Below are 288,358 nucleotides of genomic sequence, written 5' to 3' on the forward strand. Positions count from 1 at the left end.
CAGTTCCTTTTCATGGACGACAATGCACCATAGATAGTGAGGATATTGAACGTATGGATTAGCCGGCACGATCTCCGGATCTCAATCCCATTGAGCATGTATGGGATTTTCTAGGCAGACGCTTGGCAGCTCGTACCTTACCACCAGTAACGATTCGGTAGCTTCGATTGGCGCTGCAAGACGAATGGGCAGCAATGCCTCAACAACTCATTGACACCCTCATTCTCAGCATGGGCAGACGCTTTGAAACCTGCTTAGCAGTCGGGGGAGATCATATCCCCTACTAAAGACCGGATGTTTCTTGCTGGACACCCATCACAGGGATGTTTCGGCCTTCAGTCGCATTGTGCTCCATGCTACTTTTTCAATAAAGCTTCTTTTTATCCCTCTGATTTCTCTTTTAGTAAGTGTTGCTTACATTACACATCTCCTTACGCATTGGGGACCTTACGATATTAAATGTGTTGATTTGGAAAGCTTTTGTACAAAGTTATATTGAAAAAAAACCGTCTCGTCCTTAATTTTTGCACACCAGTGTAGTCTCTATGGTGTACTTGCCTCTTTCAGACTTCTTTTTGTAGTGTCGTACCGTGACAAATCTGAAAACCCAACACACAGATCAATATCAAGTCATTCTGTGAACATATAAATTTAATGCTATTTTTATAAACACTTAGGCCTATTTTGTTTTAATATGCATATCTCATGAATGATTGAGATTGTGGTTTATTTTTTGTCTGTTTTTTGTTTAAAAATATAAGTTGTCAGATAAGAAGCTTACCTTTTCATGTGTCTTTAAATATTTATGCTTCATTTAAGAGTAAATAATATAATAAACATCGATAAATAGTAGCGATCGAAGGGGACGGGGCATATTTTCGATGTGACGGGGCACCTTTTCGATGCGAAAATATGCCCCGCTTGGTGTTCGAAAACGTGCCCCGTCGCCATGTTTTTCCTTTAACTTCACGCAGACGGTCAAAAAAAGAATTTTATGGACATACTATCACATTACTAGTAGTTCCTAAATGTGCTCTTTCGAAATATTACAACAGACAAAAACTTAACTTAAGACGTATATTTTTGTTTTTAGTTTAAATGAGGTCATCAAAATTTACTTACATGTATCAAAACAAGTGAAACTGACGTTACGCAGCGATGTAAACAGCCATCCAACTGAAACTCTCGTAGTAGTTGTCTAGTTGCGTTGCCTTTCAAATAGTCTGGTCGGTGCTTCGCTCTACCTGCTCGCTAACGAGTTAAAGTCAAATCGAAAACGTGCCCCGCGCGAAAACCTGCCCCGGTCTCCCCTATATTGCACTTACACAGTGATGTATTAAAAGTCATTGCTATTCTTAAACAAGTACAAGAAGTCTGAGTACTTGTGTGTAGATAAAATAGGCTCTAAAGCGTGCTACATGTGAAAATTCGATCAGTGGCATACTTAACCCTGTTATGTGTCGTAATATTATTTTCATGCACTTTTGACCGTAATAAAAATCCGAGGATAAAAAGATAAAGTTCTCGTTCGCTATTTGAATTGAGCAAAAAGAAATGGTCTAATAGGAGCTTATTTTTGTCTGTTTAACTCATTTATTAAACTTTTTCTTTTCATAATATGCTCTGAAATAGTAGTATAACTGAACCTTAACTTTGCGTAACTGTAACACATGGAAGGAGGAATGATGACGATGAGGTCATAACTGAAAATTTCTCGTGGACTACATAGATGATTTATAAATCAGTGGTTTCCAGGTGGGAGTGATTCCGATAGTTGAATTATTGTGATCATGTTGCCCAAATGCACGTGCTTCTAGTTTAGTACGTGGCAGCCGAACGTACTAAGTGGGGCACAGTACATTTGGGGCATTTTCTTTCATGAATAAAAATATCCTTTTCCTTCTCTTATAATTTGAGCTTTAAATTTATACCATTTAATAAGACTTGGATGCAATTCGTTACTATGTGTTAAACTTTTTTTCAAAATTTATTCCAATTTCCAAACAAATAATTTCCAGTCCATGAATGTGTTTCTATTCTAGTACATCAAAGCCGAAAAAATATGTGACACATTTACCTTTTTTTTTTACTAATAAAATTATCGTTATATTTCCCACGCGATTGTGAACAATAAAACCCATTGCTCTGTCACTCCACTTACTATGAAGTTAATTATAGATTATCGGATTTTTTGCAAAAATATGAACAATGTTTCTCGCCAGTAAGTGCTGAAATCATTTTCGCAATATAACCAAATTTTCGGAGCAATAATTTTTTATCAAATAACACATTTAGAGCATTTTCTTTCACAAACAAAATTATTGTTTTCTTCCTCGTATGCTTGTAATCATCCCAATATGAACTTACATAGGGTTACCTGGAAATTTTTGGAAACATATGACCGATTTTTATTAAAATTTTCATCAAAATAATTTCCATTCAATGCATATGTTTCTATTTTAGTACATCACAGCCGAACGTACAAAATAGCACATTTAGAGCATTTTCGTTCACGAATAAAATTATCGTTATCTTTCTCGTATGATTGCGAGCAATAAAACCCATTACTCAATCATCCCATTTAATATGAACTTGATTATGGATTCCCGCTCGGTCCAAAAAATCGAGCTGCCAATAAATTTCTAAATGAGAATCATCTTCTGTCTTTTTTCGATTTTCCTCCACCACTCGTAACAGCGCCTTTTTTTTTTTCTTTCCTTATTTCTGTGTTGTCGTATCCGCCTTCGATCAAAGCCAGCGGGGAACTTAAAGCGAGAAAGTTTGGCAGTGGCGCTGGTAGCGTTTTTTAGTCGGATGAGGGGATGGCTGCCTAACGGATTCCGTTCTTGTTGCAAGACCATGTGGCCCACGATGCTTCTCCTTCTCCACGGTATGTGTTCATTCGCCTCCTTTTCCGTTTTTCTCACTTTCTTATTTTGCGCTACTTTTTATTGCACCTCGGAGGATTTATCGAAATTTTTCAAGAGTTAAAATGTTTCATATATTAGTTTTAAAGTACGCGAGGGAAAATAAATTGTTCGTTTTTTTTTTAGTAATTAAACGGTTAGTATTAATATTTTAAAGTACGAGTAGTAAAATAAAATGTTATGGGGAAGAGAAGTATTGTTGGAAGTTTAAACGCGAAGTTATCGCAAAATCATAAGAAAGGTTTGACAATTATTTTTTTTCTTCCCGCTATCTTAGTTTAGGCGGGATTTCAATACGCTTCGGAGGATTTACCAGAACTTTTCAACAGTTAAAATGTTTCATATATTACTTTTGGAATATGAGTATATGAGTGCAAATTTATATTTATGTGTATTTTTTATGTATTAGTACATGAACACAACTACGTAAGTATTGAATAAAATATTCAGTTAGTCATAAAACCATGCCGAAAATTCAACCCTCAGTTTGTTCCTCTAACTTTTCTTATTTTACGCTGAATTTCATGTCGCTTCGGTGAATTTATCACAATTTTTCAAAGCTTTGCTGCATTGGTTAATTTTCGAATACTTTTGGGGAAATAAGACGTTCGTTTTTTTAGTGATAAAATGTTTCATAAATTGATTTTTGAGTACGAGTGGACGGAAATTAAATTGTAGGAAACATTTTATTTATTTATTTTTCAAATCATTCCCAAATTTCATACTAAAAGTTTGCCCCTCAATTTTTTTCTCCCCATGAAAATAAACTATTATTTTCAATCAGCATGAAGAACGCTTCAAAGAAAACAAAATATTGTATAAAAATAATTTTAATCGCACGCTTTGCACTGTATTTCGTTACATTTCGGAGGATTTTTCGAAACAACGTAAGAATTAAAACGTTGCGTGCATTAATTTAAATTATGTCTCTATGAGTACGAATTTGCATTTTTAGGTATTTTGTACAAATTATTACGGGTGCGAGTAGCAAAATTAAATTGTGCAGAAGCTATTGCGTAAATTAATCAAATTAGTCACAAAATCGTACCAAAAATAGATCCTCAGTTTTTCGTCCCACTTTTTTATTTTGCGCTGCATTTCCTTACAATTTAGGGGGATTTACCAACATTTTCAATTGTCCGATTTTTTGCAATTAAGTAGTTCGTATATTAATTTTACATCATGGGAATCAAAACCATATAGTGAAGAAGTATTGTTTAACGTTCATAAAATTGGCCCCAAACTTATGCCAAATATTTCACGTTAAGTTTTTTGTCTTCCCACTTTCTTATTTTGCGCTATATTTCATTAAGCGTTCGAGTATGAATCCAAATTTTTCAAGAGTTAAAATGTTTCATACTTATATTAATCTTAGAAAATGTGTGGGAAAATATCCGGTAGCTTTTCTACTGATTAAATGGTTCGTGCATCAATTTTAGAATAAGAGTAAGAAAATTTAATTATATAGAAGTAATGTTCTAAGTCTCAAATTACTCACAAAATCATGCTGAAAATATGACCCTCAATTTTTTCCTTCCCGCTTTCTGCACTGTATTTCATTTCACTTTAAAGGATTTATCAAAACGTTTCAAGAATTAAAATATTTCATATCTTAATTTTAGAATAATAAAAGAAAGCAAGTCGTTCTCTTTGCTAGTGACTAAATGATTCGTACATTAGTTTACGAATCATTAATTAAATTAGAAGTAGAAAAAATAAATTGTACAGAAGCATTATTAAAAGTTTATCTAATTGATCTGAAAATCGTACTGAAAATTTGACCCTCAGTTTTTTTTTCCAGGTTTCCCTCAGTTATACGGCGGGAAATAAAATTAGAAATTACCGAAGTATTCTTTAATTTTTATCAAATTAGAATCAAACGTATACTAAATATTTTACGCGTAGTTTTTTTCCTCCTCACTTATAATGCGTTACATTTAATTATGTTTTGGAGAATCTATCAAAACGTTTCAAGTGTTAAAATGGTTCGTATATTTATTTTAAAAAACTGGTGCGACAACAAATCATATCTTTTTCATGTGATACTTAGTTTGATAATTAGTTTCAGGGTACGAGTATGAAAATTAAATCTCAGAGAAGTATTGTTTAAAACTTATCAAATTAGTCCCAAACTCATACCAAACATTCTACCCTCAACTGTCCCCCCCCCCTTTTTTTTTACATTTTGCGTTGCATTTCATTATGCTTCCGAGGATTTATTGAAACTTTTCAAGATTTCAAATGCTTTATATATTAATTTTGGACAACATGTGAAAAAATATCCTTTCGTTTCGTTAGTAATTTATTGTTTAAACATTAGTTTTAAAATTCGGGTAGGTAAATTTAATAGCACATAAGTACGTATTATTTAAAGTTTATACAATTAGTCACAAAATCGTACCGAAAATTTGACAATAAGTTTTGTTTAACTTTCCTATTTTGCACTGTATTTTATTGCATTTCGGAGGGTTTATCGCAGAAGTTTAAGAGTTAAAATGTTCCACATAATAATTTAAGAAAACATGTGAGAAAATCCGTAGATTTCTAGTGATTAAATGGTTCGTATAATAATTTTAGAGTACGAGTAGGAAAATAAAGTCCTTCAGAAGTATTGTTTAAAGTTTGTCAAATTAATCACAAAGTCGTACCAAGCATCCGGCCTTCAGTTTTTTTTCTTACCATGACAGCAAAATATTATTTTCAAGAAAGTTTAAGAACGTTCCTTAAGTATTGATTATACTTTCTAAGAAGATGAGGCAAAATAGAAGTTTAATTTTAATCGCAAGCTGATTTTTTTAAGCATTTATTTTACTTATTAATTTCTATCACAACTATATAACCTTTTCATAAATTCTCAAATTATACACAAGATGTTTTTTCCTCGTTGGTTCACTAGAGTTAAGCATTTATTTGGACACAAAAAACAATAATGAAAGTAATAATAAATCATAAGCAATAAATCTAGAATGGCGCCTAAATGTCGATAAATAATTTTTGCTAAAAAGAATAAATGAGAGATAATACTTTTTGGGGATTTAGTAAATTTCTAAATTTAAAAGAAAAATCTACTTTCTAGAAGCTCTTTTTTATTTATTTATTTATTTTTTGGTTTCATTAAATATAATATATTGAATGTTTGTATCGTGAACAAGGGGACAGCGAGGAGTTTGTTAAGATTTAAACCCAAATAACCCTTGGTATTATGCCTGAGAGAGAATTTTGGTTTCTCATGTATAAGAATCCCCCTCCCCTTTTCGGAAAAAAAGGAAAAATCCCAGGAGAAAATTCTGGTGGTTTTGATAAATAGTGTAATGAGCTTTATATTTTGTATTTTGCGGCTACGCTGTGTGATGCTAAACACACCTCTTCCTTTATATCTACAATAAATACTTACACTTTTTAAAGTTAGTGAAATCTCAGTTGTTGAAATAAAAAAAGGAGCAAATTTTTATATTTCTTAAATATATCTACGCAACATGCGAATTCAACTCTGATGAATTCCCTTGGAAATTCATCAGAGCTTCATTCTATTCAGACTTTTCCTCAGGTGATTTTGTATATTTTCTTGTATTTTTAGATTATTACCAATAATGTTTTCAAGCATTTATGTTTGCACGTTAATATGATATATTTTTAAAGCTTACTCAAAAACTACTTTTTCTTTGTGCATCTTTGTTTAATTAACAAGTAATACTGTAAAAAACGTGCTAGGTCTTGGAATGGAAGTAAAAGCTTTAAAGTTATCGACTATTCCCTCTTTTCAATTTACCCCTAGAGAAGCAATGGACTGTGAGAAAGATTTTTTTTTTCCTACCTCTACAAGCGTATTCACCCATTGCAAATCAAAAATACGCCAAAAAAATCATTCAAGCGCATTTTCAAGCTTTGCATACCTTTAAAAAGACTTCGTATCGAGAAAAATGAAAAAAAAAAGCAATGGGATTTTTTTAAATAGTATTACATTTGAATGCAGTATTTTTTTTTTAAATTCCTAATATCAAATACTCTAAACGTTAAAAATCGAAATAGTATACACTCATCTCTTATTTTCCTGCCGCTTCCATCTCCTCCCTAGAAAGTTTTTTTTTTTTTTTTTAAATTAATTGATCGCCATTTTGATATTTACTCTTTTCGTATGTTTCACGCCTACAAAATAAAAAATTAAGAAATCGAACTCATCCTTATTCACTAGGGAAGCTCAAAAACATCTGAAAAATGTCTGTCTAAATTCAAGGTGATTAAATTATCGTCGTCTGTAGTGATGATCATGTTTTAGTGAATCTCGACTTTCGACTAATAGTGACCCTTGACTCATTTAATCAATGCTGAAGAGAAAAAAAAGCTGTAAATGAGCTTAAAAATCAGAACAAGTCATGCAATTTCGCAAATTAAAGAAAATGATTAATATTACAATCAATCTGCAAACGTTGAATACAAAGTTACTTCGCAATAATGTAAAAACGCGTTAAAGAAGTGAAAACAAAGAAAATTGAAGTTAGCTATTGGAAAAGTAAAAGTTCATTAATGATCAAATGTTCGTTTTGTGAACTCATATCAACGTAATTTCTAAGTAAGTTTAGGGCACAGAAAAGTGTTTTTTTTTCGGGGGGGGGGGGTGTTGAAGCGAGGCGCTTGACGAGTACTATCCCTTCACTCTTTACGTTATTTTGTCCTATGTTTTCAAGGGAATTTCTATTTACCGCTTGTAGTAAAATCGTTTCACATGCGTTCAACTTTCGTTTGGCTAATCGCGCTACATATTTTAAATTGGGGCTTATTTATGCTTTAGGTTTCAGCTTAAATGGCGTCTGTAAAAGTTAACATGGATCACATATAGCATTTTACGAGCAAATGACAGTCACTACTGAACTCAAGGGCCTCAAACGTTTTTTAAAATAAAATTTCTTATGTTTTTCTGTGTTCTAATTCTTATACTAATTTTGCTACTGATTAAAAAAATTGATATGGACAAGGACTTAATTCTTTGTTGTGCCCGTCTTGCTTATAACTATAAAATAATTTCCTCGGAAATTTGGATACGAATAACTTTCGCAAAAAGAAACCTTTTTTTTTAACTAAGTGCAATAAAGTAATAAAAAGGTAATGGGCAATTGTTTGACCCCGAACGATCACCAAACTGTGCGAGTGTTCACATGGCTATAGGGATAGATTGATGAATGCTTTGAAGAAAATATATATGACTTGAACTTAACGTTAATTTTTGTCATCAAAAACGAGTAAATAACTCATTTGAAATATGTGCCGTGGGCAGGGAAACGGCACTATCTGTAGGAATGAGTTTTTGAGACATTTGAAGAAATGTGTGTTGGATTCAATACTAACAATGGGAAAATGTTGGAATTACACGTTTTTTTTCGCGTCTTTCTTTCAGCGGAAACAAAATTAGCAAGCTTGCACGATAAAACTAACGTGCAATAGATGGCAAAAATGTTCAAAAAATGAAAAATGAAAATTTTGCAGTTACTGCCCTTTACCTGCCCACAGCAGATATAGAGGAGGGAGACCCAAAACGGGTAAGTTAACGAGAACGCTCGAAAGAAAATTTCTCCAGATGCTCTTTTGTTTGCTACCTTTAAAAAAAAATCATTATTACACTATTCGTGTGGTTCCCTGCTTAGAATAGGGGAGGGTGGTCCAAAGCGGGTAGGTTTTCGAAGAAGGCTCGAAAATTGTAGTTTTTTTACTTTTATCGCAACGATTTCGGATTTATTTCCTAGCAGGATTCTTGAACATAAAAATAAAAAGTGTTTTTTTGCGTTATTTCAAAGCCAATATTTATTTATTATCAAACATTATTAACACTCGAAAAACCCGCTTTGCCCTACCAGGGGGACTAAAGCAGGTAAGACGTTCGGGTTAAGCGAGTAAGCTTAACTAATTGTGATTTAGTACATTTGCCAATCAAGTATGACGTTATAAATGATTAAATTAATTTACTAGCTAACTGCCATTATAAAAAATATATATAAAAAGTTATGCTTATACGATTTAAATTCAAAATCTAAGTCAGCACATTTGTTTATCACACATTAAGAAATAACTGGTTAAATTAATAGACTAACTAATTGCTATCATAAAAAATAAATTTTAAAGGTTATACTACTTGAAATAGAAAATATAAGTATGCACATGTGTCAGAAAATCGTAAATAAATAATGACTAAGTCTTATACTCGCTTTGCCCGAAGTCAGGTTTTTTATTTCAATAATTATAAACTTAAATTTAAAAAAAAAAACAAAATGACCAGTGTAGTTTGTAGGTGGATGGTGCCAGAATAATGTAATATTATTGATATTTAGAAAAATATTCTGGTCTTTGACTAATCACAAGTTACATACCTTCTGTTTTTTTAGATATGTATCAGTTTTCTTATGTAAAGCCTTGTTACGCCATGTCGCTTCACTGCTGCTTTGCTGTGACTAATTGAAACTGGCGGTTGTTCGGGTAAACACGCATACATCGCAGCTTGCACACCATGAGGCGGCATACGAGTGCCTACCCGCTTTGGGCGACTTACCCGCTTTGGGCAACCCTCCCCTATTATATCCACCTGAAATATTGGTAATGGGAAGTGTGTGACGTCAATAATCTCCGAATCGGCTAAAATGTTCACATAACTATAGTGGTGAATTGAAGGATGCTTCGAAGAACACACACATATCTTGATTCATCTCAAAGTTTGCATCAATTTGCCACAAAAAATGAGTTAAAAGACTTTTTGGACCAATCGATTGCAATTAAGGAATGAAAATGGAAAGTGTGTGACATCAACAATCGTTAAACTGCATACAAGATTCCCATAGCTGTGGAGATATATTAACGCCCATTTTGGAGAAAATATGAGTACCCAATTATAACCATAGACGGATGTGTAAAGTTAGAAACCGTAAAACCGTAGTGGTCCGATCTACTTAAGTTTAAACTTCTACGGCATAAGTGCTCAAAAATAACAATTTTTAACAACAATATCTGTGATTAATTGAGTTGCTATACATTCACTGTAATCAGTTAAGAAATGAATCTAATGTTAGAACACATTTTTATTCGGCAATACTTAAAAGAAATGGGAAGCCATTTCTCGAAGAAAGAGGGGCGACAGTACAATAAAGTTGCAAATGAAAGGCCTAACATTATGTGATAATTTTTATGCAAATTAAAACATTAAATTTATAACAGCTGCTATTCTTAACATGGCTTACGTTCCTATTGGTTCATTTAATTCTGGCTTATATTTTCTAATTAGTTATTCCGTTAATATTTTTTTTTACAATTTAAACTGCTTACTTTTCCGTTTCGTCGCTTTCCCTGGAATTCCTGTACCTATAAGTTTTTTTTTTTTTTTTTATTGTAAAAAGTTTCGTTGTAACCTTAATACACGTATCTGCCCATCAAATTGCAGTTTGTGCAAAACTAAATCGATATTTTCTGAAGTAGTATACTTATAAATTCACTATGCAATAATTCTAATAAAATGTAGAGACCAATTGTGGCTTAGTACACACTGTACCGTAGAGTGTTTATGTGCAGAAACCACTTAAAATCGCAAAAAAAACAACATATTTAAGTTAAATTTTAAATTTCATATTTAAAAAAAACCTCTCAACTTTATTATTGTAAATCCAGATAAAAAAAGATCATTGTGGAACCATTCAGTAGCGTTGATTGCTTTCACTAGTGGTTATTTTTTTTATTTTTTTTGCTTCAATATTTATGTTAAGTATTAACAGTAGATCTGAGAGGAGACTATTAAATTTATTACATTACCTACCTATTTCTATTACCGTTGAATAAATTTAATAGTACCTTAAAATGACAACCTTGCCTCTAATTACATACAATAATTTATACAGGGTGTTCCGTTTTAACCTGCAAGACCTTTATTTTCGCAACCGTTAGTCCTAGATGTATACTCCCAATTGCAAAAATGTTCAAAATCAGATGCAGGGTTAATTTATTGAATGTTTGAAGTAAAGATAAAAATGAGTCAAAAATACAAAATTTAAGTTTTTATACGGGCCCCAGGTCCCCTAACTTATATTTAGGGAAATAATCTCCATCGAAAAAGAATTCCAACACAAAAAGTTTGAAATTAGTACGACCAATATAAACCGAGATATGAAACGCAGTGTTTTGTGACTTACACCACTTTTCACTCGCCGTCAATAACACCTTTTGTGGGGAAATATAGTGGTTAACAAGTGTTTAAAATTACATGTGGGCATAGATTGTGGTTTTTCAAATTATTTGGGGTTTCGTAGAGTGTTTTTGTGTGTCATGGCATAATATCTGCATTTATTTTTGAATAGCAATGAAAAATATAAAACCTTGTTTTTCTTACTTTGACGACCTGTCATTCTTCTGAAAGAATGATAAGTTCCAATCTCATCTTCTGTATGGTCCCTTAAAACTTTAAACTGGTATATCTCCTTGAGTTTTGGTCGCACAAATGTCAAGTTTTTTGTGTTAGTAATAGTTTTCAATGAAAATTATTTCTCTAAATATTACTTAGGGGACCAAGGGATCGCATAAAAAGTTAAATTTCGTATTTTGTGCCTCATTTTTATTTTTGCTTAAAACGTTTAATTATCTTAACTCTGCATCTGATTCTGAACATTTTTGCAACTGGAAATATACATCTAGGACTAACGTTTGCGAAAATAAAGGTCTTGCAGGTTAAAACGGAACACCCTATATATAATTAGAGATTAGGTTTTAAACAATGACTTGAGAAATTATGATTAAATCGTACAAATGAAAAAAATATTTTTTTACATTTTGAAGTTTTAATAGTTGTCCGTAATTTATTATCATTGCAGTTTTGTATGAGATACAATTAAACAATTGAATGGATGGCTCTTTAAACCCACCTGTAACCAAATGCTGGGGTGACCCGTGAATTCCGCTTGTAACAAAACACTGAGAAGCTTTAAAAACAAATCTGCAACGCTATGAAAAAAAAAAAAATTATTTTCTTCATTGCAAAAAGTTTGAAATAGATGCATTAAAATTACAGCTATTCATTCTTGCTTCGTTTTATTGCTACGCGATTTCAGCTAACCCATAAAGCTATTTCACAAGAAAAATTTTGTTTACGATCATTGCTCTATTTCACAGGATGGTTATAATCATAAGAATGGTCTGATGTTTTTCTGAAATTCGTTTGCAATATTTTCGATTTATGTGTAAAGCTAAAATTGAAAAAGTAATTTTTTTAATTGTTGATTAAAACATCGATTTCTTTGAATAAAAAAATTAATGTAAACAGAAAAAAGTTAAATTCATTTGTTTTGTTTTTTTTTCTAGGTTTTTCTTTTTTTTTTTTTTTTCGTACCTTAAACAACTATTTGTATTTAGAGTTCTCCAAAAATTGATTTAAAAAAAACAGGTCATTATTGAGCAATAATATTTTTTGACGAGCATTTTGATAATAAGAAGTAAAAACTAAGGGATGAGAGTTTGAGTGTCAGGGAAAACGACCACTCTAAGGGAAACAATGTATATATATATATATATATATATATATATATATATATATATATATATATATATATATATATATATATAGGGAGAGAGAGAGAGAGAGAGAGAATATATATTAACCATTCATAAAAGGTAATAGAAGGCAGATCTCCACTACTTCATATCTCTTTTTGACATCATATCTCTTAATAATAATAAAAAGAAACAAAATGAAAAAAACTTACAAGTGGCCAGTGCCGACTCACAGGTAACGTAAAATGTCCACTCTATTTACAACTGCAAATAATGTTTATGAAAGAAAGAAAAGCTTTAACAAATTATACACTAACTACTAGCCTTCTACAAAATTAGTTTTTAATAAAAATTAGTGGGGGGTTTTAAAACTAGGGGGGGTATTAACTAGGGTTTAGACAAAAAATTTTGCATTTTAAAACTTTCTGTGGATTAATTTGATGAACTTTTGTGTCCTGATTGATTAAAAAGAACTTTTATTGAAGTTTTATCTTAAAAAACGATCCCATACCAGCTCGTTTCAAGCTTAGTGTATTAAATGTATAAAACTGTAGCCAAAAACAACTAAAAAATTAGAACCTGTAATACAATACAGACATTTCTGATTAAATGGCTTATAATCTCCTTCATAATTTTGTATAAAAGGCAGCAACACATGTTGGAGCAGTAACATCATTTTCTTTCCGGCACATATTTTTGAAACTTAAAACATACTTTTTCCCGAGGTAAATAAAAACTTAAAGGGATAGAGAAGTATAACTGATTGCACTAACAAATTCAGAAGTCTCGCATTTGTTCAGAGGATCAACAGTTACAAAGTTGTAATTCCCTCAAACAAAGTTGTTTGGGGGAGGGAGTCAAACTATTTCATCATACTAAAGATGGCTGCCAGCAAGGTTAGTGGAGACTACTGTCAAATAACTATAGCATAAACTAGCAGAAATATCGCGAGTATCCGTTTTCCCCACAGTTGCAATAATGCAAGTACTGCCCTATGATGAAAAGCACGTTTCAAAATTCGTTTAAAGTTGCACAGTAAAAAACGACGTAACATATTTTTCAGTTTTCGCACAAAACTTTGATGGTTTTGACTGAGAACACTAATAACGTAATATACTTATGGCACATGCTCCCACTGAATGTCGATGTATGAAGTTTCATAGAACACTATTATTCTAAAAGAAAATTAGTTAATTCTAAATGAGCCTGCTGATATGAGTATATGTAGAAAATAATGTGTGAAAATTAAATAACTTGACTGCACATGCCCCAAATGTTGTGGAGGAGAAGAAAAAGAGTGTACGTAGTTGATTTTGATGCTTGCAATACGTTATTCCGCCCCTTTATCTAGTTCACTTTGTTTTCATCTTTGTTGTTTGAGTAAGACGTTGTTGAATCCAAGTGCCACAATCAGGATTAGGTTAGAAATCAAAGATCTTGTAAATTTGAAATCACTCATTAAATTCAGAAAAAAACTCCAACAGAATGTTTTCGTTGTTAAAGGAGGTTTTGAAGATAGTTACATGTCATGTAGTCAAGTTTTTGAAAGGCACACATGATTTTCGGAAGAGTGGGAGGCTGTTGAAGATGATTAACGTTCTAGTTGACCTGTAAAGTCAAGAACTGATAAAAATGTTTAAAAAAATAATGAAATCTTGCATCAGTGGCGTATCAAGAGACAATTTTTTGGGGGTGCATATCGATCTTGTAATTAAAAAAGTAATTTCTAAATTTAGCACTCCGTGATTATTTTTTTCTAAAAAAGCTACTTTTTTTTTTTTGCTTCTTCAGTTTTAAACTGGCTACATTTGTTTTTAAAGATTAAGTTATAAAAATTATAGGGATGAATACCATTTAAAAATAATAAATCTGAAATAAAAGCAGAACATACACTAAACAAAATGGGTCAAATTTGCATTGGAAAATTAATAAAAATTACTCAATACTTGAATATTCAATTACAATTAGTGATTATTATTTTTCTAAATCAAAAATGCAATACAGGTATTCGGTATTTTTTTTAACGGGATACTGGGATAACTAAGAATTACCTATAAATATAAACAAACATAAATTGAAATATTATCTTACCTGAAACTTAGAAACCTACTCAAAAAAAAATAAATAAATAAATAAATAAATAAATCATTGCATACAACGGTGAACAATAAAATTAATCTCTTCAAATCGAGCAATTTGTATATCGGTTGAACTACCGCCGCTTTGTAATAAAACAAAAACTAATTCCACTTTTCCTTTTGGGGCTAGGTAGGGTCTATATTAAGAACACAGGCCACCTTTGGATCTGCTACCCTACTGTAAGAGAAGTATTTAAGCAAACAAATTTGTTAAATAAAGCGTCTAAATGTTTTTTATCCCTCTAAACAACGTATTTAAATTGAGCATTGAATAATAAAAGAACAATGCGAGAAAATATAAAGGGGAAGGTTGCCGTCAATGAACCGGTTCCATGACTAGACCGCGAAGATATTTTCCGTACCAGAGTTAATACAGATGCGTAATCAGATTTAGTAACTTCCTTTGTCTGAAAATAGTCTACTGCCGAGTCGAAAGCTATCTAAAATTACTTCATCATATTGTTAATCGGACAGAAAAGATTTCTATCATTATCTTACTAATTATTGAGATTTTCATTTAGTTATAACATGCTTTGAATATCACTGATCAATTAAACTTGAACATTGACTTAAAATAGTGCCTTTTCAAGTACGATTCCCCATACTTCATGTTTCATCATGATTCGTCACAGCAGTAACACCTATAAGAATATTCAAAATGAAGCAATTGCTATCATTGGAACACTAGGTGTTTTCACGAATGGACAAAGTGGTTCATTCATGGAAAATCACAAATATTGTTGTAACTTCAGATCAATTACCTTTAAAAATTGCTCAATTGTTTTAAAACAAATATGATAATAATGAAAAAACGTTTCTCAGTAATTCATGAAAACTCTTTTACTTTATCATAATTTTGACTCAAACCTTTTTTTATAAGATTGATTAAAAATTTTAAAAATAATAATACAGTTTCAAATACTGTTGTTGCTCCTGAAAAATGCAAAAATTACAGTAAAATATGAAAAGTGGACAACTGAAAGCATATAACGTGCTACAGTAGCTTACAGAAGTGGTGATATGAACCTTAACAAAGTCTGCCGACAGTATAGATTCCTGAAAAAAATTTAAATAGTCGCATGGAAGATAAAAACCGGTTTGTTGTTACCTTAGTCACTTATTAGAAATTTAAGAGGTAAGCCCTCCAAAATAGGAATATGATTAGTGAATCATATTTTGAAACTAGAGAAGACGTTTTCGAATTACTTCCGAAAAATTGTGGGAATCATTCTTGAGATTGATAAAAATAACATGTCCCACAGATTTAATTAAGACAAAAACTTAGTACTATATTCTCTGGTCGTTTGAGACTTAAGCTTCTGGTTTCAGTAATAAAATTCTCAAAAAGTTTTCCGACATTTTAGAGAACAAGTACGATCTTGCGTCGATCGAAAATTTTCAAAATCGATTTAACTGCTTTCGAACAACTGAACAGAAATTGAAAAGATATTAGCTAAGAACAGTGTTGCATTGGTTGGGAAAATATCAAGTGGTGAACAAGGTGTGATGACAACAGCTGTGTGATGTGTGAGTGCTGGATTTTTTTTTATGTTCCTCTTATCCGAAAGTAAAACATTTTAAAAAATAAATCTCTTTGTCTATAACTTATTTTTATTTTCAGTGTTCATTGATCACCTGTTACAAATATTTGTAAGTTACGCTTTGATTTTTTAATTTGTTCCATCGATGGAAACTCGATGGTCCATCCATAACAACTGGTAGCCTTGAAAGGACCACATGCTAAAATATTTATTTTTAATTGTCATTCTTTATTGTGTATATTTATCATAAAAGTAAATATTATTATTAAAAGAGAAATATACTGAAAAATTGCTCCTATAATTAGCATGAAATTTAAGTTGCATTTCCTTTCTAAAAAAATCGAAAACTGTTATGTGGTTCATTGACGGCAACAGACCCCTAAACCGATTCATTTATTTTTTACACAGCTTATATTTCTGTACAGTGTAATTTGAGTTTAACAATATTTATTAGTGTTTATTATCAGAGAAAATGTAAACATGTTTATATTGTAAGAAAAGTAATAAAAAAAAACAACGACTCGAATAAAACGCCTAAATGTTTTAAACGCCTCAAACAAAATAAAATTTTCATAGAACTTTAATTCAAAAAATAACAATGTAAGGGAAATTGCAAATTTTTTTCCTGTATTTCTTGCACAGCTATATTTTCTTGCTACGTCGAAACACACAAATAACATATTCATTGCAAATTTTCACTGATAAATATTTATCAATATTTACCACTTGAGTAAAGATAAAGTTTATACAATGTAAGAGAAACTTTACGAACACTATGAAATGAATGAAACGTATAAAGGTATTAATGCCTCAAGTTAATTCAAAAACGTTTTTAGTTTCTGTAGGCCATGAAAACACAATTTTGATTTAAAATTTTTGACTCTCATACGACCAGACATTTTATTTTGAGATAATTAATAAACATGGAACGTTTCCTATCCCCCAATATAGATTTCGTAAACTACGTAATAATTTACTCTTTCTATCAGTTTCTATATTTAAATCATATTTTATTTTTCTATTTGTGATCCCAACATTATTGCTGTATGTTTTGATACCAATGCCTCTTGTCTAATTAAATCTTATTTTCGTGTAATATTCCCTTTCCTTCTACAACTCAGATGTTCGATATTTGATGATATGTTTTGGACTCTTAGAAAATGCTTCTAATATTCATTTGGAGAGCTATTTCTTATTGTTTGCACTTAGTTTTTTTCGCGTATTTTTGTAAAATTTTTTCCTATTGAGTACCTTTGATTGAGCCAACATTTGTTTTTCTCAGTAGAAATAGTTACTTGCACTCCAAAACTGACTTTTAAAGCTCTTTTCAGAAAATCTTTTGAATACTAAAAAAGCACGTTTTGAGCTCTTTTTACAAAATTTCCAACATGTACACTTTGAAGCATACTTTTATAAGGTTTTGCAACACTTTTGAGAACATTTCTTAGAATCCTCAATTAGTTCAGCACACTTTTTTTAACGCTTTTCGAAAACGCATTTGAAAATGCTTTTAGCGCTGACACACTGCTTCTTTTTTAGTACACTTTGTAGCAAATATTCATGAAACATTTCATCTTTTTTTGACGCCGTTGATATTTACTAGTAATTTGCTCCCAATTAATAGCTATTTGCGGAGGCATAAATTGTTAGCCACCTTGCAATAGACAAACCATCCTTTCTAAAGGCATTATTTGGGACAATTGAGGCAGTGAGAAGCAAAGGGATGTAAGTGCCAAAAATAAAAAATTGGAGATAACCGGTCCAAATAGATGGATAACCATTCCTCTGTCTTGGGGCAAGAGCTAGAACAAGTAGCCCTGGTAGGGTCTTTTATACAGCATGACTTAGAAATACTTTTCAATGAAAGTCTACCTAGGACCTTATCTTTAAAGGCGTTTTACTCAAAACTTGAAAATGTACTTGCATCCCTTTATTTCTCACTGCCTAAATTAATACTGATGAATTGTAACACGAATTCGATTAGTAGCAAACTGAAGTGGTATTACGTGGTAGATTAAAAAAAAATCTGTTAATAATTTTGATTCTTCGTTCAACAAAAGGAGTTATCATAATCTTTTTTTTTTTTTTTTAACCGATAGTTATCAAAACGGAGACGGCATTTATTCCTAGTTTCATCATTTTTTCTGTAAAAAGATAAAACCAGAAAGCGGGGATACATGGCACTACTTCCCTACACTAGCTATGAAATTACTTGATGCCACTACTCAAGTTACGATTAGTGTTTAAATTCGAAATTGTAAGAAAACATTCCATCTTCAATCTCATTTTGACTAGAACACATTTAGTACTATATTAGTCATAACGGAACAGAATATAGATACACATTTCAGGAAACTTTGTAGCGCAGTACATTTTGAATTACACATTCATGCAAACGGAATACTTTTTTCTGAATTAGAATAACTTCTAAAATAAAAGAAAATTTCAAAAGAAATTAAAAAACTTAATCGCATGTCTTTTTTTCCGAAGTTACTCCATTCGTATGAGTTTACGAGTAATAAGAAAATCTTATATATACGCTTTTAACGCGACTTTTACGTATGCTAAAACTTTATACGACTTTCATTTTATATGAAGCAGCGTAATGTGTCATAAATATAGGGGAGGGTGGCCAAAAGCGGGTAGGTTTTCGAAGAACGCTCGAAAATTTTAGTTTTTGGATTTTAATCGCAACAATTTCGGTTTTGTTTCCTAGCATGGTTCTTGAACTTCAGAATTAAAAGTGATTTTTGTATTATTTCAAACCCAATATTTATTTATTATCAAACTTAACAAACACGTGAAAAACCCGGTTTGCAATACATTGAGCCCAAAGCGGGTAAGCTTAACTAATTGTGGTTTGGTACATTTTCCAATCAAATATGAAGTTATAAGTGATTAAAATAGTTGACTAGCTACCTGCCATTTTATAAAAAAATATAAAACAATTGTATTTATCCAATTTAAAGGCAGTACATTTGTTTATAAAACACAAAGAAATACCTGAATTAATTAATAGACTAACTAATTGTGTGCCATCCTAAAAAAATACCTTTTCAAAAGTTATACTTATCCTATTGAAAGAGAAAATCTAAGTCAGCACACGAGTCAAGAAATTTTTAAATAATATATGATTAAAGCCTATACCCGCTTTGCGCAAAGGTACGTTTTTTATTTCAATAATTATAAACTTAAATTTATAATTTAAAAAAAAACGAAATGACCATCGTAGTTTATTGGTGGATAGTGTCAGAATACGTTAATATTATTGACAATAAATAAATAAGCTGGTTTTCGACTAATCACTAGTTACAAAATTTCTTTTTTTTAAAATGTATCATTGTTTTTTTAATGTATCTGTGACTGATAATACTCGGTGGTGTTCGGGTAAACACGACATACGTATTCATCGCTGCTAACACACCGGGGGGGGGGGGGCATACGAAGGCCTACCCACTTTCGGTGACCTACCCGCTTTGGGCCACCCTCCCCTAATCAAACCATTTGAAAAAAAAAATCAAGCTTAAAAAAATATGTATGGTTTTATTCAACTTACCATTTCAACATTTTGTACAGAGTTGAAGAAAAAATTGGTGAATTGAACGATTTATTCAATGTTTACGTGAATCGTTTAATGACAGCGTTATAATTATGTTTTCATCTTTATTTAAGTTGATTAAGGTATTTAGGCATAGGTAGCTTAAGATAGCTTTGTAGACATTTAACTTTTGCGATTTTGCAGAGTTGAACTAAGTAAATATTTCAGTTTTGTAGTTACTGTGAAATTTTGAGTTCATGATTTTTACAATCTTGAATTTCGTAATATTATAATTTTTCAAGTATTGATTGCTTTGTGCAACCAAGATGTGAACTTGTAGTAAATGCAGTCGTGAAATCCATACAAATGCTTATTCTAAGAAGTTCACTTCATAAATAAAAGTTGAAAATTCAGAGCTACTCAGATGGTATTTTTACAATTAGAGTATTCATTTCAACAGAATCGTTGCAAACTGAATATTTGTCTTTCATTTGCCACTTCTCCTTTCCCCTTCTCCGCCAACCATTGAGCTATTTTGTAAAACTATGAGTAAATACCTTAATGAAAATATGCAGATTTTGCGAACAGCAATTTCTCACGATATTTCCCTGAATAAAGAGAAACAAAAAATTTCCTGCTTTTCATTAAGCATTTCGAGTACAAGCAATTCGAGTAAACGATAAACAAATGAATGAGTCCTTCAAAACAATATGCATATTCATTGAGTATTTTTATTGAATTACGCTATTTAATCCCGTACCTCAATTGTTCGTTGTTTTTCCATGAAAGCATTTTTAAAGATGACTAAATTTCTGATTAAAATTTTTCATTAAAGCAAAAGGCTAAAATTTGTCTTGTTTTTATTTGTAAGGAATTCGATATAAAGTCTTTAACATGTATTATAAGATGGGGAATCCATTGAGTTTAAATTGAAAAAGATGTGCACGTAAAAGGTATCGTGCAAAAAAAAATCAGATTTTTAAATTTACATGTATGAAAGGATTTCATTTTATTTATTTATTTATTTTTCTATAAAAATGTAGGAGAAAAAAATAGCATTTTAAAAGCATAACAATTTCCTCGAGTCTTTAAAGGTAACTTAGATCCATTAAGCATTTGATTTCTCTATTTCACACAGCCTCTCATATTTTAATTAGTTCAATTGTACAGTAAACTATTCAACTAGTGCATTCAACTAGTTTAATTGTACAGTAAATTCTCAGTTATCCGAGGGTGGCTTATCCACTGGGCGAATTACCCACGGTATTTCAAACATTCCAAAATAATAATAATAATAATAATAATAATAATAATAATAATAATAATAATAAATAAATAAAATAAAAAAAACAGTGATGATTAGCTGAGTGCATATAAATGCACCCTCTTTCTCATCTCTTCCTTCCAAAAACTTCCCAGTTCAACGAAACCTGACTATAGTTGAAACCTGATTTTTTAGATCGACACTACTTACTGCTTTAGATCTACATACTAAACTACTTACTAATTTTTAGACCTACACTGATTGAACGCGTTAACGATATACCAGGCAAGTTTTGTCAGAAAAATACTTCCCTCCCTTCTATGCATTTTTGGTGTAACCTAGTCACCCCTTAATTTGTTTGCTCGATTTGCTCACGTATGTGTGTAATTCGTTTGCAACAATGAGCAGATCAATCCTTGTTTAAGTTTTACTTACACTTATCGTTTTTTAGCTTTTGTTTTAATCTGTGCGAGTGTTAGTGTTTCTTCAAGCTATTTCTCATACACTAGCACCGTTTTTTTCCTTATTTTGTGTATTATCCGTGGTACCACCCTATTCCGAGAATCATCGGGAGTCTACTGAATTTGTTGTAAGACGGAGAAAGTATTCCTAGACATTTGTATAGATATCTAAAATTAAAAAAAGGACGATTATGAAATCCATTTAAAATTACTCATTGATCTGATTCAAATTTATCCTGCCACACTGTTAAAAAATTTCCGGAAAATTTACGGTAATTGTTACTGGCATCCATATTGCCAGTAATTATTACCGTAAAAATCAAATGTTACAGTAAAATTTTACGGTTTCCTCGGTAGGCCACAGCAACCAATTGGAGCTGGAATCGCTTATTTCTCCGGTATAAATTACCGTAAAAATCAGCGATGCTATAAGTCCACCATTTTACAGTAATAATTACCAGAAAATCTTCCTGAATTTTTAACAGTGCAGTCGGGGACTATTTCATCCACGACAGAAAGAGGATCACCAGATAAATTATTTCTCAAAAGTAGAAAACCATAAAAATGTGTTTATCAAAATTTAAAAATTCCAGTTTTCACTTCACAACATTCCAAAACTGCTATCAGTAAAAAAATAGTTTCATATCCATCTTCACTTCACTGTAATATGATTCAAACTTCCATCATACTACAATGTAGGAAGAGCAATTTAGGTGTCCTGCGCTCTAGGCGGTTAGTGGCTATCAACTTTTCGAAAAAGCTGACTGTGAACTAGTTGATTAATATTTTCCGTTGTCTTCACACGTAGCAGCTGCTTCACAACGCTGTTGAAACTGAAACGAGTTAAATCTCAACTAGGAAAATGTCTTGGCAAAAAAAAAACTTGACAATGTTCCGATGAATGTGCTCAACTAAAAAGTCGATTACACTCATCAGGATAAGAATAGCAGCGACACATGTGCCTTGTGCTGGGTGCACCAGGCACAATTATCTGTCGTGTGAAAGATGAAAGGCGATTCTTTCCATTTTCTACCTTGTTAGACTTCCTAACAACCTCCCGTACGAAAGTTGATTCAACTAAGAGACCCTGTGTAAAGGATACCTTAAACAACTTCAAAAATAACTTTCAAGCAGTAACTTTAGAGCTATTGACTGATGCAATGAACTGTGCGCAATGTTGGAAACTTTTTTTTTTGTTAAAATAAAGTGCAGAAAATTTATTTCATAACTAGAAGGACGCAAAATTGAGACTTCCAGCTTTTTTTTTATTTATTTATTTTTTTTAATCTTTAGGTCATGTGTTCTAAAAGCAGTCTCTGTAAGTTAACTGACATGGCTCACAGCTACCCAAAATGACTGCATATGAATTTATTCCAATAAAAAAGCTTGTATTTCATTTTTAGTTCAATAAAAATCAACAAACATGAAGTTGGTTCAAAAATTTGCTTAAATTTCCTAAAATAAAAATGTTTGCATCCATTGTCATCTGAATCTTCATAGTATTAGTAACTCAGTATAAATGATGTTTTAAAGAAGTTTGCTTAATTTTGAAACACTATATAATTATTTTGTGTCGAGCAGTTGCAATCGGGTAACTAGTTATGGATGTGTAACAGTAAGGGATAATTAAAATATTTAACAATCATAATAAACAAAAAGACTATGTACATTTTTTTTTTTCATTTTAAGGAGGAGCGCTGTTCTGTGCTAGATTAATTGTAAAAGATTTAGCTTTTGAAAAAAAAAAAAAACAGTTGATTAGGAAAACAAATTAAAGTACTATGGAGGTTATTTCGCTCATCATATGTACAAAATCTGAAAAATTTAACAAATGAAGATAACATTTATGCACTCTCATTTTGTTCCAACGCTAAATTATACATTTTTATAAATTTAGCAAAGTAATTAAAAAATGGCAGTCGCAGAGTTGGCCGACAAAAGTTATGGTTTTACTAAGCAGCGGAAGTTTTTAATGTTGAAGGTACACTCCTGTTTGTGAAAATTGCAACACCACGAAGGACTTACACGAGTGAGCAGAAGATTGCAGGAAATGTAAAGTAAGGCATGATATGCAAATGATTAGAATTGTAGATCGGTAGCGCATGCGTATGCTGAGCAGCGTCCTCTGAACGGCGGATCGAACCGAATGTAAATAGACGGCTGTAGCGAAGCGTGTATGATTATCGGTTGTTATATGCTAGAGTAAACGTTAACGGAATCTTTACTATGCCTCTTCGACGAAAGAAAGCGAAATTTGAGCAAATTTCGGAGTTTGAATGAGGCAGAATCGTCGGCCTTCGTGAAGCTGGATTATCTTATTGTGCAGTGGCTGCTCGTGTGCAGCGTAACAGCAGCACAAACATGCGTGTTTGGAAGCAGTGGACGGACGAGGGTCGGACAGCTCGGAAATCCGGGAGTTGACCCCGAAATGTGACGTCAGCTCGCGATGACAGACACCTGGTCGTATTGCGCTAATGAACCGCACAGCTTTTTCTATACAATTGACTGCACAGTGGTCAACAGCTACAGGTTTTCATTGTGTGCTTCATCAATTCGGAGACGTCCACTGTAACGTAGGCTGCGCGCAAGGATTCCTTTCAGAATTCCTCTCACGCAAAACCATCGCCGCCTGCGGCTACAATAGGCCAATGTGCATTGGATCTGGCGTTCTGATTGGCAGCAGGTCGTCTTTTCTGAAGAATCCCGCTTCAATTTGGAGCACCATAATGGCCGAATTCATATCAGGCGCTATGCCGGTGAACGGCGCATTTCGGAGTGCATTGTCGAACGCCACAGTATACGAACACCCGGAATCATGGTTTGGGGTGCCATAGCATATCAATTGCTACAAATTGGGGGTAATTTGAACAGTACCCGATACATAAACGAAGTTTTACAGCCCCAAGCTCTTCCTTTCCTGCAAGGATTGTCAGGGGCTGTATTCCAGCAGGATAATGCCCGTCCACATGTTGCCACGACTGTCAAATCCTACCTTAATTCGCAGATGTACAGCTTCTTCCATGGCCTGCATATTCCTCGCATATGTCACCGATCGAACATGTGTGGGATTTCGTTGGGCGGCGTCTCGCTCGTGATCTTCGTCCTATTGCTTCGACAGACGAATTTTGGTTGCGCATAAAAACAGCATGGAATACTCATCCGCAGGCAGATATTCAAACTTTGTTTCACTCCATGCCGAGTCGTGTAGCAGCTCTTATTGTGGCGCGTGGTGGCCAAACAAAATACTAATTTCTATTTATTTTTATTGTTTGTTTGGTTTGAAAATGTAATCATTTATTTCTACCATTACCACTCAACTGTGTATTAAATTTCATTCAACTATGATGCTTCCTTCATGGTGTTGCAATTTTCACAAACAGGAGTATATATTTAAGCACAGCAAATCGAATTATGTTTCAGTTAACACAGTAAAATGTAACAATTAAACTTTATCAACATTGTAAGCTTATGTTATTCAATAGAAGCATACAGCTTTGTAGCTGTAGCGTTTCTTTTAACGGGTAACCTCTACTTTAAAACTGATTTCGTTCATTGGAGCAGCTGCATACTAATGAAAAGCGAAAACAAAGAAACTTTTGAATTGTAAATTATTTCTCACTTTTGAAGTTAGGAAATTATTTATTCCGATCGTATATTTTCTCTTTATGCTATAACAATGCAAAAGAAACTCTTTTTTAATTTAAAACTTGATTTCATTTTCAAACTTCGCAGCTCTGGCTGAAATTCAAATAGGTCTTCACCGTATTATTCGATTCTTCTTAATGCAACGGAAAGAAGGTTCTTTTGTTCTTTAATTATGTTGATTTATGTTCATCTCGGAAAAATTTAAATATTTTACTTTTGACACCAAGATGAACCCAACTTCACTGACCCATCAAAGAATAGGAAATTTGATCCTCTAGCCTGAGATCGCTCGTTCTTTTCGTAAATTGGACGGCAGCCAAAAAAATCTTCATTATTGCAGGGTCACGAAAGCACGCTTTGGACAAGAGTTTTTGTATCAAGCAGGTAGAGCAGTATTCTAGCCAGGATTCTCAATAATTCGAATTCGCTTACGTATAAAAAACGAATCTTCGCGAGCCATTTGATTCCGAATCGTAAGTAGATAAACGCGAGTTTTACGCAACACGTGCATTAACGGGACTGAAAATAATTTTGTAGCGTTTTTAGTTAATGAATCTATCGATTAGACTTCTGCTGCAGATGTACTTTATCGAAAAGGAACGTCGTTAAGGAGAATTCAACTCAACGATTTGATATCCGTACAGCAAAACGCGACCCTTTGAGAGCAGTTCCGTCAGGAGAATAAAACCAAGTTTCGAACAAATTGGAAGAGTTCCGTGATTCAGATCGTAGTTTGCTGTTCTATGAATTCAAATTATAAAGAAAAAGCCTTTTCAACGCTTTCATTGTAAAAAGTATACAATTCGCATTGCTAGCATGACTCTAAAATCTGTAATTTTCTACACAGGTCCACTTGTCTATTTAGCAGGCTTTTTTTTTTAATAAAACGTTTAACAACTTGTAATTTTAAAACAAAAATGCAAATTTTCTTTTAAGAAGTCTTTTAAACGCAAAAACTGAATTAAAATGTCAAATAACTATCTCTTTTCTATTGTCAATATTTCACAGAAACAAAAAAAAAATAAAAAAATAAAAATTAAAAAAATAAAAATCAAAAAATAAGTTTAAAAGCAAATACAATTTTTAGGCGAAAAAAAATTGTTATTGCTGTTCGTAAATTTATCGTCCGCTCTGCTTTATTTTTTGTTCAACTAATTTATTACTGACTGTACGGCCTTTCTTTACACGAGGCGGTTAGTGGAATCAACTTTTCGAAAAAGTTGTCTATAAACTAGTTGACTGGCGTTTTTCGTCGTCTTTACACGAGGAAACGAAGTTGAATCAACTTTTCTTCTAATAAGGCGAATTTATTTGAGCAGCTGACTCTCAACTAGTTTACTCACGTGTTGCGTGAATGCTTGGCAATATCTCGATTATCTTCTTATTTATTTAATTTTGAGCAGGCAACGCTAAAAATTAAAAAAAAGGTTTAAAATGTTTTGATGAAATATAAATATTATTTTATCGCCTGTTGTTGGTACATAACACAATTTTACCTTTTTGAGTAATTATGCAAATAAGTTTTTGTTTTTTTTTTTTTTAAATTCAATTTATCTACTAACGTAAAGAAAAATATTTGTTTTGAAGTTCCGAAAAAGTGTATGAAAAGAAGTAAAATAATTTATCTTAACTCTTTGCTCATTTTTACTTCCTTTTACAAAAAAGGAAGTATTGTATTCGCGAAAAAATTTTCACTCAAAAATCGGCCTTCATTTCCATTTTGCTCACCCCCCAAATGAATGTTGAGTTTTTTTCGACCTGACTACACGTACATATGTACCTAAAAACGTATAGACGCCCGAAATATCCATTTTGACGTTTCCCTTGTTAATTACAACGAGTTTTCTCGTGACGTCTATATGTACGTATGTATGTGCGTATGTGTGTATGTATGTCGCATAACTCAAGAACGGTATGTCCTAGAAAGTTGAAATCTGGTACGTAGACTCCTAGTGGGGACTAGTTGTGCACCTCCTTTTTTGGTTGCATTTGGGTGTTTCTAAAAGGGTCTTTTGAAAATTTTAGGGGGTAATTCATTGTTAGTTTCGATGCAAACTAAATAATTTGGCGGACACTTGGCAATATATCGCCAGTCTTTTGGTCGCCAAGTTTTGTCGCCAACTTGGCGACAAATTTGGCAATTTTTTTATATATTTGTTTTTAAATCTGGTCTCTATTTGGCCATTGTTCGTGATATTTAGAGAGTTAACTATTGAATCACACTAAAATTGCCAGTAATATGGAAATAACATTAAATTGGTAAAAAAGAAAGTCACGTGATGCACACATCCGCTCGTTTTATTCTCTATTTCTTCGTGTTTTTGTGCAAATCGTGCAGTTCGAATGTGATGTCTTAATTTTACATCTCTGTGCTAAGAAATAATATTCAGACCGAATTAAAATAATGTTCTACCAATTACACAAAGCAAAAAGTATGCAGCTAAATTCCCGTCGGATATATGATCAATTTAGAAAAAAGAACCGTCACGCTAGAAACACTTTAGAATTAACGATACATATCTATAACAAGAACAGTACAGAAATTATTTGCTTGGCCATAGTTCTTAATTCAAAATATAATTTTCTCTCCATCATCAGAAACTTAATAAAAGTTTTTTACTTGTGAAAATTTAATATATTTGAAAATCAATTTTTTTTTCTTTTAACGAAATACGTTTTTAAATTGCGAGTTTCAATCAGAAACTTATTTTCATTTGTTTAAAGTGTAATTTACACATAAAAACTAACATGTCCAGTTATAGGTATACATGTTATTACAAATCCTTACCTATTCGATTTTTTACATTGTTGATTAAATAGTTACATTACATATTATCGGATTTTTTTAATACTTTGCGGCTCTTGCTGATTAAACATATTTTACATAAATCCGACATTGGAAGGGGTTCCATTGTGTTTTGAAACTTATATCTAAAAACAAATAAATAAGGGTTTGCTGAATAAAAAGAATAGAATTCATTCACTGCTCTTTCTTTAATTAATGACAATAATTTGTCATTAACAGAAAATTACATGTCTTACGGTTATGAGATGCTACACTATTCTATTTGTAAAAGAACGAAAAAATAATTCAAAAGAATATATCGAAGACAGGGGAAACATTTAAAAATGAGAACAATTCTAGGAGAGGAAAGATTTATTTTAAATAAAATACACCTTTTCACTAGTAATATTTCAAGACGAAGAGCGGCTTTATTTAAATGAATGTTTTCACGCTGTGCTATTTGTTAGAAAGAATTCTGTTGACAAATTAAGGAATGCGAGGCAGAATTTTTCTTGAAACACAGGTGTTTGTAGCAATTTTGAGATTACTTAGATACTTTCGTGTAACATCTGACAGAAAACAGGGACGCTTTAAAATACCACGATAAAAATTTAGATTAGACGTTGCGTATTTTTGCAATACATAATTTTTTATTTTGCAATAGGGTAATTTTCTTCTGTTTTATGTTTTGCTTCTGGTAATTCAGAAGGTCGTGTTAAATATCATTTTTGCAAACGATTTTCCTAAATGAGTATTTGTTAAAGTTACACGCTTTTGTTTTATTTTTGACATTTCTTTGAAATTCTAGTTTGACTTAAAAAAGAAAATGTTGTTTGTAGACAGTCAATAGTTTTTAAATACATACAAATAAGTTAATTTACATGTGTTTATGAAAGAAATCAATTTACAAATAATTTACACTTAAAAAATGGATTTGGGCCATTCCATGGAAAACGGTCATTTTGTCCCGCACCTGACACTTCCTACATGTCGTTAAAAATGCCTTTAAAATATTAATGAACAATTTTTTTCTGCTTCACAAACTACAAACTTATGTGTGATATCTTAAGTCAAAACTTTCGTCATTATCCTTTAAAATTATTACTTTTTAATGAAATATATAAACCGTCACGTACGGGAAAAGCGGTTGACTTTTTCGTGGAATGGCCCATTTGAAACAAAATATTTAACATGCAGTCAAAATAACATTTTCATGTTTTTGACAGTCATAGATAGAAAACAATTCTAAAATAAATTGAACACCATTAGTATTTATAACAATCTTTAGATTGAGCAATACTCCTACATATTTTGAGATAAAACAAATTTTTGGTTTCAAAATAAATCTGAAAGTAAAACATAAAATCAGCACTTTAATACTTGAAAATCCTGATCAAAATACCATCAACAAGATAAGGAGCAAAAAAGCGAATAATATTGCATCTGACAATATGATCTTGAACATTCTCTGATTCTGGGGGAAAATACGAGGGTAAAAATTCTTTGTGCCTATTTTTTAGTCGCCAAAAACAGGTACATAAACAGGTACATGCAGGTATTGACTAATATGCGTAGTGTACTACGAACCTTACATTATTTCTCCACATAGTCACCACACTGGTTCAAAAATTTGTCCCATCGCAGCTCTAAATTAGAGATCCCCCTGTGGTAGATTTTTTCCGGCTGCCTGTGGAACTACTGCTCGACCGCGTTCTTACTATCAAATGGCACGACCTTTAGAGTCACAGATCTTGGCGAAATTCTGGATTTAAGTCAGTTCGCACTAGATATGAAGCCAGGTAATGAGATTTGACTGCATAGGCCCTACTTCGGCAGCAACAGGGGTTCAAAGTTGCTAGTTGAGTCCAGAAAAGCAATGGAATTCATTCATTTTCATTTGAAATCAAAGTTCTCTACACTTTTCTTGCAGTAACATTGCTTTATGACCCAACTGAATGCATTCACGATATAGAATAAATATCCCTGCGTTGTACTAACAAGAGACGCCGAAAGTGTTGGGAGGGCAAATATTGTGTTAGTTTCCAAATCCAATGAAAACGCCATTGCAATTCCGGATTCTTGAAACTCAGTCTGATTCAGACGACAAAAGCTTGAAGGTCATGAATCTGGACGAATTTCTGGATTTAGGTCAATGCGTGCTAGATAACAGCCCAGGTAAAATAGTTTAAGTGCATAGGCTTTAGATCGGCTGCAAGGTGGGCCTAGATTTGCTTGTTTGGCTTCAGAACTACAATAGCGTTTTTCTTGGAATTTGAAGCTTTGGCATACTATTTGCGGGGGAATTTATTCTACATTGTGATTGCATTCAGTTGCGTGATACTGCAATGAAATAGCAAGGAAAATGTAAAATAGTTTAATTTCGAACAACAATTACTTTTTGGAGTTAACCTGGGAACTTTGGATCCCCATTGCGACCAATCTAGGACCTATGCAGTCAAACCACTTCACCCGGGTTCATATCTGGCGCGAATCGATCTTTGTCCATAATTTCATCCAGATCCATGACTCTCAAGGTCGTGCCGTTTGGTAGTTAGTTTCTTCGTCACATGTGAATTTCTGTCCTGACAGAAACTTCTACAGTGGACTGAAAACGTAAAAATCAGCAGGGTCGAGATCTGGACTGTAAGGTGGGTGATCCAAATTCTCCCAGTGAAATGACTGGAGCTTAGCGACGGTTTGGACTGCCACATGTGGTCTTGCATTGTCGTGGAGGATAACCACGTTATCCACCTCAAAAAGAGACCCTTTTCTCCGTACTTAGTGTGTCTTTCCCTGTGAATTGCTATGGGTGTTTGTCCCTTGCTCAATAGAAAACGAATAATATTCTCTGTTCATAAGCTGGGGATGTTTGAAGAATATGACTTATAGCTGCGCATCCGAAATGCAGATACGGCTGGTACGGTTCAAGGAACGATTACTGCTGGGAATGTATACGTTCGCTTTGCATTCACAGCCGTATTTTGGTTGCAAAAAAGAAAGGCGCAAAGACTTTTTGATTTGCCCTCGTATTTGAGCAATGTTTCATAATTAAGAGATCAAAATCAAAAACTGGAGGTCATAAAACATATTATACTCAGAATTGCTCTAAACGCCCCTGTATTTTAAAAGTACATTGTTTCAGATCTGCGTTTAAATACAACGTTCGTAATAGGGCACAGAAAAGCCACATGTAATGCAATGTAAAAATGTTATCACATTTAAGCTATGATCGTTTTTTTTTTTAGTGACCTTTAGTTTAATTTTGCTAAGCAAATTCGTTTCCGAAATTTTGACATGAAAGTTCAAAATGAATTGACTTTCTGATGATGTTTTCTTCTGACATATTTCCGAACCATGTCTTTCAACATTTTTGTTCATCACTTTAAACATCAGGTTAGCAAATCGTTTAAATGTTATTATTTAGAATTTCGATCATTTTAATTCTTGAAATATTACTAAAAACACAGATTTTATTAACGAATTTTTATTTAATTGGCTACATGTCCCATAAATATTTGTTAAAAAAAAATTTTCATGAACTTTTGTATGCCATTTTTTATACAGATATTCAGATATATCTGTATCATAAGTGATGTAGATCTATCTATCTTTATCAACGTATCCCTATATCAGATCTATATTTATCTGTGTATCTATGTACCTATCTATCTATCTGTATCATATATATTTCAATCTCTCGATATTAATGAATCTATATCTAATTACAGAAATATTTATTTCAAATAAATTCTTTGAAGAATATAACTATTCCTACATCGTGCCTATTAAAATATTTCTGAAATTATTAGTCTATCAATCTGCCAGGGGCGTTCAAAAAGTATGTTACACTCAAACAATTTAGGTCAAAAAACACTTTATTGAGAAGTGTCCTATAATACAATATGACACAGATACATCACTCTATTTTACTACAAAATCTCCCAGTCGCTGCAGACATTCATAGGACCATAGCACTAATCGTTCGGTGCTCTGACGATAGAAATCCGCTCCTTGGTCCTTGAGCCAACTTAGAATAGCTGTCTGAACCTGGTGACCGCTGGTAAATTTTCTTCCACCCAAATGCTCTTTGAGTTTGCCGAACACGTGGAAGTCGCAGGGCGCCAGATCGGGACTGTAGGGTAAATGCTGCCAGACCTCCAAACCAAAACTGCGAAGCAAAACAGCTTTGCCCACTAAAAACGTACTGTTCCGCGGACTTCAACGTTGGAGTACATTTCCAGTTGCCGCGCCATTTTTTTCTCGTACTACGCAGCAATGATTCAAACTATCCGAATGAAATTGCTACAGTTAGAAGCTGCGGAACTAAAGTCTGCGCACGTTTCCTTCTTGTTACGGGATGCTGCCATCTATGGGGAAACAAGTGCAACTCACTTTTTGAATGCCCTAAATACATAGCATAACTCATAACTGTAAATATTTATTTTTAACTTGAACAAAGTTTTTTGGGAAAATTTTATTGTTACGGATTTTTAACAATTAGAAAGGTAGTAAAACACTATTCGCATGAATACATTAGCATAAGAATAACACAGCAATTAGGTAGTTCCGGGTTTGTTGAATAAAAAGTGCTTAACCATCACATAAAACCTTTAGTAACTTTTTTCGAAATAATTTATCAAAAATCGGACTCAGCGGGTCACATGCTCAGTAAAAATTACATCTGTATACTAAATTTCACGTTTCTAGACCTTATCATATTCCTAGTAGGCGTGCCACAAATATATTATTTTAATTACTTTTTATTTTCAGCAAGAAATTTTTACTTTCAAATGAATTCATAAAGGAAATAAATAATTCATAATAAAGAACATTTTAATAAATGTTGAATTAAACGTATAAATTAAAGCAAGATAATTGAATAAATGAATGAATGAAGCGAAAAAACTTATAAAAGAATGAATTAATTAATTATGTAAATGAGTTATGAAATAAATGAAACTGTTTTACGAACTTCGATCCATTCCCTTTACCTTGCATGCCCTTGATAAATTGTACTACACATTTAAAATCGAAACATTCTTAACATCAAATAAATAAGTATTCTCATAAATATCAGAGTGGCTCTGTTAGTATTTGAAATGTCAATAAGAACTTTATTATTCTATTCCAGCAAAACCATTACCATATGAATATCAAAATTTAAAAAAAAAACGCTTGTATGTATTATCACGAACCTTGAATCTTTAGAGGTAAACATTTCTGGCCTGAAACTACAACATGTTTAATAACTTAGTTAAAATATTTCCATGTAGGTGGCGTTAAAAAAGAGAAAAATGTTTTGTTGGTGACTTAATTTCTGTTATTTCGCTTTGCCGCACAATCCCGACTTCATGAACTTTCCTTTTTCAGGGTTCGAAAAATTATTTTCGTTGAAAAGAATAATTGCCAATAATTTCAAAATGTTATATTTTACTCATAGGACTGGAAATAAATACGTTTAGTATCTTATTACGGTGATATATATGAGTTTCTTTCCAACAAACTAATAAAAGGTACAAAAATACATTTCTTTTTACTGCTTGAAATTTTTGAGGTGCTAGTAAGAAGCATTTTCGTTATTTCTCAAGATCTCTTTTTCATTTTTGTGTGGGAAAATGAATTACTAGTAATGAAATTCGCTCCTAAGTTTTACTTCTTGTCAACTACCGGTAATTACTGCTCAGACCTTTCGCGCTCATTACGTGATCCCAGTTCGTTTTGTTTCCTCTACGTTTAATTATACATTTTGCTATAAGGTATAAATAATATGGTATCCTCATATTATTTTGTGGATAAATTTTAACGGAAAAAACTGTTAACAAATGATGAAAATACGAATTAATTAAAAGGATTTTAGTGTGCGGCAAACTTAAGAATCACGTTAAAAATTTGGGACATTTTTATAGAGCACCGAATTTTTCAGCAGTTTGAGAAAGCTTCCAAACTAACTTCCGAATTATCGGATTATAAAACTATCTTTGTGCAGTGTTACCAACATATTTCGGAAAACAAAAAGTAGAAAACGGGCATTATAACCTTGGTATCAAGCGCAGTATTGCGTCTTATTCAATTGTTTATTTTCTATTTTTTTTAAGTTAAATATAATTTTTTAAAAAATGAAATTGTGTAAAGTTATTCAAAGTGACATTTCCTTCAAAGCAAATGACCTTACTCTAACAGAGCTCAGTTGACGCACACCGACATCTTCCTTTTCCTTATACAGGGTTCTTTTAATGAAATCACATCCCCCGGCCCTCCCCCTCCCCGATTTCCTCCCAGTATTTTTATTTATTTGATTTTCTTTTACTTTTCTATTACTTTACTCTTATTATACTCTAATGAGTCTTTTGGATAAAGTTAGTTCCATTAGTAAACTCTAAAATTTTATTGGGGTTTTATTTTTTAGGTGGGTTTGAAGACATTGCTTTAGATACATTAAAACATTCATACTGGAAAACAGTATAAAATCTACTCAAAAATGTAAAACTATTACATTATAATCTATCTTTTGCGCTTATGTTTCGATATTCACTCATACCAACGATAAAATTTTGAGAGCAATTTACTGAACAAGACTATGAAAGCTTACAAGTTCAAAACGGAAATTAATTATTTCTTTTAGATGAAAAAGACAACATTGAATATGGACATGATGAATACTTCCACTGACTGTAGGACATGAATCCAATTAATGCGGCAGTCACACGATGATTTTTTTTTTTTTTTTACATTTCTGTTTATCAAGTGCAGTATATTCCAACGTACTGATCGTTAAACAATATCCATTTTGTACTTGAAATTTGAAATATTGTACCTTAATCACTCACATTCCATATTTCAGAAGTCATTTTATATAAAGATCCATCCTTTAACTGCAACTTCATACGGAGACATTTATAGCCATAAAGGTTTGTAATTTGATTTCACTACACCAGACTGGTTTCTTTTTTCCTAATTTATTCAAGACATGGAATAATTTAACGAATCGAAAAAAGCTGCACGTTCGTTTCTTGACATGAAGGTTTAAAGGACTTGCTCAGAAGTTGAGGGCTAAAATAGTCTTAAGGGATAGAAGGCAAAATTAATCAATATCCTGCGATGAGTAGCTAATATTATCCTATTCATCTATTTATCTATATAGTGGAATGCGGGGCTAAGTGAAAGAGCTAAGACGACTGAGCTTTTTCAAAATGTACAAATTGGAATTTTTTTTTTTTGAAAATTACAGTACAAAAATAAAGCACAATTAATTTTACTAATATAAAAAAAACTTGAATTAAAACATTATTTTTTATTTTTGGCGGTAATTTTGAGCCTTCAAAAAAAAAAAAAAGTGGAAAACGTTCATTGTTTTCTTTTTTCATGGGGCAAAGAGAAAAATGAAAGAGTTTTGTTTTTCTATTTGATCGTAAAAAGTATTTTTGATCAAATGAATCCGTAAATAAAATTTTGAAAGAATAAAGGAAAAGAAAATGTAACAATAAGCGAATATTTTATTTAATTAAATAATTAATATATGAGGAAAAACAAATGAGTGAGTAAAAGAGTAAATGAATAAGAAAATAAGTGAAAGGATGACTAAATAAGTGAATTACTAAATGAAGGAATGTAAATGAAATAATTAATAATAAATACGTAAATGTTTTAATAAATGATTGAGAGAGTAAACGTAATAAGCTATTTCACTTTGCCCCGCATGTACTCGACTACTGGGTCAAAACGTTTAAAATCCAAATGAGCTTATTATTAACTAAATAATTGCACCTCATATTAGAAGATTTTAATTCTATTTAAAATGTTAATAACAAGAACTTTATTATTTTATAATATCAAAAATGATTTTTGACTTACAACAACTATTCCAATAAGAGTCAATTTTTGAAAACTGCCACTATTATCATAAGCCAAGTTCGGGGGTATTTTTTTTTCCTGACTGGAGCAGACTACATGTGCGAAAATATTGTTAAACTATTACCAGATAGGTGGCGCTAAACGCAGAATAAATATTTTACTTTTTGACTTTGCCCCGCTACTTCACTTTGCCCCATATTCCCCTATAAATTTAATTTATAGAATGTAAATAAACCTTTCTGATCTAAACTGTATTTACCAAGAACTTTTTTTTTGATAAAATTTGTTTATCATATTATTTACGATATCACGAAAAGATGAAATAAAAGGAAGTTAGAATTTTATGAAAAGAAAATTGTATAAAAAATCGCTGATTTGTAGAGATTACTCATTTATACTCTTTTAAAATCTTAACAATTTCCAATTCGAAACTGAATTTCGAATCTTTCAAAAAATATACTGAAACGCAAACGAGGTTTTTGAAATGATATTATAATGTCTTACTTTATTTGGACTTATTTCAGCATTATTTGTGTAAAACTTTGCTAAATTTCAAAAACGTTGAGAAAATTAGAATTTTCTTTTAATAAAAAAAATCCGAAAGTACAGAAAGCTATGAAAAATACCAAAGTTGATACCCATGTCCAGAATTTCAACCAGTAGCATAAAAAATTGTGCATAATGATGATGCAAAATCTTTCAACGAAACTGTTATTATTTAACTGTATTAGGTTTCAAAGGGAAAAAAACTTAGATTCACGCATACCTAATGTTTTTTTTTTCTGTTGCTTCTTGCTACAAATAAACCAGCATAAAAAATGTATTCGAAAATTCAGGTATGAGTTTCCTTTATTAAATTATTACTGTTTTTTGATACTTATAAAAGATTTTTGGTTGAAAATATTTTTAACTACCGTTTAAAAAATTAGTCAAACTATACATGGATAACGCTAAAATAAGACAAACTGAAATGGAACGTTTTGTAAACAAAATGTATGGTCTCACGTTCTTTTACATGTAATTATGAGTCAGTTCTTCAATTTTTATTGTTTTTTTTTATTCATTTAGTATTTATTTAGATGTTTTTATTTGTTTGTTTTCTCCACAAAATATTTTTTCGGAGTAGATACTTGATTCTAACTAATCAGAAGACCACAAGTTAAAAGTCAACCTTGCTCTCCATTTATTAAGCAAAATAAAAGCACTCCCAACAAAAAGTCAAAAACTGATTAAAATGAATAGAAAAAGATACTTCGGTGATTAATAGAAGTTGTAAAAAGCACTTAAGTGATGAAGAACTCCTGTCGTTCAATATGCTGCGAGAGGAGAAGTGTCCTTCAACTATTAAGTGACATAAAAAACAAGTATTTTTCTCGATTTTTCTCGGAGAGCATGCAGTAATTCACTACGGCTTGTGAAAAAGTATGGCTTTTTAAATTTGAATGAAAAGCAAAAAAATAATAAAATTTTATCTGCATTTTTATTATTAACGCTCGATTTATACTAGCTTTTTTCCCCACTGCAAAAAAGCATTGAATTGATTTTGGTACAGTAGATATTTTTTGTCAGAATAAATCCTCGGTTTTTCAATTCTCATTGAAACGGCAGAAAATTAGGGATTATCCCGACACATAACTATTAATGTTTTCAAGTATGGGAAAGAAAAAGAAAATATTAGGTATAGAAGTATAAAATGTACAACGCACGTCACAAACATACGTTAAAAATCAAGCCTGCTGAGAAAATACATAAAACTGCTCAGTCTGATCGTTGAAGAGTAAAAGGTGGCAAAATTAAGGAAAAGAAAGTTTTAATTTTAAATAAAAAAAACTAAAGCTAGTATTGAAAAGTATTTCTGACCAGTAAAATGTCCGAGCCAATTAAAAATAGAATAAAATGGAGAAAACCAAGATATAATGATATTTCAAAAAATGAACCTAATCGTAAAGTTATACAAGTATACGGTCCTGGACAAAAATTTAAGACCAGTGCAATAACGTGATCAAAAGAATGTTTAACGTATTTATTACGTGTTATATTGAGGCAACAATCGCCAGTAATAAAATAAATAGTAAACGGCAATGATGTATGCTATATGTTACTGACTGGTGCTTTAAAGCAAGTCGGCTGGTGGAAAAATTACAAGGCCGCTATGTAAGTTTTATACCATATGGAAAACTTGCATATAACCGATTCTGTGTTACTTAGAGTAGAGCCAAAACTGATATTCTCATAGGGACTAATAATAAGAATAGACCGAGCTATGGCAACCCTTTTGCTGCTCATAAACCAAACAATGTGACTGGTGGATATCCTAGCAACATCGGGCGTTGATCGTAGCAGACGATCAACGCTCGCGAGAAATAAAATAAATAGAATTGATGGAACACGGACTTTTATGGAGTCCGATTTGTAAATGTGTTATTCTAAGTTGTTAACATTTTGTTAATATAATGAGTTTTTCGTTTAGATAGTATTGCACATTTTCTTTAGTCAATTTCAATAACTCTCTAAGCAATTAAAGATGCAAGCGCCCAAAATGAATCGGCAAGCGGTAAGATTTTTACCTACAATTTCAATTTAAGATACCGATTAGTACATTTTTGCGTTAACGCAAGACGTTTACGCCATTACGTTCACTCCAACGCTGACGTAGCAGTTCCAAATGAAATAAAAGTTACTGAAAACTGTGATCAAAAACTAATTACTAATGTCAAAATAATGCGTAACTAAAAGAAAAACAGTTCAATCTCTGCACCTGGAAAAAATTAAAATGAAAACACATTACGTCTTAAAATACATGTCGAGTGCCAAACTATAGATAATGTTGAAATCTAGCAACCATGCTGCCAAAGTTTTCGCCAAGCCTCCCATCAGTCACATGATGTATCCATGAACCAATTTTTTCATCAGCAAATCTGGGAAAGCTCGGTCTACTCTTATTATTAGTCTATGGATATTCTAGATTTTCGTTTTCGTCACTGCTAGCGTTGTCGAGCATGGTTACAGGCAAACCGTAGTCTGTAAGAGAATAAGGACAGAGTCTTGCATTTTGTCATTGTGGCCAGGTTCGTGCATTAGTGTTGATGAAATGTAAAGATTAAGAACTGTTGTAAAAATATTTTTAAACAATCTTCAAATTTCTCTCAAAAACAATCTACTAGAAGATGCAGTTCGGTGACAAAACAGACGTATTATGAATAAAGCAAAATAAAAAAATGTCTTCGGTGGCTACCGTCAATGATCTGGAAATTCCGCGTTCAAGTAGAACAGCACGGTGAGTAATATCAACAGATATCTATTTTCAGTGTAAGAAAATGAAAGGGATGCATCCACTGACGGCGGAGCATAAAAGGTGTTGTTTACAACTTGTGAAAAAAAAAAAAAAAACGGTAAAATTAGATATTCTCCAGAGCAAAAAAAAATCATTGCCGTGTCATACAGCTTTTAATTTTATTAGTACGATATCTTTCATTCATTTTTCAGGACATAACTATGAGTACAAGACAGACGATATTTTATAAAGAGGGATAACCTTCACTCTTTTTTTTTATTTGCAGAACTAATTGCAATTTCAAAGCAGACGATACTTTGAATTGCTGATGACTTCAGAGCGTTACTCTATTAGCGATTTTGGCTTTTGTATATCAGGATACTGGACCACTCGACTATGGCTAATCCCTTACATGCCTTCAAAAACTTTCAGTTCTCAGTTCAGCAAGATGTTTTTCGTTCAATAACCAACAAACAAACACAGGTACAAGAATTTGCAGAGTACAGTGCTTTTTTGTACAGCAAAGCATGAATAGCTCCACTTGCAACTATAATTCCGAGGAATAACCTGAATATGTGAAAAATATTAAAAGATATGAACAATCAATACGAAAATTGAAATAGCAGTAAGGAGTCTTAGAAAATCACTAACGGGATCTTTCTGATGAATTCTTTAATTTTTCTTTGCTTTCAGACAGACTTTTAACTTCAGAAAAATCAGAAATTATTGAAGAGACTACAAAAACGCCCGTCAAGGTATGACGGGTGAAACTTGCTTCTACATTTAAACGAAGCAATTGCCTGCTGGGGTTAAAATTTCAACCATTCAAATATCATCAAACTCAAGTGGATTAACCCTAAACACCTGTAGATAACGTTAATTAATGACCACTTTTTCGTTTCTTCATTCTCCTAAAATTAGTCTTACCAGTAAAACAGTTGAATTACCGGATCCAGTTCAGCCTTGTCAAAATAAAACATTCCCCAGCATGTCAAACGTTATAAAAAATATTATCAAATTATCGTGCTTTGGTTTGAGTTTTATTGTTGATAACGTCAGGGCGTTTCTCGATCAGTGAATTCGCTATTATATATTGAGGACAGCGATGCACTAAATACTATCAGAAGTCTAGCGTAGTTGAAGTTATTAAATGATAGTGCTTTCCTTGCAGATTTTGTAAACAACTATTAAGCGTTTTCCTTGCACGAATATTAAGAGTTTTCTTGTCGCCCCGTGCGGAACTCCGCATAGTGCTTTAAATTGCTTCATGTGGCAAATCACTCTTAAAAAATTTAAAGAAAGAACACTATTAAGAAGAATCGGAAAAAGTAAACAGATTAAAGTAAACGGAAAAAAGTGAACGCACAAAAGAAGACAGGCAATTTGAAAACATCAGCAACAGAACCCTTGATTTTTTAACCGTAGTTCTATTTTTCGTCATTAGCTTGCCGGATAAGATTTAAAATGAGGAGGGGGGGATTTCTTCAAGAAATAAGAAAGATCTCGCATACCGACAGAAAAATAATGTGCATAAATAATAAAGCGGCAGTACGTGTTCATCATTTAACTGAACGGTTAAATTACAAATTCAGTTGAACTAAGCTCACTTTTGATGCGTAGTTTTTCGAATGTAGTAAAAATGTGACTGGCTATTTGTTTTTTGCCGAATGAAGAAAAAAAATATGTTATTTTACCGATCGAGTTGTTAGTAATTTTAATGTTTTACTTCGTATTCTAATAAATGCTCATAGTTTAACTAAATGGAAAGCGTAATTTCAATTCGAGGTAGTTTTTTTCCTGTTTTTTTTTTTTTTTTTTTTTGGACAAATGGTCAAAAACTGTCATTAGAAGATTTTTTTTTTCTTTCTGAACAAAAAAAATAATTCCATTGTAATATGAAATCTTAAACCTGATACTTATATTTTCGCTTACATTATGCTTTAGTTTTTTGGCCGGTGTCAAAGCTTTAAAAACAAAAAAAACCTTACTAATAAGAATCAATTTGGTCACAGGTTGCTACAAGTTTTCGTAACAGCAAGGAGCGTTTCCATCTCATTTATTTTACTGCCTCACTTGTGTTATTTATTGTTTTCAAATGTTTATGCAATGCGCGATGTTGGTCTAATTTTTTGATGCTGATCGTCCGGGCCGGGGCCCGAACACTCGTTCCCTGGTTACCATTCGAACGCTCTGCCGATCGAGCCATTCAGCTCTGTTAGTCACAGCACAAGTTAAACTTATAAATTTAATCGAAAACTTCAACCCGGTGCTATAAAACAGGTTTTTTTCACAGAAAAAACAATTTTTAGACCGTTGGTCTATTTTACGTCATTAGCCTGCACGATAAGCTTTAAAATGAGGTGTAAATGAAAGAAATCGATCAGGAATTGAGGACGATCTTGCGTAGTAACAAAACACAGGCTACAGAAATAATATATAAGGGTTCTAGCATTTCCTACCCCCCCCCCCTCCGAATAGAATGAAATTGTAATATTAACAACAGAATTGGCAAGAAAAAAAGGAAAAAAATAAGAATAGAGAGTGACACCGAAGTATCTATATAATTCAAGAATTTAACTGAGTTTTTAAAAATGCTGAGAATGATAAACAGCTTCCTTTACAAGTTGATAAAAAAAATCAAAAAGCCATCTTTACAGAGACAACAAAATAACTTATTGTTATAAGTTGCTCAAACAAAAAGATATGAATAAGTCAAAACTGTAAGTGTATTACTAAAATGTAATATGTTTAAATAAGTTAGCTTTAATTACAAACTTCTAACAATTTTCTGCACAATTATAAAAAAAAACACCCAAAACTCACCAAAACTTGACAACTATTTCAGCAATGAGCACGGTCTTTTTAAATGACAGTATATTAGGGTGTATAAATGCAAAAAGATAATAAAAGATGTCCTGATCTGCGGGGCATTTTTTTAACAAAGGTTTGGACCCCCCCCCCCCCTCCCCAGCCCCTAGCATAATCACTTTCAAAAGACCCTGACTTTACCAACTCAATGAGGAAGTTTTGTGATGGACGGAATTTTACTTTCAATTCAATTATGCGTTTTCGTTCAAATAGGAGATCTACTTGTAAAAGGTAGATATTCAAAATATTTATAGTTACGAAACAATAAAACAAAATGTCCAATAGTTTGATGGCATGAATCAAGTAGTCTTTCTATCTTTGGCCAGTCCAGATAAAAATCTTATTTTAGTACCTTACCAGGAAAAAAAAGTATCACTGGGACTTCTAGTTTTTTTTTTTTATTATTATTTTTTTAAAATTATTATTATTATATTTTTTTTTGTTCTAAGTCAAATAAACAAAAAAACAAAAAAATAAAAAATATGAATTGGTGTCAAGTTATCCGGGCTGGTTCAATGATATTCTGAATGACTGCACCATTTGAATAATAGGTAAAAAAAAAACATATTATGTGCTTTAAACGTAAAGAAAAAACGTATGCTGCCATGTTCGGGTAAAGGGCAGTAACTGCAAATTTTTCATTGTTCATTTTTTATTGCACTTATGTCATCTATTGTGCGTTAGCTTTAACGTACAAGTTTGCTTATTTGGTTTCCGATGAAAAAAAGCGCGAAAAAAACGCCTAGTTCGAACATTTTCCTATTGTTAGTATTTAATCCAACGCACATTTCTTCAAATATCTCGAATACTCATTTCTGCAGATGCTACCGTTTACCTGCCAACGGCAGTATATTTAAAATAGTTCAAAATTTAAACAAACGTCCGACTTTGGGGCAATGGAAAGCTGGTCCTTTTTATCGTTGTCTAAAAATACTTTGTTTCAAAAGATTAATCGTTAAGAAATTACATTGTTTTTGTGTATGACTGTCGAAGGGTCATTCCCCAAGGTAAAAACCCTATAATTACACGAAAATATTTTTAAGGCAACAAATAACAACGAAAATCGTGTTTCTGAACAATAAATATAGAACGTAATCCTACATCAAATTTTAAAATTAATGCAACACATTTTCTGTCACACCTGTTAGAAACCATCTTGAAAGATATTAATGATTTTTTTTATTGTCCAACACTGAATTATTCCCACTAAATTGCAGCTGTTTAATCCTGAAGAAAGATTAAATAACAAAGGATAAAGCTAGTTCCTCTGTTTTGCAAAATAAACTGACATGCATATGAGGGGAATACATAATGAAATAATTAACAGTTAGTACAGTAAGACATGGCAAGCACTTTGTTACACATATCTCAGACCTTCCATACTAATTAAAATTAATTTCCGAAAAAAGAAAGAAAGATACAAAACAAAACTAGAGCAAATGAAAGGCGGAATAAGTTATACCAAATTGCAAATGACAAGCATGTTACGATTCCCTCTGTAGAAAAAGGAAAAGGGAGAAGCATTTTTTCACCTAATTGCATCATTTCTGGGTATATTTTATTGTACATGTGCAAGTCAACTGCTCTTAAATAAAAATGTAGAGCATCGAAAGAGATACTACATTGAAATGCATTTTTCAGTAAGAAGAGTTCTTAATTAGATATTGAAACAATCATAAGTTGTGTTGATACTTTCAAAACTAGTTTTTGTTTCAAATAAATTAATTTTTTATTGGTGTTTTTCGAGTATAATTGAAAAAAAAAATAGCTCTGCTAATGAAATAAACGAAATTTATAAGCTAGACGAATAAATTAAACACGAAATAAGAAATAAAAGCGTTTCAAGCAACAAAGATACGTTTTTATTGATACAAAAGTGAAGTTTCACCAATGAGTTCGATTAGTTATAATTGGTGCTAAATTTGGAGTAGTTTTGAATTTTGCAACCAGTACTTCTTAATGTAGTAGCGAAAGCGTCTAATATTTTTCTATCGCAATAAATTGTTGAACTTCTTTATGTAGATGCAAATTAACACTCAATATTTTTATTTATTTATTATTATTTTCTTAATTTTACTGAATATGACATTTTTTGCACCCCAAAGCAAATAATTTATGTGGTTTCCATCTTCTCACCAGTAATGTTTAACTTAACTGTTTATTTTTTTTCTTTGTCAGAGATGCAAACAATTCATGATTTTCAAATCAATAAGGTAAAAAAAAAAGTCAAATAAGGTCAGCCTAAGTTTCAGGGCCTAATATAAAGTTCATTTAAGATTGAATTGGACTAGTTTTAGCATTATTTAACGCATAAAAAAATTAAAAAAATCATTCCAAGTGAAAACTTAAGTTTACATTATGTTTGTTGGCAGTTCAACCATATATATCGAATCAGTCTTTTTCGGAACACGGGTCCCTAGTAGAACTAACTGAAAAAACACCAGAAAGTACTTTTAAACTAAGTAACATTGAAAAACTCTTAACTGTTAACTTAAAAACGTATTAAGTCTTCTTCTTTTTTTTTTTTTTTTTTTTTGAATATTTATACTTATTTTCATGGAAAGGGAAAAGATCAATTGTTACTTCTATACCGTTGATGTTATTATTTTATGTTTATTTGGTCATTCCTGCAAACATTTCGTGCAGATATATGCAGCATAGGATCATGTCCTCCACCCAACCCGACATTGTCTTAATAAGAACACCAGAGTCCTGATAATGCCAGTGATCTTATTCGGCTACAGTGTCTCTTTCTAGGAACATAAAATAAAAGGAAAAATGGCGATGCACAGCGATAGTTTCCTTACTTGTCAATCACATAAATTAGTGTTTCTTGAACAATTAACAACTTTTTCATACCAGTAATCTACAGTGAGCTATGAAGAAACAAAATTTACTGTGAAACAAGGTCAAGCAGTTTTGACAATAATCTTTAGTAATTACTGTTACTTCTCTTATGCCTGCTGATGATAATGTTCCTGCTGATAATGATTTATTATCAGTTAGGCTTTCTGGTGATGACAAAACTACGATTTTTCGAGCGTTTTTTGTTTTACATAGAAAATGGAGTGTTGACCTAGTTCGTCTACATGGTCTTATTTGGCCCATTCACCTTATTATATTAGAAATATTAAGATTAACTACGAGCGCAACTTTGATCCAATGTGCGGCATATCCACCTCTCGTATTTAGAGAGAGCGATTTGTGAGTTATGCAGAGGATATGGTGGTTAAAATAGTATGGACAGACAGCAGTTTACGCGTCTTTTTCAGAAGTAGAAATGGTATGACGCGGTGAGCATCGTCAAGTGTCTAGTAATTTTCGTAACTTTGTTTTTTGATTACTGTACTGAGCATGCATTCTGCTTCCAGCTTCGCCGACATGATCCTGTTCTGGATAGCAAAAAATCATGTTTGGATGTTAAACTTTAGAACCACAGGTACTGCACTGAGAAAAAAACGTACCAGATTTATCTCAGACCGTTTCAACGCTGTACAATGGGGTGCATGGGACTATATCCATCCGGGAATCTGCTGTATCCTATGCTAGTTTGAAAGTTTTAGGTTAAACTTTGAATCTGTTAAGAAATTTCAGAGTTTTACATCAATGTTATAATGCACCTCAGAGCAAGACTGACGTAAGTCCAAAAATTGCGATTTTCCGTTCATTAGGGCATAGTATGTAGAAGCCTATTATGCTCGAGCCATGTGAACGTAATTATTGAAAAAAATCCTTCCAAATGTTTTACCATAGTTAAAAAAGCGCGCCCTCTCCTTTGCAAGGGCCAAAAAAAGTTTTTCCTCTCTCCTGCAAAATCACCATAATGTGATTTACGTCCTTCTGGCTCTGAGGTACAGATATGTAAAGAAAAAACGGTTCTTGAATAAGATCTAAAACTTTAACTGTTCAAATATTATGTAAGCACGTTTGGGTTGCAGCCATTTTAATAATTATACCCATCTATTTCTCAAAAAAAAAACACACCAAGCCTTTTGAAATTTATCGAACAAAGATTGAAGCAGTTGATTAATAGTAATTGTTACAAATTAAAAAGTAATAACGCCAAATAATTTATCTTCTTATAAAGACTGAAAGTAGAAGAAAAAAAGGTAAAAAAAGTGAACAATAGCCTTGAAAATCAGAGTATGAAGTCCCTTCTTAAAAGAATGGAGCACTTTTTCTTTCTTTCTTCTGTTTTAAACAAGTCAATGTATCCGATTAATGTCATTTTTGCATAACTGAAGATTGATTGTTACTCATTATTCCTGTTCGATATTCTAAAGTCTATTATGTTTTCCACAATGTTTTAGAAACTTATTTCTCAATTAATCAATTTTACAATAACAATGTCAAGGTCATTGTTTTAAGTTGATACGATTAGCCATGTATCATAGATAAATGGTAATGCATCATAACGTGTTACAGAACAATAATTTCCTATTTCACGATATTATTTAAGAACAATGAATCTAAATTAAAAGTAAGTTATACTTTGTGGAACTATTTTGTACCATTGTTGAGGAAACTTAGTACCAGTTATATGCATAATATTATGTGTATATACATAAATTAGTTTTATTCAGAAGGATGAGAGGTTATTTTAAGGGAAATGTACATGAAACATTTCAGAAAGAGTTTGAACATTTATTAAAACACACCCCTATTAATTTCGAATGCTTTTTACATACTCTCTTAATTGAGTAAAAAGGATAATTTGCTAAAGGGCTATAGATCAAGTTTATCAAGATGCTGTTTGTATTTCCTGAAAGAAAAAAAAACATTCGAAGTTGTGTATTAAAACCAAAACAACTGCTGTAAAAATGATAGAAAAATATTGTGCGTTCATTAGGAGAAGAGACTTCGGAACGCCTTCCCGAAAGCAAAGCTAAGTTTAGCGCAGGGGTGATCGCTGCCGCTTTCAATTGAGACAACCCTAAATTTGGCGGGCATTTAAATTTGCAAAAATGTCTTTGTGTTCTTTCCTTTCGTTTCTAGCTTCGCGTAATTGTCGTCTATGGGAAATCTACCCAGCTAAAAATAATCTTCAGAAAATCTGCAGAAATAAATTTTTTTTTGAAGTATTTTTCAAGATTTCTGCAGATTTTTAGAAGACAAGCAAAATCTGCATTTTTTCTTCAAAATAATCTGCAGAAAATCCACACAAAAAAGTTTTCTTTTTAGTTTTCTCCTAATATTCTGCAGATTTTTTGAAGGTAAAAAAAATCTGCAAATTTTCTTCAATTAGATCTACAGAAAATCTATACAAAAAATTCTCTTACAGTTTTCTCTAAATAGTTCGCACGTTTGTAGACATTTTATGGTCATCAAAAAGAAATCTGTATTTCAATTTAAATTATTTTTCAAAGTTTTATTACATACAGCATAAAAGTTTTTCACACTTTAAATTTTTTATATTTTTTTCAGTTTTTAGAAAATTAAACACATTTCTTTGTTTTTCTGATTAAAATCAATAATAAATAACTTAAACTTTTCCCCCAAGAACTTTGATTTATATTTTGATAACTTAAATTGAAATTTAAAAGCATTTTAACACGTTTGAAACATTTACCAAATAAAAAATGTCTGTTTATTGTATTATGCAAATAATATGACATGAAAATCAATTTTAATATAAGTGCATGATTCAAATCAAATAAAAGTGAAATTACAATACATCATTTTTTTATTTATTTATTTATTTATTTATTTATTTATTTTTTTGAAAACAAAACGATATTGAATAACGTAAGTTATTACATGGTTTGAAAGGGCTTTCAAAAATGTCAATTTCAAGAAGGATACGGATTAGAACAGAGTCAAATTTGTCCCACTTGGAGAAAAATCAGGAAATTGAAAATAAATAAGAACAAATATAATTTGAAATAATGTTCTCGAACGGCGCGCCGTTCGAGTACAAACGCACCGAACGCCAAGCCTCTTACCGTCCATGGAGGCCTCGGTGCGTCCCGCAATATTCGGGTGCCACAAGGCTACGAGAGTAGATGACCCCTCGACCAGGTGACTCGTATTGTTTTTTTGCTCCGTCACGGAAACAAATAATTAGGGAAATTTCAAGTTGGAAACCCATGAAAAAAATCTTGGATTCATGCCTCGGTTCACAAAAAGGTAAGACACTTTAAAATTCAACAATTATTATTTGATTAAATTAACTTTTATTTAATAAGTGTATTAGTATATTAGGGTTAATTTGAAACGTTATGCCTAATTGGAGGTTTTTAATTTTTGAAATTTTTATTTTTTCACCGATTGACTTAAAATTTTGAGCGAACATTTACGTTGTCAATATCTATTAATAAAAAAAATTGTGTAACGATGTCTTAGTAATAACCAGCCTAATTAACTTAATTACTTTCCACCACGTGGTCGATTTGGAGGAATTTTTCGAAATTTTTAATTTTTGCAAATAGTTCTATTTATTATTTCGTCTTGAAACTTAATACTAATTTTACAATCATAGCGATGTATTTTTGTGACAAATTTGGTTTAATTATTTCAATTTGCATAAGCTCCAATTTAATGAAATTTAAATTTTCATTTTGGAGGAGTAGTTCAAGTTTTAATTATATGTTTATTAAACAAACATGAAACACCACTCTGTAGTGAATTTACTCATTTTTATTAAAGAAATGTCGAAACTTAAAATTAAAAATGTTTTCGGATTTTTATTGCATTAATTTCATTTGTTATTAATTGTTATCTACTATTTTTAATTTGCTGGGTACATTTTTTGCAGTTTATCTACAGATTTTCTGCAGAATATTTAAGTATATTTGAAACATGCTTTCTTCACAAAATCTGCAGAAAATTTGAGCATATTTGGAACACGCTTTCTGCAAAATATCTACAGATAAAATCTGCAGATTTTCTATAGAAAGCATGTTCCAAATATGCTTAAATTTTCTGCAGATTTTTTTAAAGATCTTCTGCAGATTTTTTTTAGCTGGGTATGCTTTTTAAACTGAAAATTTCAGAACAAAAATATTGTATTTACAAAAAAAAGTAAGGTATTTTGTTTTCCGAATGAAACATTTCTATTAAGGATAGGCTTTCTGAATTTTGAACGATATCCTTTTAAACACTAACGTCCTATATTCGAAATTGCAAGTGTGCTGATGAAAAAAGGGGGGGGGGGGACAGGAAAATTTCATTGCCACACAGACTGTGGCATTGAAATGCTTAAGGGTTGCGTTCGTTTTGAAGACTTAATATCTCTCTCCATCTCCCTCTCCCTTTTCTTGAGGGGGGAAGGTGACTCAGTAGCTCTTACGGGTTGGGTCTTTTTGATGCATCTGTATGGATTGTACAAAATTTCAGATCATATAGAGCGGATATACAGTCGGTAGATCTACAGTAGCAGTTATTTTTGAAAAATGATGAAAACATTATTCGAACAAAAGTTGCCTCCCCCTCTCCCCCCCCAAAAAAAATACTTGGTTCAACCAAAGGCGGGGACTGGGCAATTGTTCCAGAAAGGATTTACATGTGAGAAATAAAAGTAAATGAGAAAACAATAAAAAATCAATCTGAAATATTTAAAGCAATTCACTATTTAAATCAAGGCTATTTCTCTAAGTATTGCATGAATATTAGTGTTTAGAAATATGTAATAATTTGTGATGCGTTATAAAAAGTGTCTTTGGTTTGAATACTGTTTTAAAATTATAGGTTCATCGGTTGGGTCCGGCTTAAGAGATGACGACTACCCCAAGGGCGAGTATTTTCAAGGCGAGGGGGGGGGGGTAACCAACTTCGTTTCTGGGGGGGGAGGCAGAAACGAAGTTAATTATAACACTTCAGTACACAGTAGCCTAACGTAAACACGGATTGTCCAGAAAGGACGTTACACTTCACCTTAGCCTCTCCCCTCGTCACATCTCACGCAATGTTCGATGAACATATTGCTATAACGAATGCTTTTATTTGGACCAAAATATGGGAAGTCATATTTCTTATAACCCCCTCCTTCCCCCTTGAGACTAACTGTCCGAAGTTCATAAACCCCGAACCCTCTCTCCCTACCCCTTTCAAGCGTGACATCATTTGGGAACGACTCCTTAGGTTTGCTCTAAGTCACCAAAATCGCAGTAACAATTGTTTTAAGGGAAAAGATCGGCTCCCCCCCCCTCCTTCCTGGATAGCTCTAGTCACAATTTGTTTATGATCATGTATGTTTTTAATAAAGAATCATATCGCACTCCGGCAAGGAAAGTGACACAATTCAAAATCTGGGAAAACCGTACCGGCTATTGATTTAAAATCTAAATTTAGTGCTTTTTCTCGACACAAAAACCGCAAAGTTAGCTCACCTAAATGGTGCGGGGGGGGGGGGGGGGGCATAGAAACGATTTCATCAATAATGACACATCATTAAAGTTTCATAATTTGGAAGGATATTTTTCGAGCTTAAAGTATGCATTATGTATCTATATTTCAAAAACTAATTAATAAACATCACATAATAAGTTGACTGCGCATATTGTAATGCTTGAGACTAAATCATTTAAAATTACTATTGCGTCAAACCTTAATTTTCTCCATTGCTGTTTTTTTTTCTTGTGGTTGAGTCAGTTTCCTTGCCAGTGTGGGATATGTTGAACAACTGAATAGGTTGACTATAGCAACGTTTCTTGATAAAAATAACGCATTTTACATTCAGAGCCAAGGACGGATCCAGAAACTATTCAAGGAGGGAGCGATTGATTTCACACCCTTACCCTTTTATAAATTCGCAAACCTCCGCCCCCTCTTTCCAAACACCATGAAAGATCGTCTCATTTCAGTTATTTTGGGAAGGGGAGGGACTTCCTATTCTACAAAATTGCGGAGGAGTGTACCAAACCCCATCCCTTACCTTAACGCCATCAAAGGTGTCCCATTAAAGTTCCTCTTTTTTTTTGGGGGGGGGGACTTTAATTTTCCAAACTTTTCTGGGAAGAGCCCTTGAACCCTATAACCCTATTTAATATCATCTAAAATCTTCTAAAATTGAGTTTTTGGAACTTTGAAATACTTCCTATACAAAGTTCAGATCTCTATCAGTAATGTGTTAAGACTAAGATATGTGCTACACTTTCATTTTCCAGACAGCAAGAGCTTCGTCAAACTATTGAAGATAGGCTAAAACAATTTTCAACTTCAGTATCAAAGGCATGCCGTGGAAGAGTTCTGCATCTCGATTTAAGGAAGGGGCGGTCGCCCCTCCCTTGTGTCCGTCCTTGTTCGGATCTGTATTAGAATACGGGCAACAAACTTTTGCCTATTTTATGATCCCCACACGTAACGCTGTTCCGTAAAAGTACTGGAAGAACTGAATTACTTTTAGAGTTATCGAAAAAACTTGAATAAAAAAAGCATGTATATTTTTTCGTATTTACAAAAATAAATAGGTTAAAACAGTAACATAAAACGTTGTTTCAGGCACTTATTCAATTATTCTGTAGATAACCATATTGGCATGTGAAAAGCTTTAAATTTTGTTTTGTTCCTTTTTTCATTTCTGAAGAATAAAAGCCATATTGAAAAAAAAATAGTACTAAAGTATTGAAATGTGTCACACAGAGTGCAACTTACCTACTGAGGCTTCCAAAATTGTTCGTAGGCTTTAAATGTGTATGGTTAAAAATGAAGTGCCTAGGAATCGAAATAGTAGTTCAATACTTTTTCATACTGTCTCTACATGATTACATCAATTCAACATTTTTTTTTTACAAAATATTGACTGTTTGAAATGGGCCAAAAATGAGGTGACAGAGAAATATTTTCAGAAAAATTCGAAATTAAAGTTATCGTCTGTCGTTTTCTTTCTTTCTTTTTTTTTTTTTTTTTGTTGTTGTTATTTTTTCAATGCGGTGATAGTTAAAAAATCTTTTGGCATTAGTTTTTGCTTGTTCACTTTACAAATCTACGTATTATTTTAAAAATGACTCGTATTCGCAAAGTAACAACAAACACAATTCGAAAACGCATTAATTCTTCATTATATTCGAAGTAACACAGTTCAAAATATTGCAAAAGTAGTTCATTTATCCCTAAGCACTGTGTTATATTTAATAAACGCTTTAAAGAAGAAAATCGGATCGAAAATAAGGTGAGAAATGGTTGACCAGCAAAGTTAACAATATGCGATTAGAGATTTATAATTAGAATACCTATGAAAAACCCACGTTTGAGAGCTGTGAAAGTTTCAGCAGAATAGAAGGAAAAATTTTCCTTCCAATTTCACATGCAACTGTTCACCGTGTTTTCAGAAAATGTTTACTTAGCGTGAAAGACAGAAAGTTTAGGATTTCCTTCGCAAAATCAATGATAAATTAACCCAAAACGTATAGAAATACACTACAGATCTTAAAATACTTTTAAGTCGAACAATTGTCTTAGTAGCACACCTTTTTTTCGGGAAAGAAGGTGGGAGGTAATTTCTTAGAAAATTATAGAACACTTGTCTTCTTACAGCGCGATAACGATGGCCAATTGCAACCTTTCTCAGTGTTGGTCTGAAGCCTCATCCCCAAAAGACGCATATAGAATCTTCCGATACCACGTGTTGGGGGCGTGGCCAAGTCTCAACTAGTGAAAAACGGACAATAATCGTAATATTAATGTTTTAACATCAAAAGCAGTCCCTCCCTTTCTTGGTACTTAATTCAAGATGAGGGAGAACAAACTAACATCATCCGAATAAAAGTATGCCGTAGGTATGCACAGACACACAAAAAAAATTTTTTTTTTAATATCGATTTTGTTGTTTAAATCCAATTTTGAGTACAATTTTAGCATACATTTCCAGTTTTGGTAGCAAAAACTTGCACGCTTCAAATTTAAATTCGAACTATTTTTTGAGTAAGAAGAATTTAATTAAGAACATTTGTAATTAACGCGTAAAGAATGAAATAAAACAGAAGATAAGCTTCCGCTAGAAGGTGTTCTTTTGATTGTTGTCAACATTTTGGGGCTTTTTTTTTTTTTTTTGCACATTTGTATTTTTCTTTTGCGTTTTTGAATTCAAAGGAGCAGTATTTTTTGATTATGGAATTTTCTAAAGCATTCCACTTTTTTCAGGTTTTTCTTACACAATCTTCTAATACATTCTGGTGATTTTGTTATCACAGTTTCCGATTTTGTTTAATATTTTACATTTTTCGGTTATTTTGGCTGATATTTCTTTTCCAACTTTTAGTGTCATATTTTTGGCACAACATTGTTAGGCGTTTTCCGGTGTGCACCTCATGTGGTTTCGATAAATTTTGTTAAAATCCGGATAGAAATCGATTTTTTATCTCCTTTTTTTATTTTCAATCAAAACTGCTAGAGAAACTTTCTGGTTTTGGACGAAAAAGCCCTTACGCACCTTAAATTTTAACATTAATCAAAAGATCTTCTTTGTACCCTACTTAAGAGAAATTTGTTTTAAAGAACGCTTCGGCTAAAAATAACTATTAAAGAATTGATATACTACTACTAATTGATATGGTACTACTAATTCGTTTCTGTGTCATTTTGAGGAAAGTTTTTCGACATTTACGTGGCTCTTACTTGCACGATTTCATGTCTATCTCAGATAAAATATTTTTTAAGAACTAGTATTTGACATTTAGCTATTTTTGATTTGCTGTTTTTACAGATTATTTATTTTTCTGTTGTATACCATTGGAAATAAGTAAATCAATAAGTAAGCACAGACATTTTTTTCGCAATATGTCTCTAAGAGTGCGCAAGAACTAATAGGACGGATTGAAAGGCAAAGAAATTAGGAGATACACTAAATACATTTGATTCGAATTTCGAACAAAACCGTTGCATTGCACTGTTTAGATGCTGAAACCAAGAAAGAAACCAACATACTAAATAGGAACGATGTAATAAAAATAAAAAGGTGGGGCTTTAAAAAGGCAAGTTTATTGCACCTTTCAAAAAAAAAAAAAAAACCAGAAAATATTATTCATGTCGCCCATGAAAAGCGCTTAAACTGTAATTGAAGACCTAGATACAAGGGGTCAGCTCCACTTTTACTGATTTTGTTTCTTACTTTGAAATGTATGAAGAAAATACATTTTTTATTTTTTACGAGATCGAGACATTTTCAATCAATAATCCATAAGATGTTAAAGGAAAGTAGCAGTAACACGCTACATTTCAGAAGGATACAGATCTTCAAAAACTCAATGCATTACTTTGAAGCTAGTGTTTTAATAACAGAACTTGCTTTGATTTCTAAATCGAAGCAAATATTACTTGGATTATTATTGGCGATTTGAAATGTATTCAGGTTATTTTATGAATTTGGAGCCAAAAAGAAACTGCTCCAATATAAAACTATTATTTACACATAACTAATATTTTATTTATTAAAATGCCATTGAAATTTGTTTAAAAGAGGTAAAAGAAAATAAGATATTTAATCTAAGGTCAACATCTTCAAAAATGAAATTTTAGGCAAAACGTTTTTTCTGACTCCCGATTTTTTTTTTTTATTTTTTTTTTTTATGTGGAGAGAACAGAAGTGATCAATGCGCAATCCTAGAAACGAAAGGACTGCGCATACATTTGTCTACCGGTAGAGTCGTTTCTACCGTTTAAGAAAGTTTTTGCGTGAAAACCATTTTAGGTAACTGGAAGTGGCTCATAGGCGGCTTAATACCAGAATTGATATTTTTTTAGCATGACTGTCGAGTGAATCTAAGAAAAAACACATATACGGTGAAACCTGTGTATAACAACACTGTCTATAAGAAAAAAAAAACCTGTCTATAGCGATGATTTCCTTGGGCACAGCAAAATATCAGCGTAAAATAATTAAACTGTCTATAATGATAACCTGTCTATAAAAGTATTTTTTTTAGGTCCCAACAGCATCGTTGTAAACAGGTTTCACTGTATTTGTTTAGTTGTGTTTTGTCCACCACGGTTGAAGGAAATGTTTTAAACCTAAATCCCTTTTGCTCAACTGTTTTCCTTCACAACGCGGAAATGTTAACTCTCGGATATTTAATTTGCACAGGAAATCGGAGAAAATTCGTAGTTAAGTGACTACTGTAGGAAATAACTTCTAAAATATTTTTCATTTGAAGCATAAAAATAAAAATGATTATAAGTTGCGTCCGCATAGTTTGTTTTTCTTTATCTGGAGCATATAGAGAAATTTAACCAAATACAAAGTTTTTATGATTTGATTAACTGAAGAGTAAAATTGACAACAATATGAAATAGTTAATGACAAATTAACATAAAGGAATTTCTACCGAATTGTGAAAATTACATTTGCTTCTGTAGCATATAAGAGAAAAGAAAAATATACGAAGTTTTTAAGAATTAACAAAATAGTAAAATTACCAATGACAAATCATAGCTAGTTAAAACATGAATAAAACATGAAAGCATTAGAGGAAGGAATGCTTAAAGATTTTGATGAGTTATATGTTTTTAATATAAAATTAAAAAATAATAAACATGCAACCCAAATATATTTCGAGCACTAAAAAGGTAAGGATACATACGGTATTAAATGTCTTAAGAGAATAATAAGAAAACAAGCGTCATAACATCTATTGCAGTCAATACTTTCAACGAAAAAAAAATAAAGAAGTTTCGATTTTTGGAAAATCCAGTTTAGGGAAAATTTTAAAATCTTTTTCATCAAACATGCAAGCTCTTTTAAATGGAAAATCATAGATGCGTCGTTATATTCGATCAACTAAATTGCTTTCTTTTGGGAAACCTCATTACCAGGCTTTGCGGAGTTTTCAGTACCACTCGAATCCGCGAAACTCTTAAAACCGATTGGAAATCATAATCCTCGGCGAATTAGAAGAAAAAACACATTCAAATGTTCGGTAACGAGCAGAAGCAAGTTACTGAAAGTCTGAAAAGTGAGCGCAGAATACGAGCTTTCTGTTCATCTTGAAATTTTATTCATTACGTTGAAAGAGTTCTAATTTTGTATCCATCCCAGCTTAGTGCATTAATAGCATACGCAGAGGTACTCAATTAGTATTGATAAGCCAAAATAAATAAAGTTGTTTTTCTAAGAGTTCTTCTTCTAAAATAGCTTTATGTGTTGAATGGCAGTGCGGGTTTTGAATTTCGGAACAGAAATGTTTCTTAACATTTACAATATATTTCAGCAAGTTGCTTTTACGGAGAGAAATTGAGGTATAGAAAGGGTGTTGGTACATTTAAGCATTGGTAATAAAACCGAAGTTGGGGAGATTTATAGCGTTTAATGATTTTTCTTCGAAACTTTTTTTTTAGTATAGATTTTCCAGTGAAACTATCGAAATGCGCTGTCTTATAGTTGTCCAGGTTTAGTTTTTTAAGTACATAATTGGCTACTGCAGTGAAAACATATTTTTTTCGCTTGATTACAGCTTCAATTTGTTGATAGAGTACAAAGATGGTAAATCAATAAACGAAGAGCTTAGTTAAATATTATTCTGGGTAAAGTTAATTAACTTTCTAAAATGCAAATTTGATTTACCAAAGCCCGAGAATGTAAACTCAAACTACAGTAAAAAGCAAATAAAAAGAATAAAATTGAAAAAACATGTTTTATTCCGCTAATTCTGGGAAAATGAGCAATAATTATTTCCACCGCATCAAGATTTTTCAGAAATCGAAATGCTGAAATTTTCCTTAAAAGAAAATAACTAAATTTACAATTTTTGTATTTTCTTATGATTTAAGCATATACGTTTTCGCTTATACCGTTCATCTTTGTAGTTACAGAGCTATGGTATCTGAAAAGTAAGCGGGGAGGAGGGGTGGGGTTTCTATTGATCCCTCTCTTTTTACTGAAAATTTCGAAAAAGCGAACTTATTTTTTTATTGCCTTTTTAAATTAATTCTTTTTTTTTTTTTTTTTTTTTGAGCAATCACGACTGTTAACGTAACTGAGTAGGTTTTGTTTTAAAGACTAATTTCGCGTTTAGTTAAATTAATGTTTAATTCAGGATTCGGTGAGTTGTCAGTTACGTTATGTAGTTGTTCATAGGAGGCCCAGACTTCGAAAGGTTATTAAAAATTAAGAGATCGTATATAATTAGTTAGGTATTTAAAATAATTCATCGTATAGTAATTTAAATCAGTTTTATTTTATAATTCGGTGTTTGATTTAGTTGATATTTGTACTGGAATTGTAAAATAAATTTCATTTCTATGTTTGGGTGGGAAATAAAATGTAAGTGTAATCAGTTATTTTTTGTTCCTGGGTATTTTTTGAAGTTTTTTTTTTTTTATTATTTAAAAGTAATTTTTTGTGTATTCATAGCGTCTCACTTAGTGAAACGATTTTTATGTGTGTTTTTTTAATAGATAGGAGTGATCTAACTTAGGTCACAAACCTTTATTTCACCTTTTTTTTTTTTTTTTTTTTGCAAAAAAAAAAAAAAAACTTCATTTAATTTCAATATGAAACGATTAAATATAAAATCCATCGTTGAAGAAAGTGCCTCCTAAAACAAAGGTATTTTCTTTACTTAGTGTTAAAGAAAGTACCATAAAACATTAATATTAATCCGGGGTGCCCCCTTAAGGGCGGGGGAGGGTGTTTTGAGGGGTATTTTTCCTTTTTAGGGGGCTCTTGCTCTGTTGAAGAACTCCCCCTCTCCCTAAATATTTCCCCTGAATTAATCATTATTCAAAATTTGAGATATGACTACTAAAAACTCCTCTGAAGCAAAAGGGAAATTTATTTAGTATCATTGCTCTAGTAGTATTTTGATCTTCATATATACAACATCACAGTAGATACTCTGTTTCTAGTGTGGTGTTGATCTATGACGGGGCCAAGTAAAGAGAAATGTGACTTTTTTCATGAGTTACGTGACACGTATTATTGTGAAACATAAAATAGTTAGGAAAATCATCGACATTTAAATGGTTCTAACTAAATTAGTGCGCAAATAAATCCTGGAGAGGAACCAAAATCGGTTTTTAGTGCCAATCGTATAAAATGTCATACGCATTAAGATATTTTTTAAACCGACTTTTCTAAGTTTTCTTTTCTTTTTCAACCTTTTTTTTTTTTTCTTCTTTTAAATTTTCTATTTTCTTTTTTAAACCGACTTCAAAAAAGAAGTTCTCAATTCGTCGGAATCTTTTAATGTATGTACGCCGTAAACTCAAAGATGCATAGACCAATTTGGAAAATTCTTTTTTTTTCTTCGTTTGAAAAGGTTTATACTTCCCAGGACATACATAAAAAGATTCCGAAGGGTTGAGGACGCGTCTTTTTTGAAGTCGGTTAAAAAAAGGAAAAAAACCTAAATGCGCATAACATTTTATACGATTGGCCCTAAAAACTGATCTTTGTTTCTCTCCAGGATTTATTTGTGCGCTAATTTAGTTTGAGCCATTTAAATGTCAATGGTTTTCCTAACTATTTTATATTTCACAATAATACGTATCACGTGACTTGTGAAAAAAAATCACATTTCTCTTTACTTGTCCCCGTTATATATCCACACCACACTAGAAACAGAGTATCTATTGTGATGTTGTATATATGAAGATCAAAATACTCCTAGAGCAATGATATTAAATGAATTTCCTGTTTACTTCAGAGGAGTCTTTATTCAAAATGTGCGATATGACTATGAAAGATTAATACAGGGGAAATATTTATGTGGGAGGTACTCCTCCAAAGCAAGAGCCCCCCTTAAAAGTAAAAATACCCCTCAAAACCCCCCCTTGCCAAGGGGCACCCCTGATTAATATTAATGTTTTATGGTACTTTCTTCAACACTGAGTAAAGAAAGTACCTTTGTTTTCTGGCACTTTTCTAACAATGGATTTTATATTTAATCGTTTAATATTGAAATTAAATGAAGTTTATTGTTTTTTGCCCATAACTTTTTTATAAAGAACAGATATGGTGAAGCAAAGATTGGGACCTAATTTTGGTTACTTCTATCCATTAAACAAAAAAAAAAAAAAACCCATAAAAATCGTTTCACTAAGTGAGACGTTATGAATTCACAAACAACAACGCGCGAGTAAGAAATTTGAAGAGTTCCCTCGAGTTCTCAACGATCCCTCATACACGGACCTGAAGACCATTAGACGACCGGGAGAAGTATACCGTTTCAAACAGAAAAAGAATTTTAAAAATCGGTCCAGGCGTCTTCTAATAATCGGGGAGCATAGATAAAAAGATTCCAACGAAGTCTGTTAATTAGTATTGTCATAACTGTAAATTAAACTGACGGCTTCATATTAAATCTAAAATACTTGTCAAACTTCGGAAATTGGACACAAGTTACGATATATTTATTAAGGAATATAAATTTAATCGTAGGCGGGGGGGTGGATTTTTGTCTTCAATTCCCTTTGTATTGAACACTAAATATATTTCAAAACTGAAACATTAAAAATAAAAAACTTTAATGACTAAATGAAGTTATTTATTAACATTTTTTTAATTAAATTAATTAATTCAGCTATTTTCAAAGCAAAATACATTTAATTTACTGATTTGCCACATAAGTAATAAATACATTAGTCAGACTATAATTAAAATTAAGAGGCGGCACCGTGAAAATCAAACATCGCGATGAGTGAGAATTAAATAGTGTTCAAGCAAAGATTCCTTCGTCGAACAAGTGCACCGTTCACGCCAAAATCACGTGACCTGTGACGTGCGCATAGCTGACGAAAGCTGGTCTACGTAGCCACAACGTATGAAATTTAAAGTTTCTTAGATATATCCGAGATCCCTCATCAGATCCAGATAAAATTTGCATGGGACCATCTGGAAAGTATACCCTTTCAAACAAAAAAAAGTATGTTTCAAATCGGTTCAGTATTCTTGGAGAAATACAAAAACATACATAAAAAGCCGCAATACGAAATCATAACCTCCTTTTTTGAAGTCGGTTAAAAATTAAGAGATTATATATAATTGGTTAGGTATTAAAATAACTCATCGTATAGTAATTAAAATCAGTGTTTATTTTATAATTGGGTGTTTAGTTTAGTTGTTATACTGGAATTGTAAAATAAATTTGATTTATACGTTTGGGTAGGAAATCGTATGTAAGTATGACCAATTATTTTTTACTTCTTAGTTCCTCTTTGTTTTTTGAAGTCGGTTTTTTTTTTCATTTGAAAATCATTTATTTTAAACATTCTGAACAGCAATATAGATTTATTAAAAACGAAGTCATCAAAGTTATCTTTCAATTAAAAAATAATTTATCATGTTGGGCGTTGTCTGTGTCTTAATAAATCTTCAAAACCTGCTGACGTATTTCCATAAATATTAAATCACTTATTATGAATTCCTAATTAACTGAACATTCCTTGTTATACAAAACTTGAGTGCCAATAACATGCAAAGGACCTCTTTGACTTGCATTTGATTAGGATGTAAAAAGTACGTTGAGATGCGAAAAAATGCGTCTCGTTGATTGTTCTCGGGAATTGTTCCTTTAGAATAATCACTGCGCGGATCAAATAAATATGCAGTTCGTTCCAATTTCATCGCAGATCCTATGTCTGATATGCCGCATAAATGAAGAAATCAAATATAATTTTCTTTTTAAAAATGGAAAACTCGGCGAAAGTTAAATATTTTGAAAATACTATTCGTTTACTTTAATCAGCTGTTTGAAATATTTCTTCACAATGCAAACAAAAGTTAGGTGCAAAAGAACATGATCCATATTTGTAATTTCAAAAGTGTATCCAGAAACCGTTATCATTTGCTTAAATGTACCATAACCTTCTGAAGCTAAAGAGCAAATGATTGCTTATTAGTATTGATTAAAGCAAATAAATAGATATTATATTTGAATTTCCGACATTCGTTCAGATACACACACATTACGCAGCAACTAACATCACGCAGTTAACTACTAAAGAGTTTGTTAGCCAAAAAGTAATAAGAATGTAAGAGTTGATATACAGCCGACTTGTGCTACAACGCAATTTGACTAACGTAAAATGACTATAACGCAAGGTTTTCATGAGTAACGAATTTTAGAGCTAACGCGATCCTCCAAACAACGTGAAAATTTTGGCAGAATGATTTCAGCAGCAAGCAGAAGAATAATTCATCACTCTTTCTTATTCTTCCTCTTCTTACGACGAGTTTACTGACGTGTATGCGATGTCAGGGGAATACTGATAACAATCTGATCGCGCAGCGCAAATTATCTTCTACATAGTTTAAGTTATAAATATAATTACATATATACTGTATAGTACTATTACAATGCTGCCATTTTTTTCTACATAATCTACGTACCGTGCTGTTTTATTTTATGTTTCTTTCTCCCATTGGTCATTGATTTTGTGCATCGTAACAATATTTATTTTTTGTTGAACAATACACATTTTTTAAAATACAGTAAAAATTCACCTCTTTATGTAAAAAATGGTAATATATAAATCAAATTAATACCTTTGTGCATAAAAAGTAAAATAAGGAGTAACATCGTCGAAAGCATAAATCGCATGCGCGTTATTCATAAACTCATTTCTTTTGGATTGAAACACGCGTTCCTCGTAACGCCGAAACACGTGTCTGCATTAACCTGCATTTGTGCTATTTGACGTTCTTGTTTCTCATTTACTGGTAATATATAGTGAAGAAATGGTTTAAAATAGTTTGAGAGGTGTTTACAGATGCCTAAAATAACTAGGTATGTTTACAAAAAACTAAAAACAACCTTTTCTACAACTCGAAATTTCGACTTAGGCGACGAGTCTTGGAACGACTGTCAAGACTCTACTTTGTTGTTTGAAACATCGGTGGCGGCTTGTTTCTTTAGAATGTATTCTTAAAATTAGCGATAAAACAGAGTACATACAATATACAGACAACCGGTTATGACCTGCCTTAGCTCTAGCTTAAGGGTGGCAACATACTGCTTAGTAACACAGAGTGATAAAGAGTCCATCTCTGGTATAGTGTTAAGTAATGAAGTAATAACCAAAAATGCTTAATCGTCGCTGCTTTGAAACACACGGAACTCTCAAAATTTCTTCTATTATCTTGTCTTCACTCCCCAAAAGTTGAGTTTTAAAATTTAGCACAAGTTTGCTTCAATTAACGCATGTTGCTTTTTACCCCAACTGACCCCACTTACTTTTTATGAAAACCATTCGGTATTATTATTGTTATTATTATTATTATTATTATTATTATTATTATTATTATTATTTGTTATTATGAAGTTATAAAAATTAGTAAATCTGAGCTGTGAAAGCATCGAGGAGAAGTTCGACATAAAGAGGTAACTTTTTTGGTAGTAGGTTAACTGCACCAGTAACAGACAAGGGTCCAGTAACAGAAAGTCATATGTTTGAATTTAAATAATAAGAATTTCAGGCGGGTAAAACTAATGTTGATGTGGCCCATGAATATGGCGTAACCATCTAGTGTTATCAGAGTGAATTTTATCAGCCAGTTAATATTTACAAGGCAGTGATGGAAGGTTATTAACAGACACCACGAGGTCAGCTGGTGTTTCATGTTAACTTGTCCATTACTCATCCTTTCCTCACCCTATCTGTTACTGGGTATCATCAGATTTGTCGGTGTCTGTTAATGGGGGTTGGACCATTTTTCGAAATTGAGCAAATAAAAATAAAATTTAATAATTCAGATGATCCAGAAGCAGCCAAACGTAAGATGAGGTGTAGTTGCATGAGAGAAAAATAGTTTAAAAATTTTAAACCTATTAAAAGGTTCAGAACATTGAGTTACCTGAGAGCGATGTTTTAAGCATGTCTGTTACTGATGCCGTTACGCTTTGTTTAAGGTCAGTGCTTTTAAAAAACAAATATTTTTTGCATAACTACGTTAATTAACTTTCACGATTATTGCACGAAAAACTGAAAATTACGTGTTCATTTTTAGAAGGAAAACTTGAAAGACTTTACAATTGAGGTAGATGAGAAGCACAGAGATGTAAGTGCTAAAATGAAAAATTTGAAGGTAACCAGTACAAATGGTAGGATAACTTCTCTTTTGTTTTAGAGCAGAGATAGAACTAGTATCATTAATAAGTGATGTTATACATCATGATATAGGAAACCTTTTCAATGAAGCCTACCTAGTACCAGTACTTTAAACGCGTTTTACTCAAAACTTGAAATTTTCAAATTACATTCCTTTGCTTTTTTTTGAAATTCCTTTTCAATTACTTATGCTCTTAACATTATAACATCCATTTGCGTTTACAGTTTTAAATAGAAATAGCTATGTATTTTTAGCATGTTTTTTCCTTCCCAAAAAGTTTATTTGAAAAAAGCTGTGCATTTTTCCTTAAAACCATACGCGAAATACATCCGACGACAAGTAAGCTCTCATACATGAACAAAACCAAAAATAAAAGCGTTGAAAAATCAATTGTTTAGAATTCAGTTAAGGCGTTGCATCGTGCAGAAGGATGGAAAATTTCCAACAAGACTCGTTACCGCACTCGTCGTGTAAACCATTTGTTGACGGCAGCCCGAACCCAAATCCATTAGTGCTGTTCACATTCTTACCTTTAGCGAGCGATGCAATTACACGCTGATGAAGACGATACAATTTGTTACGCATGGAAATGAGCTTGACTAACAACAAAAAAACCGATAACTATAATACTTTCCTATTGTTTGCTATTCTGCTTTTTTTTCTCTCTCTCTCTCTCTGTTCTTGTAGTCGGTTGTTTGAAAATGTGTTACCCAACAATGTATGAACGCAGCTCTGGACCCATAACTCTCTGAAATTGTTTCCCGACAAAATTCTGTGAATTGTTTTCTGTTTCGTTCAAAAAATACAACTTAGTTTGTTCTTTGAAGATGAGCAAAGCATTGAATTTTTTTACAAGTTCACCGTGGTGTATTTCACACAGAATTTGGTATATGGACTAAAATAGCGGGAAAATAATAATACTTTATTTTATCTATAAGGACTCGTTCAGTTCGAAAATGCATTCATATTTGCTTTTTAATGCTAATCTCTTTTATTATTTCTTTTTTTTTTCGAATCAAAATTTTATTATTTAATTTTTTAAATCGAACCCTTTCTCTTTACTACTTTCGAACAGATTTTGTTTTTTAAAGCAAGAAAAAATAATTATACATTTGTATGCTTTTTTATTTTCATTCATATCACTTTGTAAAGTTCTGTAAAGAAAACATCATTCAACCATAAAGTAATCTAGTTTAATTTAACCATAAATGAATCAAGTTAATTTTTCTAGAAATATCCGTGTGCGTTATAATTTTAGGAATAATATCCCAGAATAATAATTAAGTTTTTTACAATTTCTTGAGCGGTATTTTTTAGTGTCCATGTATTTCTTGGAACTATGCGCTGTCAAGTTGTATAAACAGCTTTCGGAAAGTTGAAAGCAATGGGACAGCTGCATTTATGCCGAAATAAAATGGGAAAATTCATTTCTAGTTCGTCAAGTAGATCTAGCCACTTTAAGTGGGGAAACCAGTTTAGAAGGGTAAAAAAAAAAATACTTTTTTTTTTTTTTAATGTCACAAAAGAGTACTAAAACTACTCAAGAATGTGTTGCCAAAATTTCAGCGCAAAATTCCGATTTGTTCCTATGCTGTATACACTTAAGCGACTGTGGAGATTCGAAAACGTTCTCAACAGTTTTTTGATACGCGTTATTCTCGAAACAACTTTTTTTCAACTGGTGGTCATTCTAGCTCAAAGAGTTTATGACCAATCATTCTGAAACTATGCTTGAATCTTCTTTGTTCAATCCCACTCAATCTATTAACATCCATTCTGGAATGATATTATTAATAAAAATAGTTTTTAATCCAAGAAATTTGAAAAAAAAAAAGAAGAAGAAGAAGTAGAAAAACATGACATTGTAATCAAACTTTCTCAAAAACATGCAGTTTTCAACTTTTTCGGTTACAAGTATGTGCATATTCATAGGAAATATGTCATATACGAGTAAGAAAAATTGTAATAATTACAAATAAAACTTGTGGCTTCGGTACTGCTCACCAGCAACAAGCTCTGATGGCGACCGCCCATGGACAGCAGCTTCAAACTCCCTTCTGGTGGACATGACTTGTAAAAATTACAAGGTGTTCTTTAAAAGATGAATAAAATATCCTCCAAGTTTAAACGAATTCTGATTATTTCTTTTCTAGAAAGAAAAATTTACGAAAAACACTAAAATTTCAGCGTCCAAAACTGGTTTTCCCCCTTAATTCTCGATTCTAATCTGTTATGTATACTGGATAAGGAATAATTTTTCACTTTTTATTTCGGCATAAATAGAACTGTCCCATACCATGCAGTGTTTGCTACTATGAAAAAAAAAAAAAATCCAACTCGGACCACGGTGGTAGAAACAGCGCAATCTATCGACGTGCGTCTCAGATAGCTGTGAAAACCCGCAGGCTATTTCGTAGTTGGCGGAGAGAAAAAAAAAGAAACTTAAAAACCTATAAAAAAAAAATCAGCCAATGAAATTTAGTATTGTATTTTGGGGATATAATCCACTGGTAGTATGTACTTGGATTGGGATCTTATTTTTAAGCACTTTCGGTGACGATTTGAATTTTGAAATAATTCTAATTTTGCTTTATCTAGGAGACTACTTTTTTCAATTTTAATCTGCTTCGCAGACTGCTGAATAAAAATCTGCTACTGGGACTTGAACAGACTCTCATTCTCACTCTAACTCTAAACCTTTCAAATAACCTTTTGACCTCAAACATTTCTTATCAACAAATGAAAGTCATGCAATTTGCATGTGCTGCGGTGAAACCTTATTGTTGTATTTCAGATATGTAAATCTTGTTTAATTAATTTCAGAACACTATTTCAATTATACTGTAAAATATTTTAAATAAATTAAATTATAAATTTAGTATCTTTACCGGAAACGAAGCCGCGTGATGCAGTCGAAACTATCTTAAGTTAATGAAACAGACGGTTGCCAGTAATGGAAAATTTATAGATTAAATTACTAATTGAATTGCAGCTAACTATCAGGAGCGGATTTACTACAATGCCGCAAGAAATATAAAAGGATACTGAACAAAGTCGTTATTTTCCATACTTTTTAATCCTTTCTCTAATTGGTTTTACACTCCCTTTGCGTCACACTTCATTGTCTGCTTCCTTTCTTTTCATTGTCAGTAAATTTTACTTCATGTAAAAAAATATATATTTAATATAAGGGAATTAGGACAAAGTGAAATAACGGGGCAAAGTTAAATGGTCAAATATTTGCTATGCTATTAGCGCCACCTATCTAAACTATATTGTAGCACATGTAGTCTATTTTAGTCAGAAAAAAATACCACCTAAGATTGAAGAATATGATAATACAGGCAATTTTCAAAAATTGATGGTCATATTGTAATATTTTGTTTTCAAGTTAAAAATCAGTTTTTTTTTTATTTTATAATGATAAATGTCTTGTTATTAACATTTTAAATATTTTTTGAGATCTTCTAATTATCGGTGAAGTATTTATTTAGTTAATATGAAGCTTATTTGTATTTTAAATATTTTCTACATTGAGTCAAGAACATGCGGGACAAAGTGAAGTGGTTTGTTTTGTTTCTTCATTCAATCATTCACTAAATCACTTACGTGTTTATTAATTTATTTACATTACTCTATATAGTAATTCACTTATATATTCATGCATTCACTTATTTTCTTATTCGTTCACTCTTTTACAAACTATTTTATTTATTTATTTATTTATTTTTCATATAGGGGAAAAGAGTGGGCGCATGTGAACATTTTCTTTTTTTTTTTCATTTCTTAATTTCTCAGAAAATATTTTCAATTTCTCACAGAAAAAGGGTATCCATGATTGAATAGTCTTTTGTTTGTGCCATGGAATTTTTTCAGATTTTTTTTTAAATATTTCTATACTTTATAGAATTTTTAAAAAATGTCTTCAATTGTTCACATGTGCCCTATAGGGGGGCAGATTAATTAGTTTAAAATATGTTTTTACACGAAAAAGACAGTGATAAAAGTACATCAGCATCTGCTAAAACAAAGAAGCTGTTACCACAGGAACATAAACTAGCTCCTTGCTATAAAGTTTGGTAAAAAAGTAAGGCTGGTACTGCTATTACTAGAGATTTTTTAAGATTGTTTGCTTGACGTTACCCTAGTAAAACACACCATGTTCACATGTGCCCCCTTTTCCCCTATTAATTTTTTAATTTATTTATTTATTTATTTTTTATTGTTTTAGCATGTTTTCATTTATTTATTAAACGTTTTATTTACTGATTTATTTGATAAGAAATATTTCTTTATAATCAAATAAAAAATATTTCATTAAAAAAAAGTTTTACTTTTTTTTTTTTTTTTTTTGCCCATGAAAAAAAAAGTTGACAAATTTTTCCACTTTTTTTGAGGCAAAATGAATCATGGCAAATGATATCATGGTGCTTGACACTCTTCAGCAGTTTTTATGACGCCGCTAAAAATCAAGTGTAGCTCCTCAGAAGAATCAACACCATCCCATTAGAAAAGAATAATGAACGTATTTTTTTAAAACCGCGATAGAGTGAAGCCTGGAACTTGAAGCAGTAATGGATGACTATTTCTTTAGTTTATAGCAGTGGCGTCCAGCCTACGGCCACCAAAGTTGCTACGTGAGGCCTGTTGTTTAGTTTAAATGCAACAAATCAAAAAGCAAAATTCATGACAATGTAAAATTTGGAGTTAAATATTCAGAAATTGATTCCTGAAAAACAGTGCAATGAATAAAAGGAGCATCAAGCATCTCCAACAACTATGAGTTTTTTAATTTCCGTTGGTTATACTATATTATTTTTCCATTATTTTTCATGATAATAGGAAAACTTTTTGAATACTTAGAATTTTCGTATGTGTTTCGGATGAGAGAATGGGAAGCATTTTAAAAGGAGGTGTGGCCTTTGGGTAGGAAAAGGTTGGGCACTACTGGATTATCGTAATTGTTAGGTTCTTCTTGTCTGGGAAAAATACAACCAACGACCTTAAAAAAGGGTATATAAAAATATTGGAAAAAGTTAATACTGAAATAATATCAAGTTAAGGCATTGATAAACATGTAAAATTTTAAACTTTGCCTGGTAGAAGTTGTCTTAGGTGTTTAACTTTTTTGGGGGCATCTTTTGCTATGCAGCATGATCGGTCTCTTGAGCCATTCAACACATAGAAAAAGCAAATTGAAAAGAATTAATTTATGATTAAAAAAAAACTATTAGATATTTCACAGGGCAAAATAATAATTTTGTTACTGATACTAAGACTAAAAAATAATTTAAAATAACCTAAATACAAAAAGAGCGAATAAGCACCTTAACTCTAGGTGTTCTTCATAACTTGAGTTATTCAACTTTTTTTTAAGCAAAAATAATTTAAGAAAAAGATAATTTAAAGAAATTCTAAACATTCCTTCAAGTTACAAATTTTAAAAAAATATAATATAAACAACAAAAAAAAAAAAAAACAGTATACTAGAAAAAAAAATTCGTTAAATTTCAGGAACAGTAAGTAGAAGAAATCTGTCTGAAAATTTCAACACTTTTAAGCTACCATCCAATTATTGGAAATTATCAATTATTTTCATGAAAATATGGATGGCACTTCAAGCAATATGTTTCTGAAGAGAAACATTTTGGAAAAGAATATCATGGAAAAAAATGATTACAATGTTACAATTCATGTTAAAAATATAACCAAGTTTTGAATATTTAGTAAACCAACCACAAGTCAAGTTCCCTTATTAAACCAGGGTTCTTGCTTAAATCCAAGCTTGCATTTAAATAGAATTTACCGGCAGTAAGCAATAGGTCCCTAATGATGCAACACGAAATGTATTTGAAGTTGAAAACAACGACAGAACCTTGAAATATTAATAAAAAAATAACAAGTTATATGCAGATCATAATATTCAGAAAGAAACCATATAGTAGATAAACATGTATCTTAACCAATAGATTTGTTTTACATAATAAAAAGATCCTACTTACATAATCTGAGAAAATTTAAATGTAATAAATACTACGTAACATTCAAGGAAATGCAAACAAAACTCTAAAAATTAACTTGAGTAAAAAAAATTGCTCACACAAAGAAATTTTAAGATCCCCCCTCCCCCCGCTATTGCATTTAATTAAATATTCATAGTATGATAAAAATACAATGCCTGATACAAATATTGAGATACGTTAACAATGTGCGTATCACATGACATGCACATTATTGTACTTAATTGTAATACTCTAGTTAAAAAGATTACGAGTGAATATGAAAGAACAGTATAATTTCTGACTGGTAAAAGTATTAAACCAATTAATAATTTTCCCTCAGAATTAAAATCTCTTTTGATTCTTTTCATACCATCCAAGAAATAATTAAATAAAAAAATCTCTTAGTGTACACAGAAAAATCAGGTTGAAATGAAATTCAATAGCGCATTTGTTATGAGATACTTTTTTTTTTAATTATTGCACAACATGATGAAGTGATAATGCGAGAATTCTGAAAAAAAAAACTAATTTTCTTTTTTTTTTCAGTAAAAGTTAAACATTAGCAATATTAATAAATAAAATTAAAGTAATTAAACTTACCTATATCCTAAATAAGGTAATTCAAGCGGCACGGCCACGTGCAGCGATGAAACTATCATTCCACTCTCGAACATCAACAAAGCATCACTTTGGCAGTAAATCAAGCTGCAGACAATCAGAGAGACGGAAAAAAGATGATGGGGAAAAGCCTCAAGTTTTTTTTTTTTTTTTTTTTGTTTTTTTCAATTGCCTGGGGTTACTTTCTTTTCTGGAATCATTCGAGTGCTTTTCTCAAATATACATCAAATTCGATTCATTTTTTCCCTTTTTAGTTAAGGTGATCGTATTTCTGAACGCCAATTTTCAGATGTGTCCTAAAATCCAGGAACGATATGGGGATTCTTATAAAAATTTTTGGACTTAAATGGAAAAATTCCTGGTAATTTTCACGAAATTTAAAAACATTTTTTTTTCTTAACGATTTTGATTTCAATAGTTTTTACTGTTGTAAAGTCAAACTACATGATTTTTCTGAAACATTTTCGTTTTTTAAAAATGATTCGTAATAAAAATAAGCGATCAATTCTGATACCTTTGCAGTTATAATTTTTTATTGATTTTCAGGGATGCCCACCTAGGGGAGGTCATGGCGCAGACTGCACCATTCAAATTTTTAGGGAAGGGGTGTTTTCGGGGGTATTTTTTCTCATTTCAGAGGGGGCTCTGTTTTTTAGGGGGTCTCCACGATATTGAGGGGGGGGTGCACCCTTGCCCTCAGTTGGGTGGGCACGCAGGAGTTCTTTTTCGATTTGAGAAATATCCAGCTTGAAGACAACTGATATAATGCAAGAGTAACACCTGAAGTTTGAGCAGTTGATTTTTTTCTGTAGTATGCTAAAAATTTGAATGAAATCCAATCCTAGAAATGGCGTTACACAAATAGTTGTAATAATTTGATCTACTTTGAGAATTAGACTAAGATTTCTAAGGATGGGATGGGGTGCTTAGAAGAAAACTTGTAGTTTTAAAAGCTTTGTAAGTCAAAAAAGTTAGAAAACCAATGAACTAACCGTTGAGGTAAAAATGAGTGTACCTGTACAAATACTGAAAAAAAAGAAAGAAAAAATGCAAAAAAGAAACATAATCCACTTAACTAAATTCTGAAACATATTCTGATTTTAATGATGGACGTCAATCTTGCATTTAAAAATGTTAAAGTTTCATTTCAGTCCATTACTTTTGGACTAATTTCTGAATCTGAAATTGTTTTCAAAGAAGGTGAATGACACACTAAGTTATTCTTGAGTCACTGAAAATGCTACTAAGCCATGCGACACTCTCCTGTAAGTTAATTTTATCTTCTTATATTCTTGGACATTGACCAAAAATTTGACACAAAAGGGATTTATTCAACAAACTACATGTTATTAAAAATAGTAAGTATTTATAGATCCAAAGAGTCCACATAGCTTAGCTATGCATATATAACCCAGTCTTATGGCGGGCGTGCCGCCTAGGGGGGAGGGGGGTCATAGCGCAGACTTCGCCATTGACATTTTTAGGGGGTTGTTTTGAGGGGTATTTTTTCTTTTTCAGGGGGGCTCTTGCTTTTGGGGGAGTTATCTTCGTGATTTTTAGGGGGTGCGCCTTTACTCGAAGGGGGGCACCATTGGCTATGGATTTGTATTGCTAATCGACAATCGACCACACGTTCTCGATTTTTTTCATGCAACTAGTGTAAGATGATGACTGTTCTAGGCACTGAACCTTCAAAAAGAAAATGTGTATTTAAAATGTATGAAATTAGTATAATGTGGCGCATATGTATCTCGCCTATTTTTCTTTATGAATTTATTTATGATTTGAAGAAAATAGAGCCATAGAGCTGAGCCAACTTGCTCGTTATCTCCGGGTGTTCTTAATAACTTGAGTAATTATAAGTTCAAAATTTATTCAATAAAAATGATTTTAGTAAGAGATAATTTTAAGAAGATCTGATTATATTTTAGACATGCTTGTTCCATGCCAGTTAAGCCTAATAATCCCCTTTTTCTTAGTTTCAAGTCCCTAAATGCTCGTTTTTTTCGAAATCTGGACATTCTCTTTAAATTTTCAGTTTTATTTTGCACCTCTTTTATCGATTTCCCTCCCCCCCCCCCAACATAAAATATGAATGTGCTATTTACAGCCCAACCACGATAATTGGTATCAAATGAGGGCACGACATCTGGCAAAAAATCTTGAACAAAAAATAATATTGTAGCCGAATTTTCGGTAAAAATATGCCGATTTAGAAAACAATCGGCAAAGTTGCCGATTTACTGGTGATTAATTAATGCATTCCTAGATTTTACTTTTAAAAATTAACACAAGGACCTCTTTACGAAACTTTTTTTTTTTAAGAATTCAGATCCCTTTTCTCCCTAAGGACAAATTTAAAATCTGTTGGGAATAATGTATCACACTACTTGTACTTTTAGAATTCTGTACTTTTTCCAGCTTTCTTCTCGGGGTTTCCTGGCCGCCATTGAAGTTCACACGTGCAAAGCATAGAATAACAGAAGCCAGAAAAAAGTGTAATAAGTGTTAAAGCGATGAAAAAAGTACAATTTGCTGACCGAATGCACAATTAACCGCTTATTGCTTCGTTTTTGTAGATCCTGTGGTCGGATAGTCTGGTTTAAATTTGGGCGTCACGCGTCATTTAAAACATTGTACGTCATAAATTTTACTCTTACGATTAAAATTAGAACGAACCTTCTATGTTAAGCGCCATTAATTATTTTAAGTTAATACATAATGTACTTTTAAGTTGCTTTCGTGTAGTTTAGTGGAGACCCAGTTGTGAACGTCCCAGTAGTACCTTTGGTTTTCAGCGGCATACCGAACCCACGGTGAGTGTGACGTCAGATCCACATCACCATGTCAGCCAAACAGTTCCGTTGTGGCATAATTCATTTACATGTGTAGGCACTCACGACAGAGCTCCCAGGGTCAATGTTAACAGGACAATGCTCAGTCACATACAGCAAGAGTGTCAGGAGACTTCATCTTCCATATTATAATCTTTTCTGGCCTGCTAGATCAAATCGAGCATGTCACTTGACGACTGTTTGTCATAAATCGAGCCAACCACTTGGGACGGTAAATTGGACAGCGTACGAATTAGATCAAGTTTGAGGCAAACTGTGGAACGAGATCATGTATTATATCGTGCGAGACATTTATTCCTCAATGCTCGCCTGTGCATTCACGCTACAGTTGACCCAGCATAAGGTACTAACATCTCCATTATTCGGGATTTTTTTCAGTAATAAATGATCATTTTGCAATCAATTTCTTGTAATGATGATTTCTTCACGTATGTAAAATTTCGTTTCACTCTGACTACTAATTTTAGATGCGTAGATTTTGTTTTATAGTTTGTACTACAATAAGATACAGAACTAATGACAAGTACAGAGAAAATCCAACCAAAAGAAATTTCCAAAAAATAAACGAAGTAAATAAAAATAACGACCGTATTTTTATTGCAAAAAAAAAAAAAAAGATCATATTAGTTATTCGCGAAGATTCAACTTTTTCATTAAATAATTTATCACCTGGCTTTAATTCCTGTATGATATTTTTAGAAGATAAAAAAAAAGTATTAGTTAATCTGCTCGGTAAGAAAAAGAATTCGTATGACTCATAACACCCTATCGTTGACTGTTTAAAAAATATATAACTCATTCAAAATGTACATTAATATTTTGTTTTTTCAGCCGATAATATTTTTAAATAATAAAACAAAGAAAGGGGGGGGGGGGGCACAGAAAATAAGCAAATATTTTTAATTTATATGAAAACTTTTTTTTTTATGAGAATTAACTTTTCGGTGAATTGAAGATGATGAAATGTAGTAATGAAGAACAAGAACATAAAATATTTAAAAAAAAATTAACTACAGTCATATTTAAAAAAAGTATTCAAGTTCAAAATATATAATGTCTTGATATGCAATAAATTTATACACTGGAAAGTATGTGCAGAAAGTCATGAATTTGGTACTGAGCTTAATTTTTTCGAGTAGTGCTGCGGTTTTCAATGAAACACATGTTTTATAGAAATTAAAAGGACATTGAAATATTATTTTGAAGTGTTGTTGAAAAAGTCTTTGTCCTCAAAATATTTATATTTGAGTTTCAAAAATCACCTTAAAATAAATAACTTTTTTTCTTCTAGAGTGTTCGTTAAGGACTCTTAAATTTTCAAAATTTAAAAAAGAAAAATTTTAAACAATTTGTTTTTTACCTCTAAATATAAATAACTTTCTAAATACCACATCACAACATTTATTTGTTTCCTTTAAGCCATTGAGAGAAAAAGTTTCATAGTTTTTCCATTTGTCTGGAAGTAAAGTTAAATAAAGAGAAAATGGGAAAATATAAAAAGGGACGAATAACTGTCTAGGAAAAAGTTTCGAGGTTTTTCGATTTAAAAACAGAAATCTAAAATGTAAGCTGGAACAACGTGAGAATTTCAGTTTCCGTCTTTTTCACTAAGCAATAGATTACTTTCATAGCTTGAGAGAAGATATACTGCCCCTTTCTTAATCCATATATAACTTTAAAAGTCGTATTATTTGCTACTAAATTTTTATGTAATACAGTAGGATCTTGATTATCCGAAATCTTTTTCACCGGAACCTCGTTTAAACCGACGTCGATTGCCTTGAATTATACAGTCACCATTCTTTAGAACGACATTCCATTACTGAGACTCTTCCGTTATAACGACTGATGCATGAAGTCCTTTTTGCTATTCCATAGGTGCAATGTTGTTTTAAGGTTCATTAGAACGTGACAACTGAATTGCTTATTCCAATATACGTCCAAAATTAAGTTTCAACTTTTTTGCACAAGACTTTCTATTAAACAATTAATATTGAACTATTTTATGTTTCTAAAGGTAAAATACTTCCATTGAAAGGGATTGCTTGATGTTGAAAAGGTAAAAGATTAATGAGAATCGTGCACAAACGATAGATAAAATGAATTTTGTTTTAAAATGATAGTCGTAACGAGCTGATGTGTGCATCACATGACTTCCTTTTACTCCAATTTAATGTTATTTTCCCATTATTCGCAATTTTAATGTGATTCAATTGTTAACTCTCTAAATATCACCAACAGTGGTCAAATTAAAGCCAGATTTTAAACAAAAAAAAAATCGCCAAATTTGTCGCCAAGTTGGCGACAAAACTTGGTGACCGAAAGACTGGCGCCAAGTGCTCGCCAAGTTATAACACCACTTGAGATTACATCGAAATTAACAATGATTTCCCTCCAAAAAGGATCAAAAGACCCCTTAGAAACAACCGAATGCAACCAAAAGGGTAGGTGCACAACTAGAACCCACTAGGAGTCTACGTACCAAATTTCAACTTTCTAGGACATACCGTTCTTGAGTTATGCGACATACATACGCACGTACGCACATCCGCATATACGCACATCCGCACATACGCACATACGCACACACATACATACGTACATACGGACGTCACGAGAAAACGCGTTGTAATTAACTCGGGAATCGTCAAAATGGATATTTCGCGTGTCTATACATTCTTAGGCACTTATCAACGTGTGGTCGAGTCGAAAAAAAAAACTCAACATTCATTCGGGGGTGAGCAACATGGAAATCAAGGTCGATTTTTGAGTGAAAATGTTTTCGCGAATACAATACCTCCTTTTTTGTAAAAGGAAGTAAAAAAGGAAAACCTCTAGATTATAGGAATAAGACAAAAAACTAATATGAGCAGAAAAAGAAATCTGAAAGTAGAAGCAAACCGTCATCTCCAAATTAAAAAGAATTTATTGCTGTCAGTAATTTTTAACGTATATCACCCTTAAATGTATTATTTTTAAGTTGTGTTTATATTATATGTAGTTTGTATTTGTTATTTTGTATCCGCAATTATTTATTGTATCATTAATTTCTTGATTACCGTTTAAAAGGATGCGTTTCTTGTAAAGGTTATTCACTATTTTTAATTATGATTAAAATACATGCAATATCTTGTACATTTGCATTATAGAGATCTTTCGTTTAGCGACCGTTTTTGTTCGAACGGCAGGGGTCGCAAAAAGGAACGTCAGCTGTATCCACTTTATTTATCTACATCCTACTTTGCTGCTTAAATCCATTAGTAAACACTGTAAATGATTCTAGTAATTAAAATGCTATTAGATTCGAAAACGATTCAGTCCGAACGTAAAAAATAATTTAATTTAGTAATCGTTTTTACTACTTAATATTAGTACTTAAAATTAAAGTGAAAGCCTCAAAGTTATATGCATCAGCAGTTAAACAACAAAGGATAAAGAATTTTATCGTGAGAAGGTAAAGCGCTATATCTGCAGAAATAAGGCTTTGAGATATTTGAAAGAAATGCGTTTTGCATTCCATAGTAACAGTAGGGAAATGTTGGCCTTTTTTTTCGTACTTTTTTTTCAGCAGAAACCAGATGAGTGAACTTTTAAGTTAAAATAAAATAGATAACAAAAAAAAAATAAAATAAAATAATTTGAATTTTGACATCTTGAATTCAAATTATGTTTTTTGCTATCACGAGTGTGTGTATGTAGGCGTGTGTGTTTGTGTGTGTGTGGGGGGGTATGTGTGCTTGTGTGTAGGGAGTATGTGTATGTGTCTGTGTGCTGGCATAAGTGTGTGGGTAGTTGTGTGTATGTGTTTGTGTATGTATGTGTATGTTTGTGTGTGTGGTGTGTTTGTGTGTGTGTGTGTGTGCGTGCGTGCGTGTGTGTGTGTAGTTGTGTATGTATGCGCGTGTGTGTAGGACATGGATGCAACCTGGAAACGGCTTTCGCTATAGGAGCAACATCGTGAGGACCCGTCGACGGTGATGGTGCGGAGGGTGGCGGTGGGAAAATAAAATGATAGAACATCAAAACAGTCAAGTGAGAACAATAAGCAATCGTGATTGCTCAAAAAAAAAAAAAAATGAAAAATGACAAATTTGAAGTTACTGCGCTTTACCTTCCCACGCCAGTATATTATGCCTTATTTAGTTTACATTGCATTTCTTCACCTGATTGATATTTGTAGAACAAATTCCTTTAAAATTCAAAATTTTGCGAAAACGATCCGATCCGAAAATAAAGTAGGGTACGTTTACGCAGTGCCCTTTTTTTTAAAACGAGTTATAAATGGAGAGCCAACAGTCATACCAGATTGATGCTACTCCCTAGCAAATATTCTCAAAAGTTTTAGAGAATCAGTCGAGCTTCAGCTCAGTATGCTGATAGAAAAATCTGTTTTATACTGAGCGGAGTAAATTTTGTGTTAAACATTTTGAAGCTTATTGTGAATAAATAATACTTTGTTAAGAAAAAACAAATATATAAAAAATAGCAGAATTTTATCCTTTTTTTTTTTCGAGAATTGTATTTATATGGACCAAAAAGTTATTAAATTTTGTTGCACATTAAAAATAAATCCAAACTTGCCGACGGGGAACGTTTACGCATTTTCGTCGGGGCACATTTACGCACGTTCTTACTGTGTCTTACTACTCTGTCTTACTTCTAAACGTACCCCGGACGCTTTTTTCGCTCTGTACTGTCTCAAACCTTTAGCATTTTCAGGTTATTTAGTTTTGAAAATCACCATTCATTTTTAATTAAGTAACAGATTCGCATCTTATAGCTTACAATCATATAGTGTTGTCTTCATGCCTGTTCAAATTGAACTTTATACACAATTCAGCCTGTAATACATTTTCTTTATTTTAAACATGGTAAGACATTACGTTCAAAACATTAACAGAACCACTTTAGATGTCAAAATAATGAAAAGGTTTATCCGGTAATCCAAGTATTTCTCCTACTAGGACTTCCACATTGTCACATATTGACTACCCCAACTGAGACCATTTGAAAAAGTAGGACCAAAGCTTAGGAACCAGGAAAGGATTGTGAGCACCCTCTTTTTTTCCTAACTGATACTCCGATTAAAGAAGCCCTCAGACAAGAGCAGTTAGAAGCTAGAAAGAAAAAAATAAAATGGGCAAAACAGAAAAAAAAAAGAGAAATTACTTTAAAATTTACAAGTTTCTATTAAAGCAGAAATATAAGACATCAAAGAAAAAGGTATGAAACAAAAACCTGCGACAGGGAAAAAGTTAGTACACTCTGTAAAAAGGAAATTAATTAACGATTCTGTTTACGAAGTAGAAAATTGTGCTTGCATCTATTGTTTAAAAGCACACTACCAACCGAAAAAAGACAATAGTGTTCAATGTCTTCGATGTCAAAACGCAGTCCCATGACAAGTATGCGAAAAGAAATACTTTATTTTTGTTAGTAAAATGTAACAGTGATGAAGAAGATGAATAAATAGTTTGTTTTTAATTAGTAATCAGCTCAATGATTTTAGTTTAGCCTATAAAAGTGTTCTTTAATAAATTATTTGTAATTTTCTTATTTTAAAAGTGTTTTAAGCGAAATAAAACATTTAAATTTGGTTAAATATCTATATAACTTACTCCTTGGTATAATTTTTATTACGTGTAAACGTGCCTCACTCGATGCATAAACTTGCTCCGTGTTCAGGGCAAGTTTACGCAACTGACTTGGACTCAAAAAACATTTTTTTACGGTTAAAAACACAAGCTGAGCAATAACTAAATATACAAATTTTGACTTCATTAACTGCTTACCTCAATGTCTAAAATTTCCTAGGTTCAAACATAAAAATTAGAAAATTCGTTGAAAAAAATCCTCATAAATGTGCCCCAGTCTACCTTATGGTTATATTTAGTAATTATTTTAATTACGTTTGTCAATAATTAAAATTGAAGGACAAACCGCAAAGTTATCTGCATCTTTAGAAAAACAATAAACAAATAGAGCTTAATATTATAACGTCTTTTATTTTTATTGCATTTCTAGGACTGAGTTATGTTTATTGAACACAAATTTCTTTTTTCATAATTATTGTAATAAAATTCAAAACAATTGTTTAGTTGTGTGCACATTTACAAAATAACTGCTGATTGCAGTTATTTTAAAGCATACATCGTTAAATATTTGCAATCAGCAGTTATTTTGTAAATTTGTATACGTAATTAAATCCAGAGTTAGAGTTTCTGTGGTCCACTGAGTGTCATTTTTATGTTTTCCCTTTAATCCAGACTTATGCACTACCGGACATTTTTACTACTAAATCGGTCCGGTCTAAAGCATTTTGAATAATCAAGGTTTAATTGTTGGATGAAAATGAAACAACGTTTAAAAGCACAGAAAAGATAAAAACTTTATAAAAACGCAGACATGTTTCGGAGGCAATAGCCTCCTTCCTCAGTGCGAAATGTACAAATGGATGAATCAAAGACGTGGAAAAGTTTAAATTGCGTAACCCGGAAAAACATTGACCAATCAGCTATCAGCGAGTGCTGAGGCAAAATATGACATATTCTAACATGTAAGATTGAATAAGATTGGAGAAAAATGCGGAACAGCAAAAGACTCATTGCAAAGATTATTTAAGTTTTTATGAATGTAAAAGGATTCTAGAAAATCTAATTCATCTACTGTTGTAGGTCTGCAAATGATCTTGGCTTCCGAAAAGAGAAAATTGTGCCCTGTGTCCCAACAATGTTTAGCAATTGAAGATTTGTTCAGTTCCTGTTTTTTAACGTGGTTTTCATGTTCTTTCAAACGAAATTTAAGTGAACGCCTTGTCTGTCCCACGTAACCGATAAACATGTCTGCGTTTTTATAAAGTTTTTATCTTTTCTGTGCTTTTAAACGTTGTTTCATTTTTATCCAATTTACCTGCACAGAGCTATCACTTTTCAAGGTTTAATTGTATTTTTAATTAATGATGTAATTTAAACAAGTTTACATGGAACTTTTTGAACAGTCAAGGTATTGTTAAAAATAATAATTTAAGCCTTGTTGCTTCACTAGATTTTATTTAAATATTTCGACGAATATTTTGCTCCACTGCGTAGTGAAACGTTCATTCATGAAAAATCAATATTTTTCCGCTTTTGAACGCCGTTTTTTAACTGCTACGCTCTTCCGACCCTTTTGAGAGATTTTAAGGAAAGAAATCGATCTTGCTCGTTACATCTGTTTTTCAATTATTTTCTTTAAACATGTCGTGTTTTTATAGCCCTCTCATTGCGCGATAGACTTTAAAATATTGATGTTTTTAAAAATTTAATCGTTAAGCAATTTCTCAAAAGCAGTTATGAATAATTCTAATAAGATTAATTAAGACTTTCATAGGCAGTTTAAATTTCATGAGGCTAAAAGATGGTTGGTAAATAGGAATCAAAGAAACAAAGCAGTTTTGTAGAAAGTTATCTTGGAAAAAAAGAAACAACGCAACACTTCTTTTGCTGATAGAGACACATGTAATGCCAAAACTACAGGAACGTCACTTTGAGTCACAATGGTCAGTCTTAAAGTGAGATTATTGTGACACGTCACAATAATGGCACCGGCATGCATTTGACCAGGCCCTTTTATTACATTATAAAGACTTCACAGCAACGTCAAGATTAAATTACTGCCTCCTGTTGGGGAATTTATAGTGACGTTTTGTGACCATCAAGCGACATGGACCCTTATTGACCGTGATGCGAATTTTCACATAAGGGTCCGATTTTAGTCACTACTCATGTAGGGCGAATAATATATTAGGGAGATCTGTCTATTTAATTATTAAAACAAGAGTTTGACAAGGAGTTGTATTCAAATGGAATTGAATACTAACTTTGAGAATACGATTGGAAAGCTCTAGTTTTAATAACAAAATTAAATTTAGAGTACTAAAATTAGCTTTAATATCAAGTTTGATTGCATTATGATGACTAGAACGAGAGATGATCACAAATTGTAATGCATGTCACATCGTATTAGTAGGTCAAAAAGATCGTGTGATTGAACCTATTTGAAGTTAAGTTCAGGCTGAAGTACGGACCAAGAATAAATGATACAGAAATTTTAAACGTTACTCTTGAAGAGTGCATCAGAAATTATGGAAAAAATTACAGGTTTTGTGGCTCCCAGATTGAACGGTTCTGAGTTTTCACTGAGGTGTTAAGAGAGCTTTCGTACGGGCATTTGAATTGACCTCACAGAAAGTAGGAACTGAACTGGAGCAGGGATTAAACATTATGCGAAAGAAATTAACTGAAGTAGTCACGAACGACAAAACTGTTGCGATAGAGGAATGAGTGCTTAATTTATGTATATTATTCTAAAAAAGCAACAGTAGGAGTTTTAACAGTTATTCGGCATTTAAAGAATGAGCATTTTATATCTGTTTACTGTACGAATTAAAGTCTACTTATAAAGAGTGTTTTATATTTATATATATATATATATATATATATATATATATATATATATATATATATATATATATATATATATATATATATATATATATATATATATATATATATATATATATATATATATATATATATATATATATATATATATATATAAGTGTACATAGTAGGTATTTTGTGAGCTTGTAAAGCTCTCTCGTAAACTCCTACAGTACTTACGCAATGATGATAGTATGTGTAAAATATCAGAGGATTGCGTACTCAAATAGAAGTTTTAACTATTCATATAATTTACAATACGAATATGCCCAAAGCGATTCTAAGCATATTTTGTAGACACCAAAATATTCCTTAAACGCGAAACCAACTTCGAAATCGAAAGTCGCGGGGCTCCCACATAAAGTACAACATTTATACCTTCTAAAAATGGGTTATTATTTAAAGAACATATTAATTGCTTTTAGTGAGTATTTTACAAGTGATGCAGAACTGTTCGTTGTCGATAAGCTATAGTTTCCCTAAATTTATAGCTTTCGCCATCTTTTAAATTCTGTGGTTTCGTAGTATTTGCTTTTGAATCCTACGTTTTGAAAGTTGGTATGCTTTCGTTTTAAAATAAACTTCACCTTCATTGCAACGGCCAAGTGGTCAGAACGATCAGCTCGGTAAATTTGATTTGGTAGGTTCGACTTCTGTTCTCGCTCCAGATGAGGTTTTCTTTGGTCTGTAAGATTTTTTTTGTAATGTGTATATGTGGTTTGAACTATATATGATTAAAAATCACAAGTAAATAAATCGAAGAACAAACATTGCAGTCCTCAACAAAATAAATCAGAGCAGCAAAATCCTGGAATTGCGAAAGAACATGCATTGCACAAATTCCTGAATTTTAAAATCCTATCGTACTCATTAAAAGGCTTAGCGACTTTCACAATCGTTAAACCGCGTTTCCCCGATTAAAATTGCTTTTCTGTTTTACTTCTCTAAGAATGTTTAATTAAGTTTCAAATGATAAACAGTTTATGTCTTTCGTTCCCAACAGGTGTGGCTGGAAGTTGGGAAGAATGGTGGACTTACGATGGAATATCTGGTGAGTAGTTGGAAAAAAAAATTAGTCTTTAGTGAAAAAAATAGTTAGAGAGAGAAAGAGAGAGAGAGCATTACAAATATAATTGATTCAATTTTGATATTATCTAATGGGTTAAATCAATGCTGTAAACTGTTCGGGACTTAATGAGAGCTGCAATTCTCAGCCCTTAAGGAAACTTTAGTTGCAACTCATTTCCCATATATCGATACTATTTGTATTATTGCTTAGCAATTAATGTTTCAGATCTGCGGCATTATGATTTGCACGTGGATACAATAAGTAAAAATATGCGTCAAATAAAAGGGTAGACTGGGTGGCACGTTTATGCGGATTTATTTCAATGAATTTTCGAATTTTTATGTTTTAACTTAGGAAATTTTAGACATGGCAATTTTATGAAGCAGTTAATGGAGTCAAAATTGGTATATTCAGTTGTTGCTCAGTTAGTGTTTTTAACCGTTAAAAAATTATTTTTTGGTCCAAGTCGGTTACGTGAACTTGCTCCGGACACGGGGAATTAGTAAATTGCCGTCCACATGTCGCCAGGACTGTCAAATCCTACCTTGATTCGCAGCAGGTACCGATTCTTCCTTGGCCTGCATGTTCCCCGGATATGTCACCGATTGAACATGTGTGGGATTTCGTTCGGCGGCGTCTCGCTCGTGATTCTCGTCCTGTTGCTTCGACAGACGAACTTTGGTTACGCATACAAACAATATGGAATACTCTTTCGCAGGCAGATATTCAAACTTTGTTTCACTTCATGCCGAGTCGGGTAGCAGCTCTTATTGCGGAGCGTCGTGGCCACACAAAATACTAATTTCTATCTCTTTTTATTGTTTGTCTGGTTTGAAAATGTAATCATTTATTTGTACCATTACCACTCAACTGTGTATTAAACTTCATTCAACTATGATGCTTCCTTCATGGTGTTGCAATTTTCACAACCAGGAGTGTAATAATCAGCTGTATAGGCATTTGGGTGGTTATCTAACATTTTTGTTATAAGTTTTTAGTGTTTTTTCTCCTATTATTAAAATTACATTTAAATCATAATTCTTTAAAAAATTGAGAGTTTAGTTTTGTAAAAAAGATTTGCTGGATACGAATCTCAAACAGAGAAATAGAGCTAATTATAATATAATAATAATTGATAATTCATATTATTTCTCAAATGTGTTTTTTTTTCACAATGGCATAACTTTCCAAATATTTTGTAACATTTCATAAATACAACATCATTTTAAAGATTTTGTTCAACGTTGTTAAAATCATGTAATGAGACATCAAATTTAACATTGTAATTTTTAGTATGACTTTTGAAAAATATTTTATCAAAGTAAAAACATCGATTTCTAATTTAATTTTAACTGTATCGTGCATTGCTGTAATGTATAGCATCCCAAGATGAAAGCCCATTAGTTCAGTAGATTAGAAATTCCTGTTAATATTGGTCAGTCATGGAATGGATCCTCCCACAGGCCAGAAAATGTTGTTTCTGAATGACTAAATTTCCTCAGCTGAATTGTAGTACAAATTTCCGTAAATATTTAATCTTCACTGATTGGGGTTAGGATTCTAGACCACAGTCATGCAGACATATATAGTACTTCTTAAAACTGTTTTCTTTTTCTTTCTTTTTTTTTTTGGTGGGGGGAGGGAGGTAAAGAGTGCGCTACAACTTTCTTAATACTTCATTAAACTTCAAAACTTAGACATAATTTTAAAGATTTTGAAGAATAAATAAGTCACATTTTCGGTATTTAAAAGGAAACGGTTTTAAAAAAACGTTTTTTTTTTTTAAATTCTTGCCGTCAAGCGCGAAGGCTTCGTACTGGTCAACTAGTAACGTATATAAACTAAAAGTGTCTTCAAAAATTTACATTCATAAATATTTTGACTAAATAATAAAACTAATGATAAAAAATGTTCAACGGAACAATTTGCTCAACAATAAAAATACTGTTTTCAACTCCTCAGGAAAAGTTTATGTGAATATTGCTTGCATTCATGAACGAATGTCCCACCTTGTCAGTTCTAATATGTGGATTTTAATACACGAAATCTTCCTGTTAAATTTATAGGTAGCTAGGCAAAACAATAGAAATTTCACTCGGAAATTGAGCTTGCAGAGCAATAATATGCCCACAGTGTTTGTAATTTGGAAGAAACTAAGAGCTAAATCATCAAAGACATTAAATTCCAATTCTTAGATTTCGGAAGAATTCCTGCACAACAAAAGGAATGTGTTCACCAGTAACTGCTTCTCGAAAAGTGCCTTCTGTAACTACCTAACCTAGTTCTACCCACTTATAATGACGAACTTTGTAAAACTTAATTCCAGCATTGATTTAATCGATTTTCATTGGAAAAAAGAGAATGGCGTAATCTTTTGTTCAAGAAAATTAGAAAAGTAGAGGAAAATTATTTCTGTAAGAGCAACTTGAAGCAGAAACTTCCGAATTAATTTGTGATTCATGTTACATTTCAAAGATATAGTTACATGAAAATCAACCAGAGTTTTGCCGAAGAACAAGAGTTAAAGATCTAGAAAGTCATTATGGTCTCATATATTTTTTCTTGAGGCAGTTTTCCCCAGCGTCTTAGCTTAATGAGAATTTCGTGATTACCTTTCGTTGCTGACTTCTAACCACAGTAAATGCCTATAATTCGTTAAGTGTCTATTAAGGCAGAAAGTGTATAATAGAACCTAAAATTATCTATCATTTAATATTATTAAAAACTGGTGCTGAAAGATTTCACAAATTTTCCTAATAATAATAAATTTGATATTTGTTTAACAAGAGTTTTGAATATGCGACCGCTACATTAATAAAGGCTATCTTTGGCTATCGCATGCAGATGTATTATTTGACAGAACCAAACTGCCGTGCTAAGCACAGATGTGGTATCTGCAGTAGAGCTCAAAATGAGAAATTGACGATTAAAGTTTTACAACTCATTTCTTTGATTTATGACTTAATTAAATGCTCAACTTGGTGTAGTTGTTTCGTAAATAACTTATCTAAAAACTGTAAGAGAGTATTTTTGTAAAAATCTTAATTTAAAATTAATAAATGTAGTTACGACAAATTTTCTTTTCAAAACCTTTTCATATACTAAGCTATTTTCACCGTAAGTGACAATTACTAAGCATTTTTAGGGGTATCTGCACAGATACAACAAAAATAGCTTTGTAAAACGTGCTAAAAGTATTATTAAATAATGAAAACATCTGCTTTCTTTAGACTTAGCTGATTCGCTTTATTTTGTTAATACAAATCTAACAGAATCTACCTTCTGAAAGATACCATTTTCATAATTCCAGATAGTTAAAACTGTAATCCATAACAATTTTCTGTTTTTTTATACAGTGGCTCCCAAAAGTGTTCGTACACCTTGAAATTTTGTAGTAAAACCAAAATAACGCAAAACTGAATTGGAATATGAAGTCCAATTTTTTTTCACACCATTCCTATGCCATTCTGAATAAAACCCAGTAGTTTTTTTCAAAATATTTGCAGATTTTATTTTTGAAATTTGTCAAAAAACGAAGAGAAAGAGAAAAGATACGCCACAAAAGTCATCGTACACTGAAATATTTTCGAATAAATTCATTATTAAAGTTATCACATGTCGTTTTTTTATTATTTTTGCATTGTGTTGACTCTTAAATGTCATTTGGATTTAACTTTTTGTGTATTTATTCCTTAATATTTTGCTTATTACTTTAAAATGGCTGGTATTCGAAAAGAACCACAAACACCATTCGAAAGTTGAATTTTTTCCCCACAGTAGCGGTTAATTGGTTTAAAATTTGTCTAAATTAGTTAATTTATTCCATTCTATAGTAAAGTGCTTGATAAAATGCTTCAAAGAAAGGAATCGGGTCGAAAACAAGGTAAGAAAAGGTCAACTGGCAAAGTTAACAATGCGTGATCGGAGGTTTACAGTTAAAACAATTATGAAAAATACACATTTGAGTGCTGAAAAAGTTTCTGCAGAATTGAATGAAACATTTTACGTTTAATTTTCACCTAAAATTGTTCGCCAAGTTCTCTGATTAGCTGGATTAAATGGGACCTCATCCCGCAGAAATTTTCTTGTTCGTGCGAAAAACAGTAAGCTTACGCTTTCCGTCGTAATATCAATGATAAATAAGCTGAAAACGTTTTGGAACAACGTCTTACTTATAGATGAAAATAAATTCAACACTTTGGGTTAAATTGTTTTATAATTGTAAATAGAAGAAAAAATGAGGAATTTAATCTTAGGAACTTAGTTTGATCAGTTAATCAGGACAGTGAAGGTGTTATAGTGTAAGGGTGCATTACAGCATCAGGACTTGGAAATTTGGAATTTTTTGATGAAATAATGAGTCATTCTGTTTATTTAAATATTTTAAAAAACAATTTTAAACTATTAGCCCAAAATTTGGTAATCGGAAACACTTCGTTTTTTTTATCAAGATAACGACAAGAAGCACGCGTTTGCGTTTGGTGCCCCAAAAATTGTCCTTAAGCTTAGAAATATCTCCTCAATCGCCAGATTTAAACTTAATGGAACATATTTGGAGATATCTGGTAGCTGAATTACGAAAATACACCATTAAACGAAAAGCAAACTAGAAACAGTAAGACTCGAAGTGCGTCTGAACACTTACTCAGAAATCACACAAAAAAAGAAAGAAAAAAACAATGAAATCTATTCCCATACGTTTAAAAGCTGTTGTTGATACTGCATGATATTCTGCTAAATAATAACTTTGTAAAAAGTTAGATTATTTACTAATTTTTTGACATTTTTTCAAAGTGTACGAAGACTTTTGTGAGATAAAATTTCCGGCAATTTTTGGTTTTTGATTTTTTAAAAATTCTGTTTTAATGTTTTATTAAAAATTTTCATGTAGTTTTGTTAAGAATAGATCATAGATCTTATAATAAAATACCTATTCCGAAATATTAATTCTAACCAATGGATAATGGCCTATTTCATTGAAAGTCGTAGGTGTACGAACACTTTTGGGAGCCACTGTATTCAAAGAATGTGTTTTTTATAATGTTTTGTTTTCTAGATTCATTTTATTAGAGCATGAAGATAATTTTGACAGCAGACGATACTTAAATAAAAATATTACTGGCCGTAGAATGAAATGCGTTTCTTTTTTTTTTTTTTTTTTGTTTGTTTGTTTTTTGCATGAAAGGATTAAATATGAATATTTTACATGCATTTCATTTTTAGAATTTGCATTTTAAATAAACATTCAAATAGAAAAAGCTGAATTTTTACTTTAACAACTATGCAAAGTTGTATTAGTTTTTATTATCAACCTGTATCAACTATTCAACGGTAAATTAATTTTAATATTCTGTGTTACAATAAACTGCTACATTATTAAATATGCTGCTTTACTAAGGTATAAAAGTCGTATCTACAAAAAATACTAAGGAAAAAAGTGGTAACTGCGCAGATACCACTTTAAAGGCTTCGTATTTGTCACGTTCAAATTGCCTTAGCAAACTCCGCAAACTGTGCAGTTACGACTTTTTTCTTAAAGCGCTTTTTAATATTTCGCGTTCACAAATCGACAAAAAACTTGACATTTCGGTAAATTAAATTACTAACGACCACTTGGTGACAATAACTCAATTTTGATAAAATGTGCAGATACCACATCTGTGCTTAGCACGGCAGCATACATCTATAGATATAAGGTATTTTTTGTGTATGTTTGTGCCGTTCTTCAAGAGAAAACAGTAAGGCCGAGATAAACCAAATTTGGTATACCGCCATGCTAGCACAAAAGTCGTATCTGCACTTTTTATCCAAACTGAGTTACGGTCACAGGTGTTTCTTTGTCATATATTTCAGCCTTACAAGGAGAGGTTACGGTCTCGGAAATCCAGATCGGGATGAGATTTGGTAGATTAGTAGTATCCTTTAAGGGTACTCTCAGGGTAAAGTAATAAAGCGCACTAGCCATAAAATTCCGAGAAAACAACCTTTAAAGATTTACGCGCAACTTATAAGCTAGTAGAGATTGTTCGTAAACAAGCGCCCGGTGGTCATGTGGGCAGCACTCTGGGGTTCCATGCGGCCGATCCGAGTTCAAATCCACTGCAAGTTTCTTTTTTGTTCATTTATAAAGTGACTTTGTAGGTAATACTTAATTTAAAAAATATGATGTATTTTTAATGTGTGATAGTACATTAAATTTCTATTTACTATTCTCACAAACAAGTGATTACAAATTTTTAGATATTATAAACTTTGACGAAGTAAATGATTTTTGCAATAAATGCATAATCAGTTTCTTTGTGGATGAGTAAGAAGAATTATATTAGTTATTGCACATAAGCAAGTAGTCAAATTTTAAAAACACTAACCGCACTTATCGAGCAATGGTTTTGCTCCTTGATTCTGTTATTTGTAAATTTTTCGTCTGCTGTATTTTACATTGAATATTCAACTCTTTATTTTCCATCTATTATCGTCTGCTATGTTCATGTTTGTTTTCATCATTAAATTTATTTATCGTCTGTGCTGTATATTAGACTGGAAAATTCTATACCGTGAAAAAGGATTTGAGTTTTTTAAATATTGTGAATCGAAATGGTCGGTTATTGAAGTAACCCTGAAACGAATAAAATCTGTTAACAAAATGGATAAAAATTCATTGCACAGTGAAATGTTGAAGCAGAGATTAAAAGATGCTGTCGTTTATTACGAGAGCTTGCTTACTGAAAATCATTTGATTGCATCAGAATCATATCAAGTTCAATTTCTCGCGTCCATTTTTATAGACAGGTAAATAATTTAATAAAACGTATACAAAATTGCGCGTATCTCGTTGAAAATAATAGAGAAATGAATACCCGTGAAGATTGCATAAAATACAATCAATTGTCCATCATCAACTGTCATCGCCAATTTTTGATAAAATGATTCGATATATGCCTGGTATACTTCTAAACTTTCTGACAAAAGAGAAATTTTCCTGAATGTAAATGAAGTATGTTCCAACGACTCTTTTACAAAGAAGTTGCTCCTGTAAGCAATCTTCCTTTATAAATTGTGCGAGATGTCAAAACAGTTTTTGTTTTCCATGTTTTTATGATAAATATCATTCTGGTGTATGTATATAAATAACAACTATATTGTTAAAAATCATCTATAAATTAAGCTCTACAGTGATTTTGTAGCCGTTGTAATTCAAATTTTAACTTGTATCGATTTAATTTATCTCCATTTTCTCTATTAAAGTGCTTTACGTGTTCAAAAATTTCGCATTATCTTCAATTCAAATTCCACAAAGCTGTAACAGTCACTTGATAAATGAATAAAAAAGAAACTTGCAGTGGATTTGAACTCGGATCGGCCGCATGGAACCCCAGAGCGCTGCCCACATGACCACCGGGCGCTTGTTTACGAACAATCTCTACTAGTTTATAAGTTGCGCGTAAATCTTTAAAGGTTGTTTTCTCGGAATTTTATGGCTAGTGCGCTTTATTACTTTACCCTGAGAGTACCCTTAAAGGATACTACTAATCTACCAAATCTCATCCCGATCTGAATTTCCGAGACCGTAACCTCTCCTTGTTAGAGCAGGAATTAGTAAATGGATGGAGCAAGTCCAATTATTGACTTAGCAAAAGCTGAGGCGAGGACGCCAAGCCATGTGATTCAACAGCGACGAATGGCTGGTATGTTTTGCGTGAACTAGTGAAATAAATCCGAGTTCTTCCAATACTTTGCTTTAAAATCTATCACGTGACTTGGGATCGGTGTTTAACGAATGAAAGTCTTCACTCCCTCCATTTTATCTCTTTTCAATGATTTCACCTAAATACAATGTTTTATGGCCATATGCCAATGGAAAAGATTTTTTTAAAAAAGTCTAAGAAAATTCCACCTGAATCAAATACATGGAGCCGTGCAACTCTAAATGGCAATTTCTCATTTTGAACCCAGCTGTAGATATGACTTTTGTGCTTAGTACGGCAGTTTACAGGTTGTACTTTTTACCAACGCTGAACATCTTGAGGAGTTTGGTTTTTGATAATTCAATTACAAAACAGTGATTTCATGTTTTATGTGATTTTTAGCATCACCTGCTAGTTTTATAATTATGAGGCTCTTTCTGGCACCCGCACCGAGTCATTCCACTTCAGATTGCCGGCATAACTTCTACCTTTAACCGTATCCGCATAAAAATTCTTACGGTTTGTCGGAGTCAACTTCTACACTGACAAATGCGATGTTTTTATTAAGACGTTATTTTGACTAAGCATATGTATCTATACATATTTTAAAATGAGAAATTTTAGTGTGCGTATGTGCCGTACTACCCGGAAAAACGATAAGGCCGAGATGCACGAAATGTGATTGCAATTTTTGCAGACGTTGTACAGACACCTTGGAGCCCAACTTTTGAGAAATTGTTTAGAAAAGTAATGCTTTATGTGATTTTTCGCATTATGATTTTGCTTCATGACATTGAGGCTTACTCCGGCTAACGCACGAAATCAATTTGCTTCAGATTGCCGTCATAACTCCTCCCTCAAACCCTACCTGTATAGAAATTTCGAAAACGGAACTGGTTTGAGGGAGGTGTTATGACGTCAATATAAAGTTGAATGCTACCGAATTTTTTGGGAGTAGGGCCTTATATGTTATTTAAGGGAAAATCAACTAATGTTTTGCCAAAGAACGAGAGTTAAAGATCTAGAAAGTCATTATTGTCCCATATATTATGTTTCTTTGTGCAATTTTCCCAGGCGTCTTAGCTTAGTGAAAGTTTTGTGATTGCTCTTCGTTGCTGATTTCTAACCAAATTGAAGGTCTATAACTACTCGTTAAGTATCTTTTAAAGCAGAGATTTCATAATATAAACCCTGAAAATTCCCTATGAAATGAATAGCATAATAAAGTTATAATAAAAGATCTTGTGTATTTTCCTACAATAAGGTAAGAAGGAATTTCATTTGATATTTGTTGAAGAGTTTCACTAATTGAGTTTGCTACACAGAAAATGAATATATTTGAGTAATATCACAATGCCAAATCTTAGAAATGTGGGTCGAGAATATTCTCCAGAAAATGGATCCCATTCTCGAGATTATTGTGCGGCGATTAAAGTTTAGAGAATAATCGAAGATTATCTCTTTTTTTTTGGAAATATAGGAAAACAAATCATAACTGCAATGATATTGTGAAATGCTCTTTTCCAATTAAAAGTTCAAACTTGAAAATAAAGTAATTGTTGAGTGTATTTTCCTTATGATGATAATTTTCATTTGAGAGAATTTTCCCTAAACAGCGTTTGTGAGAAATATTTTTAGCACATAACATGCATTGTAATATTTTTCTATTCTTAAAGAGTTACAGTTTAGATAAATTCATTCAAAACTGACTACATTGGCAATTTATTATTAAGTTTAGAATTAGTACTTTCTACTGTCGCAAGGTTTGTTTGTTTGAGACTCTTCATTTAAGAGTCATAGCACACATAATCTGATTCTTTGTGTATATCGCTTATGACTCTTCGAAGCAAAGTGTTATATTCCGCCTTTAGTTAAGTGTTCTGATCAACCAACCCGTCAGGGTTGTTAATTATCGGCTTTATTAAATTACACAAAATACGGAAAATTTAAAATATTTTGTTATAAAACTACAAGGTACGTTTTCAAAAGCATGTACTCGTATTTTCAGTTTTTTATACATTTTAAAATTAGTGATGCGTAACAGCTCCTGACTTTATGGAGGAAAATAAAGCTTATTTCTGGATTCGACCTTAAAAATAGACAAGATTGAAGTACCGAAACCAATAAAACACCACCATTGCAGTGAACTTTAACTCCCAAGTGCTCTTATAAATAACTTGTTTTGAGTAAGATTTTCCCGAAATATTTTTGTTTAACTGTCGTGCAAGAATTCACAACTGAACAACGATGATCAATGCTAACTGAAGCTATTATTATCAATTTCGATACATAAATACAGAACAGAATATGGTTCAAACAATGAAAAATTTTAAACTGTCTCAATTTCTCACTGGCTATGGAAATTTTAAAAGTTTCTTGTTTAGATTTGGCGTTTCGCCAAATTTGCTTTGTGACTGGAGTTGGCGCGCAGAGCGCTGAACATGTTCTTCTGCACTGCAGTTTACAAGATGGCCCTAGGACTGTCTTCAGAAAAGGTTTGGCAAATTTTTCCTTATGCTGGCCGCCTGTTTTCTCGGATCTTGTTAAAAGATCCGAGACTTTTGTCATCTTGTCTGATTTTGTTAACAGTCTAAACTTTTAAAGTTTCAACTTTTTATGTTTTTTATACTTACTCTTGTAAGCCTCGTGGCATACTGTGTGGAACACGAGGAGTTTTTAAATTGTATTAAATTAAAAAAAAAACAATGAAAAAAAATGGAATGGATAGAAGTATGAGATTTCAATCTTCAATAAGGACTTGACAAATTCAAAGTCTAGTGTATACAGGAAAACAACACGAGAGAAACTACACAAAATACAAGGTAGATTCCTACAGAATGTTTCCAAGTGCTAAGCAAGTACTAAATAATTAATAACATTTGAATCAGATTCGAGTTACTTTTTGTGATTAAATATTGCACCAATACGTCAGTCACTTTCTTTAAAGTCACCTATTTTCAATTTTTTCGTAATTTTAAAAAATTCATCTGCTTCAAAATAATAATAATAATAATAATAATATTAATAATAATAATAATAATAATAATAATAAAAAGTTGAGCAGCAAATTTAAGTATGATTAGCATAAAGAGCAGAGGTGGTTCAATTTATTAATACTGCGCGAACCAACTCACTTTTTAAAAAAGTAAGATATCATTCATAACAGTATAGCAACGAATAATAAAACAAAATATTGCCAAAATTATAAGTTAATACAGCTGCTCCATAATAAATCGAAGCAATAAACAAAATTTAAAGAGAAAGTTACACAGCTTAAATATGGACTATGAAACATTTGACTTTTAAAGTACATTAAATTTTACTTGACGCCCTAGCAGACAAGAAAAATAACTCCTTAAATGCTTTACGTAACTCGTTTCTCTCGAAAATTATGAACTATAAATCAAAACGAGAATCCCGTAAGAAAAGAGATGCTAAAAATAGGATAGTAAAGATAATCACGAATACCTGTCAAAAGACGATAACCACAAAAGACAACCAAACACGCTCACATCTTTTTATCTTTAAGCGTCAGACGGTTTTAATAGAGAATATATCAATAATGCATAAACTGTAATCTCTTGAAAAACAGGTTTATGGATTCAATCTTCGATAAATATTTTTATTGCAATGTAAATTAGTAACTATTTAAAGATTGACATTTTTTAAGATACTTTTTTTGTGATGAAGTTCTTTCGTAAAATGTTTTCTGCAAATTCCAGATTTAGGTTGTAATGTTAGCATAAAAATCATATGAGAAAATGAGTCCATTCCAAAGAAGGAAGAAAGAACGCGCATCACACACACACACACACGCACACACACGCACGCACACGCACACACACACACACACACTTACATACACACACGCACACATTTAGGAGTTTAGCTACATTTTGGGGATAAAAATGTTTTTAAAACAAGTTGTAAAAAGGGAAATGGTTCTTCGCTTGCGTATTAAAGTTTGTTAATTTTTATTGCAACCCTTCTCTCGCCAATTTTCAATTCAAATCAACTATGGGAGGCATTGTTGTCTCTGACCAATAGCTGCTGAAAGAAGTAAAACTGAGCTGTCCAGTGAGACTGCCTTAACCGTACAAAATTGAAATGTTTTACTTCTTTGAGTTGTTGACTTTTTCGATGTTTTCCATTGTACGTGCTGGCTCTAAAAGCCAAATTATTGCAAATGTGTTGATCACAGTTGCTCCAATGAATGAGAAATTAAGATTTTTTTAAAATTTATTCGATCTTTTTTCTTTTCTTTTTTTTTCTTGTTAAATAAATTGCTTCGAAATGTCGTATTTAGACGCGTGTAGATACTGAAATCATTAAAAGAATAATTTTATAAGATTCCACTTATAAAATTGTTCTTTCTAATAACCTTAGCATCCCACCAGAACTAAAAATGACAAACATCTAATGTCTCAGATTTTACGTCTTTACATCATGCAGAATGTAAAGTAATGAACAAAGTGTACAAAAGCAGAAGTTGAACTACTAACAAGAAGCTCTGCAACTGGACAGACTAGAATGATAGTCGTGTACATTACAAATTTTCAATTTAAGTTAAGCATTTATTTGTTTGTGTGCGTGAGATTTTCTCTAAAAATCCTCTATTAAGCGTCCTGATTGTGCAAAAAATACTAAAATTTATTTTCCTTTAGAAGAGCACAAAATTCGTCCACTGACCTAAACTGCTGTTAAAGTGATAATGATAATGGTATAAGACTGTAGATGCCGCTGATTGGGTCAGTAGTCGATTTTCTACGTGCAGAAGTAGAGTCCTTGCACGTACTTGAGTTGATTTCAAGAAACCCATCGTCAATTCGAGTTGCTTTAAATCAACTTACAAATATCTTTTGATAAAGTTTTATCTTTACTAATAATAAAGCTGAAAGTCTCTCTGTCCGGAGGATGTCTGGATGTCTGGATGTCTGTAGGATATCTGTAGGATGTCTGTGACGCGCATAGCGCCTAGACCGTTCGGCCGATTTTCATGAAATTTGGCACAAAGTTAGTATGTAGCATGGGGGTGTGCACCTCGAAGCGATTTTTCAAAAATTCGATTTTGTTCTTTTTCTATTCCAATTTTAAGAAAAAAAAAATATCATAAGATGAACGAATAAATTACGAAATTATCATAACGCTAACCGTAACATGGGCACAAGCCAATTGGCGAGATACGAAATGATCATAACGTGGAACCGTAACGTGGGCACAAGCCAATTGGCGAGAAAATTCACTACACATCATTTGTAAATATACAGGCGAACCAAAAGACCTTTTAATTTGCTATTACGGGCGAAGCCGTGCGGGTACCACTAGTTAATAATAAAAACGTAGGGGGATGTGGGGCAAGTGAAATGGTGAAATATGTACTTGGTGATTAGCGCCACCTATCGGTAATATTATAATCATGTAGTAACGCATATAGTCTATTCTAGTCATGAAAATGTTACCTCTGAGACTAAAGCATTTGATAATACAAGCAATTTTCAAAAATTGATACTCATGTTGTAATATTTGGTTGTGAGTCAAAAATTATTTTTGTTATCATAAAATGACAAAGTTCTTGTTATTAGCATTTTAAATAGTAATTGAGGCCTACTAATATTTGGTGCAGTGTTTATTAATTTAATATTAAGTTCAGTTTTGTTTAAATGTGTTGTACAATTGAAAGGCTCGGGGCAGAAATGTGACAAGCTACAAGAAGTGACTTTTCGGTTAAAATGTTTGTTTATCATAAAAAAAATGAAATAAACATGACATAGGATTATGTCATTTGGAGAAAAGCATATCTGATTTTAGTATTGCAGAATATAGAATGCGAATTAAATTTCAAAAATGCTATAAATATCTTTTATAAGTTGGAAATTGGCCTACTGAAAAATTCACATCATGTGGCATATCACATTCTTGCCACGAGCCCTTCATATTGAATAGTTCCGCAAAGTGGATAGTGGCACAGTGTAATAGTTCATTTTCTTTACTTATTGAGTCATTTATTATATATCCCTTATGTATTCATTTATTAACTCATTCACATTCCTTCATTTCCCACGCATTTATTCATTCATTCACTGGGTTATTATATATTCAGTTTTTCAGTTTGTTTACTTATTCATTTGATCAAAAACATTTGTGATAATCAAATAAAAAATATTTCAGCGGAAATTTTTTTTCATTTTGTATTTTATATTTACTTTTTCCACTATTTATTGAAGGTACAAATTTACTGCCGAAAATAAAAAATGTTTCAACGCAAGCTTTATCATACAATAGATTTTTCTGTCTTCATATGTACTGTCATTTTCAATACAAATTTCCAATTCGTCTTCTTTGGAAAATATAATTTTTCTTAACTATCTCACTTTGCCCCACATTCTCCTAACTATCATTTAATCGAAGCCTGCTATTGACATAAAATTTTACGCAGTCTTGATATTTTTACGAAACTTTCATTTGCTCAAAACAATGTTAGAATTACTTACAGCACTTTCATTCGATCCGCGAGAGTAAAAAAAAAAGTATTTTGTGGCCTACATTTTGTTGTTGGTAATTTAAACAAGGGATCAATGACTCTTAGATTTTTCTGTTTATAATACCAAAATACCCCAAAAGATAAATTATAATTTCAACCCCGTATTTTTATTATTTTACAAGCTAACACTCCTGTTAATATTCCATTAAGGAAACGAAGTAATTTTACAATAGTTTCTTCGAAACTTGACGATTTTCAACTGTGATCAATATACCAATACATTTATTGATAAAAATGGTGCAAATCTGTGTGCTCAAGTGGAATTGATTTCCAGTGTTCGTATTTGATATCAGCCGCACTTCAATGAAGTATTTCCTTTTATTAACCACACTCCACCGATTAGGAAAGAACATCAATTAGCGGAATACTTTACTATGAAAAGCTTGAGCCTAAATTTGTATCTTTCACTGAGCACTTGCTCGTTTTATTAAAGAGAGGTTTCCCAAAGTTGCGTGATGATTCAAAAGCCGTCCTCAAAAGGAGCCCAAATTGTTCAATCATTCATAATTTCACCTTCTGAGCACCCAATTAAAAACTGTAACCGCGGTATTGATCAACGTTTTCTTAAGTAAATATTCCCCATATGTAGAAGATAATTTCAATCTTCTTAAGTCGAAATAGGTTTTTATTTCAAGTTAATGGCATAAGGTTCTTCGGGGATACACAAAGGTGCTTATTTAATGAATCACGTGAAGTACATCACGTGATGTCGCGTGTGAATAGCAAGGCTCCCCATCTTCTTGTCCCAAATTTAGCTGCGGTGAAGTTAGATTATATGTGAGAAAGATACGTTGTGAGTATATGGTATAAAATATTGACAGAGCTCCATGCGTGTTTATCTGATGGATAAGAGTTTTTGATTACTGGTTTACTTTCGATACAAATCCACAACACTTTGCCATCTAATAGATAATGTTGCCATCCGTTTTTGGGGAAAATGTATTTTAGCAGCGGTTTTTGGGAAAAAAATTTTTAGCAAGTATTACAAGAATATTTAATAAAGGAACGAGCAAAAAAAAGTCTTTCGATTAAGAGTTCAATATTTATGAGGTATTAAGAGAACAGAGTATGAAACAAATTGTGCGAAACGTGACGGTAAACTTACTGAAAGAATAAAAATGTTTTTGCAGTTGTCAGTACTGTACTTTGTATCTTATAAAAATGAACAATTAACTTTTAGTTTTATCGAAAGATATTTTAATCTACTTACTTGTTATTCAGTTGTACTTTGCAATATACTCTAGAACAATTAATCAAGTTGCAATGTTTGTGGTCAGTTACTCAGGAGTTTCGGCGACAGTATTGTGCCAAATGAATTTTATGTCGTGATTTTTTTTATTGTTTTATCAGTATTGTTAGTGGAGTGTTATTTTAATAAATTACCTTTGCGGGCAGCTGCATTTCTGGGGAGTTTCTAATGGTGACCTCTACGAATTAGCGTATTGAAGTAAAATAAGGCAAAGGAAAAGCTATCAGAAAATTTGATGAGTGTTGCACAACGTGTCACAACAATCACCTCCCATCATTGTTTCTGTTGTTGCAGTTGTTGTGACTTACATCACCTAGAAAACCGATCCTTAAGTGTATATAGTACTGCAAATTTAAACGCAATTTCCGTTTTAATTTCCACCATTGCTGTAGAAATCCGACTTAGCTCTGCTCCAATTCAGTACGCCAATGCACGTATTGAAATGGAGAAAACCAGCAAAATTCTTACACAACTTTTTGAGGGCTGTGTAACATGTCACACACCAATCACCTTCTTTTCTTGTTTTCCTTTTTTTTTATGGCTTAAACTACTCAGAAAACCAATCCTGAACAGGACATAAATGACTGGCAAATTTAAGGTAGAATACTGCTACTTTCTTTTTGACAGTCACAATAGGATGGAAAACCAACTTAATTGCAACAGCACAGGATAGTTGGAAGCAAACTTGGAGTAATCAAAGCTCACGTAATCGTAATCAACCGTAATCGGTTACATGTTTGTGTAATCGAAAATCGAAAGTTAAAAAATGACAATAGAGCTAATCGTAGTCGTACACAAAATCGTTAAAATTTGACCGAAGCAAAATTGCAATCAGCTAATTTATAATCGAAATTTCATCCTATAATCAGGATTACAAATTCAACATATATTGTTTATAATGTCAAAATTGAAGATGAAAGGACAAAAAATGCTTGGACATTCATTCAGAGAGCAGAATTGAGTCTTCGTCTCCACCTTGACCCTGAATAATCTTTAAGGAATTTTGCAAGAAGAACGTAGGGGTTTTAAAAGACAATGAGTTTCCTTCGAGCTGTTGGAGAAAAAAAAAAGTACCCCGAAATTTGATTATAACTGAAACTGGAATTGTCTGCTTGAAGATAAGTTGTCTACTTCTCTGTTCAAAGCTGTTATTGACTTCCATTATAATGATCAAAGTTCATTTGAAATTATGCATTATAATTAGGTGTAAAGACTTGAACCCAAGCATTTTTTAGTATCCAAAAGAATAAATGTAAGATTTTAATTTAGAAAAAAGGCAGACGTTATTTAAAATGCTTAAATATAGTTTATGGTGCTATAAAATGCTCAGAAATGAATATTTGTAGAGCTACATGCAATGGTGAATGCTAGGAAAAAGGCGACATGACACTTGAATTTTAATATTCTGTAACTTGCCATACACCATTCTCTTCAGAAATAAATGAACTTCTTGAATCTTAACCGGTTTTTCCCAAATAGTTTGATGACTTCCAGAAAATCAAGGGCAAAATCAAGTTTTCTCTTTGTATTTTCACAGAGCAAAAAATCTATTTTTGGTTACACACTGTAACTTCAATAAACTTGTTAGCAGCATATAATATTAAGGTTAACTTTTATCTTTTGAATGTCTAATTAAACTTTTTGGTAAGTAATTTAAAATTTCCTTTTTTTCAACCATGAAATAAGTCCATTACTAAGGTGAAAATTTGATGTCCTTCCGTTACCAAACTACTACATATCAGTTAGATCACCAAGAACCTATTGGGTACAGAAACTAATGTTTTTTATGCAAAGCAGAATTATGAACCTCGTCAAGGAGGCATTGTTATAATTTTAATGGATATTTAATATATATGGTTTTTAATGGTAACGGAAGGACAAAAAAAATACGGTAATGGAAGGACATATGGCTATAAGCTGGGTAAAATTTTAAAATGCTAGTATAAAACAAACTATTGTTTTAAGTTAGTAGTCACATTTAAAAACATATATAAGTAATATTTGTATAAAAGTTGTGTGCTTTTATTTAAAAAATAAACTTTTATTTAATTTAAAAAACATTGTTTCGTGATTTTATTTCTTTTATTTTATGTGATAAAAATCATTAAAACTACACTAAAAAACTCCTAAGCATGTGAAAATAATTTTGGTATGACAGGTTTGTGATATAACAAGCCAATTCAAGCAGAAACATATACTTAAAAACTTGACATTTATATTGGAATAAATACAATATTGAAACTGCTCTCAGATTTGTTGCTACAAGTCACAGGAAAGGACTGTTGAGAGCATTGATTTAACCGTTAAACGCAGTGCGAAGAGATCAGTCAATTTATAGATCAACTTTCAAAAAGATGGACAAAAATGGCGCTAAAAATATCCATTCTCATCCTGACACACAAAATATGCACTATTTGAATCCTTTAACATGTTATGTTATTGAATATAGTAAGTACTTAAACAAATCGAACGAGATTTCATTTCAAAGTCAACACTCTCAGTTATAAATAATATTAAAAATAAAGATACTGCTGAATAAAAAACACCAAATCATAAGAATATGCCTAAGGATTCATTAACATTTGGACAAATTTTGTTCGTTGGATGGAAGGGAAAGAAATTAACAAACAGCAATGTTGGACAGGTACTTCATATAGAAGATGAAGGAATAGACATAATTTTTTTTTTTTTTTTTTTTTTTTTTTTTTGAGAATGCATAATAATATGGGAATGATCTTCGTGTTGGCAGAGAAATAAGATAAATGTTCTATGGATTATGATAAATTATTGAGTATGTAAATAATTCAGAAATGTAACAAGTGGCTCACGCATTAGATATCGTTGTTTCAGACTGGTGTATTAGCAGAATAAATGTTTGTAAGTTGAAATTTTATAAGTTTATTTGTTTTGGACTTATTGTCCTTCCGTTACTGTCCTTCTGTTACCTTTAACCAATACATAATTTATCAGCTTAAAATAATTATTTTTTAAAACTAGAGGTGGAATTGTCATGATTGAACACTCCCGTATGTGCCCTAATTTTTATAGAATTTTCCCTTTTATATTTTAGTTGGACTCATGAGGAGAACACGATAGCATGGAAATCATGTCGCTAAAATGTCCTTCCGTTACCGTTTTTTAAATTTGATTTTTAAAAAAGTTACTAACAAAAAATTATCGGCTTCGGCTTTTTTAGCAACTTACTATGATGTGTATAAAAGTCTATGCATCAGTTTTTAAAAAAATATGTATTTTGATATGCTTACAGACAGAAATGCATCGATTTTTTCGTAAAACTGTCCTTCCGTTACTGCTGGAATTCACCCAATATACCGACATCCATGGACTGCAATTTTTTTTCTTCTTATGGATTCATCCATCCATTATAGACTCTTCTTGAATATCAGACAACCGAGTTGAAGGCAGATATCTTCCCATTTAAGATGAGATTACCTTCAAACTGGTATCTGAAACTAATTTAGCATGCTGATTAGCGGCTGCTAGCTTTTATCTACATTTCACGAGATTAAACGCACCATTGCTTGAGAATTCTCACTAGTGGACTGAATTAGTTTAGTTACTCCTTTAAAGGTAGTCTGAACTTCATCGAGATCTGGCAATAGTTCGGATACTGTCTACTCCACACTGATGAGTCCATAACAAGGACGAAACTTCAGTCTCTGGATGCCACAACCGAGCTGTTGGTATATTGCATGTTTACCTTAGTCCTAAATCAAGGGCGGTAACGTATTGCTTAAAAAGTACGAGGTGGTGAAATGATTGCAATTAATAGTTTCGAAGCACGCGTAAAGCTCCTTTACAGCATTAAAAAGAGATTAAAAGCTAAAAAGTAATAAGAGCACAGCTGTTAGTGGACGTGACAAGAGAACACTGTCGAAGGGGCAGGATCAGCATAATTTTTGCATGAAAACTGTAGTATCTTGTTTATCGGTTGATTACCGTTAATTTCGTGAAATACACCGCCAGCTCAGTCATTTCCAGCCGAGGACTGCAGTTTCGTGCTTATTAGCCCTCATCAGCCCGGCATAGGAAAGTGACTGAGCTGGAGATGAAAAATCTCTTAATGAAGCCAAGAGTGCGAAACAAACTGGTAGCTAATATAGAATTAGCAGACCAGACGGTGTATTTCACATATTTCTGCTTTAGCCCTGGCGGTAATTTACTGAATATACCTTGCCTTGCGTTCAATCTTCGAGTTGAACCGAACCATTGCTTCGGTCACTCGTCTGGTCTGCTAATTCTATATTAGCTACCAGTTTGTTTCGCACTCTTGGCTTCCTTAAGAGGTTTTCCATCTCCAGCTCAGTCACTTTCCTATGGCGGGCTGATGAGTGCTAATAAGCACGAAACTGCAGTCCTCGGCTGGAAATGACTGAGCTGGCGGTGTATTTCACGTATTTCTGCTTTAGCCCTGACTAATAGGCGGTAATTTAATGAATATACCGTTAATTTGTTCTACGCCAATATCTGTTGACACACACCTGTCATGCAATAAGGATTGAAGAGGAAAAACATTTTTACTTGTACGCCGTATCTCATGATTGGTAATAATCGTGTTAAGATATTTACTTGCAGCTTTATCAGTCTGTAGAATGTAGTGTACTAATGCAAAGGATTCATTGCATCGTTGAAACAGATGTTCTCTATAGTTTTTTGACAATTGGGTTTTATTTGCTCTTCATACGTATTTTTTTTTTCTTCTTTTTTTTAAATTGCTGAAATCACTTTTAAAATGGTCCGTATTAATGCAGTCATTCACATGGTAAGAAAGTTCCTAAAAGGGAACGGAAAGGGGGCATTTTTTCCGGGCAACGCTACGCGATTTCACAATTTTCCATCAGTGTCTTTGCAAAAAAGCTTCCGAAATTGTTAAAAGTTGCATGGATGTCGGTTTCCCACTGTAATGAAAAATATTTTTAGCTTCCAGTGTAAAAATATACACAACGCTTTTATTAAGAGTTTCGCCCTCAGTTCAATTACGGCTGCCCAGCTTGACTAAGGACAAATCAGAGCAAAATGTTCAGTCTCAGGGCACTATAGCCTTGCGAGAATTGCAGGCAAAAAAGGTGTTGCTAAACATTTGCTTGAAGTTTTGCATTAGCGTTGGCTATATTTGCCATAATGCACTAAGAATCTTCTTGGTAAATCAGGATAATGCCAAGTTAATGTTGAAAAAATATCTAAATTTTCTTTAATGGTTCCTGATTTCATTCCGGAATTATTTCTGACTTTTATTGGGTGGGTTTCTAAATTCATTAGAAAGAGTCCACGTTAGTTTTAGGAAGGTCACTGGCTTTCAGAGGAAACTCTTCAGTTTTTTTGCCAGATAAGTTACTGGCAGAAATTAGGTACATTAGCTGCTCATTATTTTCCCCGAAACGTTTTTGAATCCTTTTTACAGAACAGGGTATCTTTGGGCCAGTCCGGATAATTATGCGCCTTTTTATATTTCTTGTATTACAGAACATTTTAAAAGTACAAAGATCATAAATCTTGTTTTACAACTTCACCAGCAAGAATGTATCACTGGGAGTTCTACTTTTTTTTTCTATGTCAAATAAAATATAAAATATGAGTTGACCCATTGTAAGCCTCCGGATTGGCTTAAAGATGTCCTGAATGACTAATTATAAGTGTGTGGCACCCAAATGAATCTTCTTTTTAAAGTTTCTTTTAATGAAGTTCTTTTTAGGCTTGTTACTCAAAGCGTTGCTAACGGAGGTTAAAACGGGTTGATATTTTCTTCCTGCGACTTTATATCATCGGATATCCTCGTTTTCAAATCTATTCCACAAAGTGTGCCCTTTTGTTTTTTATCTCACCGGTTAATGTCTGGAAAGTCAAATTGAGTACTAAATCCCTCTTGAAACTCGTATGTGCAAATTATGTACCCCAAACCTTAATTGAGGCAGTGAGAAGCAATGGGATGTAAGTTGACATTTTCAAATTTTGAATAAAACGCGTTTAAAGATAACCTCCTAGGTAGGCTTTCATTGAAAGTTTTTCAAAATCATGCTGTATAGCAGCAACTACCGGGACTACTAATATTATCTCTTGTCATAAGACAAAGGAGAGGTTCACATATCATTTGTACTGGTTATCTCCAAATTTTTAATTTTTGCACTTAGATCCCTCTGTTTCTCACTGTCTCAATTACAATAAACAAACATGGATATTTTTTAGTCTTGATTCAATGTTTCGTACATCAGGTATAATACCGTCATAAATGCAATACTTTAATTTTTGATTTTATGGTGGTTATGGCAGTGCTAACATGGATGATAGGCTGAAAAATCATAGGGCCATGTCTGCAAATGTGCTCTAATATCAATCTTAATCACTTATTTCCTATTTTATTTTAAAGTTCTACATACTTGCATTGCAGTGCCGCCATTAAGTTAAAAAAGTAAAAAATTGCTCTTACTGCGGTATTGTATTGGATGTTAATCACATTTTACTTTAAAATGTCTGTAATAAAAAGAGCTATAATTAAGTTAAGCTTCAAATTTTTTCAAAGAATTTTTAAAATTTTTTGACCGCGAAAGTAAGATCTATTTCAAAAAATAATTTTATGTTTTTTTTTTTCCAGAAAAGCTCATTTTTTCTATTTAACAGATTTGACCTCTGATGCATACATTTATTTGTAAAATAATTTTTTTTTAAATATATTATGTTTGCTTGTAATTACCTTTTAATATGATAATTGTTTAAAAAAAATGCAATTATAGAGAAGTTGAATTCCTCCAGTTATTTCCACAGCATAAAATTTTTAATGAATATACTCCGTTTGTTTAAAATATTACCTTTTATTATGAAAATTGTTCAAGGAACACTGCAGCCTAGAAGTTGGATTACTCCCGTGGCTCCTCTATCAGATACTCCAACGATTTGATGGTTTCTCAACCAACATGCAAACAAAAAAATATTACAATCGTTTTTCAAACAAAATTCCATTTTTGCTTGATTGTTGATATCTGATAAGTTGATGTCTGATCCATTAATTTATTTGTAACATAAATTTTTAATAAGTACATACTCTGTTTGTTTGCAAATATCTTTTTATATGATAATTGTTGAAGGAAAAGTCCAATTCAGAAATTTTTTTACTCCCGTAATTTCAGCGAAACTCAAGTATATAATCAAGTTTACAAAAAAAATTGAATCCTTTTCCGAAAGAAATCATTTTTTGCTATTTACCACAGTTGATCTCCGGTGCCAAAAAATGTATTTGAACTACAATATTTTAAAATTAATATATTCTCATTGTTTGCGAAAATCTTGTAATATGATATTCGTTTAAGAAAAGTGCAATATAGAAGCCTCAATACTCCTTTGATTTCAGGGATACTTAGGTGAGTATAGATCGCTTTTTAAAACTTATTTTAATTACTTTTTTAATAAATTCAATGTTTACTAGTTACCACAATGAATCACTGATGCAGACTGATGAATACGAGTCATAAATGAAACACAGAATTCCCAAAAAAATATGACTTTGTTCAAGGTTCACAAAAATTCAATTTAATAGTGGACTGTAATAAATGAATTCAGAAGAATTCGCACAAAGAAACTCAAAACACAACTCAAGAATAGTTTCACACTCAGACAAGAAGAAAGCACCACAACTCGTACACAGAACACAACACAATAAATTCGAAAATCAATCAAAGTCGAAGTATTTTTTAGACTGTTGCCACAACCTTATAAAGAAATTATGCAAATTAAATTAGGGACAAAAACCATGGAGGAAAAAGTTTTAGCTCCATATAAAGAATAAATTTCACGGACTTCACGATAATTATATAGAGAAAAAATGATAATCAGTCGTGAAGCCGAACAACGCATTTTCTTTTCCTCTTCCCTTTTTGTTTTGTTCTCGCTGTACCAAACACAGACTTTTTTTTGTAACATAATAATTTTAAAAAATAAATCGTCTAAATAAATATTTGTTTGTCATTGTTATTAAATATGATAACCATTTGGGGAAAGATGCAATCTAGAAGTTAGATTACTCCTGTGATTTCAGCGAAACTGTTCTACCAGACACTCCAACAGTTTGATGGCACACTCCTGGACTGACCCCAGGGACACTCCCCTCTGAATGTAATCGAAGTCTATTCAGATCACTAATAAACGTTATTCTCCGCCCCATTTCATACTCGGAAAGTTTTGGTACTATCCATCGATCTCGAGACATGGTCTTTCCGCAAGAATATCAATTACGTTAACGAAAAAGAGTTTTTTGCTGGTGGCCTTTGCCAATCTGAATGACTTGCCCATCAAATGCCTCTTTCTTTTTGGCAGCCGAATTCTTTTCTGTGGATGAAGGTTTTTTCTTGATCCATTTCCTCACGCGTGAGAGAAGTAGTTTTAGAGGTTTCATTGCACTAGAGCTGAATAATGTTTAGATTAGCTTCAGTTTTCTGTACTTTACTCGAAGAGAAGCGAACGTTGGGAAGGAAACAGGATATTCAGAAAGCTGGGAAAGGACTTTTTCTTCGTTTTCACATCATTTGGCTCTTTTTCTTTCATCAAACATTGGTCTGCAATGTCATAAATAGAATGGTTGGCATAAACACGTTCTCATTAGATCAAAGACACCAACTATAACACGGAAAAGATTCATAGAACATTGGAACATGTTATGTTAATGTGCTATAACAGTTCTTTGAAGTTGAAATTATGAGGTACCCAATATAATTTATTTAAAAAAATTTTTAGAGTATAATTTGCATATATTTCCAAATATATTTGAAGCTAGTTTAAATATTTAGAATTCAAAAACAGCATTTCACCGTGAGCATTTTTTTTCTGTCTAATGGAGCTGCGTTAGAACTCTACATTTTGATGACATAGTGTGATTTCTCTATATAGCATCCATTCTTTCATATGGCACCCCTATCAGCGGTTCCATTACCTCCAGAATTTTGACACGTAGTTTCCCTACCGGATGGCACCTGAGTTATCATCGATGCGACACTGCACTAAGAGTTTAATTTTGCCAAGAATACTCAAAGCCAAACGAGCACTTGACGGATGTTTTACATATTGCATAATCACACGACATGGACGCTGTAGGTACTTTAAGACTTGAAGAACCACTGACTGGATCCAGATTCCAACTGGTGCCTTTGGTTATAAGAGGGTAACGCCGAACCACTACAAAAATCCGTTGCCGTGTATTGCACTGCTTTCAGTTGTTGTTACAAAGTGTACAAAGGTAAAGTTAGATTAAATGATAATGATATAGTCTGTCGAAGCTGGAAGATTTCAGGTTATTTGACGCTGATGTGTGCTCATGCAATGTAAGTAAAAGGTATGTTTAGGTTTCTTCAAGTAAGGTCATTAAGAATCTATCATACAATGTACTTTAATGTACGTTAGCGTAAAGTCTTCATTGTGTATCGTCATTAAATGTTATTTCATTTAAACAATCTTTTTTTGAATTAAGGGGTATAAGGACCCTTAACCTTCAAAATGTTCGATTTTCTGGAAAAAATATATGTTATGGCTAACTTAATTCTAAACAATTTGATACCTTTTTTATTACCATACGCAAAAAACTTTTCAAGTTATCGAAAAAATGCGTAAACTTTCCCCATAGAGATTTATGTAAACAGCAGCTGTTTAAGCCTCTTTTTCTCATGTTGCGTTTTCTCAGGTTTCTCGTTTTGCGCACATGATATCTCAGAAAGTTTTTTATATATTTCCGTAAAACTTTTTCTGCATGCTTGTCTGGTTTAGTTTTATGATCTGAACCTAAATTTATTTATTTTTTAAAAATTATTTAATTTAATGTTGAAATTTTATAAGTTAATATCAAAATTTTTCAAAATTTTGGGGGGAAATATTTTTTTATTTTAATATTACTTTTATTTTTCGTTAAAATTTAGGTTCAGATCATTAAAAAAAAACAGACAAACATGCATGAAAAATTTATGGAAAAACATAAGAAACTTTCTAAGATATCATGCGCGCAAAACGAGAAACCGGCACTTGAGAAAAAGAGGCTTAAATAACTGCTGTAAACATAAATCTCTATGGGGAAAGTTTACACATTTTCACGATAACTTGAAAAGTTTTTTACGTATATTAATAAATAAGGTATCAAATTGTTCAGAATTAAATTATGCATAACATATATTTTGCTCCAGAAAATTGAAAATTTTGAAAGTTAAGGGTCCTTAGACCCCTTAAAAGAAAAAAAAGATAGCTGTGGTGTATAACCCACATTAGAATTCTTTCTTTTCATTCCCATTTGTTTTTAGATTTCGCGTGATCGTTTTTTATTTGCTTTTTCGGAGCTGTTTTTCTCTTACCACCTTAGTCCAGTCAATAGATATATTTTACCTTGCAAAAAATGGGGTCAAAGATTTTATTTTTTTTAATTTGTACATATTGATGCCGACATGGGAAAACCAAGTTATCCAACACGAAAGACCCCGGGAGAACTTTTGGGGGCCGAAAAACCACAAAAATTTATGACTTTTTTTGTTTTTTCCAAAATATGTCCGAAATGGTAAAACTTAGAAAAAAGTTTTAAATGTAAGGTTTAAAGAACATAAAATTTCCTACAACTTTTGTATTTACAACTTTTTTGTAGCACAAATAACAAGCTTGCTATAGCTCTTTGAAAATAGGCAGTTTTCCTCCACTTCGAAAAAAAAAAAAGCTTTCACACCGAAAGCAAGGCGTCATAATTATTAGAACTTGAATAGAAACTTTAGTTTCAGAGAGTTTATCGACAGTTAGAGTAGTTTGAGTTTCTTGCTCCACCCCCCCCCCCCCTCCGCTAGACACAGAGTAGCATTTCTGGCTGACAGATTAGTTCCCACTAGACTCCAAAAACAAACGATGTATTATGAAACTGAAATACATATATACACATTCATTTAAAGCACATACGACAATGCAATAATTAAAAAAAAAACCTTCCCCACTGCTCACGAACTAACTTTTCTGATCTGACAGAGGTATTCTTCACCAGACTCCAATAATAGATGATAAATTGCTATTTATAACTAGATTACACAATATATACATTCATTTGAGAAATGTAATTCGTACATTCTAGTCTAATTATTGCAAACAAAGATGCGATTTTTAAATATTAATGTGAAGGAAAGAATATTAGGCAGCTAATAAATAAACAATCAACACAGTCATGCATCCTATGCTCTGATACAATAATAATAATAAACCCTCCCCCACCGCTCACGAACTAATATTTCTAGTCTGACAGAGGTAGTCTTCAGTCAGACTCCAATAACATATGATTTATATTGCAGTTTTTAATTGAATTACATAATCTTCTTATTCATTTAAAGCACATAATTCGTACCATCTATTCTATTACAAGTGAAAATGCAATATTCGAAAATATAAATGTGAATGAATAAATATTAGGGTGATATTATGCAAACAATAGACATAATAATGCATAAATAAAGGTACAATAGCAATACGTAATGAACACTTTGAAAAAATTCTGCAGAAATTGACTTTTTGAGGCCTGAAAAACTCAAAAGAATTACCCTTCAAAATGAAAATCCAACTGTGGAAGCTTAATACAGATTAATTACAGACAGAATAATACAGATCTAAATTACAGAGAGATTCATTCGACCTTAAAGCAAATAGAGAAAGGACAACAAAATACGCTGTTTATCTTCTTCGAAGCCGTTTTGAAGGTCCAGGTTCTCCCGGTTCAGAATCTGTAGGGGGTAGAAAGAAGCTGTGGTCCTTTAATTATTCATCTCCTTGTTGCGGTAATTCCAAAAGCTCCTGGAACAAATCATCTTCTTCAGCAGTCTCATCCAAAGATGAAATTTCTGCAACATTTTTACAATTTGTGCCACTGCAGTGTTTGCACGTGCTGGAGCATTTTAAACCTGCCTTATGACAAGAACAGGCTCTAGTGCAATTTTTCTTGCAGGTACAAGGTACAATTTTCAAAAGATTCTGAGTAACTGAATCTCTTTTCGTGTCAACATGCATTAGATCTTGCGTTCTGCGTTCCCAACCCCACTTCTCTGGATCAATTATGTTGCTCAACTAACTTTGAATTTGGTGGTAGAACCGATATGAGTGATAACGTCCCCCCCCCCTCTCCGCACGTTGGAGGTAGCCCTTCAAGATTTATCTTAGCCCTGTACTAGTTTTATAAAAAGATTAAATTGCAAAATATCCAAAGATAGGTTCAAACACTTTACGTCACCTGTGTATAATATTTGCAAAATGTTTTCTCCGGCTGCAGCTAAGGCATCATGATGACAGATTGGGTCCCTAAATTCTTCAATAGCTTCCTTAATTTCAGGAGTTTTTTTCTTTTTTGACTATTTTGTACAACTTAATTTTGCCTTGGCCAAAGATTGCCGAAGTCGTATCACACCCACTAAACGCATGGATGAAAAGAATATTGCTGGGGTCAAACTTAAAAGATTTAGTGGGGGAAAAAACAAATCACAAGTACTCCCTCTTCCAGGTTTTAAAAGGAACAAGTTGCTGAAAGGCTGTCCTAAAGCTGTCATCAGCACCAACAGATCTATATCCTCTAGCCCACTATAACAAACTTTTCAATTTATTTTGCCTTTGAAAGAGCAGTGAGTAAGTCGGCATCATCTTGAGTCTGCTTGGCTTCAATCTCACACTCTTCGAAATATGTCTCAAGAAGTTGAATAAGACGATTCATGTTGTTATAATTTGTCAGTAATCTTTCTTGAGGAATTTAGTTAACATGTTAGGTTCAACCATTACTTCAAGGGAAGAGATTGATTGCTCATTGATATAGCATTTTTGACAGGCAGTGTGAATTGTCACTTCTTTTAAGAACTTCAAAAAAACGCTGATGTTCTTCATTTTGCCGTTTTGCGCTGCATCTTTGAAGATTTTATATTCCCTTTTCCTTCAAAATCTTTATTTCGCAACTGATTTCGCAAATAATAATGATAATAATAATAATAATAATAATAATAATAATAATAATAATAATAATAATAATAATAATAAAACACCTTGGTCAGGCGTATTCATTTCTAGGGGAAAAATTGTAATACAGAACACACAAATTGATAAAACATACTCTGGCTCAAACGCTGAAGTGACCAACATAAGTAGCTATTGAGTCGCTTCATCTCATTTGGAGAAAAAAAAGGGGGGATGGAATGGGGGTGTTTTGTTTAAGTTAAAGGGAACGGAGGCATTTACCCTCAGTTGTGAAAGACAAATGATTTCCAAGGTCAGACTGCCGGCGTTTCTCCTTTTTTCCTCCGTTATCCGATGCGCTTTCACGCACTTCGCTGAGGGGATTCAGAAAAAGTGTGACTTTCAAGAAGCTGTAACTCGCTTGCTTTTCATGCTACAAAAATGTTGTAATGACAAAAGGTGAAGGAAATTTAATCCTCTTTAACATTTGCATTGGAAGTTTTTTTGTAATTTTAACCATTTTTGAGATATTTTGAAAATATTACAAAAAGTCACAATTTTTGGGGGGTTTTCGGCCCACAAAACTTCTCCCGAGGTCTTTCGTGTTGGATAACTTGGTTTTTTCATATTGGCACTAGTATACACAAATTTAAAAAATAAAATCTTTGACCCCATTTTTTTGTAAGGCAAGCCCGTTTTTTTCTACCTATTGACTGGACTACCTCTGTCTGAGGCGAATACGATTGTGATGACGTCAAGGAGGCGTCAGTTTGTCTCAGTTGTTTTCATTCGCTTCCGAATATGGTGCTTTTTTTTTCAAAAGTAACGGACGTTTTGAGAGCCACGGACTTACTGAATTTTTGAGCGGTAGTTGAATCTGCCCATTGCGTTGACTTGTGGCGATCGCACTGCGCGAACTCGTTTTCGAAGTTTTCAAAGTGCCTGTTCTGTTCCGTGACGTGTATGGGTGCCATGCTGGCCACGATTTGAAACTGTAATTCTCTGTGAACTGTGCATAATAAACTCACTTCATTTTCGTAACCTAATGGACGGTGTCGACCTGACTCCTTTAACCTCATTGGATTATACTGCAACCTGAGAGACCTCAATAATTAATCATGGTGAGATTAATTAAGATTATTCTGTTTCGAGGAGCTAGGTCCTTACCATTTGTTGTTATTGTGCCAATGCTTTAATATCATTAAAGGAATGTGTCTGATTTCCCGGTGCATTATTTTTACGCCTCGAGTTTTTTTTTTAATTTTTGGCTAAGAGATCTTGTGATTGTCGTGATTACAAGACTCTGACTTGGGTTTTCGCATAACATTGTGCCCGCTATACGTTACGGTTGCGAATAAACAAATTTATTTCCCACCTCGGGAGGAACTACACGACAATAGTATTCAAGAGAAAATGTTTCTTTAAGAAAAAAAATAGCGATATGAGAACATTTCACAGCATGTAAGTTAAGATGTGATAGTTCTTAGTCAATATGCAAGACTCAAGTTTTCTCCTTCTTAACAAAGAATAAGAAAAAAAGATAAAACCAAATATGTTGAATATGAATATTTAAAAAAAAAAAGGGGCCGTGGTAGCCTGATCGGTAGGGCATTGGACTCGGGGCCGGAGGGGCTCGGGTTCGATCCCCGCTGGTCGAAGACCCACCGTCGTCATTAAAGGGGACTGGGCGACGTTAAATATGCTCGTGGTCTCAATGTCCTCCAAGTGAAACGATACCTCTGGGGGTGCTAGTACCAGGTAGCTATTAGCTCTTGGACTAGTTCTAAATTCTCATTAACTGTTCGATCCGGTGATGGTGCTGCCATCTATCGGTATACAAAATAATGGAGGCAAGGCACATAGTATGCAGATCCCTCGACATAATACAGTTGTAGTCCGTTGTGACTCTTGAATAGAAATAGAATAGAAAAAAAAAAAAGATTTTTTTTTCTCACATAAACGAATCTTTGTTATTTGAATTGAAGTTTTTTGTTAAATCTTTTTGAAGACCTTTGAGTTGACTTAATGCGTAGAAAAATCACAATAAGTTAGTGTGCATTACATTGTCAGCTTTTATTACGTCCCAATTATTCTTTAAAACTGATATACATAAGGTAATTAAAAAGCGCAGTCCAAGAAAAAGAGAAATCTCAACAATTAATCATTTTTAAATATCACTTGTTCATGTTTATATACATGAAATATTAATCTAGAAAATAAAACTTATCTAGAACATATACTGGTCTTATATTCAAGGAGAAATAACCTATGAGACACCATGAGCTTAGTAGTTCGTAACCAAATCCTACTGCAAGAACTTAAACGCTGAAAATAATGAACTACTATAAGCTAAAAAAAATTTTAATTTAAATTTCTTATAAATTTATAAATTAATTAGTAACAAAATAATGAAAATTATAACAAATTATTAATTTTTACATCTGAATTTTTGTGCTAGGTGCTAATACTAAGTTTTTTTAAGAGAAAAAGAAAAAAGATACACAATCTGCCCTAAAAAGTCGCTCCAATCAAGCATTTATGAATCAAATCTGCCTTTTAGTTCCAACTTTATATGTGCTTCAATTTTTTCTGCGAAATTCAATATCCATTTTTTTTTTTTTTTTTGAACTGTTAAAAAAATGCCTTTAAGAAACCAAAATAAACTATGTTTTATGAACATGTTCTGCTTCCAAAGTTCGACTTACAGTTTTTCGAATAAAATCCACTTTCATTTTGAGATTGTATACGTTTTATATTCCCTCTCACGCCTATGCGCTAATGTAGATTTTTATTTATTTATTTCGTTTATTTATTTATTTATTTTTATTTATTCATTATTATTATTATTATTATTATTATTATTTTGAACTGTGCAAATCAAACTGAAGTTTTTTTTTTTTCAACTGAAATATTGTAATAAGAGGTCGTCACTAAGGTTTTTATAACATTAAAGATTTGTTTGAATCCATGTTTCCCTCAATAGTAACGAAGGTGAAAAAGACCGAGAAACACACTTTTTCCATCTCTATACTCAATTTTACTTTATTTTTTCATTTTTCAATACGTATCTATTTTTGAATTTATTTTTGACCTTTTTATGCATTTTTTTTTACAAAAATTAAGACATTTATGTCTTGTCGGATTTTAAATTTGAAAAGGGCCAGAAATGGGTTGCAATATTTAAGAGTTTGGGAGTTTCTTATCTAGATTAATCATTTTGGAAATGAAATGATATTTTTTTAATGCTGCACAATAACTTAGCGAGGTGTTCGTAACAATTGACAGTCATTCGAATTAAAGTTTGGTAAATTAAAGAAGGGAATTGTGACAGTTACTTTTTAGTGATTTTTGTATTTTTAAAGCATGTACTGAACATATTATCTGAAATTTTAACGCAGTGAACAGACAATGAGAGTTCAACTTAAATCGCAATCAATTAGAAGTTTAAATGTGTTCGTTCATTTGTTGTGACGACAATTATTTTTCAAAACCATTTGTAAAAACAAACTTCTATTATTGAAAAAAATTCGCACTATGAGCAAATTATTGCAAACGTGAATAGATTTTAAAAAATCCTCAAAGGTGCATGAAAATTGCTTTTTTTATAGAAAGAAAAAACAATTCTTTTAAAACATTTCAAAGAAAACTCTTTTCACCAAGTTTACACTTATATATATATATATATATTTTGTTTTCTAATCTTTTGGATAAGATTGAAAAGACATAAATCTTTCGTGTAAAGACATGCAATCAATAAGAAAAAATATTGCGAAAGGTGTTGAAAAGGGAGGTTTAAAAAAAATCCTTACTTTGTCGTTTTCTACATTGCTAAGTGATTTCTTTTGAATAAGGACAAAAATAAATGTCAGTCATCTTAATTAGGTCGAAAAGGCTTTGTTCTTCCGACCATCTAATGACGTCAAGTCCTTACAACTGCATTATTAGGCTCCTACTGCGTCGTCACTGAAAACTATATTCACAGGGAATGTTACAAGAAATGAGGTCCACTTTTCTTAAAGTATCTCATTAGTGCTTATCTTACACGAATGAACAAAACACCGAGATGAGTTTTTCAGTACTTTCTTTCTTTAAGTAGTAAATCAAGCGGAAACATGAGCACTTTGGTGGGAAACATGAAAATAAAATAATTGTGAAATATTTGCGAAACTTTTGTGCAGAAAGAGCCATTTCTTATCATAAATAGTTTATAATTAGTTCTTTAAGGTTATTAAGAATCCAAAGAATTTCAATTATTCTTAATTATCTGGTTGTTTCTACTTTCAAATATGAAAATATGTTTATAAAATGTTTCATAAACTTAAAAAATCTACAATCGTGCTAGTAAATTGTGAAAAAGATGAAAAGAATTGATTTTAAAACAAAATATTTAAATCAGTATTATTAATAATTGTGCCATGACAGTGCTATTCACACAAGATAGAGCATGAGAGAAAACAATGATCATAATTTTTAAATCAGAGAGAGGGGATATGCCCCCCCATAGAACCAATACCCATTAGAAACCAAGGGACATACGTATCTATTAAGTTATTTAATACTACAAATATATTTTATTAAGTATTGAACACGAATAATTTCAGAATTGCACTTTTGAATGTTATTGAGGCATCAAATTTTTTAATTACAGAAAAAGAAAGAAAAAAAAATATTGTTTAAAAATTATATTTTTCTTTTTTTCTGAAAGCATTGAAAATGCAATACATCAGCATTAATACTGTAGTACTCCTACTTTCATTCAATATTACTTATTAGTTTACGAATAAATGTAGAATTGAAATGAAATTATTAATTGTCCAAACATGTTTCAGTTGACTAATAAAGTATTTAAATTTTAAAAACCTGTTGTAGCTTTGCATTTTTTACTGACCATATCGACACATATGTCTCATCTATTTATGCAAAATGTATTGAATCAATTTTCGCAAAATGGGAGATACATAATTAAATCGCCATGCATTGAATAGCTTTACTTATAAATAATGCTTATACTGTACCACAAAGCTTATTATTATCCATTAAAGGTTTCTTTAAAGTATGTTTCCATTAGATTGAATTGGAAAAAAAAATGTTTTCATGCATTAGCTAACGGTCTATGCATTATAAAAGAAATTTCTTATAAATCTGAAAAAAAGCGATTTTTTTTTTTTTCAACAAAAAAGTATTATTTCATTACATATGTTTTCAATATTTGTGTACAGTTGCTTTATGCTACTTACATCAACTTCTTTAAAAATCAGAGGAATAACTTGCAAAGTGAGATTATGAAACACTAAATATTACAGATTAAATAAATAAATAACCTAATACATTTATTTAAAGGTAATAATTCGTTAGCAGGGTAAGTAATTTATTTATTTTTATTTTTTTTCATTTTATTAGAAGTTGCATTTTTAACTAAATATCCAACCTAAATATCTATCATAAAGCATAAAAATGTCGATATTTTTGAAATTTCTATCTTTACTAGGAGCTGTAAAAAAGTAAAGGGGCAAACGTTGGATGTTTAAAAGCAAATAATTTTCTTGTTTATTTAACTTACTGATTAAGTTCCAATGTAAATTTTCTAACCACGGATACTAACTAGTTGGAATATCAGAGTTAATTCAGAATGCAAAGTCACTTTGTAAATTAAGTCAGAATATGTACCAAAAAAATTAAATAAAAATATTTTTAAAAAACTAATTTGAACTGAAATACATCATGTTGAACTCATCAGAACAAACGTGATTATTGAAGTGTTCAAAGCGATCATAAAAAAAATTAACCTCCTTCAACCAAAATATTCAAATTATCGTTTATTGTAAAAGAAGTTCATAATTGCAAATAAATGTTTTTAAATGTCTTTCATATGTTTCCGAAAAGAAAATAACACTTTAAAGTATAAGACAAATGAAATTGTCTAACATGTGTCATTAAAAGTCCATTACTTCCTTCTAGTTTGTCTCCGCGCTCGGAATTTGTTTCAAATCATTGAAGGTAAAATGCATGAATGAACTGCAATTGCACGTTTTCGCCTGAAAAACATTCTATTTTGAAATTCATAATAAAATCGATAAATAAGTCCTATTTTTGAAAGACGGGGTTTTGTGAAACTTTCGTCCAAAAGATTTTTAGTTCAAGAACTGTTTTTGATTACAGCTGAATTGGGTCAAATATTTGTCTGATAGATCTAATTTTGCATATGTGATCATTACGTTTAGAAATTTCTGCTTTAACAATGCCACATTTACCATGGAAAAGAAATAAAACTAGCAATTAAAGTTTTTTGTGCATAATAGTTAGGTTTGCAGTTTTGTTAAAATATCAATAAGTGATATTTTAGCCTCCTACAAAAAGCTCCAAATTAATTTCTTCTTACGCATTTTTTTGTACTTCGAAAATCTATTAAATGTAAAATATAGCAATTTGATTTATTGATGTCTGATCAGATTTGAGAAGTTATATCGTGTTTGTGTGTACTATAATGCAATGAAATCAGCTACTTTCAAGAAAAAAATTCATAAAATAAAGTAGGGGAATGTGGGGCAAAGTGAAGTAGCGGGACAAAGTGAAATGGTAACATATTTACTCTGCTTTTAGCTCCACCTATCTAGTTTTTTTTTTTTCAACAATGTGATAACGCGTATATTCTATTTGATTCAAGAAAAGGTTACCTCTGAAAATCAAAGAATTGCATAATACAAGCAATTTTTAAAGAAATGATTTTCAAATTGCAATATCTTGCTGCAAATCATTTTTTTTTGTTTTGTTATTATTGAATGATAAATTCTTGTTATTATCATTTTAAATATGAATTGAGATTTACTAATATTCAGTGCAGTTTTTATTTGTTTAATATAAAGTTTTTTTTTTTTTTTTTTTTTTTTTTTTTAAACTTTGTATACTTAAGTCAATTGCAAGCAAGGCAAAGTGGATGGGGCAAAGTGAATTATTTCCTTTCATTTACTAAATCAATCTTTTATCAAATCACTTACGTATTCATTTATTAATCATTTCATTTACATTCCTTCATGTAATAATTCTTTTATTTATCATTCATTCACATATTTTCTTTTTCATTCCCTATTTTATTCACTCATTTATTTCTTCTCATGCGTACTCTATTTTTTTATTCACTTCCTTTTCACTTATACATTCATTCTTTTAGTTACTCATTTATTTAATTAAAAAATATCTTGAATAATCGAAAAGAAAATATTTTATTTTTTGCTACAAATTTACTGCCAAAAACTAAAATAATGTTTCAGTGCAAGTTTGTTTATAAAACGCGTTATTCTTTCCTTATGTACCATGATTTTCAGAGCAAATTTCCAATTTCTTCATTTTGAAAAAAGTATTTTATCTTGACTATTTTACTTTGCGTCACATTCCCCTACTAATTATTCACATTATGCATTGAAGTTATTCTTTTACTCACCATTATTAACAAAATTTCACAATTTAACAAATATTTTTTTATTTTTTTTTTACATTAAGGAGATGAACATAAAGAAACTAATCTAAAAGTCGGTTGTCTTAAAATATATAATCTTTTATCACTAAACAAAATAACGAATTTTCTTAGCGAATTAATTTTGATAATATGCAAATTTTACTCTTTCTTTTCAGAAAAACAAAATATAGGATATCTTCTAAAATGTCTAATATTTTAACATTTAACAAAACATTAACTTTTCTAACTAGATGACAAAACATATGACAGAAATTATCAATTTTTTTTTTCCAATAAACAAAGATTTAAAATTTCTGGGATGTAGCATTGAGTATGTAAATATTTAAGAAAGTAAAATTTTATAAGCAGATAAATTTCATCTTAATAAGGATTATCGAATTTCTTCCAAATAAAATCAAAGTAAGTGATCGCATTTTTTTAAAGAAAAATGTTTCCTTTCCGATTCATTAACAATTACTTTTAGATTTCGATAGTGATATTACACTTATTATGACCATAATAGTTTATTCCGTTCACGCAAAATAGAGAAGGTTTGCTGAACTGGTTAGCGGACGAATTGATTGGAGAAGGATCAATACTTTCCTAAGGGTAAATCTGACACTATATATAACTTCTAGAGTGAGTTGAATAGGGGCAATTGAATTTGCTACTGGAACCAAAATGTTCATTACTAAAGATAAGATTAACCTCAGTAAATTTAAAGAGGAACTTGAAAGGACCTTTTATTAATTAGATTTCGTTCTTTATACACTATAATTACACCCTATTGTTTTTACTTCAAGTTATGGACATTTAACAGAACGAAAGTTTTTTTTTTTTTCTTCTTTTATCAATAATATTATGTATTCTGAGTTGTGCAACATAAAGTACATAAAGTTCTAAATGGATCGCTACAAAATGAACAATTGGAAATTTGTTTTGAAAATTTCGGTAGATAAAGAAAGAGCATTGTATTTTGTAATAAAACTTGCAATGAAACATTATTTTTTTATTTTTGGCAGTGAAATTGTGCCTTCAAAAAAATGTGGAAATGTTTTTAAAGGGGCAAAGTGAAAAACGAAAGATTTTTTGAACAAAATATTTTCTCTTCGATAGTGGAAATTATTTTTGATCAAAATACTGATTAAATAAAAGGGTAATTTAATTGGTTGAGCATGGCGGGCTACGTGGCCTTAAGAATTTGTGGAGCCGCTTACTCTTTGGTGTGAGTTTGCAATAAAATACACTTGTATAACTATACTGAACATTTATTACAACACACGGAAAAATAACATTTACAACATGAATTCAGAATAAAGATAAATTAGGAATGTAGGAGATATTTAGGAAAGAATGGAATGCCACGCAGCAACGCTGCTTGACTTATCGCTACTTCGGAATCTTTTGTTCTATCAAGAAAAAACGATTTTAAACGTTGCCACTCACGCGAGCACTAAAAATAATAATAATTAAATCAAAGTCTTAGGCTCAGCTGCAGCTGCAGACGATAAGAACTACCATACTTCCCCCCCCCCCCCCACCCATTGGACAAATGTCCAAAACTAAGTCTAAGTTGGTAGGGGAGCAATCTTCGTTATTGGTCTTTTAAATGTTCCTAATATAGTTTTCACCTGAACAACTCTTACAGCTCCAGGAAAAAGTTCCATAACTCTTCCTAAACTCCATTTCATGGGATGTTTGAGATCTTCTTTTAACAACACCAAAAGTCCAGTTTTTATATTTGGGTTAAATGACTTCCATTTACTTGCTGCTGTAACTGTGTGAGATACTCGCCTTCAGAATCCTTCGCGAAGAGCTTAAATCAACTTAAATCTTGAAGTGTATGATAGCAAATTTTCTGCTTGATCAGACTCCGGCATTGCTAGAAGCGGTGCTCCGATCAGAAAGTGACCCGGTGTTATGGGATCAAGGTCGTTTGGATCACTACTAAGAGGAGTTAGTGCTCTTGAATTCGTACATGCTTCAATCTGAATAATTAAAGTCGATAATTCTTCATAATTAAGCACTGCTGATTTACATATTTTGAAAAGATGTTGCTTCATTGATTTGATGTTAGACTCCCAGATACCTCCAAAATGAGGTGCACTGGATGGGATGAAATGACAGTTAATAAACATTTCTGGAGCAAAGTTCTAAACTAATACTGGTTTCAGAATTTCCATTTGACTGTATAAATAATTTCTTGCACTTTTAAAGTTAGAGTCGTTATCAGTATATATGTCTGAAGGTCTTCTCGATATAAATCTTCTGAGGCACGCTGTTAATAATAAATAATACTAATAATAATGCACTAATAAATCTGTTCTTAGTTTGGACACAACTTCAAGATGAACTACTTTTGTCATGAAGCAAATGAATAAAGCAATGTGTATGACTTTGTGGTAACCCTTGTTCTCTTGAGATTTGGCTTCGTTATTATCGGTCCTGCAAAATCTATACCCGTTTTGAGAAATGGTCTGGAAGGAAGAACGCGATCTTTAGGTAAATCTCCCATTATTTGCCACTTGATTTTTCGTCATTAAAACATGTCATGATTTGACCGGCAGTTTAACGGGTGAGCAAGGAACTCTTAGCGAGACTGTTTCTTGAAATAAGTAACCGTAGATTGTTTACCAAAAATTGATGCAATGGTCAAATCAATCGAGATAAAACATTTCACCGTTTCTGCTCGTCATGATGGGTACAATTTGCGATCTAATAAAATGACATTTTAAGTCCAAAGCAATTGTTACTTACAAATATTTAACAAAATAAGGCATTACGTGTAAAGCAAAATAAGTTAGTCTTCTGCTTTAGCGTTCAGAAGTCACTCGACGAATCGCTTTAGCCTGTCCACTTTCACAAAAATGTTGCTAATTTCGTTCTTCCCTCATCTTTGAACTTAATTAATATAAGTGAAAACTTGCAAAAACATTTGACAAACAGAATATTTGTCATTAAATTTTAAATGTTTGAAAGTAATTGCATGTTTGACCATTTTTAAGGGACAGTATTGGGTATAAAGTATTTTCTTTTACCCTTTCTGCGTGGTAGGAAACAAAAACAGGATTTGATATTAGTGTTTTAAAGAGTAAAAATTTGCTATCAAATTTTTACGACCGTAATAATTTTATATATTTATATAACACAGCTAATAACACTTCATAAGAGCCAATTTAAGCGTAAAGAAGAACGAGAAAATAAAAATGTTTTGAATTAAATTTAATAAAAAACAAAATGTTTACGCAATAAAACTGCAGTACTTATTATTTAAACAGCTTCTAAATTTTAGAAAAGCTCATGTAACGTTCCTAGAAAAAGGGTTTTTTTTCGGCCTGCGTGCTTGTGTATACTCATAGATGAGGTACGTGACCTTCGAAACAGTCTATGGAAATTTCAATTGAATTTCATCATAATTTTGCTTCTGATTTTGATTTTTCCTCTTCTATTTTTTTCAGTAGACTGATTTATTCCAAATATTTTTTTTTCCAGAAAATAATGGTCGTCTCGAAAAAGCAAGTCAAAAGACTTGACAGATCTAAAAAATCTGGCTACAATAAATGTTAATATAATTTTATGATTTAAATGTCTTGTAAATGAAGCGATTTTGCATTTGTTGTGCTTTTCTGGAATAACTAAAATAAAGCCTGTATGTAGACTAATCATATTTTGATTTTGTTTTTCTAGTACATTTTTCAACTAACTGCATAAATTAAACTAATATCAATTTAAAAACTACACCGATAGAAGTAATATACGTAAGTGCTGGACTTCTAGAACAGTCTTTAATTACGACACATATAGTATCTACAACGACATTTTTTCTTCAAAATGTATACCCGGTTAAAACATTACATAGTAAGTTTACTTGTTGATATCATGATATTAAGCATTTAAACTAATGCAACAGTGTACCTTATTCATAAATATTTCTACTATAAATAACGCAAGCAATCATTAAAAGAAAAGTTAAGACTTGAGTTCAAGTCCTCGGATAATGGAAAAACATACAAACGCTGTTAAAGCCTTAGTTTATTTCAAGCATCTTTGAGACCTTCTTTATGTAATCAGTGTATTCGCTTCAAGTTTTCTTTTTTCTGTTTTCAAAGACGAAACAACGAAATGGTAAAAACAATTATAGACGCATGGGGATTTAGCTTTCAACTATGTTCTAGACTTGATCTTCACAAAAAATAATTCTCAATCAATGGTAGAGGATAGTTCCATTGGTTTTCATTTCTCACAGACATGTTTATACTTCGCCATTAACGTTTCAAACAAGTCAACGCTTGTTGAACATGAACTTTTAGTGAATCTTTGCCCCAAAAAATAATGTTACAAATTCTGTAAATAGTAATTATTGTATTAACGTAACCTGTAAATAGTTTCCCGTAATGAATATACAACCCCTATACATTCGGCTAAAGTATACGATCCCCAATTTTTTTTTTTTTTTTTTTTTTTTTTGTTCATTGATAAAGTTTGATAACGGTCTACTATTTTCATGAAGCGTTTGGAATGTTGTGGAATATTTGAGAGATTTCTTTCGATGTTCATAAAAGCGTCCCGCGTGATAAAAAGTTTAGTTTCGATTGAGAATTCGTACTGAGAGTGTATTAGCTCTGTTTATTGCGAGGCGTTTCGCTGTGTTGTTTTCGTATTTGGAAGTAAATACGTGTGTAACCGCTGAGTTTACGGTGTTGAGTGACATTTGCTTAATTGCTGATGATTAATTTAGCAGTTGTTAACGATTTCTTCTGTACATAGTGTAAATAAAGCTCCTGTGTTTTTATCAAGAACTGTGTCGTCCTTTCAAGAAAGTTGGAAGTCTTGCCGGATCCGTTACAATAAACAAGGTGTGAGCAGTGATTTTATTTAAACAACAGAGCTAAATGAAACAAATGACGAAAGCGGGGTGTTTAAAGTTAGACATTTTAATATACATTTAAAAATTGTTTTTTAACGATATTAAAAATGTTTGATGAAGAATTTAAGCACATCATATGTGAAACAGAAACCACACGTTGTTGTCATCATTGATTGTAACAAGAGATGCGGAGGAAGAGCTGCAAGAGTCGTGGATTCGAAATCGTGGATCAGATTCTTTAAAACCAGGAGTCGGTTTTTCTCGCCAAGCCGGAACTCTGCCAAGACTGAGGAGTTAGAGTGTGAGTCAGACTGGTTTCGGCATAAGAAAAAAAGGAGTGGGAATTAGAGTCGATTATTTTACCTCCAATACCGCAGCCCTGAAAATTGTGTGAAAAAACAGTGACTTTATTCTAAATTTAGCATGTTTGAGAGGATGAGGATATAGGGTAAAGTAGCCATATTTCATCCCAGTGCCCAGTATCCAATGTGTCAAAAACGTTTTTATGAAAACAACAATAGGGAAGTTGCAACCTATTAAATGTTCATATTTTGGCTATTGGATATTGTTAATTGACCCTCAAAACTAAAAAATTCACCATCGCCGAATTTTAAAACACCGTGGTTGATTTTTAATGAATTTTTAAAAATCCACGCGCAAAAGTGCGCGCTTCTGAAACGTCACGAGCCTACGTCACAGGGCGCGAATGGGCAGCCTTCCGCCGAAGATCCCTTGTTTTCGCTAGGAACATTTTGAGCGCGCTGATATTTTTATTTTTTAGAAATTCAATAATCCTTTTGAACACACTATGGAGGCCGGATTTGTTAAAGCACAATCTAAATAATCTTCCTCAAGTAACACCAATGAGATATTCGAATATTTTCGAGAGGATGAGAGGTTTAATGTTCCAGAAACGCGAGGAGTTAAATGCGAGGAGAAAGCCTTTTACGTTTCGTCTTCGAAGTCGAATGCGTGACCTTCGCTTCTCCCTTATCGGAAGAAGGGATGACGTCACTTCATATGCCATTTGACGTCACAAGAGCTTGAACTTTAAGAATTAATTTTAAGAAAACTACTTATCGTATCGCAAAAATTTTTTCACCTATGATGTTCATACATGTTACTCTATCATATAAAAATAAAATTGAAAAATCGAAAACTTCCCTATTATGAAGAAATGTAGATGCGTTGGCTTTACTGCACCTCATGGCAGCACGGAATGTGTTCTGGGGCGAATAACAGAAAAAAAAATTGATTTTTGACGCTTGTTTGAAGGACTGAAAAATTCAGTCTCTCAGTAGTTAATTAAATATTTTGCGCCAAAAGGGCACAATTCGTGACGTTCTGTAATAAAACTATAATCCTGTATTTAATATTATTACTTGGTTTTTAAACTGCTATTACCTCTTTTACAAAGAGTATTTTAGGAGGACGAAACTGGGAGAACTAGTATCAATTTTGGTAAATGTGCATTAAAGAAATTCTTAACTAAAAACGAAGTCTTTTTCATGTATTTAAGGTTAAATACTCGTATTATTAGTTGTTGGAGTAATTTTTCTTTTTTTTTAAATTAATTATTCGTAACATATACTCTGAGGCCATGATAGTTAAGGGGGACGAAATATGGCTTCTTAAGCCTATAGTTGCCTGAGTACTACACGTAGCCCGGTAGGAGAAACAGCGTGACACTGCGACGTACGTCGTAGATTCTTCAGGAAGTCTGCAAACTATTTCTTAGTTCGAGAGAAAAAAAATAAATAAATAAATAAAATAATAATAATCCGTTTCATCGAGTTATGATTTATACGTGTTTTCTGAGATAATACTCGAATAACAGCTTGTTCTTGTAGTTCTTATCTTTAACTAATTGTGCTCCAATTGCGCTTATTTAGATTTTAAAACTAATCTAATGTCGGTTAATTTTGCAAACTGATTATGAGTTGTTTAATATGCGTTTAACTTCCGAGAAAAATTCTATTGCCGTGAAAATGTATAAAACATATTTAAAGTATCAAACTCATAAGAAATTTTGTTCAAAATGAAGCATAAATACTTCTAATTAAACAAAATTTTTCAACGATAGTTTAGTAACCTGTGAATCAAGTCTTCACATTCCCCAAAAATCGTGAAAAACATTGATTTGTTGTGCTTTTCTCGAAACGGTATAAAAAAATCTGAACTATAGGTACCTACTTGTAGAATACGCACCACGATATATAGTCATAAGTGACATTATTTAGCAAAATTTTTTTCGTCATTTATGTTTGCCAATTTCGTGATTAATAAACTACTCTGTTACTCCAAACTTTTATAAATCTTTTAACGGTGTTTTCAAATGAATGCCGGCTCGAAATATTCATTAGACTGCTGATTTTTTTACGTGCACGTCACGCAAAAGGCGGTCTTTTGAACTGCACACCCTTACTTATTAATTATTCCTTTTGTCCCGATAGTAAGTTTCCGTGACTTCGTCTAATTTACAGCCATGACTACTCCGAGCTTGTTTTGATGCTAATAGTATGTATATTCACTGGAAATCTTTTTCAATTACACGAGCACATCTTTCCCACCATTTCTAGAGGAATTACATATAAAATGTATGTTAAAGCTTGTCATGAATGGCTAAAATGTCATGCAAGTTTTATTTCGTTCTGTGTGCAACGTGAAAAGATATTTAGGGATTCATAAATAAAGTGTCCTTTTCTTTACATGGAATTTTTACCGGAAAACCCAACGATAGTGTAACAATGACAAAATTCTTAATGTGTAGCAATCGAAAGAGTATAGTAAAACGTGTTTTTGGACAAATAAATTATTTGTCCTTGTGTCCCCGGTACCAAAATATAAGGTCTTAAAGTCTGCCGAAATCTTAAGAAATGTCGCTAATTTAAGCGAGTATGGTGAGTAATGCAAGACATCTTTCAGATGATTTGCAGATGGACATTACCCTCAAAGCAGGAATTAAAATGGAAGGAGCAAGTCTAATCATCGGCTTAGCAAAAGCTGACCCAAAACACCCCAAGTCACGTGACTCACAACAACGAATGATTGGCACGTTTTGCGTGGAGCAAGCGAAAGAAACCTGATTTCTTCCAATTCTTTGCTTGAAAATCCATCACGTGATTTGGGGGTCTTGTATTCATGAATAAAAGTCTTCACTCCCAACATTTTATCTCTTCTCAATGGTCTTACCCATTGAGAAGGACTAAAAGATGGGGAAAATGATGCTTCAATTCCTGAAGCAAGGACCCAAGTCACGGGATATATTTAAAAGTAAAGCATTGGAAGAAATTAGGTTTCTTCCACTCGTTTCACGTAAAACGTGTCTCTTATTTTTCGAAGTTGAACCATGTGACTTAAGATCTTTGCCTCATTATTTCCTACGCCAATGATTGGGCTTGCTCCCTCCAGTTACTAATTCCTGCTCTAAGGTCTTACCACATATAGACGGTGACGTGGCGTAGAATTTTCATTTTTTCGCCAAGTCTTTAAATTTGACTTTTTGTAAAATTTCGGCAGTCTTTAACACCTTACATCTTGATAACGGAGGCACGAGTGCAAATAATTTGTACGTCAAAAAATTTTTCTCAATATGCTTTTTAGACTGCTATCTATTTCTTTTTTTTTTCATCATTGCATTATTTGTGTGATTCACGGGTTCGAAGTATTTTGAAAATGCAGCCAAGATCTCTAAATTTGAGCTCAAATAATACGAGATCATCAATATCACGAGCATTGTGTGACCTTTTTGATGTAAATACTCCCGAGAAAAGATCTTTTATACATAAGCTTACTTTTTTTTTAATTCAAAAAGGAGTTCTTTGAAACTATGAAACAGTTATATGCAAAATTTTGCACATTTATACTAATGTGTAATTTATCTTCTTACTTTGACTTCTAAGCATTAAGGCATTAATACTTTCTAACAAAAATAAGTATATTTGGCAAGCGTATGATTTTTTTTTTAAAATCTTTTATTTAACTATAACCAATCCAATCTCGATTTTTTGTTTAAATACTACTTTCTGAAACAATCATGACCTTTTAGTAATTTAATAGGAAATGTTTTCACTGATGGAAAACGAAAACATTTCGCGAATAACGAGTTAATGAAATAATTGAAGTTAACTGTAATTCAGTTTTTAAGCGTACTCGACGTTTTTCCTACATCACATTCCTTTTTACGGTTATTACCAGGGAAAAAAATTCAGGGTTTCACCGTTCGCGAATGTAAAAGCACAGTAAAAATGAAAACTGCAGTTTGGAATACAGTTACTTCACTAGATTGTCACCCTCAAACTTTTGTTCTCCGAGGTAGATTTTCATCTGAGCCGAAATATGGAAATCAGAGGAAGTCAAGTCCGCACTATGATGGTCAAACAGCATGAACCATGAACATCTGAACACCCTTCTTCAAAGTTTCAACTTCATTTCCAGACGTTGCTTCTACTCATGAAGGTTTTACTATACACTTGACTCATTTAGCGATGAATCCTTTTTCAAAGTTTCAACACCATTTCCGAACGTTGCTTCTGCTTATGAATGTTTTACTTTACACATTACTCATTTGGCGATGAATATCTGTTATACATCACCCCTAAGCATGCAGAAATTGAATGACGTCATACAAATCGTTGTGGATTTCATCGTCAATTTCAGGCGTACGTCGTTGCGAAAAGTCGACGTCATATGCATGAATCATAGACTAATAATAAGAATAGACCGAGCTATGGCAACCCTTTTGCTGCTCATAAACCAAACCATGTGACTGGTGGATATCCTAGCAACAGCGGGCGTTGATCGTAGCAGACGGTCAATGCCAGCGAGAAATAAAATAAATAGAATTGATGAAAAACGGAAGAATGATATTTTATGGAGTCCGATTTGTAAATTTGTTATTCTAAGTTGTAAGTATTTCGTTGATATAGTGAGTTTTCGCGTTTAGATAGTATTGTGCATTTTCTTTATTCAATTTCAATAACTCTCTAAGCAATTAAAGATGCAAGCGCCCAAAATAATCGGCAAACGGTAAGATTTTCGCCTACAATTTCAATTTAAGATACCGATTAGTACATTTTTGCGTTAACTCAAAACGTTTGCGCCATTACGTTCACGCCAACGCTGACGTAGCAGTTCCGAATGAAATAAAAGTTACTGAAAACTGTGATCAAAAACTAATTACTATGTCAAAATAATGCATAACTAAAAGAAAAACAGTTCAATCTCTGCACAAGGAAAAAAAATTACAATAAAAACACATAACGTCTTAAAATACATGTCGAGTGCCAAACTGTAGATAATCCTGCCATCTAGTAACCATGCTGCCAAAGTTTTCGCCAAACCTCCCACTAGTCACATGATGTATCCAAGAACCAATTTTTTCATCAGCAAGTCTGGGAAAGCTCGGTCTACTCTTATTATTAGTAAATGGCATGAATTGATTCTTCACGGTAAATTCGAGGTAAGTTTACAGGATCAATGCGCATTTAGAACTGACACCTGTGACCCATGAGCGAATATAGAATATTTTATTTTACGATGTGTTTTCAGTTGTACATAGTGCTGTTCATTTAACTCTTCTTTAATTATTATTATTAGTTATTTGTTTATTTATTTGTTTAGAATTTTTTATAAAATCTTTGGTGACAATTTCTGCTGAAACAGTCTACCTCAAGAGTTTTTTTCCTAAATTATCAAAAACATACCCTTCCAAAATAACCAAATCACTTTTTTTACAAAATCAGCGTCCAAAGAATTTTTATTTGAATCTAAATTTTAGCTCATATATGAGTATATGCTTCCGATTTTCACGCAGGATATGACGTTTACAGTTCTGCTTTACTTTTTTTTACTGCAAAAAATGCCTTTAAAAATCGAACAAACTACATTTTTGCACATTTTCTGCATCAAATTATTTTCCATACGTTTGTTTAAAGCAGATCTTACCTTGCTTCGTGATTAATGCGACTCAAATTTTCAAGTAGGCTAGGAACTATTGCTAAATTTTTAGAACTGTTCAAAATTAAACGAAATGATGTACAAGTCAGAGAGGGGAATGGCATGATGCGTACTGACCAACATTTTTCATATAGAAAAGTTTTTTTTTCTAAATCGGACTATTTTTTTTTAAGTGGGGCAGCCAGAAAAACTGTCCGCACGACGGACAGAACGACAGACACATATTTTCCCATCTCAATAGTCACTTTCAAATTTTATTTTTTTAATATTTATTTAATTATGTAGTTTATTTTTGACTTTTTTGTTCTAGCGATATTTTTTCGATACAGTAAACCTTTTTTAATGTCTTACTACATAACTTTTCACTTCTATGGGAAAGTAGACAAAAAAAAAGGAATTTGTCCCTTGGCATAACATATGGATAAAATATCAGAGTAAGCTTGCGTAATTTAAGTTTTTAAAACGTTTAAAAAATTGCTTAGTATTACTTAGATCCTCCCTTAATACTAATTAGAGTCCAATTAAATTTAATGTCCAACAAACAAGGAAGAAGATCCTGATAAAAATGTTTGTTTAATGGTTATTTTACTCATTGAAAATCACAAGAAAAACATTTATGACCTAACGATTGATAGAATATGTCTGAGCATGCTGAACTTAATGCAGGGGTATTTGGCTTAGTTCTGTTATTCTACAAATTTGTCTTTAGTTTCTTTTTTTTTTTAATTAGTTTTTTCGATTAGTTTTTTAGTAAAGTTTATTATAAAAGAGACTGATGTTTGGTTAAAACCACGCGTTAAACATGAAAGGCAAAATTTTGAGATCCATATTTATGTAATTTCGATTAAATTGAAGTAACTTTGCTGATGCTCAAAATTTAAAAGCAATAAATCGTTGACCTAAATCGTTTACTTTTTTCAAAAGGAAATGTTTATATATGTGTGCGTGTGTTTCTCTACCATGTCCCATTGGCGAACCTATACTATACAGTGGCTCCCAAAAGTGATCATCCACCTATGATTTTCAACGAAATAGGCCCCTATCCATTTACCCCACTTTCCCCTAAATATATTATTTTTGCTTTAGGAAAATTTAAAAATACGATAACAGAATTTGAATTATAAATGAAATTTTTTGAAGCTTGAGGGTATGCGCTATAATTCTAAAAAAATGTTTGAAAGTATACGGCGTACATGGAGTATAACCCTATGGGACACCACTGTTTAAAACACTTGTTTTCCACCTCCATTGAAATATTCAATACCTGATTCAACTCGATTGTGTTGGATTCGATCGCATTCTATCTATCAGTAGCGCAACGAAAAATTTCCTACTGGGTGGGGCAAAGGAAATTTCTGACTTCACTATTGGTAGATACAGTTCATCGTATTCGATTCAAACAAATTCTGTTTCAGTTGAATGTGCGCCTTGATCATATCTGTTTGAAGCATAGACTAATAATAAGAGTAGACCGAGCTATGGCAACCCTTTTGCTGCTCAGAAACCAAACCAAGTGACTGGTGGATATCCTAGCAACAGCGGGCGTTGATCGTAGCAGACGATCAACGTCCGCGAGAAACAAAATAAATAGAATTGATGGAACACGGAAGAATGATCTTTTATGGAGTCCGATTTGTAAATTTTGTATTCTAAATTGTAAATATTTTGTTAATATAGTGAGTTTTTCGTTTAGATAGTATTGTGCATTTTTTAGTCAATTTTAATAACTCTCTTAGCAATTAAAGATACAAGCGCCCAAAAAGAATCTGCAAACGGTAAGATTTTTACCTACATATTCAATTTAAGATACCGATTAGTACATTTTTTGCGTTAACGCAAAACGTTTACGCCATTACGTTCACGCCAACGCTGACGTAGCAGTTCCAAATGAAATAAAAGTTAATGAAAACTGTGATCAAAAATTAATTACTAATGTCAAAATAATGCATGACTAAAAGAAAAACAGTTCAATCTCTGCACCTGGAAAAAAATTATAATGAAAACAGATTACGTCTTAAAATACATGCCGAGTGCCAAACTATAGATAATGTTGCCAAAGTTTTCGCCAAGCCTTCCACCAGTCACATGATGTATCCATGAACCAATTTTTTCATCAGCAAGTCTGAGAAAGCTCGGTCTACTCTTATTATTAGTCTATGGTTTGAAGTCATTTGTAATGCATTCTCCAGTGACGCAATACTAAAATATCAGAGTAACAGAAACGTAACTTGTTGAGAGGTTTTTTTTTAAGTAATATTAATAAAAATAAATGAATAAATCATTGCATTCAATAACTTCTGTAAAATTTAACAACATAGAGCATTCAAATATCCAACGTTAGTTTTCATTAAAGTGTTATTCATTTTTTACAAATCAACCCTTAAGTAATCATGATTTTGTAAACTAAATAAACATTTAAATTCATTTTCAACTTCACCTCCATAAATGTTTTGTTCAAAATAGGGGAAAGAAAAAATAAAACTGTTTAATACCCTTGAAAGCACTTTATAAATTACATTTGAGAAAGAACAAGACTTCGCTAATAAAAGGTTTCAAAAGCTTTGCGGTCATTTCCAAATAAAAGTCCCATGCCATTATTCTAAAGTTCTTTAAATATTGATACCACGTAGCAAGTGTTAAGCTTTTTTAAAAAGGAACTGGAAATTATCGAGTTTGACTTGACTTTTTCCTAAACTTTTAATCTTTAAGCTGTTACGAAAACAAAATGCTACAAAAAATGAACCGAAATGATTTACATGTTTACACAGAACTCATTAATGAAGCCGTCCCTTCGACAAGAAATACAAAATCGTGATGCGAACTCCATTCCACAAAAAAAAGGCTCTTTTTCTCAAGAGCAATATTGATGGAACAATTAAAAGTAAGCTGTTGAAGCCAAAGAAGTGAAGTAAAAACGTGTTTATTGATTGTTGGGAATGCAGAGCCAACACGCGATCGCATCATCAGAGAAAGCCATGCGTGAAACAAGCTTTTTGCTTTATTAAGATCCAACGCTCGGTTACGCCAAAAGGGTGTTAGGGCAACTCCTAAAAAGAATCACTTCGATCCACACAATAGACCCATTACGAAAATTGAAGTTCGTTCCTTCCTTAAAATGGGAAATTAGTCAACGCATGTGTGTTTAAAATGGAAAATTCATCTTTCTTGCATACCTGTCCAATTTTATAACAACAAAGGCCAATGGTATAATTTTATTTTCGAGGCAAAATTTTCGGGCATTATTAAATGCAGAAATACATAAATTCCAGTGATGCTCACCTATACAAGTGAGGCGTCTCATTTCAGAATAAGACTGAAAATTCATCTTTCTTAAATATCTAGCCAATTACATTATATCGTCGGCACCATGCTTAACTAATGAATGTGAAAAATCGCGAATCGCGTTTTTCAAATTAGACGGTTTGCCGTTGTACTCAAAAGGGGCTACCTACTGGTACTACTGTACAGGGAACAATCTGAATTATTCTCCTTAAGAGGTAAAATATGTAACTATACTTATGATCCGTGGATTTCGTTAAACCTTTGAGAGTAAAAGTTAAGACAAGAACGCTCTTATGTTCATTAATCTATTGGGATAGAAGTAAAATGCTCCTTAAAAATAGCGACGGACGCTAACTCGGTGGTTAAGATAGCAACCATTTTTGGTTGAATTCATTTCAAATCGAATTAGGTATGGTGTTTGTGTAAGACAAGGATATAGTCTCCTATAAGATATTAGAAGGCATTTTATTTCACATTATGAACAAAAAATTCATATTTCTCTCATATATGTCCAGTAGCATATTTCGGTAAAAAAATGCTAACATGTAACCTTTTTTTCAGGGCCAGATTTTTGGGGATTACTAAATCCAGAGTGGAGTTTCTGCACAAAGGGTAGACGTCAGTCACCTATTGATCTTGATCCAGCTGTTCTTCTTTACGATCCTCATCTCAAAAGTATACATATCGATAAATATAGAGTAAGTTCTCAACTTATTCAGTTTCAAGCTTCTTCTAAAGCGGTAAACAATATCACAATATTGCTACTTATAATTATCAGTAAAACGTCTTTTAAAACTTGTAATTTTCAACGAAGGCAATATGTAAACAGCTGCATCAAAAATGAAGCTCAGCTTTCTTGAATCACACCAAAGTGAATCGCAGCGTATGATTATTTACAACTAATAAGCATCTAGCGAAAAGGCAACCCAAAGTTCTATAATGTTAAATGCAGTGTTCAAGTTTTTAAGGAACTATAGTTTAGTGCCCATTTTGTACTTCGTTGCACCTGAGAAAGTATAATTTTTTTGATGGAAAAGACTATGCCTCATATTCAGTAAATTACCGCCCAATAGCCAGGGCTAAAGCAGAAATACATGAAATACACCGCCAGCTCAGTCATTTCCAGCCGAGGACTGCAGTTTCGTGCTTATTAGCACTCATCAGCCCGGCATAGGAAAGTGACTGAGCTGGAGATGGAAAACCTCTTAAGGAAGCCAAGAGTGCCAAACAAACTGGTAGCTAATATAGAATTAGCGCAGACCAGACGAGTGACCGAAGCAATGGTTTGGTTCTTGTTTGGCACTCTTGGCTTCCTTAAGAGGTTTTCCATCTCCAGCTCAGTCACTTTCCTATGCCAGGCTGATGAGTGCTAATAAGCACGAAACTGCAGTCCTCGGCTGGAAATGACTGAGCTGGCGGTGTATTTCATGTATGCCTCATAGTTGCATTGGTAACAGAATTAATACACTATTTAAAGACAATCTTGGTGAAATACAACTTATTTCAAGGGAAAGATTTTCAACATTTTTTATGAACTTATCAAACGAAACATTTTAAACTATCAAAAAGGGTTATGCTTTGAATTTTAGTCAAATCGAGCATTTATATATTTTTCAAACACGTGATAAGAGCTAAACACAAATGAATGAAAAAAATTTAAGCAGTGAATGCATAAATCTGTTTAGGCAGTATCTTTCACATAAAATTCATTATTACATATTAATTAAACAAAAAAATGAACACTAAAATAATATCAGCGTTCAATATCCTGCCGATAAATTTGATAAATATAACATCAGCATTCGATTAAAAATATATCCGTAGTTCACTAGCACACAAAGAATAACCATTGCAAGAATATTTATTAAAAAAAAAATAATATCCCATTCACATTTAAAAAAAATCATTACAATCAAGTTTTCCTGAAGCATGAAATTTTTAAACTTTTTAAAAGTAACCTAGCATTTATGATCTCAAAACTGCATCCAGAAACTTTAAGTGGACGTGATGTCGCACTGAACGTGAACATTCCTTTGCTACACGTGCTCTTCCTTGGAAATCCGCTTTTCTATAGCCGTGCAGCTATGATTTTATTTTATTCAAAAAGTGATGCCATTTTAATTCCCATTTCAGGAAAAAAAAACACTTTCTTGATAATATATCTATTAATGATAATGTATATGTTAATGTACCGAATATCTTTACTTCAAGCAAATTTTACGTTTATCACTTGTAATAAGTTGAAAAAACTAAGCTCGTGTTATTTTAAGACATTCATGAATATTCTGACCATGTTAGTCCACATTTCAATATATGCGTCATTTCTTTAGATATTCCCTTTCTGGGAGAATATTAAAATTTAACACAATTTTCGAAGTTTTTTTTTTAATAATAAGGGAATTTTGATTTACCACAAAAATTACAATATATTTTATTCTTTCTAATATATAATGTAAAAAGGAAAGAGTTCAAGATATGTACTGCTTATTCGCTACTTTTTAAATTAGTTTTATGCCACAATATTGTTGTATTTTAGTAGGTAACAGCCGAATATTCATTCAACCAATCAAACACCAAACGGTAATCAATTAATTGTTACATCTTGCTTCAATGCTCGTTTTGACATGGCATTGTATCAATTTCAAGTTAAAGAACAGAAAATTTTAAAAGCTAATTTTACTTTTAACTTTTTTGTTAATTTTTAGCAAATCACTATTATCTAAATTTTTCGGTAATTGTTATGATTAGCATTATAAATTATTTCTTAATCTCAGTTACATTTTTCAAAACTGAAAGTATGATGCAATGTCCCGTTATTGGTCAAACGGTCTTAAGAGTGAGATAGATACTCTTGAAATATCATCAAAAGCTGTATTATTTTCAATCACCACAATTTTGCATTAAACCTTTAATAAACAATTGAGTAGTTACTATCGGCTTGATTCTTGTACTTTACTACTTGTAGAATAATTAAACTGTAATTTTCGACATGGTTACGTGACAAATTTGATAGCAAAATTTTGAATCGGTTGTGATTTCATTCGCGTGATTATTCGAGAACGGTAGGGACGAAGTTCTCCCGGTACGAGAATCACACTCAATGACTATTGAATATAACTATCGAGAGCAGCCAATCAGAATTGCTAGTTGATTTGCCTGTAGAAAATGAGTATACATGTAGGGTCAGTTAGGGGCATAAGGAAACATAATTTCATTGTTTTAACTTTGGATCCCTCCTCTTCTTTTTGATTAATTGAGTGGTAAAATTTTGTGCATAACACACAACATTCTCTAGGTAAGAAATGTTTGAATTTTGGACTGTTTGTTAGTGAAGGAAATCATTTTTCGTTCTACCCCAGAGACTATGAAGTAAATGAGCACACCCCATTTTCTTTTCCTCGTGAGATGACGTAGATAGTTAATAGCAATATACACAATCAATTTAGAAGCTTAAGAAGCTCTACATCAACATTCAATCTGTGATATTTATTTCGCATGCGACCAGCTGAATTCTCCAAATGTGGTCCGGAATCATTTAAAAAGAAAAATCATGCAAAAAACTAATTTATGCACTGAATTTATGTAAAATACACACAAAAGTTTAATTTACGTCAAGATTTAATCGTCAAAAAAGTAGAAATAATTAAAACTTAGTTGTTTCCATTAATCCCAGAATTCAGTATTTATGGGATAAATGGAAACAATGAAATTGCACAACAAAACTAGCGGAGTAGGTAAAATTCATTACTAAATAATTTAGTATACCTTCCATATAATAAATAAAACTACTAGAAACTAGTTAATTAGCGTTTATAGTCCTAGTAAAGTGCAAGTATTCCGGTTTTTACCTCATTTTCCCCTTTTCTTTTAAATGTTTTTATCAGTTTTATTTATATTTTGTTATATTTTTTGGATTAATTGTTATTATTTTTATCTGCAGAGTAAATGTATAATTTTGTTTTAAATAGATTAAAGCGACTCACCTTCAAAGTTATGTGACATATTAAGGAAAATATTAATACGCAGTTTTTTAAAAGTAATGATCATCTTTTATTTCTTTAAATTTTATTTTTGCTTGCTCCTCAACACAAAAATATCCTCTTATTATCTTACCGTTTCATAGCAAAAAGACAATTATCCATCCAACTTCGATGCGCCGATAATTTCAGCGAGTTGGAGTCTCGCTTCATTTCCTGTAAACCTTATATTAAAATCTTTTATCTCATTATGAAAGCTCCAAATTCGTTTTCAACCGAATCCTACCTAATCAGTTGTTCTCACTGCTTCTTTATCGATTTCTAAGAAACTCTTCACATATTTTAAAAAGAATTCCTAGCGTAAAGATTTCTGCAAAAAAAATCTGATTTCATTTCAACTTTGTTCACAGCCAGGCGACAAATTATAGAGGCTAATGAGTAAGGTCGGTGGTGACGTCATACTCTTCAAATTAATCGCATTTTAACGACGAGTGCACTCAACTGTAAAAGACGATTCCAGATTTTACAAGATTTAATCTTCAGTTGGTTAAAAGGATTTAATGCAATTTAAATTGTTCTGACTTCGAGTAAAGGATATGCCTTTTGAAAACCAAAAACATTATCTTTAAACGTAAAATTACTGAAAACTTTCTTTTAATTTTCAAGAACCTTCCTTTTAATCAATTTTTGGTAAACGTAATGAGATACGATTGTGAAAAGTATACATTGTATACATCATTACTGAGAACCCAACGATTTTCTAGACTACTCTTTTCTTCGGTCTTTTGTTTAACTTCGATGCGAGTTTCACGCCTCCTTCCCACCGCCACTATTTGGTCAATACAAGTAGTGCAATCGGAAAACCGGAATTTGAAACTGCAGCAGCTGGTTGTAAATGAAAATATCAATAGTTCGTATACAAAAATTTAATACAGTAGAACCTCTCAATAAGGGACACTAATGGGACCCGACATTATGTCCCTTAAATAGAGGTGTCCCTTATTCGGAGGTATTTTAGTTTATACATGCAGTGTGTTTACTCAGTATAATTTTGTTATGAACTTACAAACACTGTTAACACTTAAGAAATAATTTTCAATTTTCATGCACAACTAAATCAAATTCACTTAATGATTTTTTTTAATTTGTTATTATTTTATTAATAATTGAGTTAAAAATTTGGCAAGTCCAAAGTTTTATCCCATAAAGCAATCATTTTGAAGTAATTCATTGCATGAATTTGCTTCATGTCCTGTAATTTACAATGAAAGACATTGTGAATTACAATTAGTGTTCACATTTCAATTTTTATATATAAAGCTAGTCAGTTTCTGTGACCTCTCCTTTGGCCCTGAGCCTGTTGAATAAATATCTGGATGGGCAAATCATGCATGTAACTTTCAGCAAGATTTTTACAATGTATAAAACTTGTTTCTTCAACATATGTTAATGTTCAACTCTCCTCAATTAATTTTTAAAGAAAAGTGAAACTTGAATTCCAATAATTTCACTCTTTTTTATGCACTTGTACATATTTTTTTTGTAATTTTGTTTTCTCTATGATTGTCTCTTAAAAAGAGTGTCCCTTATTTAGAGGCAAATACATGGAAGTCCCAGTTCAAAGGGACTGGGATCAGAAAAAATGTCCCTTAAATAGAGGTGTCCCTTATTCGGAGGTGTCCCTTAAGGGAGGGTACTGTATTAGTACAGAGAATTCACTTCACACGTATTATTATTATTAGAACACGTCAATCAGAGAAGTAAATAAAAAAAAATTGAGCAATTTAGGATCAAAGTGTGGTTGACATACAATACCAGTCACATAAATGCCATTGTGTGTTTCTTAGTTCGTCAAGACAGAGAAACTAAGGGGGGGGGGGGCGAAATGTGGCTACTTGACTCTAGTAATACTTCATAAATTTCGTACAGGCTTTTAATACTACTGCTGTGATTTCAACAATGAGTGTTTAATATTTAATGAAAAAATATCTGACAATGATAAATTAAATCGGGGTTCAACTGTGATTTAACTAATTTTAACGGAAAGTTCAGTTTTTTTTTTTTTTTTTTTTAAATACACATTTTTAAAAACACCGAGACATAATTGCAAACAAAAAATCTTTACCGGTGTCTTTTTATAACAGTTGGCACATAAATGAATTTACTAATTCAATTGTATTTCGTTCATTTTTATCACTTTGCTATCTAACTCCTCGAGCTAAACATCTACTAATTCAACCATCACACTTTAAGTTACTTCTTAAATACTGCTGTAGATTTCATCTGAAAAAAAGAGACATTACTAAAATGTCTCGTTAATTTTAAATTATGATTTTAATTGATAAATGTATCAAGATTTTACATTCATAATTCCCATCACATAAAACTTGTTTTATATGAAAAAAACTGAGGTTAGATATTCAATTTGGTGCATAAGTGCAATCTACTTTTTCCTTGATATGTGATATCTTCGCTTAATGATTACGCTCAATTTAGAGAACGTTGAACGAATTGCCTGCAACGTTTTAAGATTTTTATTATTGCCTTTGTACTGTAAATAACTTTATTGTCAGTGAGGAAATCCAATACACGACAGAGAGAAAGGATTTACGCAAAGGTTGACTCACTTTTTGAGTTCCTCCCCATAGACAAATTATATATAATGTCGTGATTAAGTTCTAAGTTTTAATACTATAACCAACAAATATTTTTTTATATTACAGTTTATTTGGACTAAGAATACGTTTTCTGATTTCTACATCTATTATCGATAAAAGAATATCAAACATTAGATTTTTGATCTCAAGATATCGTTATTAAATTCATTTATCTGTCGTAAAATTACTGTTTGGCTCATCTGAAGCTGTTTGGGACATAATGTTTAATGAATTAAGAGAAATAGGGAGAAGCAATTATTATTAGTGGCTTAGTAAAGAGAAGGATAGGGGTGTAAAGAGAAATAAAATTTGTTATAGTACAGAACCATTCACCAAATTGCTTTCGAAAATTACAATTTCTATTTAAGTCTTCACTCTACTTACGCAATTATCTGCTTATTTATACTTATCTTTCTATCCATCTATCTATTTATATCTATATATACTTATTTATCTACCGACATCTATCTAGCATTCTATTTATATCTAATCGTTTAGCTCTATGTGTATTTATGTATTTATCAAGTTATTTATTCTTCTATCTATATATCTATGAATTTTTTCTTATAGATAATTATATATATCTATCTTTTTTCTGCGTGTCTACATATTTCTGTCTATTTGCGTGCGTGTAGAAAAAGTTGAAAATCCCTCATCCTTAAAAATGTCTCACTACGTCTTATAGAATTCTAATTAAATACCGTGAATCAGGGCGACATTGCGCAGTTTTCAAGTTTAGAGTCGATTTTTTCTTTACTGGCTGCAAGAATATTTGAATAATGAAAATTTTGTGGTTTGGGGGAAGGTAAAAGGAATCGGGATCACTAGCGCATTTCATTTCTGACTCATTTGATATATTTTTCAAAAAAAGGAAAAACTGGGTGGGCAAAGTCAACCTGCTAAAAGGGGTGACTTTGCCCACTTATACTTTTGATGGGAAAACGCTTCTAAATATTTTGTTGGGCAATGTCAACTTTATCAGGGGTCAATAAAACCACTTTCTATGAATTAAACATATTTATTGAACAAAGGAGTTCAAGAAATGAATATAAACATTGAAATTTACAGAAAAACCCAGAAAAAACGAGCTGATGTGTGCATCACATGACTTCCTTTTGCTCCAATTTAATGTCATTTCCCCATTATTGGCAATTTTAATGTGATACCATTGTTTACTCTCTAAATAACACCAACAGTGGCCAAATTGAAAACAAATTTTTTAAAAAATCACCCAATTTGTCGCCAAGTTGGCGACAAAACTGGACGACCAAAATACTGGCGATATATCGCCAAGTGTCCGAAAAATTATAACACCACTTGAGTTTACATCGAAATAAACAATGGATTCCCCAAAAATGGGGCAAAAGACCCCCTCAGGAACACCCGAATGCAACCAAAAGGGAAGGTGCACAGCTAGGCCCCACTAGGAGTCTACATACCAAATTTCAACTTTCTAGGACAAACCGTTTTTCAGTTATGCGAGATACATACTTACATACGCACATATATACATACATACGGACGTCACGAGAAAACTCGTTGTAATTAACTCGGGTGGTCGTCAAAATGGATATTTCGGGTGTCTGTACGTCCCTAGGCATATATCCACGAGTGGTCGGGTCAAAAAAAGAAAAAGAAAAACTCTACTTCATTCAGGGGTGAGAAAAAATGGAAATTAAGGCCAATTTTTGAGTGAACATTTTTTCGCGAATACAACACTTTTTGTAAAAGGAAGTAAAAACTGGATTATATTGCATGTAAAAATATTCTGTATTATACGAAACAAATCAAAATAGCCGTTCACTAGCAATAGTATTAGCAAAGATACTTCCTTTTGAGCTATTCATACTGCTTTCAGGATACTTCACTCCACGTCGAAATATCATTAATTTGGAACGTGGGTCATCACTGAGATCAGTTTCATCGTAGCTCAGGGTGTTTTCGGGTGGAATGGTACGCAAAGATTCATACTAATGATCGAAATAAGAAGTTATAGATTCAGGACCCCCACTCAGCTTTTGATCGGGATTAGAGGTGGGCAATGTCGTTCTTTTTAATGATCCGTTCATCAGAGGATCGTTCATTCTTTTGATCCGTTCATTTAACTCGTTCCTTTGAACGACTTCGTTCATGTAAAAAAGTCGCAAGTGATCTTTCTGCACGACGTACTCAAGTACATTCGAAATGTTTCATTACATCAGTAATATTCTGTGAAGGAAAAATTACCAAAACCATCTAAAAGTAAGAAATTATGCATATGAAAAATGAATAAAAAAACCTTTATTCAGGTTTAGATGTATAAAGCAATTATAGTTCATTTTGTAAGATATTTCTCAGTTGCCGAATGGTAAGACATGTTTTCCATTCGAAAAATCGCTGGTTCCATTTCAGCATGTCACAAAATTAAGTTATTGAATTTTACTAAATAAAAAAATATAAACTGTGATGTCAGAAAATTTGCAAAATTGAACTTATGTGAATTAGTGCACTAATTCTAAATAGAAATTGTATATCTCAGGGTGTGGTATGGTCACAAGTGAAGAAAAAACAAAAAATAATTTTTAATGTGTACTTTTAGGTTATATTTAAAAAAAAACATAAATTACGAAATAAATGAAAAAAAGAACTACAAAAAAAAAGAAAGAAAAAGAAACAGCCTATAATATAAAACACGAGAATAAAGAAATGTTTAAACTATGTACCTTAAATATACATAAACTTAAAAAAAATATTATAATTATTAAACGTCTGCTTTTTAAGTAAAAACTGACGTAAGTTGTCGAAACTGACCTTTTTTGACCCCAAAACAAACAACTGTCAACCGTAACATCTACCCAAAAGAAAGAGGTGTGTATCTTCAAATAGTTTTTCCAGCTACAGCACTGTATTGTACAACGAAGAAAAGTACAACAAATATGTTTTAAAAAAAACCTAATTATTACGGAGCTTCAAAATTATTTCACAGTACCAATGAGAACAGAGAAAAAAGCTACACTTTTGTAAATGGGGAAAAATTAGACAGTACTAATTCTTATTAAAAGTATGTTATATTGGATGTAAAATATGCGACTTGGAAGTCGCCAAGTTAAAAATAAAGCCAAATCAATATTCATAGTACGATCCAAAAGTAATGAGCCTCACGCTATACTAACACATGTACACCCTGCAGCTTGCTCCGCTAGACAGCGACGGTGGTGGAGGTTGTTGGCTTTACAGCGCAACGCAGGTCAGTTTCCTACCAGCTTTCGAAGCGGTATCATCAGCTTTAACAGTAAGCTCTAAACAGTGGTGCGTGACACGACAATATGGAAAGTTCGTCAGAGCAACGCAAAAAGATCACATTTTGCTTCCAGTTTCCTTCCCAAATGTTCGCAACGATTCAACAGACATTTCGGACTGAGTGTCTGACCTATTCACACGTAGAAAAGTGGCACGAGGCCCTTCGTAAAGCCGGGAAGTGGTGACTGACGAACCCCAGTCTGGAAGCCCATCCTCGGCCCGTACTCACGTGAATGTGCAACGAGTGTATGAATTTTTGAACATGGACTGGTGTTTGAGTCTCTACCAAGTAGCAAAAGCCCTGGACTTATCGGAGACAACGATGCAATGCATTGTTATGGAGGAGTTGTACATGCGGAAAGTCTGCGCGAAACTTGCGCCGAGAATTCTGACTGAAGAAGGTCCGAGTCAACACTCCCGTGATGTCCTAGCCTTCCTACAGTCCGGGCTTGTGGCCTTTTGACTTTTTGCTTCCACCATTACAATCAGCGCTGAAAAGGAAACGTTTCGACTCCATCGAAGACATCCAAGCACATGTCAAGACAGCTCTTGCAGATAACCCGAAACAGGACTTCAGGGATGCCTTAGAGACATGGAAAAGTCGCCTACAAAAGTACAGTGTTGCAGGTGGTGCCTATTTTTAAAACTAGTAGTCAGTTGTACCGATCAGCTCAATAAATCTGTCTTTTTAAACGAAGGCTCATTACTTTTGGATCGTACCATGTAGATGGTAGTTTATAGGAGGGGTGTTACATAAGACAAAAGGATCAACAGAAAAGTGATAAAGGTATTTTCAGAAATAATTTTGGCGACAGAAAGTGTGAGAAGAATTTTAGCAGGTGCATGAACAAGAAGTGGAAAGTCTAAATATTTTGTAAGTAGCCCAAACAAGTTACACAAAACATTACTAATGGATAAATTGAAAAACTGCAAATAAACTGCAACAGTTAATGAAAAATGATGAATAAAGCAGAAAATAAGAAGATTCGAAATGAATATATTGCACTGCACTGAGAAATAGGAAATTTGAGATTGATTAAGAGTTAAAAATGAAGATGAATGTAATTCAAAAAAAAAGAAAAGTAAGCGATTTTATCACAAGCGCATCAATACAATATTCCAAACTGCTCACCGTTCAAAAGAACGGTCGTTCATTTTTTAGGTGAAAGAACGGATCCGTTCATCTTAAAGATTCGTTCTTTTTGACCGGTTCGTTTATGAACGGCACATCCCTTATCGGGACATATTTTGACATTTACTTTGTGAGAGCTCTTTTTTAGGACGATTTAAAAATGATTTAAACTAATATACCATTGGAAGATTATTCTTGAACTTTCCACAGACACTCAACCAGCTCAAGACCAGTAATTTTTAGCAATGATCTCTACATCCATTGATGACAGAGGCATGTCCTAATCAGTGCACACCAAAATTTGTTTTATTATTTCGTTTTCATCTGGCATCGATAGACATGTTTTCCCTCCAGGTTGTTTAATGTTTTTACCTTGAGATTTCCCAAAGTTATTCGGAGAATACCATGCTTATCAGCCAAATAGACAATCTTGCCGTATCGACTACCGCAGCTTAACAACATCATAAATTGCCTTGTCGAGCATAGCATTTGTGTATTTGACACATTACATTGTGCGGCAAAAAAAAAAAAAAATCAAAATGCTTCTGACATTTTGTCGGCCGATTTTTATGTAAAATGACCCCCTGAATCCGAATATGACCTCCGTTTTCTCCCTATACGTACCATTTTTTTTTAAACGCCCCCAAGTGTTTTCAATTTTCCTTAGTTTTAGAGCAATTTTTTTTTAGGTAAAAGGAGCTTTATATTAATTGCTAACATAGTTTTGGTGGGCAAGAGATGTTCAAAGTTCAAGATCATGAACACCGATAGCAAAAAGGGGGACTTAGGGGGGGTATACCCCTCAAAATAATTGAAAAATCACGAAAAACGATCTTTTATTCTGCTTTTTTAAAAAAGATGTATGCAAAAAAATTTTGGTGCAGAATGAGAGAGAGTATAAGACTCGCTTCTATAACTCCTAAGTCCAAAAAAATCTTAGCGATGTAAAAAAAAAAAATAATAAAATAAAGAATATCATATGAATGGCGCACGTTGCATACGAGTTGAATCGCAGATCTTCATTCAAAAAAACATTCTTCTCGCTGATTCTTAAGTAAAATGACCCCCTTGTTCCCAAATACGACCACCTGTCTCCCCCATTACGCCCCCTTTTGAACCCCCCCCCCCCCCCCTCCTATGATTCAGAGCATTTTTTTTTTTTTTTTTTTTTTGAGCAATCACGACTGCTAATTGTTCTCATTTGACTGTTTTTGGTGTCTGTGCCTTTTCAGCTTGGACCACGGGCGCTGCAGCACCACCGCCCACCGTCCTCTGCAGGCGGCGCGGCGCGGCTGCTCCGGTCCTGAGCTATCCGCTTCTCCTGGTCGGTGGCATCCATGTCCTACATACACGCACACTCACACACATACACACACACGCCTACGTGCATACACACAGGTCTACGCACACACACAAGCCTACACACACAACTATGCACACGTAACCGCCCAGGAGGAGAGGCAGGCTTGTGTGGGGGGGGCAGGAGCTGTTTCTAGAAACAATAACTCCAATGAGTAGGGTCCTGTCTCAGTTCGTGATTGCGAAAAACATAATTTGAATTCAAAATTTCAGAATTCAATTTTTTTTTTTTTTTTGTTATTTGGAGGGGGGAAAAGAGCACTACAATAACCGTAAACATTATTCTGAATGACTAGAGATGTGCAAAGCTGAAAATCTTGTCCATATGTAGCAAAAAGGAAAACATGGGGGGCACCCTCTCAAACACACAGCAAAAAAACTCTCAAATGTTTCTGAGGCCATTCCGGCTGATTCTTCTGTATTTTAGTGCTCCGTTTTCCTCCTACACGTACCAATTTTTCTAGAAAGGCACCCCCTTCCTTTTAAATTTGGGGGGGGGGGGCAAGTTTTATTTTTTGCTACATATGCACAAAATTAGTTTGAGCTTTGCACATCTCTAGTCATTTAGAATAATGCTTACGGTTATTGTAATGCTCTTTTTCCCCTCCAAATTAAAAAAAAAATGGCTTTGAATCAGAAGGGGGGAGGTTCTAAAAGGGGGGCGTGATGAGGAGAAAGGTGGTCGTATTTGGAAACAAGGAGTCATTTTACATAAGAATCAGCCAGAAGAATGTCTTTTTGAATGAAGACCTGCGATTTAACTCGTATGCAACGTGCGACATTCACAAAAGTTTTTTTTTTTTTTTTTTTTTACATCGCGAAAACATTTGGACATGGGAGTCATAGAAGCGAGTCTTATACTTTCATTCTACACTGAAATTGTTTTTAAAAACATCTTTTTTAAAAAAGCAGAATAAAAAGATCGTTCTTCGTGATTTTTCTTATATTTTGGGGGTATACCCCCCAAGTCCCCCCTTTTGCTATCCGTGTCCATGATTTTGAACTTTGAACCTCTCTTGCCCAACAAAGCTATATTAGCAGTTAATATAAAGCTCCATTCACCTCCAAAAAAAAAAAATGCTCTGAAACTAAGGAAAATTTAAAAAAACTTGGAGGGGGGGGGCCTTCAAAAAAATGGTACGAAAAGGGGGAAAACGGAAGTCATATTTGGATTCAGCGGACCATTTTACATAAGAATCAGCCGACGAAATGTCAGAAGCAATTGGAAAAGGGTTTTTTGCCGAACAGTGTTATCGGTGCATTAGTTTTCCTTTATATGTTGGAATATAGCGTAGCATTTCGTTAAAATTGTTTGAAACAAATAATAATACAGACATACATTAATACTAACATTATTCATTCATACATTTTCAAGTGAAGATCCTTTTTTTTTTTTTTTTTTGTACGGATCGAATGGGCAAAGTGACCCCAAATTTCTTGTAAAAGCCGGGGTAAACTTGCATTCAGGGATTATGCCTAGTGTGTATGGTTTTGAGGAAAAAATGATAACGTCACTTCTCCCTTATTCTAAGAGCAAACAAGAAAATATAACAGGCGGTGCTCACTGTCTCAACACGTGGACAGCGCAGATGTAATTTGGAGCACACTAAAGTTTCCTTGTATGGCCTAACAGACAACGAAACAACGCGTTTGACTCACAACTTATCAAGAATCATTCTGCCCCTTCATCGTGCATTCTGCACAAAGCAGAGATGATATTTCACTGTCTTAGAACCTCGGAAGCGGAATCTTGATGTAGAGGAAGGTTGCCGTCAATGAACCACATAACAGCTTTCGATTTTTTTAGAAAGAAAATCCAACTCAAATTTCACGTTAATTATAGGAACAATTTCTCAGTATGTTTCTCTTTTAATAATAATGTTCGCTTTCATGATAAATATACACAATTAAGAATGAAATTTTAAAATAGATGTTTTAGCATGTGGTCCATTCATGGCTACTGATTGCTATGGTTGGACCATCGAGTTTCCATCGATGGACCACATTCTCAAATTAAAAAAATCAATCCGTAACTTACAAATATTTGTAACAGGTGATCGATAACCACTACAAATAACAATAAGATAAAAGAAAAAATGGATTTATTTTCTAAAATGTTTTATTTTCGTATTAGATAAATGTAAAAAAAAAACAGCACTCACACAACTTGTCATCACACTTCACTCACCACTTGATATTTTCGAACCTGTGCAACACCGTTCTTAGATAATATCTTTTCAACCTCTTTTGAACTGTTGGGAGTTTTGTTAAATCCACTTTAAAAAATTTTGTTTGACGCAAGATTACTGTACTTGCTTTTTAAAATGTCAAAGAACTTATTGACCATTTTATTACTGAAACCAGAAACTTAAGTCTTAAACTAACAGAGAATATAGAACTAATGGACTTTGTCTTAATTAAACCTGTGGGACATTTTTTTTTTCCTCAGCTTCTTGACACCGATTCCCCCAATTTTTCGAAAGTAGTTCCGAAAACGTTTTCTCTAGTTTCAAAATATGTTTCACTATTTTCTATTTGGGAGGGCTTATCTCCTAATTTTTTAATAAGTGACTAAGGTAACAACAAACCGGTTTTTATCTTCCATGCTACTGTTTAAAGTTGCTTTCAGGACTCTATATTGTCGGCAGACTTCGTTAAGGTCCGTGCCACCATACCATTTCTGTTAGATACTGTAGCACGTTACGTAATCTCACTTGTCTACTGGCCATATTTTACTAGTTTTTGCATTTTTCTGGAACAGCAAAAGTATTTGAAACTGTATTATTATGTTTTAAAATTTTAACAAATTTTAAAAAAATGTTGACTTGAAATTATAATATAGTATAAGAGTTTTCATGAATTACTGATATTATTTTTTTCAGTTTTATGTTAATTTTAAAAGAATTGAGCTATTTTCAAATGTAATTGAGCTGAAGTTACAACAGTAATAGAGATTTTCCATGAACGAACCACTTTGTCAGGCAGTCCATTCGTGAAAACACCTAGCGGTCCAATGATAGCAACTGCGTCATTTTAAATATTCTTATAGGTGTTACTGCCGTGACGAACCTAGGTGAAACATGAAGTATGGGGAATTTTACTTGAAAAGGATCTCTTTTAAGTCAATGCTCACGTTTAATAGATCAGTAATATTCAAAGCATGCTATAACTCAATAAAAATCTTAACAGTTAGAAAGTTAATGGTAAAAATGTTTTCTGACCGATTAACAATATGATGAAATAGTTTTAGCTACTTGACGACTCTGCAGTAGACTGTTTTCAGACAAAGGAAGGTACTAAAACTGATTACGCGTCTGCACAAACTCTGGTACGGGAAATATCTTCGCGGTCTAGACATGGAACCAGTTCATTGACGGCAACCTTCCCCTATTACTTTTAAGAGGAAAAACTTTGAATTAAAATTGGGCAATGTCACCCCGGTGGGCAAAGCCACCCCGTTTTACGCTATGGAAAATCAAAACAGACATCATCTTCATCTAATGCATGCTGAAAAGTTATATCACATACATACATATTTTTCAGAATATATTTACACTGTTTTCCTTCAGTATTATTTTACTACTTCTTATTATACTTTCCAATATTATCTTGTAACAGTGTACTCCGTGGCAGTTATCTAAAAATTTTCATACAACCAGAGATAATATTAAAGACATCTTCATTAGATCAAATAAATTCGTCTGCTCTCAAAACAAAAGAGTGTCGAAGTCTACGTCATTTGAACCAAAGCCATTAAGGAAAACAACTGGTCAAATCAATTCCATTAGATTTCCGGTTGTCGCCCAAATAGGCGTAAAGTGTCGGCACGTGAGGAGAATGTCGGCAAAATAATGACATGCAATGGATATTATTAAGTAACTGCATCGTGACTTCAACAGCAATGAACTTCCATCAAAGCTGCAAGTCAGGTGCGATGTTGACCGCCCCGAAATTAGACAATTGACCATGAGTCACGTGGTATACCATCTGTGAATGAAGCGCGAGGGCTAGAAAATGATAGTAGAAAATTAGATTTCTGCTGTAATCAATTTCACTTAAAATAGAAAATAAATGTTCTTGATTATGATTGGCTCGATTGAAACATGTAGTTATTTTTATTTCATAAGATATGAATCAAATGGCTGACATTTCTCCTGGTGAGTTAATTGAGGAGTTTTTCTATCTACTGAATATTTGTTCGTATTATTCCTCTAAGTTTTGCTATTATCTTCTCTCTAGTTTGTTACAATAAGCGAGAAAGTGACTAAGGGAAAAAATTACTATGGGCAATGTTTTCCGATTGCTGTTTTGGTAACACTTTGTAATGAAAGTGTTTGTTTTCGTAAAGTACAATCGCTGAAACATAGACAGAAAAAAAAAAGAACCTTGAGCGTTTCTTTTCTTTTTTTTTTCTTTCAAATAATTCTTGCTAAGACGGCAGTTCCTAAAATAGCAATATACGCTCTGAAATATTTTACAGAATGCTGAATGAGTTTTTAAAAAAATTAAAAAATCCTAAGTGTTAAAGGTTCGTTAATTATTTCTAAAACAATTGCAATCGCGCCAAGTTTTGTCCTATTTCGCAGCCATAAGACGAGTAGCCAGCTACAAAACTTGGCTACTTGACTTACGGGAAACCCGGGCAATGTGAATACCTTAAGCTTTTCTTGATTATTGTCGTTTATTTATAACTGGGGAAATTGAAACAAGTGTTTATAACCGGTCTACATTTAATGAACTTACGTAATGCAATAACAGTTGTCCTTAATATTAATTAAACTATTAGATATGAGGCAAGTTTTCAACAATGGCATGAATATCCACTTTGCCCAACACCCCGGGTAAAGTGGATTCGGTACTAGGGCAAAGCGAACAACAACATTATTTGTCATGAAACTAAACATTAAAAACAAAATAACCATCGAAAATTAAAGCAACATATTCAAAAAACTTTTTTTTTTATTACGATGCAAATTATTGTAGTTATAACAAAACAAAGAAGTTGAATTTAAAAATGAAATAAACGTCGAAAATTAAAGGAACATATTAAAAAACATTTTTTTGCCACAATGCTAATTAATGTAGTTATTACAAACAAATAAATTGAACTTTAAAATAAACTGAACATCGAGAATTAAAGGAACATATTGAAAAACATTTTTGCTACGATACTATATTGCAGTTATTATTATAACAAACAAAAAAATTAAACTGAAAAAAAATCAACATCCAAAATTTTAGGAGCATACTCAAAACGAGCTGATGTTTGCATCACATGACTTTCTTTTACTCTAATTTAATGTAATTTCCCCATTACTGGCAATTTTAATGTGATTCAATAGTTTACTATCTAAATATCACCAAAAGTGGCGAAATTGAAATCAGATTTTAAAAAAAAATCGCCAAATTTGTCGCCAAGTTGGCGACAAAACTTGGCAATCAAAAGACTGGCGATATGTCACCAGGTGTCCGCCAAGTTATAACACCACTTGAATTTACATCGAAATTAAAAATGATTTCCCCCAAAAAAGGGATAAAAGACCCGTTTAGAAAAACCCGAATGCAACCAAAAGAGAAAATGCACAATTAGACCCCACTAGGAGTCTACGTACCAAATTTCAACTTTCTAGGACATACCGTTCTTGAGTTATGCGACATACATACGCACATACATATACACGTACATACAGACGTCAGGAGAAAATTCGTTGTAATTAACTCGGGAATCGTCATTACGGATATTTCGCGTGTCTACGTTCTTAGGCACTTATCCACGTGTGGTCGAGTCGAAAAAAAAAACTCAATATTCGTTCGGGGGTGAGTAAAATGGAAATTAAGGTCGATTTTTGAGTGAAATTTTTTTCGCGAATTGCTTCCTTTTTTGTAAAAGGAAGTAAAAAGGAATAGTACTAAGGGCAAAAAATATCTCGCATGAAAGAAATTTCCAAGAAAACAGGTAAAAGAATGAAAGAAAAATATAAACATTATTTTTGCACGTGAAAAAAAAAAAAAACAGGCGGTAATCTTTATTACCAGAACGTGATTTTTCCCCTCAACCATTTACCTTTCAAAAATTTTGCCCGTAATGCAGTGTTACTGAATTATATAATCACTACCTACCAATTACAAAGGGAATAAAAAGAGCTATCGCCAGCCAAATGTAAAGCAATTAGCAATAAGCAAACTATATTGTTATATTCATGTATGGACAATATCGAATCTGAGCAATTATTAAACAATTATAACATTAAAATGAGTAAAGATAGCTTCAAGAAATGAAATGCCATGTGTAAATCGAAGCCATGTTAAAGTCAAGTAGTCAAGATTACCAGTGTGCATGACAAGTTAATGTACTTACTTAATGTTAGTACTTAAATGCAAGGGGACCAAAATGATACTAGAAAACAGTCATATCACTCTCAGAAAACTGCATAAACTGTTGGGGGGAGTTAGACTCGCAATTCACATCATCATCCAGAACAATTCTATCTCAGTTTGAAATTGCGTAAAAATTAATCAAAACATATTGAAAAATGAATTTTATGAGAGCAGAAAATTGTTCTGTTTCAATTGTTCATCCATGGACTCATGCTAAATACTTTCTTGCAAAACGTTTCCACAAAGTTTTCAAACATGAAATCGGTTGAAAAATAAGCTTTCTGGCATCGATAATACTAAATGAACTGTATAAAGAGCACTTCTTCAATCAAGGGATACGAACCTTTGGACTCGATAAGAAGTTCAAGAAAAAGTACAAAAGATGGACGTGAGATTTTCGATTATAGAATGAACAATAATACCTAGAAATGCTCCTGAATGAAAATCTGACAAAACGAGAAAATCATGACAATTCTCATGATCAGTCTATATTGTGTAAAACTCTTGTTATCGTCGACAATTTTTATTGAAATTTATAAAGACTTTTGAGCAATTTCTAGTAAAAAGATTTTTCTTCACACTATCTACGTGTGAATAGATGCAATCTGGTTTTTAGGAATTTCGGACAACAAATACGTAAAACTATTTCAACTTAATTTGGGATGTGAAACAAGAGTTAGTTTCTGTGCCCTAATAAGACATCAGAACGAATAAAATAATAAATATTGAAACAAAAAAAGAAGCAAAATTTTATTTAAAAAGCCATAACTTACATTTAAAGCTGTCCAAAATTTTCCGTCATAGGAACATTTTTTTCATTGCTACAATGAGAATTGCTCCCTTCTATCTTAATCGCAAACCAAAATTTTAGATTGTTAAAACCATCAGAATTCACATTATTTATGATAAATAAATTGTTCTAAAGTAAGAATAAAATTTTAAGGACAAAAAGTTTATTCACAATCGAACTAAAACTCACATAAAGTAATAAAAATTCAACTCCAAAAAATAAATAAAATTTTGTAAAGAGAACATAACTTAATACCAAAACTGCATTTGAAAGTGAAGATTGCTTTTTCTTCATAAAAACATTTTTCTCATTGGAGCAAACTAAAGGCCTTCTATCTTAATCGCAACCCAAAACTTCAGGGTGCTTAAACTATCAGATCTATCTCAGCAACATTTTGCCTCACATTATTTATGATAAATAAACTGTTCTTAGCAAAGAATAAAATTTTAGAAAAGAAAAAAAATATTCACCATCGAACCAAAAAAACTCACATAAAGTATTAAAAATCCATCTCCAAAAAATAAGTAAACATTCGTAAAGAGAGCAAACTTAACGCCAAAACTACGTTTAAATGTGTAGATACATTTTTCTTCATAGAAACATTTTTCTCATTGCTGTAAACTAAAGATGTTCTATCTTAATCGCAATCCATAATTGCTCTAATGTGCTTAAACCGTCAGTTAGATCTATCTCAGCATCATCATGCCTCATATTCTTTCTAATAAATAAATGTTTCTCAATTTTGAATAAAATTTTAAAGAAAACATAGCCATTCGATGGCGGAAATTAATTACTTTGTCAGCGACTTTAAAACTCCAAGAAACAGCCACGAGCAGATGCTATCTTCTGCAGGGGGAAACGACGAAGAATTAAGTACTTTAAGTACTTAACATCATTTAGCCGTGATGGCTAAAGAAAAAATGATCTAAACAGAACTCTTTTCCAGCAAACTGTAGATAGATATGCGAAAATAAGCTACATAGTTTTATTTTCATTTGCCGTCTTGAAAATATTTTTTAAAGAACAAATGGGCTCAATCATTTATTTCCGTAATTCCTTTTAATCAGCAATTCATTTGTTTTCTTTTTTTAATTGACACGTTTAAATTGGCCCAATGAAGATTAAATTTTACCAATTCTTTCTATTTAATGATTGTGTAGAATTTATTCATGCATCAAAGAAATGAAAGTGCAAGCTTTATTACATTAATTAATAAGTTTGAAATACTGATAATTTTTTGAGCTTCCCATGCACATTTTGGAAACAAAAATGTGAAAAATTATGCTGAAATCAACAAAACCCCATTTCCCTTAGGGTCATTCCATAGAAATGTCAACCTCAACCTCAGATTTTTTTTTCCACAAAGCCTTAATTTTGACCTATCATTCCATTCAGCATACTTTCTAGTACATAAATCCAGTAACAGTTAGCAAAAATTTCATTCGATGTTTTTCTTCTGGCTCTAAACGTGCGAGGTTGTAGAAAAGGCTTTGCAAGTGCAAAAAACATGCGTCTACGTTTTCTTGTCTAATGTAAAAATTTTTGCAAATTTTTAAAAGAACTATGTTTATTCTAAATAATTAGATGTTAGCCCAATAAAATTGACTGTTCTTTTTGCATACATTATAAGATAAGTAGTATATTAATTAGTTTGGTTATTTCACTGAAAATATTTACGTTACGTTAGTCACGAAAATGTGCTATTTTCTGCTTAAAAACTAAACCAGATGATTGAACCAAGCAGCACTTTTTATTTTCTTACATCTGTGTCACATCTACTTAAAAAGTGCAAAATATTTATTTCAGTATCAGTAGATATAAAATAATTAGTGTGACCAACGTAACATTTGAGCTGTGACTAACGTAACAGTTTGCATATGACTAACGTAACATTTTAAAAATGACTGCTAATATTTAAAACTTATTTAATTTAATGTACATTTTGATGAACAATTTTGAATGTGTAGGCATTCTATATCGATTAAAAATATAAAGGGTAAAAAATACCAGTAAAATTACATTATATAGACCTTCTGTTTACTGAGAAAAATTTTTTTTAAAGGTCTTTATAAAGATACTTCCAATTTAAAGAATTATTAAAAAAGAAAAAAAGGTGAGTAAAGCAAAATGAGTACTCTGCTGAATGTGCATTCAACACAAGAATCCAAGTTTAAGAATTAAGATAATAGAAATACAGTTTTAACAAAGGAGAACGTCTCTAATTTTTAGAAAATACATCTCCACCTATTATTAAAATGAAGTAATGGCTGCTCGTTGGAAAACATTTGAAGATGTTAAATGATACTGTAACAATAAGCGCTACTGCCATATATTTCAGAAAATGCAAGAATGATCATTTAGAAATTCAAACATTTGCGGTGATATCTGGAATTAAAATGCATTCTGCATAAAAGTTCGAATATTTTTTTTCCAATATTACATTTTAATTCAAAAGCATGCACAACACTATTCGTTCGATGAATCAGTAAACCGGAGTTTCTTATGACGATAACTAGTATATCGGCAGAATACTAGAATTCGGTGAAACAATCAATTTGCATAAAGTTAATTTTTTAAAAGAGAGATATTTAGGATTTAACTAGCCCAAGAATGATGTTAATCAGTTTGTAAAAGCAGTTTTTTTATTTGTTTATATTTTTCGCACATTCAAATTGAGTTAATTAAACTGAATCCTTCCATTCAATTTCTTACACTAATATAGAAAAAAAGTAAAGAAAGAACCATACTGCAACACAAAGAAGGTTCCTAAAAAGTGTAAAAGTAATATAAGAGCAAGAAATTAATTAGAAAAAAATTTTTATATGCATTTATTGCTTGTTATTCGATTGTTACGTTAGTCACGTTACGTTAGTCACACACAGTTTTTCGTAAAAGTACCATTAAGGGCCAAAAAAGATTCACCTGTAGTACATTTTAAAAATAGACTGTTTACCTCTTACAAATATATCGGCCAATTTTAAATGCCTGCGTACGTTTCAGAAAAATTTGCCTCGGAACATAAAAGCATTGTTTCTCGGGGTTGCAAAAATGTTACGTTAGTCACAATGCCTTTTTTGGTGAAAAAACACCTGCCAGCGCTTATTTTGCTTCAAATTCTTGGTAGAAATAAAAAATAGTCACCTTGTACATTTTAAATCTGCATATTAAACCAAAACACATTTATTTTTACTCCCGGTGTAAGTAAAAAGAGTTTGAAAATCAGCTGCGAATGTTACGTTAGTCACTATGGAATGACCCCTTATTTGTCATGGGTACGAGTATCTTTTGCATAATGCCATTAACGTATACTTCTTTCATCCCAAATTGCCACTACGCGAAGTTGAAAATTTTGTCTCAAATTATTTGCTACATTTGGACACTTCTGTACTAAATATTAATAATGATGATTTTATTATTCTATTTTTAAAATGTTTCAAAGAGTTGCGCTATCAATCAACAACATTTAGTTACCAAGCATTCCGTCCTTCTCTTCTTAAATCTGTACCAAATTAGTTTCAGAAATCTACAATTCGCAGTTTTAAGCCAAGCTCCATTTTGTGTGGACTCTTCTACCTGTAAACTACATAATACATAAAACTACCTTCTAGCTGGGAATTAATTCTTTACAAAATAGAGCGTAATTTAACTCGTTAGAACGAGCGTTAAGACACGTTAAGACGCGTAGAGTCATTGAACTACCGGTTTAGTTACCAAACATTCCGTCCTTCTCTTCTTAAATCAGTACCAAATTAGTTTCAGAAATCTACAGTTCGCAGTTTTAAGCCAAGCTCCATTTTGTGTGGACTCTTCTACCTGTAAACTACATAATACATAAAACTACCTTCTAGCTGGGAATTAATTCTTTACAAAATAGAGCGTAATTTGACTCGTTAGAACGAGCGTTAAGACACGTTAAGACGCGCAGAGTCATTGAACGACCGGTTTAGTTACCAAGCATTTCGTCCTTCTCCTCTTAAATCAGTAGGGTAGACCGGGACATGTTTACGCGGATTTTTTTCTATGAATTTTCTAATTTTTAATTTTTACTTAGGAAATTTTAGAAATTTCGGTTTTATTAAGCAGTTAATGGAGTCAAAATTGGTATGTTTAGTTGTTGCTCAGCTTGTGTTTTTAATCGTTAAAAAGCTACCTTTGAGTTTGAGTCGGTTACGTAAACTTGCCCCAGACACGGGGCACGCAAAAGCATATTTATTTTGACACCTAACGTGGTTCTGTTAGTGGTTTGAACATAAGGTCTTATCATCGCTAAAATAAAGCAAATGTATTGCAGAACAAATGGTGTATAAAGTTGAAGCTAAAGGGGCATGAAGACAGCACTACATGATTGTAAGCTATAAGATACGAATGTGTAACTTAATTAAAAATTAAATAGTAAATTTAAATACTAAATAGCCGGAAAATACTAAAAATTTTTGAGTCAGTTTGGAGCGAAAAAAGTGTCAGGGGCACCTCTAAGTAAGACACAGTAAGAACGATCGTAAAGGTGTTCCGACGTTCAACGCGTAAATTTGCCCTGTCGCCAAGTTTAGATTAATTTTTAACGTGCAAAAAAAATTAATAACATTTCGGTTCATACACATACAATTCTCAAAAAAGAATAACATTCTTCTAATTTTTATATATTTGTTTTTTCTTAACTAAGTATTATTTATTCACAAAAAGTTTCAAAACGTTCAACATAAAATTTACTCAGCTTGGTAAAAAAACCTATTTTTCTTTCTGCATGCTGCACCGAAGCTCGAGTAATGCTCAAAAACTTGTGAGAATATTTGCTAGGGAGTAGCATTAATCTGCTATGACTGTTGGCTCTCCTGTTGTAAATCGTTTTGAAAAAAGGGCACTGCGTAAACGCGCCCCATGCTTAAACGTGACCCGGTCTACCCTACCAATTACGTTTCAGAAATCTTAAATTCGCCCATTATTAAGCCAAACTTCATTTTAAATGGACTTTTCCACCAGATAACCACATAGTACATAAAGCTACTTTCTAGCTGGTGTTAAATCCCTTACCACCAGCAAATAAAATGGAACGTTGTTTTAAAATCTAATCCTACGTAGTTAATAACATCCTTTATTAACTGGTTTACAGTAAGAATCAAAACGTGTTTTAATTTTAGACTTTAAAATTCACTTTTATATACAAGTGCAATACATAAATGTGCTTTGTATCGCACTTTTATTTAAAGCATTCCAACTTTTACCTTTAAACCACGTTTATAGAAACGCTATGGATAAATATCCCTTATGTAAGTTTGACAAATTTTATAACATGTACTAGCTGCGTGCCCGGCGTTGCCCGAGCTACTTAGAAAATGAAAGAGATGTCCAATTGATGTTTTTGTATTACTCGGAAATCAGTTTCTAAAGCTCTAAGGAATAAATAAATACGCGTAATGCAAGGTTTGCAAAACACTAGTTGAGCATATTTTTGGCAAAAATCTCTTTAACGTTAATCATAGCTATCAATGATACAAGTTATGAGTATTTTCAATTAGCACAAAAGATGAAAATATATATATTATCAACTATAATATGTGCCCACTTCAAATTGAATTAAATCTGATAGACTATATCTGAAATATTTATGCACAATTACACCCAGCTTTTTACATAAAATGACACATACCTTTTGGTTAATTACGTGAAACTAAAGCGCCAAGACTTAATAAATACCAATAAACATTAATTTAATACCAAGTCATCCGATTCCAAGTAAGCTTTAGTTAAATTCCTTAAAAACAATCTTTTTTGTTCAACTCTGTTTCAATTAAAGAAATTCAAACAATCTTAACTTAACATGTTCTTTTAACGATACAAACTGTATTTCAAAAATAGAAACAGAAAGGAAAGAGAGTTATTACAATTCCAAAACTCATCCATGTGACGGGAAAAAGTCCAACAAAATAAACATAACTAGTCGCACATCCTAAATGAGGGTGGTAAATATGAGGCTGGTGAATGATAAACTTACACTACAATCAATAAACATAACTAAAGAAACAACTTTCATATGCTGAAAAGAGTTAAGAACGTTGAAAGTAAAAAATTAAAAAGGACAGACGATAAAATAAAGGCTATGTCCGAATAGAGAAACCAATTTTAAACTAATTTAAAATGAAATTCTATATGTAAACGTTGTTTTAAGATTTGGACAGCAGCCAAAAAAATCTCTTTTAAAACAATTATTAGAATTTTATTTGCTCACCCATATACAAAATGGCAACAGGAAAGAAATAAAAATTCCTGAATAACGTTATGTTAATTAACGTTTTAATTAATATCTCCGCTGATTAATGTCGTACAATTACGAGATTGGTCTTATTGTTTTGTTTGGAAATTTTCAAATTGATCGGTATCTCGTTCGACTTTCGATTCGCAGCGGTTCTTGAGAAGATCGATCTTCAGTTGGACAGACAGACAGACGGACGCAAACAGATTTTAATATTATAGTGGATTATGATGTTATTGATATCTCTAACGGAGAAACTTTTGTAAATTAGTTTAAAAAAGTATTTTATTTTGTTATTAAAATTTTGAAGAAAATTACGTACATACATGTATGGATAAAGGGAAATAGATATCCATAATTTAAAACTAGTAGTATATTTTAAACGACTGGAGCAATGGGTATAACTTTGAGACATTTGTGCATTTTAAAGACCAAAGATGGTTTTTTTTCCTTAGATAATGCTCCCTATTTTCAGTTGTGTAAAATTCTCAGTCTATCAGTAAGAGTGCAAAAATTCGTTCTGGTTCCTGTGCTCTGCATCAGTGTTAATGTGGGCGAAGCGTTCTGAGAAAGTTGGTTCTTAAGGAGGCGAACCACATAACTGAGAAGGGGGAAAAGAGAATTTGAAGGTTTTTCTCTTGGGTAAAAATCATTTTACGCGTAGAGGAGAAAGGAGGTGATGCAGAAGAAATAAAAGAAGAAACCATTAAAAAAAGAAAAAGAAGAAACACTTGGTTTCAAGATTCGAAATGAGAGCAGGTAAGAACAAAGACGTCCCTGCAACTGGCCACTAGAATTCTTTCTTTTTCTAAACGAAGTGTTGTATTTCTTTGAGTACGTTGGGTAAGGAAGTTCTAGAAGCGCTTCTTTAAAATGTTGTTTGTGAGATGCGAAAGTTTCCGACAACAGGAGGGTGAGAAAAACTCAAAATTTTAGATTGGGGAATTGCTTTGCGGATGCAGACTGCTTTTCAATACACACTCGCTAGAAGTAGAAGTCTAAGAAAGAAAAATATCTCAAAAACATATGCATAACGAATAAGTAAGAGTAGAGGAAACATACCTGCATTAGCGTACCGTTTATACGTAGTTTAAAGAGTCAAGTTGTTGCATGAAAAATTATAGTGGTTTATGTGAAGGAGTTTTATGATCCAGAAAAAAGGATATATATATAAACTGGCTTTACGGTTTTAAACTTCAAAGCGCTAATAAAAAAAATATGAGTTTTCGAATTATATTAATTGCAGTTTTGGCAACAACCAATGCGAATTTTCAACTTTATTCCTTTAATGTCCTAATACAAGCAAGCCCCAAATATTCACAGAAGGTGCAATTTCTACATTTTCTTCGTGTGATTTTTAAAGTTTCTCTGAATTCTATAAATTTGGCATCTAAAACAAACTTTCTACTGGAAAATGTATTATATCACTCTTCAACCATCACTCTTCTTCCGCATGTTTTATTTGGTTTAACTGCAATACTTTAATGAAAAAATTTATACATTATAGGACGGACTGAGTTCACAGTTAGACTTTTATTCTATATTGTACTTAATGTGTATATTACATTTCATCTGCCTTCGATTTGAAATTGCCTATTTATAATGCATGTTTTAAATTTGGCATGTGCTATCGTTTTTTTAAGTAAAATAATACAATTTGTAAGACATTAGCTTTTTTCCTTTGATAACACTGTTTCAAAGAATTTCTATCACTCTATGAAAAGAAAATCCAAACCTTTGTTTTAGTTTCTATCCTTTTGATTTAGTTTCTTCCTTTTGAGGAAGATGATTAATTTTAATAAATCAATTTTTAAATTCTATTCATAAAAACATCTATGCCTTTCATGCGTTAACACAAGAAAAATAGCTTAAAATCTCCACCTATATTGTAAGGCGCATAGTTTTTCTTGAATCGTTACAATACTTTTTTATTAATGATAAAGTCCCGTCATCGTTAATGATTAATGTCTTATTTACATAGATAAATCTTGTTTGCAAAGTATTGGACTATTAGCACCTCAGAGCTAAATACTAAAAAGAAAAGATTTTCATTACTTTGTGGCGAATTGTAAAATTATATAGATAACATGCCTGGCTGTATCTGCAGCTTGGTATTTTTTCGAAACGATTTCTTTAACAACTTCTGTCTCAACGCGGTTAGCAACCTCATCCAACATATATATTAACATATATATATCATCCAATAACAACATATACATATCATCCAATTAAATATGAACGTATTATACGTTCATATTTAATTACTGTTACGAAAGAAAAAAGTTATAAAAGTCGAATTTCGTTTATACATTCTCAGAAGCCGAACGCTCATTTTCGTGGATTATTTAATCGTGATATATATTTAATCGTGAGACCAATTTCCTCATTTACGACCATTCGTTCCTCGATGTGTCAGGAACTCACGCTTAAATCTCCAGCAATATACGTCAATTTCACGAATGCTTTACTCGCAGCATTTTTCTCTAAGCAATTTCGTTAAAAACGATCAAAACTTCGTAGAATTTGATCATGTGTTCCTGAGTGTGAAGATATATTTCGACAATATTGCTAGATCAAGTGCAATTATACTGATTCAAAGATTATATATTCTGATGAACGTTTTGGGTTCGTCAAATATTTTCAACTACTTGGAGAATATATTTATATTTTTCTTATTCACTCTCAGAAATGAATCACTCACTATCAAAGATTATTCAATCGCAAGGAAAAATTCCTTATACACGACGATTCTTCCCTCGCTGGATCAGATACTGATTTTTAAGTTTCATGAAAATATCGTCAATTGGACGAAAATATAGCTCAATTTTACAAGTGTACTTGAAGCATTTTTCACAAAGCCATTTCGTCAAGTACGATGAAAAATTCGTGAAATTTAAGGAAAAATTTCAGAGAGTGCTATTATGAGAAATAGTATAAATAATTCAAATTTCACATAACATGTAATGTTAGTTGGGATAAAAGGAAATGCAAATTCAGTTTTCAACTTTAAATCATTCCCATCATTTTGGGTGAACTGAGAGATAAAATTTTGTGTATTGTGTCCAAGACTACACTCTCATTTTTTAGCTTATTAATATACGTTTACATTAACCCAGAATGTTTCTTTTAACGCCAGAGACTACGGGATAAAGGAAAACAGTTATTTCTTTCCTTATTTGATTGAAGTAGGTAGGCAATCACGACATACACAATCATTTTAGAAGCTTCCGAAGTTCTACACCAACAATATTTAATCTGAGTCCGGTAGGTTACATGAGATCTGTTGAATCCTCCATAGACTAAATTTATGTAAAATGCACACAAAAAAAAGTACATTTTACATCAAAACTTTAATCTTTTGAAAAATAAGGAGAATGAAAAAAGTTGATGTTTCCATTTTCCTAAAGTGCAGCATCAATTGAGTAAATATAAATACCTAATTTACTCATCAAAAATAGTTGGGATAGTGAAATTCATCACTAAATTCTTTCAGTAACAAACATTCACATGAAAAGTAAAACTCGTAAAAAACAGTTTCTTTGCATTTGTAGACCCAGGTGGAAGAGGAAAATGTAAGGTTAACGTTTAAAACAAAAACCTTTTTTCACATCTTCAAATAATAATGACACCTACGCAGTTGCTTTGAAACACACAGAAATCTCAGAGTGTCTTCTATATGTTACCTAGTCATCACTCACCAACAGTTTAGTACAAAAAAAATAACCTCAATAGGGTTTCTTTCCATTTACCTCATGTTTCCGTTTACCCCGATTGACCCTAACTTCTTACAAAGATTAAAAATACATCATAACCGTATTTTGTAAAGACATTTTTTTTCGTTATCTTTGTAGCGTACTTATATTTTCCCTTCTTTCGTGACAAAGCAAATAAACACATTGTCACGAGATTCCTCCTGATTTTTTCGTTTTGTCAAATGACCGTTCACAAGAATCGCCGCTTTCAATACATTCTCTGCTCTCATGTCATTTCTTACATTACTTGAAAATTTCTTATTGGTTGGTAGTGTTCATAGGTTCGTAGAGTTGACTAAATATTCTGTCATTATTTTCACTGGTTCCATTATGGGACTTAAAGTAAACGAAAGTCATTTAAATCCGGTCTATAGTGTGTTAATAATTTTAATTCCGGTTTATGTAACAGTTTATTCGTTTTAAAACGATCATACATGTGTTGTTAAAAAAAGCTATTTTAAGCTATAGTAAGAAAAGTGGAACTCTTTGTTCAATCACTGTCTGTAATATTTATTTATTTATTAATTTAATATTCACGTGCGTATGTTTAAGTAATTAAGTGAGCTATTCATTTCTGTTAAGTCCCATAAGACTCCAACAATAGTCGAAATTAACATTAAATAACCGCATTTTAACTAATACGAATACGCACCTTATTTTTGCAAATCTTTTACTTAATTATGTCATACCTTAAATGTCAAATCGTTTTAACTTTGTTAGCGACACGCTCATTTAGTTGCAAACTTCCGCAAAAGATTTTTTTGCACGGTAGTTACTTAAGAAAAAAGTTCATCTTTAAGCTAAGAATTTAATTACACTGATTTTACACAAGATTTGAAAAGCGGTGTTAAAATAGTTCATTTTAAACATTTGAATTTATTTAAACCGTTACAACATAGCGAGTTTTTTTCGTTAGTTTTGTTTTCTGAAAAAGACTTTATATTAAACAGTTATATATTTAGCTTATTTTAAATTATTAATAGAAGACTGAGATTTTCATTAGGTTAAAAAATAATTTCAAAATAACTAAACAAATATTACACACCATATTTTTTCAGAACAAACATATTATTTTCAGAATATCAGCTACAGCTGACAGAACTGTCTAGTGCTAAAGGCAGTTTACGGCTGAATTCCTCAGTTCAAGGTTTTGAAATTTTTTGTGCTTCTTTGAACATAACTATCTTTTCGAAATACAAAACCAAAGCAAGAAGACTATACTTCATTAAAAAATAAAGTATTTTTTCCGGATCTGAGCAACCTACATCCCGTATTCTAACTACCATCTTTTAATATAACCTACAAAGCAACATTTACACTTATAAGTATTTAGCGTCAAAATTTTAAGGTAAAGATTATTGTTAAGTAGTAGCAAGAAATTTTTCTTAAAATAGTTTTGAAATTTTGGAAAATTACGCTTAAACAAACAGGATTTTCAATGAATTTGGTTGATCCGATTGCAAACTTTTGCTTGAGCTGTTAAAGGCAGACCTAAACTGCCAACTCGGGTAGAGCAATAGCAGTGAAAGCAGAGCACAACCTCGATTATCTGAACTAACTAAGACCAAGGCACTCCAGGTAATCGAAAATCCGGATAAAAGTAAAGTGGAAAATTAGAAAAAAAATTAAATTGGTGAACTCACCATTCATTCTAATAAAAAATTATGCTTTTTAACACACTTACGCAGAGTTGCATAGAAGGCATTAAAAATTATGTAATTAGATCATTTTTCACGTGAAAGATGGTTGATAGGAGCACGGACACGAAAACGCTTCACGATCAATAGATAACAAACAAAAAAGCGAATGATTGACGTACTTATACCTACGTTCTAGCTATCATAATTTAAAAAAGTATGATTTTTAAACATAAAATTAGAAAAAAAAAAAACAAGTCTTCAAATTCCATCCAGATTAACCGGTGATCCGGGTAAACGAGGTTCTACTGCAGTATCGCTACGGAATAGTTTATCGAATTTTAAAAATGAAAACACTTCTAGATTTTTTACTTTGCTTAAACCTTTTAATATGAAAGCTCTATAAAGTTTACATATACTTAAAACTAAATTTCGGGCTGATATTGGTTGATTTTGATTTTTTCAGCACCTTTTGAGCTAAGATTTTCATACTTGATTTTTCTTGCCCAGTTGACTAACAAAAATGCAATAGTTAATAAGTCTTTAAAAAAAATCAGATAATTTCTTTAAACGTTCATACACCCATTAATCACACAGAGCTCTGAAAGTTTTCATTTTTAAGTCGATATCTCAATTAGTTTGTGAATTGCTGAATCGAATAATTTTCTACCTGGCGATTATGTTTACATGCTAGTACTTTTATGGCAGGGCTACAAACTTCGAGCACTTCTAGCACACGGGTCAACTAGTATTATTATTATTAATATTATGATTCGAAAGTACAAGGTTGTCCAAATTAAAGTTCCCCAACTCTGAGGCCTGTGCAAGATGTTCTATAGGTCATAATGTGATGAAATTTTGGAAACAGACACTTCAGATCATGCGCTCGTAATTTATTTAAAAAAAATAGTACTAAAAGTTGCCAATAGATGGCGCTGTAACACAAGTAATTGGGAAATTTGCATATTTTAACAACGTGATTTGCAGAAATAAAGCTTCTGCGCAACGGATGCAAAAGATGAACCCTACAAAAGTGGAAGGTGGAAGACAGGAGCTGCACAGGCAGTTATTTTCAACCTCGCTGGTACACAATGGTGACTTTGAAAGACAAAGCTCTACTGGTCAAACTTTTTTACCAGAATGTCGAGAACTCATGTGCTGCTTTAAGAGCATTCCGTCGGCTGAAGAACATGCGCCGAGGACCGATGTCACCACGCGCTTTAAGAGAGATGATGAGGAAGTTCGAAAGATCTGGACAACTGGGAATTTTGCCAGGTAGAGGACGCCATGCTGTGGATTCTGCACGCGTAGAAGACGTTGCTTTGGCGGTCGTGGATACCACTAGACAATCACCACATGGTGTTGTCAGTGTGCCACGTGTTTCTCGTGCTGTGGATATGCCCTATACGACCGTCTGGCGTGTGATGCGTCGAATCCTACACTATTTTCCTTACAAAATCCAGTCTTCATCAGCTGTCGGACGGGGACCCTGTGGTTCGGGAAACATTTGCGCTGCAGTTCCTTGCCAGAATGGAAGTCGATGCTGCTTGGCCGTGGAATATCCTTTGGACGGATGAGGCCCATTTTCACCTGAATGGTCAAGTGAATGCGCACAACTGCCGCATTTGGGCAAGTGAAAACCCGCGAGCAATTCATCAAGTGCCCTTGCACCCTGCAAAAGTTACAGTATGGTGCGTTTCACTGCAACATTCATCATTGGGCCTTATTTTTTTGAAGAGTGACTCCAAGAGGATTCGAAACCTGCTCTGTCACAGGAAGACGATATCAGGACATGTTGACAACGTTTGTGATTCCTGAACTGCAACAACGTGGCCACCTCCAGGACACGATATTTATGCAGGATGGTGCACCTCCCCATATTCTTCTGGGCGTTCAACAGGTGTTACGGGCAACTTTCACTGATGCACGTGGGATCAGCCGCTGTTTCCCAACAGCTTGGCCTCCTCGCTCGCCTGATCTCACCCCATGCGACTTTTGGTTATTGGGATTTTTAAAAGATCAAGTCTACCGAGAAAATCCAGCAACCTTGGCAGATCTGAAAGACTCAATTATTCAGAATGTGCGTGGTATTAATGTGCACTTATTGCGTTCCGCTGTGGAACACACTGCTTTACGTATGGAAAAAGTTGTGGAGAACCACGGCAGACATATAGAACATCTATAGAATGTCTTGTTTATCTGCAACGCCACCTATCGGCAACTTCAGGTACTTTTTTTTTTTTAATAAATCACGAGCGCATGATCTGAATTGTCTGTTTCCAAAATTTCATCACATTATGACCCATAGAACATCCTGCACAGGCCTCTGAGTTGGGGAACTTTAATTTGGACAACCCTGTACAAATTCAATTTTCCCACCGAACGTTTTTTCGAACTGCTCAAAATTTAGCGAAGAATCATTCAACTGAAAAAATTTAATATGCAATCGACTCTACCTGATAGAGATCTTTTCTGCTAAATTAAGCAAAGAAAAGTTCGAGAACCAACTGAATAACAAACCACTGTTCCCCATGTCAGAAAAACATGTTTTTTTTTCATCATTATTAATATTATTATTATAATTATTATAATTATTATATAATTTTTCTTCTTTGTATCTATATTTTTGATGCACTGAGCTTTTTTTAAATCATTTGTTTTGTTTTACTTTTACGAAAAGTTGACGTAAACGAGCTGATGTGTGATTCAAGAGTTAACTCTCTAAATATCACCAACAACGACCACATTGAAACCCGATTTTTAAAAAAAATCGCCAAATTTGTCGCCAAGTTGGCGACAAAACTTGGCGACCAAAAGACTGGCGATATATCGCCAAGTGTTCGCCAAATTATAACACCACTTGAGTTTACATCGAAATTAACAATGATTTCCCCTGAAAATGGGGCAAAAGACCCCTTACGAACATTCGAATGCAACCAAAAAGGAAGGTGCACAACTAGACCCCACTAGGAGTCTACGTACCAAATTTCAACTTTCTAGGACATACCGTTTTTGAGTTACGCGAGATACATACACACATACGCACATACATACGTACATACAGACGTCACGAGAAAACTCGCTGTAATTAACTCGGAAAACGTCAAAATGGATATTTCGGGCGTCTATACGTTTTTAGGTACATATGTACGTGTGGTCGGGCTGAAAAAAAACTCAACATTCATTTTTGGGTGAGAAAAATGGAAATTAAGGTCGATTTTTGAGTGAAAATTTTTTTTGCGAATACAATACTTCCTTTTTTGTAAAAGGAAGTAAAAAACGAAGTAGGATGGAGCAATTGAGTTTATCGAAGTATGCGTACATATTTTACATTGGTAAATAAATGACCATAAATGAATGCTCAAACGTGTAAGTGCTAAAACTATCCCAGCGGCATTGATATACGAGGGCTATTTCTTTTCCAGGTTTGATGGATCATGAAATAAAAAAACTCAATGAAAATAAAAATTTTTATTTCGAATGTTTAGATTTATCATCCGGCTTTTGTTTTACACCGTTCTGGTTGAGACATTTGTCATAACGTGGCACCAACTTTCCAAAATCTTGTCATACAAGGTAGTGATCTGATCTTACAGCCAGATTACTCGACGCTGGTATGCTCCAAACATTTGTCTTCTGTGTCAAACTTTTTTGCGAGCAAATGGATGTACATCGTTTGGAGCCAGCTCCAAACTAAGATGGTCTAACAGCTTGTAAGAGCAACTTCTCTGCGTCCTTCTTCAAAGTTTCAACACCATCGCATGATGCTGTTGCTCATGAAAGTTTCCCCGTAAACATTGCTCATTTGTCGAAATGTTTCTGCTGAATTACAACGCTTTTCAAGAAAAAATTGAATAACAGCATGAAATTCATACTTTGTGGGGGCTTCTATTGTTCGAGGTATGTTTACATTCTTACTGTTCGCTCAGAACTCACAACTACGACCTGGCTTGGCAGACGGGTATAGTCGAGACCCAAACCCCTGAGCCACATATTTGCGGGCAGTGAAGTCGGATTTTCACGGTAGGTTTTTTTCGCTACCGTTCGGATCTTAAAAAAACTAGCCCCTGTACATACACGTGTCTGTCGAGGTAAGAAGTTGAAAATATTCTAACGTGCGTCATTCAACTACACTCGTGTGGTGAGCTTTCAGGCTAAAGTATTTTATGCTATGATGCTCCCTGGGAATTTATTTCTGAGAAATTGCCTCAGGAAGACGTTCCACGCAAGGTATTGCCAACTGGTTTCAATCACTTATCATTGAGCGGTTAAACCTCTTTTTTCTTTCAAAACCTGAATATAGCACCTGCATATAGCACCTCTCCTTTTACACAACTAGTGCAATTTCTTGATCATAAGAGCCGGATGCCAATGGCACAGAAAAATATTGCGTCGTTTCTTTCCAGGTGAAGGCCCCTGTGCTTTTATTATGCAAATTGTATGAGTATTCCAGTTTTGTCGAGACTTAATTTAGCAAAACAGGCACTCACAGGATTTTCATTATACTGTATGGGCGTGAGCAATTTCTGCATCTCAAAAAAAAAAAAAACGCCAACTGAACACTTGACCGTAAATACAGAACTGAGACCAAATTCGTATGAGGCCAACACCTAACCACTAAACCAGTGGTTCCCAACGTTTTCACGTCGCGACACCTTTTTTGGCAACAAAACAACCCGCGACCCCCGATGTGTCCTCGTTTAATACATATATATATATATATATATATATATATATATATATATATATATATATATATATATATATATATATATATATATGGTAAGTGCTCCAGTAGTCGGCAGTCGGCCACAAGGATATAAAACTGCTTATAAATATTATTATATGAATAATTGAAAATTGGATATGACGCATTCCCACGTTCACTTACCTGTCTGCAATTATCATCCAACAACAGTTAAGTTGTCGGTACATTTTCTTAAGTAGTAACGAGTTATTTTATTTTAAATGATGTGCCCGTCATCCTAGTTTACGATTCTGCTTATCTTTTTGTTAAGAAGGCACATCATCTTTATACGTTAAGTACCTTTCATTTTTTCGTTCTGCTGTAAATTAAATTTGGTTTAATGGATTGTCAAACATAACATTTTAATTAAAAAATAAACTCAAAGTTAGATTTAATAATTTTTAGAGGGGAGGCCGACCACTGGGTACTGAATTCTTATGCATTTCCAATAGTCGGCTACGGCAGATTGATCACTGGTTCTATACTGCTTGGTTGATATACCCAGAAGTCGACTACGTCCTTAATATGGATTTTCTAATGTTCATCAAATAGTAATTAAAATAAAATATTGACACAGCGACAATTTAGCTGTTTTGAGTAAAAATTCCTTTCTAACGTTATTTCTTCTAAAGAAAATGCTTAAATTTTGTGCCTTAACTTTTTTCGACGAAAAGAGTCGTTTCATCATTTTACTGCTTCTAATGTTGATTTTAGTTTAGAATTCTTGAAAACAGGTGTTGTACATGTACATTCATGCCATCGTTGCATTTAGAATAAAATTTCTATTACTTAACGTGTCATTACCAAATGGTGATTTATCGTCTTTCTTATCAAACCATCTTACGTTGATGGTTTGATTTTACTAAGGCTAACTATTTCAAATGTTGGTAACACTTTATTACTGCTTTTTATAACCAAATATTTAATTCCTCGGGTTTTCTTCTCAAGGAAATCAAAATTTATTTGTTGTTGAAAATAATGGTGACTTTGCTTCAAAATTGCATTACGTAGATACTAATTCCCTATTTCAGTTAATTCATCGTTTACCAATATTTTTGTTGAACGCTGTATGATTTTCTTCATGACACCCCAAATTTCTCAACTTCAATTTACTTACAACAGGCCCGTAATTTGGGCAATCAGGGGGCGGGGGGAGGTCAATTGATCCCTCTGGATTTTCACAACATAATGCAATTATACATTTTTGCTTGTATTTTGATAATTTTTTCCTATAAAATGCATTGAATTCATAGCCTTTGCTCCCCCTCCCCTCCGAAAAACTTTGAAAATGCGGACGAGCCTATATAATTCATCTTACTGCAGTTCGTTCACAACAAATAGCAATTGTTTTTTATGATAAATTTTGCTTTAGACGTGAATTTGATTGATAATCTTTTAAGTAAAACGGATTTTTACTTACATTGTTTTGAAGTGAAGTTATTTCTAAAACTAAAGTTTTCATTTTATGTTCCGTATGTTGAAGTTCCGTTTCAACGAACTTAGTCCATTCAAATGTCAATCATATCTTTTAATAATTCGCTCTTTATCGGTCATGAATTCTATCAACTCTTTTGCTCAGTCTTAGTGTCAACAAAACAGAAATCTTTTTGTGTCGGGGGGGGGGGAGCTCCAGATTCTCACGTTTTGAAAGTTTTCAATATGCCTTTCCTAAAAAACATCCGGTTTAACCCGGGTCTTTTCCATTCATCAAATTTCTTCTGTCGCAGTATTCGGTATCATTTTAGTTAAAAATATAGAACAGGGGTTCTCAATCTTTCAGGCTCCGCACCCCCCCCCCCCTATCTCCCTCCGTACGAGCTTGATACAAACAGTATAATAAGAAACTGGAGCTGATATGGATAGCTGATTACTAGTAAAGAAAAAAAAATATAGATAGTTTTACACACAAAATTTAACTCAACTGTTGAAAACTTCATTTTGAACAGCTTATTACTAGAATATATGAAATCGAAGATGAAAAGAAGTAAATACAATTTTTTGAGGTAATTTAGGATCTAGGTGAGGTTGGCGTGCACAATAGTCACTTTCACAACATTAATGAGAGGGATGACTAGACTCGCTTAAAATGACTTTTTTTTACAAAAAAATTAAAAAAAAGCACTTATGGTTTTGAAACTGTGCTTGCATTAATAGACAAATAGTGCATACTTTTACAAAATTTCGTTCCTTTATGCTAAAAACTGTGATTTCTAGAAGGCCTGCAAACCTTAGGGTGGCAATTTTACCCCATTTTCCCCTATCGGTTAAAAGAGTTCCTTGTGATTGCATGCGCAGATACTTTGCAGATTTGGCAAATTGGAACATTATGAAATGTAATTTTGTAGATGATGGACAGGTGAATTCCAGAGGTAACGGAAGGACAGTTTGAACAAAAAACCGATGTGTTTCTGTCTGTGAGCATATCAAAATCTATATTTTTTCAAAAACTGATGCATGGACTTTTATACACATCATAGTAAGTTGCTAAAAAAGCCAAAGCCAGAAATGTTTTGCCAGTAACTTTTTTTTTTAATGAAATTTAAGAAGCGGTAACGGAAGGACATTTTTACGCAGTCATGTTCTTCCCAAAAGTTCAGTCAAACTATAAATGGGAAAATTCTATAAAAATTAGAGCACATACATGGGTGTTTAATCATTACAATTTCACCTCTAGTTTTAAAAAATAATTATTTTAAGCATATAAATTATGTATTTGCTAAGGGTAACGGAAGAACAGTAACAGAAGGACAAGAAGTCGGAAAAAAATTAACTTGGCAAATTTCAACTTACAGACATTTATTCAGCTAATACAGCAGTCTGAAACAATGAAATCTAATACCTGAGCCATCTGTTACAACTCTGAATTCTTGAAATGCTCAATAATTTTATCATAATCTATAGAACATGTATCTTCTTTGTCAGAAAATACGAAGATTAATCCCACATTATTATGCATTCTCAAACAAGATATTTCTACTCCTTCATCTTTTATATGAAGTATTTGTTCAACATTGCCCTTTTTTAATGTCTTTCCCTTTCATTCAACTAACAAAACTTGTCCAAATGTTAGGAATTATTTGGCTTATTCTCATGATTTTGAGTTTTTGATTCAGCTGTATCTTCTTTTTAATATAATTTACATTTTAAAACTGTAAGTTTGTTGATTTTGAAGTGAAATCTCCTTTGATTTGTTGAAATACTCACTTCATTCAATACCTAACGTAAGTAGTTACAGGATTCAAATAGTGCATATTTTGTGTGTCAGGATGATAATGGATATTCTCTATCTTTTTGAAAATTGATTTTTGAATTTACTGATCTCTTCGCAGTAAGTTTAATGGTTGAACCAATGCTCTCAACAGTCATTTCCTGTGTCTTGGGGCAACAAATCTGAAAGCAGTTTCAGTATTGTATTGTTCCAATATGAATATCAATTTTTTAAACAATTGTTTCTGCTTAAATTGGCTTGTCATATCACAAACATGTTATACCAAAAGGATTTTCACATGCTCAGAAACTCTTAAGTGGAGATTTCATGATTTTCATCACGGACAGTAGAAGAAATGAAATCACAAAACATATTTTTAAAAAAATAAATAAAAGTATTTTTTTAATGAAAACACACATATTTTTTTCATAAATATTACTTATACAGCGACTCCCAAAAGTGTTCGTACACCTACGACTTTCAGCGAAATTGTTCCCTATCCATTGGTTAGAATTAATATTTCGGAATAGGTATTTAATTATAAGATCTATGATCATTTTTTAACAAAACTACATGAAATTTTTTTAAAAAATATTAAAACTTAATTGTTTAAAAATAAAAAACCAAAAAGTGCCAGAAATTTTATTTCACAAAAATCTTCGTACACTTTAAAAAATATCTATATATTACTGAATAATCTAACTTTTTATTAAGTTATTATTTAGTAAAATATCATACAGTATCAGCAACACCTTTTAAACGCCTGGGAATAAATTTCATTCTTTTTTCTTTCTTTTTTTTTGCGTAATTTCTGAGTAAGTGTTCAACTTACTTTGAGTCTTACTCTAGTCTTGAGTCTAGCTCTATTTTCGTTTCAAAGTCGTATTTTCGTAATCTAGAAACCAGATATCCCTAAATATGTTGCATTAAGTTCAAATCTGGAGATTAAGGAGGTATTTTCTAAACTTTAGGACCATTTTCGAGGCACTAGACGCAAACGATGAAAACCGTGTGCTTCTTATCGTTATTAACCGACTTCAAAAAGGAGGCGGTTATCAGTTCATACCGTATGTATGTTTTTTTTTTTTTTTTGTCCACTCATAGCGTCTCACCTAGTGAACCGATTTTGATGATTCTTTTTTTAATGGATAGGGGATGGCTCAACTTAGGTCCCATTACTTTGTTTTACCATATTTGTTCTTTAGAAAAAAAAGTTATGAGCAAAAAACAGTAAATTTTATGCAATTTCCCTATTAAATGATTAAAACAATATTGTAGCGAAGTTCGCACTTTTCATCCGCGGATAACGGTGGCTCAGTGGTAGAATTCTCGCCTCCCACACGAGCGACCCGGGTTCAAATCCCGACCAGGACAAGGTGAATTTTACTAAAATTTCGTTTCTACTGTTCCCGTATTTTCTCGAATGTTCTATTAATTTCTGTATCTTTCCAAGTCTGGAAAGTTCCATCACTTTCTCAAGTTGTATATAAGGAGATGTAACGTTCATTCGTGGTTCTGAATAAAGATCTCGAGTTCAGCCTAACGAGTATTCGCTTCATTTGGCTTTCACATTGTCTTCGCTATCTTCATCTACGTGACAATATGAAACTCATTGTTGTAAAAGGTTGGAACCATATAACAGTAACATTAATAGTAATTGTAATGATAATTTTGAATGAAGGCTTCTCTGAAGCAAGCATCAAATTTCTTCAAGGGATGTTTCGATAATGGGGAATCTGGCGCTGTCGGCTCATTTTTAGCGTAAATAATTTTATTTAAGTAACCCTGCTGATTTATAGTAACCCTATGTGAATTATCAAAATCTTCCTTTCTTCAGTGCTATTGCTCCATAGTAGGGGTAAACCTAACCTGGAAGCGAGGTGATGCAGAGATTAGGATCTGCTTAGCCTTCACAGTGCTACCATTAGGTTTGCCTCAACTACTCTGTAGTATTTTTATCGTTATCATCTATGCCGATAACAGATGATCGGGGCTAAGTAAGAAAATACAGGATTGCATCATGAGCAACTTAGATGCTGTGGAATGTAAATTAGTTAGGAAAAACGCAATACTTAAATGGTTATAATTAAATTAACTACGCATGATTTCCAGAGAGAAACAAAGATAAGTTTTTAGTGCCAATCGCTTAAAGTTTAACGCGTGTTAATAGTTTTTTTTTTTTTAGTATGTAGCATTTTTAAAAAAAAAAAATGTGAAGTTTCGTGATGGTAACTTCTTACTATTTCTGAAATACCTACATTTACACTAAAAAGAATAAAATAAAAAAAATTTGAAAAAAAAATAGAACCGACTTCAAAATTGCTCTAAAAAGTGAAAAATTAATTTTATTCTTTAAACACCATCGATAATGCTTTTAAACATAATTTTTGAAGTTGGCGCAAAAACGATAGATAAAATCATTCACAGGCATAACTCAAATACAACTATAAATTTAACCAGGCCCAGTTTCTTCACTATCACATACATTATGCATTGATGACAGCATATTTGAATAACGATATAAATGTTTCGTTCGTAACTTTGGATGCTTTTCTGAAAAAAAATATGAACGAAGCATGGTTACACTGGATTTTACGTTTTGTTTTTGCGCCAACTTCATAAAATTATGTTTAAAAGCATTATCGATGGTGTTTAAAGAATAAAATTATTTTTCACTTTTTAGAGCAATTTTGAAGTCGGTTTTTTTTTTTTTTTTTCAAAATTTTTTTCTTGATAAAAAACAAAGTTGTTTCCAATAACCAAATTTTTGGCTAAAAGTTCAAAATTCGGTTTTAAAATATTTAAAGGAACGGCATGATTCATTATTTTATCAAAAAATTCCCAACTACCAAGTCCTGATGCTGATATGCACCCTCAGACTATAACACCTCCACCGTCCGGATTAACTGATCCAACTAAGTTTTTAAGATGAAGTTCCAAATTTTTTCTTCTACTTACAGTAATACAACACTTTAACCAAAAATGTTGAATTCATTTTTATTTGTAAGTAAGCTGTAATTTTAAAACGTTTTGAGCTTATTTATCATTGATTTTGTGACGAAAAGCGTAAACTTTTTGTTTTTCGCGCGACCAAGAAAATTTCTGCGGGAAGAGGTCCCATTTAATCATGCTAATCAGAGAACTTGGTGAACAATTTTAGGTGAAAATTAAATGTAATATTTTTCGTTTAACTCTGAAGAAACATGTATCGAAATCTCCGATCACGCTTTGTTAACTTTGCCAACTGACCTTTTCTTACCTTGTTTTCGGTCCGAGTCTTTTCTTTAAAGCATTTTATCTAGCACTTTATTATGGAATGGTATAAATTATCTAATTTTGAGACATTTTAAACCAATTTACCGGTACCGTGAGGAAAAAAATGAAATTTCGAATGGTGTTTGCTGTTTTTTTTTTACGAATACCAGCCATTTTAAAGTAATAAGCACAATATCTATTACATATAATAAAATAAGATGTTTGTGTGTGTGTGTGTGGCGCGCATCCTGGGAAAACGGTAAGGCCTAGAAAGATGAAATTTGGTATACAGGTGTAGTTTTTGCTGAAGTTGTGCACCTCGGGCTTCGATTTTTGATATTTTAATTAGAAAAAAAGTTATTTAATGTTTTATGCGTTTTTTTGCACTTTTTAGTACTTTTTACCTCACAGACCCCGAACCAATCGCACCACACAAATATTTTTTGTACTATAGTGTAGGAAATTTAATTTTAAATATGATGAATGAAAAAATTTTGAAGGTAGAGCAATTTTTGTATTTTTTTATAAATTTTTTAAAAAACCTTTATTTCGCATTTTTTTCTGGGTTTAGTTTTTTTCGAAACCCATCCTGCAAAAAGTATTGAGCCCTCAATTCCAAAATTTTAGTTGGTAATAGTAAAAATATTCCGCCCCTTTCAGAAGAAAAAAGTTTTTTAAAAATACGCAAAAGTTTTGTTTATTACAATTTTTTAAATGCAGAACACGACGCGACCTGTAAGCATTGCCGGCTGAGTTCCGCACTTCCGAATCACGTGACCTAACTGAAATCGTTTGCTTTCTCTTCATTTTTTTTTCCAACGTTCAAAGATTTCATATCCTTATTTTCCCAACTTCTTTGTTTTTTTTTTTTTTTTTTTTTTCTGGACGTTTTGCTATATTTATGGGTACTTACTTAGAGCCTTTTTTTGCTTGCAATTTTAAGTAAATAAATAAAGCCCGCGGTATTTAGCATGATTTTTGTAGGGATTGGTGGTTAGGTTTGGTAGATAGAGAGATGATATTAAAAAGCAAAAAAATTTTTTTTTTTTTTTTTTTTTTATTTTTTTACATAGAAAAGGATTGTTGATTACTATCAGAGGTAGATATGCATGGATCGTATAGATAGATAGATAGAGAGAAAGAGGGACTATATATGGACAAATGTAGAGGTGGATACAGTAGATGGACAGTAAGAAATAGAGGAATTTCAACGGGGGATCAATGACCCCCCCCCCCCCACACACAAACACACACCATGACTTTGAAAAAACAATGCTTTCACATAAAAGTGGAAGTGCTTTTTGTTATTTTCCGACAAAATTTGCATGAAGAGTCCCTTTGTGCTCCCCCCCCCCTTTAAAAATATTACAAAGGACATAACGGGAGATAGATCTAGAAAATACTTTATTTAACACAAAATTTATTTAAGCAGCCGCCGAAGAAGCCAACGTTGGCGTAAAAAGGCGAATGATAATATTGATATATAGAGAAAAACATTGATTAATACCGTCGCTAAATTGTCTAATCAGCCGCCGAAGGCGACAACCCTGGCGCAAAAAGGTGAATTGTGTAAAAAGGTGGACCAGCTGGTCGCCGCAGGCGGCTAGTTAAGAAATAAAAAAACAAAAAATTAAAGCCGAATGACTTTTAAGGGTCAACACAATGCAAAAATATTAAATAAACGGCATATGACAATTTTAATCGTGAATTTATTCAAAAGTATTTGAGTGTACGATGACTTTTGTGGTGTGTTATTTCTCTGTCCTTTCGTTTTTGACCCATTTCAAAAAGAAGATCCGTCAATGTTTTGAAAAAACTACTGGGTTGTATTTAGAATGACATACGAATGATGTGAAAAAATATTGGATTTCGTATTTGAATTCAGTTTCGCGTTATTTTGGTTTTACTAAAAAATTTCAAAGTGTACGAACACTTTTGGAAGCCACTGTATATGTTTTAAATGTGGTTACTAACTTTAAATAATAGTTTGTTTTCTATTAGCATTCTAAAATTTTACTCTATATTAACTTATAGATAAATTTCCTTCCGTTACCATTTTTTTTTGTCCTTCCGTTACCATTAAAAACCATATAAATTAAATATCAAGTGAAATTATAACTATGCCTCATTGATAAGGGACATAATTCTGTTTTGCATTTAAAAAAACATTAGTTTCTATACCCAATAGGTTCTTGGTGAACTAACTGAGATGTAGTATTTTGGTAACGGAAGGACATCAAATTGTCACCTTAGGAATAGACCTATTTCATGGTTGAAAAATAAAGAAATTTTAAATTACTTAACAAAAGCTTTAACTAGACATTCAAAAGATAAAAGTTAACCTAAATATTATATTCTGATAATAAGTGTATTGAAATTACAGTATGTAACAAAAAAGAGAAATTTTTTGCTCTGTAAAAACACAAAGAGAAAACTTGATTTTCTGAAAGTCAGCAAACTATGGAGGGAAAACAGGCTAAAATTCAAGAAATTCATTTATTTCTGAAGAGAATGGTATATGGCAAGTGACAGAATATTAATTTTTAAAATTCAAGTGTCATGTGTCCTTTTTCCTGGAATTCACCAGCAGTAAAATTTCTGACAATTGCCTTTAAACATGTGTTGAACAGGTGAGTGGAACTATCATGAACACAGGACACAGCGTAATATTTCGTTCCGAATCTTACGATCCAGAGACTGTGGTCAATATTACTGAAGGTCCATTATCCTACAGATACCGTTTCGAAGAAATTCACTTACACTATGGAAGATCAGATGATAGAGGGTCTGAGCATACGCTAGCTGGATATTCATTTCCAGCAGAGGTAAGTAGCACATTGTGTTCTTTTCCTTTCAAATGATTAATGTATGAAAACTTAGTCGGATTTTCTGACCTCTTCAGGCCTCAAAAGATAAAAGGTAAGGTAAATGTACCAATAATGGGCAGCTAAAAGACTTTAAGTTAGTTAAAATAAAAGTTTTCAAGAGTTTTTTCATAAGATTTTTTATCTGTCATAGTTTGAAACTATGCATTATTATTAATGCATGAAATCGTTAAAAATATACTTTAATTTTAAAAAATAATAATACATCTTAACTTTCAATATGTTCCAATAATTGCATCGAAGTAGCAGTAATGACACCCCCCCCCCCCCATTCACACACAGTAAATTCAGCCACTTAAATACGTATAGTTATTCCAAAAAATAGATTTATTTTCATTGTATTTAAATAATAAATACGTACAAGCTGCAAAAAATTAACTTTGCATTTTTTAAAAGGAAACACTTCGTTTTATTAGTAATTAGTCATAAGTGTACGAATACTGGGACACCCCCCCCCCCCCAAATGTATCAATAATGGGCCATTGTGTTCACTACTGATTCTGGTTATCAAATAAAACGTTCAAATTAAAAGATGGGAAAGTTTAATCAAAGTATATAATAAACAGCAAAATATCAAACTAAAAATGTTTTTATGTTCCAGTGATAGGCTAACATTCCCATCAATGAAGCAATTGAACAATACAGAAACATAAAATGGACCACCATTTAAACACATATTTCATGTTTTATAAGCATCATCCACTTACTCTTAAATAGGCAATTAAAGGGGAAAACACATCCTTTAAAAACGATATCTCTTGGAAAATTACATCTAGAAGTAAGACTTACTTCTTAGAAAATCTGGTGGAGTTGGTAAAAAATAGCTGTTAACCCGACTTTAGAGAAACAAACGTCTATACCTAAAATAACAAAGGATAACTTTTTTTTTTTTTTTGCATATTTGAAGGGAAAGGTTTGAACCAATCATCATCCCATGTTTCTATAAATATCCTATAAGTTTGATCTTTACCAATCAAAACAGGTGACTTATTATAAGTGCATGGCCCATTATCGGTACATTTACCTTAGATCTTCAGAAAGTAGTTTTTTTTTCATCAGTAAACATCAAAGAGCAATAAATCTAACCTTTTTTTTTCACACATTGTTACTTCTAGGGACAATATTTCACTTTCTGCAACCCAAATCTGTACACTTTGTTTCTTAAGAACTTAACCAGTTCTTTTTTTGGGGTGAAAAAATATTTATGGAAGTTTAAATATGTATTTTGTTACGCAGCTTCAGCCAACCAATGTAGTTTATCGAGTTATCTTCATTTTTGTTAAGCTCGGTGATAGATTTGTGCGCAAAACAAAATATGAAAATTTGAATGAATTCACTAGCTAAAAGGTAACCAAACCATGATGTGTTTAGAAGTGTATGTCTAATTTTTCTGAAATCCTATTTTTAAAAATAATGCAAAAACTGCATATTTTGCGCACTTACAGGGTTTTTCTTAATCTAATAACAACTTTTCTTCAAAGAAGAAAAATAATAACATCGCTAAAAATTCAGTATATCAATTCCAATTGAATGCAAAAAATGTTTGGTTCACAATTTGCAGCTAAATGTCATAATATTTTCGAAATGAAAAAAAAAGACGAATATCAAGCAGTTTATAACTTACTTTTAACATTCAAAATAAAACAATGCAATAAACTGAAACAGGCATGAGCCTTTTATTTATGTTTTTAAATAAGCTTTCCAAATTCTTGCTTCGCGTTGTAAGAGATAATTTGAACAAATAACATTCAGAAGAAGTTTATCGCATAAAAAAATTAAGTTTTCAATTAATTGTTGCACAGTAATGAGCAATATTCTTTTAACTACGCTGGCAATGTTTCTTAAGGTCCCTTGATTATATATGAGTCTAATTCGGGTCGTAAAGGGATCCGATCTTTTAGTATATCTGATTAGACGTAAAAAGTTCGTTTAGAGCTTTAAAAAAAAAAAAAATTCAACTTCGATTTTTTACCATCAACTTATTTTCTCCCTCAGCTAGCTTAAATATCAATTATTTGAAATGTACCATTTGTGTAGTTGTAACATTTTTCTAAAATCAAAATGTATTTATTTTACAGAGGGTGGCTAAATTATTGTACTCAAACAACATTTTCTGTATTTTTTATTCTTATTTGGTGTTGTTACATAGTTTTATCATTTGAACACATCCTAAAGTTTTTTAAAAATTTTAAGTTTATTCTGGAAACTTTATTTTTATTTTATTTTTTAATGTGACAGACGTCAGTGTCAGTGATCGTTAATATTTCAAGTTACGAGCTTCTTCTGGTGATTGTGATTGTAGGAACAAATTAACAAATATAAATATAATACTAGGTAACTCAAGTAGCCATATCATGCATTGAAATCATACTACGCCGCAACCAAGTCGTGATAGCAGCAAAAGGCGGAGTTGCTAAATATTAAATTATTCTTTTGCCTACTTATAGTATCGATCAGAAGGTACTATACGTTTAATACGTTTAATTCATATTTTAAATAAACTTTAAAATGTGTTCAAATAATAAAACTATGTAAAAACAATAAGAAACAAGAAAACTACAGAAAAGTTTCTTTGAGTATAATTATTTGACCACCCTCTGGATGTAAAATAAAAGTTATTAGTTAATATAAAAACGATTTGAAAGTCATTCTTTTAAAGTGTTAAACGTAATATTTTAGTAATTTCCAACTGTTATGAGCCCCGGGTATGCATAATTTATTCAATAAGTTATGATAAATTAAAAAGTAATAAATGAAACATTAAAAAAAATATTAAAAGCTATAAATTAAATATTGTTTGTCAATCACAAAAAGGTATTTTTTCGTTACTAGACACTGCCTCGAAAACAACGTGAAAGTTAAATTTCAAGTTCTTCAGGATCTTTTGTACGGCCGGAGTAATATCTTCGATAATCCCATTAGCTGGGACTATAATTTGTCGTAAGTAGTTCTTGTAATGATATACGATTTCTGCCAGCGACAGGAGACGCAAGAAGTGAGCATGCAATATGCATTAGTTTCAACAAGAATTCATCAAGACGCATTTCTGCGTCGCCTTCTGCCAGAGCAAGCTCTCCTTCCTCCGTAGAGTAATTGAGCAATCTCTTGATTTTTTCCTATTCGAGAACTGAAGATCGAGAAAGTTGGAGATGAAGAGAGAAAGGGAGTAAGCGAAGCCCGCGTAAATGCAGGAGCTTTTGTTGAAGTTGTAAATCTGGGAGATATGGAGGAGGAAGAACCACGAGGCCTTTCAATTAAGGATATGGACGCGTATAATTTATTGTTATGTCCTAGGTGTAAATGCTACGGATTGAGCTAATCACGAGATCCTGGCTTTTTCTTCCCCTCTGGATAGCCTAGATAAAATTGTCGTACAATAAAAACTTTCACATAGAAAAACTCACTTTAGTTCTCAAAGCATTTTTCTCATTTTAGGAGTTTTATAGTAAAACACTACTCCAGATTTTTAAATTTTGATTTCACTGCTGAAATCAATGTTTCTAAATGTATTCTCCGGTTTTCAACCCGAGATATTTTGTATATTACATAACAGGTTATTAATTTCTTCCAAAAATATATTTCAACTTTTGAAACGTTTGCGAAATTTAGTTTTCATTACGCATATAATTTATTTGTTCTGTGCTAGCTGTAAATGCTAAGCTAATCGTGGTCTCTGCTTCTTTTTTTTTCCCCTTTTCTTCCTTCTGAAAAAGTTTTGGTGCAACAAAATACAAAATGAATACTATCATTTTAAGAAACTCGTTTTAGTTCTTGGACATTTCTCCCGTTTAAGTGAAACAGATATCCAGATTTTTTTATATAATGTATGCTTTCACTGTGCTTTAATTAATATTTTTATCTATATTATCAGGGTTTTAACCTAATATTCTTTGTATACTTTTATACTAGATTATTAATGACTTCTAGACATACATTTAAAATTTCAAAACGATAGCGAAATTTAAGTTTTCTTTACGAAAAAAAAAAACAATGTGACCATATTTTGTGAGGGAAGCCTATTTTACGTTGAATAATTCCTCTTAGTTGTCAAGCATTTTTACGTAAAATTATAATAATCCAAATTTTCATACTTAGATTTTCATTTTCTTGCTCTAACGAATCGAAAACAAACAATTTTTAAAAAAATATTTTTATATTCTCGACGTTCCTTCAGTTAGATCAAGATTTTTTAACCATTTTAAAAGCCTACAACTTTAGAAACTTTAGTAAAACATTTTTTTTCAGACAATAAAGAACAAAATGAATTATATTTATAATCTCTTCTTATAAAAACTTTTGCATCAAATATTTTTATCTATATTAAATAACTCAAAAATTACTCAATTTGGCTCTCAAGCATCATGTTAATTTTAGGATTTTTGTGTTAAAATACCACATTTCCGGATTTAAGTTTTTGATTTCACCTTTTTTTGGGGAGGAAGGACGGGGGGAACTATATTCACGATCCAGACTTACGAATAACACGATCATGACTTATAAAAAAATGTTTTTTAAATAGATCCTTTTGAGAATTTTTTTATTTTAAAAATAATAAATAGCAAAAGAAAATATTTTTCACAGGTTTCAATGGTTAAACAAATTTTCCTTTATTATCTCTTCTTATTATCTATCGGTAAGTAAACAAATACAGACATTTATATTTAGTTCGAAAATGCTGTACAGATTCTTTTGCAATCGTTGCAACCTTCATGTTATTTTTGAAACTGTTAAATATTTTCCACATGAGTTAGCCAAGATTTTTAAAGAATTATAATGTAATGTAAGATGAATTCTTAAAGTAGTTGTCGTTGGATGTATTTTTGGCATAAAACCGATTCCATATTCCTCGGAGAAAGTATCAAGACGAACATATGACTATCGGATAAAGTAGGATATTATCTCGTTCCCTTTCACTACATTTTCTTTTACATTATCGATTCTGAATAAATAAATTTGATGGCTTATTACAGAACAAAATTAGGCTAGAAAGACAAATAGACAACAGTCGGCATGTTTATCAATGAAGTCAGCTGTACAAGCTGTAGAAGCACATGAAATTGGGTCTTTTATCTTAGCAACTTTATTGTGAGAAAAAAGCCAATCTGACATTTAAAATAAAGAAAGGTGAGAAAGAAAAAAAAATGATGAAAAAGATGAAAAAAAAATAAGATAAAAGAGTGAAAGATAATAAAAAGATGGGAGAGTGAAAAAGGACAAGAAAAAGAAGCCACGAGGAATTTAAAAAAAGGGTCACAGAAGAAAAAAAAATTTCTTTTTAGAAAATAAAGGGTGTCCCAAAATTAACCCAAGATTTGAATTTGCCACCATTTTTTCCATAAATTGTTGGCAGCCTTGAAAAAAGAACAATTTGACAGTTGAGAGTTTAGGGTTAGTAAAAATGGGGTGTTATTGTACCATACAGCTAGAGAGGGAGAGTGAAACATTTCAATTACTGCATGATGCATTTCTTGGTCGCGAATTCTCTCATTTCGGTGATCAGAATTGGCACCCTAGATCGTGTGATTTAACATTTTTAAATTTCTTCTTATGGGGTTATTTGAATTCAAAGGTCTATGTCAATAAGCCCACAACCCCCGTGCATTACAGTGTTGCGATACCGAGCGCCAATAACAGTAACTGCTTGACCAGCCTCAACTTTCATTATTTTTGAAACAATTGTTCAATAACGAAAGCGCGTCATTGTATCGTATAACGCTCCATTTTTGATTACCCTAAACTCTCAGCTGTCAAATTGTTCTTTTTTCAGGGTTGCCAACCATTTATTGCAAAAATGGCGGCAAATTCAAATCTTGCATTAATTTTGGGACACCCTTTATAAGCAAAGTGGCCGAGAGAAAATATGTACAAATTTTTTAAGGAGAAGAAAAGCAGTACAGGTCATTCGGCTAACTTTGAGACCCAACTTCTCTTTTTTGAACTGCCCCACTCACATTTTAACAGTTTCATTGTATTTGTTGGTATAAAATGGAAGAAACATTTCTAAAATAATATATACTACTCAAAATTAAGATAAAAATAATTATTTTCATTTAAAATGAACTATTTGAGTGATTCAAAGTTATCCAGCCAATTTGAATAACTTAAAGATACAACAACTTTTATTACGCAGAAATTGTTTTAATAAAAGTAATACAGCATCAACGAAAAAAAATAAAATTTAAGTGTCTGAACTCCTCCTTTGACTTCACAACATGCTTTTAAAATTACATAGAATATTATTACAATGTAGAAAAAGCGATTTCAACAACCTAAAAAATATCTCCCAAACATGAACTTAAGAATTATTGAATGGTGTGGGCTGTGTACAATATTGTGAGATTTTTTTTTTTTTTTTTGGAAAATAAACCGTAAAAAACTAATTTCATTCCCTTCACAGGAAAACACAGCCCTGCACTTTCTAGTTTTTTTTTTTTTTTTTTTTTTTACGTCAAACACACGAAAAAAAATTTAGTGGCGCAAAGTAAACCGGCATGGTTTAATGTTACGAAACTGTGTTTAAGGTAGTGAAAGCAAACCGACAAACGACTGTTAGGACGACTAGAATAACAGTGTTAAGTGTCTGCAATACGGACATTTCTGTTCTACCTACCTAGAATGGGTGAGTGTCAGCACATTCGTTGTATACAGTAAGGATCATGAGCAGGGGAAGTGTGGGTATAGTGAAACACGAAAAAGTAATTACATTTTTTATTATAAAAATCACAGAAATCAATTTCTTTCAAATGGTACCATATTGGTCACTAATAGGTAGGTATTATAAAAGTGGACCTAGAAAAAACTACAAATTCAAACAAACGAAAAAAATAAATAAATAAAAACGAAATGCAAGTTTGTCTCACTCCTCCAGCAGTAAGTGGAAACATTGAGACACATAACATGAATAATACAAAAATGACATTTTCCAAACATATTATAATTTTGCATTATTCAATACATAGTAAATTTTTCGTTCATGCGCAAATCACATATTTTTTTTCTTTCTTGTGTCACCTTTTTCGTTACCTCAGTCTTATCTTCCTTTTATTTTGTTGAGAAACCAAAACAGCTAATTGATCTCACTTCGCCCGGTAAATTTCGTTGAATCTTCTATCTGTGTGACTGGTAGACAAAAGTGACGTGATCTTTTTTTAATTTCATCGAATAACTAAGACAAGAAAAATCATTTCACCTTGGTTTTATGTTCAAGTTCATTAAAATTCAATCCCATTTTTGACTTAAAAAATTGAAATTCGGTCAATAAATTCAAGGCTTATGAAAAATTTACCACCTTCGAACCTTTGACGTAGGAAATCAAGTTTGAAGATGTTTTTACATTTTAACGGACCTTTTAATATGGTTAGAAAAAATAATTTATTTAGTGGATCATTTTAAATTTTAACTTAAATGTAAACAGCTTTTCGTGGTCTTATTTATTTATTTGGAGAAATTTTAACATTTTTATCGATCTTTTGGAACGCCAAGAAAACAAGCCACGACCACGTCACCGAAGCACTGCCAAATAGCGCAACTAAAGTAGTTAGTTTAGTACTAGGTAGTTAACTTTGTGCGAGCATTGTGGCAAGAAAGATCATTAAAATTATATATAGATTTTAAACCAATATTTATTACGTCTTTAACATTTTTTTTGAGAAGTGTCACTTCTGTTACCGGGGCTGGTTATGTACATGATAAGAACCGCGTCGACCAAACCCATCCTTCTAAAAACTAGTGATCCAAACTATTAAACAGTTTTTAATCTCAGATTCCTAAATAACATTCATAATGCATTCTCACCAAAATTGATGCACCAATGTTTTTTCAATAGTGTTTTAAATTCCAAAAATAATGTGGATGGAAAAAATAGATTGTTTGCTTAAAATTGCTCAGATTTTGTTTGTAAATAATTATTAGACCATAAGAGTTATTTATGTGTGTTGATTATGCGTAAATATAAGCAATAACGATTTGCATAACTTTAGGGTTTTTATTTTAATGATCAAACTCAAAACTGGAACTAGGTTGCTAAAAAACACACACACACACACACACACACACTTTTTTAAAAGTGGTAAACAAAAAATAATAATAATAAAACCCAAGAGGACTGAGAATGATTGTTTATTGCATTGTTATTTTGCTAAGCGCTTTAGAATGAGAAAGAAAGAAAGCAAGAGAAAAAGAACGTCGTTTTAAGATTTTTTGTTTCAGCTCCATTTAGATTTTTTTTTTCTAAAAGAAGTTTCATCTTATTTGTTCTGTCTAATGTAGCTTTGCATGAAAAAGTTCATTTTTTTATTTTTGCATTTGATGTTTCGATGACTGACGAGAATTCAAAAACTAGTTTTATTCTTCAGTTTTTTATATTATAAGAAAACCTCCTATGCTTCAAACATTTTTCAAAACTGATAGGAAATTAGGACAAAAAAACGCTAAAGCAATGAATGATTTCATGAATAAAATAAACATTATCTATATAGAAAGAAAAGGGAAAAAAATATTTTAGAAGTGCCAAATATTTGAAATTCTTGTATCATTTGCATTCTTCTTTCGAACTAACATAATTTATTTCTTTGACCTTTTTTCAGTTTTTTTTTTTTTTTTCAATAGATTAGTTTATTCAGTGAAATTAAACTCAAGTTATAATGCATTGTTTGATTATTGCTACCAGAATTTTAACCAATATATACAACATATACAATAAAACGATCATCGTTTTTTCTTGTTTCTCTGTATTAAATGAAGAAAAATGAAATTTAAATTCATGAAAACCATTTTTAAACACTTTATAGTTTAAGATTTATTCCAAAGTTCTTAATTAATGAAAATGTTTGTCCTATACTATTTAGAACAGTCTTATATTCACCTTTTATTACGTAAAAGACAAAAGCGAATTATGTTTAAATATTTGTCCAGTTAAAAATGTTATGCAAATGCAGTGAAATTGTTCTATCAATTTTATTTAATAAACCTTTCCAAATGTTTTCATTTAGTTACTGAAAATACTTCAGTTGTAATGAAAGACTTGATCTTATCTTAACAATCCAAAGAGTAGAAGTAATCACATTTTCAAAATACATAACATTTTCACACATGTTCAACACTCGTGAAGCCCAGAACCACTTAAACATTAAAATTATATGCCGTATCTTAGTGACTTTGAAAACTCCGTGACATCCAGAGTGTCGTGAAATCCCGGTATCCAGTTAACGACGCTACACCGTAGTGATCAAGGCGAGGAGATAACAATAGCTTTGTTCGGTTTTTCTTGAAATAAAAGTTTGACGGTTTAAAATGCAAATTACTCTTCCAAATCGATGTATAAATTCTTCTACAAATCTTTTTTTAGAGGACTAGCAATAAAGGATGTTAGAAAATTCAAACATTTTGTTTTTAAACAGTTGTTAGTAATCAAAATAAGCCTTACGTTAGTTTAGTGATCAAAATTGTGGTTGAAAACACATAAGCTGGGCTCCCTTTCTCAGGGAAAAACTTATTGCAATCACTAATGAAGCCGACTCAATAACTTTGCGCACTAAGATATAACCAATAATATTAAACAAGAAAACTTAGACTGTTATTCATCCTCCAGCATGTTTAAATTACAATTGTTCTTGGCAATTATTCTTCTAACTTGATGAAAATGTTCTTTTAAAAATCATCGTTTTTAGAAGAATAGTAATGAACTATGTCAGAAAACTGAAAAACCCCTTACAAGAAAAAGTTAGTAATCAAAATATGCTTTACAAATTAAGTATTCAGAAATGCGGTTGCACACACATAAACTATGTTCCCTTCCTAGGGGGAAAACCCCATGCCACTCAATCATGATGTAGATTTAATAACTTTACGCACGAAAATAATATATTGAACTAGAAGACCAAGACTGCTGTTCAACTTCTTTAACATGTTTCAACCACGATTGATCTTGATTATTATTTTAGGTAGTCATTCTTCCAACTTGACGAAAAATTCTTTCAAAACTAAGCTTTTAGAAGACTAGCAATGAATGATGTTAGAAATTGAAACATCCATTCAACATTTAACAAAAATGTTAGCAATGAAATTATGCCTCACTCAAATTGAATATGAAAAACAACAGTTACACACACATAAGCATTAATTCCCCAGGGGAAAAACAAAACAATCACTCTGGAAGAATAATTTGTTGGGGAAGACCGCCTATATTGGGACCCCCTAAGAACAAGAGCCCCGTGTCGCTAAATGTGAAGCAAAACAAAAATAAAAAATAGGACATCTGAAGCCAAATTTAATTAGAAACAGCCATAGACTCTTACATTTTCTATAAACATGACGATATTTTTTTTTAAACATTATTTTTGACAAAGTTGCAAAATTCCAATTTTGGAATATATGAGCTTATATTGAACCATGCGCTTCCTTAATTGGACCGTAACAGTAAATGATATAATAAATTACATTTGAACGGTACAGTCTTTTTACAGGATTTGCAATAGACTTTCCTTTGCTTTGGGCTATTTTGGCACAGTGTTGATGAACCCACTGATGGCATTTCATACACTAAATCATGCTTTGCACTTCAACTGTATGTCAAATATTGCAATACCAGCTGTTTTGTGCTGTTTTTTGCTCCTTCTTTTGCGGCTTTTTCTATTTTGTGTCCTTTTTTCTCTGGCGGTGTCGTTAGAACGTTTTCCGAAGTAGGTTTTCTTCTTTTGCCTTCCATTTTTTATGCAAATTTAGTATCTGTGCCACCTTAACAAAATCATCAATAGAACCGATGATCATAACTTGATGAGAACTAACCACTGATTCTTCTGAACTTGTATTAATTTTATCCGTACATTGTTCTTGTGAATCTTGAACAACATAAGTGAACATACTACATGTTCGGTGTGACACCGAACATGTAGTATGTTTACTTTGGTAGTCTCATCTGGACTACAAACTTCTGACTCGGTTGCGGCAAAGTCGCTGTCATTAATCGCAACTATACTAAAATAACTAGTCAACAAGTAACGTGAACAAGCACAAATTTCAGTCAAATTGAAAAATTATATTTCCCAAAACTGAAATTGAAGCTTATTGGATAAACATCTAATTTTATGGGTGGCAACTTTTAGAAAGTGTGCTTGAAGAAAACAAAAAGTCAAAATGAATTTCCTGAATTAGTGTTAAAGTGTGCTCAAAATAATCCTAACTGCGTTATTAAGTTACACTAATCACTTATTTTATAACGTGGTAAGTTAAAAGGCTTGTTTAATTACATATTCTTAAATTGGACCACTGGTCCGATATAGGAAAATTTTTTCGGTCCAATACACACCATTTTTTATTGTTTTATTTATTCCTTGTCAACAAGTTTCCCAATCGTGCATGTAAATACATTGCTGTAATCCCCATGAAATACTGTTTAAAATACTATAAAAGCAATTTTCTCAGTTCACAAGTTTTAGTATTATTCTACTAGATACAAGCTCTTAAAATAAGATCGAACACGTTTTCAGCACAAATCACATCGTAACTCCAGCTATGCAGATCGAAATGTGACGAAACTTCATCCTCAAAGGTTTCAGACACAAATCTTTGTATTTCCGCCGGTAGAGTGTAGCACAGAACTCTACGCTAAATGTTAAGCCCTCGGTCCAATTTAAGCAGTGGTCCAATATAGCTGGTCTTCCCCTAACTTTGCCAAACAAAAATAGCATTGAGCAAGAAAACTTAAACTACTATTTAACTCGCCCAATACGTTCAAACCATGATTATAGTTTCCAGCTCTAAATCCTTAGTCAGAATCGAAATCTTATAAAATCAATTGAGCACGTTGAATGTGATTAAAAATGATTTATAATCTATTAAAGTGTGAAATATTGACAAAAATTTTAATTGCAGTTGCAGATATTCGGGTATAATTCAGATTTGTACAATAACATATCTGAAGCACTTGCTGTTCGGAGAAGTGAAGGAGTTGTTGGCATAGCTGTTCTTTTGCAAGTAAGTACACTCTTGAAAAATTTTACCTAATTCAAACATGAGCCGTGTGTTGGTATGGTAGAAACGACTGTATTGGTCGACAAAATAATGAGAAATCCAATCTCTTTTCTAAGATTGTGCATTGATTTCTCTGCAGATAGAGTGGTTTCGACCATGCCAGCATACCTGCTTTGGTTCTGATTTTATCCGTCTAAAGCAGTGGCTTCGCAGCCAGTTGACTGCATTTGACTTTCAAGGTTAGTCTGTGAAGTCGCTAACAAAATATAAATCTAGATTAACTTATACATACTTAATAAGAAGAGAAGAAATATTACTACGGTTTTAGAAAGCTGAAAGATATTTTCCATTTTCTTTGAAAAATTTAGTCAATGTTAAGTTAAATTTTGCAATATTTTTGTATGCATATTGCCATGAAATTAGTGACAAAAATCAAACTGAAAATTAGTGCATGCACTCCTCATGCATATTCAGTTCAACATTAAATTTAGTGCTTGCAATCTTAATTCATAATGAATTCCTCAAGCTCATTTTTCAATCAATTTTGGTTTTTGAGATATTAGAGACTAGCACTACTCTAAAATTTAGGAACTGTTGACGCAAGTTTTGATGGAAAAAGTTATTCTTAGCAAGGTACTAAAGTTGTGCCCATTAAATCATACATAGTTTTATTACGTAACAATGCACCCCAAGAAGTTTCACAATAATTTGGCTCAATGCCCTTCAACACTTAAAACTGTAGAATGATATAAGAACTGTACTGTTTATTCATTTAACGCTTCTTCATCAATATGAGAGTTATTCTCCCAAACAGTCGCAAAAAATTGGTAAGAAAGAAAAATATATTGCTGGATTTTTGCACATACAGATGGGTGACAAAATAATACGAACATCCATGAAAAAGGCATAGATAATAGCAGATATAGAAAGGTAGAACACGCGTGTAATTTTGCACTCAAGTCTGCCTCTTAGTGGCTATGAAGGGTAAGATATCAGTGGTTTAACATCACTCATAGCTGTTGAATGCGCTTACAATACATTTTGAAAAACTTATTAATGACTGAGTTGTCAGAGTTGGAAAATGGCATAATTTTTGAAAAGCGATGCGCTGGCTGCTCGGTGATGGAAGCAGCTGATTATATGTTGCGTTTTTTAAAATAGTATTGAAGTCTACGTACACTACAGCATTCACGAAATGTGGTAATGTGTGGTCTGTAAAGTACAACAGTGAACAGAAGACAAAGTTTTCTGAGATGAATAAGGGGGAGTTGACCCACATAGTGGTCCGAAAGCGCAAGGTCCGACAAAAATAATCAGCTCCAGAATCCCATTTCGGAAAGAATTATCCAAAGAAAACTTCATGCTTCGAAAATTTATGGAAGAATTGCATTTCGTAAACCAATTTCGTTACCCATCTGTACACGACTTATTTATACAGTTGATACTCGGTACAGCGTGCCTGGTATGTAACGTAATTTTTTCTTATTACGTATTCAGATTCAATAACCCGATTTACACTCTGGGTAATGTAAGTATTTTCAACAACTAAATCGCCAGGCGAGAAAAGCAGAGGGTTCAAGGTCCTGTTACTTACGTCGTAATATTTTAAGAAGGTTTTGGTATCAGTTTCGATTTAAACGTTTAGGTGTTTTTCCCAGAATTTAGCAACGCGTTTCGTGATGGCAGTGTGCTCATGATCTTTTTCGGTGGTTTCGATTTTGACAGCTAAAAAGTTTCTATTTCCAAGATGGGCATCATGTGTTTCCATGGTTTAGGTTTACAAGTTTAAAGAACGCTAGCGCTACCACTATAAAGACATGGAACTAAATTTGAAACAAGAATTTTTTTTCTTATTTCATTTTCATTTCCTTCAGGAGGTTGCGATACGAACATTGCATTTTTGAATCACAACTGATCAGGTTAAGATTGCCTTTTTCTTTTCTATGTCAAAGTGAGTCTCTACCGAATTTTATATAAATCGTTAGATTTTTAATAATTCTTATACATTATAAGAATAAATACTGTTAACAATTAAATCTGAAGCTTAATTGCAAATGTATATTTCTCATTGCTAGAAGTTAAATTACCTAAAAACGCTTCTCAATTTCAGAATTTGCTTTTTTTTTTTTTTTTTCTTTTCTCCGAGGTTTCCTATTATTTCTTTCCAAAATTAGGATTTAAAAAGAAACCAATCAAATAACTTCTCTTAAAAACGGCATTTAATTCGAACCAAGCAGATAATCTTTTTTAATAGATCAATGTAAGTAGAACCAATCAAATGAATTTATTTAATTGTCGTAACTAACTAAATGTCAAGCAGACACAATTAATATGATGGGATAACTAATGTTAATTGCCTTTTTTTTCAGTTTTAGTAAACATCACAAGTAGTTTCGGTTTTTCATGAAATTTTTTTAAATGGTTTTTACTGAATAATGTGACTTAGGGAATAGTAAATCAATTAATCAAACATACGGTTGTTAAGTTGCTAAAAAATTATTATTAATGTTTATGTTATGAACTTTTCATGAGTATTTCGAATTCAAATATTTAGTTTCTTTCTCGTCGTACAAAATTAATTTAAACAAATTTGTGTGTTTCCTAAAAATAAGTTTCATCTAATTGAAAGCATTGTTCTTTGTTACTTGAGTGGTTTTAATGTGTATTTAATGTTTTCCGTGAATACGTTTGAAGAGTTGAATTATTTTTTAATTTTCTCACATTTATCTACTTATACACGTTGTCAAGATTACTGCGCAGAATTTTTCTAACATTCCTATCAGAAAATCTCTGGAAAGCTATATTTTTAGGAGTTAAATGTTTTGGAAATGAATGGAAGATCTCATATGCCCCACATTTTTCCACTTTTAAACAGTCTGAGGTCAGCGTGACGTTTATGTTTTTTTTTTGTTTTTTTTCAGCGCCCTCTCCAAATACGGGTGATTGATATGTCACATCCCATACGGTTAACAGCTTTCAATCAATCGATTAATAAGTACATTAAACAATTTTGATGTAAAAAACTATTACAATACAAAATAAACCTGTAAAAATATTTAGATTGCTAGAAAGGACGTAACTATAAAAACCTTATAAAAATCAATCATTTTTTAATCACGAAGAAAATTCCAAGTAGCTTCCAATATGTTTCATTCTTTGCATGAAAGCTTGGGACAGTAAATAAATTCCTAAGCAATATTAAAACATTTATTCAGTAATCAGCATTTCAAATGCAATATGCACGGTGCTACAAAGCGAAAGTAAAAATATCATATTACTTGTTATTTACTTATACATTTATTATCATTACTTATACATTTTCACTTAAATATTTCGTACAAATAAAATGCAAAAATTGTTCAGAAACGCATTTTTCATGTGCATAAATGAAAGTTAGTGAAGTCTTAGTCATAAATTCTCTCTGCGCAATATGAGCAATAATGAAAAAGTGACAAATGCAAGACTTTAATGGAAAAAAAAAATAAATATATATATATATATATATATATATATATATATATATATATATATATATATATATATATATATATATATATATATATATATATATATATACATATATATATATATATATATAATTATGTTTCTTATTAATTATGAATGATTGAAAACTTAGTTATGTTTGTCATTAGCATGTTTTTTATGAAAAATACGTTGTTAAAATTATTATTTCTACGCATTTTTAGCGTTAAAATATTTAAGTTCAAAATTAGTTTTCATCTTTTGATTTTACAATTAGATCTCTTTTCGTCAGTCTATAATGTGTCATTCAATTCCTTTCTTTATAATAATTATCAGTGTTATAAAATAAACTTCCAATTATCCGCGAGTGAATTATCTGTTGCGGATTATCCGCAAGTCAGTCAAGAACATGTAACATTTTGGAAGATCATTTTCGATTTATCAAGAACATTTTCGCAGAAAGAAAAAAAAACATTGTTTTTTTTTTTTTTTTCAGAAATATTGTTTACGAAGTGTTGTAAATTTAAAATTTCTTGTTCTTTCATTTTTTGCGCTTTCCTTATGGTTCGATCATTTGTTCTTTACTGATTTTAAGTTCTATTGTGCATTTAATACAAAAACATTTTACTATTCTCTATATATTTTGACTTCATTTACGAAATATTATGTGTCAATACAGTCAAGTTTTTGAGCAAGAACATTTCTTATCTTGTTTGCCTCTGATTTTTATCCTTTTTGCGGGTTTAAAACGATTTGAAATAAAAAATATCCATTATCCCAACCACCTGATTCCACGGATCATTAGGGGTTCACTGTATTTAACATTTGCTATCTGTTACAGATGGGAGATTTGTCTAATGCTGAGCTCAGAGTTCTTACCAGCCAACTACATAGGATAGTATACAGAGGTGAGTAAAAACTATTAGAATGTAACATGTCAAGTTTTGTAAATAAATTCTTGAAATAAGAATCCGAATAGTATGGAATCTATTATCCATTGCATGAAACATACCGTTTGAGAGATGTGTTTTGGAAAACAGTGTACCGAAAAATTGAAAAATCTGATGTTTATATGCCGAACTTATATTTAAACGAAGTAAGTGCACGATACTAAAAATTATATCTCAAAAATCTACTTTTTACTGAGTACAAATGATTTCATTTAAACGCATTTCAGATGCTCGAGAGGGTCCGAAAAGTCCCTCACATATTTTTAAAATTCACAAAAAAACAACAAATTATAGCATGAATATGTGGTTTACGCCACAATACTCAGTGACGTAGCGTAAGGGGGGGGGAAAGGGGGCACTCGCCCCGGGCGGCACATTGCTAGGGGTGGCAAATTCTGTAACACTAAATTAACATCGAAAAGGCTTTTTTTTTAATTAAGACGGCGCTTTGCTTGGGATGTATTACTAAATTAACATCAAAATGCCTTTTTTTCTATTCTTCAGTTCTAACTTGTCTCAGGAAATTTTTCTCGTTGAAGCACGAGCACGAAATACTGGATGCTGACATGCATGCGGACTATTATCACTGGCGCTGACATAGAAAGACGAGAAGTGAAAGGACAATCTCGTTGGAGAGGATTATAAATCACAAAGATCGACAAGCAGGCAGGGACGGACTGGGTGCCCCAAGAGGGCGCCAACCTTTACTACCAAAAGGCACGAAAGAACTGAGGTTCAAGAGCGAAAAGGTTTAAAAGGTGCAAAAATAAACGAAAGCGCACAAATTTGAGCCCCCCCCTCCCCCCCCCCCCAAAAAAAAACGAAGGCCCACAGAGAACGTTTGAGGGCGCATCGGCCCGCAGGCCAGTCCGCCTCTGCAAGCAGTCACTGCCTTAACTAACGTGACTGCGCCTCCATGTGTTTCCTTTGACGGGACTAAAAAACCTTATGCGCCCTCGTTTTTTTTTTTTTTTTTTTTTTTTTTTTTTAACGCCCTTGTACCTGAGTTCCTTTTTTTCCTGCGCCCTCGAATTGTTTCTTTTATTTTTAAATTTTATTTGTGCTTTCGAACGTGCGCGCCTTCGGTTTTTTTGCGCCCTTGATCCTGAGCTCCCCTCCCCTTTTTTTCGCTCTCAAACATGAGCGGGTTTTTTTTTTCTTTTTTCTTTTTTCTTTTTTTTTTTTTTTTTTTTTTTTTTTTTTTTTTTTTTTTTTGCGCCCGCCCTCAAACCCTTTTTTTTTCATTTTGTTTTATTCGTGCCATCAAACGTGTGCTCCTTTGGGGTTTTTTCCCTCTTTTTTTTCGCGCCCCCCTTGAACCCGTGCACCTGTTTCTTTTTGCGCCCCCAAACCTGTACGCCTTCGGGAGGGGGGTCTCTCTTTTTTTTTGCTCCCTCAAACCTGGGCGCATTTCCTCTCTCTTTTTTTTTTGCGTCCTTGAACACATGCGACTTCTATTTTTCTTTTTTTCTTTTTATTTTTATTTTTTTTTTTTTTTTTTTTTTTTGCGTTCTCAAAATTAGGGACCATTTTTTGATTACGTAAGGATGATTTTGGCTATTTTTGACCCCCATCCCCATGTAACGGCAAGTAAGATTTTTACCCCCCCCCCCTATCTTACGTAAGATTCCATTTCATTTTTCAAAATAATAAAATAACGAATCTTACGTCACTGGAATCGTTACTAAATTCACTATTATTAATTATTTTATAAAAACCACTTTGTGCAAAAAAATTTGATTTTGTTGAAAGAGGCTTTTTTACTAAAAGGAACCTAGACTGCATATTTTTTCGGCAAATATCTTTTGTATATGATGCGATACTAATTAAAAAACAGACATGAGATACACAGTGCGATTCTTTTATTATATTTTACACTATTCATTCTTGAGAAGCAAGTAAAAAATAACTCATCCTAATACGTTTTTCACCTTCCAGGATTAAATGAAATATGATCCCTGCAAAACCACTTGACCGCGCGATTTCTAATGTAACATATCGACTAGGAAAATATTACGTCAGAATGGGTCAGACTCCCCCCCCCCCCCAAGTAAAGGTATGTAGAGATTTTTCCAACCCCCCTCCCCCTCGGGACCCTTACGTAATTAATGAATGGCCCCTTATGCGTTCACTTGTTTTTTTTTTTTTTTTTTCTTTTTGTGCCCTGGGACGTGTGCACCTTCATTTTTTTTTCTTTGTGCCCTCCCCTCGAACCAGTGCGCATGTTTCTTTTTGCTCCTTCAAACCTGTGTGACTTTTTTAAATTTTTATTTGATCCTATGAACTTCCGCGCGCTTATTATTTTATGTGCGCTTTTATGTCTTTTTTTTTTTTTTTTTGCGCCCTTTGAGGGTTATTTTTGGCACCCTCTTAGGGGACCTAGTCCGGCTCTGGTAAAAAGGTCCATTTTTGGATCCAAAACGTAAATTTCGAATAAAAAAGTACTATTAATCGAAATTTTTTCGAAAATGTATATAAACCTTCCCAGCAAATCTGAAAAATTTAACGAAATCGGTCTGGTAGTTTCTGAATCTACCCCGTACATATACATTTGGATTATGTGTTTAATTTATGTAAAGAAGATATTAATGCTAAATTATAGGCACACTTGATTTCATTCGTTATCTTCGGTAAGATCGTAACTTCAATAAATATACATAATCCGGGAAGGTTTGTGACTGAGGATCTGTGATGCGACTTATATGCAACATACGGTGCTTCAAAATTTATTATTTTTTTTTTATTTATATTTATTTTATTTTGGTTATTTATTTATTTATATTTAGCATTATTATTATTTTTTTCAACCTGAACTTTTTTCTGGACATGGGGCTCATAGGAGTGAAGCCGATACTTGGATTTTACATCGAAAAGTAAATGATTGTACAAAAGTACAATCGAAAACAAACTGTGGAAAAAAAGAAAAAAAAACAGTTTTTATGATGATTTTTTAAATATTTTAGGGGGGAGAACTACCCTGAGAGGGTCCCTCCTTGCTATAAATGGTCATCTTTTTAAACTTTTCTTTTCTCTAGTCCCCCAGAAGAATGTTAACGTTTAATATAATGCTCCCTCCCACTCCAAATAAAAATTTTGGCTTAGAAAAAATTTGGAGGGGGAGAGGGTTGATCACCAGAACTCCAAAACGGGGTGAGTAATAGGGGGAAATAGTGGTCACATTTTCAAATTTTGGATTCCCTGCAACTAAATCTGCAGGGCCTCTTCCCAGAGGCCAGCAGTGTATCTTTGCAGCGTTAATAAGTCTTAGTGCTAGTTTTTCAGTTTATTGGGTCATCGGGTCCCTTAAGGCCGTGCCCCCCCCCCCTGCACTGCGGATGCTGCGGGCACGCAGATCCAGGTTTACATATTTGGATTCTGGGGGTTATTTTAAAAAACGACATTTTATGCAACATTTCACAGAAATGACAGATACAATCGATATTGATTGTGTTGTTAAAGAATTTCCGTTGATAAAAAGTAGAAAATTAAAATTTTTGGTTAAAAAGAAAAAATCTTTTCAAGTATAAAAAAATGTATCGATCAGGTAATTTATAATCATATCTTTTTCTTCTTCTTTTCCATAAAATGTTTAAGAATAACTATACCAGTATACACAGTTTTAGATCATGTTTTAAATGTTTTTATCTAGTTAAAATATTGTCTCTCATAATGCAATAATTTTTGAAAAATATTTGTTGGAATTTTTCGATCAACAGTATTTTTTGTTGAAGATAATATTAAAATGTAAAACAATGTTTCAGATAATAAAATCTTTTTTTCGTTCTGTAAAATATTAATCATGTTGTTTTTTGTTGTGTATGGGGAGAGGGGGCATACAGCAGGACAATGTAAGAGGGGCGGCAAATTTGGTGACTGCCCCGGGCGGCAGAATCCTAAGCTACGCCGCTGACAATACTTCACAGGTTCAAGATTTTTTTTATGACGTGGTAAAAATAAAAGAGAAAAAAAAGAGAAAGAAAAAAGTGTAATTTTAAAAGTAATTACTGCATCGTCACAGTAAGAAAAACGCCATGTTATAGGTATTTAATCATTTTATAAAACAGAAAGCAACATCTTTCATTACCAGAGGTCAATGTGTGTACCATTTGTGGAAATGGGATGAACTTGAGTGCCGTTTAGATGTGGTTCGAGCAGGGCTGCGGACTCGGAAGGAAAATGCCCGACTCCGACCCCGACTCCGAGATTTTGAAACGCCCGACTCCGACTCCAACTCCTTCTCCGGATTTAAAAAAAAAATTTTAAATTGTATTTCTTCTTTTTCCTCTCTTCCTTCAGGGGAAAGGGGAAAACCTCTAAACAGAGATTGAAATATCATTACTTTTTTATGAAAATTTCGCATTTTGTTTTTTATTGTAAACTCAAGACGCATACAACGTTATAAATTCAATTCAAAAATCAAATTTTCCAATAGTTACAAGTTCAAAAGTGAGATGACTTAAAAATCCCTTTAAAAAAATTGAAAAGGATTAGCTGTAATTCCCCCCCCCCCCCTTTAATGTTTAACAAATAGATATAGATCAAATCGTGTGCTTTCAAATTTTGAAAGCTGTAACTTGAAAGAAAAAAAGCTTTTTTTCAAAGTCCAAGCTCTTGAAAGGGGGTGGTTTGACCCGGGTGACACCCATCTGGTAGGTGACACCCAAAGTTAATTTCAGAGTTTATAAAAAATATAAATACTTTAATTCTGAAAATTTTCCCGAATATATTTTAAATTATACTTCATCAATAAAATTTCAGCAAAAATAGGGCACATATACGTCAGGAGCTAATTTTACACAAAATGCGGCGGTTTACAAATTTATACGAATAGCTTTTACTATACCTATATTTCTTCGACGCTAAATTTTTAATTTAAATTTTATTGGCTGCTTTAGAATTAATCTTTATTTGAAGATTTTAAGATTAACTGCAATTATTGAGTGTTGTAATCAAAAAATTATTTACACTTATTTATTCCATACTTTTTATTGAGAACCAAGCGAGTGAAAGAAGTGAGAAATTGTCTTAATAAAGAAAAAAAAAAAAAAACAGATTATTTCATCGCATCTTTTGGATTCGTGCTTTCGCGCCAGAGCTTAGTTGAATTTGCCGATCACCCTCAAAAGTTTCCACCTGAGCTACGGGCCTCGATTTACTAAATTGTTACGTTCCTTTTACTATTTTATAACTGCGATCGAACCCAAAACACTATATTTCTATTTTTATTTGAAAGTGATTACTTGAAAATGTTAGGCAACAAAACCGTTTGCTGACAGTTGCTATAAGTTAATTAAAAAAGCAAGCAAACTGAGCAAACTGAGGGACGGCTACAGAAAGTTCAGTAAGCACTCAAGCTAGCTGATTGCCATAATGGCAGTTATTTTCTCATTAGTAGCTTTTTATACATGTTTTGTTGCCTAACATTTCAATTGGTAGTCAGTTTTTAAAAAATGCAAGGAGAGTCAGTGAAAATGAAAGAAAAAAAGAATCCCGGAGTCGGAGTTGGCATGTTTTCTAACGACTCCGACTCCGAACAGCCCTGGGTTCGAGCAACATACGGTGCACACGTTCAACTCTGGTTAAAAAAGATAATACTTTCTGTTTAATAAAATGACTAAACACCTCACATGACGTTTGTTTTTCTTACTTCGACAATACAGCGATCACTTATAATTAAACTTCTTTCTTTTTCTTTCTTTTCTTTTACCACATGTCATAAAAAATTCTTGAACCTACGAAGTATTATAGTGCAAACCGCAAATCCATACGACAATTGCTGTTTTTCTCGAATTTTTAAAATACATCAAAGTCATTTCGGACAACCTGTATTTCTTCAGGTATACGCACATCACCTGATTATTTTCACTTTAAAAATCCTGTATTTTTTTACTGTAGGTCTCTGGCACATGATTAAAACCATCATAATGTGAACAAATCATAGTACATTCATTTTTAATTATCTAGTTAAATTTAATCCGATAGTTAACATGTTTTTCCGAAACACAATAGCTTAAAATCTAATTTGTATAGGCACACGATTTTAGCTGATGTTTATTTCTAATACTATTCTTTATGTTTCCTGCATCAATAAAGATGTTAAGGAGATTTTTTAATGATAATTTTTCTTTAGAAATTGACTTAAAGGTTTTAGAGATGGGGAATTTTATGTAGCCACAAATGAAAAATCTTTAACTAGAGATATTATTCGAATTTTAAACAGCATTTTAAAGTTGAAGGAAAGAAAAAAATTCTGAAACAATATCTATATATTAGTCAATTTTCATGATTTAAGGTGTGTAGATACGCGTTAAACTACTATGTTTTTCAAACATTTCACGGTTTAAAAAGATTGTTTTGGCATAAGCTTGTTTGGGAAAATATCGACATTGAACTATTAAAAAGCTTGTATAACAATCAACGTAATCTGTTTTGCTGGTAATTTCGTTTCCCATATCTAATATTCTGAAATCAAAATCCTAATATTATAACCTGGAAAGTCTGAAAAATCTTTTCCCTTGGTATTTCTAATTTATGTTCATCCAAAAATAGTTCAAAGTCATTCTCTGGTATGATGAAAATATGCCATGAACGCATAAGTTTTGTGTTTGGTCATTTTTTCCTTAAAATGAAACATTACAACTACCAAACTTTTGTAAATATTGCTATCTATATGTGCATAAAAATGGATGTATGAGTGTGTGTGTGTGTGTGTGTATGTTCCTTATACAAATCCAGTTTACTCATCTTTGCCAAATTTATCCTTGATGTTCCGGGATTCCCGAAGGGGAGGGGATCCGTAAGAATGCCTATGAAACGAATAGTTTACTACCGATTAACAACAATTACTAAATTTCAGGAATTTGATAAAAAAATCCAGAAAGATCTACATTTAAATTTTTTGTCACAAAATTGCTCTTTTTTACACATTGGCGGTAAATTAAACACTTTTTGAGCAATCACGATTGCTTATTGTTTTCATTTGACCGTCCTTGATGTTGTGGCTCCTTTTTCAGCTTGGACCAATGGCCTCTGCAGCACCGCCGCCTATCGGCCTCTGCAGGCACGCCTCCTGTGGTTCTGACCATTGTCACCTGGAATCAGGTGGCATGCATGTCCTTCACACATACGCGCACATACACACTCTCACACACACACGCGCACGCCTTTACACACATATACACTGACACACATTCACGCTGACACACACACACACACACACACACACCCGCCTGTACTCACATACACTCACGCCTACGTGCATACACGTAAGTTTACGCACACACACAAGCCTAGCCTACACATTCACGCACGTCTACACTCACACACACAACTATACACATGTAACCACCCAGAAGGAGGGGCAGGCTTGAGGGGACAGAAGCCGTTTCTAGAAACAATAACTCCAATGAGTAGGGTCCTGCCAAAACTCGTGATTGCGAAAAACATAATTTGAATTCAAAATTTCAGAATTCAAATTAGTTTTTTTCTTTTTTTTGCTTATTTTTTCTTTGCCTGATTGCGGAATGTGCGTCACTTTCCACAATTTTTACTTTCGATGTAGACGGTGCAACGCCAGGGAACGCGGCTAGTCTTAAAATAACAGCGATGAAGAGAAGAAAAAAACTTCTACTATATTTTTTTCTTTCGTTAGAGTTTAGCTATACTATTTGGGGGTGCTAATCACCAGTATTTCTCTTACATTTTACATGATTAGAGCAACGTGTTTTTGCGTGATTATATCAACACATACACTCACTTCCAATAGTTGATCATTAGTTAATAAATACATTATTCACTCTACCTCTGAAAATTATTGCAGCTTCTCTAATTCAGATTGGCTTCCAGAAATTAACATTTTCCTTTGTTTAACTTTTGGCAGAGAGTGTACGATAATTTGTAGTTCTGTTCGTTAGATTTAAATGCCTTTTTGTTACTTATATTCAGAATCTGAATCCTTTTGGTTAAAGCATTTGAAAATGTAAAAATAGCTGCATGTAGGTCAATTATTTACTCTAGATTACCCTAGAAAATACAGCAACAAACGGACATAATTTGAGCTAACAAACAAGTATTGTAAAACAATTTTGTAATTGTCTTTGTTGGTTTTGAGCACTTTTTTGTAACTTCTTCTAAGCATACGCATGAAGTAGTATAATAATCGCTTAAAAAATACGCGGAAATAATAAGCTCCGTAATTAATAGCCACATTTTATATCACGTGGTAAAACAAAAGCAATGTATCCATCTACAACGCAAAATTATTCTCGACCTTCCGCTAACATCAGCTACATCGTAAATCGATATTATTTTTGACTGAAAAGAAAAGTTTTTGGAGCTGCTTTTTTCCCACGAATTTCAGTCAAAAACAGGTGTTCAGATTCTTTTTTAACAAGCACATCTATTTCATTAGAACTGACAGTTTTTCTTAACACTTGAAACGAAGCAGAGCAGAACGAGCATTATTTGAGCATGAAAAACAACAGAAAACCTAAACGGCTGAAATTTCGAAGTATTATGGAAATTGGATATGCTTAAGCTAACGATAGTTGAAAATTGTCAAAATGTATCAGTTGTTTATTCAAAGAACATATTCTCAAAAAATTTATTTATGCACTTTTGTAATTTATGGCAAGATATTTTTTAGTGGATTTGAGTTACTTCAGAATTATTTTCAACTCAAAATAAGCTGAAAATATTTATAGCTGAAAATAATTCTTGTGCAAAAAAAATGATTCTGAAAATATTACTGCTACTTCAAAAAAAAAAAAAATTTTTAATATTATTCTCGTGCTGAAAACAACTCTCAAATAAAAATTGTATACCTATTCAGATATACACTTTTTTTATGAAAATGCTCATTATCGGAAGCATGCTTACTATTTTTTTTTTTTTAAATTTTCCTGTGCAAATGTGTTTTATCATTAAAGTACCATTATTGCATAAAACATATACGTGAAGTTGTGCAATTTTCCACATTTTCGCAGGTGATGCAGTGTTTTCTGCCACGGTATTTAAAACTGTCTAGATTAAGCAATGTATACCGTTTGATGAACAAGAAAAACTTTTTTTTTATTTTCGCTTAGTAAAATCATTATTTTGTTCAATCCTCTTACTTTTTTTAAATTCGAAACTACAAATGTCGCACTGAGAGCTTGCCTAGGTACCTAATTGTATTTCAAGGAGGATTTTCGCAATTTGAGCTGACAAATATAAAAATATGAGTGTTTGTGCTTTTTTTTCAGGTCAAGAAGCTCATTTACAACATTTATCCGTACGCGACCTCTTGCCTGACACAGAATTTTTCATGACATATGAAGGATCTTTGACAATGCCAGGATGCCAAGAAACAGTTACCTGGATCGTCATGAATCGGCCCATTTATATCACCAAACAGCAGGTAACCTTTACTGTTTCATGCAATTTAAATCATCTATTTTTTAACCAGTTTTATTCTGTTCTACACTGTAAAAAAAAATCCGGAAACGTTTCTGAGTATATCGTGCAGCTGTGGTTCATAAAAGTTTCAAAAACGTTTCTGAGTATTTCGGAATCCTCTTTCTGTAATGTCCAGAAACGTGTCTGAGTATTTAGGAATCCTCTTTCTGTAATTTTCAAAAACGTTTCTGAGTATTTCGGAATCCTCTTTCCGTAATTTCCAGAAATGTTTCTGAGTATTCTGTGCAGCTGTGGTTCATGAAAGTTTCGCAAACGTTTCCGAGTATTTCGGAATTCTCCAAACAATTTTCGAAAACGTTTCCGAGAATTTCGGAATCCTTTTTCCGTGATTTTTTCTAAAATATAATTCTTTATTATAGTATAGCATACCATATCAGTTTCAATTCTTTCATATCTAAGAGCAATAATACAGGCAATTTTAGAATCATTCGTGATTTTTTTTTTTTTTTTGAATTTCTAATGACAAATAGCATGGTTAACAGCATAACATATGCACAGTTATAAATTTTTGAAAAATTATGAAATAATCTAGTAGTTTCATTCCTAATCACAAAATCGTCGGGGAATTGGAGGGGGGGGTACCTTCTGAAAAGTGGGGATTGTTTGTTAAACAATCTTAAACTTCAGTTTTTCTCTCAATATTTTCAAGACAAAACTATCAACATATTGTATTTTTAATGCAGAACTTAAAAACATATCTTGTATCAAACTTGATAGCTTTTATCTTCGGATAAAATTTGACAGGACTTACCTACCCTTCGCGTTCCGGAATTCGTTCACCTCAAGTTAATTTCTCTGACGAACAAAGTGTACCGAAAAGTACCAACAGAGAAATTGATGAATTTAAATATGACACCAAGTCCTCCTTCTGGAACCATTCGGGTTGATTCTTCTGTTCTTGCCCTTTTCCAGCTCATCACAAATATAAATACTTATTCAAAATAGAGGTTACTGATTTTATTTTTACAGTGTGCGCAAAATGCAATATATATTTTATTTATTAAAACATTGAACTCTATTACATGATTATTCCATTTCATATATACGAGAATCCCCCCCCCCCCACCATAAGAGTGATGGTGCACCCATAAAATGCTATGAAGCGCCCCCCCCCCTTGAAAAAACAACCCCCTGAAAATGTCAATTGCACAGTTTGCGTGGTGAACGCCCCTCGTCTTCTCCCCATATGTACATTGTATATTAATAACATAGTTTTTTAAAAATGATCACTTTTAAAACAATGACATGAAATAATATTACTTTTTATTTTGGCATGTAAATGAAGCTGTTCCATTTTTGCCACTGACACATTCCTCCTGACTGTCCTACATTAAACTAGTATGCATGCAGTAGGTACTGTCCTGAGGAAGACAAATTATAGGGACTTGTTTCTTAATTTAGCCGAGGTAAAAAAAACCCTACCTTTAATTTTAGGTTTAAGCTCTTGTTTATTGCATACAGTTTAGCATATGGTGCGTTTAGCCCAATGTAATGCATATATTAGAGCTTAAACACACTCTATTTAGTAAATAGTTTAATATCTTTTGGTCTTTTGACCATATTTATCGAATCTTCCACGGCTGATGAGCTCCGAATTCAACCTTTCAACTTTATTCTAATAATTGCTACTTTTAATTTTCTTTTTCTCATTGCTATTCATTGCTTGTGTATTTCATATATATACAAAAATATATTATTGAGAAATAATTCTTGTTTGTTATATTTGCAGTTTCTTTCCCTTAAGGGCAGGTACATTGAAACTAAAATAAATCGTTCTAATGAAGCTCTGCTGAGATAAATAATATTTCATGTATAATATAAATTATAAATCAAAGTATCATATACATTATAAATCAAAGTATCATATAAATTATAAGTCAAATACTTTAATATGGTGTAAAAATACAAAATTATTTTATTAAGTCTTTTTTTTTTTTTTTTGCTTTTGGTAAAATTGAGGCTCGTAAAACGAAAAAAATGAAGACACTTTTAAATACATATATGTATCTATTTGTTAAAGAAATTAATACACATTTAACTAATTTAAAGCGTTTCGCTAATGCAAATATTTAAAGAGATATCGTCATTTAGATAATACTGAAGCACTATGTTCCTAATTACAAGAGATAGTTTTCTTTTTTACTTCATACAATCTAGCTACATTGTTTACAAGAGAATGAAAACATGCAACCTTAAAGACGAACTATCAAACCTGACAATTTGCATATTATAACGTTTAATTCATAATGCTTGATACATAAATGTTCAGCCAAATATTAACTGAGATTGACACATAAAAACAAAGTACACAATAACACTCATTTAAAGTTTTTTATCATCTTCAATTCATAAATTTTACAGAATAAAACTAGACACACTTGCACTTTAAATATGTGTTCTATGTAATGTAAAATATTTTCAAATTGCAATAGTTCACAACGAAAAAATGATACTGAGGAAAATAGTTTTTTTTAACGAGATTTATATGAACTAAATCTCTTTAAAGTAATAGAGTTGCAAAGCGACTTACCTATTCGTCGTGGTGGTCTTTTGCAGGCTTTGGTCACCAAAAAGGTGATTTTTATGACAGAATATAATTCTGCCAACAAAAATTACCCATTTGGTAGAAAGAAGAAAAGTATCCAAGAAAAAAGTAAATTACCTACACAAGTTATGCGACGCAACGAATTTACATGGCGTACTCTCGGCAGTTATTTGGTTTTTAATTTCAGTTTGTGTATTCCTTCCGCGAGCATGCGTCGAGAAGTTGCACTTCGTACTTAAAAATAAGTGACATAGCTTCAAATTCAATCTCATGACGATACATAAGCAAGAAAATATAAGACTTTAAAATTATCTTCAGTGAATTCATGCGAGGAACAAAACTTCTACTAATCCCCTCGATGAGTGTTACTTCGCATACATGAGTCAGCACTTGTTTTCATTGCGTGCTTACGAAAGTTTCAGTTTGGATTTGGTGCTGGACTATAAAATTGCCGTGTGAGCTGCGCATGCGTCGACTCTTTCTTTCTTGCTAAACGGGAAAGGTTTCTGATAAGAGCAGAAAACTGCTGAGGGCGTACGAATCTGTGTATTACGGAAAGCTTTTTTGTATATTCAGAGAGTTTTCCGAGATTTTGTACAGTGTATAGAAACAATGAATGAACTAAAATAAGAGATAACAATGTCAAAAAGCACAAATTCTAGATCTTTTGTCAGAGGTCTTTTCATCCATAATTTCTTTTTTTTTTTTTTTTGCATTGTAAAAGGCGTTCCTTGTAGCGCCGAAACACGTGTCTCCAGCCCTTATTATTATTTCCTATTTTTAATCTCCTATTTAACTTAATGAATGAACTAGCTGCTTGATATCGTGATAGCTCTTGATTTAGAACTCACAGTATGGTTATTTGTGAAGTAGGTCTTGTTAATTGCAAAGCAACTTCAATAAGGTTCACGAGTAGTATTTAAGTTTGAATCATCTAACTTAAAACACACGTATGAAGTATGTTTTCATCATGTGCGTTCTTAATACCGATCGACAGTTTCAAATACATGTTTTTCTTTTCCAGAAAAGGCTGCACGAATGAAGTGACAAAGGAGTTGTAAAATTACCATCACATAAGTAGGGTTGGACAGTAATGGAGTCATTCAAATGTGTCAAATACATTAAGTTAATTTACTTCACATTATTGTAAAAAAAAACTGTTCTCAAAAAACTTTTGGTTGCGACAAAAATGGACTTATCTGCTTATGAATGTATTGCCACGACAATGGGAAAGTGATGTGTAAGCGTAACTTACCTATTAGTTGAACCTTTAAAAAAAAAAAAAAAAAGATTTATTTAAAATAATTATATCATTTTCTCAAGTTTCTGTGTCAATTTATTTGAAATTTTTCTAATAGTTGGAGCAAGAATACTAATAGTCATCAGTATCAGAAATTGTTCACTTTATTTACATAGCACTAAATTGTGTCGTAATTGTTTTTTTTTCCTCTTTCAACCTTAGAAATGTGAGAATAAATGTCTCGAATTTTTTAGTAAAATAAATATATGAACCCATTTTCAAGTTTTTAACTGAATGTGATCTACATTTGACTATAATCTCGTATTTTCTTTCAAAAAATTAAGTTTTCTGATTAAATCTTTCACTTGCAATGCAGTGAAATCTCAGGAGTCCGAAAGCATTGGAGCAGAGCTTTATTCGGGTCCTGGAAACTTTAATCATGGGGTACACTCGGTAAAACTTATCTTAATAGGCCAAAGGCAGTATCAACCTTTTTTGTGAACCTTTAAGTGCATACCATATTAAGTGTAACCATAATTTATGAACCTTTTAAGTGTTGAGAAATTAACGGTAACTCTCACTGCAGTGAAGTCATCGAGAGAAAACTGGTTTCGTTTCTATTATTTAGGGTGCTGTATTCATTCCAAAACACAAATTCAACTTTTTATTTTTAAGTGAAGAATACTTATCAGGTGTGCTTATGATTTCCAATTTTTATTTATTTTCTAACATTAAAGTACATTTTTTCACTTAATTACTAAAAAACAAATCTTTGGATTAACTATAATTTTTGATTTCTGGGGTTAGTATTCCCCCGAGGATTTAGTGCAAGTCGATGATTTTTCTGGAATATATTGCCTTACAATGTAACAGTACGTTTTTAAGAAAACGTGAAAGGAAGTTTTAAATATTCAAAAATTATTTTTTTTACCAAATTATATTGATGTGGTCATTATTAAGATCATGGGACTATCAGTTATTTGGATAGACTATATAACTTCAAAACGTGTAAAGAATCCACCCAAAAAAGATGCTAGTTTTTTAGATGCTTAGTTTTTTATAGAGATGATCTGGGGTTTTTAAATAAAAGAGAACCGTCTTTTAAATTTTGTTCAAAACCAATATCCGCCTGCTTGACTTCTAGGAAGTTTGGAATGTCTTCCTCTCCTAAAATGCTTATCTCAATGTATTGCCTATATAGATGCCAAGTTTCATGCTACATATACCCTCCATCAAATTGAAGGCCATGCACTGTGTCATGCTATGTGAAATATTGCGTTAATTTCTGCTAATACAGCACTGATAGGGCCTATACGAGAGCATTCAAGTTAAATATATGAAGCAATTTACCCACCATAGCGTACCCTGGCAACAAAAGGGACACTGCACAGATAAACAGCACTGGAGAGAAAAAGAAACGGTTTTTCGCGCAATAGTACTTTGATGGTTTAGTATCAAATTTTGTTATAGGAAGAAAATATTATGATGAGATTTTTAGAGGTTAATTTCTGTGTTTTAAATCTATAATGCACCACCCCATACGTAAAGTTCGAAAATTTTTCCTCTAAACTATGGAATTTTAATTTAAAGTCACTATTGATTAGATCGTTTATTACGCCACCATGCATCAGTTAAGTTCGTGTTCGTTTTATGGCAAGAACGAGCATAAAATTAATATTTAAAATCTATAGTTTGTCCGTTTTTCCAAAATTTTGAGTTGTGTTACGTTCGTTGTCAGGGAGCGATACAATGCGATCAGCGAATTGAGGTCGATTACACGGGATTTCTCTGTTAAAAAAATAGCTAAGTAAAAAAAAAAAGTTGTGAGGGAAAATCCTGAAATCGTTTATTTTCATTTAATAAAAGTAGCTCTCATTAACCTCTTCGTTTCAGATGTTTCCAATCGGGTACCGTTAAAAAAAATCGTCAAAAGTATTATTTTGTTAAAAATCCTTTAAGTATAATGGATTCAATTAAAAGCATTCTAATGTTTTGATCACTATGTGAGTAGCAGAATAGATTGCAATTTTAGAAGGTTACTCTCAAAGAAAAATTGCTGACCGTAATTTGCGAAAACTGGCGCATTTGGGGGTAAACATAAGTTATTTTCCTCTTCTGCTTTGAATTTTTAGCATGATAGAATTTTAGTACGTTAAGGAAGTCGTCTCAAACTTTAAACTAAGCTTATTTATTTATTTAATTTACAAATTGGTGATTCTCCCAAAACCCGACATTTTCGGATCGCTAAGTCTTTAAAAATTAGAAAACCGTTTTTCAAGGTATGACGGGTGAAAATTGCTTCTACATTTGAGCGAAGCAATTGCATGTTTGTTGATATTTTGATACTTAACATGTTAACCCTAATTCCGGTGGATTAACCCTAAACTCTGGTAGGTAGCCTTAGTTGTTAACCCCTTTTTCCTTTCTTCATTCTCCTAAAATTAGTCTTAACCAGTAAAACAGTTAAGTAACCGGATCCAGTTCAGCCTTGTCAAAATAAAGCACCTCTTTGTATGTTAAACATTGCCAAAAAATATTTATCAAATTATTAATGACTTATTGAATTTTTGGTGCTTTAACAATGAAATAATACCGTTACGCATGCTACTGCGCGAGTTTCATTGTTGGGGACGTCAGAGCATTATTCGATCAGGGATTTTGGCTATTATATATCGGAAGATGTGTGTGTGGTGGCGGTGTGTGTGTGTGTGTGTGTTTTTTTTAATGTATACAGTCTTTGTGAGAAGTTTAATAAAGTTAAAAAAAAGGAATAACCATAATAACCAAATTACATTTTAGATATGCTGTCCTGTTATAGAAAATACCAAAAGAGTGACATTTTTGTGTACCACTGGAGAGACATTTTACTTACACAGAAACTTATCAAGGCTTAGAACTATATTCAAGGTTTAAAATGTTCTTTTTTTAAACTCGTCTCATAATTAAACTACACGTAACAGAAATAAATAATTTTAATTAAAATCAGAACTCAAACCGGGCGCTTTAACCAGCATTCATAAATAAAGCACAGTTAACCAGCTGTGCTGCAGTCCTACGTTAAAGCAAAGTTTGCTCTTTCTTTTAGCTTCAAGTTTGTGTACTCGCACAATCGTTAGCAAGATGATTATTGACACAAAAAATTATATCACATTAAAATGATTGCTTTGTCGATCATCCCTGAACAAGAAAGTTAAAAATCGATCTGTGTCATCGAGAAAAACGGGATAAAATAAATCTTTTTTTTTTTTTTAAATATCCATTTTTAATCATCTCTTAGAGCAGAAACTGTTCATAAAAACTGTTTATTGAATATCACTCACATAATATTCGTGTATTTATTTACTTTTTTTTATGATGATGAAATCAAGTTTTTGCACAGTAGACTTCAAATAGTAACATTCAATATGTTAGGGTGACGGAGTAAGCCTGAGTAATTCTTGATCAAAAATTGCACACATCAATTTTGTAAAAAAACTGTTCAGGGCAAAATTTTATTTTTGGTGAACGTTTGATCAGTTATGAGACAAGTCCTATGCAACCTTCGAATCCCTGAAAATGAAAATAGAATTCAAAATGTTTCAAATTTTCAGTGACCAGGAATTACCCCTGAATTGGGACATTGTTAGATGACTTATGTAGTAATTAATGATAATTATTTTTTTATTCAAAAAATAATAATTTTTTTTAAATGGGTATACAACAATTGTTTTTAATAATGCATTAGATGAAATAAACTAACTTAAAAGTCTTAGTTCACAAGTTCTTTTACGCTTGATAATATTGTATTCTAAATAAACCACTAGCGTCACTTTTTAGTCAAAAATGTAACTAATATTTTTTAAAAAAATTCACCTCGAGCAAAAACTTCCCGTGTTTCTGAGCATTCTTGAGCCAAGTTTTATTGGCTCGTTTCGACTTTTACTGGCTTGATTTTAATGGAGCAAGAGCCCTTGAGGGCTATATTGCGCCAACCAAGTTTTATTGTTAATATTGTTATAAGGTTTTGAAAAGGTCTACTGACTTTGGATCACCTAATAGTATAATAACATATATATTCATTAAATATGTGTGACATAGAATATATCGTGGTTTTGGAGCCGGAGTATTATTTTCGAAAAACCTAGATTTTTCAGTAGGGTTGGTTGGGGGATGTGGGTCAACCCCCTATAACTGAACTATGGATATGGTTTTAAATTTTTTTACACTGATCATGTCATATTTCATCACAATGATTAGTTTTGCATATATTTGGGTTTCGCGGAATTTTTTCTAGGTCATAAAACTTAGTAAAAAAAAAAATTCTGCAAAATATTTTTTTGCGAGTTCAAGCAACATTTCCCAAAGAAGTGTTTCCAAGTTAGGTTTACTATTTTTTATTATAATTAAGCTTTCGTGTGTAGTTTTAACTTTTAGTGCATATTTCAAAAATAACTTTGGTATAAAATATTATTAATAAGCGTTTCAGAGGAGGAGTTCCACTTACCTCGTAAATTTTTGATATAAGGGGTAAGTGGGTCGCCTCAGTATGGGGTAAATGGGTCCCCCCTCCCCATAATGGCGAAGATTTTAAAATCAAAAGCAACTCGAATGAAACATTTGTGTCAATGAAATACAAGACAACTATGATGACCTACACTGTAACAAATTTCGGAAACTTTTCTGGGTATATCGGAAACGTTTCCGAAATAATAAGAATCCTTCATCCAATAGCGAACTCCTCAATATTCAGAAAGCTTTTTGTTATTTCAAAAAATCTAGAAGCGGAAGTGAGGCGCAATGCTTCGAAACTTATTTTATCCTTCCAACACTGGCGCCAGTGAGTCGGAAATAACGAGAGCTTATTTTTTTCCTTTTCTATGGCTGCTGCAGTCAGCAACTGTTTAGCATTGGATTGCTTGTTATTTCATGTCTAGAGAGTAGTAAATTGTGTCGAAACTAGTTTTACGCCTTTGCATTTCGGGCTGCCCTTGATTTTTTAGACGATGTACGCAGCTATTAAGTTAGTTAATAACGATTTGCTTCTTTACAATTGCAGGTGCGACCATGATTACATATATATTGTGTGTTCAAGCGTGAATAGTTTGAACACCCGTTTTTATACTTAATGAAACGAAACCCTTTGGATTACTTTTTCAGTTGTAATAGAGGTACTTAGATTTTCTTCCGCTCATGTTCATTTGTAAGTATTAATGAATATTTTAAAACATGTTGTTATATACATTTATATTTTTGTTGATTTGCATTTGATGAGGCTCCAATTGTTACTGTTTTTGGGTTTATCGAATCAATTTTAAGTTATCCTACATACCTATGTGCGCAGTGTACTATTTGTTGTAACCAATTGAAACTGATTAATTACGCAAAAGAAATAAGATTTATATTTGAAAAGCAATCACAGAAAAGTTATTTCGAAATACTTGGATATACATACATTGGTTCAAAAAAAAAAAAAAAGCAATTGTTTAATTCATTAAAAATATGGTAATGCAAATGTTTTCTAGTATTGTAATATGCCTCACAAAAAATGTGCCAGTATTATTTATCTTTTTTTATTATAATTTATTCATTTATTTAAAAATAGTTGTACTATTAGAAAATGGCCCAGTTATCTATTAGTAAGCAACATAGTTATACAATTAATTCATGTGCTTATTCATTTTGTTAAACGTGGTGGACAATAAAAAATTCCTTGACATTAGTTGTTCGGTAAATAACATTTCCTTCGTGGATATACTAGTTTAATATAGGACAGTCAGGAGGAATGAGTCAGTGGCAAAAATGGAACAGCTGCATTTACAAGCCGAAATAAAAAGAAATATTATTTCATGTCATTGTTTTAAAAGTGATCATTTTTTAAATACTATGTTATTAATATACAATGTACATATGGAGAGAAGACGAAGGGCGTTCACCACGCAGACTGCCATTGACATTTTCAGGGATTGCTTTTTTTTGGGGGGGGGGCACTTTATAGCATTTTATGGGTTCACCATCACTCTTATGGTATGGGGGGGGGAATCTCGTATATATGAAATGGAGTAATCATGCAATAGAATTCAATGTTTTAATAAATAAAATACATAATGCATTTTGCGCACATTGTAAAAATAAAATCAGTACCCTATTTTGATTAAGTATTTATATTTGTGATGAACTGGAAAAGGGCAAGAACAGAAGAATCAACCCGAATGGTTCCAACAGGAGGACTTGGTGTCATATTTAAATTCACCAATTTCTCTGTTGGCACTTTTCAGTACACTTCGTTCGTCCTTGACGCGAAGGGAAGGTAAGTTCTGTCAAATTTTATCCGAAAATAAAAGCCATCAAGTTTGATACAAGATATGTTTTTAAGTTCTGCATTAAAAATACAATATGTTGATAATTTTGTCTTGAAAATATTGAGAGAAAAACTGAAGTTTAAGATTGTTTAACAAACAATCCCACTTTTGAGAAAGTACCCCCCCCCTTCCATCCCCTGACGATTTTGTGATTAGGAATGAAACTACTATATTATTTCAAAATTTTCAAAAATTTTCATAAATTTTCAAAAATTTATAACTGTGCATATGTTACGCTGTTAACCATGCTATTTGTCATTAGAAATTCAGAAAAAAAAATCCACGAATGATTCTAAAATTGCTTGTTTCATTGCTGTTAGATATGAATGAACTGAAACTGATATGGTATGCAATACTATAGTAAAAAATTATATTTTAGAAAAAATCACGGAAAAAGGATTCTGAAATTCTCGGAAACGTTTTTGAAAATTGTTTGGAGAGTTCCGAAATACTCGGAAACGTTTTCGAAACTTTCATGAACCACAGCTGCACAGAATACTCAGAAACATTTCTGGAAATTACGGAAAGAGGATTCCGAAATACTCAGAAACGTTTCTGAAAAATACAGAAAGAGTATTCCAAAATACTCAGAAACATTGAAAGAGGATTCCGAAATACTCAGACACGTTTCTGGACATTACAGAAAGATAATTCCGAAATACTCAGAAACGTTTTTGAAAATTTCATGAACCGCAGCTGCACGATATACTCAGAAACGTTTCCGGATTTTTTTTACAGTGTAGTAGGAATTGGTAGTTCAAATACAAAACTATTAAAGCTGGGTTGGTGATTATGTATTTGTGAAACTTACATCAAAGAAAACCATAAAGTATTATGTAGGTCTAATGTTGGAAGTTGGTGGCAAAATTTTTTTAAAAATACTGCTGAATTTGCAAGAACGAATAGAAATATTGACATTTTTATTGACCTGATGCAGAAGATTTTGAAACTATTACTGAGGGATAAAAAGTGATAATAATTTTTTCTTAGCCAACTTTAAATTGACACCTCCATTTAGTGCTTCCAATTTCTTATTCAACTTATAGTTTTGGCAAATTTACAAAAATTGATCTGAATCAACTATATTACGTTTGTTCAACACACTTTTATATGTATAGAAAAATATGTATCTATAGGCTTTCAATACATTTTACAGAGTTTTTTTTTTATTATTTTTACTTATTATTTATTTATTTATTTATTTATTTAATTTTTCGTTAAGCAAGTTTAAAAGACACTAAATATCTCATAAATGGATGCATTTACAAAAAAAAAAAAAAATACACGAAAATAATTGCTTTTAGAGCTATACTATACTCAAAGACTCCGATATTTAATGTGTATTAAAGACATGTTCCTTTTAATGTATTACTCTGGTAGCTATATGAATAATAAAAATCACATGACTGACATTTCGGTTTATCTTGATAAAATTAAAAAACAGTTGATAAATTCTCCAAAGCATTTGAAGATCTTCATGCTCAAAAGATTAATTTAGTATATTTTTCATTGGTAGCAAAATAATTCACATTGAAACAAAAATAATTCACTACATTTAATGCAATCTTATTAAACATAAAATCTGAAACAAGTCCATGAAGTTCAAAAATGAAATGTTAAATCGTGAATTAAAATTATACATGTTTTATTCCCGTATGTTTTGTACTTAGCAAAGTGAACCAGTAGTTTTTATGCGAAAGCGTTATAAAAATAATTATATTGCCTTTCTACTATAACACAAAGAAAATGGGGGGAAGGTAACAAGTTATCTTATTTTTAAGGAAATGATACTAGATGATGCATTTAGCATATAACATGTATAAAAGTTTTGAATGAAGTTTTACTCGTATTTAAACCATATATCAGTAAAATTTGATCATTTCAAACCAAATTGATTATCACGAACAATTAAGTATAGATTCATTTCTAAGACAAATATTATTCTAAAAAGCGTATTGAGACATTCACGCATAGACACATGCGGATGTTGATAATTTTTTTCAAATAACCTTTAAAACATTTTAAGAAGCTAATCTATAATTTTTCATGAAGCGATTTCTAAATGGAAAATTGCGATAGAAATATGCATTTCAATGCAACTATTTTTTATAATTAGGAGGAAATTGAAAACTCTTCATGTTTATGCATATTTTTCACCATTAAGTCCCGTAAATATCAAATTATATACGGCGCACGATATAAAAAATAAAAAGCACTTAAATTACCTTTGGTCTTGCACAAATCATAATCACTTGCGCTTTTAATAACACTCATAAATAACTGCAAGTCAACAAAAATCAGAACGAGAGGAAGAAGTTTATTAATATGCCTCGACGAGTATGCAAATCTATTTAATATTTATGGCTGTGAATACGCGTTTAGTACATTGTTTTAAGTAAATATTTATTGAATAAGATATTAACTATTTTCAATTCGTTTACGTTGATGAGAAAAATGTGCAAATGCTTCAGATTTAGTTAAGCTTGGCAGCATATTTGCTTGAAATCGATTTTTTTCATTTAATTGCTTAATCTTCCTACCGTTAACAAGAAATGGAAGAATGTTCATCCAGTACAGACTCACTTTATTTTACACGGAGGAATATTGATAGTTTTTTTTAGTTTTTTCTCCTTTGGAGCCATTAAGACTGTTATACAGGGTTATGCATAACTCCTACCTCTGGGATTTCGAAACGTTAGTTTAAAAGTACTATGACAAATACATCAAAAAAGAACATATGAAGAAATAACAGAGCCATTACAAGTTTTATTTAAACATCTGACATGTGCACTTAAAACAACAATTTCAAAAATGACGAAAAAGTACTCAAATTTGAACACATTGCAGAGTCAAAATGGCTCCGACTATGTCGTACTCCAATTTGAAATATTTGAATACTCATCAAATACTGAAATCAACATATGCTCATTTTTGAGGTACCTGTGCTCACTTTTAAATATGTAATAATTTCAAAATTGAGCATTAACCGAGTTATGTACTCATTTTTGAGTATGAAATAATTCAGCATACTATTTGAGAACATGGGTACTCATATTTTAAACCAAAGTTTTCTAGAAAATTTGAAAGCATGAATGTACTCACTTATTTTTGAACACTTAATTTTTCTCAGTGTGTCACCCCTTGGTCACCAGGCTTTCATCAATGCGATATTCCAGGTCCTCTCAAACGGCTTGGTATTATCAAAGTTATTGACAGCATGTGTTATCTTCTTGTTTTTTTTTTTTTTTTTGTAGGGGATGTAAAAGATCAAAATTTTTTGTTCCTGTTTAAACGTGATTTAGCTAAACTAACGATCAAACGGCACGACCTTGAGGGCCACGGATTTGGACAAAACTCTAGCTATAGGTCTATTCCCACTAGTTATGAGCGCAGGTAAAGCGGTTTGACTGAATAAGCCCCAGTTTCTCTGCAACGAGGGTCCGAATTTGCTGGTTTGGCCTCAGAAATGCAATGGCGTTTCCATTGGTATTTCAGAATTCACCACTATGTTCGATCTCCAACACCTTTAGCATCTTTTGTTATTAAATTAAGTATAAGGGAGAACACGTATTTATTTGTGGGCATTATCTAAGTTATTTAAAAAGTCGAAACGATTTTGTATTTTTGTGTGTTCTGCAACAAATCAGAGCTTTATCTCTTCTTCCATTTTTTGCTTATCAATGTGGGATACCTTAGATAGCAGACGATAAATATCCAGTTAAAGTAAATGTTTTTATCAGCAAACGATAAATAATTTTTACTAGCAGACGATTGGTATAAAACGAAAATAATAGCTTCATTTGCGAACGATAAACATCCCGTAACTTTGTTATTTCGGCATGCAAGTTAGTGAAATTAAAAGTAGTAGCCAATTTGAATTTGAGAACCGTTTATTAAAATTCGTATTCAACGTAATTAATTTAAAGGTAAGTACGCAAACGGCTCATACTGCAGTGCAATAGTAGAAAAAGGCGATAAAAATGATAATTTTAAAGGTAACTCCATTGCATTTCTGGGTCCAAATTATCAACTTTGAACCCCCGTTGCAGTCAAACCGCTGCACCTGAGCTCATATTTAGTCGTAATTGACCTATATCTAGAATTTTGTCCAAATCCGTGACCCTCAAGGTCGTGCCGTTTGGTAGTAAGTTAATAGATAACATGTGCTTTTTTTCAATAGCGTTGCCAAGTTGATTAGAGTAACCAGAAATGAACTGTCACACTAATATACGCCCGTGAGACCGTTCACGCGTCGAACACCTGGAATATATATAAATAAATCCCTGTAGTAGATACAATGTGATGTACGTCACAGATTCTTGAGGAAGTCTGCAGACTATTTCTGAATGGAAAAGTTTTTTTTTTTTTCGCTTTCAAAAGAAACCTGACTGTTTTAAAGCAGAAAAAAATAATTTAGAGTAAACGGAAAGAAATAGTAAGTGCAAAAAAGGCGCCTTTAGCTATGCAAGAGTTCTTAGTGGCTTGGATTTCAAAAGCACTTGCTTTGGCAGCTACTTGTGCCTGAGTTTATTTTCAATCATTTTAGCCTACGTTTTACTCGTCATTTTTAAATTTAGTATTTTATTTTCAGATATCCCTTGAGGATGATTTGTACTAAGTGTTATATATGACTAATTTAGTGTTGGTACGGTGTGGTATAAGACGGTACATTTCGCAGCCTTGTCATTTCATTGAGAGAGTTTGTTTGTATCGTGAGGTTTATTAAGTAACTTGCGGTGGTTTAAACTACAGATAGTTAGTCCCTCGAGGGACCTAACTCGGTTTAAAGCTACATGTGCTTGACTTTCGGCAAAAATGCGCGAATATAAGTCAACCACAGCACAGCTATATTCCTATTCAGAGTCACAACTGACTACATCTGTATTTATGTCGAGGACTGCATACTAAGTGCCTTGCCTCCATTATTTTATATGCCGATAGATGGCAGCACCATCACCGGATCGAACAGTTAATGAGAATTTAGAACTAGTCCAGGAGCTAATAGCTACCTGGTGCTAGCACCCCCAGAGGTATTGTTTCACTTGGAGGACATTGAGACCACGAGCATATTTAACGTCGCCCAGTCCCCTTTAATGACGATGGTGGATCTTCGACCATCGAAGTTCGAACTCAGGACCCTCAGCACAGCTATATAAACAGCCTGTATAATTCATGATGACGCGAAACCGGAAACGTTCGTCAACCAAATCTTTCTCGCAAAACTAAAAAAAAACAGGCAAGAAAGTACACGTCGCGAAACTCAGTCTCTTGAATCAAGGCAAAAACAAATGCAACATGCTAGAGATGAAAATCGAATTAGTAGACTTTCTTTCTTTTGGTGTTTATTGCACGGGTTTATTTTGATGAGGACTATAATCTGAGTGTCTTGCCTTCGTTACGCATAATTTATTTTTTATTACAGTACAGAATTTATATTAAGAACACATGAAAGAATTTACATCAGAAAGAGGGGAAAGTACATCCAGAGCAAGGGTGTCTTGATCCACCGTCTCAAGTGGTAGAAGCAATCGCTTAGACCACTTGGCCATTGAAACCCCAATTAGTAGACTTAGTAAACAAAAAAATTCAGGCAGCGAAAACTACCTGCATTTGTCGTACGCAGGTAGTGTGCGACACAGTGTGCAACACCCAACGTGCGCCGATCCCGAACTGATAAAATATGGTAACTGGTTGTTGATATGGTGAATTTTGATTACTGTGATGTGTTTAGGGACACTCCCAAGCTTAAGACAAATCGATTGACGTAAGAATTACCAAAATTGGTCAAGGCGTTTAGCCCCTAGAACACCATATAGGAACAGACATACATACATAGACTTATAAACACATTACCCTCCTTTGCGTCGCGCACGCGCAGTCGGGTAAAAAGTGATAACTGTACTTTGTAGAAAATGTACGTAAATTCAAAAAAAGAATCGCTCATTACTGCAAACGGACACAGAAAATCATGCAAACAGATCAACCAAAGCAAATCAAGTTAGGTTACGCCAAAAACGTGTAGAACAGGAGTGTTTTTTCTAACAAAACTGGCTCAGTCACTCGTTTACAGGCATATTGGGTTTCAATTATTCAGGTTTCGGTGAACAAGGAGAGCTTGATGTCTTTGGGAAGAAAGGGAAAAAGAAAGTAGAATGTCTAAAAATAGATCTTGCACGTGTTAAGTTAAAATAAGTATTTTCTATATTTAGTAATTTATAAACACAAAAATAAATAAATAAATAAACAATATACAAATAAATCCGCAATAACAATATCCGTCCGCGAGTAATCGGGAGTTCATTGTTATCATTCGGACTAACCTCTTTTATGGAACAGATTGCAGACTGAACTAATTATCATAGCTTATTAGCTACAGAAGCTGATAAATATTTTATTTAATTTTACTTGATTATTCTTGTCTTACTACATTTTACTACGCTAATATATTACAATTTTACTATACTTAACTGTGCCTCAATATATGCATTTGTACTTAAAAGGTAAACATTGAACCTTTAAATAAAAATTATCAATGAGAAAATGTAAAATAAGTTTAGTTTGTTTTAAGTTTTAAAAAAAATCTTATTATTTGGACAATATTGCTAATTAATCTTTAAATAAACACTTGTTTTTAATCAACATTTATTTTTTTTATCACAAATTATACCTCTAACAAATTATTCGTCTTGGAACGATGTTCATCTCGAAATCATCATCGTTAAACATCGTCGTGTTAATATCGGAAAAACTAGCTCCAAGAAGAAGCAAGTTGTTCCTTCTCGACTTTCGGTACTCTAAAATTAATTATAAAAAGATCTTACGAAATACTACGCAAAAAACAGTTGTTACATCATAGGGGCATATATTGCTCTATTTTAATCTCAGAATAATAATTCTAGAACTACGTTTTCATAACAAATTTTGAGCTTGCTTGAAAAACGGAACGTCTAGCTCCGCTCTCTCCTACAATGTTCTAAAATGTTACATTCATTGAAAATTCTGCTATTTATGAATTGTGTCTTCATGCGTGCAGTGTGGAATATATTGAAACAAAAACATGTAGTTGCATTAACTCTGCTTTGAATTGAAATTGGTTTTCAATTAAATATAAGTAATTCCAGCGCATTTAAATTTACACATGAAATTAAACTTATTAAATCGAATCCACTTGAAACAAAATACGAAATTGAAACCAATTATACCAAACCCATTTAAAATAAAAGGTTGAAATTTCACGTAATTTAATGTAAACTATTTAAAACGATCAAAGAGTGAACTATACTCGGTGCGTGCATAAATTAAAAGAAATAAAAGAAGTCGATTAGCAGATTTACAATTCAATTACACAAATTACGACTCTGTGCATGATATTTCGTTACATTATTTATGATCTGTATAAAATCCGTCTCTTACAGCTGTACATTCTTCGAAAGTTAATGCAAGGAGACGAAGACAACCCTAAAGCACCTCTTGGGAATAATTTCCGGCCCCCACTAGCGCTGAACCAAAGGGTCGTCAGAACGAATATCGACTTCCTTCGCGATGAGGTAAATTCATTTTATATTCAGTAATGTGTTGCCTTTCAAGAATTGGAATCTCATTCTGCTTTCCCAAATCTCAGAGTCGAAATCGATCTGGACGAGGTTTTAGTTCACCCCGCTTTCGAATCCCAACACTCATACTCTTCCATTCGATTAACATCCTGAAATTAAAGAAAATAAATGTTCTAAAATAAGAGTGGAGCTCGCCGCTGCTTCACATCAATAATTAAAATCAATGATGAAGCAGATGGCTAACGGCTTAGCTTTTCATAAATTATTCTACTGACAACCCTGTCCTCATTCATCTCCGAAAGATTTACGCACTTTATATGCGCAACCTTGCTCTCAAACAAAACTAGAAGAGTACCACGAACTACCATCATTCAGCAACGTTTAGGCCGTCACATTTTCTTTAAATTAGCTTCATTCTCTTATTCATCGCATAACTCCAAATTTTAATTGCTTCCTTTACTTCCGTACACGTTCACGTACACAAATTTTAAAATAGACTAGCTGCGTGCCCGGCGTTGCACGGGCTACTTAAAAAATGACAGAGAAGTCCAATTGATTATTTTGTATTACTCTGACATTAGTTTCTAAAGCGCTAAGCAGTAAATAAATACGCGTAATGCAAGGTTTGCAAAACACCAGTAGAGCTTATTTTTGGCAAAAATCTCTTTAACGTTAATCATAGTTTTCAATGATGCAAGTTATGAGTATTTTCAATAAGCACAAAAGATGAAAATATATGCATTATCAACTATAATTTCTGGTCACTTAAACTGAATTAAATCTGATAGACTATATCTGAAATATTTATGTACAATTACGATCATCTTTTTACATAAAATGACACACACATTTTGATTGATTATGTGAAACTAAAGCACCAAGACTAAATAAATACCAATAAGCATTAATTAAATACCAAGTCATCAGATTCCAAGATAGCTTTAGTTAAAATCCTTAAAAACAATTTTTTTGTTCAACTCTGTTTCACTTAAAGAAATCCAAACACTCTTAATTTAACATGTTCTTTTAACGATACAAACTGTATTTCAGAAATAGAAACAGGAAAGAAAAAGAAAGTTATTGCAATTCGAAAACTCACCCATGTGACGGGAAAAAGTTCAACAAAATAAACATAATTAGTCGCACATCCTAATGCATCAAAATATGAGGCCGGTGAATGATAAACTTACACTACAATCAATAAACATAGCTAAAGAAACAACTTTTATATGAGGAAAAGAGTTAAGAACGTTGAATGTAAAAAATAAAAAAGGACAGACGATAAAATAAAGGCTATATCCGAATAGAGCAACCAATTTTAAACTAATTTGAAATGAAATTCTAGATGGAAACGTTGTTTTAAGATTTGGACAGCAGCCAAAAAAATCTCTTTTAAAACAATTATTAGAATTTTATTTGCTCATTCGCAAAATGGCAACAGGAAAGAAATAAAAATTCCTGAATAACGTTATGTTAATTAACGTTTTAATTAATATCTCCGCTAATTAAAGTCGTACAATTACGAGATTGGTTCTATTGTTTTCTTTGGAAAATTTCGAATTGATCGGTATCTCGTTCGACTCTCGATTCGCAGCGGTTCTCGAGGAGATCGATCTTCAGACAGACAGACAGACAGACAGACGGACGCGAACAGATTTTAATATTATAGTGGATTTTTATCGAACTCGGCCTATGCGGCCCTCTTAAGAAAGAAATCCAAATCTCAAAAAATATACTTTTAACTGTGGCGGGTTAAGATATCCTAATTGTCGCAACAGCGTAGCATAAAGGCTTCAAAAGGAACCTAAAAGTGTACTTGAAACAAATTATTTTACTTAGTTTAGTTCATCTATAACCAGTAATGTTACATCATGTGACATTAGTTCGGCTATAATCCCAAGTTGCAATTCAGAGTCTTACCGGTGAGAGGGGAGGGGCAGAAAGAAAATGCAGGCAAAAGTAGTTTTCCAAATAAAAATATCTGTTTCTCAGAGACACTTAATTTAAAAATAACAGACCAAAAGGATCTCGAATAGTCGCATCCACCATAGGCTTTTAGTTATGAGCATTTATAAATTTACACGTTTTTTTACGCGTGTTTTGATATAACAATATAAATATATTGTAAACTGGAGCTACTTCAAACACTTAGAAAAAAAGAGTTCAAAATCTGTCCCGATCCTATAAAACCCAATACATAGACGTAGTTGTACTTCTCCCAGTAAGGTAGCAGTACTAGACAGAGGCTGGTGCTTGAAACAAAGTTTCTGATATTCTCGTCCTTTTCTGATTGAGGTTATGATTGCAAGTTCTCTAAACAGCTGTTTTCAGTGATTGAAATCTCCTACATGTAAGTTCATAGAAAAATAGATATCATCATGGTAAAGATGGCTTTTTGTATGCATTCTATGTATTTCTTAATAAAATAACAGTGTTTTAAGGTATATAGCTATTGTAACGGATTCGGTGCGACTTCCACTTTCTTGAAATGAAGACACAGTTCTTGATAAAAACACAGGAAATTTATTTACACTATGTACAGGAGAAACCGTTAACAACTGCTAAATTATTCATCAGCAATTATCACACAACACCGTAAACTCAACGTTTACACACGTATTTACTTCCAAATACGAAAACAACACAGCGAAATGCCTCGCTATAAACAGAGCAAAATGCTATCAGTTCGAAATATCAATCGAAACTCTCCGTTTATCCATCGCTAACGGCTTTTATAAACATCCAAGAATTTTCTACAACATTCTTTCTGCTTCGAGAAATGCGTAGACCGTTATCAAATTTTATCAATGAAAATAAAAAGAATAGGGGGTTGTCTACTTTAGCCATATGTTAAGGGGTTGTATATTCATTACGGGAAATTATTTACAGGTTACGTTACTACAATAATTACTATTTACAGGATTTGTAACATTGCCCCCTTCCTAAGGACTGCACGTCCCGGGCAGTACAATCCCCAGAAAGGGTGCAAACTTCTATCACAAGTTTACAAATATACACATTAATTAATAACTAACAGATACAGAAAACACAATAATAACAAGAAATATTACTAAACATTAAAAGCAAAAATTATCTACAACTTTTATGTTATCAACCATGGTTGTTTACGTAATACTCATGAACTATGGCCATAGTATGGGGCTAACCGATCATAATGTACAACCCTAGGTTTTGCATTAGGTGATTTTTGGATCCTCACTACGACGTCATTTAGTCGGTTAACGACTTTGTAGGGTCCATCCCAATGCGACTGCAATTTGGGTGAAAGACCTTTCCGTCGGATGGGATTCCATAACCAAACCTTGTCGCCTTCGTTGAATTCATGTCCAGTAGACCTTGTGTCGTATCGGGTCTTCATCTTCTCCGCCGCGATGTTGATTCGCTCTCGTGCGAAATTATGAACGTCTTCCAACCGGGCCTGGAGATCCTGGATCTACTCCTCAGGCGATGAAGGCGCATCCGGAGGACGACCGAAGACGAGATCACAAGGTAGCCGAAGCTCTCGTCCGAAGAGCATCTGAGATGGGGCATATCCGGTAGTCTCGTGGACAGCACTGCGGTAGGCCAGCAGGAACAAAGGTAGCTTCTTGTCCCAATCCTGTTGATTTCTGGATACCATAAGCGAGAGATTATTTAGGATTGTGCGGTTAAATCTCTCCACCATGCCGTCCGATTGTGGGTGTAGTGGTGTTGTCCTAGTTTTCTCAATTCCGAAAATTTTACATAGGCCCTTAAACACAGCAGAGATGAAATTCCTCCCTTGATCGGAATGAATCTGCAAAGGTGTTCCGTATCTCGAGATCCAATGTTGGACTAGAGTCTCTGCTACGGTGGTAGCTTCTTGATCTGGAATGGGATAGGCTTCCGGCCATTTCGTGAAGTAGTCGATGGAAACAAGAATGTATTTGTTCCCATCAGCAGTTCTTGGTAGAGGACCCAGGATGTCGATCCCAATTCGTTCGAAAGGAGCTCCAACGTTGTACAGATGTAGCTTCCCTCTGCTTCTTTTCTTCGGTTTTTTACGAGCAGAACAGGCGTCACAAGAATGGCACCACTTCTCCACGTCATCCTTCGCCTTGCTCCAGAAGAAGCGCTCCCGAACTTTATTGAGGGTTTTCAAGACACCAAAATGTCCTCCAGTCGCACTACTATGTATTTCTTTCAGAACATCTGAAATCCTTGATCGGGGAAGTAGTAACTGCCACCTAGATGTTTTGCCGTCGTCAGATTCCCATTTTCGGTGTAGCACGCCGTTCCGTAAATGGAGCGAGTTCCATAAAGCCCAGTATCTTTTTGTTGCAGGACTGAAGATGGAAACGTCCTGCCAGCTAGGTCGCCGACTGTCCCTTTCCATGAATTCCAAAACTGGTTTTATGTCGGGGTCTTCAAGTTGATCTTTTCGAATTTGGTCATCACTCCATGGATCAGTTTCTGATGATGTTGGAGTCACTGTCACCTGATAGGCGGTAGGGCTAGTCGTTCCATACTGTTTCTCGGTTCGGGAACAATAGTGGCAGTTCTCAGGACAGGGTCTCCTTGATAAAGCGTCAGCATTACCGTGAGATAACCCTTTTCGATGCTTGATCTCCATGTCATATTCCTGGAGCCGCTGTATCCATCTGGCTATCTGGCCTTCCGGATTTTTGAAGTTCAAAAGCCAAGTTAATGAGGCATGATCTGTCCGAAGCAGAAATTTTCGGCCGTAGAGGTAATGATGGAAGTGTTCTACAGCTTTCACTATGGCCAGTAACTCCTTTCTGGTGACGCAGTAATTTCGCTCCGACTTTGATAAGCATTTGCTCCAGTAAGCGATGACATGTTCATTTCCGTCAATTTCTTGGGATAAAACAGCTCCGATGCCCTCGTTGCTCGCATCAGTGTCCAGGATGAAGGATTTTTCAGGCTGAGGATAGGCGAGGATAGGCGTTGATGTTAAAGCCTCCTTCAGTCGTAGAAATGCATCTTCGCATTCTTTGGACCATTCAAACTTTTGCTTGCTCTCCGTCAGCTTATGCAAAGGTCGTGCAATGTTGGAAAAACCCTTCACAAACTTCCTATAGTACGTGCAGAGCCCCAGGAAACTTCGCAGCTGATGGATGTTTTCGGGACGACTCCAACTCTTGACCGCAGATACCTTCTCTGGATCGGTTTGCACACCCTCAGAAGAGATGATGTGACCAAGGTAGTTCACTTCCCGGCGAAACAAATTACATTTGGACGGACTTAACTTCAGATTGGCTTCCTTAAGCTTCTGCAGCACCTTCCTAAGATTTGCCAGATGTTCTTCGAAACTGCGTCCCACGATGATGATATCGTCTAAATAGACCAGACAGGATTCGTAGGAAAGTCCTCTTAACACTGTCTCCATAAGACGCTCGAACGTAGCTGGTGCATTGCAGAGGCCGAAGGGCATCACTTTAAACTGCCATAAGCCTTGTCCAGTTGTAAACGCTGTCTTCTCTCGGTCATCAGGGTGTATCTCAACCTGCCAGTAGCCGCTCTTCAAGTCCAGGGTCGAAAACCACTTGTGTCCGGAAAGAGTGTCCAAGGTGTCGTCTATCCGTGGAAGAGGGTAACTGTCTTTCTTGGTGATTTCATTCAGCCGTCGGTAATCGACACAAAATCTGGTGGAGCCATCTTTCTTTCGGACTAAGACGATGGGAGAAGCCCAGGGACTGGATGACGGTTCGATTACATCATTCTCCTTCATCTCTTTCAGGAGGGTCTCAACCTCTTCCTTCTTGGCGAACGGTAGTCGTCTTGGATGCTGTTTAATAGGGAGGTGTTCTCCAGTGTAAATCCTATGCTGCGTTAAATTCGTACGGCCAACATCCTCCGATGTAGATGAAAACAGATGCTTGAAGTCATCCACCAATTGTTCCGCAGCAGTTCTTTGGTCTTTCGTTAATGGTGCACTCCCAATTAACTTCGATGTCAAGGACTCAGAAGACACAGTCTCGGGGGAATTGATTCTTCTAATGATGCAGTTTACTGGAGTACAAGTTGCTAACACTTCACCTTTCCGGATATTCCTTGGCCTTTCACTCACGTTGGCGACTCTCACAGGAATTACATCCTTAGAAAGGTCAACAAGCGTAGGTGCTACCAGCACTCCTTTTGGGTTATTGCTTAAGTTGGGGTATTCAATGAGTCCAAATCTAAAACTATTGCTTTCTTCAATGGAGCCGGGTATTAATGATTCTGACCTTGAGGGAATTGATAAATCTGTTTGGGCAATTATTTGATGAGCGGATTTTACATCACTTTCTGCGGGAAAGACTGCTATGTCTTCTCTCGTCGAGTGCAGCTCGTTAGTCTTGAAATCGAGGTTGAAGTCATACTTCTTTAAAAAATCCAATCCGAGAATGAAGGGGTCTATGATAGCAGCAACGAATGCGGTATGATGGTAAATGGCATTTCCAAACACAATTTCTAAGTTCACTTTACCTTCAATCTCGATCTTGTCACCTGTCACAGTTTGGAGGGTAACGCAGGGCGGCGTCCACAGAATGTTGAGTCCAAATTGACGAGCCACATCTGTTCTAATGATCGTAACATTGGCTCCAGTGTCAATAATCAGTTCGCATGGAAACCCGTTTACATATGCGTAAACAAACAGTCCATTACTGCCGCCACTCGTCGATGAAATCTGGAAAACTTTAAGACGGGGCTCATTCCAATTTGGCGACCTCCGCCCCGCGAGATTGCCATGGCTTAGTTTTCCTGGACCTGGGAGGGAGAGGTGCTCTTCCCTCTGGTTTCTTGGCGAGCTTCACAGTTTCTTCGTAAGTGACCCTCGCCGCCACATTTCCAGCACTTAAGTGATTGTCCATTTTGGTACTTGGGAGCCGAAGTCCTTTTGACGATTCCTGCAATTTCTTTTATTTGCTTTTCCAATTCAGCAAAGCGTGACGAAACCGGATCAGGCTCATCAGTTTTGACGCCGCGGATCGAATGGCGATCCTTGCGGGTTGCTTGCTGGGCGGCCTCCAACTTCATCGCATACACAACAGCAGAATTCAGGTCTTTGACATCCGCCATCCGTAGAGCTTTCTGGATTTCCGGATCTCGAACCCCGTCGATGTAGTAGTTGAGTGCCAGGTTGTCCCGAACATCCGCAGGACAGTCGCAAAAAGCAAGATGAGACAGTCTTTCGATGTCCGCCGCGAGCTCTTGCAGGGTTTCTCCGGTTCTCTGGAAACGGGACTTCAACTGGAGTCGGCTGAAATCTTTCTGGCACTTCTCACCGAAGCGAAGCTCCAACGCAGATGTGAGGGCGGCGAAATCCAGGCGCTGGCCGTCCGGAAGGTTCTGAAGAATGTCCGCTGCGTCACCTCTCAGGGATGCTGCAAGATGGCAGGCCTTGGTAGCAGAGTCCCATCCGTTCGCTTCCGCCACTATCATGAACTGAGTTTTGTAAACCTGCCACGAAGTTTTCCCATCAAATGTGGCAAGTTTAATGGACGGTCGAGCAACCGATGTGGGAGCGCCAAACTGTACAGAGCTGCTTTCCGCCGCCAATCTCCTTTCCAGGTCTTTAAAGATGTCTTCTTTAAGTTGATGAAATTTTCTATCTTCTTCTTCCAGTTTATTTTCTACAGCATTGCATCGGCCTTCCACGGAACTTAATTTTTCTTCAAATTTCTCTTCGATAGCATCAACTCGATGCTCTATCTCATTAAATTTATTTTCCATCACAGTCTTTACCGAAGTAAGATCGTTTTTAATTTCCTCTTGGTTAGAAACTAGGTCATTTTTCAGCACCGTTAAATCACTTTTCAATTGGTTTTGATTAGCCGCCATATCATTTTTTAATTGTTCTTGATTAGCTGCCATATCATTTTTTAATTGTTCTTGATTAGCTGCCATATCATTTTTTAATTGTTCTTGATTAGCTGCCATATCATTTTTTAATTGTTCTTGATTAGCTGTAAAACTTGCAGTCAAGTCACTTTTTAATTGTTCTTGATTGGCTGTAAAACTTGCAGTCAAGTCACTTTTTAATTGTTCTTGATTAGCCGCCATATCACTCTTCACAGAGGTGATTGCGTCAAGAAGTTGTTTTAATTGTTCATCCATTGCGCGAGTAATCACCATAAAAATAAAGTCCTAATTCAAAAAAAGTCTTTATGAAAAAATGTCCAAAGTCACACTTACTCCAAGAAAGTCCAGAAGAAGCCCCACGTTGGGCGCCAATTGTAACGGATTCGGTGCGACTTCCACTTTCTTGAAATGAAGACACAGTTCTTGATAAAAACACAGGAAATTTATTTACACTATGTACAGGAGAAACCGTTAACAACTGCTAAATTATTCATCAGCAATTATCACACAACACCGTAAACTCAACGTTTACACACGTATTTACTTCCAAATACGAAAACAACACAGCGAAATGCCTCGCTATAAACAGAGCAAAATGCTATCAGTTCGAAATATCAATCGAAACTCTCCGTTTATCCATCGCTAACGGCTTTTATAAACATCCAAGAATTTTCTACAACATTCTTTCTGCTTCGAGAAATGCGTAGACCGTTATCAAATTTTATCAATGAAAATAAAAAGAATAGGGGGTTGTCTACTTTAGCCATATGTTAAGGGGTTGTATATTCATTACGGGAAATTATTTACAGGTTACGTTACTACAATAATTACTATTTACAGGATTTGTAACACTATTTAATTAAAAAAAGTAGCTAATATAAGTTAGTAAACGTGCACAGGTAGCCTTAAAATGGGCTACTTGAACCCGGGTTCAAGTAGCTCCTGAACACATTTCATCACAAAATTATGATAAGTAAGGTTCGTAATCTTTTAAAATAAAGAGGTTAGTTTTTTTTTTTTTTTTTTTACCTGTGTATTTGCAGATCTGGGAATCAAAATGGTCCGAAATTACAAGAGAACCCCTGGTGGTGGGCAATATGAGGATTATTTAGATGAAAAATTACAGTTGTGTCTAGAATCAATTAACTCCGGGGAAATGTCTCAGAGAGTGGCATCAAAACAAGCTTGGGAATTCTGTAGTATTTAGTAGCGAAGAAGAGCAGACATTAAATAATATCAGAGAAAATAAATGCACTCAAGCTATTTAAACGAGGAGTTTTCATTCTTTCTAATTCTTAAATAATGAGCATTTCAATTGGTTTTAGCTGTAGTTAGATTATATTTCTCTCTGAGATTTTTTTTTTTTTTTTGCCCAAAATTATTTTTTTATGAATATGTTTGTTTCACATTAAGTTAAATAAATCGTTTGCTAATTAAAATGTATATTTTGACTTTTATTTCAAAATCATTGGTCCTTCTTGATCCCACCTCCTGTTTTACAGCCTTTTCTAATGAATTTGCTGAGTTGAACCAAGTTGACCCAGCGCGCGGGTTACTTAAACCCAATTTTCAAAAAATAGAAAAACAAAATAAAGTGTTGAAATTATTGTTTGAAAAAAAGCTTAAGGTGGTAGCAAAACATTTGAAAAGTTGTAAAAACAAAGTTATCAATGCACATTACGGGTTTAATCAACAAATCAGTTTAAAAGTCGCCAAAAATATAAATTTCGGGTCTAAGTAGCCCTTATTTCCAGAATAAATATATATATATATATATATATATATATATATATATATATATATATATATATATATATATATATATATATATATATATATATATATATATATATATATATATATATATATATATATATATATATATATATATAAATTTGGGGTACGACTATACTCCGTTGTAGCATCAATACGTATGTAGAAAACCATGGTACTGCTTTAGAGTTACGATATATATTTATTACTTTTGAAAATGACAGTAGCATGTGAATCGTATACTTACTTAATATGCAAAAATACGTGTAACATTTTGAAGTAGCAGTTATTAGCTCTGCAGCGTAATGAAAAGCCACTACTATTCCGACTACAACAGTTTTCTGCTTCAAAATGATTTTATACTCCGCATGCTCAAACGTAAAGTTTTTTGTTCGACCTCTGAGAATATTCATGTTACCAAGCGTTCTGTGTCCTTTTCAAATGCCATGCGATTGAGTATAAAATTTGAAATGGAGCCGTCGTTCGGGAGAATCGGTAAACTTTCATTTGTATGGTTCACTTGCTTTTCTTATTTCAGGGGAAGAAGTGTCCAACTATGAACAGGAACATGCTCTACAAAGGTATGTACTTTGATTCCTTCTTTGAGTAAAAGCAATTCGGGAATGAAAGTTTAATCCATTCCGTTATTCCAAATTGAAACTTGCAGCAGCGGCTCTTTTAAAAGCATCAGAATGATTAGGTCGTTTTGGAATCCTAACGATGTTCCACAAATAAAGTGATTCGCGAACGGAAATCCATCAACACTTAGTTCCTTTATATGAAGACGTGAAGATCCAATCAATTTAGGCAAATGTCCCAAGTGCTTTTTAAATTAACTCGAGTCGCGCTCATGTTCTTGAAACTCCATTATCCTCAGATCTAATTAAGTGAATGAAATGGTAGTGGTACGGAAATTTCAAAAACAATGTCCGTTGCGGAAAACTTTGCCATTTCAAAAGTAATTGCCTCATTCTACTTTGCTTTTGTATATTACGGCCTTTTTCTCCTCTCTTTTCAACCTTTAGGACGTAATGAGAAACAAGTAAATGTTGTAATGGCAGCCTCAAGCCATTCAAAGTGGTTTTTAATCGCTGAAGCATTTTACATTTACGTAGAAAAAAACCAAGTACCCTTAAAAACGCTAATAATAAAATCAAGACTGAAATGTTGCAATTATATCTAAAACTTTACGGACAGTTCAAATTCGAGACTCGAAAAGGAATAAAAGAAATGCCGAGTACAAAGAGCTAAGAGCATTATCTAAAAGGCTACTTGAAAAGCTGTTTTCTCGTTACTGTATTTTTTAAATTTCAGTTTTTGGTGAAATTTTGTAGTGTGCTTTAATTAAATTCATTTCTTTGTCTTTGAAATTGTCTTTCTTTTTTTCTTCCTTGAAGAAGTGTTGCATATAACGTAGAATAACAATAATTAAAATCGGTTTTTTAATTGCTTTTACAATAAATAAGTATTGTAATAATTCACATTGAATCAAACTTGATTACTTAAAAGGAGGTTAAAAATAAAATTGCGTTCGTTCCCAAAAAAAATAATGAGTGAAAGAAATTGAAAAATGTAACTTAAAGCAGTTTATTTCATTTATATTAATTTGCGTCACAAATGCTGCAGCAATAAATTTATAATGCTCCTTTTCGAAGATGAATATCGTTAATGGTTCCAATTTTTATTGCACTTATACGATAGGTATTTTTCTGAACAAATAAATATGTTTATCGCAATTGTATAACCTATACATGGCAAGGATGCATCTCATTTGATATTTTAATAACTATCACTAATCACATTTCCAAAAGTAAGGCAAAGTAGGGTAATGACGCTCAGCGGGCATTCCCTCTCACTCGAATGTCTATAAACAAAAAATGGTTACAAACTGCTGTGTGTCGATAAAGATACACTATAGATGTGAAACTTTTGTTTTCCAGGAAAGCACTAAATTAGGGGAAGGGTTGTATTGTCTGTCAATTTGAAGAACTCGATGATTCAGTGATTCGCCCAAGAACCCTCCAGAGGACAGGCCGACCTATCCTCCAATTTGGTTCCAAGAACGCTATGAATCCAATCTTGTTTCAAGTTCTTGTAAATGCATTTTACAACAGTCGCTGGTTGCTATGTTGTAAAAATAACTGATGAAAATTTGAGTAAAAAGCACTTTCAAAAAATCTAGCCAGCGAACTACTTTCTTAAAATAAATAATAGCTCATTGTTGAATATTTCCCGTTAACCCAATTTTCATACAAAATTTTTTTTAAATTTGAACGAAAGCAATCTTCTTTTGTTAACTGAAACAGTCAAACATCAAACTACGCGTCTGAAATATATACACCCGTTTCAACGCAGTTTTCGTACGCATACTAATATTGCCGCACAACGCAATTTAATTAACAGTTGCTCAATTTGTAGAGCGATAAGCATCAGACCACGGATCGAGTCCCGGCCAAGACGTTTCAGGCATATTCACAACAAAGTTGTATATTTTAATGAAGAATATAGATTATAAGCAACGAGAACACAAAACAATACTCGAAATGCGTTGGTTATACACTCGTATTTCAACGGATACTCTGTCGACAACCAACAGTTGTACAAAAAGGTAGCGAATCAGAATTTCAATTTCCTCATATAAAAAGTTACACTTCAAAAACGCGCGATCAGTACCACTATCTACGGAATATCATTATATGTTTTCCAAATAATTTGCGTTTAATCGGTCAGAGTATAGAAACTGCTGTTGTTTACAGAAAATTCGAAATAGATAACCATACGTGATTTGCTTCACAATTTGCGGAAAGCGGTCACACAAAGCCTCGTGTATATTGAGCACAAAATAATGAAGAGGTGATAATACACTAGATACGTGACTTTTGTCGGACTTAAATACTGTATCTAAACTTAGAGAGTGCAATGCCACTCAATCCAAGGTGCAACTCAGTAAAAAAAAAGTTACCAACGCTTTTGTGGAAATTGGTCGCTTGCAAACCGTTCCTTATGCTTTGGCGTTATACTCACTTAAAAAAACATTAAACTCTAATAAAATCTCAAATTTCATTTAGAGATAAATTTGACTAACTATTTATGTTTTCCACTAAGTAAGCGTTCATTACCCAACTCCCCCCTATATGTTTCAAATATCGAGTGTTCAAATTGTAATTTTTTTTGAGAATGAACCCTATACGACAAAAATAATGAACTTATCTTTTTTTTTTTTTTAAGCTAGGAAATGGAACCATCATCCTTGACAAAGGCTGTTGAATACCTAGGTGTCACCATCAAAAATATGTTCTAAGAAGAACACGGTTCCTCATCCCCAACCTGCTCAATCTCAGTGGTTTAGCACTTCTACCTTATGTAATACTTCCCAAGCAGTCTCTACCAGATTTCTTTCGAAGACCTTAGCGTCAGATTTATCCAATTTTTGAGCTTCAAAAGTAAATTATGGTAAGAGAGAAACTGCTATTTCTTAGCGTATGCTGTTTTTAAAAGTATGAGGGTCCGTTCACACGCTGATGCGTGTTGATTTTCAGCGATTTGCGTAATAGCGAAGCAGTATTTTTTCTTTTTTTTTTTCCCCGCCAAATAGCATGAACTATGGGTGCATCCGGAAACAAGGATTGGTTGTCGCGGTGCCAACGCAAGCGCTCGGAAACGCTTGCGGTGGAACCAGTGATGTCACCCAACCGCGTTTGGAAACACTGCGGTCGCTTTCTGGCGGTCGACCCGGTAGCAACCTGTCGCACCCCGTCTCGACGCGGTTAGCGAGATCACAAAGTGTGTGTTGGCTAATCCGGTAGTGTTTTACGTTTTGATCGTAACACACGTGGCTTTCCTATCACGAAAGTTACGTTTGATTGGAGCGTCGTTTGCTGCTGAACTAGAACTACCGCGCTGTAACCACGAGCGTTGGGAAACACAGCTGTTCCACCAGGCTCTCCAGAGAAATTCCGGATACGCTATAACCACACCGGACTAACAACGCGGTGGAACCGGTGGATTGTTTCCGAACGCAGCCTAACTGAAAATGCTGCGAGCTATGAAATGGCTTTAGTTGGTGCACCGAGTGAACGTTTCCCGTGTCTAGTACGCCTACTACGCCGCGAAATAGTTTTTTCACACAGTGAGAGACTAACTTCTAAACGAAATCAACTCTGTTACGTCACATATAGAATAGGTAGGGATCAGAGTTGGGCAAATTTCAATTGCATGAACAATTAAAGATTAACAATTGATTAATTTATACGTTACCACAACAACTAACAATTGATCAATTGTAATTTTGGAAAATTACGATTAACGATTAATTAATTGTTAATTGTAGTTTATTACAGTTAACAATTAATTAATGGTTAATTGTAGTTGGCTACAATTAACAATTGTTAATTGTTTTGTGAATTTTAATTAAAGCTAACTCTTAAATATAAATATAAAATAATTGATTAATGCCCAACACTGGTAGGGATGGTCATACACTATGAAAAACTGCAAAAGTTAAATTGTGATTATTAATGTAAGAATCAAAAAGCAGTAAAAGAAAGAAAAAAGCTGCTCAATAACAAAAAAAGGGGGGGGGGATGAGAAGATATAAATGTTCCCTACACACGAGTAATGCTACCCAAATACAATTATAGTTATAGAAAAGAAGATGAAATATACACTGCATGACAAAAAGTATTGGGACACTTTCAAAAAATCCCATTTCTGCTGTTTTTTTTTTCTTTTTGAGAAATAAGAGACCAATTGCTCTGTAATTTTTTTCAGGTAAAAGATATACCCCAGCTGTCATTTTCCAATTAAAATTAAGTCAACTTTTCATTTAAAGGACCACCAACAAAATTGAGAAAACAAAAAAAAAAGTTTTTGAACATCCTTCATTGTAAATAGCTGGAAATCAACTGTAAATTTCAGAAATAAGTTAACAAGCTATGTAGAATTCATTTTAAATTTTCGTGAAAGTATCTTTTATACCCACGGAGATATAAGCATTTCTTTCAAAAATACAAATTTTATATGAAGATTTTCGGCTCATAACACTCAGTTTTCTGTCAGACGTTACTAAACTTTCAGAATGTTCGATAGCATACAAGAGAAACATAATAATAAAAGTTGAAATTTCATGAAACTTGAACGTTTAAAGCGATTGATTTTTCACTGCCTATGCGCGAAAGATAGCAATTTATAATCTGTTATCCCTTGGAGCACCCAAGGTAACAAAGACGTTAAACCGGTTTTTTTTTTTTTTTTTTGAGGCTAATCTTAGCGGCTTTCGTTTGACTGAGCCCCATTTAGGTGGAAGTCCTACTTTTGCTGAGACACATAAGACAGATAGCACAATTCAGATTTATTACAATACAAGGAAATCGGAGGGACGCCCGGTGCGGTGGGCGGGGCTCGAACCCGCGCCTCTCTGCTTGCAGGAGAGGTTGCTAAGCAATACCGCTCAGCCACCGAGGCCCCATTTATAATCTTCAAATTCCAGCGCAAATAGATCCTGCGATTGTTTTCTTTTATAAGTACGGAGACAGAAAATCATACGTACGTAAATAAACAAAAAAGGGAAATTATATTACTGGAAACATGTTTGAGTTTAAATAGACGTAAGGTTTTATACATAAAAATCCTATTCAAATTAAATCTTTATGAATAAATGTCCACCGACAATTTATTTTTAAAGTAGAATAAACTGCACAAAACGCATGCTAAACAAAAATGTCAATAAAACTTCAAAAATTACAATTTTAAGCGCAATGGAGCAAATCTTCACACTTTTGGAGATGCGAGGATTTTCCCTTTTTATGAAAAACGCTCCCTGGTGCTTTCAAACAGACATTAGAATAACTATTTTTACTCAAAAGTGAAGCTTGAACGCAACAGTATCAACGTTCAAATCCTACATTTTCCAACGTTCAAATAATACTTTAGAAAAGTTAGATCAAAGTAGTAAAAAACAGATTTACCCCTTTTTCTCGTGTCTGGATTGCCTGGTAAAGACAAATTTTCATGACAATAGATTTTAATAAGACAAACCTACCACCTAAAAGTAAACTTCTCACTCCAAGGCGGTCAGGTCAAAAAGTCGGTGCGGGTTTTTATCTCGCGCGAGGCTTTACCCCCACCTACCACATTCTGAGATTTCCGCTTGTTCTCAAAGAACTGTGTGAACGTCATCATTGTTTGAAGCTGACTCTGTCAAAGCAGTTGTTTACCAAAAATTAAGAATCCCCACCCCCCACCCACCCATTTTCCTTTTCAACGGACCTACGCACGCAAAGTAACAGGTTTCAACTAGATTTATTTGTCACTTTGAAGGCTACAAAAAACATTTACTTGATAATTTTACCTTTCTTGCGTTTTATACGTGCCGTTTACGTTTATTTCATACATACTGCACTCTAAAAGAAATCTATACAGCACAGCTTGTCATTATTCCTATATTTTGGACGATAAGAATTTGATAAAATTATATTTTTGTGTTTATTTTACTTAGTTTAGCTGATAATTTAATTTTTTGTGTTTTTTCATTTTAATGAGTTAATGCTACGTTTGGAGGATTCAGTAGATCCGTTTGACCAGCGTTTCTCTGATTGAGTGAAGAATCTTAAGTCTCTAAATTTAGTGTGTATATAATGGTTTTCTGACTATATGAACCAAATGGGGAATGGAATCACGGTTTCCATTTATCTCTTTGTCGCGGAGGTAGATGGAAACCAGATTTAAATCACTAACAAATGGACATAAAGTCACATTTTTGTACCAAGTCATTCTCAAAAAGTATTGTCTTGGATTAAATGCACAAAATTTCATCTTTTGATTCATCCAAAAGAAACGGAAGGATCTAATTTTGAAACGTTGCTTCCATTCACTTCAGCTAACAGTAATGAAGTTTTTACTGTATTTTCTTCAATTCTGGGCAACCAACCGAGCTACCAGCTTAAACTCGTTAATTTTACGGACTGTATTTTACATTGTACTAATAGTGTATTACCTGGAAAGTGTAAAAAATGCTCAAGTATGATTGAAAAAATATTTTTATTAAATGATTGTACAGAAAATATATTTTATTTCAATCTATGATGACGCATTCATTTAACATATTGTCATGCGCATTTATGAGAAAATCCCATTCAGGTAACGCACGCAAAGCAGGTATTGAAGGACAACCGTTTTCATTTCAACAAAATTCTTTCAAGTTGTTGATAAGTAATAGTTTCGCACAATAGCGATACATCCTGAAATTACTAACAAAGTTTTTTTTTTCGTATCGCATAGCATACTGTTGGTCACCGATGAAAACAATGGCCTGAACGGAAAGTTAAGTGTCAGTCACCAACGACTGACGCAGTCTGAATGGAAAGTTCAGTGCCAGTCACCAGTGACTGAAGTGGCAGCTAACGATACAATGTTTTTTGTAATATGTACTTTTTAATAAAACATTTTAGTAAAGTATTGATGTATTGTACCATTGTATTGCATAAATATTGATTTCAAAATCCGACTTATTCCTTCTTGAATATTGTTTTTCTAGGTCTCCGAAAGACGTCATAAGTGATTGTTTCTTGAGAAAGCTGTTCTTATGTCTTCTGAACTAGATTCGAGACTACATTAGAATGTGGAAAGACTCTATAGAGCAGCAAATACTCAGGAATTTTTAAAACTAATGTGAAATAACTCAAGCAGATGGCAACCCCGGAGCGAAAAATACTTTTTCTAAAAAATTAAAAATTGTACATATCAGACGGTGGCACTTTTGTACATTGCAAATAAAATCTTCTTTTAATATTACTGACCTATTTCCGCTACAGCCAGACCATCTCAATTCAGTGCAAAAGAAGCATTTTTTAAATCCCCTGCGTAAATCGAACATTTAATTTGACTTTCAATGTTGTCAGTAAATAACCAGAGATGTTTTGTGTTCCTCTTAAAACGTATTTCATGCATTGAAAGTCAGAAATACGACTCAAAAATTAAACCGAGCGTGTTTTAATGCTTTGTACTTTAAATAAAAACTTGTAGAAAATGGAAGGAAAAATCAAATGGAATTTTAAAATATTACATTCTAACATTTTTTTTTTCTAAATACAAAACGATCGTTTTAAATGTTAAAAGTCAAAATAGAAGACATCTCTTCTTCCCCTCCCATATTTCATTTCATTCTCAGAAAGTTAAGTTATTTTATGGAATTAAGAAATGCATAAAAACATCTTTTAACAGAAAGGTAACAGAAACCACAATATTCAATAGCAGTAATTGCAGAGAACTGCATCCATGAGGTTTGGGGTTTAAAGGAACCTCTTTTTCAGTGCAAAAAGGGAGCTTTTGGATGTAAAGACATCCAATAAAACCAATATTGTCGAGTTTTTTTTTTTTTTTGGTCGTTTTGATGACATCTAAAAGCTCACTTTTTTGCTTTGAAAAAGGAGTTTCTTGAAACCCTAGCACACAAATATGCAGTTCTCTGCAAATTGGTCGTTCTTATTCTTCAGTTATTTTCCTGAAATGGATCACTAATTGTGTTCCTCACCTTTTTTCGTACCTTTTTACTCACCCAAAATGAATTTCACTCCTACACTAAATATCAAGCAGCGTTCTCACGCTTTGAAGGAAATTCTAGCAATATTTCTGTAAATAACATATCTGAAGACATAGATCTGGTTTCAATCAAATCGAAAGCTTTATCTAAAAGAATGCATGATATAAAAAACATATCGCACCCCAGCAATGAAGTGACACAACTCAAAAATTTGAGTTGGAGTTGTGATATGGACGCAAAGTCAAAATATTTTTTCCTATCGGTTAGCAGAACAAATACACGCTAAACTTTTTTAATGCGTTTTAGATTCACAAAGTGACAGTTTTTTAATTTTTCAACTTCATACGGAGGCGGGTTCAGACTTGCGAAAGCGTCTCATTTGAATTTATGTCGTTTCTTTCAACTAATCTTATTGCTAAGAACACTCCCATTTAAAGTTGAGACATCTATAGTGAATAGTTTGAGTATTAAAAATAGTCCTATTTCTAGATGTTACGTTTCAAATTGAGTGTAATGAGTAGATAACTGTGCTATTTTCAGAAATGACACCTACTTGAGTATAAATGAAAGCTTATTATTCCACTTCAGTTTAAAATTTGGAGTCACAACTTGAAATGTTTTCCAATTTTCAGGAGTTCTGAAGTGACACGTCTGCCCCCCCCCCCTCGCAACACCATAAATATCTTTGATTTTACAAAATATGTTATTGTTCTGAAAACATTAACGAATGAAACGGAGCTAAAATATTTTGTGTAATACTAGTTAATCAATTACAATATGCAGTAAAAATTCGAAATATTTTAATTTGTCGAATTGCAGAAATTTCTGATATTTGAGTTCCGTCACTTCTGTTGCTGCGTGCCATATTTTCATCTATATATATATATATATAATATATATATCGTATATCTGGGTGCAGTATAGCCTATTAAGGCTCTTGCACCAAAAAACCCCAATCAATCAATTTCCTGCTACAAATTTTCAGTTTTATGCAATTAAAGTCACTACAGAAAAAACGTCATATAATGTATTTTTAAAAGCTGTAGAAAATATACGTAATATGATTGACAAATTTTTAATTTCTATCAAATTGGAACATAATTTGATGAAATTATTCATAAAACGAGTGTGAAGCACAATCTCTAGTTGATGAAAGCAATTTTAAACCAGTTTACCACTAGAAACTTCATGCATTGTCAGGCTACGAAAGATAATGGCTGTACGTTTCGAAAAGTTGGGTGTAACATAAGTACACCTTTAAACAAAATATTAAAAAATGTCTGCATGTGTATTTTCTAAGTCTGATGATAAAGGCTTGGATAAATTTCCAGTAGCTTCTGTGCGTTGATTTCTTTTAAAAAAGTTAATTCCTAGTTATTTTGTATGGCCCGAACTTTGAATTAGCAAAGCACCGTAATATCGTTCTAAAAACACTAACGAATGACACGGAGTTAAAATATTAGGAATACTAACACTTATTAATCAGCAACAACATGCAATACGAATTTTTTTTTTTTAATTTGTCCATAAGTGGAAATCAATGATTTTTGAGTTGTGACACTCCTGGTGCTTTGGTGCGATATGCGAGTTTTAAATCAAGCTTCTTTGATCAACCGAGAGTGTGATCGGTCTCTGGAGCTGGATTCAATTCAGTAATTTAAAATACATGAAAGTAAAGAATGCTAAATCAGATCCCTTCCCCACCCCCCTTTCAGTTAAATTATCTTTGACTCTTTAGCGCTAACCCTTAGCTGGTGATGGGAGCTATCTTACACTTCATAAGAACTGGATTTTTGCGAAGTTCACTTACAAAGCAATGTTTATGGTTCTGTCACTAACGGTTTTGAGTTGTAATAGTTATAAATAAAAATCATAGGAGTTTTTTCCCACTTTAAGTCGCTAAACTTTGTGGAGTGTAAAAGAAATGTAATATTGGCATATTGAATACACCCCAATACTTACGCTACAAAAAAAACAAGTCAGGGTTTAACAGAAGAACAATTCTTTGAAATCGAGTCTTAAGATTAAAATATTTTAGTTTCACAAAAGATCGTGCCTAAACAACCGAAAAACTAAAAACCGAAAACCATAAGTAGGACAAAACTGGTTGAAATACATTCGTCATCAGAAGTAATATCGATTTACTTGAATGTTCAGCTCTGTGTTGGAACTAAGCAGAGCTTTGAATTTTTTTCTTTACCCATATGGAAAAAAAAATCACTGTCTAGCTCTACGATCACGATTTTTTTTAATACGGTTTACCTTATTGGTGGAAACTGATGGCATTATCTCTGAACAAAATTGCTATGCATTTAAAACAAGTCATTTGATCAAGAACACCTGAAATTCAAAGTAAACCCCCAGCACTAGTGTCAAGAAATAACATTTCTGCAGAGTTCGAATAGAAACGATAATCTATGGATCTATTTTGCGTATCACTTTCTTTCCTTTTAGCACTTCCAATTAGTCTATGAGGCTACTTTAGTGGAATTATTTTCCTTGACATACCCAGTACTAGATTTTAATAAAATTTTAAGACGTTTGTACTCAATCTTTTGACTCGTTATAAAAATTTAATACGTAAAGGATGTTATATTGTGAAGGATAAGCAAAATTGGGCTCTGAGAATCAATTGTGTCGTTCGCTGTGAAAGCGGCGTATATCCATATTTTTAAAATGCGTATAGGTTTGCTAAATCGTTTCACAGTAATTGTATCTTTTAGCATAAAAGTGAAGAAACTCACTTTTCCAAAGACATGTATAATAACAAATAGTAACTAAACATTTTTTTCTAAGAAAAATTTGCAAAGATCATTTTATATTAAGGCCTAATAAAATCATTTACAATGAGATAAGTGACTTTTACAAAGAGCCATTAAATTATGGGTTTAGAAAACTAATTGAAACGAGCTCTAATATCGGCATTTGCGTGCTCTTTCATCTTTAAAATGAAAGGAAAACACGTGTTACGTTGCATGCGCTATGAAAATTGAGGTAATACAGTGAAATTTCGATTTTATATCCCCCGAATCTACGCTTTTCCCATATTTTGCGGTTTTTCCATCAGGTTCCAGTTTTCCACATACTTATAATATTAATTTAACGCGATGGAAAGTTTATTTACAAATTTCCCGAATTTTCCGTTTTCCCTTTGAATGAGAAACAAATGTTCTAAAATATGCAATATGTTTCCTTTTGTGCTTTGTGTAAAGCTAATTCACGCTATTGAGTTTTAAATCTGTGGAAACAAATACTGTTCCATTCGGTTGCATTACGGACAATTTTGACCCTAAACGCCTGGATTCGCAACTAAGTGTCTTAAATAATCTAAAATGGTATTTTTAATAAATGTTCTTTCGAAAAATATCCATCTTATATCTTTTAAAAGAGTTATCTTGCTACCTTTAGTTTTTTTTCTATTTGATTTTTGCTTTCTATGGATTTCCGGTATTTCACGTTTTCCCGCATTTAACGTTTTTTAACCCAGTCCCTTCAGAAAATTAAAATCCGAGTTTTGCTGCAATATAAACTATAAAAAGTCATGCATCAGTACACGGATTTCGTCATGTTGAGGATGATAGGGCATTAGTGAGATACTTCTAAGGATATGTGTGTTGAATTTTAGTAGAAAACAAACTTTTTCAAAAATTTTACATTGAAGGCAAAATAGCAATCAAAAATTCAATAAAATTCTCAAAATACGTGTATGATTAAAAAGTCGCGTAATCCAGTTCTACTGGGAAAAGAATGGAATTTAATTTTTGAAATCAAACAAGTATCGAAAGCTTCAAAAATACGCATACATATTACTGTTTTCATAATTTTTCAGTGGTAAAATTTTAAATAAACTACAGCATTTTAAAGATAAATGTGTATTATAATTATGAAAATCTGTAGGTAAATGTCTACTTTTGAATTCATGTTCTTTTTTTCATGTAGAAATTAAAAGAAATTTTAGCAATGATAAAGTAAAAGCAGTATTGTTATTAAAACTTGTTTGATTTTGTAAAAGCTTACCACGATAAGTTACAAAAATATGAATAATGTTCAGAGAATACGTTGATATCATAGCAAATTATCCACAGATTGTGCCTCAAAGATTCAGAGAATATCTGGCATTTCCCTAACAAACGATTTAAACCTGAAAGCCTAGTTGGTTGTGTAAAAGTTAAGGCTTATTTATTGGTTATTTCGAAGTTTTTCCTCAAATTTTATTTTGCTTCGTACTCTTTCTTCATCTACAACAAGCTTGAAAAGAGATCCAGATTTGTGCTGCCATCAAGCAATTAAAGTGCAAAAAATTGAACTAAGTGTTTAAAATAATGTGTAATTTACTGGAAAAATGACGAGTAGAGTTAAACTACGCAAGAATCCTTATATATTATTTCTGTAGCCTGTTTTTGGTTTCTACGCCAGATTTTCCTCAATTCTTGATCGATTTCTTTGATTTACGTCTTATTTTAAAGCTTATGGTGCTGGCTACTGACGAAAAATAGACCCACGATCTAAAAATTGTTTTTTTCAGCCGAAAAAAACCTGTTTTAAAGAACCAGAATGAGGTTTTCGGTTAAATTTATAACTTTAATTTGCGCTATGACCGACAGAGCTGAATAGCTTGATCGGCAGAGCGTTCTCTTCGTAATCAGGAGAGTACGTGTTCGGACCCACGTCCGTACAATCTGCAACAAAAAATTAGAGAAATATCGCACATTACATGAACACTTAATTAAGTGAATAACCACTATGAAGGAATAGAATAAATGAGAAGGAAACGCTCCTTGCTGATATGAAAACTTGAAGCGACATTGTGCTAAATTATTTCGGAATCGTACGTTTCTTTTTTTTTTTTTTTTTTTTTCTTTTAAGCTTTGTCCCTGGTAAGAAAATTAAAGCATAATGTAAGCGAAAATATAAGTAACAGGTTTAAGATTTCAGACTACAATAGAGCTGTTTTTTGTTCAGAAAAAAATAATAAATCGTATATTGAAATATATATTCTTCTAATGAGTTTGACTCTTTGTACAAATAAAAAAATTACTACCTCAATTTGAAGGGTAAAATATATATGTTTTCTTCTTTTTGCAAAAAAAAAAAAAAAGCGCTTATCACATTTTTACTACATTCGAAAAGCTACGCTTAAAAAAGAGCATAGTTCAATTTAATTTGTATTTTAACCGTGCTGTTAAATGATGAACACGTGCTGCCATTTAAGTCATAACGGTTCAAGCAGCCTGCGGTAACAAATTGTAAAAATTTAAGAATAAAAAAAATGTTTCTTCAATATCTTATTTTATACGTTATTCCCTTCAATTTAAAACTTATCAGGCTGGCTAATGAAGAAAAATAGACTTACGGTCGAAAAATCAAGTTTTCGAAAACGCCCCTTGCTGTTTCAAAACCTTGATGCTGCCTGTAGTTCTTATGCATTTTTTAAAAGCCAAGTTCTAATGCATTTTTCCATTTTTTACGTCGCTTTCGGCCAAAAAAAAAAATAGCCTGTGTGTGTATTCATATTTTAATAAAGCTTAAAAGCACTGGACTTAGTTGTTCGGTTAAATTGATAAGTTTTTTTCGGTAGAGCGTTCGGCTATAAACTATCTGAACTTCGGACAAGTTTGGGCTGTCCCAAATGAATATCAAATTTATATTGGTATTACGCATTACATGTACTCATAACATACAAAACGTAATAAAATAAATGCAGTGGGAATGCTACTTGGTGTTTTTGACTCCTTTATGCAGGCTACAGTTATCATTCGGATAAGTTGACTGTTAATCGAAGAGTGTTCTTCCGTTTTTTTAAGCTTTGACTAAATCCAGACCACTCAGCATAATGTAAGCTAAAAGCATTAAATCACTAAAGGGAATCCTTTTTGTGCAGAAAAAACATTTTCATTGTATGCTGAAATGTAGATGTTTCTAATAGCAGTGTTCGACCTTTTGTACAAATGAAAAAAATACTACGCCAAATTAAAACTACGAGTTTCACCCAGTAAACCTTTAATTTTTTTATTCGCGCGGAATACGATATAAAGCTTTAAAATTATTATCAACTTCACTAGCAAGAAATCATTTTCTACTCCTCTGCTTTCTACTGAAAAAAAAAAACATTTTGTCTACGTTCGAAAAATTACACTTAAAAAACGGACTCAGTTCAACTGGTTTTGGTTTTGAATTTTAAGTGTTCGATTAAAAGAGAAACATGTGCGGGTATTTGAGCCGTAACTCATAAAGAAACCTTCTATGTGAAATAGTTCAATATTCAAAGATAAAAGCACTTATTTTCAATCTAATTTATTACTTCTCTAGAATTTTCGTTTCAATCGCTACGTGAGATCTTCCGTCATTCTTTAATCAAATTCCATGCTTTTTGAATAATTTTAAATCGTATCATGCTGGGTTAATGACAAAACATAGAAGCATGATCTTATTTTTTTTTTTTTTTTTTTTGGGCAAAAAAGCTTTTTTTGCTGTTTTTTACTACGCATTCCTTCAATGAATAGCTTTCGAAAAGAAAGGCGCAATTGCTACTTTCGTTGGGGTGTCGGGCTGTTAATCAGAATGGCGCCAATTCGAATCCGTGCCAATAAATATCTCTTTAATATTTCTTTTTTTTTTTTCCCGTCAGATGCTCACATGGGCAGGACTGTATTTGCCACAACCTGTTTTTTTACATGCACAATTATTGCTTTTTCCACGAGTCACTACTCAGCCACACTTTTAATGATATTTATGTTTGCATTGAAAATATGTACGACCAAAAGGTGAGCGATGATCAAATTATCACAACGTTGTATTTAACGAGGTTTTGTTACTGAGGTCTTAAAATTAAATGCGTTCTCTTCTGCGCTTACTTTTTTTCGGTTCTTCTTCATGATGTTCTTTCTTTGAAAATTTTAAAGAGCGAAATGTCTTATGAAACGATTCGAAGCACAGTGCGGAGTTCCGCACGGGGTCGACTAGTTGAGAAAATTTAAGCATAAAAGTTACTGTATTTATAATTTTGCACAACCAACCACTTGTAAAAACAGAACGGTTTTCTCGCGATCTTTTGAAAATTCTATGCATAATTGTATCAATAATTTAAAATATCCAGACCACATTCCTGTTAAATAATTTAGCCTTTGTCAAAAATTCGAATAAAACTAAAAGGCTTTATTAAGTAACAGACTTTTTTTCTGGATTAGCGGAGGCTACAATAAAAAGAATCAAACAACGTTTAACAATTGGAATCTAGCAAACAGATGTTATTGGGCAATAGTTAAAGAACACATTTTAGTTTTCAAGGAATTATTTACTCGTGTATAGTTCTGTGTTTATCAAACACTCGTACCAGGGGTCTAATGTTGCAGAACGAATGTTTTTGCTCATTCGAATCGAAATGAAACTGCAGGGGTGAATTTAACATTTGTTATGAATAAATTACAGATTCACATATTACAGCGGAGATCTCTTAAGTACTTTTACTATATGAGGGGTAATCTATCAAAAATAAACATACCCACTGTTTAGAGTGACACAAAACGAGTTAATCTATGTCTTTCTGATGAATTTATCCTACTAGTCTTCAAGTCTAAACAAAACAATTTATAAAAGGGTAAAGTTTGACTTCTCCATCAATAGGTAAAATTCGTCTCCCTTCAATTTTTTCGAACAAAAGAGAACGTATCCTGATCGAAAGCTTTCAAAAAACACTACGATTTTGAATCCATTTTAGGTTCAAGTACTTCGATGTGTAGAGTTTGTGAAATTTGAGCTATTTTTCAAAAAATAAAAAAGTAACAAACCCCAAAACTAAAATGCGGATATCCAATTTTTTATACGGTAATTTCTTACTCTGGTATAAAATCTGTTTTGCCGTTGTGCTCAATTATGTAGTCAGAACATAGAAAACTATTTCGCAGTAAGCTTTTCTTTCACTCTTGAACATTTTTAGAAACTGGATATTATCCTTTTTGATAAATTAGTCCTCACTACATATTTTTCAGGTAAAACGGAGACTTCTTTTCATTTTACCTGAAGGTACAGTTGTAAATTAAAACTTCAGTTTTAGATCTTAAAGGGTGGAGATTAGACGCACGACATCCAATCCTGAGGACATCCAGAGTACTAAAATTGTCGCTCGCCGCACGGGACGGAGCCCCCAGTAAAGAAAGAAAAAGCAAAAACAGTTTTAAAACTTACCTAAGCAGTGCAGTATAACAAGAAACAAAGATAACAGAATATTCTGTTTCTTAAAGCTAGGGATGTTAAATTTTTTTAACCGACTTCAAAAAAAGGAGGGTTATGATTTCGTCTTGACAGGATCTTATAAACGGAAGAAACCTCTTAACACGTTTATACAATAATTTTTCATTTTCACTACATTAAAGTATACTTACACTTCATAAATTTCATTTTAAAGATATTCCCAACTAACTGGTATATTTAAAGTCACTTCAGTGTGAAAGAAAATTAAATATTTACGAGCTTAACTCTTTCATGAACATGTGTAAACATAAGCGAGATCTTAACCAAAATTGTATAGAAGCAAATCAGATTATAACTTATCTTAACCTTTGAAAAATATTTTTTCTTCACAATGAAAACATCTAAGATTTTCCAGAAATGGTTGCAGTTAAAAAATATGCGAAATTTCAATCGATAGCCTCGGCTGAGGCAGAACACATCTACGTCCCTAAAATATGTTAGTTCATCGTGTTTTTACTGTTTTGTTTAAAACATAGCAACATATGGAAAAATTACGCTTAAGAGAGATCAAGCGTCAGATCAATTTAAAGATTAATGAACTCTAGAAAATATCCTTTAACTGGATGAATATTTCCTCCAGTATAATATAGTTGAAGTTCAGAAATATTTAAGCAAACGATTCTATTTTGGCCCCTCGATTTCATATGCTTACGTACAATTGTTTTTGCATTATTGAGTTACAAAATGTCTTAGTAGTAATTTGTCATTGTGACACTTTTGAATGCTGGTCTGAACACTGGTACCTTTAATGTACCAATTAAAATGAGAAGCGTTTCCTCCTATCGAGGTTTATCACTGACCATTACAATTTATTTGAATATTTAGACTCTAAACAAAAATTTTAGGTGGAGGAAAAGTACTGCTTTGCGTATAATTTATGCTAAATAAGTACAGAAGTTATGTATTAACTTAGCCTAATAAGACTGCCGAAGCTACAAACAAATTTGAGAAAATTTCGACAAAGGCCAAAAAAGTTAAAACTCAATTTTCTATTTAAATATGAACTTATTACTTCCATTTTCGTTATCAAATCTAGACAAGTTTCTTATAATCAAATTACGCAATCTTTTTTTTCGCTAGAAATCGTAAATTTGGTACTAGATTTTGACAATCTATAATCAGCCTTAACTGGTTCGTTGAGGCCACCTACAATCCAAAAGAATCTAATTTTGCATTCAAACGCTCTGTAATATTTATATTTCGTACCACAACAACGAAAGTGACAACTCGAAATGAGAAAACATTTAGTACTAAATTTTAATCCTTACTTGCAACAAAATTTGTACGAAGTTACCTTTACATGACTGGTACATGGTAGCTTAAAAACTAAATCAATAGTGACATATTTAAAATTTTAGAAAGTTTTTCGAACTTTTTTTTAAGTAATGCATTATTAATTCACACGAAAACTAACCAGTAAACATCACATAATTTTTCTACGTGTATTGTAATATTCGAGACGAAATCCCTTGATACTATTGCATAAAACCTTTAATTTTTTCCAAAAGCTGTTCGAGTTTTGTGACTTTCATTGTCAAAGCTGAAATCTATCAAGTAGTTCCTGGACTAGGAACTCTGAACACCTCGCGACTTCATATGCATGCCACTTTCCGAACTGTTTTCGCTCTATTTATAGACATGAAATCTGAAAATTTCCTATTTTAATCGACTAAATTTCGTGAAGGATAAAAAATTTTTGGTTACATACACCCACCACTTACGTTACCTAAAAATGTTCTCATCAGTTCATTGTAAATATCGACGGCTGTAAGAACAGCTACATGTCTTTTAGACACTATTGCAGGAAAGTTTTATTTTACAGAAATGTTTCACAGCGGAAGAAGTCTTGCTAGTATTTATACTAAACCATTCTGCTTTTAAAACTAGGCATTTTATACGGAACGCGATTACTTTAGGGAAGAAATGCTTTAGCATTTTTCAATTAATTTCATTAAATTGACGAAAATTCAAGTACTTTTAAATAAAATTCTTGTAAGGGTTTGCAATACCGATTCTAATTAAAACATAAGGAAAATTCCAAGCCTATGAATTTTCAATGTAAAATTCAAAGCGAATATTTCTACAATATAATTTTTCACTTAACCTTTATTTTCATTTAAAATTCTAACAGTTATGTTTATCTAGACTCCTAATGCATGTTTAAGTAATGAACCGATCAAAATATAAATCTTTATCTTTATGATTTATACGTATAGATCACTCTTTCCAACATCCATAAAAAAAATCGTATACGTTTTATAGCATACGCATTAGACATTCTTTGCATTTCCTGAAACATTCAAAGAAAACTCTGCTGTAGTCAAGATATGTTAATAACTTGACACATTTAAACCTTGTTAAACACTATATTCATCGAAAATAAAAGTAAGAGCAGATTCATTGATAAAACTTCCAAGTCCTTAATAGTAAGTTTCATAACTTTGTTTAGTTAACTTAAAGTATACTAGCCAACTTCTGGTACACTGAAATATGCCTCTTTCTTGACTAAAGACTGAAAGTTAATCTTAAATACCCAATACCTAACTAATATTGAAAAAGCTTTTAGAAATTTTGAAGGTCCGAAAGAAATAGTCCATAGTATCGAACATTAAAAACTGTTGAGACATACTCTCAGAAAATGTCTTGAAATTAGTTAATTTAACTTATCCTGTAATGAAAAGAGGACTTTTCAGAGCATCGATTAAAATTGCGCTTTATAACTGGAGAAGTTTAAAAGAAAATGACACACATCGTAGCATTTAGAACGCATTTAAGAACTTAGTTGAAGCAAATAACTACACACAATTTTATATTAACTTGAAAATATTGTACAAATATTTGATAAGTTTACGGATTTATATTAAGCACTAGTTACACCGTTAACATTGCTCCGGAGCAAAAAATAGTTTTGAATATGGAACTTTACTTTCAAATAGAAATCAAGAAATATTAAATTAAAAAGTTACATACTGAAAGTTTACTTTTATACATTAAGCAATGTATTTACCATTTGTATTTAGTGTTATAGAAGACAATTCAAAAGGATAAAAAAGAAGTCACATACCCGAAATAGCTTCAGTTCTGATTATTTTTGTCAAACACCGTGTTTGAAAATACTACCTTATGTTTAGACTCTAGATTATACCTAGAGCTGTATTTGTGCCCATTTCACAGCTGTGAAAAAAATGCAGATAAACTTTCTCAAGGGAAAAATCAGAATCGGGAATAAATATCACACTTGATTTTCTTTGCTGTTTAATCTTAAGTAGCGAAGTTACAAAAATGTGTGGCTGTAATTCAACATAGAAACGTTTCTAAACTAGATTATTATGGGTAAAGTTCCAACTTCGGAATATTATACATTAAAGTCCTTTAGCGCCGTCTGTGATGGGTATTTCCTCGCTGTCTGTCAACTTGAAGTCTCTTTCAAAACAAACATTAAAGATTCCGTCGTTCGACAAGAAGGGAACGAATTGTCCCGTCACTCCATAAGGTAAGTAATACCTACGTAAGAACATACGAGAAACTAAACCACATCCATCGTCTCTTGGAGGGTGCATGCCACCAATTTCAAATTCATAGGCGTTTATGACCCTAACGTCGATTTCTTCTTTAAGAAAGTTTCTCGCATCAAGTTCAACGCGGAACGTGTCATCACTATCCGTAACTTTTGCCATTCCAGAGCTATCATAAAATTGTTGTGTCAGAGGCCGAAATGTATATGTTCGGTAATAGTAGTGAGAAGGATATAAATCTTCATCTTTTACAACTCTAACAAAACACTGATCTAAGAGAACAGCATCATAATCGAGATTCGTATACCAGTTATCAGCTACGCGAGCAGGTCCAGCAGCAGCCATTATTCCGGGCTACCCAGTTTAATCTAAACGTCTTCCCAATTAATCCGAATCCGAGAGAGGTGATGTTTGTAACACGCCGGCAAGCAATCGAGTTTAAATACTCCTACAAAAGTTCCATCAAACTTACGTAATGTCCTGTGTCTTCATTTGCATTACTAAAAACGGTGCAGTTATCAGCGCTAAAGCTTTTTCTTTCTTTCTTTTGGTGCTTATTGCACAGGTTTCTTTTGATGAGGACTACAATCTAAGTGTCTTGCCTCCTTTACGCATGATATATTCTTATTACAATTAAGAATGCATATAAACAACAAATGAAAGAATTTACATCACAAAGAGGGGAAAGTACATACAGAGCGAGGGTGGGAATCAAACCCACCGCCTCAAGTGTGTGAAGCAATCGCTTAGACCACTCGGTCACTGAGGCCCCTAAAGCTTTTTATTGGGGTCTCCGTGACTCTGTGGTAGAAGCTTCATCTTCTAAGCCGGAGGTCGTTGGTTCGATTCCCACCGGTGCCCTGGGTGTTATTTCCTTCTCTTGTGCTGTAAATCTTTCCTGTTTGCGTCCAGAGGCAAGGCGCTTAGTACGCAGTCCTTTATGTGTGTCAAACTGTGTAGTTTCTGAATAAATAAATCAATTAATAAATAAGCATTTTATTTATTTATTTTGTTTGTGCAGAAGTTTAACAGTTTTACATACATCGAGGATTGCGTACAAAGCACCTTGCCATCGTACACACACAGGAAATATTTAAGGCACAAGAGAAGGAAATAGCACCTAGAGCAGCGGCGGAAATTTAACACATTTTAACTTTTAGTGCTGCTAAAAATATTTTACGTTTTACATCTTAAAAATAATTGTATTGGCGAGAAATAATATAACTTCAAAACATAATAAAACCATTTTATTGAAATATTTTGAACAACTAATTTCCTGTGGTTAGTTTGCGCATAGGGTACATTCGGAAACAGGGATCTGTCGCCCCAGTGCCGCCAAGCGTTCGCAAGCGAAAGATTTCCTATACGTTTTCAAAAAAAGACTCTACCGTTTGCTTGCGGTGGCACCGGTGCAACCGATCCCTGTTTCCAAAGGTACGAGTATCCCATGGCCCATTATGACTATGTATATACTCAACGTATTTAACATACAGTGAACCGGCCCAGTCAGGTCTTGGTTTACTTGTTTGTTTTAGTTTATTTCTTTTATTTTTGGTTTTCAAATAAGCTTATATGAACAATGTAATAGTGTTGTTAATAGCAGTCATTTTATAGTGCTACACGGTACAAATAGCATAAGAAGTCAGTATGAATTTGTAGCACAAAGAGAAGGAAATAACGCTCAAGGAGTGGGAAGCGAACCCGCGGCTTTTGTGTTATTGGAAAGAGATAAAATGGAGGGAGTGAAGACTTTCATTCGTGAAGCAAGGATCCCAAGTCACGTGATAGATTTTAAAGCAAAGCATTGGAAGAAATCAGGTTTCTTTCACAAAACGTGACAACCATTCATCATCACGTGACAACCATTGAGTCACGTGAATTGGGGCCTGTGCCTCAGCTTTTGCTAAGCATGTAATTGGACTTTCTCCCTCCATTTATTAATTCCTGTTCTAAGATTTGTATTGGTATTCAATGCCATCTCTCAAGCTTTAATGAAGTTTATGTACTTGCGCCTCGCCTGTGTTACATACCACAATAAAATTTGAAGCATTAAAAAAAATTTCGTTTTATGTTCGAAGTTAAGTAAAAAAAATGTTTGCATGAACATTGATATAAAACGTTTATGTTTCAGAAATACAATGAAAGAGTATAAAGCGAAGGTAGTAGCATTAATGCCTGAATAATGCAAAACAAAGAAAATTGCCTTCGCGCAGTACAGAAGGTTACGGGTTCGATTTCCGCCTTTTTGCCCTGGGTATTATATCCTTTTCTTTAGGATATACAAGGTGTCCAGCAAAGGATTCCCTGGTTTCAAAATTAAATATCTCGAAAACAAAGGACGATATTGGAATAAAATAAACGATATGTTTATTGTGAAACCCATAAAAATCATATACAAGAACTTGTAAGTTAATTTTTAGAAGTTCCAACAGGTGGCTCTGCTCGCTGTAATTGCAATAAAAGTCTGCATAAATAGTGCTGCGAAGAGGTTGGACGATACTTTCTAGCGTATATGTAACCATATCTGAGAGACTAAACTACTGCTGAAACAACAAAACTCTTTACAGCACTATTTATGGAGACTTCTATTGCAATTATATTGTGCAGCGCCACCTGTTGGCAGTTTTTAAACTAATTTCCGTATTCCTGTATATGATTTTTATGGGTTTCACAATAAACATACGGTTTATTTTATTCCAATATCGTCCTTGGTTTTCGAGACATTTAATTTTGAAACCAGGGAGTCCTTTGCTGGACACCCTGCAATTTTAAATAATACTTATATACATCAGAACTGCAGGAATAGGGTGTAATCCGAGGACAGTAGTAATATTGCCGAAAAAAGTGCAAACAAAGAACAAAGAAAATTGCCTTCGCTCAGTAAAGGAGGATGTGAGTTCGATTTTTACCGTCACCCTGCATGTTACTTCCTTCTTTTGTGATTCAAATTTAATTATGAGTCGTTCTGTCTGTGACGTGTAGAATTCACTGTAGAACACCGTAAAATGTCTGAAATAATGTTAATTATAATAACAATAATTATTACTTCTAATAGTAGTTGTAATAGTATAATAGTAATAATCATAATTGCAATAAGAATAATAACAAGAAGAATTATGACTTGTATTGTGCAGATTACAAGGCAAAAGAAAGTCTTTGAAAAAAGTCTTCAACATCAATGAAACAGAAAGACTAAAGCAATATGGACTCTGCATTTGAATTGGTGGTGTCTTACCCTAAATGGTACAATAAGTGAAACGTATATGACTTGAAATCTAGCAGCAGGTTTGAACTATAATGTAGTCTCTTGATGGATAAATTATAAAAATCTTATATGGTTGCAAAAAAAGAAAAAGAAAATCATGCGGCTAAGAGGTCAAAAACAGCTGCTCCGGCAGCTGACTGTGCTCAGTATGTAAGTGGCGGGATCAATTCTCGCCCGTGTCACAGCTGTAATTTTCCTCCCTTTGTGATGTAATCGTTCCTGGGAGTCCTGGCGCTAGGTTCACAGTCCTCTAATATTTTTGAAATTAGTTAGCTTTTTGTCAGGCCCGTCAACGCACCCCGTCCCCTTACTATTTTGGGAAATTAATGTATTTATACGTACGTAGACGTGGTTTTCACTGTTTTTGTATAATTTACATTGAGAATATCCCGCTCGCCTTGTCTAGTGGTCAGAGGAGCCTGACTGCGATGAGGAGGACCCAGGTTCAAATCCCACAGGTCGGGAACTTTCTCTCTACTGTCCTTTCTTTGTGTGAATGTGTTGAGAATGGTCAACCTATAAACGAATCCTTATGGCATGCGTGGATGTCGGATTTCACTCCAAATTCAGGTACAATTGAAAAAGTGATGCAGCGCACCCCAAATTGCCAACCCAGCTGGTACAAGACAACAACAACATTGAAAATATACTTTTCACCCCCCAACCTTACCCCGGAAAAATTCGCTGCTTCTTGTATCGAGTAGAACAGAGTAGAAAGAGCCGTTTGAAACTTTTTGAAAGAGTTTAAAAAGGAAAATATATATAAAAAAATGACAAAATGGTTAATATCACAATCTTGTACTACGATCTTTGCTTTCAGAAACGGGGAGGGGAAGTGATTGTTATGAAACGTTGTGTGACTCATTTCGAGTTCTTAGCTGAAAGTTTACCTTGATTTTTAATACACAATACACAAATTCTGAAAAATTCATACCTATACTGGTTTTGCGGGAAAGACAGACTGCATGAAAACAAAGAGATTCACTCCTTCAAGAAGAACAAATTGGTGTCAATCAGATAATGTAAAATGGTACAACTGGGGCCTCAGTAGTCGTGCGGTCTGAGTGACTGCTTGACATAGGCACACTTGAGGCGGTGGGTTCGACTCCCACCCTCGCTCCGAATGTACTTTCCCCTCCTTGTGATGTAAATTCTTCCATGTGTTGTTTATATGTCTAATAAAAAATATATCATGCGTAAGGGAGGCAAGGAACTCAGATTGTAGTCCTCGTCAAAATAACCTGTGCAATTAAGCATCAAAAGAAAGAAAGAAAGTGGCATCCGAGGCCTCGGTGGCGCTGTGGTAGAAGCTGTGTCTTTTAAGCCAGAGGTGTGGGTACGATTCCCCCTCGCCCTGGGGGTTCTTCCATTCTCATGTATTGTAAATCTCATCAAAAACAACCCTGTTGTGAAAATTTCCCCGCCAAGAAAACCCTTAACTTTTCCGTACAAAAAAGAAGGCCTTCACACATCCTAAACCCAAAAACCCTCAGCCTTAAAAAGTTATGATATCTAGTTTGCCCGCCAAGTATCTCTGCCAAACTATCATCCTCCCTCTTCTCCTCTTTCATCACACCTACTTCCATTAAAACCTCCTTCCACCTTCAACTCCTCAGAAATATTAATAGATCCTTTAAATTGTTTATCTTGTTTGGCGGGAAGCTTTTTGCTCACCAAGCAGCCACTTCACTTTGAAAAGCTTCCCGCCAAACAGGATAAACAATTTAAAGGATCTATTAATATTTCTGAGGAGTTGAAGGTGGAGGAGGTTCTAATGGAAGTAAGTGTGATGAAAGAGGAGAAGAGGGAGGATGATAGTTTGGCAGAGATACTTGGCGGGCAAACTAGATATCATAACTTTTTAAGGCTGAGAGTTTTTGGGTTTAGGATGTGTGAAGGCCTTCTTTTTTGTACGGAAAAGTTGAGGGTTTTCTTGGCAGGGAAATTTTTACAACAGGGTTGTTTTTGATGAGATATCACATCTTTTTGCATTGATATTATGTACACGTAACTATTTAAAAAATATCACAGTTCGTAACTTTAAGCAGATGAGAAATAAAAGCAAAGGTTTCCTATTATACTGTTTTTATTAAGCACGTTGTGGGAGGGGGGAGGAAGTGACCTTATAAATGTGTTAACCACATATGAGGGGGGCGTGACCTTAGGTCAGTCTTCAAAGGGGGTGCAGAGCCTGAAAGTTTGAGAACTTCTGTTCTACACCACTAACTAAAATGATATCACATCTGCGAAAGTAGAAATTTGATAAATAGAAAAGATCAGGGTTAAATCAGTTTTTTTTTGGGAGGGGGGGGGAGCTTGAAAACTTTCAAAACATGAGAACTTGAACTCTTCCCCTTTCCCGCTTGGTTCAAAACGGTTTCTGTATCTTTACTTTACTCGTCTTTTTGTTACCATAAAGACTGAACAAAACAGTTAATAAAATTCGTGACTGATAAAGATAGCGACTTATTGATCGATATGATTGACACTTGACTGGTCTATGTTCATTAGAATGAAACTTCAACATACGGACAACATACGGACCATTAAATTAAGATTGTAATTTTGGAAGTAACTTCATCTCAAAACAATGTAAGTAAACGTCCGTTTACGTAAAAGATTAGCAATCAAAGTCGCATCTAAAGCAAAATTTATCATAAAAAAACTATGATACTTTGTTGTGAACGAACTAGAGTTAGATGAACTATGTAAGCTCGTCCGTATTTTCAAAGTTTTTCGGTCGGAGAAGGGCATAGGATTTGAAATTCAATGCATTTTATAGGAAAAAAGCATCAAAATATATACAGTCGTCCCTCGCTACTTCGCGCTTCGACTTTCGCGGCTTCACTACATCGCGGTTTTTTTTTTTTTTTTTTTTTTTTTTTTTTTTTTTTTTCAATTATAGCAATGAGCCTTTTTTATGTTCTCGTGTAAATTTTTTCTTACAAGAGAATTACAAATTATGTCTTTTAAGTAAGGTAAGCTCTTCTTAGGTACTGCAGTTGTACTACACTGTAAAAAAAAACTGTAAATTTTGAAGAAGTTATCCGTATTTTTTACAGAAAAAAACTGTTCGTAATAAAATACAGGATTTCTCTGTTTTTTTGAATCTGTAACCTGTTATACTTTGTTTTTCTTCGAATCTTCGAAATTTCGCCCGCGTGTTTGGATTTTGGTTCTCGTGCTAGAGTTTTTGATCTTATATTTATTTAAAGCGAGTAAGTCTTAAATCGTTTGCAACTTCCATTTCATTGCATCCTAATCAATATTTTATTATTATGTTTTTTTGTCATCTGTTACAGAGGCATAATCGGAAATTTACTTTTGTATACATGTATTTCGTAGTAGTATAGTAAATATTGAAATGTATTCATGAAAGTATAGTTTCATTTTTTAATCTTCATAAAATAATAAATCAGCTTGAATAAATTATAAAAATACGGAAGATTTCTGTAAAATAAACGGAAGAAAACTGGCGTCCTGGCTGACAGTTTTTTTCCGTAAATTTTACAGATTTTTTTTACCGTGTAGTCGAGGGAGTGGAGGTTTAAAATCGCCGAAGAAAGTTTATCTCAATTTAATCCTAAACTCTAACTGCAAAGTATAAATCACTGTATTATTACTACTGAATAAATACATCTCTAATGACGTTCAACAACGTACTAGCTTTTTAAGCTGTATGCGTAATACCTTTGATGAGGACAAATGTAGAGGAAGAAAGGGAGCACATATGGTCACTAACTGGAAATTAATTCATTATTGAACAAGTTGAAGTTGAGTTATTATCATAGGTTAGTAATAGTGTGTAAGAACTGCATGTGTGTGTGTATACTTTATTTCTCTATATATAATTAATGTGATATCGATTCCGTCTAATATATCTCGTTTTCTGATATTTTGTGCAATATATTAAGTAATACAAATATAATGTTGGATAAGGGTGCTGTTTCATGTCTAGGGGGATCTAACTATGTTAAAAACCTATTTAAATTGTCGTCAGTAAGTTTTATGCCCTCTAAGTAGGAAAATATTCGGTTTATAAATACAGAATCCTACTTCGCGGAAATTCAGTTATCGCGGTGAAGTCTGGAACGAATTAACCGCGATAAACGAAGGTTAACTGTAATTGCATTATTTTTTTAGAAAACCTGAGAGGTCAATTGCCCCCCCCCCCCTCCCCTCCCGTTATTGCCCAAATGACGGGTCTGCATGTAGGTATATTGAAATCGTGAAATGGGGAGTGTCATGAAGATAATATTACAGCTTTCAACAAGGATTATAGTAAACGATGAATAAACTGAAATGGAATTTGTAGCTACGTAATGCAATTTTCAAAAAAGTCAGCATCACTTTAAACAAGCAATAAATATTGATTTCCTAGAATAGAAAACCCAAAAAATTAAATTTTTCGTTATAGAAGCAGTAAAGAGAAGTTGTACCAACATTTGAAATAATTAATCTTAATAAAATACAGGCTTCTTGAATCTTTGGTGAAGCAAAAAGTTTAGCATATTGAGCAACAGAAAGAAAAACCACAAGTTTAACTCATTGAAATAACTTGAGCTAACGGAACTATTGTAGTATCGTATCTTAATACCTTACAATTAGAATGTTTATTGCCGAATGAATACTAATTGAAATCAAATCATTTGTTTTATCAATTTCATTAACGTATGATAGTTTGATAAGAAAAACGATAAATCGCTTTTAGATAATGACATGTTGACTATTAGAACTTATTTTTCTAAACGCAACGATGGACTGAATTTACAGCACCTGTTTTCGAGAATTCTAAATTGAAATCAGCATTAGAAGCAATAAAATGACGAAATGACTATATTTGTCGAAAACACGATAAGGCAGAAAATTTAAACATTTTTTTAGAAGAAATAACGCATGTTAGAAAAGGAATTTTTACTCAACACTGCTAAGTTGTCGCTGTATTTCGACACTTTATTTTAATTACTATTTGATTAACTTAACTGTTATTGAATGATAATTGGGAGAAAGTAAATGAATGTGTGGGAATGCATCAAATCTGATTTTGAGTTATATATATACTATTTATAAGTAGTTTTATGTCCTTGTGGCCAACTACCGGAGACTAGCCGACTACTGGAGCACTTACCCTACTTTAAATTCCCTATTTTAAATGTGTCAGAAGATCTATGCATGGCCACACTTGCTTCGCTTACGCTTCAGCGTTAGGGTAAATTAGTGATTTTCAAACTTTACTTACTCCAGTCCATGATGTCCCTGGGGGTTGAAATTTTGAAGATGTCCTGGGGGCTGTTACAGGGGGGAAGGGGTATACACGCAACTGTACTCAACGTCAAATCGTAGATATCACAAATTTGCTACATCACGGATATCACAAATTTGCCACAGCGACTGCGCATGAACGCGAACTTAGATCATTTCAAAAGTCTTGCTTAAATTAATTGCAAAATTTTTGTCTGTTAACAAATTACTGCAAAACACGGATATCCACACACATATTTCATATATTTTCAATTCATAATGCGTTATGTTTGTGAAAAAGGCATTAATTTAGAAAATAAGCAAACCAATAAATAAGTGCTATTTTTCGCTTTCAATTATAAAGTTAAGATGTATCATATTCATATGCGTACAGTTTCATATAATATGTAACGCAAAATATTCTTTCAGTTTCACTGACATTTAACATTTCTTCCACCTCAAATATATCAAAACTGAAAAACAGGAAGGAAAGAAATTTCGTATCAACAAAACTGGGCCGGGGGGGGGGGGGAGTGTATTCTGATCTCATTCATTAATTTGTTTCTATGCTTAAATATAAACAAACATAGAATCTTAAAACAGAAAGCCCAATGATATAAGTTCGCGCGCATGCGCAGCAGTCGCTGTGGCAAATTTGTGATATTCCGCGATTTAACGTCTACTTGCAACTGTTGGATCTGTTTTATTAGTCTTGATTGAATTTCATTTCCTAAGAGAACTTTTGAATAACTGCTAGATCTTAGATCTTTTCTAGCCTTGCAATTGCAGTCAGAGATTAGCAAACCCTATGAACTGAGAGTCACTACATAGGAATTTAGGGGAAATTAGTGATTTTCAAACTTTAATTACTCCAGCCCATGATGTCCCTGGGGGTTGAATTTTTGTATATGTACTCAATGGCCCCTCAAGAATATGTATACAAAAAATCATTGCCATAGCCCCCCGGGGGGCTGTGACAGAACCCCGGGAAGGTACAATTTGGGGGATAAAACGAGGGGGAGGGGGGTCAAATGGCACAAAAGGCACATCAGTAGGGCACAAGGAATGTTTGTGCGAAATTTCAGCTTGATTTCTTTTTTCGTCTGGGCTGTAGCCCTGTCAAAGAAAGCGAAAACTTTCTTGAACAGCGATTTTATAACTTTAATTCCTCCTTCCCCTGATGATCCAGAGGATTGTATTTTGGTTTACGTCGTCAGGGGCCACTAGAGATTGAGTGTACCAAAAATCAACTCCGGGGGTCTTCATGGGGCTGAGATACAGAGGGGTGAAAAACCCAAAAAACCCCAACTTATTCTGTCGTGTAAACTTGTCTTGGTCGCTTTTATTTTCTTTCGTCTTTGACGGTGGATTTGCTTTTGCTGGCTGCTGACGTTTGGTTTCCTTGGCGGCCGGTACGCTCCCGCGTCCCGTGATCTTTCATTTGTATTGTCCTGAGAATAAAATTTGGAAAAACGTTGTGGATTATTGGAGGTATAAAGCTTCTCCGCTGAGAATAGTTAAAGATCTACCTCAATGTGTGTTATCAAATCAGAGGCGTCTTATTCAAACCTACGAGTTCCAAAAAAATTCACCGGATAGTATAACCATTTAGGTCACTAACGACGTCTTAGCAGAGATTGCAATGGTTGTTGTATGCCTTAGATATTTTTTTATAACTCAGTCGTTTTTAGTGCTTCATTCGACTCGCTTGTGCAAGTGTCAAATGTCTTCTTTTGTCAGATCACTTATACCTACTGTTTTTGAAGAACCGATTAATTCAGATTTGCTTTACTATTTTGTCAGTTACGAGTTAAGCCACTTGTTGACTTGAAATGTTTCATAGTTTACACAAGCTCTCAATATTTATCGAAAATGAGAAGGTTGGGGCACAACAATTGACCACCTATTTTTTATGGTGTTTTGTGACTTGGAGCATCAGTTTATTTTCTTTAGGGATACTTTCGTCATATTTTGTTTTATTTGTTGTACATAATGTCAAGAAAAGACAGAAGAAAAATGTTTATTGTGGACTTGAAGCCTTAGACGTAGGTAGCTTAAGTTTACCTATTTAATAAGCTTTCAAATGTGATTATTAAAAAAGAATATTTTGAAATTTCTTAAAATTTGATAATTTTTAAAAATTTATTTTGATGAGCCTTGGTTTGTGAAATGTGAGTTGACATTTCATCTTACAAAATTTTTGCTGATCTCGTTTAAAACTTGTGATATTTTTCTAGTTTTCAAATGTTTCTATGTCAAAACCTAGGTTGATAATGTAAAGAACGTTACCTACAATTACAATGTTGAATTTTATTGATCACTCGAGACGTCAAGTGATGATAAAATCTTGAAAAATTGAAAAAAAAAGGTAAAAAATGGACTAAAAAACTTCTTTATACAGCTTGAAGCAGAGGGCAACTTGAAGCCTCAGACAGCAATAGGCCAGATCAAGTTTTCAACGTGTTTTCTGGATTAAAATGAGGTGGCTCATAGATGTGACCCGTAATGGTACAACAATGGGGCCATGGGGTAAGAATTCTCCTTCCTCTTCTATCCAACATAATTTTATTTTAAACATTTCAATAGAAAGACGATATGTGTAGCTACCATTGCTAAAGTCCACGAATTTTTAAATCAAGGATATACACGGAATTTTCATTGGAAATATCGAAAAATGTCCCATAGTTGGACAATTTCACGGTAGTGAATGAGAATATTATTGGTTAACTGTTTTTTTCAAGAGAAAATATTCTGAAGTGGTTCAGTGGCAAACAATCTGGCAATCTGATTGTTTACTTTCAGTCTATTTTTTCTGTTAATGCAATCTAGTTCTTTTCATTTTATCAACTAATAAAAAAAAGCCATGATTAATGAAAAGAGTTGGTCAGAAGCTCACAAACCACTATTTAAACATTTGAATTTACAGGTCTAACATGAGCAGCTGAAAAGATGTGACTAAAAAAAAATTGGCAAAGCTCATCCAACATTCAAAGGCATTATGTCTAAACTCACTTAGCTTGATTGATTAAATTAACGTGAGTTATTGATTGGTGAATGTAATTGGTTGACTGAACGTGATCAATTAATTGAAAGTAGCAAAATGAACATGCTGGTTGGATTCAATAAACATTATTGTTTGAATAGACGCGATTGAATGGTTGAATAGCTGTAAATGAACTCGATTTTTTGAGTATGATTGATATAATGAACGTGATATATAATTGAATGACGTGATTAATGTGATAGATTTAATTAATAAACGTGATTGATGAATTGAATGAAAGTGATTAACATGATCGATATTAATTGAATGAACGTGATTAATTTGTTCAATGAACGGAATTTATTGATTTGGTGAGCGTAATTGGTTGGCTGAACATGTGATCGATTAATTGAAAATAATCAAATGAACGTGATGGTTTGATCTGATGAGCATTATTGTTTAAATAAACGAGATTGCTTGAATGACTTTATTATTAGAGCATGATTAGTTGAACGTGACTTATGAACATGATTGCACATGACGGATTGAACATATAAAATTGATTGATTCAATGGACGTGATTGATTAATTGAATGAACGTAATGAACGTCATTGATTAATTGAATGAAAGTGAATAACGTGATTTATTGATTCGGTTAACGTTATTGGTTGACTGAACGTGATCTATCCATTGAAAGTAATGAAATGAACGTGATTGTTTGGTTTAATAAACGGAAATGCTTGGATGAACGTGATTGATAGATTGAATGACGGGATTAACGTGATTGATTTATTTAATTAACAAGATTCATTGAATCAGCGAACGTAATTGGTTTACAGAACATGATTAGTTAATTGAACAAAATTCTTTTAATTAACATTATTCATGTAATGAACATGGTGGATGTAATGAATGTTATTACTAATCCTCTAAAACCCCTTGCCTATAACTTTCAACACCACAGTTAACTCTCTTTTAAGGTAACCCTGTCATGCCGCAAAACAGCAAAAACCACGCCTACATACGTATAAATACATTAATTCAATCTCATAGTCTTGATTAAAATACATGCATGTAAATACATCAACGCAACTATTGTAATCTTATCAGCATCACATTTTTTCGTGCGAAACTGTCTCGTTTTGAGTAGAATAAGCTCGTGAGCTGTAATTTCTTTAAAAAATTTAGAGATTTAATTCCGCAAAACCTTAAGAAATTCTTAAGATGTTTAGGCATAACGTCTACAAGTAGTTTACAGAAATCTTCAGAACATCTTCAGAAAACTTGCTCACTTTGACTGCTTGCCACCCCGCTCGGTCCCTTACCCGCTCTGGCAGACTGGGGGGTAAATGCTTACTAATATGCCAATATACTGGATGAAATTCAACTCTTGGACAAAACTTTAAGGAGTGATAATACGCTTCAAGACAAATAACATCAAATGATAATTAAGCGTCTTAAACATCTTCCGAAGGAGATAAGCACCATTAGCTTCGGGTACTAAATTTCAAATCATTGTAAGAAAAACGGAAAAATTGGTCGCTAAAAACGGAATTGATTCACTAAAATGACTCTTTCACTAAAATGATTTTTTCACTAAAAACATCATTCACTAAAATGATTCTTTATGTCAGTGCTTTCTTGAAAATAAATTTGAAAGATGAAGTTCAAAAAATGCCGATAGAGAGTGCTTTAGACTTTTATTTTCTAACCGTTATTTTTTGAATCTCATTTAATGTTTTCTAATGCTTAGACTTAAACTTGTTGAGCTTTCTCTTACCTCACTTTCGACGAAATTTAAATCATTTGCATGTCTCTTACCAAACTACAATCCTGCCGAGTTTCTTGATTTCAGCTCTTTTCTTCTAGGTACATGTATTTTTTGGTGACAAAGTGTATTTCAACTTCTGAACACAGTTCAGTTTGCGCGACAAGCACTCCCAGCGATTCAGATTTTGAGCAATTTATTGAGATTCAAAAAATAACGGTAAAAAATAGTTGTTTGTTACTCCAAAGCTTAGAGCAGGAATCAGTAAATGGAGGGAGCAAGTACAATAATCGGCTTAGCAAAAACTTAAGCAAAGACCTGAAGTTAAATGACTCAAAAACAATGAATAGTTGACACGCTTTGCGTGAAACTAGCGAAAGAGCGCTGATTTTTCGCTTGAAAATGTATCACATGATTTGTATTCTTTGCTTCTCGAATGCAAGTCTTCACTCCCTCCATTTTATTTCTTCTCAATGCTCCTAAGTCCAAAGCTCTCTTCATAGACAGTTTTTGAACTTAATCTTTAACGTTTATTTTTAAGAAAATAATAACATACAGAATCATTTTTGAGAAAAGCGCAAACGAATCGACCAATTTTTACGTTTTTTTACAATGATTTGAAATTTTGAACCCTAAACAGTAATAGCACCTATTGCCTTTGGAAGATGTTTGTACCCTTAGTTTTTTTTTTAATGTTATTTTTCGTGATACGTATCATCCCCCTTAAAGTTTGGGCCAACAGTTTAGACTCACCCATATGTAATCTCTCTTCATTGCAAAAAATTTTAATGTACCTCATGATCACTTTTGTTTTTTAGTCAGCTCTGGATCTTCGAGTCCAAAGAATAGCTATGTGTCACTTTTGAATTCAGTTAAAATAGAGCACGTTCAGATTTGCTACGATTTGAATTTCTGCCGTTTCTTTCGATTGACCAAATTTGTGAGAACAGTTAGTTCTATTTCGAGCTGTGAAATTTCGAGTGAATCTTTTGAGTTTTGAAAACTGGCCTGCTTCTAATTGTATCATTTCAAAAGTGAATGAGATGAGTCTTGTTGAGTATGTCCAATTTCGAGTTGTAATAATTCTTGAGTACTAAGTGAAACATTTTACTATTACTGCAGGGTCGTTCCATGCGAAATGAGCAAATCAGCTGTGGCTGACATGTCACAGATTTCAATGCAATTTTTTATATAGGTAAATCCTGCATATATATGAGGGAATGCAAAGTAAGGAAGTTTGAAAACTGTTTGTTGCTTTGTTATTGAAATTAGAAGTTGATGCTTACGCTAAGTCTAAATTTTCAGATTTCATGGCAGCCAGTTTGTGACTCAATAACTCCGTAAGTTATAAACGTACACTTAAAAAATAAATATTTTCATTCTATAAACAAACCTCTTTTAGGAAAGAGGAAAGTAAAATTTATTCGGAACTTTTTTTGAATTTGAGACATTAACAAAGATTGAAAACTTGCCAATTTACTTCAGATTTCAAATCACTCTTCTAGTTCTTTTAAAGAAAAAATAACAGCAAAAAGGATTCAGATTGAAAAACTATCTATAACTAACAGTCTGCTCTAGTTAGTAATTATTTTTGAATTCCTTGATAATGAAATCATACTTCAAAAAATCGAAATTTTCATTTTTTCCTCTATTTTAGATGCTTGTTTGAACATGAGGGAATGTCCTTAAATTGCTCATTTTTTACGTAACATATTGAAGTGTCTTTTAAATAATACTAAATTTTAATCATTGGAACCAGCGTATTTTTGTTACCAGAGTAACTTGAACTAAGGTAAAATTCCATTATTTACGGCTATTTATTGTAAGTTTAGCAAGACTTAACCATATCTTTCATAGTTCATTTTCTCAAAGTATGTTTATGAAGTACTTGCTAAAATGTTTCCCTAATTATTGGGAAGTATATAATAATCCAGTATGCATAATTAAATATAATTGTGCCACTGAAATTTGAATTTTCCTCTTTCCATGGTATAGGAAAAAATGACTAAAGTTTTTATAAAACTTATCATGTCAGCATGACTAAAAGAACATACTGAGTTTAAAGATTAAGAAAGAGGACAATCTCGTCTAATTCTCAGTAGCATTTGAGATTGGGCTATGAGTTTGAGGAAATTTGTTTTATCCATGAATAAGTATATTTGACGAAATACACCCATTTATTTCAACCGTCCTGGTGCGACGTTCTTTGAAACAAAAGAATTCCTTTGGTAGCGAAACTCGTCTATTTTAGTTAAGCTTTTCTGTCCAGAATAAAACTTGCCATTTAAACAACATTTGCCACACAATGAATCTGATTACCTAGTATCTGATTACCAACATGTTCCAAATTCAGCTCCTTGATACATTCTGAGTAAAAAATGCAAAAATCATGAGTCTCGCGTTTTTGTAGCACATTTTTCAAGATTAATTTTTGTGACTGATTTGTTCCCTGTCTTGCCATTTATTTAATACCGAATTCAGTATTTTGGAAGTTCTTTTGTTATTGCTTGTTTTTATCTTACTTCTACTGCATACTGTTAATATCTTAAGCATGAGAAAAAAATAACACTTACTCTACTCTAATTCATTTTTTGCACTACTTGTGATTGATAAAAAAAATCGTTTGTTTTGAGAAATACTTCGTTGCATTTATTTTCATTTTAAAACGGGTATGTCATACAAAGTTATAATCATTTTGTAAGACTGTGCAATCAACTTCTGAAAAGTGCAAATGAAGTGCTTTAAATAATTTCAACTGTTCTAGACTCTTTGAAGATTATTTAAGTTTTTGAAATTTCTTGGAAAGTTCTTCAATTTTGTCTCTTATTAAGAAAATAACGTATGAGTTGTCCAAATAGCTAGAACATTACTCTTTCTTTCTTATATTCTGAATCTCTACACGATTTCTTTTAAACAATTTTGTACAATTTGTGTACTGTAGGGCATTTGATGAAAAGGGGAAGGGGATGTTGGAGAAGTGATCAAAAACAAACTACACTAAATGCCGATATGAGCAAATGACGATGTGCTTCTCATTTTTCCTCTCTATCGATTAATGAAAATGATCTGTAGAGCAAGCAATTTTTATTTTGATTTATCTTGATTTGCAAAAGAATGCATAACTTTTAAAAGACTTTGTTTGCCGATTTTTGTTCATATTTTTATAGTCTCAATTACCCCATATAAGGCCTCAAAATACAGATTTTTATGTCTATTTTCAAAAAAATTTCCCGGGGGAGAAACCCACGGACCCCCCCCCCCCTCCCAATTACGGACGTTCTACATCCGACTTGAAGGGACACTCTCCTGTTATCCTTACCACTTCAAGGTGAATAAAAAAAAATAAGAAGAAATAAAAATAACAACAGTCCAGTGGAATCATTCAAAATCGAGACAAAAAACATCTGCTATGTTAATATTTTTTATGCATGTATATGTGTCTATATGTATGCGTTATTAGGGCAATGTGCGAATCCGGGCCCTCCCGAAAAAAATTTCTGAATACGGCCCTGCTCACCCCATGACTAATCCAGTTCAAAATTGGTTGAAACGCGGCAAGTAAGGTTTGGCGAAACAAGTTAATTTCCTGAAACGTTGTTGTGCCATACTTGCACTCACCATTTTCTTCTAACTCGATATTTTTCACTTTGCCACAGAGGGCTGACAATGCTGAAACGAACTATATCAATTGTGGTGTAAAACACCCTGAAAAGACACCAAATATGTGACATTCTTGTTTGATTGCATGAACTTTATAAATAATGTAGATCATGCATTTATTTTTTGAAGATTTCCGAAAAAAACATTTAAATGATAGTTTTTGTTCAGTAACGAACGTATTTCATGTGATAGGTCCAAGTACGAGCTAAAGAAACTGTACACTGGCACTAACACACATTAAATAGCTTTTAAAAAAAAGAGCCATGTCCTCCCACCTCCCCGTAAGAATGCACTTGCAAATATGGCCTCTGCTCACTTAATGACAAATGATTTACCAGAGAGTTTTTGTGTTCCATTTTCCTAAAAATTTTCCAGAAGTACTGACGTTTTTTTTTTTTTTCCCTATAATTTTGAGTCTTGTGAAGTCTGAAAAAGAAAGTAAATCAAATTTTGAAACTCAAAATGAAAAATAAATCGAAATAATATTTTCCTAGTCAGCAGAAATAATTTCCTTTGTTACCTTTTTATTCATTTTTTCTTAGAAATTTATCCTTTACTGTTCAAAAATTCTCTCCTTAGAAATCTCTGATAATATCCAGGTATTTAAACGAGTGTCATTCTAAGTTTGTTTCTCGAAGTCTCTATGAATGTAGCATTGCAAATAAAACTCCGATTTTTCTTTTGTTTATTCATTTCTCTTTTTGAATTTATGTTCAAATTTTTTTTAATTTTTAATTTCTATTTTCATTAGTTTTTTTCTATTTAGTTATTTATTACTATTTTTTAATGATATAGCGACAGATGGTACAGTAGAAACGAACTGTTCTTACAGTAACTGTCAAATAATCATTTCAGAGTCATTTTAAATGGTCTAAAATGTAAGGTTCTACTACCTGAAATTAACTACCAATGTATATTAACAATTAATACACTATATTCGAAAGAGATTTGCAAAAATACTTTTACTACAAAAACTTGATAACAGAGGACGCCACACATAAAATATATTTTTCATTGATATAACAGATATTAGGTATTGGTGGAAAGTAGAAGTTAAAATAAATCCTCAGAGAGAGGTTTTCTTATAAAAAAAAATTTCTTATAAATTAAATTCTCCAATAAACAGAAATTCTACGTAACTTTCTACATTTAGTTTGCGATTTTTTCTTGTGAATCAAAGTTCTGCCTAGTAATCTTTGCAATTTCCTTGCAGGAATGAGTTTTAGAATGCTGTTTTAAAAATACAAAATGCTCTGAACACTTTTATATTCATCGTCAAAAATGTTCATTCATGTCGTAAGTTAAAATAAAAAATATGCTTTTGTGTTTGTTATAGAATTGCAATACCAGTGGTTGTTACTTTTACAGATTGGAAAATATAGATATAACAAATAGAGAAGAAAATTAAAAATTTTTAAAAAATGCTAAAGGAAGGGGGGATTTCTGGGGAAAAGTATCTTAATATCTTTACGCATTAAACATCTCTCTAACATTAACTTAGTTAATATTAAGCTTATTTGTATTTTAAATAATTTGTACAATTAGTCAAATACATACGGGGCAAAGTGAAATAGTTTGTTTCATTTACTCACTCAATCATTTAATATAAATCACCTACGTTTTCATTTATTAATTCATTCATTTACATTCCTTCATTTAGTAATGACTATCCTTCATTTAGTAATGACTTCATTTAGTAATGACATCAACTATTTATTCATTCATTCACTTATTTTCTTATTCAATCATTCTTTTACTCGATCATTTATTTTTCTTCATATGTTAATTGATTTATTCATTTATTGTTGTTTGTTTGATTTCTGCATTGTTGTACCCAGTTTAACTTGCATTGAGAATATCCTTGTTGCTTCATTAGCGCTGGTCATTGTACCAGTGAATTTGATTCATTACAGCCGGGAGTGAACGCTGATTGGTTTCACCAAGTCACAATCTCAGTAAAGGTTTTTGGATAACTTCGCTAGTTTCATATCGCTAGCTACTATCACTTTAAAGAGACATTCAGAACCTTCAACAGCTTAACGCACTGCACTCTCATGCGAGTCATGCTGTCATCCAAGTTTCTGTCGCCTCTTTTAAAGTGGTGCCGAATAGGGAAGTTTTCGATTTTTCAATTTTATTTTTATATGATACAGTAACTTGTATGAACATCATAGGTGAAAAAATTTTTGCGATACGATAAGTAGTTTTTATTAAATTAATTTTTAAAGTTCAAACCATTGTGACGTCAAATTGCACAGGAAGTGTGACATCGAATATTTATTGGGGGTGGTTACATAATTTTTTTTTCCATTTAATGGAAAAGTCCCCTTTTATATTTGCTTATACTGGTACTCTTACCCTCATTTAAATAACACATTGTAACAAAAATCAACATAATATGCGAACAAAATCAAATTTTATAAGTCTCGTATAGGTTTCACGAGAAATGTGTTAGTAAAACCCTCCCTGATACAAAAATCTGGTGACGGCATTGTTGATTCTGACATTTCTTTCAGTCCATTTTTATGATAAAAGTGTAAATGAATCACTGGGGGGAGGTGATATCCAAACATTTTTTTGAAGGGGCCTCCTGAAGTTGAAAAGTGCCCCCCCCCCCCTTGTCCTTACACTGTTTCACTAACAAGTTTTCATGACTTTACTTTTTAGATGATTTTGAAGATCCTCTTTAGACCGATTAATATACTTTTAAGTACATAAATATTATTATTCACAGGCTTATTCACCCCCTGTTCAAAATATATTTTTGAACAGGGCCGTAAAATATCTACAACATTTCAAAAAAATTAAATGCTAAATCCTGGATACTTTCACAGAGATGCTATAAAATGAGCGGTTTTAATAAAGAACATTGTTTTAATGATCATAACATAAGGGCATGGTTATTAAATAGGCTTGCTAGACGTCCCGGTTTGCCCGGGACGGTTCCGGTTTTCAGACAAAATTCCGGAATTCCGGTCGGTTTACTTCACGTCCTGGTAAAAGATAAATTTGTTTCACCAAAAAGGTTTAAAAATAATTGAGTGTGAAGGATTATTTAGAATGATTACTTTATCATTTGTAACATTGACTTATAAAATTAGAGTCGGATTAGTTTGTGAGGATTTTTACAACATGATGTAAACCAAAAAAGTCTTATAAAATGAAAAGTATATCTAAATAATGTTCAATTTTTTTATTTCTCATTCAAAGTATTTTTCTAGCTTCAAATAAAGTTCAAATATTTACATCTCGGAAATGAAATGTTCAAAGTTTATCTGCTTATGTCATTTTTTATTACATCTGTTTTATGTTCATAGTTAGTAACCATTTATTCATAGCACTGAGAATAAAATGCCGTACACTCCAAAAATCATCCGCAGGTGTGTACCCTTTTGAATACTTGACACGGGGGGGGGGGGGGGGGGACCATCCATTTCGGTGTCCCGGTTGAACATTTCAGAAATCTGACAAGATTATTATTAAATAAACTCATACCTCATTTGAGTTTTTTTAAATTAATTTATATTTTAACCATAAAATATTATGTAATTGTAAAAATCATAGCTTTATAACATATAAGCTTAATTGGAGAATTCAGAAACTATTTGTTTGCAAATTTCAAAGCAGTTGCTGATTTGTTCTTAAAGCCATGATACAGTTGAGATATTTTGATACTACATACCGTTTGCATTAACATTATGGTTTTGCCAAGAAATTACCATGTGATTTCTTTCATTTTGCATTTTTTATAAGCTGAGAAATAAATCAAGCATTTCGCAAATAGCTTCGGATCAATATGGCTCTTCTAGGTACTTCTACACATATTTTTAAAAATGTAAATTTTTGATCCCATCAACAAAAAATTACTGGACAAACCGCGATGTTACCTTTCCTTGAGTTCGCAAACGGTGAATTAAGTATGTATTTTGTTATTCCCAATGACTCCAGGATTACTTCTTTAGCAAAGAAAAGTGCTTTCATGCGAATATGCTTTGTTTAGTGTGCTCTTTTTAAAAAACTAAAAAAAAAATTTCATGTCACAGAGTAGTCAACTAAAAAATAGTAAAGGAAAAATTAATTTATCCCTGTGTATGGGGTTATGCCCCCCCCCCCCCCGCTTTCTTATTAAAATGCGCCTTTGTGATTCACCCATTACAGAGAAATAAAGTCGAGTTAAACTAATAAAACACGTGTAGCTGTTTGGATAAACACTAGTGAGGTGAGATATGGAGTCATTTGATTGGTCAATCGTTTTCCCGTCTCGAGTTGCAGGGCGAAAGGGAGAAATTCCTCACTAGGAGGTTTGAGCGTAGCACGAAATGGTAGTTCAATGGCAACCAACTATTTTCTCACCGATCCTCCCTTGTCGTGAGGGAGAAATAGACGTCACTGGAAGTTGCGGACGGCTTGAGCGGGAATATTAAACCTCTCATCCTCTAGGAAGTATTCGAATACCATCATTGATGTTACTTGAGGAAGATTATTAGATTGTGCTTTAACGAATCCGGCCTCCGTAGTGTGTTCAAAAGGATTATTGAATTTCTAAAAAATAAAAATATCAGCTCGCTCAAAATGTCCGTAGCGAAAACAAGGGATCTTGGGCGGGACGTAAGCTCGTGACGTTTCAGATGAGCGCACTTTTGCGTGCGGATTTTTAAAAATTCATTAAAAATCAATCACGGTGTTTTAAAATTCGGAGATGGTGAATCTTTTAGTTTTCAGGGTCATATTAACAGTATCCAATAGTCAAAATATGAACATTTAATAGGTTGCAACTTCCCTATTGTAAAAAATTGCTCAACTAATTCATCCAACATAATTTTCAAGGTACCACCCACGCTCATAATATTAGCTTCGAAGTGACAAAGATTTCGGTAGACACTTCATACAGGTTAGACATCATAAAGAATGTCAAGTTTTTCATTGATTTCATCTTCGGAGAAAAATATTGTGCACTTAAGTTACAGAAACGTTATAATATAGCATTCAGGCTACTCCGGCGGGTATTGCAACCTGTAGTAAACTTTCGAATTTTTTTGTAAAGCGCAATTTTCTGGGTTTCAAATTTTAGTGATGGTTTTCGAAAAGGTTTGTAACTTTTTCGCATTTTCCCAATTGTTGACCCTATTAAAGCTAAAACCTCGAATGAGAATACCAATTTACTCTCAGAAAAATATAATCTTTTTTAATTGCTTTCTTATAGGGTAAATCCACCGTTCATCATATGAGGCACAAAAATATTCTTGCTGTTCTTGCAGAAATATGAGGAAGGTGTTTCAAACTTCAGATGATGAGTGTGAAAATTTTCGTTTTATGAGTGGCTGAAGTCGGAAAACGTTTGCATGGAAAATCTATGCGGGAATTGAAATCTTGCGGGATTTTTCTCTCAATCCTGTTGGATTGATCCTGCTAAATATCAAGCGAGATCCCGCGGGATTCAGGATCGGGATTTCGGGATTGGAAATACTAATAGACCAACAGCGTGTAGCTGGTTTCAAACATTCTGAGTTGAAACTGTATTGCTAGCAACCGAGTGAAAATATTGTTGAAGAATAGTGGTAGTTATATGTCGGTGTCTCCGAGCCGTTAGAATTACACTGTGAAAAACATTCAAAAAATGTTCCTGAAAAATAATAGGCAGCTAATGTGCCCAATTTCTGCCACTAACATATCTTGCAAAAAAAAACAGGATATGTTCGTGCTAAAAGTTGGTAACTTTTCTGAAATTAGCCAGAAATCTTTCTGAAAATATCAAAAATCTTAACAATCAAAGCCAGTCATGCTTTTGGACTAACTCAGAAACTTCAATGAAACATATATTACTTATATAGTAAAAGCTTGGCACCTTCCTGATTTACCAGAAAAGCTCCGAAAGCAAAAAGCTCCGAAAGCAAAATGACCGAAGCTAAAACGGAATTGCAAGCTTTAAAGCATCAATATCTGGAGACTGCATCTCGCTCTTGATTGGGGTTCAGTCAATCAGAAAAGGCCAAAACAAAGTTGGCGGAGAAACACTTAATAAAGAAGCCTAATACAGTTTTAAATTGGTAGCTAAATGTTTTTTCACCACTGTATAAAATTGGCATTCATAGAACTTGTTGCGATTCAGGAAACTTTTTCGCTACAAAACTTGTTTTTCACAGAAAACGGGTGTAAACCCTTGAAATACTGATATGTTACCCGGAAGTAATCAGTGACATTTCGAAATTGTTTAACAGTGTATTTATCGATCTTCATTGGACGTTATCGATCTTCGTTGGATTACTCATTTACGACCCTGCCCTGGTCTTCGGCCAGCATTTTCTGTCTCCCAATTCAGAGTTGCGGAGTCGTAGTAGTGGAGTTGGAGTTAAGATTGATTTTGAGGTGAAAGAGCTGGCGTCGGGAGTTGAGACTTTAAAATTCCAAGAGTTGGAGTCTGAGTCAGTCATTTTTCCTCGGAGTCCGCAACTCTTCCAGTTCTGCGGAGTCATAGAGTCGAAGTCAGAATTCGAGTCGAATGCTCTATCAGGACCGTCCGAAGAGCTGACAGAGCCCGGGGCGGAAGTTTCCTGGGGCCTTCTATCCCTTTTACGCACAAAAAAAAAAATCCAGTTAGTTATAACATCAGTGCGTAATATGCGTGAACGCGTCATATTTGAATTTTTTACGTATTAATGAACAGAAAAATCAGAGGGCTATGCATAATACAAACTAACACATAAGCAATGAATCTGTGTTTAATATATGTGAAACATTAATGCCCCAAAAACTTTTGGAAAAATGAAAATATTAAAAATCCAAATATTTATCTAGTAAAATGTTATTCCACTAGACAAAAAACAAACAATTAAAATTGAATTGGTTATTCATATTGATCAAACTAAGAACACGAATAAATAATTTGCTTATTATAAATGGAAAATGTATTTATCGAAGTAAATTACATCCAAAATTTAATTTTGATCTGGACTCATCCAATGATTCTTTTCAAGAGTTTGTTGGTTTTACTTGCACCAACTTAATATCAGCGTTCATATTTAAGACTTGAGCATAAGAAAATATTCGTTCAAGGGTCCTCATGCCGCCTTTCTTTAATATCACAAGCAATGAGTGCTTTAAACGACACTTACAAAAAAATTAAGCGGAACAGCCCCTGCATGTAAAAAATGCTTAAATTATTTGGGCCATAATTTTGAACAATTTTCCTGGGAAAATGCTCCAGACCCTCCTATCCATAAAATCTTCAAAGTTTGTCTAAAGTTTCGTTACTGAAAATTCAATTTCGGAAACTTGCAGGAAGAAAAAGAATGGATTTCAATCTATTTAAAAAAAATAATCGATCGGAAGCAGTCTCTGAGTTCCCTCCCTTACCCTAACGTCAATAAACATGGCCTATAATCGCGTTTAGAAGACTAAAATTGCGTTTTTAAAATTAAAAGTTTCAAAATGTTGACCGGACACCTTTTGACCTTTTTCCTATCGGATCAAAAAAAAATTTTTTTTTTTTTTTTTTTTGCTGTTTTTTGTTTTGTCAATGTGCCCCTTAAATTTTTTTTCTGGTTACGTCCCTGCACGGCGGGGCAGAACTGAAGCAAATTTGGTGAGAACTAGACAAAGGAGAAGTGCCTTTTGTTTGATTTTAATATTTTCAGAAATTGTATCTGCTTCAATGACACAAATTAAACGAACTTTTTGGAGACTTAAAGAGAGGAATATTTTCGTGTCCTAGAAAAAAAATAGAGAATCATAGCAATGATTCTCTATTTATTTTGTTTGTCTATGACACTGTATCTATGATAGACGAAATGAGGGGGCGCCGCAAGGCGCCCCTAATTTTATACAATTGGGGCATTTTATACGACAAAGGACGGCGCACCTCGCGGCGTACCTCATTTCGTATGAATGTCTTCGTGTTCCGTCGAAACGAGGGGCGGGTTGCGGCGCCCTCTCATTTCGTGGCCCCCGGGGCGATTGCCCCGCTCGCCCCCTCGGTCGGACGGCCCTGTGCTCTATGAATCCCGGGGTGAGAGTCGGAGCCAGAGTCGGTCGTTTTACCTCCGACTCTGCAGCTCTGCCAAAAAATGGTTCCGGATCCTTGATATTGTACATTGTGAAATTCCAGTTTCCTTCACTGCGTCGGCTTGTTTCTGACTCTTCTGTACCAGATCAACAATTTATAAGCCAGTGATTTGGTTCAATGACTTTTATTGAGGCATCGCACACATCGAAACACAGCACTTATCGCACGTCAATCACTGTTTTCCACTTTATTTTTCAGTAAGACGAAATCTGAATTTGATTAGCTGCCTACCGCTTAAGCATTGTTTTTGATTTTGAATTCAAAATTTGCACTCTCCGAAATTTGAAAACGAGAAAAATTAGTATTTGCAACTCTTTTCTTCAGTTTTGTGTACGAATCCCGTTTTTTGTAATTTCGCTTATACCGTTATTTTTTACATAGATTACAATATCTTTTCGTTGTTTTGAGTTGTGTAGAAAGGCGCAGAAGCGAAGGAAACCAGGTCACATTCTGCAACAAACCCTCAAAAAGTAAATATTTTTCCAATACAGTTACTGTCAGGAAGCGTTGTCTTGAATGCAACACCAAAATTTAATCTCTCAATTTATCCAAGAAACAGGGAAGAATCTAATTTTAAAGCACTTAAATTCTGTTTCCAACTGCCCCAGCTGATCCCACTCTTACAGACAGTTGCGTGATAGATAAACCCCAACTTCTTCTATTAATGGTGAATAGCATTCTATTCGAAGTGTCGATTTACACGAAAAAGTTTAATTCTCTTGAAGCTTAGACGCTTCCAATGGTTCTTTAACGCTTGACTTCTCAAGCAATTCTAATTTGTTGTAGATTAATAAAATCGTTTTAACCGTATGATATAAAAATTCTATAGCTTGGTTGGAAGAAAGCATCAAAAATGATTTCACTGGATACACATTCATAATTCGTTGTCACTCAAGAAAATTTTTACTTCTTAACTTACTATTCGAGATAGTTTGATGAACTTTTAAGCAGGAGAATGTTCCTTGTTCCTTTTATTTACTTACATAATAGATGAATTCCAGGAAAAGTGGGACATGACACTTGAATTTTAAAAATTTATATTCTGTCACTTGCCATGAACCATTCTCTTCAGAAATGAAAGAATTTCTTGAATCTTAACCTGTTTTTTCCCAATAGTTTGATGACTTTCAGAAAATCAAGTGCAAAACCAAGTTTTCTCTTTGTGTTTTTAGAGAGCAAAATGTTTCTTTTTTGTTACGTACCTTAATTTCAATATACTTGTTATCAGCATATAATATTTATGTTAACTTTTATCTTTTGAATGTCTAGTTAAACTTTTCGGTAAGTAATTTAAAATTTTTTTCTTTTTTTTTTTCAACCGTGAAATAGGTCCATTACTAAGGTGACAGTTTGATGTCCTTCCGTTACCAAAATGCTACATCTCAGTTAGCTCACCAAGAAGCTATTGGGTATAGAAACTAATGCTTTTTTATGAAAAGCAGAATAATATTCCTTGTCAATTAGGCTCAGTTAGAATTTCAATATAGACTTAATTTACACGGTTTTTAATGGTAACGGAAGGACAAAAAAATTAGGTAACGGAAGGACATTTATCTATAAGCTGATACAGGGGAAAATTTCAGAATGCTTGTGGAAAACAAACTATTGCTTAAAATTAGTAGTCACATTTAAAACATAAATAAGTAATATTTGTAAAAAAAAATAGGTGTGCTATAATTTAAAAAATATACTTTTACTTTTTTTTTTTTTTTTAATGTTTTGTGATTTTATTTATTCTATTGTATGGGATAAAAATCATGAAAACTACACTTAAAAGTTTCTAAGCATGTGAAAATCATTTTAAAATGAGATATTTGTAATATGACAAGCCAATTTAAGCAGAAGCAATTGCTTACAAACTCATATTTATATTGGAACAATACAATATTGATACTGCTTTCAGATTTGTTAACACAAGTCATAGGAAAGCATTGTGGAGAGCATTAGTTCAACTGTTAAACATACTGCCAAGAGATCAGTGAACTCAAAGATCAATTTTCAAAAAGATGGAGTAATATCCATTCTCATCCTGACACACAAAATATTCAGTATTTGAACCCTGTAACAAGTTATGTTATTGAATAAAGTGAGTATTTCAACAAACCGGTAGAGATTTCACTTCAGACTGACAGTCAACAGACTGACAGTATTATATAATATTTTAAAGAAAATACAGCTGAATCAAAAGCACCAAGTAGTGAGAATATGTGGAAGGATTCATAACATTTGGACAAGTTTTGTTAATTGAATGGAAGGGAAAGAAATTTACAAAGGGCAATGTTGGACAGGTACTTCATATAGAAGATGAAGGAGTAAAAATATCTTGTTTCAGAATGCATAATAAAGTGGGAATGAGATCTTTGTATTCCCTAAAAAAGAAGATAAATGTTCTATGGATTTTGATAATATTTTTGAGTATTTCAAGAATTCAGAATTGTAACAGATGGCTCAGGTATTAGATGTCATTGTTTCAGACTGTTGTATTAGCTGGATAAATGTTTGTAAGTTGAAATTTACCAAGTTATATTGTTTTCGACTTCTTGTCCTTCCGTTCCTGTCCTTTCGTTACCCTTAACGAATACATAATTTATGTGTTTAAAATAATTATTTTTTTAAACTAGAGGTGAAATTGTAATTATTGAACACTTCCGTATGTGCTCTAATTTTTGTAGAATTTTCCCTTTTATAGTTTGGCTGAACTTTTGGGGAGAACATGATTGCATGAAAATCATGTCGCAAAAATTTCCTTCCGTTACCGTTTTTTAAATTTCTTTTAAAAAGAAGTTACTGGCAAAAAATTCCTGGATTTCTCTTTTTTAGCAACTTACTATGATGTGTATAACAGTCTATGCATCAGTTTTTGTAAAAATATATATTTTGAAATGCTCACAGACAGAAATACATCGATTTTTTTTGTTCAAACTGTCCTTCTGTAACCACTGGAATTCACCAATACTCAAAGCATGACTGCTTCCATTTTTAACACTTAAGTGAAATTAAGTCAATTACAGCGGACCGGAGTCATAACTAATGTAGACAAAATTAAGAATAATAGTATTGAACATACATATATGATAAAAGTATGGAACCACAAAATTATTAAATAGTTAGACATTCGAATTTTTGATACAGATTTTACTGTGTTAATGATGTTAGAAAAAATCGTTTTTATTTTATTTCATTTTTTTATTTCATGTGCTTATTTTTTATTCATTTGTTTTTTCTTTCTTTGTTTTTTATTTATATTTATTTATTATTTATTTATTTTTTTATTTATTTTTTTTATTTTTTTCTCTTTTCGACCTGAAGACATTTTAAAAACTCATTATAATCCAACAGAAATCTAATCAATCTATTTACATAAATAAGGTTCATGCTTGTTCTGTTGAACTGAAAGTGTGAGAACATGTTGCTTCAAAATAAGTCCCCTGTAATGTAGTGTAGCTTTAACATCAAAATACGGAGGCGTCCAAAAAAAATGATGGCACCCAGTGAAAAACACTTTATAACAAAAAAAAATGATGCTAGAAGAAAGTGTTTTAGAATGAAACAAAATTTTGCGTGCTTGAGGACAACATTGGCACAAGAAAGTGATTACAAAATGAAAACAAAATGATCATTTGAAATAGGAAAATTTTTAAATGAATCGAGGTTCTTGTACCCTATTAGATCACATCTAACATGAATGCACGTGACATAACTGCCAAAGATTGAAGCTTGAAAAATCTACAGACTGTTTAAAAGTATCGTACGATGTACTACGTCATCTTGTTCCAGATTTACTGCAAAGGTGCCGCTAATTGGATCAAACTCGTAGACCATCCATCTTACCGTCCCAAGTGATCCCAGATATGCTCGATTTCTGAGAAATCAAGGGATGGAGCAGCTCATAGAAGGTGATGATGTGGAAGAGAAAGTCCTCTGTCACTCTTGGTGTGTGTGACCAAGCATTGTCTAATTAAAAAGTGGCTACAGGTTGCCCCGCCATGAGTGCCAACACATGTGTCTGAAGCATGCCACAAACGTACCGTAAGGCTGTCAAGGTGTTGTGGATTAATATTAGCTGCGACCTCATTTTTTATATGATAGCATCCCATAATGTCACCCCAGCTATGAGTGCAGTGTGCAGCTGAAAAGCAAAAGCTCTATTAGGACTTTGACAACGAGGTATCCACAAGCGTACACTGCTGTACTCATTGCACTAATTAAATCTGGATTAGTCGCTAAAGGCGCTCTGGATCCATTCGGCTGCAATCCAATCAATTCAAACGCGATACTGCTCCAAAAAGAGAAGAGGCGGTGTGAAACCCCTAATCCTGCCTTTGTTTGCAGCGGTACACTGCACCTGCAACTGGGGGGATATTATCGGTGCCATGGAATATGATATATGTTTACCCCTAATATTAATCTACAACACTATAACAGAATAACGGCACGTTTGTGCCATGCTTGCCATGTGTTGGCACTCATTGCAAAGCTCCCAGGAGCTCTTTTTTAACGGGACAATGCTCGTTCACACACAACAAGGGTGGAAAGGGACTTCTTCTTCCACATTATCACCTTTTCTGGCCTGCTCGGTTCCCTGATTTGTCCCAGATTGGTCATCTTTGGAATCCAGTAAATGCGCTACGAGATGGGGTAGGACATCGTACGAGGCTGTTATATCTCAATGTTCGCCTATATCGCCTCGTACATTCACGTCAGAAGCGACTCAGCAGGGTACTAAAAATTCTATTCATTTTTTTATTTTTCCAACAATAAATTATTCTTTTGCTTTCATTTTGTAATCACTTTCGTACATGAATGTCCTTACGCATGTAAAGTTTCGTTTTATTATGACAACTCCTTCTAAATGAGTCTTTTTTTTGAGCAATCACGATTGCTTATTGCTTTCATTTGACTGTTTTTGGCGTCCTATCATTTTATTTTCCCACCGCCACCCTCCACACCATCACCGTCGACCGGCTCCTCACGATGCTGCTCCTATAGCGAAAGCCGTCTCCAGGTTGCGTCCTCGTGACCTCCGTATGTACGTATGTATGTGCGTATGTAACTCGTAAAACTCAAAAACGGTATGTCCTAGAAAGTTGTAATTTGGTACACGTAGACTCCTAGTGGGAACTCCATACCGTTTTTGAGTGTTACGAGTTACATCAACGCCCCCTATATCTGAAGGCCTGCATGCGAGGGTGAGCTAGAGAAGGTCACGTGGTTACCAAGAGGCCATGAAATTGATAAAACAAATGATTTGATTTCAATTAGTATTCATTCGGCAATAAACATTCTAATTGTAAGGTATTAAGATACGATACTACAATAGTTCCGTTAGTTCAAGTTATTTCAATGAGTTAAACCTGTGGTTTTTCTTTCTGTTGCTCAATATGCTAAACTATTTGCTTCACCAAAGATTCAAGAAGCCTGTATTTTATTAAGGTTAATTATTTCAAATTGTTGGTACAACTACTTATTACTGCTTCTATAACGAAAAATTTAATTTTTTGGGTTTTCTATTCTAGGAAATCAATATTCATTGGTTGTTTAAAGTGATGCTGACTTTTTTCAAAATTGCATTACGTAGCTACAAATTCCATTTCAGTTTATTCATCGTTAACTAATATCCTTGTTGAAAGCTGTAATATTATCTTCATGACACCCCCCATTTCACAATTTCAATATACCTACATGCAGACCCGTCATTTGGGCAATAACGGGAGGGGAGGGGGGGGCAATTGACCTCTCAGGTTTTCTAAAAAAATAATGCAATTACAGTTAACCTTCGTTTATCGCGGTTAATTCGTTCCAGACTTCACCACGATAACTGAATTTCCGCGAAGTAGGATTCTGTATTTATAAACCGAATATTTTCCTACTTAGAGGGCATAAAACTTACTGACGACAATTTAAATAGGTTTTTAACATAGTTAGAGCCCCCTAGACATGAAACAGCACCTTATCCAACCTTATATTTGTATTACTTAATATATTGCACAAAATATCAGAAAACGAGATATATTAGACGGAATCGATATCACATTAATTATATATAGAGAAATAAAGTATACACACACACACACATGCAGTTCTTACACACTACTACTAACCTATGATAATAACTCAACTTCAACTTGTTCTATAATGAATTAATTTCCAGTTAGTGACCATATGCGCTCCCTTTCTTCCTCTACATTTGTCCTCATCAAAGGTATTACGCATACAGCTTAAAAAGCTAGTACGTTGTTGAACATCATTAGAGATGTATTTATTCCCTAGTAATAATACAGTGATTTATACTTTGCAGTTAGAGTTTAGGATTAAATTGAGATAAACTTTCTTCGGCAATTTTAAACCTCCACTCCCTCAACTAGTACAACTGCAGTCCCTAAGAATAGCTTACCTTACTTAAAAGACATAATTTGTAATTCTCTTGTTAGAAAAAATGTACACGAGAACATAAAAAAGGCTCATTGCTATAATTGAAAAAAAAAAAAAAAAAAAACAGAAAAAACCGCGATGTATTGAAGCCGCGAAAGTCGAATCGCGAATTAGCAAGGGACGACTGTATATATTTTGATGCTTTTTTCCTATAAAATGCATTGAATTTCAAATCCTATGCCCTTCTCCCACCGAAAAACTTTGAAAATACGGACCAGCTTACATAATTCATCTAACTCTAGTTCGTTCACAACAAAGTATCATAATTTTTTTTATGATAAATTTTGTTTTAGATGCGACTTTGATTGCTAATCTTTTACGTAAACGGACGTTTACTTACATTGTTTTGAGATGAAGTTACTTCTAAAATTACAATCTTAATTTAATGCTCCGTATGTTGTCCGTATGTTGAAGTTTCATTCTAATGAACATAGACCAGTCAAGTGTCAATCATATCGATCAATAAGTCGCTATCTTTATCGGTCACGAATTTTATTAACTGTTTTGTTCAGTCTTTATGGTAACAAAAAGACGAGTAAAGTAAAGATACAGAAACCATTTTGAACCAAGGGGGAAAGGGGAAGAGTTCAAGTTCTCATGTTTTGAAAGTTTTCAAACTCCCCCCCCCCCCCAAAAAAACTGATTTTCTATTTATCAAATTTCTACTTTCGCAGATGTGATATCATTTTAGTTAGTGGTCTAGAACAGGAGTTCTCAAACTTTCAGGCTATGCACCCCCTTTGAAGACTGACCTAAGGTCACGCCCCCCTCATATGTGGTTAACACATTTATAAGGTCACTTCCTCCCCCCTCCCACAACGTGCTTAATAAAAACAGTATAATAGGAAACCTTTGCTTTTATTTCTCATCTGCTTAAAGTTACGAACTGTGGTATTTTTTAAATAGTTACGTGTACATAATATCAATGCAAAAAGATGTGAAAGCTCATCAAAAACAACCCTGTTGTAAAAATTTCCCCGCCAAGAAAACCCTCAACTTTTCCGTACAAAAAAGAAGGCCTTCACACATCCTAAACCCAAAAACTCTCAGCCTTAAAAAGTTATGATATCTAATTTGCTCGCCAAGTATCTGCCAAACTATCATCCTCCCTCTTCTCCTCTTTCATCACACCTACTTCTATTAGAACCTCCTCCACCTTCAACTCCTCAGAAATATTAATATATCCTTTAAATTGTTTATCCTGTTTTGCGGGAAGCTTTTCAAAGTGAAGTGGCTGCTTGGTGAGCAAAAAACTTCCCGCCAAACAAGATAAACAATTTAAGGGATCTATTAATATTTCTGAGGAGTTGAAGGTGGGAGGAGGTTTTAATGGAAGTAGGTGTGATGAAAGAAGAGAAGAGGGAGGATGATAGTTTGTCAGAGATACTTGGCGAGCAAACTAGATATCATAACTTTTTAAGGCTGAGGGTTTTTGGGTTTAGGATGTGTGAAGGCCTTCTTTTTTGTACGGAAAAGTTAAGGGTTTTCTTGGCGGGGAAATTTTCACAACAGGGTTGTTTTTGATGAGATTTACAATACATGAGAATGGAAGAACCCCCAGGGCGAGGGGGAATCGTACCCACACCTCTGGCTTAAAAGACACAGCTTCTACCACAGCGCCACCGAGGCCTCGGATGCCACTTTCTTTCTTTCTTTTGATGCTTAATTGCACAGGTTATTTTGACGAGGACTACAATCTGAGTTCCTTGCCTCCCTTACGCATGATATATTTTTTATTAGACATATAAACAACACATGGAAGAATTTACATCACAAGGAGGGGAAAGTACATTCGGAGCGAGGGTGGGAGTCGAACCCACCGCCTCAAGTGTGCCTATGTCAAGCAGTCACTCAGACCGCACGACTACTGAGGCCCCAGTTGTACCATTTTACATTATCTGATTGACACCAATTTGTTCTTCTTGAAGGAGCGAATCTCTTTGTTTTCATGCAGTCTGTCTTTCCCGCAAAACCAGTATAGGTATGAATTTTTCAGAATTTGTGTACTGAGTATTAAAAATCAAGGTAAACTTTCAGCTAAGAACTCGAAATGAGTCACACAACGTTTCATAACAACCACTTCCCCTCCCCGTTTCTGAAAGCAAAGATCGTAGTACAAGATTGTGATCTTAATCATTTTGTCATTTTTTTATATATATTTTCCTTCTTAAACTCTTTCAAAAAGTTTCAAACGGCTCTTTCTACTCTGTTCTACTCGATACAAGAAGCAGCGAATTTTTCCGGGGTAAGGTTGGGGGGTGAAAAGTATATTTTCAATGTGTTTGTTGTCTTGTACCGGCTAGGTTGGCAATTTGGGGTGCGCTGCATCACTTTTTCAACTGTACCTGAATTTTGAGTGAAATCCGACATCCACGCATGCCATAAGGATTCGTTTATAGGTTGGCCATTCCCAACACATTCACACAAAGAAAGTACAGTGGAGAGAAAGTTCCCGACCTGTGTGGGATTTGAACCTGGGTCCTCCTCATCGCAGTCAGACTCCTCTGACCACTAGACAAGGCGAGCGGGATATTCTCAATTATAATTTATCCATCAAGAGGCTACATTATAGTTCAAACCTGCTGCTAGATTTTAAGTCATATACGTTTCACTTATTGTACCATTTAGGGTAAGACACCACCAATTCAAATGCAGAGTCCATATTGCTTTAGTCTTTCTGTTTCATTGATGTTGAAGACTTTTTTCAAAGATTTTCTTTTGCCCTGTAATCTGCACAATACAAGTCATAATTCTTCTTGTTATTATTCTTATTGCAATTATGATTTTTACTATTATACTATTACAACTACTATTAGAAGTAATAATTATTGTTATTATAATTAACATCATTTCAGACATTTTACGGTGTTCTACAGTGAATACTACACTTCACAGACAGAACGACTCATAATTAAATTTGAATCACAAAAGAAGGAAGTAACATGCAGGGTGACGGTAAAAATCGAACTCACAACCTCCTTTACTAAGCGAAGGCAATTTTCTTTGTTCTTTGTTTGCACTTTTTTCGGCAATATTACTACTGCCCTCGGATTACACCCTATTCCTGCAGTTCTGAAGTATATAAGTATTATTTAAAATTGCAGGGTGTCCAGCAAAGGACTCCCTGGTTTCAAAATTAAATGTCTCGAAAACCAAGGACGATATTGGAATAAAATAAACTGTATGTTTATTGTGAAACCCATAAAAATCATATACAGGAATACGGAAATTAGTTTAAAAACTGCCAACAGGTGGCGCTGCACAATATAATTGCAATAGAAGTCTCCATAAATAGTGCTGTAAAGAGTTTTGTTGTTTCAGCAGTAGTTTAGTCTCTCAGATATGGTTACATATACGCTAGAAAGTATCGTCCAACCTCTTCGCAGCACTATTTATGCATACTTTTATTGCAATTACAGCGAGCAGCGCCACCTGTTGGAACTTTTTAAAATTAACTCACAAGTTCTTGTATATGATTTTTATGGGTTTCACAATAAACATATCGTTTATTTTATTCCAATATCGTCCTTTGTTTTCGAGATATTTAATTTTGAAACCAGGGAATCCTTTGCTGGACACCTTGTATATCCTAAAGAGAAGGATATAATACCCAGGGCAAAGGCGGAAATCGAACCCGTAACCTTCTGTACTGCGCGAAGGCAATTTTCTTTGTTTTGCATTATTCAGGCATTAATGCTACTGCCCCTTCGCTTTATACTCTTTCATTGTATTTCTGAAACATATACGTTTTATATCAATGTTCATGCAAACATTATTTTTACTTAACTTCGAACATAAAATGAAATTTTTTTAAATGCTTCAAATTTTATTGTGGTATGTAACACAGGCGAGGCGCAAGTACATAAACTTTATTAAAGCTTGAGAGGTGGCATTGAATACCAATACAAATCTTAGAACAGGAATTAATAAATGGAGGGAGAAAGTCCAATTATATGCTTAGCAAAAGCTGAGGCACAGGCCCCAATTCACGTGACTCAATGGTTGTCACGTGACGACGAATGGTTGTCACGTTTTGTGAAAGAAACCTGATTTCTTCCAATGCTTTGCTTTAAAATCTATCACGTGACTTGAGATCCTTGCTTCACGAATGAAAGTCTTCACTCCCTCCATTTTATCTCTTTTCAATAACACAAAAGCCGCGGGTTCGCTTCCCACTCCTTGAGCGTTATTTCCTTCTCTTTGTGTTACAAATTCATACTGACTTCTTATGCTATTTGTACCGTGTAGCACTATAAAATGACTGCTATTAAAAACACTATTACATTGTTCATATAAGCTTATTTGAAAACCAAAAATAAAAGAAATAAACTAAAACAAACAAGTAAACCAAGACCTGACTGGGCCGGTTCACTGTATGTTAAATACGTTGAGTATGTAAATAGTCATAATGGGCCATGGGATACTCGTACCTTTGGAAACAGGGATCGGTTGCACCGGTGCCACCGCAAGCAAACGGTAGAGTCTTTTTTTGAAAACGTATAGGAAATCTTTCGCTTGCGAACGCTTGGCGGCACTGGGGAGACAGATCCCTGTTTCCGAATGTACCCTATGCGCTAACTAACCACAGGAAATTAGTTGTTCAAAATATTTCATTAAAATGGTTTTATTATGTTTTGAAGTTATATTACTTCTCGCCAATACAATTATTTTTAAGATGTAAAACGTAAAATATTTTTAGCAGCACTAAAAGTTAAAATGTGTTAAATTTGCGCCGTTGCTCTAGGTGCTATTTCCTTCTCTTGTGCCTTAAATATTTCCTGTGTGTGTACGAGGGCAAGGTGCTTTGTACGCAATCCTCGATGTATGAAAAACTGTTAAACTTCGGCACAAACAAAATAAATAAATAAAATGCTTATTTATTAATTGATTTATTTATTCAGAAACTACACAGTTTCACACACATAAAGGACTACGTACTAAGCGCCTTGCCTCTGGACGCAAACAGGAAAGATTTACAGCACAAGAGAAGGAAATAACACCCAGGGCACCGGTGGGAATCGAACCAACGACCTCCGGCTTAGAAGATGAAGCTTCTACCACAGAGCCACGGAGACCCCAATAAAAAGCTTTAGGGGCCTCAGTGATAGAGTGGTCTAAGCGATTGCTTCACACACTTGAGGCGGTGGGTTCGACTCCCACCCTCGCTCTGGATGTACTTTCCCCTCTTTGTGAGGTAAATTCTTTCATTTGTTGTTTATATGCATTCTTAATTGTAATAAGAATATATCATGCGTAAAGGAGGCAAGACACTTAGATTGTAGTCCTCATCAAAAGAAACCTGTGCAATAAGCACCAAAAGAAAGAAAGAAAAAGCTTTAGTGCTGATAACTGCACCGTTTTTAGTAATGCTATGCAAATGAAGACACAGGACATTACGTAAGTTTGGTGGAACTTTTGTAGGAGTATTTAAACTCGATTGCTTGCCGGCGTGTTACAAACATAACCTCTCTCGGATACGGATTAATTGGGAAGACGTTTAAATTGAACTGGGTAGCCCGGAATAATGGCTGCTGCTGGACCTGCTCGTGAAGCTGACTGGTATACGAATCTCGAATATAATGTTGTTCTCTTAGATCAGTGTTTTGTTAGAGTTGTAAAAGATGAAGATTTATATCCTTCTCACTACTATTACCAAACATATGCATTTCGGCCTCTGACACAACAATTCTATGATAGCTCTGGAATATCAAGAGTTACGGATAATGAAGATAAGTTCCACGTTGAACTTGATGCGAGAAACTTTCTTGATCAAGAAATCGACGTTAGCGTCATAAACGCCTATGAATTGGAAATTAGTGGCATGCACCATCCAAGAGACGATGGATGTGGTTTAGTTTCTCGTATGTTCTTACGTAGGTATTACTTACCTTATGGAGTGGGAAGACGATTCGATCGCTTCTTGTCGGACGATGGAATCTTAAATGTTTGTTTTCAAAAAGACTTCAAGTTGACAGACAGCGAGGAAGTACCCATCACAGACGGCGCTCAAGGACTTTAATGTATAATATTCCGAAGTTGGAACTTTACCCATAATAATCTAGTTTAGAAACGTTTCTATGTTGACTTACAGCCACACATTTTTGTAACTTCGCTACTTAAGATTAAACAACAAATAAACTCAAATGTGATATTTATTCCCGATTCTGATTTTTCCCTTGAGAAAGTTTATCTGCATTTTTTTCACAGCTGTGAAATGGGCACAAATACAGCTCTAGGTATAATCTAGTGTCTAAACATAAGGTAGTATTTTCGAACGCAGTTTTTGAAAGTATCCATGTTTAACAACATGGAAGAGTACAAAAATAAGCGGAACTGAAGCTATTTCGGGTATGTGACTTCTTTTTTATCCTTTTGAATTGTCTTCTATAACACT

At 32.9% G+C, this 288,358-nt stretch overlaps 3 protein-coding genes across 8 annotated transcripts; 2 read left to right on the forward strand and 1 right to left on the reverse strand.

Moving 5' to 3' along the window:
- Positions 1–2,771: 2,771 nt before the first annotated feature.
- LOC129218172 (putative carbonic anhydrase-like protein 2) lies at positions 2,772–238,004 on the forward strand. 6 transcript variants are annotated; one of them, XR_008580299.1, is made up of 11 exons: positions 2,772–2,890; positions 81,744–81,791; positions 132,351–132,487; positions 176,841–177,035; positions 188,967–189,068; positions 193,390–193,456; positions 202,741–202,895; positions 220,493–220,624; positions 230,787–230,829; positions 233,477–233,701; positions 237,783–238,004. XR_008580299.1 is itself a non-coding variant. In XM_054852386.1 (10 exons), the coding sequence occupies exons 1-10, from the start codon at positions 2,815–2,817 to the stop codon at positions 237,800–237,802; spliced, it is 975 nt and encodes a 324-aa protein (XP_054708361.1). In that variant the 5' UTR covers positions 2,772–2,814; the 3' UTR covers positions 237,803–238,004. The 6 variants fall into 6 exon arrangements, 2 of the variants coding, with proteins under 2 accessions (XP_054708361.1, XP_054708362.1); XR_008580301.1 differs by lacking the exon at positions 220,493–220,624; XR_008580302.1 differs by lacking the exon at positions 176,841–177,035.
- Positions 238,005–250,399: 12,395 nt separating this feature from the next.
- LOC129218217 (alpha-crystallin B chain-like) lies at positions 250,400–250,897 on the reverse strand. The gene has a single exon (XM_054852437.1). The coding sequence runs from the start codon at positions 250,895–250,897 to the stop codon at positions 250,400–250,402; it is 498 nt and encodes a 165-aa protein (XP_054708412.1).
- A 36,591-nt stretch (positions 250,898–287,488) lies between these two features.
- LOC129218218 (alpha-crystallin B chain-like) lies at positions 287,489–287,983 on the forward strand. The gene has a single exon (XM_054852438.1). The coding sequence runs from the start codon at positions 287,489–287,491 to the stop codon at positions 287,981–287,983; it is 495 nt and encodes a 164-aa protein (XP_054708413.1).
- The last annotated feature ends 375 nt before the right edge of the window (positions 287,984–288,358 follow it).

The sequence above is a fragment of the Uloborus diversus genome, chromosome 3 (genome assembly GCF_026930045.1).
Source record: "Uloborus diversus isolate 005 chromosome 3, Udiv.v.3.1, whole genome shotgun sequence".
Classification (NCBI taxonomy): domain Eukaryota; kingdom Metazoa; phylum Arthropoda; class Arachnida; order Araneae; family Uloboridae; genus Uloborus; species Uloborus diversus.

Bases quoted from the DNA above. Each gene is read 5' to 3' on its own strand.
- LOC129218172 (XM_054852386.1), top strand. From the start codon at position 2,815: ATGAGGGGATGGCTGCCTAACGGATTCCGTTCTTGTTGCAAGACCATG. The intron at 81,792-132,350 runs GTGAGTAGTTGG...CCTTTTTTTCAG, and splicing joins GACTTACGATGGAATATCTG to GGCCAGATTTTTGGGGATTA. The intron at 220,625-230,786 runs GTAAATTCATTT...TTCTTATTTCAG, and splicing joins TCGACTTCCTTCGCGATGAG to GGGAAGAAGTGTCCAACTAT.
- LOC129218217 (XM_054852437.1), bottom strand. From the start codon at position 250,897: ATGGCTGCTGCTGGACCTGCTCGCGTAGCTGATAACTGGTATACGAAT.
- LOC129218218 (XM_054852438.1), top strand. From the start codon at position 287,489: ATGGCTGCTGCTGGACCTGCTCGTGAAGCTGACTGGTATACGAATCTC.